Here is a 262,450-nt window from a genome sequence, read left to right on the forward strand (position 1 = left end):
GGTATCATGCTGTATTTCCCTCCTTCCATGCAGAGGTGGTTCCCATGGCTCTGTGTGTGTATGTGCATTTTCTTGTTTGTGACAGATACCTTCAATGAGTGAGTAATCCAAGGCAATTCCACATAAAATGTATCATCTTCATTTAATGAGCAGATCAAGATGATTTAGTATGATGTTCTGTAATAGAAGGCAAATGATCCTTTTCAAAATCTTACACATTAGACAAAATACGTCAGAGGTGGAAATTGTCTATGTAACAGATTTGGACTTGATTGAAGTAATTTAGGAATATTATACATTGGATTAAACTGTTTGATCCATGAATATGTATTCATGAAGTAATTTAATTCAATAACTGGATTGTCAGGGAATGTGACCAGAAAGACTGAGAACTGAAACACTTCCTAGCAGACACTTCAGACACAGCACAAGAGCTCTTCAATTTGGTGCTTTTATTACAACTCCCTGCTGTGCTCAACAGGTTTAGTTACAAGTCCAAGTATATAAAGGAGAAGAAATTTCAGTTAGGTTTAGATGAAGTCCCATAAAGAGAATGGGGAGGCTAACAGTACAACAAGATGACCCTAGACTTGAAAGAACACTTCAAAATTTAGTGCCTAATCAAGCATTCAGCCAAGGGACACCTTTTGTAATTTCAAAAACCTTTTTTTAGAATTTTTTCCTCTGCTTGAAATTAAATATCTATTTTAAGAGAGTTTCTTGGACAACTGTACTACCCTTGGTCACAACTTTCTGAAGGGAGGAGTAAATCAACATGCCACATCACTCTCGAGGGTAAAACGTGGTTGGGTTTTAAGGACGGGTCATGTGGCTCTTAAGAGATCATTTAAGTAGAAGTAATTCTAATCATCTGCTCTAAAGAGAACAAGCCAGAGGTCTGAGATAAGGAACAAAGTCCAGAGATGCTATCACAAATACAGCTTTTCCAGGAAAATCAACTGTCATGAGAAATGATGGATCAAATGATGAAATGATGAGTATTGTGCTGGTTAGATAGGCTATTTTGCTGAATTTGTGCTAAGCAATTTGAGAATTTGAGATAATGGAAATGGAATGCAGGAAACAGAAAAAAATAAATATGCCACTAGTGTTTTTTAAACAGACCATGGCAGATGAACCTCCAAAAAGACTCTACTCATTGCCACAGGTATATTTAATCACCAGGCAATCAAACTATCTTTGAATGCACAAAAATTCTCAGATGTAGCTTCCAAGGACAGTTTTCAAACCATATTTTACTAGATCTAGAGAGATTTTGCATTTCTGTTTAGTCAGCTGCAACCCTAAGTATAGGTGAATAAGCTTGTAGAAACCTTTGATTTTTGCTGAACATTACAGTATCTCTGATGTGTCTTTGACAATATGATGAGGGTTCATAACGTAAAGAAGAATCCTAAGGAGAACCATATAGTGATATGTAGGGGTCTTCACCTGTAGTGTTGGAGGAAATCTTCTCATTGACTGCAGCTGTCAGGCCAAGTGACCTCTGCTGATATTTGAGTGCTCTCTGAATGCAATGGGATGTTGAATGTTGGAACTGCACAGGGACTATTTCTCACAATTATTTTTTCTCCTAGAAAACACAGTGTACCCTTCTATGTGTGTTACCCATGTAATGTATCAATTCTTTTGTAAAGAACAGAAGTGTCTTGAGCTAGAAACATGGATGTGGAAGGTGCTATATTCACTTTGATCAGATTTCCTACTGCGTCTGTCATCCTTTAATTAATTACTATCAGCTTTCTGTGTCCTATGCTGCCTCTTCAAGGCTTTCACTGTTTTAGAGAAGGCCTGACCACATACTTTGCATAGTCAACACTTACTTACATAATTTGTTTTTCCAGAATAAGATGGTACATAACACTGAACCTGGATCCCAGATAAAGAAGGATGTGCTGTTCATTACCCTTACTCCCAGCCTGAGAGAGAAAGAGATGGCTATCTACTGACTTGGAAGATATGACATGAATTTTGAGATAGGCACCAGAAGAAAAAGTTCAAGGGTCATCTCTCACTCATAGTCTTGCCCACCTTCTATAATTAGCTAATGAAAATATTTTATTTTTTTCAGTCCTAAGGTAAAATGGTAGAGGGAAAGCCTTTAGGAAAGACAGATACACTATTAAAATTCTTAGGTAATGGATTAAATAAGAACATTTCACCTTTAATTTCAGGGATGTCAATATAATAACAGTATTTCTAATTGACCATTTTTCTTTGTAATTCATAAATTCCTTAAGTGCCCTTCATATTTCTCTTCGTAATAGTCACCATTCCTATCATCCATTCCCCTCAGCTTAAGAATGTTCCTCTCAAACAAAGTTTGTCTTCAAAACATTTCTTTACCATGAGAAGTGCATTAAAAATTACATCAGTGGGAGCAGTACAAATATACTGTGATATATTTCAGCTTGAAACCATCTGTGGTGGGAGATGTTTTACAGTAAATTGCTTTTTCTCTAGTGTTCCTCTGTGCATTTCAAGTCCACATTTTTCTGCAAAGCAATTATACAAAATATATCCTACAGAATTGTAATTATTTCCGAACAATGCCAGTCTATTCAAAGTAGAGCTAGTATAGTGGAGCCTCAAAATCTCCATGTAATACCATTGACACCAGTACCAAATCCTTTAAAAGTAATCAGACTTGTATTTCTTTTAAAATGTGCTTTTTTTGCCGTCTTCCTCTCATGAGGGCCATGAAAAGAGATTCTGTATTTTACAGTCTACAAGACCTTGAAAATAAAATTGTAATTCAAGATGATTATGGAGCAAACAGGTGATTCCAATAAACTTGGACCACATCTGATTAATAAAGACAATCTGATAACTTCCTCTCACGAAGCCCTACTTTCCTCAAAATTCTACCCTACGCAAACACAATGCATCAGTGCAGCATCTCTTTAATGAATGAGTCACAATTCACAATAAAACTGAGATCTGCCAGTGAAGGACCTTGTAAAGAATTTTGTTTCTTTTTGCATAGTCTGAAAGGCATCTATCCATGGAGATGAGGGAAGAATGAAGATGCTGCATATAAAGTCCACAATGGCTCAGAATTTGGAGAAATTATAAATAACAGGAAATATATTACTGAAAGACACAGCTGGGAAAGAAGTCCACCACATAAAGACAAACGACGAATTTATCTCCAACTATTAAAAATGTAGATTTGTAATAACAACCAAAACCTGTATACTGGGAAACTCAGAATATGCTTTAGATGACCTCACAGCAACCTCTTTTTTTCAAGATTTGATATCTTTATAAAAGGGTTTATTTCACCTCTATCCATTAATGTTTTGGCATAATAAATGAATAACTGAATGGAATTTTAGGATAATTAAAGAAGGTCTGATCAGGGAATGACCAGTCCCTTCTAAAAAATCCTGTCTAAAGTTCCATCTAAAAATCTATGGTATTACATAAATTAAATACTCTGCATAAAAATCTTGATTGTTTCAAAACAGTATATTTACTTAAGAAAGTCTGTCACAGGACTCACACAGGAAATATAATTACATCTTCTTGGCGTGTCCGACTGTGAGGCAAACAAAATTGCTGCAAGTAGATTGAAATATTCTCCTACGAAAGCAAACCAACCACCAAACTCAGGCCCATAGTGAGAGAGAGGTAATGAAGACAGTTTTACCAAAAAAGCTCAGTAAACACTTTTTAAAAACTATGTTGACAGCAGAGATTATTTTATTTTGCAGAAGCGAAACAACCAAAGATTAAGTCTTATTCTGCAAGCTTGAATCACTCAATTTGATTCCAAATGCCATTTAATCTCTTAGTAAGTACTAAACATGTTCAAGTTTAGCATGAAAAATCATAGTATTTCAACATTTTACAAGATTCTGCTCTCCCCCAGTTATCTTCAATTGAAAGACTGTAACCAAATGCTATAGAAAAAGCCACTGCTTTCCTGCAATCAAATCAAATTGTGTTTTGTGGCAACAGAAAATAAACAAGTTGCCACTTATTAACTGCAGAGCCTATTTGAAATTGATTGGCCAACTAAGTTATCACTTTTTTAAAAATTCAAAGTAACTCTTTGAATCATCTGGTTTGCCTTAATGGCAAAGTAGAAGCTTTTGAAGTAGCTGAGTAGAGCTGAAAAGATGTCATCCATTGCTTGCTAATCATTTTCAGACCTTTGATCACCAAGAGGCAATGCATTCAAGATGAGGGTCACCTACATGTCCCAAGGGCACTTTCCCAAAATTTTCCCTTTGTCTCCTGCAGGGCTAGAGGCAGCAGAGTCCATTCCTTCAGGCAGTGCAGGCGGTATCATTGCTTTACACAGAGCATACCATGTCTCTTCTTGACAAATCAGTACATTCCTACACTCACACCCCAAGGACCTGTTTCTGATGGTTCCCAAAAAGCGACTGAGATAATCATGAGGATGACAAAGCATTACATAGAAGTACAAAATACATTTTTTCAATGTACTTTTCGAAGAGAGTGGTCTATCCTTTGCAAAAAAGACTATAAACAAATTATTTTTTAAATGTAACAACAACGAAAACACCCCAACAGAGCAGCCAAGCTGTCTGCCTGTTTGAGGAGAGAAAAGGAGTTTGTTTTTATCTTTTTCCATTATACTGACAAGAAAGTTCTTGGTTATCAGATGAAGATTCTTAATTTTAACCTTTCACCAAAGCATTATCTTGCAGCAAGGCTGTAGAAAAAGCAGACATTGTTGCTTGTAGTTAAACCAAAGTCAGGGAAATCATCATTGCAGCTTGGAGGACGGTAAATGAGTGGCAGTAATTTGCATTGGAATACAGTTTTATAATTCCTATCAACCATTGGAGTGAATTAAGGCCTTTGATCTTGGTTCCTCTTCTAATCGAGATAGTTGACTAGGAAATCAGTCTTGTTGTCCTCCCTGAAACTCAGAGAGACCATGGCTTGATAAATATGCTCTTGACAATTCAGACAAAGAGGTAATAGGTATACTACTCTACTGGTCTTCACTGAATGTGGAGATAGCTTCTGGCAATAGCAACTCCTGATTTGGACTCCTAATTTGGTGCCTAACACCAGCTGTAAGTAATCTTGACCTTACATCCTGAATCTTGCATATTCTGTACCTAGTTTTGTTTAGGAATGTATCGCCTATGTATCTCCAGAGATAGACTCAATTAACTCCTGTCTTAGTTTCTAGAGCCAAAAAATGTTGTTGTATGTTTCTGTAAGTTCAAAAAATACCAGAGATAAGAGTTGCAGGTGGATATGCTAAACTATTACAGGTACTAAATTACTGTTTAGTTTTTAATTAATTATTGAATTTTTTATTCTGCAAAGTCTGTTTCTGTTCAAATCACACTGATGCTTCTTTTCTTACACCAAGCTCACTTAAATTAGAAATAGTTTGTTGCCATAGCAATGTTTTTCCCTTTGTAGTTCTGTTATTTCAGGTTCATTGCTACACTGCCTAGCAGAAACACAGACATGGAAAAATGTTTCAAATCATCTCCTCCATCCTTTGGACACCATGCAGCTGGTGTTTAAACTATGTATTAGAGTTCATCCTTCATTCGAGATGTTATCTAGTGTCATCAGAAGTGATTTGAATTGCAATGAATTTAATAAAGCGTTAAATAATACCGTTGAATATTTTCGTCACTACCCAAGCTGATTTTCTACTGTCTAGTTTTCCCTTTCAGCATAGATAAACAGTCTGCCCTAAAGAACACCTACCCCACTTCAGTGTATTTATAGAAAACCTCCATGCTAAAATGAACATATAACTCATATAACAGATTACAGGATTTCTGTGACTGCTCTCAGATAATTGTTCTTTGTTATCACCTCTGGGCTCCTTACTTGACTAGTGACACTGAGTGAAGATCTGGACAAAACTTTTACATCTGGTTTAAATAAGTAGTATTTTTCATGTTTGGAGGCAGGCAACTATCATATAAATAACAAGGTCAGAAAAGGCTTAAACCCCCATCATGGAGAAACAATATAAACAATAACAGGTGAGAGTAGCAATGACTGTAGTTATACTGTTTGCAATTGCTGTCCATTATACAATTAATAGTAGTTGTTTTTAACTGAATGCAATTTTTCCACTTCTATATTCCTACCCAAAGACACTCTGAGTGTTATGTAAATAACATAATGTTATTTACATTGCAGTAAGAAGCTTGAAACATAACATCATTGTCATTGCCAGAGCTGAAATCCACTAAGAGTTTTCTACTCAGGGGAACAGGAGAGTGCCTCACACCACAGACAGGTTGATTTGTTTTTCAGTCCTCAGAAGCTCAACTACCCCCTTCTTGTTTCCACTTTCTGTTCAACAAGTACCTTTTGAAACACTGTGTCGAACACACCAGCGAGGCTATTTCTACCAGAACAGGATGTCTGCATCTGAATCATAAATCACAAACAAAAACACAGTCTGGGGGCCTCAAGCATTTACCTCAGTCACTATTTTTCTCCCTTGGCCTCAGAAAGTGAGAAATCTCTAATAATAACCTTACAAACAACTCAGGCTTTGAGAATGTCAGGGAGCTCAGCTGGCATAACACCGAGAAGACATTGGCTTTGTGAGTAGTGTGCCACTCAGCTCATCGAGGGCACTTAAATCTCCCTGTTCTTTCTGTCACACCACGTTATGAGCTACTTTGTTGAAAACAGCAGTTTACTGTAATTCTAAAATACTGTAATTCATATACATCGAAACACTCTTTTCCCTGTCACCGTTGTCGGACATTTAATACAAAATCTGTATGTAGGAAAGGAATTACAGATGCCTGGCACAGTGGGCCCAGGGCTGCTGAGTGTGAGGAGAAGGACACACTTCCAGGACTTAATTCTCCAAAGCAAGTCCAACAGAAGTCACTGGATAGTTTGCAAGAATTCATCTAGTGCAGTCAAAATATATTCTTCTGCTTTTTTGTAGTGTTCCCATGTTAAAATATTGTCTCTTCCCCTTAAAAAGAAGAAATCTTTGAATAAAATCTGCAAAATGAGTACAGTGGCCATGCTCTGGAAGAACCTCATTACAGTCACAGCCCCCAGCTCTGTATCAACACCGAAATCAGAGGATTCCATGCTAGCACAAACATCAGGTATTGTAACTTCAGCTGAGGCTTTGCAGGCAATGATTGTAAAGACCTCATTTTTCCTTGAATTTGGCTTTGAAGAGGAGCTGAGACCCACACTTTAGTATGGGTGCTTTGCAGGACCTTCACACCTTCCACTCATGATTAACTGGTTTCCTTGGAAGGTTCATCTTAACCCACTATTTTCTCCTGTCACGACCATGTTGACCACAAAAACACACCCATTTCTCCTAAAACTTTAGTCTATAACTCCTGTTTTATGTGAAGAAGATATTGAAAGATGATGACTTCTGCATGTGAATAAAACAGGCAGTTTTAGATATTCTTCAAACTCAAGCACATGCTTGAACTGCACCTGCCTTTCTTGTATGCAAGGTGCCTGACTGCAAGTTACATGTCCTGAAGGAAGCTCACTTTCCAAGGGAAACAAAGCCATTACAAACCAAATACTCCCACTGACCACCCATGAATCTTTAAATCTTTCTTGAAGAGTGATTTTCAGAAAAAGATTAATTGTATGTGTAATATACTCCCACTCTGTGTTGAGATAAATTGCTTTTGCAACACAAACTTATTTTCTCTCATGTTGGCTCATGGTGAAAGATGTTGATGGGTCAAGTTCTACCCTCAGAAATATATATGCAATACTTACAGAAATCATCCACAAGCATGTAAGAATACAATTTTACTTACAGGTCAAAAATTGTGATATTTAAGGCTCTTCTGAACTGTGGCAGGAGGCATGACAAAATTGCTTTTCGTTTATCAGAACAGGTAGGCGAGCAATGCAAAAACATCTGGTGTTCAAGTATAGTGTATGTATAGGAAGACGTGAAGGAGCAGGCATAAAGTTTCATTGTACCAAGGAAGAAAAATGGAAAAGTTGATGAAAGATTACATAGTGAAACAGGCTCCTAAACAGTTACTTTGGCAGGAAAAAAATATCACTTTTTTCTAATGCAAAAAAACTTCTGTGGATCTCCTCTCTTAATTTTCCTGACATCCAGGAGAATGAGGACAGATTGCTGCCCTTATGTTCTTTGGAACAGAACTTACAGAAAAGCAGCAAAAAACACAACTGGAAGAATTTCCAGAAGTCAGTAAGACACTTCTACTGTCTGATGTGGGTATCCTTGACAAGTCCTGCTGAGCTACATGCTTGCAAGGCAATTCAAGGTTCTCTCACAGCACCTTGGGGTACGCAGCAACACCTGGGAGCATCTCATCCCTCACTGTGCATGGAAAAAGGCTTTCTCCTGTGTTGCTCCCAGAACCATCCAAATAACAGCATCTTTATACACCCATACCTTGGAGAAACCACAAAATCTGTGCTCATCTGAGCTAGCTGGGTTAACCTTTGCTTGGTGGCTAATTGTCACTCCCTGGCAATGAGATATGTGCTCCAAATTGTTTTGGGGCCTCAGCAAGGCCTGTAACTTATTTTCTCACTTTGTTTCTCCAATTCTCTGACATATTGATTGTTATAATTTGGCTGTCCTGCAGTGCTGTCCATGGATACTGTCCAGCTAGAGATTATACTACTGCACAACAAATTGTTCCATCCTTCCACACACATCTATTCAAGGCCTGATTAAGTCATAACACAGTAGATACCAGGTGGATGTAATGAGCAAATGAGAAAAGCAGAACATCCTGGTAAGCCAACACAGATAGGCACAATAAACAGTGGTTACCCCATACCAAATGTTTGCTCAGTCTTGTCATGTCTTTGATAGAGGTCACAATGGGGATGAGTTTTAAGAAGGGGCCTGAAGGTAGCCTGGAGTAGGATGGTCTTTGCAAGGAGCTTGCTCCATGCATGAAGTGCCTGGGGTAAAGTCTAGGGTGGTGTCTGCTGATGGTTGTGCCAGTGCTCTGCTACTTGATTGTTTAGTGTGAAAGGCAGTCTAGTGTGTCTGTACATTTTTTTTTTTTAACATCTAGAAAATTTCATATGCATGAGTCTTTATTAAACAGTGTTTAACTTTGGTTTCCTCTGCAGAGAACACCTAGGTAAATAAATGCACACAGACACACACAAATGTGCAGATGTACACCCCCTTCAAACAATAGCAGAGACAGCACTGTGTGCAGAGTTAAAGCACAGAAGTCAATATCTGTCTCAGTGAAGTGCATGGAGGCTTGTTCCCTTGAAAACACATACTTAAGTAGCCACAAGCAGTTGTTGAAAAGCAAGGATCTCCACAAAGTCAAATTATCTTCAAGTATGTTGCACCTTTATTCAACTAGCTAACCTTTCCAAGGTTCTTCAGCCTCACTAGAAACTTGCCCATGGTGTTCTACTGCACAGGACATACTCATTTCACTTCTAGTGGGAGATGACTGAGATTTTAAGCTCCTGCTTGTAGCTTGTGCAAAAAAAATTGCCTGAGGTCTAATGATTTAATATTAAGCATTAGTTTCAAGACGAATGCTGGAAACTGAGAATTCCCTCTTCGGCATTTTTGTGGTTTAAAGACTAAGTGAACGGCATATTTCTGTTTAGCAAATCTGTGGTCAACTTGATCACTTTAATATGGCAGCTAAGGTGGTTGGAGGAGGAAGCAGTGTATTGAAAAACCATCAGCCTAAATATGTATCACACCACAGAAAGTCCCCACAGGCCACTTCCAAAGTCTCCACAGACCACTTTCACTTTTTTTCTTGCCATGGAGGTCTTTTTTTGGGTTGTTGTTTCTTTTATTTTTTTGTAGCAAGTTTAGCTTAAATGATAAATAATAAGTGATAATAATAGCCAGCTGGTTCCCATAGAAAATAGAGTGACTGACAGAGCAGCTGCCATCCTGTTTTCTCTCACTGCCCTTGTCAGAGTTTCAAAGTGCCTCTTTAATGTGGTCTATTAACAGCACTGTTATGATTACAAATGTTAAGCCCCAAATCCTCACAAGGCGTTCTGCTGAGCAGAGATTTGAGTGTGCTTTTTCAATGGAGTCATCAGCCAGTTTTCATCAGAGCCCATAGAGTGTGTTCCCCTGTCAGAAGTTCATGATGTGACCTGTGGGGCATGCTTTCCTGCTTCTGACATGAACTTCCCAAAGTCTTAGCTGGTCACAGCTGAGAGGGTTTTCTGACCTCCCTACACCCCTGCATGAGGCATTGCCAGAAACCTCTGTGCAATTCAAAAAAATCTGGTCCAAGTTTTGCAGAAAAGTTCTTCTGGAAGCAGGAAAAAAGCCAGTTTAGGTTGATGTTGCTTTCACTGACATTGCATTTGGGAATTGTTTTCTCAATAAAATATTATCAACTTGAATGTGGAGGATTTGGACACAAGTTTCCATTAGCTTTTCCTGGAAATACCATGCTGAGAATCCATACATTACTGAAAATCCAGGAATTCTTAATGATTTTGTTTGGGCTGCTCCTCCATGACTGACATCAATGGAATCTTTACCATTAGCTGCGATGAGTTTCTAAAGTAGAAACTTCCATTTTTTTAAGTACAAATTCATGTGATTTTCCCCATACCACGTTCTTATAGATGTTGTTTATTTGGGTCTTTTGCCTGAGCTTTCTGACTTCTCCAAGAAAATCATCATTACACTTGTGGTCACTGCAGCCTTCAAGATGAGGGATTCTGCGGAAGGAAAGAGACCTAGGAGAAGAGGCACAGAAGATTTATGCAATCCCTAAAGCTGTCTCTGCTGACACTGAGAATTGGTGCAAGAGGCAAGTAAGCAGTTGCAGAGTATGTAAAATTTCCTTATGGGTGCACAAGGAGTGGCAGCGTGGCTTCATTTCTGAATTCACTCTGTAAATGTAACTCACAAGTTGGACTGAAGAACAGAAAGGGTTGCAGTGTGGAGGATTAGGATTTCCCCTGAGACTTCCACTAAGAGGAGTGCCAAGAGCCTTCCTTACGTAACAATAATAACTTACTTATACTTACCTCCCCAGAGTGTTGTGAGGCTTAATTAGTTAATGTTTGTAAAGTGCTTTGCAGACGCAAAGAGTAATATGCGCACTAAGTATTATTAACTGGCAGAAGACCTACGTGAGAAGTCCCTACAGCCTAATAGAACTAAATTATTCAGCAAGTTTCCCAAAATTATGAGAATAGGGACATAGAGCTCTCCCTCAAAAACACTAGAAGCCCACTTCCACAGCCTTCTTATGTTTCACGCCCTCCCAGGACCGCGGAATAAACATTGCCTTTGTTTCTTTGTCACTACACCTCAAGACAAGTCAAGAGGACAAGGTCTATGAGAGCCCTGGACCAAAATGACCTGAACAGAGGGCTGGTTTGAAGAGAAATTTTTCATTTGTGACATGGTTACAGTTTGAATTGTAGCCACATACCTTTCATGACCATCTTCTCCTGAGTGAGATGCACGGGACATCTGCTTACAACACAGCCTGGAGCTTGATTGTCCTAGGAAGTCCAGAGTTTGCTACCCCACATTTGCCAGACAACTGGAATTGCCAAAATGGAGCAATGAACTGCAGTATGAATTACAGAATGTTTGCTGTGCCCTAATATTAATATGTAGGTGCACTATACATATGCACTATGCATATGACTGACAAGCAGAAAATCTTCATCCAACGAAGAAAACCAAATAAAGCAACAAAAATGTCTCAGATATGGTTCTTCAGGCACAACAGAGATAAGATGTCATGTGATACATCACTGTTTAGCAGTTTAAATTCCAGCACAATGAGAATTGCTTGTACAATTCTTGGCTATTATTAATTTTTTTTTTCTTTTTATTCCTGCATTTTCCTCTTTTTTTTCCTCTACATGCATGCCAACTTTCCTGTTGAATTTTCAAGTTGACTATGTTCAGTACCATCTCGCACCTTTACGCTAAACACAGGTATATTTTCTGGCATCAGAAAAGTAAAGTGATATAAAGGTAGTTGAGAGGTTTTTTCCCATCTTGGAGTCATCACGAACAAAGTGTGTGTCGTTCAATACTCGTGCTCCTGTTCATGTTCCTGAAGTTATACTCAGAGTTACCCACACTTTCCTGGTTCTCACTTGTGGCACAGACACTCTAGTTAGCTTAAGACTCTCTCCTTCCTCTGACCCTTGGTGGCTATGGACAGTTATTTGGCTCCCAGGCATCAAGAGGGTGCCCTCAGGGCTACAGCTAGGAGAGAAGTCCCTCTCCAGCACCTGGGGAAGACTACATACTCTTTCAGTTTGTCTCAGCCAAGGGAGAAATGGATATGCATATGTTGGCAGTCATTATCCTGTCTGTTTCTAGGCATGAAAAACACCAACACAAAGATCACCCACCATGGCAAGTCCTCCAACACTGAAGGCAGAGAAGTGCATGCAGTCTGGCTGTCAATTGAAACACACTGCTGGCTATGGGGCACCTAACTCAGCCAAGTGCCCACAAACTTTGTTTTATAAATAAAGGTAAGCTTAGGAGGTTTTTCCAAAACTATGCTTACTAATTCAATGTTTCCAATATCACATACATAGAAAAAAAGAACTTATCTTGTACTCCTGCAGATTTAATATCAAAAATCTGCTAGGATTATTTGTATAGCTGACCAATGACTGAAGAAACTACAATCAATAATCATACACTGGAACCAAAGTCTGAAAAATTTGAGCCATAAGTGTATTATAAAGTAGATACGCAATGATTCAAGATTTATTTGCCACAGCTGACAAAAGAAAGTGAACTGCAGGTTCCAAGAACAGTATTTTTCTCCTGCCAACAAAGTCTAGGAAAGAGATGTCTTGACCTTACCACAGGATCTGCATTAGGAATACAGTTAGAGGTACTTACTAGAGACAGAGAAAACAGTGAGGTATTTACTAGGTGGATTTTCTTCCTCAAAAAGTTGCACACACTTTTTTCAAAAACGTATTTGTTTGAAAACCACAAGCTGAAAAGCTGCCACATTTCCCTTCAAGCACAGAGCTGTTTCTTTGTGGTTTTCTCCATTCCACCTCACCACAGACCAACTGATAACTGATAACCAAAATAAATACAACCAACATAAACATATTTTCCATGATACACTAAGATCATCTGTTATTACCAGGCCTTGTGGTAACAAACACTTTTATGATGCATTTATTCAAGGTTTGTCTCTCCCAAACTGTGGGGAATACTTCATTTGTTTTCTAAGCCGTACTTTGCTTAACTAAATAATTAATCACATTGATATTCTATCAATACATCTTTCTTTAATGGTTAAACATATGTAAATAATTCAAATATCTATGGGTGACCTCTTTGCACTCCTGTGATTTTCAAAAACCCCAGTGTTCTTTGAAGACACTCTATCATTATCATGTACAGTGCAAGTTAAAAGCCTTTTGTTATTTCTTCTCTTTTTTTTTTCTCTTTCACTAGAAGGTACCTTGCCAAGAGGGATCCTTTGGACCATCAACAACCTGGGGTTGGTTTTAGGTGGAACAGGAAAGTTCAAGTGTTTTAAACCACTGATTCAGGCACAATAATTGAACACAGAGTAAATATACTGAGTGGGCAGAAGAGTGTTACACAGCACAGTCCTTTCTGTACTCATCTGACAAAGCTTTTAAATTGTGATTAAATTCATCAGCAGAGTCTGAAAACCTCTGGATGTTTCTCTAATTCACAGGTTATGTAATTATAAGTTATTAGAGTCTAGTAGTCTAATGCTATCAAATCCCAAAGGAACCTGACTGTTCTAAAATACAGCCCCTCTTAAAAAACTTTAGCATGTGCTGCCTACAGTGACAGCAGCGATGTTTTCACGAAAACCAGAAATCTCTGTAAAGGAGCTGAGAAACAAATGCAGACGTCTTCTCTTATATCCTGAAAGGTGTTTATGGGCAAACCTTTCCATATGTGGGAAAAAGGTGTCTTACAGACAAGTTTTTTACATTTTAAGGTGAAGAATAGAGCTAACTTCCCAAAAGTTACAGTGGAATCTTATAGCAGAGACCATAAACTGTAACAGATATCCTCTCATTCCTGTGTACTGTTTTAACATGAAAACACAGTTCCTTGTTAAAGCTAAGCTGATATTCAATAAGAACTTTTTATCACCCAGTGAATCCTCACATGTAGTTTTGGAGTGGCTTTCTCCCACAGGCTATGTCAAAAATTGTGTTGATTTAGTGTACTGGTTTTGGTCCAGATCAGCTGTGAAGGAGCAGAGCCTGGAGCTGTCTGGGTGTGGCTACAATGCTAAAGATATGACACAGCATTTTACATTATTGCTAGGAGCTGGGACTAGGGACTCTCTCTCACATCTGAGAAAAAAGGTGTTTCTTTTCCAGTGGAGCAAGACTGGCAGAAGGAGTGGTGAGGTGACATTGATCACAACCAGAGGGATCGGTTTGGGTGATGTGACTGCTGTTGGGTTGAGCTCTCCACCTTTTTTTTGTCTTTATTATTAATATTGTTGTGGTTACTGTTTGTTTTCTTCTCTCATTTCAGTTTCCTGTAAATTGTTCTTTTCTCAGCCCATGCCTTTTGCTTTTGTGTATCCAATTCTCCTCTCTGGCCATGTGCCGGTGGAAAGGGAAGCCAGTGAGCAGTATGTGGTTTTGGAGCCTCAGCATGGTGGGAGAAGCACCAAATCGGGGAGCAGCATTTCTAAGCCATGACACTCGGGGCTTCTGATTCACACAGTCTGGAAAATAAAGCAGTTTCTTACGTAAAAGGTATTTGGAGACTATGGGAATTATGGGAGTGTTTTCTTGGTCAGCAAAATTGTGAATGGTGTTCCCACCTTTTTCTCTCTAGTATGTAACTTGAGTGTAAAATAAAAGCAGAGACTGGCTTAGAATGGACACAGCATGTGGGGTGGATGCTAGAACAGACTTAATTCTCTTGTCTGTGAAGAATTATAGCAAATAAATAAATAAAAGCTTACAGAGGTGAGTGGGAAGTGTATTTTTAAATAACACCACTCATGATCTCAAAATCAGCGCTATCAGACATACCAAAAGAAAGCAGGATTTTTTTCCTCTGGAATCACCTCTTCTTAAAAGTATGGGGAGTGAAATAATCTACAATATGACATAAGAACCTTTCATTAATTTTTTTTTGTCAGCTCTGTCCAGAGAAAGAAAAATGCAACTGTTTGTAAAGAGCTTATACCAGTTTACCCCATCTATGCTACTCTGTACTATCTATATATTGGTGCACACTGCTCTACCTTCAATTTCATGATAAAACGGAGAAATATAGGTAGTTCTTCCAAGTCCAAATTAAAACATTCCTGTTTAGGAAAGCTATAAAACTGACATTTTACTGTTGTGTTACCATAACCCGGTCTTATAACCAAGCTTTTTCTCCCAGAATGGCTGGGCCTTAAGCCATGCTTGAACACCAAGGGTCCTGTTGCAGGTCACAGCAAAAAAACTTCAGAGGCATTCCATCTGAAGGAGCTCTGATAGTAGCACAATGGGTACGTGTCAGAATTTCCCCTGTGCAAACCAAGAAAAGGCTTTGAAATAGCAGCTCACTGTCAGGATGAAAATTTTTGCTTGGTAGAGAGCCAGACCCATCACAACATCAATTCAGGACAAACAAATGCACACATGCACGCAAAGCTCATGTGCTTTCCTGGCATTTCCTCAAAGTGGGACACACCTGCAAGTGTGTTAAATCATGACACTGCACTCAGTTAGCACATCACTTCTTTGCAACAGAAATCATTCCAAGAATTACAGAGCTTAGTTCTTCTAAAACAACTGCAGTCTGTGTCACAGAGAGAGGGGAGACCTTTTCTGAGAGCTTAGTGTGGGCAAACATCTCAACAGCATACACTGTGCCATGTGGTCAGATGACTTGTGGAAATCCTCCTAGGTTTCAGTCCCAAGGGAAAGTCATATATCTCTGATTCCACACATGCTGGAAGGATGTATTCCAAAACAAAGAATAATTCAAAGTTCAGTTAAGAATGTTTATTGTTTTATCTGTGTCTGTTCTTAATATTTATGCCTATCTCCATAACAAAACAAAGCCATCCTTCTTTTTTACATTGTGGGAAATGTTATGCAAGAAAACAAAGCCATACAGAGCAGCCTTGGAGGTCAATGCAAAAACAAAGCCAGATCCCTTGGCCCAACGGCACTAGCTATCCCAAAGTGCTGTTGAGATTAGACAAGATTTTTGTCTATGAGGACAGCAGGGGTCTTTCTTCAGGAGTAAGGGATAGTGCTCACAATCCTTCAATGAACTTTCACATAGGACTGACCAAGAATAATATTTCTCCAAACTGCATTTTAAACTTGTTTATGGCTTTGTAAAGCCCCTCAGAACAGCTGGCCACAGATTTGGAGTTACATCCCCATGGACAGAACAAACTCTATCCTTTTTGTTGCACATAACAGTCAACCCACCCTTTAAATATGATTTAATACAGGCATCAAAAGAAGTAATTTACCATAATCTTTAGATATACAAATACATACCCAGATGACTATAACCAACAGCTGTCAACTTGAAACTAATTAAAAATCTTACCTCACAAAGTCATTAGGAGCAATATTTCTTAGCTAGCCGAGATCACAATCTTTTATATAGCTACTGCATCATTAAAATAAACATATTTTTCTCCTTTGTTTTTTCATTGTTAAGAATCTACATATCTAGGAACATTGTTTTATTCCCCATCACTACTTCTGTGGGGACACTGCTGTCACTCTGACTTGCTGATGAACCATCTGAGGCACTGAAATGTGAATTAGCCAGCTGGAAACTGCACAAGGAAGTGAAAGAGCCAAAATTTTAACTAAACGTTTCCAGACCCCAAGGCCTTAGCTCTTTAGACACCTCAAGCACTTTGTGCAGGAATCTTGTTGGAAGAACCTGGTTGGATGAATCACCAAAGTTAAAATAGGAATAATCTGATCCTTAACTTACTGTGAGAGTGGAGTTTTGTTTGTTTGTGGGCTTGTTTGTGGGTTTGTGGGTTCTTGTGGGTTTTTTCAGTTTCTGTGTGATCTCCAGCTTTCCCAGTACTATCACACTGTGACAACCACAGAAAACAATTTTCTTCCCAGTCCTAAGCCAGAGTTTGCGGCAGCAACCTTTCTCCAGAGGCTGAGGTGGCTTTCTGCCTTGGGTCAGAATATTTTGGGTCCTAACAGTGTCCCTTCCCTTGCTATTGTGGTTGCAGTGACAGAGGCCATCCAGAGAATCTGTGGTGCATGTTCCCTGATAGTCCCTGCACTGCCTGGCAAATGATGGTGGCTCTGCTGCATTGTGAGCCTCTATTTGTAGAACACACAGCAAATATCTTCTCATGGCTTGGCAACCTTGTATAGATGAATGGGAATTTTGCAAAATAAGAAGACACTGGGCTGAGAACCTCCATTCCTTGAAGTGCTGAGGAAACTCCCACCACTTATCAAACAGCCAACATGCTATGGAAAACATCAATTATCTCTGGCTTTGTCCTCTGACAACATAATAAATATTTGATAGTCATAAACTGCCTAATGCCAGATAAGTTTCTAGGGAGGAGACATGATCAAATCAGCTGTGTGTGCACCTCACATCTTCGCAGTGGCATGGAGTCAGGACCAATTGAGAAATGAATTTGGCAGCTTTGGATTAGCTCATTGCCAACCCGCAGCTGAACTGAAAAAAATCAGTGCTGGCGTTGGCACCAACCTGAAATTTCTGTGTGATATATTCATCCCACATGCAAAAGGTCAGCCTTCCCCATTAGATTCCAGAACCTCAGCAAATTCTGGATGTTTTTCCATTTTCAATTTTCTCTGTACAAAACTGAAGCAAGAACTGTGGTGTCTCTACTCCATGATGAAAAAAAAACATACATAATGTAGAAAAACTTCCTCTCCCAGAAAGCAATAAAGAATTAAACCCAATAGGAAGGAATTTTTAATGAACTCAGACAATGGCTAATTCCTTCCACTGGAGCAGTTTCCTAGAGATAATGGGATCACACAGACATTTTGTATTTTGGGGTACAGTGCTGGTATTTTCTGAGGTTACTGATGTTCTGATTTTTGTGAAGATAGACGAAAAGCTTACGAAAAAATTGTGTTGAATCAACATATGGAAGCAAACCTTGTGTTTCAAATTGTTATTTCAGTGTGATAAAATATAAGAATGCCATTACTTCAAAGTACGTCTTTTCGGTGCAATTTCCACATAGGCTCTTCAAAAACCATATATTCTGAAACTTCCTGCTCCATAAAAGAGGAGAGAAAACGGCTAAACAAATGCATTTGGACATGTTCTTATTAAAATAACTGTTGAAATAGTACAGTCCTTGTTGCAAGGAAATCCCTCCTTCAAAGAACTATAAAGCATTATATTTCATAACAAATAACACTCATCAGGGATTTTAGTTCTTGCCCTGCCCATATTCTAGGAAATTTTTCTTCACAATGCATAGAAAAAGTAATTTCTTCCATGAAGACTCACTTTCCTGGACAACATTCAAATAATCAAAGAAAAATCTGCTTATTTTAGAGCTATACATTATACATTTGGGATTGTGGTGTTGCTTTACAAGCCTGCTTTGTGCTTTACTGCTTTGCTCTGCCTGAAATGTATTCATCTGAAGCATAGGCTAAAGTTAGCTAAACAGTTCTTCCAATAAATATATTTGCAAAATGTGGGGGGTTTTTTGAAATGCAAAGATGGTGGTCTTGTTAATATTTAAGAACAGGCAGATAATAAGACCCCCCTAGCAGAGCTGACTTTTATTAATAGAACAAAATCTACTACGCTGTCTGCTCATCTTGCACAAGAAAAGGGAATCCACTCCAGATACTTTTAAGACATTTTGGAAGCTTGCAAGTCTTGGCCCTCCAGAACTATATTCTTCCGTGGCAGGATTACTCCAGCACCACAAAACAGACAGACCTCCAGAGAATCATGACCCATCACAGGGTTGGGTGGGACAGTGGAAATTTGTTGCTATTGAGGGTGTTGTTCAACTCGAGAAGCTAGAGGTCTAATAGGTGGGCTTCTTGAGGATGTCTGACTTACCAGACCAGCAGTACAAATCCCAGATTACAGTTTTTTTAAATGCACTTGAAATGGGCCAAGATAGCACTGCAACAATTTTCAAAGTAGATCTAGCCCAAACCCAGTCCCATTTGGAAAGAGTCTGAAAGGTTTCTGCAAATTCTTTGCTGGCTGCTAACAAAGGTAAAGGAGTTCTTGTGGCACTGAATACAGCCTTTAATCTTGAATCTACCATTTTGCACTACAGCAGAGATGAGAATAAAACAAAAGCTGTGGAACAGAGAAACTACTTTTCTTTTGAAAATAATGTCCATCTTGCCGTGACAGTTGCACTTTTTCTTCCAGTCACCTACCTTTGTTGCTTTTACTGTAAAGCTGGGACTTGCTGAGAAACAATTCTCATGGCTTGCTTGAAGTTCAGGATTCCTGCAGAGTCCCATGCAACAAAAGTTACGGTCCTACCTGCTGGGAGTCAGTGTTTGGTTTTCTGGACAATAAAATGTAACATATTTGTTTAGGTTTTCAGACAGAAATATTAACTGGTATACTTGCATATGCTATATGTATTTCATGTAGCAAGGTCTGATCTCTGCTCATTGTACAGAGACGTTTCCGAGTAACAGGTAAAGGGCATGTACATTTCTACCAGTAGTTTGGTATATTTTCATTTATGCTGGTTTGTGCTCAGGATATTCACAGTAAAAAGCCAGCATGCAAGCAAAGAAGAGCTTTGCTTGTTCATGCTGCCCATCAGAATCCTGGAAAGGGCACTTCTTCAGTCCTTCTTTACCTACCTGGTGAATCTTAGGCTTTCTGAGGTTTTTCTGCTACCATGCTTGTCATTGAGTACTTGCTGAATGTCACAGATTGGATTTTTTGTTTTGGAGAAAGGAATAGGTGAGAATGAGAAATACCTGGCTGGGAGTCCTTGCACAGGAATGATTAACCCTGCCTTTGTCCTTGCTGAAAAGCATAGGCAGTTCATGCCAGCTATATAAAGCCTATATAAATCATTTAAATATAGAAGATAGACTGGCTTCCACCCACTGAAAATCCCAGCCTGTATCCTGTTACATCCTGGTACATTTTAGCATGGTCATAGCCTCATCATTTTTTTTGTGCAAATGGAGGCACTTCATAGAAAATCTCTGAAGCATTAATTGAAATAGAAAGTTTGAGTTACAGAATGGTATATTCCAATTTGTATCATGCAATGATCTGACCCAAAGACATTAACAGTAAATTCTTGTGTCATCTATGAAAAGTCCTTGCAGGCAAACGGTTTTGCCATTAGAGTCATTAGAGATGGGCCTTCCTCCTTTTTCTTTCTTTTCAGCAAATTCTCTGGAAAAGTAATGCCCAGACTTCTCAGCAGATTAAGATGGAATTTGCAGAGGATTTTCAGCTGAAAAAAAATGACACAATAGTTCGTGAGTACTTAAGATACCTCTTTGTGCAAAGAAAAAAAAAAGATAGCTGCATTCTCAAATGCCTTTTTAGGTACACAAACAAAACACAAAAGAACTGTTCCACTTTCATCTGCCAGAACAGTCAAAGTTCCCAGTGAAGCCCAGGTTTGAACCCTTTTCCAAACTGTGCTCTTTTGCTTCCAACACAATTCTGCTCACCTTTGCCCCATTAGTTTCCCTTTGGCATGGACAAAATCTTTTAACCAAGGAGGAAGAAAACATACTGAGGATTTGTAAAAGATCCCTATACACCCTGGAAGCTGGACATTGAACTACACCACTACATCACACTACCGTTCTAACTGAGATGTATTATTAATTCTGATGGGTATTGCTAGAGCAATCACACAATTTAAATACTTCCATGAGCTCTCAAATAATAGTGTCATTTCATTAGCTCACTGAACTGGTGGAACTGAAAGAGACCTCAAGCAGCTTCCTTCTTCATCTTCTGCCTACATCCCTGTTAATGCCATGGTCCTGAAGAATTGTCTGTTCCAAAGTCATATTAGTCAGAAATTGCACTCTGATGTTTTCCTAGTACCTCTGAGATGAATACTTGACAGTCAGGACATCTACTCCCATGCTGTCCTAACCCCTAGAATGTTTTGTCTTTGACTTTGTTCTTGTTATGGACTGGGATTCTTTTCTCTTTCCTGTAAACTTTCATCTCTCTAGGAACTATTACTTTTCAGTTTGTATGGGACTAACAATGTCCAGTGCAGCCTCTCCAGGATTCATTATTATGACATGGTAGTGCCTTAATGTTAGCCAGATGCCAGGCACCCACCAAAGCCACTCTCTTACTTCCCTCCAGAGCTGGACTTGGGATAAAAAACAAACAAACAAACAAACAAACAAACAAACAAAAAAAAAACCAAACCAAAACTAAGATATGGGTTGAGATAAGGATTGGGAGACCTCATGCATCAAAGGTCATCAGGGGCAAAACAGGCTTCCTTTAGAGATATGAAGTGAATTTCTTATTGACAAAATCAGAGCAGGATAATGAGAAATAAAATAAGCTCTTAAAACATCTTCTCCCTTCTTCTCCCTCCTTCCAGCTCTGCCTCCTACCCCAGCAGTGCAGGGAGACAGGGAATGAGGGTTATGGTCAGTTCATCACCCGAGGCTTCTCCTGCTGCTCAGGAGGAGGTGTTTCCCTACTGCACCATGGGGTTCCTGCCACAGGAGACAGATCTCCATGAACTTCTCCAACATGAGTCCATCTCACGAGTAGCAGCTCTCAGTGACCTGCTGCAATGTGAATCCATCCCACAGGCAGCATCCTCCCAAAACTGCTGCAGCCTGGGTCACTCCTCCGGATGGTGCAGTCCTCCAAGGACAGGCTGCTTCAGCATGGGAGCAGAGCTCCTCTCTACACAGGTCTTCCATGGGCTCAGAACTTTCTCTAGGCACCCACCTGCTCCAGCATCCAGGTGGATCTCTGCATCCCCATGGACCTCCATGTGCTGCAGGGACACAGCTGCCTTATTATGGGCGGTACCATGGGCTGCAGGGGAATCTCGGCTCTGGTGCATGAAGCACCTCCTGCCCCTCCTCTGCACTGACTTGGTGTCTCCAAGGTTGTTTCTCTCACATGTTCTCACCCTGTTCTTTTTGGCCACAATTACATCTGCACAATAACTTTTTTTTCTTTCTTCTTCTATGTGTTATCACAGAGAAATTACCACCATGTCTAATTGTCCCAGCCTTGATCAGCAGAACATCTGTCTTTGGAGCTACCAGAGACCAGCTCTGCTGGACTTGGAGGAAGCTTCCAGCAGCTCCTCACAAAAGCACTGCAGTCCCACTGCTACCAAAACCAGGCCACGCATACCCAGTACAAACATTTTGATGGCTAAGAGACCATCTTTGGAACTGTGATCTTGATACGTAGGTTACCCATGCACAGGAGTGTTCTAGCCACATGGCTTTAGGCAGTTGTGAAGAGAAAGTACAGGAGTCTTGTTATAATATGCAGAAGTCCTGTTATGAAATATATGGTGCCATTTTACATTTGTGGAAAAATTAATTTAGAAAAATCAGCATTTAAAATTCAAGTATATAACACCTGTATCCCATTCCATTCTAAGCACTGCTGAAAGAGCTGGTCTGTTGCTTACTGAGAAGAAAATCGCAAGTACTACTTTGGAAAACCAGATTCTACGGTCAAGCTCAAACAAAATGTTTGTACTCTTGTTCTAGGACAAAACCCAATATCCTGTAATCACTCTGATCACTGCAGGTTTGCCACATTATTGTTCAGCACCTCAATTAAAAAAACAAAGGGCCCTACTCACCATAATCAGACATATTAACACCTCTGAAAACTCTTTAGGCTTTTAAAAGTCCAGGAACATGTAATTTCAATTATTAAAACTAAAACAATTTTAGTCCTTATTTACAAATTTCTAAAATGTTATTCATGAAAAATATTAATTAAACTTAACCTGTTTTTCCAGAGAAAGATTCATGATGATGGGCTACATTCTTATTTTATTCTGAGTCATGGCATATTATTCTTAAATTTAGAGGAAAACCACTCTGAATGACTCCTGAAAGAGAGATTAATACATTTTAAACAGACTTTCTACACACAAGCAATACTGAAACACTGTCTATCCCTCCATAAAGATTTGGCTTCATTACACCAAAATAAAGACTGTCTCTCTAGGCAATCTTACCCTTTGAGTTCGTTTCCAAAAAAGTGTTTTGACTTCCTAGTAATGTAGCAGGCAGTAGAGAAAAATATGCATTGTATTTTTCCTGTGTTTATTATTTTCTCCTCCTATCGGAGCTTTCTTTTTGCCTCATTACATTTTTCCCATTGCAAGTTTTGGTCAGAATCCAGGGGATTGCGGTCGAGTTCTGCAGGGATTTTTTTGCTGGTTCTTTCTCTCCATGCATATTTCATGTGCCCATTACTTTAGGTGCCATAAACACAAATTAAAAACAGCATCATTTCTGTCAGAAAGGGCCATATTTCTCTACTCATTCATTATTTATATTGCTTCCTTAAGTGGTGTTCTTGCTTGTCTCTAATAGAGGGTACAAATTATTTCACAGCCTTTGTTCGTTACCGAGGTTGGGTTGATCAGGAGCTCCACTGAACTTTAAAAGCAATGAGGCTCAGCTCTGCTGATAGATAAATCCATGAACAATGTTTGGTGCTGAACAACCTGCCCCTTGCAGCCACAGAAACCACATTACCCTCACCTTTCACCGTGTGTCATGGTAGAGATGATTTCTGTGCTTTGGGCCCATTTGAGCTCTGAGTATTTAACCTCTGCACCTAGAATGGACTATGAACTTTCATGGCGTATAACTGCCAAATTTGAGTAAATAAAGAGGCTTCCTGTGCCACTATGTCTGATCTGGTGAAATTCACCTTCTTCTCAGGGACAAGTTCATTTAAAAATTCACTTGATTTCCCTCTCCTGCTGCTTCAATAAAAACATCTCCAGATTCTCTGTAATTTTTATAGAGCTTCCTATTTCACCCTGTACTTATATGTGGTCAGATTTGACACACACACACTCCCTCTTTTCTTTTTTGATGCCAGCATTATCATTCTCTGAGTACATAGTCCTTTCCACCACAGTGCATTACCAACCCATGTACCTTGAGGGAACAGATGTAGAGTCCCAGATGTTTCATTTTGTTATGCAAAAAAATGGGTCTGTAAAGTTGATGCAGAGACCACTCCACTAATTTTGACTACTGGTCATCTAAGGCCTGCCAAAATCATGACACTAAAGTGCCTTGCATTTTCCTGGGCAAATGGAGAAAATTTGTTTCCTACAATCAAAGCCTGTGCTTTTCACATTTTCAATCTGTTCCACACAAAAAGGAAAACCACACATTACCTTTAAAAGAAGAGAAATTAGCTTTTTTGCATGTCATGTGAATGAAGACTGAAGCTCTGAGAAGAACATCTAATACTATGAAATTCATAATAAAACTGTGAGACTTGACCACACCGCATTCTACTTTATTTGAATAGATTAGAGTGCTCAGCAGGTCTGTGTTATCATGTGCTCAAGATCATCAGTGAGCCCACCCTAAAGAGGTTCTAGAGGATCTCATCTGTTACCAGCAGTCAGATTCCCATTACACAAGGCACAAGGCATTTGAAGGATATTTTCCCCTCAAAACCTGTGGTGCTATGGATGTCTTGTTGAAGGAGAGGAAATAGCTCAGGTCTAGTACATGTAATCCTCATAAATTTGTGCATCCCAGAATAACCAGAGCTTCATCTGAGAGCAGTCTATGGTTTCGGGTGCTGTTACTGACAGCTAACCTTGCAATGAACCTGACCTTTAGGATCAGTTCTGCTGTCCTCTTGGAGAGCTGAAGGACAGTCAATAAATACCTTGGCAATGGTGTTTGCCGTAGGCTGGTGTGTTTCCTCACTTTCAGTATGTCCCAGCTAGAAGTGGGGAAGGTACAGTGTTTCCCTTACAGGACTACAGCCTGCTTGGGAAGGAGGAAGAATAAAGGAAGGGAAAGAAGAATAAAGGAAGGGAAAGAAGAAAAAAGGAAGGAGAAAGAAAGGGAGGAGGAAAAAAGAAGGAGAAAGAAAGGGAGGAAGGACTGCAAAAAATAGACCCAGCCCATGAAAGTCAGTGTTTTCCCAGGCAAAAATTAAATACCAAGTATGGCCCTAAGACCTACCAACTGTTTTCCTTCTGCTGCCAATCCTTACTCTCAAGAGACTCTTGATAACAGAGATAACTGTTCCTACAATATTTACAAACATTTTCACCCATTTCCAGAAATTTCTTTCCTCCCTTTTTCTTTAGGGATTCCTTTAGACAGCAATGAAAGCTCTAAAGCAGCAGAGCTCTATCAGAGTAAAGGAACAGTATTTAAAATTAATTAAGAAAACAATATTAGGCAGGTTATGAGCCCTGGGTTGTGCAGAGACACCGCTTTCTTTGTGTGTCTTCTGCAGGCAGCAGCACAGCACAGGCAGCAGGGCTGCTGACAGGGCAGGAGAGCACTGCCACCAAGTGCAAACCCAGGTCCTCCACATCCTCGTACCAGAAAAACAGTTTTTAAAAGCCCCTATTCACATCCTCTCTTCAGTCCCTCGCCTTAATAAAACTATCACAAGTCCCACAGCTGGTCCACCTCGGTTTTTTTTGATTTTGCAGGCTGTAATTACTCCACAATTTCATCATTTTTACTCTGTGAAGTATTATCTCAGCCTGTTCTTTCACACCTTCTTTTCAATCATCAGGGTTTTTTTAAGTAACTCTGTATCAACAAAAACTGTTAATATCATTGACCTCTTTAAGAGCTGGCTATATCAACTGCATGATGGCAGAGCAGGGAACAATCTGTGAAGTGCAGAAATAAGAAATCTCTCAGCTGCACCGAGAAGGTAGAACATGGTTTCAAGCCTTGGAAGACAAGAAAACAAAATCAGGTCCCGGTTATGCAGGGATGCTGAGGAAAGGCAAACTGAGCTAATATAAGGTGTAGATTTAAATAAGCAAACCACATTATATTGCAAAGACAATTAAAATAAACAGAATTAGGGCCTAGTTTTAATTTTTTTAAAAAGTCACCTGAGTGAGGAAATGCAATTTTACCAACACATTTAAAATAATATTTTATTAACTTTCCTGCAGGTCCTGTCCAGGCACAGACTAGCTCCAGACTATAATGCAAATGTAAACAGAAATGGCTGGAAAATTGTGATATTCCCTCCCTTCATGCTCTCTGGCACTGGTTTTCTGATATTAATCTTGTTCTGCTCCATATCTGTGTCAGAGAAAGCAGCCTGGTTCCTGCTTCCATTGTCTGAATGCTGGGCAAACATGCAATGACTCTGTCTCTGGTTCAGTCAACTGCAGAATGGGGAAGATACTTTTCTTTAGAGAGGGTAAATGATTAAGAAAATGTTTATGAAACACTCTTTTCTGTTCAGCACAAAAAGATATAAGAAGAAACAGAAAAAAAACCCATATTCAGTTGTGTAAGGAAGGAGAGACAGGCCAGTTTTGGTTTTTTTCATTTTCCTTGCCTCATCATACAATTAATAATAATATAAATATTTGTGCTTAGCATGTAAGTATTTATACTATCAGTGAAATCGAGTAAAATTCCCTATAAATATAAAAAATGGAAAATTTGAGCATCAGACACTTGTTTCCAGAATCAGCAAATATTTAGGAGCTTCAGTTTGATTCTGCTCCATCAGTCCTCAAAACCAGCCTGTGCCTTGTTCTGTCCTTTGGATGCCAGCAAAATTGTTCACAATTGCCATGAACAATGCACTTAGTTGGGCTAATAAGCAGCTCCTTCCTGGCTCAGTTTCATATCACAGTTTAAGGTTAAGGAAATAAAATAAAAGAAATGTTAAAGGCTGTTACTAAATATTGCATTTTATTCCCAACTTCATAACAGTAGAGTGGACTCTACAGTGATGACCTATCATCTCTTTCTTAATGATTGGCTGTATTAAGTCATACTGTTACTTACTTTTAGTAACTATATCCCACTAGTGTTCTTCACAATTTATGCATCATACATGAATGAAAATAAAACTTTCTCTGCTTCTTCCTTCTATTTTCTGCCCAACCTTGGGGAAAATTAAATCTAGGCTAGAAAAATTACTGAGAACACAAAAGAGCTGCTGACACATCCCTTGCTTATTGAGAAAGAAGTGGCCTGAACTAGTGGTTACACACCAAAATAGGCAAGGCAGAAAGTTTCTCAGTCTTGCTCTGACATGGCCACATGTGACTCTGCCATGCATGACCTTTGCTGAGCACCTGTGCCTCACTCAGAACCTGCAAACCACGGCACCAGCCTGTTGTGGAGATCCTGCCAGCATTAATCACAACAAAGCTCTTTCCTGTGTACTTCATGGGAAAAACTGAGGTCAGGCAGGGACAATGCTGCGGGGCTGAGGAGGCACAGTGGAGAAAGTTGGTGTGGGTCTTTCCTGGGGAGAGATTGGAAAGGTAAAATAGCCTGAATGTTATTTTCAGAGAAACACATGCACCCAAGGCACGTCTTTTCAGGTCAAGTCATCCAAACGGTTTTCAAATCCAGTCAGGATCTTCAAGGTGGGACCTGCAAATGACAACAGGAAGAGATGGACAGTGACTGACCTTACACCACTTTCAGAATAAACCTTGGCTGGATTTTGACACTAAGCCTTTTGGTGCTGTGAAGGAGCCCAACCAGGTTGAAAAACCGAAGGCATGGTATTCCCAAGCAGGTGGCAAAGCACAGCAATCTTGCAATGCGAAAGTAGGGGTAAAGGACCCCTCCCAAATGTGAGGTCAATGGCTGGCCAGTCCTTCCAGGACAATATTTCCAGATGCCAGCTTTTGGGAAAGAAAATACAGTGAAGAGCATTGTGCAGCTGCAGGGAAATACCAGGCACCTGTTTTTTAAGGAAGTCAGGGAAAAGATCCTGATTAAATCTATTTTTTAACATATTCTGAGGCTGAAAAAAATGCAGTAGTAAAGGAAGATAAAGAGTAAGCCAGCTCATACAGGACATTTACATTAGGCAGGATAATTAATAAGTAGGGATTAATTGTGCACTATGGCAGAGATGGACTAGATGACTTACTGTAACAGTTCTGGAGCCAGCTAACAGCCAGAATAAGTCATCTTGAAAATGCAGCAAGAAAGCTTAGTGTCACAAAGATTCACAGCAGAAATGGCACAGTTCTTCTGCATGATAATAAGGAAAAGCACAAAGGGGTGAATTAAGGACAGAGGGTTGGTTTTGCATTTTAATTTCATTATTTTTGTCAGGTTATATTATAACTTAAACATTCCTAAGAGGTATGGCAATTTTTTTTTACTGCAAAATTTGTATCTGTTTTATTTTTGCTTTTCTTTTTCTCCTAAGTAGGAGGGGGAAATACCTTATGACAGATTATTAAATGGCTGATGCAGCTTGGCAAGAAGCCCTTTTACAGGGACGAATGCTGGAAATAAGTCTGTTTAGTGTATGCCTTGCATAGTTATATCACAAAATTTTTTTTTCAAGGTAATCACCTTTTAATAAAACTTCAGTCTTTATATAAGAATAATTTTCTTTACCCTAGAGACTCAAAAAGCTCTCAGGGAAATGTATATTTAAACATCTCCAAAAAGTGACTTATTTACCCTCTTCAATACATTAAATCTGGAGATTAGATGATTCGCCTGACAGACATCAGGGCCTCCCCAGGAACTGTTTCATTCTGATAAGCAAATGTGCATTTCATGCCTGCTTACCAGGGAAAAAGAACTGTAATTGCACAATATCTTGTAATGACTATAAAGAAGTGTTAGACATCACTAGCATTTTCAACCCCCTACACAAAAAGCAAATAAATACAAAGACAGTCAATACTGTCCCTATACAGTGGGATATGCTGGGGCTTTGATTCAGGGCTGGTGAACATTTACATCTCTGAGACAACTGTTGTCTTCAGACAAGCAGTCATTTTGTCTTCAGACTGAAGCAGGGAGTGGAGAGTCTACAAAGAAAATGTGCTTCTTAAAAATGTAATTGAGTCCTCTCTCACTTAGGGTATTGTAACTGCGAGCTCATGCCTGCTACTCATGTAAAGGAAGGCAACATTTCTACCAAAACCAGAGTTGTTTATATAGGAAGAATGCTATTCCAGGCTGTCTTTTCAAGGTGGCTTGAAAAAATGATGTGAAGTACAGTAACTAAAAAGAAAAGAAAAATCAATGTCTTTGTTTAGCATGGGAAGCTAGATCAACCCTACAGCAAGAGCATATATTTTCCCAGATGGTTATGTTTCCTCAAAGACAAACTCAGAATTGATTTTTTTTTCCAGCCCTTTACAATTTAGAGAAAGGGAAAGGGGAAGGGGAAGGAGAAGGGGAAACGGAAAGGACAATATAAGAATTCAGACAAGCCTCCTAGATTCTCTTTCTTTCTCCTCATGTGCAAAGGGAGAGTATCAAGAAGTTTCCCAGCTGATGACTGTTCATACTATTTAAGTTACTAAGACCTGCTTTAGTCAGCAGCAAGGTGGCTGCCAGTGGTTTGGGCATCTCCAGAAGAAGGGTCAGGAGCTACAGAGAATCTGAGTGGATTAATGTGGAGCCTGGTTTCAGAGAAATATGAGATACTTTGGTGAGCAGCAACAGGGTGGCAATTTGCATAAGAGACTGACGATAATATTGATACTGTCACTTTCTGGAAATGGCAAACCATTTTTAGAATTCCAAGTGAAAACTATTCAATTTTTATTGAGCACGTTATGAGATATTCAGTGAAGAGGCTGGAAACTAAAAGCTACAGGAGAATCAGAAACAGGATCAAACCCAAAAACCTAAGTAAAGATGGAAACGATACATTGCTATCAGATTTTCAACTCAACAAGGCTTCTCCTTTGGGATTGCAGAAGGGAGAATTTTACACATTGGGTAAACAAAGGCAGTGGTATGGGAAAAGCCAGATTTTCAAACTATATTGAAACACCATGGAAAGGGGATAAAACAAAAAGCTATGGTTCCCTTGGCTTTATGACTACAATAGGCACAAGCTTTTGTCTGCAAGAGGTATTCTGAATTTCTCTGCTCATACAGGCTTAAATGTCCTTTCACTCCAGTGCACCTTCCCTCTTCTTCCTCTGCCTCAGTCTCAGTACAGACCACCAATTCGTGACAGCGTGGATGTCCTCTTTGAAACTTTTCAGTGCTGGGGGCTCCAGTTTTGCCAACATAGTTACAATAGATGTCCAAACACCAAATGTGGAGAAGAAAAGTCCCTACGTTAAATTATGTTTTCAAGTCATGTAATCATAGTAATCCTGTAATCATTTGGCTCTTATAAAACATAATGTTTTTCATCCAAAGACCTCTGAGCTTCTAATTGATTAATTAAGTCACAAAATGTTCCAGTGATCTAGGAAAGTATTGAAATGGGTGAGTAAACTAGTATAGATGAGTAAAGTCATTAGTCAAGATGACTAACAGATGAGAAATGTACTAATAAAGGGTAATTGCTGTAAAAGAAAATGAGCTAGAAACAGGTTAGAAGAGCGATTTTTAGAGATTAGTTCTGAACACCTACACACTTTCATATCCAGTAGAAGCTCTGATAGTTCAGAAGTGTCTAAAAACCAGACTAGGTTTGATTGACCTAGGTTCACTGACATGGGCAGAAGAGACACTTTTGAATCAAAAGTGCTTATGTGGCATAGGAACACAGTGCTGAATGTACCCCTTAAACATCAGGCTGAACTGAGTCCACTCACTCACCTACATGGACAACCACAGAAAACGGGTTTAGCTTAGGAGTCCCTACAGACCATACACTACTCACCATCCATCTCCAATGTCAGTTGTCATTTTAGATGATACTGGCCCAGAAGTCTGTCCTGACTGGATCTCACTGTTGCTTGCTTCCAGTGGTTGATATGTGATCCCCTTCCTGCAAGGTACCTTTACTGAATCTGCATGACCAAAACAACCATGGTTCTATTCGGTCATCCTGTGCTCAGTTTCACTGCACTCTATGGCTCACCAATATCTTCTCCAGAAGTAACAGGAGAGAGGAGCAGAGAGAGACAATATCATTTATTTCCCCTGTTGAGGAGTGAGGGTACCAAAGGCCTGATGGATGCGGAGTAATGCTTAGGTAAGATTGACAACTATTTCCTCCTGCTTCATACACATAACCAGCACCCACCTGTTTTCCTCCCACCCAGAGATATTTTTGAAAGTTTCTTCTAGCAAATTTCTGCACCAAAATTAAACCCATATAGCAGTCAGCCTTATTGCTGTGTTCCCACGTCAGCTGTGTGTCATGACAACAGATTATAGAAATGCTGCTATTCAGGCTTCAGGGTACATGTTTCTTTTTTTTTTCCCTCCTTTTTCTTTTTTCTTTCTTTTTTTTCTGTGTTTTTTATTTGTTTATTTGTTTGTTTTTGTGTTTTTTTTTTTTTTTAATTTTAATAGCTTTAAAAAGACCTCTGAATAGAAGTGCTCCATGATGTACCACTGAGCTAAAGCACACAGGGCAGGTATACCTGCCCACATGCCAACAGGCAAAAATAAGTAGAGTGGGTGAGGTTTCCTGTGGCGCTGTGGGGGCTAAGGGAGAAACACTTTGAGGAGAAAAGGAGATGACAAGACAAGGGAAAATGGAAAGGCAGAAGCAGAAGTGCTTCCCTTCCCTGCACCCCTCCCCTGTGGGCCTTCAGCAGTGGGGCAGCTCCACACACCACACATGGATGTCCCTGTACTGCCCCACATTCTAAAACTGGTCAAACCTCCCTGCTTTGGGGTGGTCCTTGGCAGACTCCAGCTTGATCCACCAGAAACGGCATTGTTTGTCTCACCGTGGTCTGCAGTGAAGGAAGGGAGCTTTCAATTTCCAGGCAGGAAAATCTTGCTCTGCAAACATCATTTGAGTTATTCCATGGGAGTAAAGCACTAATAAATAAATGCTTCCTCGCATTAAGCAGTGCTATTCCCACAAGACATAATTTCTCCTAGATCAGACATGCAGATACTCCTTTCTACTCAAGAATTCAAAATTTGTATATATGGCCTTGGTTTTGGTCATGAGTTTTTTGCTTGGTTTTGGTTTGGTTTGGGTTTTTTAATGCACTGGTAGATTCTCAAGGAAAAAAAAGAAATGAACTTAGTAAAAGCATGGCCTCTAGTAAAAGCATTACTTTAGGATCAACCTATGCAAGGGCAGTCAAAAGCCTGTAGAGAAGAGCTCTCCAGCTGGAACTGCTGCAGTTCACAGCTCATACTTCAGTAATCGTCACATTTGTTTCTGTTTCACAGCATCATAAAAGACAGCAAGCAACTCCTAAGCCAAGCAAGAATTTAAATATGTCTTTGAGGCCTTCCCCATTTAGAAAATCGCTTGTGTCTGTGTTTGATGCTAAGGGCTGCTTCTGAATATAAATGCTTCCCTGAATCAGGGCTACACAAGTATCAGAAGCTTAGATCAAGGAGCTGATCTGTCCAAATCAGACATTAGAGGCATGATGAAATGCTGCAGATCTTCCCTTTAATGAAATTTAGTTTATGAAAACCCTTTAATAAAGCTGCAGTGAGTATATTTACATTCCCAAAAGAGAAGAGCTCTCTCTCAAAATGAAAAAAATTACCACAATTAATAATATACTGATACTCTTCATAATGCCAGTAGATTGCAGGTTTTTGTTGAGCTGTTCATCATTTTGAATTTCCATGCATCTCTTTATTCCACAATCACATCTATACCCACTGGGGCACTTTAGGGACTAAAATTCATTGCTGCATATTAAAAATAGCAAATGAATCTCATTATTTCTTTTGTACCTCCCCAGTTTATTCAGCATACAAAAGACAAAATCAATAGCATCCTGCCTGAGGAATAGGGCTATTTTTGTATTTTTTTAATACTGCTGCAGATTTTTGGCTTTACTTTTGAAACTGTGATGCGCTGCACCAATATATTTTCACTCTATGAGTTTTCAGATTGCCCGCATTTTGCTGTGCTAATATCAAGAAAATAGTATTTATATCCCATTCATCTCTTTGACCAGCATCTCCTGTGTATCTGCATGTTCATTTTCCATTGCAAGACTCTGAATATTCAGAAATATTGAAAAATTTTCTTTTCAGTGGTGCACATCCAAGTAAGCACTTACCCCTAAGCTTATGTATAATTTGAGACAAATTTGGACTTGAAGAGCTGAGGTGCACCCTTGAGCTGAGAGAGGCATAATAGGATAAAGGAGGCAGGGGGTGTCCCTATGGGCTGTACTTTTTTGGGGGGAGCTGGGACTTGAAGATCTGGGTAGAATTCTGGAACTGCTTCTTGTTTTAGAAAAACAAATTATTTCCTTTCCTTCCATCTTTCAGCACTTCCACAGTGGCCCACTGTTCTCAAATAGTTCTAAGTGGAAGAAAATTATTCAGGAAACAATATCTTTAACACCTAAGGATGTGTGTCATCCAGGTCATCTGTATAGCTCTAGATTTTTTTTTTTTTTCAGTTTATTCCCTTTTGCATCTCCTGATTTTTTTCCCATCCACTTTGCATATTTTTTTTCAGATGAAAGCAAAGCAAGTTCAGTGTTTCAACCATGCTAAGATTTTTTCCATATAATCTCCCTCCCGATTTATTAACAGATGGATTTCCTACCAATAGTGCTCTTTCCCTAGCATACAGATAAAACACTTTCTATTTGTTCTCATGTATCTGAGAGAGGTAATCTACTTTGCTCTGTCTTCATCTCTCTGAAATCATCAGCTGCATAATTACTCTATACACATGGATTCCAGTATTGCCCCAAACCATTCACTGGTTCGGGTTATTTGATTTTATTATTCTTGATCCTGAAACACAAGACTGAAAACTTTCCATTTTATGACAAAATTCTTTCTTGTGTAAATTTTGGGTATGTTTTACTATTCTCTTTAGTTTTAAGGCAGAACAGAAAACACAAAAAAATACACTTTTTCCTTCTTTCACCATTTCTTCTGGGACTTTTCCCTGAAATGTGAACAGATTTTCTGGTAGAGCAAAACAGATGTTTTGCAAAGTTTTCAGAACTCTAAGTCCCTGACAAGCTATATATTGTAGATGCATTCTGTGCAGCAACCATTGTATGAATATCTTTACATATAATGAGTCACAATAAAATTAATATGAGTATGTACCCCAGTAAGATAGTCTTCCTGTTTGGGAAAAAATTAAGTTCTCTTTGTATTTCCATATATATATTTCTCCCCTTGGCAAATTGATTACAAGGAAACCATATACATACTTACAGTGATGTGAATTTGTGATAGAATTTGCAAATATTTTAGTTTTATTTCTTTGACCTCTTCCTAATTTATGACTCAGGTAGCTACATGATGTGTCTAAACTCTGACTAAATGTTTACAAATCTGGAAAAAAATTGAGGTCTGATATGGACTTGTATTAAATTTATCCTGAGTGCACTTCAGATGCACTAAGTGATTTCATCTCAACCAATGTACCCAAAGAGGAGTCATCCTTGAGAGACATCTTGACTTTTTTCCTTTAGAAAGTTCAATCATCAGTTTGTTTCTGTTTCCTTTTTTCTTTCACTGAGGCAATGTTTGTTCTCTCTAAAAAACGGAACCAAACAATGCTATTATGTGAGTCATCAGAAAAGAGCAGCAGCAGTCGTACATGGTTGTTGATGGTGATCAGTCTGAATTGCTTACTGCCTCCCTGCCAATCCTTTGGAAACTTTGGCATTTGGAGGATAACCGGGATTTACTTGTTTGGGTAACTTGGTGCCTTGCTGCTCACAAGAACGATAAGCAAAACCAGTTTTACCTGAGAATTAGGTTTGCATTCCCAAAACATTGCAGGTCTTTTACACTGCAGACTTTCCTTAGCTGGCTGCAAAACACCAAATGCTAGTAACAAAAAGTGGAGATGGCTGCCTTCTAAGTATAATATAGGATACATCCCTAGCTAGTCCTAATTTTGCTAGATGCTAAGAGATGTCATGCTGCCACATCAAAATGTTTCTTATTGTCCTTAAATTGATTGTTCAATCCACTTGCCATCAAACAGCAAAAGTACCGTTCCTTTCATCTCACTATGAAAGGGGAAAAAAAATATACGTGGCAGTAATTCTTACATCCCATGGTGCTTTTTACTTTTTTTTTAATGAAGAATAGCATACTATCAGAGCAGCAGTAGGCAAAGAGAGTACGAAAAGAAAATTCAGTCTCTTTGAGATTTCACTATGCAAAAAATCTCTTCTTGTTTCTCTGCAACCCTTCTAATATAACCCATCTGAGTTAGAACCTCACATCCTTGTGCAGTTGGACGTCTGACAATAGCTGGAGCTAAAAGATTTTGAGGCACATGTAGATAAAAAATTACATGGCCTAAACAATTTGGAACAAAGCAGGGAAATTACTGAAATTAGAAAGAATTGAGAAATATGTTCTCCTTCTTGAATCAAATGTCAGTGTGAAAGAGATTCATCAGACCTTTGCAGCTTACACTACAGAAAAATTGTCATTCGCAGATGTATTCTGCAGAGTCTACTAATCAGCACTAAAGATTTGTTTGTTCTGTACTAAAACAGGGAGAAGGGGGAATCACAATATTGAAGCACCACTTTCAGTTCCCAGACAGAAATTAAGCCCAGCAGTACAGCCAAGTTACCGACCCTGAGCGCACCTAGCAGGATGGGACGGAGCGATCGGCCGGGCCCGCCAGCGCCGCTGCTGCGGGCGGGGCCGGCCCGGAGCGGGACCCGCGGGAGCGGCGGCGGAGCGCCCTCTCACGGCGCGCGGCGGCGCTGCGGGGGCTGCGGCGGGGCTGCGGCACGGGCTGGGGCTCTGCGGCGCTGCTGCTGCTGCCGCTGCTGCCGCTGCAGCCGAGGAACATTGCCCTGCCTTTCTCCGCCGCCGCCCTGCCGGCAGGAGACCCCTCGAGGCCTCATCAGCCTTCTCTGAGCCGTGCTTGTTTGTCCTCTCGTACAGGGAGGGAGGTGAGAAAGTGCCACTGAACGGGAAGATTTTGCAGCGTGTTGTGGTCTCCCAGAGATTTTTTGGCAGGTTCTCATTTCCTCGGGGAGCCAAGAACATTTTGTCTCTGCATCTCACATACTTCGCTCTTGTCTTCGATGCCGTGCAGTCTCGAGGGGCAGCGCTGCCTGGAGACATCTCAGAGAGCCTGACAGCTTCTACGGTGCTCAGGTCCCAACCCATGGGGAGTGTAAGGACGAAAGTCCAGGGCACAAGGCTACAGGCAGAAGGATGGATGGGGGTGACTCCAGGTGTTCAAACTTCGGCCCAGCTCAGCCTCTGGGCCTTATGGAAAGGACTTTTGGGAAGCAAGAGACATACGTGGAAATTCCTTCACAATATGAAACAAAAGTTCAATGCAGAATTATCAAGCAGAGGATAAAGGGCCCAGCCAGACATTTTAGCAGAAATTTGTAACTCTGGCAATCAAATCACTACCTTCTGGACCAATAAGGAGAAGATTCACTCACCCACTGAGTGGGTGGCACAGACCACACAGGCCTCATCAGTGCAGGCACCTACAAAGGCCAGGGATTGACTCCATGCCCAGAGCTCAGGAATGGCTCACACCATTTGTCAGCCTCTCTCTGCCCACAGAGATGAGCCTATCATCCACTCTGGTGATGCACTATCGTCATTGCTGGAAGTCCCTGAGCCTGTTGTGGCACTTCTGCCACACATCAAGCTGTACTCTCAGTCCCAAATACACATCCCCTGGAGACACAGCAGACACCAAAAGCATCCTCAATGGGTTCACCCACACCGAGAGGTGACAGGCGAGATGAGAGGAGGTAAAGTGTGAGATCAGATCTATATCTCACTGTATCAGCTGGATTCAGTGTTTTTATCTGCAGGGGCCAGCAAAGGGGAGGGGGAAGAGAGTTTGGTGCCATGCACATCCTCTCATGTTCATCCACAGCCCACAGCTCCCACTCTGGGAGTCACACTCCTGTGGCCACCAGCGGTCTAGGAAAAGCAACTTTCGCCCCATTTTGTGGGTAAAAATCGAAGAGCTGGGAGAACAAAGGCTATTATTAATTCCCATCTGTTGAAAGAGGCTGCAGCTGTTTTGAGAGGTTTTCCTGCAAGCTATGCAGATCTGCTCAGAATTTTAATGGTTGTTTACCAACCAAAGCATGCCATTGAAAGAGCAAGATGTTTCTAAGCAAACATGGTGTGAACGTCATTTCAGCTTAGAAATAAATCTTTTATTTCTTGCAAACATTTTTCTAGGTGAGAAAAGATGGTTTTGTATTTAATTCTTTCACTTTTCAGCTGTTGTTTTTTTTAACTATCCTTTGCCATCTAAGAAGCATACAAGAGAAGAGATATGTTGCAATGCAGTTTTACATGCACAAAAAACCTTGTTAACCCCAAACATTCTGTGTGGTCACTGTAGGTAGCCCCACAAAACACTGGTGTGCAGTTGGACTAGTATGTGCTAGTAAAACTGGTATCTGTCCAAAAAACCAGCAAGCCCTGAAGAAAAACACTGCATACAAAAGATGAAAAAAGGGAAAAGGCTTTGTTATATTCTGGTAAATGGAAAGACATGTGACAGGCTTTCTACCTTACATTTCTGCCATGATCATATCTTCAAGAGGATTGTTATTGCTAAAAAATTAACATGTTTTTAGCCAAACTCTCTAACGTGTTATTTCTGTCAGAAGTTAAGTCCCTGCAACCATGCCTATGTTTTATGGCTGCGTATAACTAAAAAGCTTCCTTCTGTGATATTAATACATGTAGTTTCTCTGTGACATCTATCTTGTACCTAGCAGAAAGAAGCACTACAGAAACGCCTCAGATAGATACAAAAAACCCAAAAGTTTTTCACTACAGTGCATTAGAAATCCAAGCTCTTTTTCTTTATTCCAGTAGTCTTTGAACTGCCTGACTTGCAGAAGATATTTACAGCTGAAATGACAGTCCTTGAACACAGCCCAGTATTCCTGCTATCACTGCTGTAATTGGGGGATGGGAAAGATCCACTATCACCCATTTAGCCAAAAAATTTAAAATCATCCTGCATTTAAGAAAGACTATGCCTGAGAAACTGAAAAGACAACAGAGTTAAGTGACATAGTAAATGGTCACCAGGAAATGACCAGGAAATTAATATAACATAGAGGCAGTGCTACGGAGAGAGTTGGACAGCCTGCTGCTATTCCATCAGGTCATGCAACTGAAAATATTATTGAGAAAATTAAACTATCTATCTTTCACTAAGACAGAAGTGAAAAGCAATCTGTGCAGTCTGACCTTCTAATCTGAGTTAAGTCAACACATAAACAATAAAAATGGACTAATATTTCAAGGAATTTTGTTTTAATGACTGTGGGGGTTCAAGTTACCAGGGGGTGTTTTCCCGTAATATGATAGAATCCCACTAAATGGTCATTATTTGACTTCTGGTAATGGAGACATCAAAGCTCTCTGTGTGTCCTGTGTTTCTGTTACACGGGTCCAAAGGCTACTGAGATGGGTGTCACCCATACAGATATGAATTTATTTTCTCTTAATAAATGCTAACCTACAGTTTTGTATAAACAGCAGTGGAGGTCTGCTCTGTGATAGCTAATTCATGACAACTAGCTTCTAAGTATGTGAAAATGAACAGCTGTGAACTGATAAATATTAGGAATTATTAAATACACTTTTTTACAGATATAACACTTGCCCATTCCTTACAAATAATTTTTCTGTTTTGAAGTTCAGTCTCCAGCATAGCACAAACAATGACTAAAATAAGTGTTGTAAAAGAAACACTAACAGATGGGAAATCAAGGGAGTGATAAACAATGAAGTAAATGGCATGACCTAAATTCACCAGAGATATCAACTGAGTAAGCCAAGGTTAAGAAATCACCTCTCACCCAGTTTTTCCTTATTAAGAGTGTGGATGCCCTCTGCCTTCATTTGAAAGATAGGTGTTATCTAAAGAAAGCAGGAGAGCCTCCCTTGGAATGGAAAATATGACCCATTTTCCCCCAAATTATTATAACTTTGAAACAAGAACCTTTCAGACAAAGATGTGGGCAAAGGAGTATCAGTTTTTTCCAGTGTGTGTATATATAAGCAGAAAATGAACAATGCCAGTGCTGGCCCCGACAAACCAGATCAGCAATCCCAGTGCAGTCTGTTCCCTCTCTCCAGGCTCCAACAAACCAGAGCAACAATCCCAGTGCAGTCTGTTCCCTCTCTCCAGGCCCCAACAAACCAGAGCAGCAATCCCAGTGCAGTCTGTTCCCTCTCTCCAGGCCCCAACAAACCAGAGCAGCAATCCCAGTGTGGTCTCTTCCCGCTCTCCAGGCCCCAACAAACCAGAGCAGCAATCCCAGTGCGGTCTCTTCCCGCTCTCCAGGCCCCGACAAACCAGAGCAGCAATCCCAGTGCGGTCTCTTTCCGCTCTCCAGGCCCCAACAAACCAGAGCAGCAATCCCAGTGCGGTCTCTTCCCGCTCTCCAGGCTCTGTCCGCGCTGGCGCAGTCACGGCTGCAGCCGGCAGGGGGCGCTGGTGGCTCCCGGCGCGCAGGGCGGTGAGGTTGTTCCCCCGCACCTGCAGGGGGCGCTCAGCCCGCCAGCGGCCCCCTTACGCGGTAATGGCGGACAGGCTGGCAAAGATGGGACCAGCGGGAACCTTGGAGCAGTGGCTGGGATATCAGGGTGGGCTCACCCAGGGCAGCAAGCAAGAGGCAGCAGAAACTGCAGCCGCAGCTGGAACCACAGGGTGTCCTCGCAGGCAGAGGCTGTGGCAAAAACCCGAAGCCGTGGCAGAGAAAGGGCGGGGTTGGCAGTGGCAGCCCAGCTCCTGACCACAGCTGGGAGAGATTCCCTTGGAGGCGAAAGAGGCTTGGGGTCCCGGGGTTTTCCCTGAGGCACTGAAGCAGATGGTGAAGGCTCCTGTTTGTAGTGAGTTAGTGTGTTGATAAGATCCCAGTGTACTGGCAGCTCTTATGCGCAGAGCTCCACTCAAGGTAGAAGAAGGCAGCAAGAGACGGAACCCTGCCGTGGTGCTGAATTCTCCCCACAGCAGCTGCAACCTGTTTCCCACTCCGAAGCCAACAGTGTAGAGAGCTCGGAGCTGTGCCCAAACCCTTCCCCCAGTCCAAATCTCAAGGTATCTCTGTTGCTTCAAGAGAAACCCATCAGATAAGAGAAGTGCAGCCATTTCTTAGTGACAGATGGGACAAAATGCCATTACAGAAAGAAACTAAAGGGAAAATCTTAAACCCCAACACCCTCCCATCTTTTAGAAATGTTAAATAGGATTTGGTGATATAGTACATCCACCCTGAACCTTTTCTAATGCATGCTGACATCCATGGATATGATCTCAACAAATCTAGGCCCTTTGATTTGCTATGGCATAATATCAAGAAAGCACATTACCTGAAAATAACCTGATTTAATATATCCTTGGTTTTGCCTTCACTGTCTGCATGCGTCTATAGGTAGACAGATGAATCACAGAATCCTAGAATTTGTGTTGGAATGGGCTTCCAGAGATCACCAAGTCCAACACTTCTACAGTTAACATGGAATTTTCAACTAGATCAGGTTGGTCAGACCACTGCCCAACCAGATCTTGAATGTTGCCAGGCATGAGGTATCTACTGGCTCTCTTGACAACCTGACCTAGTGTATTATCATCCTCATCATAAAAACTTCTTATATCTCATGTAAAGTGACCCTTTTTCAGTTTAAAACTAAATCCCTTGTCCTATCACAACAGATTCTGTCAGAAGTTTTGTCTCCATATTACATGTAGGCCTCTTTCAGTTATTGACAGTCTGCATCGGGGTCTCCCTGGAGCTGTCTCTTCCTCTGGCTGAAAAACCCAAACTCTCTCAGTTTGTCTTCATAGGAGAGGTGCTCCAGCCCTCAGTCCTCTTGGTAGCTCTGCTATGGACCTGCTCCAACAGGTTCATGTCTTTCCTGTGCTGAGGACCTCAGAGCTGGACAGGCACTCAGGATGGGTCTCATCACAGTGGATCACAAAGGCAGAATAACTCAACGTGCTGGCCACACCTCTTGATGCAGCTCAGGATACACGTGTTTTTCTGGTCTGAAGGTGCACATTGTCAGGTCATGCCCAGCTTTTCACTCACCAGCACGCCCATGCCCTTTTTTGCAGAGCTGCTCTCAAGGAGTTCTTCTCCCACTCTCTGTTTATGTTTGGTGTCACCCCAACCCAAGTGCAGCACCTTACACTTGGCCCTAATGAATCTCAAGGGATTCTCATGGCCTCACTTCTTGAGCTTGGCCGAGTCCTTCCAGATGACATCCTGTCCCCAGGAATGTCACTCTGCTTGATGTCATCTGCGAATTTGCTAAGAGTGCACTTGATCTTTTGTCTGTGTCATGGATGAAGACATTAAACAACACTATTCCCAATACAAACCCCTGAGGGACCCCACTTATCACTGATCTCCATCCATTGAGCCACTGACCTCTAGATGCAACCATCCAACCATTTCCTCCTTCACTGAATAGGCTACCCATCAAATCATATCTCCTCAATTTAGGAAGAAGGGTATTATGGAAACCCATAATGTCAAAGGCCATACAGAAATCCAGATGGATGACATTCATGGCTTTTCCCTTGCCCACTGAAGTAGTCACTCTATAATAGGTTTGCTCTCCCTTTCAGTTTCCCATAGCCAGCGCTCTGCAGTACAGTGCAGTACTGTTAGATTTCTAGTGCTGTGGGAATGGGCAGGTAGCAGTGAGCCACTTATCCATATCATCTCACTGAATGAGCTCCTCTCTTTCTTACACAAAACTTGTCCAGAAAACAGGGCTGTATAGTTTTCTAAAAAGTGCGACCCACAGGAACAGTAGAAAGTGTCCGTATTTTAAGATGTGAGAGCTCATTGTCAGACTGTTGCAATGCCCTGAGAAATACCTTCTTTCACACTGTTTCTGGATTTGTCTTCTCTACCTCAAAGAGCTAAGCACTCGCTGAATTCCTTCACCTTTATAATGTCTCAAAACCATGCCATCTAATCTGTGCATGCCACCCAAAACACAGCTCACCCATCTTGTCACTGCTGCCACTTGAGACAAAACAATGCACAGTGCTAGTCACAGTTGTTGTGCTTGGACACACAGCATGGGTTGTGACATGGACAACCAGGGAGTCACAGCACGAGCTCTGGCAGTTTCACATGGGAAGCAAAGATATGACCTGAGGTATAGGAGACTAGCATCGTTTAGGTCTAAAGAGAAATTCTCATGTGCGGTCAAAGAATTTTGCTCTCAAGGAGGATTATGGGTCTTCACCGCTACAACAAACACAAACAAAGGAAGAGACTCCCTACAAAATGAGCTAGGTTAAAGTGTTGCCAGGGGGTGGCAGCAGGGAATTCAGGGGTGGTTTCCATGAGGAGAGCTCAGGGACTGTCCCATGTCCAACATGGATTGTTCCAGTCAGTGTGAAAATGGCACCCCCACTGGCCAGAGGTGAGGAGTCCATCAGTCCAGCTGGTAGTGCCTCTGGAAGAAATATGTGTAAGAGAGGGTAAAAAGAATTTTGTACTAGTTTTGAGAGAGGAGAGTGAGAAATATGTGGCAGCAACAGCCCTGCAAACACCAAGGTCAGTGCAGAAGGAGAGGGAAGGTGCTCCCATATTGTGGAGCAGAGGCTACCCTGGGTGAAAACCATGGAGAAGCAGATGTCAAACCATCACAACAAATATTTACTCCTTGCCTGAACCACCAGAAAAATACTGTTGGTGTTTAGATACAGGAGGGTAAAATACCTGTTCTCTTTTTTTGAAGAAGTCCTTGGGCATCTTCCAACTGTCTTTGAGAAATATCTTGCAAAAATTGTTTGAAGAATCTTGGAAAGATTCTAACCTGGCTAAACCTACAATGTCCTGTACTACACTTGAGATTTGTTACTATACAAAGAACCATCTAGAGTAATTTCCTACTTTTTCCTATGTATAGTAATTTTTCACCTAGATAAACTTCCTACTTCTTTTACCACAGCAGGAATCCAGGTGTTACATTGAAAGAGTATGGATTTTATGTTATACAGTGATGAAAGGCAAATGCTTCTTTTTTTCTACTGGTCATCTGGATAACATTAAGATAGACCACTTAAGTGGTCAGCATAAATTTGATTTTAGAGAAAATACTCCTTTTTTTGCAAAAGCACTAGAAAGTGTCCTTAACAGTAGCAGTTTATATCCAACTTTTTTAAAGAAACCTTCACTGAAATTACTCCAGCAATTATCTCAGCAAGAGTACAGCACTACCTAATCAGCATCAGGCAGTGTGACATAATTAGTTCAGACACTAGCCCTCTGTTTCCAGTGTATTCTGCAAGCCCACATCAGTGCTGCTGTAGAAATGCACAAGTCTTGCTAATGCCAAAAATATTTACCTCATCCTGTTCTTATTTGGACCCTTACTCACTGTCTCAGTGACTTGTGCAGATGCTCATGAGGTAGACATATTGTATCGTTGACCACGAGTTGTGGCTTATTAGATTCTGCTAGAGGTCCTTATGGGCCAGATTACATCTCCCATGAAGTCTGCAGTCAGATAGCAGTGGGCTGTTAGCTGGGGGAAGGATGACATTGCGTTAGGAGAGCTGAACAGACCAATATTCTCTAGGAGCAGCCTCCCACATAGGGGGATTCATCCTAATTTACTTAATTGGACAGAAATATTTGAGTTTTATTTAACAAAACAAAATATTTCAAAACCAATTGGGCTGACCTTTTGTGAAATATTAACATGCCATATTCTGAGACAAATGAAAAACTTCCTGATGCAATGTAATTTTTTTTGGAAACTGCACTTGATACTGTAAAACCATTTTAAAAATCCTGACTGTCTTCTTTGACCAAGAAGAGTCTGTCCTTTTCTTGCTCATGACTATATTTCAAATGCTATAAACATCAACTTTTACTTGGAAGATAACATCATGTTAAAATTCTAATTAAAGCAAACAAGAGCTGAGAGTGCTTAGCGTAGGCCTTTTTATTCTAGACTAGGCAAGTCATCAATTTAAAACAGGAACAGGCCAAATAAATATGACAAAGCAAAAATGAAAAATTGTATTTTAGATACACTTTGCCATCTATTCAAAACAGACCAAGCAGAACACCTGGCTCCTTAATATAGAACAGTAGTTGGGTCAGCTCCATTAAGGGAAATTGATTTCAGCAGAGATGGTCTTGGAAGAAAAAGTAATTTCCAAAAAAAAAGTCATATGGAATTACTTGTCATTCTCTGCGCTTCCTTTTCCAAACTGCTTCAGGGAAAAATTTTCAGGAGCATTCAAACATAGTTTTAAACATAGCTTCCTTGTGTCTGCTTCCCACAGAATTCTTCATGCTCTACTTCTGATTAAAGGATCTGTTCCCATCAGGTTATACAAACACCACATTTTATGGTTTCCAGATTCCAGTTCTAATTCCTTCAGCTACTGGTCTCCATGTTATTCTTCACCTCCTGTAGAAGAAATTACCACTTCACATGAATCACTTATTTAACGTCCAAATTCAGCTAAAAGAATTGCAGCAGAAGGAATGAAAAATGAAGATCTCAAAGTTATTTGATTTTATTATTAATTAGTTATTTGGTTTTAATCATTGGGTCTGATTTTGTGATACATTTGAGAGACTTTCTCCATTCATTAACGTTCACACCACTGCTAAATTCAGTTACGGTTTCAGTGGCTGGTAAAGAGTCCAGCATCTTGTGAGGCCAAATATTTTCCTGGTCACATAAGCAAGAGATGAATTTGGGTGGGAAACCAAAACAGCAAGTTGGATGGTAACACTTCTGCTTTGATGGAAAACAAAATCCCCAGCTCAGGAAAACAGAATCAGACTGATCTCTGTCATGACATTTCAAGAAATCTAAGTCACATCTTAGAATTGCTTGGGTGTTAAATGAATCATTATTCTGTAAACACAAGAGAAATGAAATAGCTTTTTTCACTTTTTTTCTGCCTTGTCTTCTTGTCTGTCTTGCTTCTGTGTATCGTATACTTCTTAGGAAGGACAAATCTAATTTCTTTTCACAGAAAGGCTGATAAAGGCTGGAAGGAAACACTAGAGGTCCAACCTTCATACTCAAACAGGGCAATCTACAGCTTGTTGTCCACTAGGATCCCAAGGTCCTTCTCCACAGAGCTGCTTTCCAGCAGATCAGCCTTAGTCTGTGCTGGTGCCTGGGGTTATTCCTCCCCAGGAAGAATGCAGGACCCTGCATTTGCCTTTACCAAATTTCAGAAGGTTCCTCTCTGCTCATCTCTCCTCCCTACTGAGCCTTTCTGAAGGTCTGCACAGCACTCTGAGGTGTTGGCCACTGCTCCCAGATTTGTGTCATCAGTGACCTGCTGAGGATGCATCTATCTCTGTCCAAGTCATCAATTAATAAGTTAAACAACACTGAGCCCAGTACTGACCCTTGGGGAGCATCACTAGAGACAGGCCTCCAACCAAACTTTCTTCCACTCATTACAAACTTCTGGGATTTGCTGTTCAGTGGTTCTCAATCCATCTCATTGTCCAGTCATTTAACTCACACTTCATGAGTTTGTCTACGAGGATGTTGTGGGAGACAGCATCTAAAGCATTGTTGAAGTCAAGGTAAATAATATCCACTGCTCTGTCTTTAGCTATACTAGTTGTTGTTTCATTATACAAGACAATCAGGTTGTTCTAGCATATTTTATCTTTAGTGAATCCGTGCTGACTACTAGTGATCACTTTCTTGCCTTCTGTGTTTTACCTCAACAAAAACAATCAATAGACAAATAAACGTCCTTCAATCTCTATTTTTTGCATTGTGGGAAGAAAACCAGATTAAAGATTGCGTTCATTTCATTAGTGTGGGGTTAACTTGCTGTGGACAGCCCCTCTCCAGCTGTCAATAATAATCTAAGTATGTGTCTGTGTCTGTATCTTTCTTGTCTTGTATATACCACAGAACAGCTGCAAGGAACACAAGTGTCATGTTAAATGCCAATCATTGAATCCATTTATTTGCCCATAATGCCCATAAGTAGTATGATTAGAAGCATTTTTGGAAACAGTGGAAAACTTTGTTGTGCAGTGTTTTTTTGCTAAGCATAACAAAACTCCTGAAAACTAGTGTTGAAAGAACATTTGTGTATTGAGGGCCTCTGCTTTTAGGGGGATTTTGGGTTGTTGATATTTTTGGTTTGGTTTGGTTTTTATTAGCTTGATCCTAAGTTGCTGAATTTGAAACAAACACAATAGATCACATACAATTATACCCTGTAAACACTTGGGAGATAGGATATCTACTGGAGAAGCACATTGGAAAAAGTGAAGTTCTCGATTCCAGAATTTTCCCCATGAATGATGCATTCTGAACCAAAATGTGGCCTTCTGACACCATTTACTAAGAAACCCTGATTTCTGTCCAAACTGTTTCCAAGACATCCATGCTTACCACATTGTATGAAATAAACATGCCTCAAATATACATTCAATGCCCGAGAAGCTTTCACCTTTTGTTAAACCAGTATAAATCCACTGCTGAATTCAATCAATGAAGCTACAGTAAATTCACGAATACAAGCCGCACGGAATATAAGCCGCACTGCTGGTGTGTTGGCAACATTGTTGCCTTTGTTAATAGATAAGCCGCACCCGGAATATTAGCCGCACTTTAGTTTGCAGCGAACTTTCACAAAGTCGTCATTTAGTAACACAATCGCGGGATCGCCGGGGCTTACTGGCTTACTGCCGACCTCGGAAACATTGTTTCCAAGTGAAAAAAGACACACCCTTTATTTACAAGCCGAAAAAGACAGGAACAATAGTGTGGTCATTTTGTGAGCATTCCCAATGGATCCGTGTTGCCTTTAAACAGCCGCTCAGCCGCGCGGGCAGGCAGCTGAGCTCCGAGCGGAGCCACATCTCCGTGCTGGCACAGGAGCGGCCGTTGTAGCCCTCGCAGCCCACGGGGGAAGCGGCCGTTTTAGCCCTCGCAGCCGGGCGGGGGGAGCGGCCGTTGTAACCCTCGCAGCCCGCGGGGGAAGGGGCCGTTGTAGCCCCCGCAGCCGGGCGGGGGGAGCGGCCGTTTTAGCCCCCGCAGCCGGGCGGGGGGAGCGGCCGTTTTAGCCCTCGCAGCCGGGCAGGGGGAGCGGCCGTTTTAGCCCTCGCAGCCCGCGGGGGGAAGCGGCCGTTGCAGCCCTCGCAGCCCGCGGGGGAAGGGGCCGTTGTAGCCCCCGCAGCCGGGCGGGGGGAGCGGCCGTTTTAGCCCCCGCAGCCGGGCGGGGGGAGCGGCCGTTTTAGCCCTCTCAGCCCACGGGGGAAGCGGCCGTTGTAGCCCTCGCAGCCCGCGGGGGGAGGGGCCGTTGTAGCCCCCGCAGCCGGGCGGGGGGAGCGGCCGTTTTAGCCCTCGCAGCCGGGCGGGGGGAGCGGCCGTTTTAACCCTCGCAGCCCGCGGGGGGAGGGGCCGTTGCAGCCCTCGCAGCCCGCGGGGGGAGCGGCCGTTTTAGCCCTCGCAGCCGGGCGGGGGGAGCGGCCGTTTTAGCCCTCGCAGCCCGCGGGGGGAAGCGGCCGTTGCAGCCCTCGCAGCCCACGGGGGAAGCGGCCGTTGCAGCCCTCTCCCTGCGAGCCGAGTGGCCGTTCTACCCCTCTCCCTGCGGGGAGAGAGGCTCCCCCAGCCCTCTCCCTGCGAGCCCAGCCAGCCCCGTAGCCGCACAAGACTGAAAACACTTTAAAAAGTACAGAGAAATATCACACACTTTTATCGAACTGCCGAGGTAACTCACCCCGATAACAACCCCCGCCCCTCAGTAACGCCGCCATCCACAGGCAGGCAATAAGCTGTTCTCTGATTGGTTCATCGTTGGAACAACGGGAAACCATGGATTTCAGACTGTTTTGGCTCGGGACTGGACCAGCATGATACTAGGTAAGGGCAGATATCACATTTTTGTCCATAGATTAGCCGCACCGGAATATTGGCCGCATTTCCAGGTTTCCACCAAAATTTTAGTCTTCTTGCTGCGGCTTGTATTCGTGAAATTACTGTACTTACTTACTCATATATCAGATTATCCATGCGCTACCTGTTGTTAGCATATATATCCCATGAGTGTTTTTAACTGTATTGTTACAAAGCTAAAATAAAAATTTCAGAAAATGAACCTTTCTCTTGCCACTATATACTTCCTATATATTGTCTTTCAACTAAGTTGCCAATGTAGATATGCAAAAAATAAAATAAAATAAAGCAGACAGTGAATATTTTATATCCTTGGAGCTGTATTTTGCAGTCATAGAAAAGCTCTACAAGGAAGAAAATGTTTAAGAAGGAAACAACACTAGAGTCTACATTTTTATTTCAGAAAACTTTTGACAACATGCTCAGCAGAGTTCTCTGGAAATACTTCACCGTTGCCCGTCTTTTTTGAGGATAAACACCAAAAAGAAAGACATCTTTTACTATTTTGTTTTGGCTTATTTGTTCTTTATTTGGAAAATGCCCACAAAATGGATAATCATCAAAAGAGCTGATGGCAGGTACCAATACAGATAGATAGGTTCTGATTAAGGAGGCACATTTTTTATATTATTTATATTTATACTTTGTAGGATGAGTGCATGGACAGGAAAAATCACAAAGGCATAGTTTTTAGAGTGTTCAGCCAATCTGTTTGTATTAATACTAATGTGATAACTTTCTCTCTATTTCTCTAACTAAATTAAATATGCTGTAATTAAATATACTGTAAGTAGCATAAGAAATACCTTCTTTCAAGTTTGGTTTACTAAGTCAAAATCTACTGTACTTCTCAGAATACACAGTTTTCCATATAAATTGAGGGTGCAGGGGCTGAGTTTCAGCCTTTTAAATCAGTGCTGAGGAAGGAGATCTGTGCTGGTTTAACCTATGATAGCACCTTAATATTTGGCATAGCAATACTGAATTTTAACCCAAAATGGGGAATATATTCTATTTTTAGATACAGCCATTGGTCTCCAAATGGCTTTGGGTGTTGTGCCTGCATCCAAGGGCAGGCTTTGACTTTAGACAATTTCTTTTGTTTTCATTTTAAGTCAAAATAAAAACTGTTTTTTGTGCTTTGAAGGAAGAGAAAGGCTTACATCACCTGTATGCTAAAAATAGACTTCTCCTTTGTATGGCATAGGTAGAAAGTGAACTCTCTATCATTAAGTAATCAATAATTAATAATTAATTGAAGAACCAATAAAAGATTCAAACCTTCCTGTAAATCTACAAACACTTCTTACTTTATTCAGACATTTGTAATATAAGTGAGCTTGCGCTTACATTTTGGTAAAGGTCTGGGACAAAATTACAATAGCAGCAAGAGGCTTTGTGGAACCATTGGAAGGAGTTTTAACTTTTTGCATTTTTAATCAGTCATTCAGACAAGAACAAAGCATATGAACTTCTGCTGGAAAGTTGGCAAATCATGATTGAGAACATTGCTATGGTTGGAACTTCTAAAATGATGGCTTTAAAATGTTCACTTTTGCTAAATCCCAGCAATCTTTCATTGAAACTATCAGTAGTGCTTATTATATTCATTAAGTCCTTTCTTAGAATCAGAAATACAGCCTTTGGCCTCATGTGACTTTGGTGCTACCAGATGTTCACAAAAAGTACTCAGGACTCATTCCCTCAATTTTGTTTGTTTAGGACTCTTCCTCCTTCCTCTCATCTCACTTTTCAGCACAGAGTAGCTATACTTTTTTCTCCTCAAGTTTTCACAAACAATTCAACCTTTGGCAAAACCCATGTACACAGCTTTGCTTAAGGCTGGTAGAAGAAGGACAAAATTAGGAGTGAGTCATGCCAGAAACATGTGGATGACTGGCAGGAGGGCTCTGAATAGGGTTATAGATCAAGCTTCCCTAGTGCTTTTCTACTGTAGACCTCATAGAAGTTCACAGATGTTAAAAACTATTATTCATGCTGAAAAACTTGACACACATTAAATGTACATTAGATGTCTTTCCCAAGACCTCATAGTAAGCTTTACAAAGAGTTGAAGTCAGCCCATATAACTTCCATTGCCAGGCATTTTTCCCCAGTATGTCATAGCCCTTCAAAACACTGCTGATTATAGGTTTTGAGCAGGATGAATTTTGTGTATCGAGGAATGTGACATCCAAGTCTCCTGAAGTCAGGGTCTGAAATCCATATAATGCAATGCTTAAATAAATAGCAACACTTGTGAATACTGTAGAGCAGGCAAATGTTGCCCCTGACAGTGGTATAGTCTTCCCACTCTCTCTGCCTGGATCTGTTATGTTGCCCTTAAGAATTACATGCAGCAAAGGTCTGTGACAGCACTGTGCAAAAAGTGCTCTTTGTGTATAGTAAGAGAGACATGGTGAGGATGAGATAGTACAGAGCCCTTTACAGGTGTTCTACCTATTGGCCGCTCTTTCCACACCAGCAGTTTACCCAGGCATTGCATCCTGCAGATTGTCTTTTTTGTGACCTTGTTCCCCTGGAAAAAGGAAAAAAAATTAAAAACAACTTTTCAGTTTTCTTTCTTAGAACTAGATCCAGGCTCTCCACTGTATTAAATGAAAGGTTATAATAATAAAGTCTTGCAGTGCTTTTCATCTTCATTAAAAGATACAAAGGGATGTGTCAGCTGCGGGGCAGACATGGAAGATGCAAACACAACATGAGGTAGTTTTGTGTTTATATATGCTTAAGCAGGTTTTCCTGAAGGGCTTGGAAGTCCTTGTTATATAAAAAGAAAGACAATTTATTGCTTAAAAACATCGACATAAAAAAAATTCGTTTCCTGTACAGCTTTTCACACTTATCTAAAGCAGATATTGCTTTCCATAGCAACATCTTCTGAAATAAAAGTGAGAAGAACTCACTCCTTCCTGTTTTCAACATTTGTAATATCTTGGCTGCTCTGTAAACATCATTTATTCATGTCAGGAAAAAAAAAAAGAGGAAAAGACATCTTTTTGTCAGCCACTAAGTTATCAATAGCTAGGATCTGTCCTCCAAAGTGAGAGTATCACATTTGTGTATATATCACTGATAAAAATCAGACTAATATCTATCCACATGTTTTTTCTAAAGGTCTGGACATACAGAGGAGAGATATGGTTAGCACCATTCTACTACTCCAATAACTTTTACAAGTGAAAAACCTGAAATTCAAAAATACCCATTTCACTCACAGAAATCAGAGGAAGTGCCTCGATATGCTGGAAGCTCTGTTTTGCATCTTTCTCAGATGTTTTGATCTACTTTTTTGTCTTCATCCTTGAGGAAAAAGACAAAGAGAAACAGGTAAGTTGAGTGGTAGGTCCTGGATTAATTAGTTCTCCATGCAAAAATATGTAGTAGGAGAAAGTTCAGAAAGAGAAGGAACACGGAGAAATGGAAGTATTAACTCAGAAATTAGAGATCTAGTGGATCTTTATCCACTGCAAAAAAAAAAATTAAATACTGTAATGTAAGAGTAACTGTTCTGCTCTACACAAGTGCTATTTTGGCTTCAGAAGTGCTGAGCAGAGGGCTCTTGTTCCCCTTGGTCAGCTGATGACATTCATGTTATTAAGAAAGAGTGTCAGGAAATGAATATAAGTGTTATTGTGAGAGGAAACCTGTTTCAACTCCCATGGTTGCAGTTTAGCACAGCTGCACCCCAAGAGAACAATAGCAAGATTTATTTCTTTTATAAGGCTCAATTTTACGAAGAATAAAACAGTCCTGTTAAAGAAAGCTATGAGCACAAGAACTGTCTGGGAGGATGTACACACAAAAGAGGGAGAGGAAGAGAGAGCACAAGAGCACAAGGGATGCACATGTACTGACAAAAGGGAAAATAAACATATTTCTGTGTAGTATTTAACTAGTTTCTTTTGAATACTTAGGAATACTAATGATAAAAACCCCAATATTCTAAGTTTTAAAAAAAATTAGTAAGAAGTAAGGCTTATTTTACACACTCTTTATAAGCACTAGTACCTGCATGCAAAGCAGAAAAACTAGGCATCCAGGCAGACAGCCCACCCCTCTTTGGGCATCTCACAGTCCATCTGCAAAAGCAGGTCCCAAGGGGTGATTTTCTTGTCTTCCAGTGGCCTGCCATTCCTGTCTTATTGAGTTTTTCGCTCTTGCCATGGTACAAGCAACTCTGGATTTATAAGCAATGATTATGTTGCACTGGTTGCATGCGCATGAGGCAGGTGTGTGTGCCCTGGGGCCTCATCTCACCCCAGAGGCACAGGCGTACATTCAGGTCTGCAGTCGAGAATGTGGAAAGGGGGATAAAGAATGCTGGAATGCATTTTGTGTCTTGCCAGTCACTACCTGGGAAAGGATCAGCAATTCTCTTTGTCTCTTCTGCCTTTTGTGGAAAACCTTCTCTATAAAGGCTTTCCAGATAGAGGGACTTCCTGCTACTGGAGATGTCTTCCCAAAATGGGCCTCCTTCCTGTTTGTGACTGCTGGTGCTATGGGGCTGGTTGTGTAGGCCTGTTGTTCCCCACCACTGACCCAGAACTGAGACCCAGCCACCCATCAGCATTCTGTCTTTGCAGACAACTTGGACAGATTGCCATGCCTGGGGAGGAGATCAGCCACAGGAAATCACATTCAATGCAGTGACCATGTTAAGTCTGCAAGAAACGTCCTACCCCCAGTTTGCTGTTTTGCAGCTGAGACAAGCAAGTCTGCTTCTCAGCTGAGACAACAGAACAGCTATTCTTGTGATTATGAAAAATAAAAGTTGAGGAAACAGAAACAATGAAAGAAAAAGTCCAGCCATCAGTAAAAACACTAAGCAGACAACACATCCTACTAAGAGAGATCATCTCTGAGTTTATTTTAGTAATGAATAACTAAATCTGATATGCATATACTTAAATATGGTATACTGCTCCCATTAGACTCAAAATTATTGTTTGGGTGTGGAGGAGACAGGAGAGAAATTAAGTTATTTTGTGAGATACACATGAAAAGAACTGCTCAGGTGCATTTCCTAAATACTGCATTAGAAATCAAAATTCATTCCAATTACTTTCATTTGGTGAATGTTTTTTGCAAAAGGACATGGCTTTCACCACTGACCTGATGTATGTATTGCAGTGTTCTCTGATGGCAATTTTGGCATGCCAGTTCAGAAACATCAACATTCAAAAATGGGAGAAGTTTTATATCTGGTTATAACAGAGTGCTTAGTCAGGAAATATTTTGTTTTCAGATCTGCTGTGGATATAAATCCCTCTGACAAATCCTTCAGTCCTCCTGTGTTTCTGTTTCCATGTCTGTATACAGGAAATCAGCTATTTTTAAATTGATGTGAGAATCCAAGATGTACTTTTTTGTGTACAAAACCACAAATACTGATTTTGGAAATGAGGTCAGCTATCCCTCTGTGTTATTAGAGACAATATATTGTGATGTGAAAGACGTAAATATCTGTATGTTACTGTTTGGGTACAAAGTCAGAAGTATCATAATCCAATGCTATTTTTTATATGAGGCATCTGAACAGAAATTCATATATCAAAAGGAAGGTAGAGCATGGGAAAACATGTGGTTGCCATACCATACCTCCTTACGACTTCCTCCCATTTCTCCTTCTATTCCTACATGTGTATTGAAAATAGAATGAAGGAAAAGGAGAAAAAAAAAAAAAGAGGATAAATTAAAGAAATTTTTATACAACTAAAGTCAAGAAAGCTTCCCACTGATTTCAACATATTCAGCTTATGAATTAAGTTTAATCATTTTAAGATAATTGGTTTTCCCTGCAAGCCAAAAGATAAAATCACAGTTAAAAATTTCTGAACTGGTTTTATTTTCTTAAGTAAAGGAGTAAATGATTGTGCATTTACTACAAGAAGTAATATTACTGTTAGAGCAATTTTGATTTATTTTTACCATATTTTCATTATCAACTTTTTCTTTTAGATAGGTAGGTTATAGTTTATGTCATTACTTATAGACATTCAGCAGTGTGTTGAAGTCCATATTTCCAAATGCTGAAAAACATATCTCATAATTTAAATTTTTTATCTCCATTTACCTGTCACCAATTTTCAGAGAGTGAAGAGATTATCACAGTGTTGGATTTGTTTCTATCAAACATCCATTCTCAGATGCTAGCCTCTGATGTTTTAATGTATGCAGTAATAAGGCACTTTTCCCAAAAAGCAGGAAATTGTTAAAAATCTTTGGGAAAAGGATAAGTCTCTGAAATTGCCACTAATAATACCATCATAAAATAATACAGAATAAAGTTTTATCTGTCATCATTCAAAGGGATAGCAATTTAAGTTAAATCATGAAGGGGTCAGGCTCCAGAATTCAGACCTTGTTGGTGTTAAGGATTTGTGGAGCAAACACAGTGTCCATATTTTCTTGTTTGGAACAGATGTTTTCTATTCCTTGACGTATAGGGGAATGAATAGATATGAAAAAAAAAAAATTTAGACCATCTCTAATAGCAACACTTTAATGAGCTAAGTATGCATTACTAACCCTAGCTGTTAAATGTTCACATCTGTTTTAAGATGTCATTGTGAGGATCGCACACTTACCCAGTGAAAAGAGTGGACTCTGCTATCCCCATAAGAAAATGCTTCCCGTTTTCCTGAAGCATGTCTATCAGACTTTAAGTGGAAGAGAAAAGAGAGGCAGATTTTTCCACTACTATAGTCGAGCCACGTGTAGCCAAGCCGATTCCCCCTTCAGTGTAGCTCTTATGAAGCAGTTATCACAGAGATACACTATCTCTCCCAAAGAATATGTATATGTCAGAGAGGATGCCAGGCAGGATACTTCCAGCTGCTTCTTAGTCAGAAAGATGACATCTCTAGGTGGAAAAATCTGGAGTATTTTCTACAAGGGAATGGTCTCCCTCCTGGGAATGCCACTTCTGTAGCTACAAGGCATTCATAGCTTTTACTAAGTGAGAAACCCCCCACCACTTTTTCTGCGTGATTAGCAAAACAAAAAAAAATTCATATTTTAAACAACCAAAAGGGTCAAAAATTTCTTTGAAATAGCAGAAATTCAGAGCAGAAAGCCAGAAGTTGATACAGAGCTCTCTCCTACCAGCAGATGTCAGACCTCTGCTATTTCCAGAGCACACAGAGGAACAACTCTTTTCCCTCATCTTGTCTTTCCAATCTAGATATCTTTACAGCAGAAATCAAAAGATTCTCCAAAAGAAGAAGGAAGGACCAGAGAAGGAAGTTTCTCATACTGTACACATGCTACAGCCAGAAACCTATTTTTGCTTTCCAGTAGTTCTCAGTTTGTCCTCACTCCCCTTAGTTTTGAACTACCACCATAACTTTAAATAGTTTGCTGATTTACAAATTTAGAATCTGAAATTACTCTATCTTCTCCTCCTTTGATTGCTATTACCATGTCCAAGGCAGGATTGCTGGTAGTAACAATCACGACTGGACTGCCAGGAGCCAGCCTTTGGAGGAATAAATAAACATCAGGTAGCAATGATTACTTCAGTTCTTTGCAGTCAGAGGGAAAAACAGACCTGGTTCCATATGAGCCATCATCCTCCTACCTGCTGGAAGAAATAATCTGAGGGTTTCCAGCTACATATACAACAGAAAAGTTGTCTGGTATTATAATATACGGTGTCATTTCTGTATTTAGCATGCATAATCAGTTTTATTAACTAGTTAAAAAATTCAGTGATAGACACCACTTACCCAGAACTCAGAGTATCAAAGAAATTAGGACAAAGACTCAGCTTGCCATGGTGCAATTACAAAGTGAGGCATGCAGAGGACAGGTGTCCTACCTGCAGAGAAAGGCCAAGTACTATACTGTGGAAGAAGCTGTAGTGGAAAAAGAAGAAAGAAGTGAAAGATGGGTGATGACATAGACAAAGGAGGGAAATCACAATCCTTGCTAAGCAGAAAATCCCACAGGGCCAAACCAAGGGAAACTAGTGTTTCCCCAGGAGTAATCTGATCTGTCTGTTCAGCTGGCTCACTATGGGAATTAGCATGGTACAAAAAACATGTCTCCTAAAATGCAGATTTTCTGCTGATCCTACACAAGGAACACTGTGGTCAGGAGACACATATTCTGATTTCATCTAGAGGGAACCTCTTAGGAACTATTTCCAGTCAGTTCAGCTGTGTTGTTCCACACATCACAAGTGACTCAGAGTCATGATAGCTTGAACAAATAAAGAAGTAACTGTTGAGAAGAGAAATCCAAGGCACAGTGCAGAAATGAAAGTCATGTTTCCAATTGTTTTTTATATAAATCATCAGAAGCTAAAATCAATCAGCCTACAAAAAGGGGATGAAACTTTGTTCTCCATGTCTTGGATTACCTTTTGTGTGCAATTTGCTAAATTAGCTTCTTCTGTTTTTCTTTGACTTTTCAGTAATTTTCTATAAGTAGAAAGCAAAGAAAACATCTTGATTCTGGAAGATATTTTCATTTAAAAGCAAATGAGCTAGTGGCATTTTGCGGTAAGTTTTTAAATTATCATTTCTTTTTAGGACCTTTTTCTAACTCAGCACTGATGCACTGCTTTCTTTCACAAAGGTTTTACTTCTCTCTTTGGGTGGTATTGAGATGACAATGGACTAAGAAGACCTTTCTTCAGGGAATCATTTGACAAGAAATGTGTATAAGTAACATATATAACATGTATGTAAATATATTCTTTCTATGTACTAATTTGGAAACCATCCTTTTGAATTTGGGGTGCAAGAGAACAAAGAAAACATCAATTAAAAATTTGTTTCTCCTAAAGTAGGTCCAGCTTGTTCATCTGGCCTTCTAGAAACATCAAGTCATGGCAAATCAACAGGTTAAAAAGAAAGCACAGCTTCCTTGCACTCCTTCTTCCAACATGTATGCAGGGATTTTTTCTCCAATATCACTAGCAAGACTACAAAAACCAAGCAAACATGAACAACAGTTACTGTCATATTTCTCCTAGAAAATCAGCCACACAATTAACATAGAAAATGAAATAGGAAGTTCTCACATGTGTAACATTGTAGAAATATCACTTGAAGTATTAATTTGCAAATAACAACTTTTTCAAAAAGCCTGGAGATACACAGGTTGCATTAGGGAATTTGGGTCCAGTTAAGCCCCATTAGTCAATACAAACTACAGGATAAATGGATAAGATGTAAGATTCACTTTGATGAACAGTTTACAGTGAAAAGTGTTTTATTATCAACATTTCCATTAATGGCTGGAACAACTTAAATAATGATTCCTTGAGAGAAGAAAAGAGTCAAACATATCAAAAACTGTGGTGCATTCATTTGGGACAAAAACTACAGTAATTTTATCTGCATTCTGAGGAGAAGCAGCCACAGAGCCCACTAAAAACTTCTCACTCACCTCTCGGTTAATAAAGGGTAGAGTAAGCGTTGCAGCCATAAGTTCACAAGAGATATATTACTGTTAAGCAGTCCAAGAAGTTTATTCCCTGTTTTGTGAAGGTTAGTTCATTGAGTGTACTGTTGCAAACCTCATTAAAGCTCCAATTTCTAAATCAAATGGTGCCTGGCAGCAAGATCCTTAAAATGCATTTTTTTCCTGCATGGCTGCTTTAGATTCAAATCTCAGGTTTTTCCCTTAAGGCATCTGAAACCAGGCTGCAATTTGTCTTCCATACACCTAGCCCATAAACAAGAGGGATCATGCATAGGTTTCCGTGGCAGACACAAGGATCCTATTCTCCTTCTGCCATGTGAAGATAACATCCACACAGTACTCAGACGGCAGTGGGTGATAAACAGGAGAACAAACTAAGTGCAGCTTCCAGCAGAGATGGAGATGAAAACTAATTACCTTGTTTAATTCCCAGTCATAATCCTAGGGATTCATTTGTGCCTGTTTTAAGTGAAATATGCAGACAACTGTAACCTTCTATGCATTATTTCTTCTCCAATCTGCCCTGGAAGGGGATGGAGTACTATATGAGGACTGCATTACTGCTGAACCTCCAAGGACCACAACATAGAGAATTAAGTTTATTGAAATATTTTTGTTATAAACCTTTGCTTTCAGTACACAGAGCATTCTACACTTTTGACTTTTCAGTCAGGAATTTTCCAAGCTAGCTTTTTGGATTAGTACTACATACTTTAAAAGTTTGTTAGGAAAAATGAATATAAAAAAGATCCTGCTATATGCTTTAGAACCAAAGGGAAGTAGAAAAACTATGCATTTGCCTCAATGCTGTGCAAGTCAGAGATTCATTTTGCGCTACTTCTGACTGAGAAGGTTAAAAAAAAAAAAAAAAAAGCCGAAATAATTTACAAGGGTAAAAGACAGAATTTGGCAGGGAGGAAGTAAAATAAATGGTAAACATTGAAGTTTTATGGAAAAAACAAACCCTCAAACTTCCCCTGGATCCCCATATTCCAGGCATGGGATGTTTCTCTGCTTCTCTTATCAATTTTCGTGAGAGCAAGGCAAAGCAGCTCCCAACCCTTTCAGCTTCCCACTCCACCCCAGCTGACCCCAGGGGTACTTCACCTGGCTCTCTCTCAATCTCTCAAGGGACAGCTGCCACAGCACCTTCCTGGAGGACTCTTGGACTTTGCTTTCCTTTCCTACAGACAGCTTTGTTATGGTTGTGCTGCCATAAACGTGCACCTCCCAGGACAGCCTGATTAGCAGCAGCTCACCAGGAAAGTGGGCCCTCTCATTCAAGAGTTGGGTCCTGCTTGCAACCCTCCTAACTGCGGGTGCCAAGGTATTGCTGTTTGTCTGGTGGATTTTGTTACTGCAGCCGTTCAAACTGGCCTTTGATGTAAGACCACCAATTTGCTTCCCAGAAAGGGATTACAAACAAGCCAATGTGTCATATCAATTTATTAGATACAATTCCTGAAAAGATCCAGCTGTCCAAACCAATGAGCTATATAAAAAGGGTTTAGTCCATTAACAAGTCCTTGAGCTACCCATACAGCTTCTTTTGGTGTGCTGGAGCTTGCGGAAAGGTGACAGGCAACAGTGTGACATTGTTGATTTGTAATGAAGATGTAATGCTTCCTTGCACAGATACAGTTCACTTGCATAGGAAAAACAGTAGCTGTGTTATAGCATTGGCAAACAAAACTTTCCTTGGCCTAAAAAGCTGCTGAGTATTACATTGGAGAAGACTGAATATTAAATCAACATGAATTAACTAGCAATTAAGTAAAATAATTAGTAAAATAAAAGCTGGACCAAATCTTCTCTTCAAACCACACCTGAATCAAAATTATTATTTTAGCTGATAAGAGATTTACATGGCATCCCACAAACTGCTACTTCTCATGTGCAGATCCAACTGTTCAGAGATGATCAGAAATTTACCAACTGTGTTTCCCTGTCCTGAAGATATCAATTGTTAAAACAATAACATTTTGCAGAAATATTCAATACTGACATCAGTTCTTATGAAGAAAAGAAACTGAAGGAATTTCCAATAACCTGTTGAACAAGTCAAAGATAGGGTAATTCACTTTTTGCCTTATTTAAAAATTTTTCTCCAGACTGTTGGCATGCCATTTTGATTACCACAAATTTTTTTTCATGACAGTTATTTTCAACATTTGCTGTTAAATTTGTAACATTTGCTGCCAAACAGAAAGTCTGGTTCCTGTACACTGTCACCAAGTCCATGTTCTGCTGTTCAAGGTGTATGTTCTATGAAGGAGTGAACCAGATTTTCATCCATGGCTGGAAACACATAGATGAAGGAACATAAATATTCTACAAACACTGTGTTAATGTGGTAACATGATTACTTTTATGTTAGATACAAACATGATTTTAATTTTTTTCTGCTTTATTTATAAAATTCTGCAAAGATGTTATTTGTGGCTTTATCTCATTGAATCAAATTAGTATGTTAGTCTGGCTCTGTGAGCCATCCCAGTGAGTTAAAATGCTGCTTTCTGTGAATGTTCTTGAAGAACAGAGCGTGCAAAGAAATTTGGTATCCATGAAAATTATGAAGTCAAAGAAATCTACTGCTCAACATATCTTATGATACTTCTCTGCCACATTTTAAAACAGAGTACTTGCACAGAATTATGATTTTTATTCACTGATGTGGTAAAACATACTAAATAATCTCTGAAGAACATGATAAAGAAAGTCACACAGCTGCAGTTAAAGAGGTGTCAGCTTGTCTTTGCAGTTATGACTTAATTTTCTTTCTACTTTCTCGTGTATATACAGTTGTAAGTCTTAAAACCAGATGTATTTGCTTTCCTAAGTAAATACATTGCTCCACTACTTGCTTCTGTTTATTAAAAATAGGCAATTGTGAATACATGAAAAAGAGAGAAAAATAGAGGGACACCTCTGACAAGAGCTCGTCGTTTTGTGCTGGTGAACATGTCAGGTAGATTGATAGCCAGATGCACCTGGGATCCCAAACCTCCAATTTTGTTTTATTGGCCAGACGCTCTTTTTATTGTCTGTCCTTACACCTGTGCATGTCCAAACTCACCCACAGAAAAAAAGAGGCTGCAGACATTTTTCAAGTTTTCTTGGTTGCCAAGATCAATAGTCCTGAGGCAGAGCAAGGTTAATACTAGCATTTGAACTCAACAACAACAAACACTAATGATTCTTAGGTGTGGGGAGTAGTGTCAGAATCATAACCACAACAAAAGATCAATGAGCATTTGACTACTGCTGTTCATTCCACAGTTTTCAAAAGCCCAGCAGCAAGACACTCATAACAGGCATTGTCGGGCCTCAGGTGGACAAACATATGCCATAGACAGATCAAGGCATCTCTTTTAGGAAAATTTAAAGGCTGCAGGCTCTTAACTTGCCTTTGTGAACATGGGGAGATGGAGCAGCTCCTGTTGGTCTCTGAAGAGGTAGTTAATCATCACACATATTCAAGTCACATACATTTTTTTCCAAGCATTTGAGAGAATGTTTGGCTTTCATTTGTTGTAAAATAAACAAATAGTTCAAGGGATAAATTTTGACACACAGGCTTTAGCTATCATCACACAAATTTAACCTACCCCTCAGTCTTGTAGTTTTCTCAATTGGATTTGCATAGTAAGAAGAGTGAATCATTTGGTTTAGTTAATGAGCTAACAGGGAAACATCAAAAAGGGATAGTGATTTGCCTTAATGTCAGATGATAATCAAAGCTGTAATTGCACAGTCAGTTTTAGACAGAATTAATCACTTTATTGATATGTACTGCACCTATGTACTGAGATCTTGCAAGGAGTTGTGTGCAAAAGCCAGTCTTTGCTCTAAAACTATTTTATGAGTCTCTCCTTCCCAGCGTCGGATGAAGTTTGTTCTGGAATCCCCCATTCCAAGCCCATATTTAAGTAGCTGCTAAATGAGGGACAAAGCCTTTTCATCCACTCACATTATACCACAGACAACTGCAATGTTGTCTGTAAATAAGTAAGATTTTTCTCTTTTCCATTTTTTGTCCAATGTTGCACTCCAGCATTTGCACGACTCCAAGACTGGACCAGCCAGGGAATGTGACAAATGAAATAGAGTCAGCAACGACTGAGATGCCCAAAAAGAAAAACTTTAATAACAATAAAACAACAGAGGACAAAAGCTGTGCACAGTATGGGATGACCTCAGAAGACCCAGACAAAGGGATGAATAGAACTCTATATAACCTTATCTGAGGGGTAGGGAACCAATGGACAGTGGGAACTAAAAACATCACCATATATGCAACAGGTTGCCAGCCAATCATAACTCATAACTCAGAACATTACTACGCAAGGAACTGCTTCATTAACATAACTGTACCCATAATCACATTCTTCTCACCCTAACCCCACCAGATGTCTCTCTTAGCATCCTGATTCCCCAAGGCCTTAAGTTGATTCCTTTGTTGTTGATGAAGGCTGGTCTACCATCCATCCCAACTAGTTGAATTCTGACATCTCCCCCTTTCTGTTTAACAATAAAAGCTGAGTTTAAAGACTTCTTTGAAATTCTAAACACAGGACTCACTAAACACAGAAACAATACCAACGCAACTACAAAAAGAACCAAAAATCCCGTCTTAATTACAGATAATAGCCAACTTGACAAACTCAAATAGTTTTTTAAACTTTTGAATAGTGCACTAAACCAATCTTTTCATCTTCAACTTGAAGTTTGATGATTCTGTCTTTGAAAATTTGGATTCTCTTATGTATTGAATCACTGTGATCTGACAAGTTTATGCAGCATAATCCCTCAAAAAACAAGGCAGCCATGTCCTTGTGATAGTAGTAGGAATCAATTGTCACTCTATTTTGTAAAGTAGCATGCCTGACACTATCATCTGTTTATAATTCACTCAATTCAAGGAATGTAGCATTGGTTTGCTTACTTAACCAATACTCTAAACTATCCAATTATTTTAATGCTTTTGCTGCAGCAAGCCAAGGTGCCAATATTGAGGCTGCAATTCTTTTTCCTTTACTCCAATGAATAATTTCCTCTTTGTAATCTGATTTGAATTGACGGGTAAATCTTTTTTGCCTAATCCTTTTGTCATGAATCGTTGTAATTTCTGGTGTTGGCAAAGATAGTGTCCCCAGGCTACCTGATGTTACCGCCTTTGATGTGCGATGGAATAGCTGGCCAGGCCCTGTCCCCTCAAATAAGAAGTATTCCTGGGGGGAGTTTAAGAGGAGTGCCGCTAGAAATAGAAGGGTTAAGCAAGGTGTAGTTGCACCGTTGGGTTTCATTTCTGTGAGCACACTTTTGTATGATTATTATCTATGTATTGGAGTTTTAGACCCACATAATTGATTGGGTCCTTTCTTTGAATTGGAATTTCATACAGTGGAATACTTTTGATACATTGGGATTTAATCCATTTTAGCTATTCTAATGTAATTCTAATTCTAGTGGTCTGTGAGGGAGACCTATTGTCCAGTAGTCCCATACATCTACGGGGTTGCGATCCCATTAATTATTGGAACTACTACCCCACATAACGCAGATGGTATCCTCAGTTATTGGCCACACCTCCATTGGCAACCCTATCAGGCATGTAGAAAAGGAAGTATCTGGGATGGCAACAGAAAGGCACAAGGTTTTTTGCTTTGCGATGTTAGCTAGGGTTACTCAAATGTTCTGTTTTGGCTGCAGGACTTTTCAGCTGCTAGTGAGGAACAAAATCTCAAAGAGGCGATATAGGATGAGTGGGAGTCATGTCTGGAAACGTGGCCTTGTAAAAGCCTGCAAAATAAGGCTACAAGACAATAAACAAACAGTTAAGTTTTGTGTTTGTAGATTTTTCTCTGGACGCGTTGGTCTTTTTCTTCACTTGGAGGTTCTTCTCGCTGGAGTTCTTGTAGTGGCTGTAGGTATGGCTTGATGTTCTTAGCAGGAACCCAGAGAGGTCCTCTACCTGTTGAAACACAAGTATAATGTTTCTCCAGGTGATTAATGGAAAAGGTCCTAAAATTTCTCTTGCTTCCGGATCTTTAATTAAACTGTTAGTTTTAATTAAAATTAACAAAGCTCTTAGTTGTGCTTGCGTTGTATTAGAAAAATGTCTAATTATTGGTGGATTTGGCTCCATAAATAAATTATTCCAAAAATTAAATACATATAAAGCATTTGCCAGACTTTGTCCTGTGGCTAGGGTATCTACTCCCCCTTTTTGTTCTATCAAGCTCTTGAGGGAACCATGGATTCCAGGGGGTGCTGGGGGTGGGTGGGAGTGCCAGGGCCCGCGCACGGGAAGGGCGTCTGGGGCTGCAATAAAAGGATACACCAATCTGTGAAAAATGTTTGCAATTTGAGCACCTGCCAGTAAACCCCGCAATCGCGCGATTCCGTTACTAATTCATTAATTTGTTGTGCGCAGATCCTCACTGCAAAAAAATAGTACGCCTTGTAGTCCGGTTCTCCTTATATATGGATGAAGTCCAGAAATTGGCCGACACCCAGAAGTGCACCTTATAATCCAGTGCACCTTATAGTCGTGAAATTACTGTACTTTAATGCATGTTACAAGTTCTTTCTATATAAATTATGAAAATACAGCTACACTAAAATCAGTGCAAAAATGACCAAAATGTAGTAAAGGAACACAGAGTCCTGTCTTATTTTGTTCTCCAGTGTGTGCTGAAGGAAAGATTGGAGCAGTGCTTGCCACTCTTGGATGGTTTGAGATGCTTTATTTAAGGCACTTTTTGCCTCATTGTTCATTGTCTTGGTGAATTAAATGTTGCATCTCCCTTTAGTAAATCAAATGATGGAGCTAAGTCCTTGTTTGCAATTCTAAGCAAGAGTCTAACCCAACTGATGGTCTTGAGCAGCATTTGCATACCATGAAGTGTCCTAGTTTTTGTTCTTTGCTGAGGGCAGTCCTTTCTAAAATGTCTATGTTTACTGCATTTTTAATGTTATCCAATACCTACCTGCCTTGGGAGATTCGCAGCTGGGTAATTAGGTTGGCTTTGCATCCCTTCACCTGCAAAGCAGTCGATTGTTAATGCTGATTATGCTTGATCATTTGCACAGTCCCTCAAAATCTTGGTAGCCATGTCCTTATGCTAGTAGTAGCAAATCAATTTAAACTCAGCTTTTACTGTTAAACAGAAAGGGCAAGATGTGGGAATTCAACTAGTTGGGATAGATGGTAGGCCACCTTCATCAACAGCAAAGGCATCAGCTTAAGGCCTTGGGAATCAGGATGCTAAGAGAGACATCTGGTGGGGTTAGGGTGAGAAGAATGTGATTATGGGTACAGTTATGTTAATGAAGTAGTTCCCTGTATGGTGATATTCTGAGTTATGACTTATGTTTGGTTAGCAACCTGTTGCATATATGGTGATGTTTTTAATTCCCACTGTCCATTGGTTCCCTACCCCTCAGATAAGGTTATATGAGGTTCTGTTTATCCCTTTGGGTCTTCTGAGGTCACTCCATACTGTGCACAGCTTTTGTCCTTTGTTGTATTACTGTTATTAAAGTTTTTCTTTTTGGGCATCTCAGTCGTTGCTGACCCTATTTCATTTGTCACATTTCCTGGCTGGAGTCGTGCAAACGCCGGTGTGCAACAGGGACCCTGATATTCAGGGTACGATCGGGATCGGATCAGCAGGGAGAATCTTACTGGTTGGCCATGCCCTTTCTGGAGCGTAGAGCATGAAGTCAGGCCTGACACATTTCCAGCGAGTTTTGGGCAATGAGTGGAGAGTCAACCCAACCTGTGACAGAGAGCAGGTGAGCAGAAAGGGGAGACTTCTCCCATCGTACTAGTTTAACTAGAAGGGGATATCCCATCCCCAGGATGGGCTCAAGAGTGTCCAAAGAGCAGAGGGATGTATATGGATAGTTTAAGTTAATTTTAGCAGCTCACAGAAAGGAAGTTGGGAAGTGTGAACTAAAAACCATTTTAAAGTGGATCTCTTGCAACATCCCCGACACCATGGATACTAACACCTGTACTGCAGACTTCTGGGATTTGGAGGGGATAAAGCTCTGTGACTTAACAACTAAAAAATACTTCAGAGTACCTTGAATGCTCCCCATGTTCTGCACAATTCTAGAGGCCTTAAAATTGGAGGAAAAGTGTCATGACCCTAGGTCTACAACAATTCCCAACCTGATACTGCTTCTAAACCCTCTGACCCTGGGAGTGGGATATGGGAGGGAACTCGTTCTACACTGATGAGCTGCGGTCCTTCCACCCCTATGTGTCCTCCTCCTTCTCAGCCCTCAGACTACCCTAGCGTGGGATACAGCATAGGGAACGCCACCGCATGCAGATAAAACTCTGGTTTTTTCCAGTTATTCCAGTCTCCTGTGTCCCCCTTCTTTTCCTCTACTTGGGAACCAAGACAGAAACAGCTGCACCATCTTGAATCCTTCCCTTCCACCATCCCTGCTCCTACATTGTCCCAGCTTCCTTCCTCTTCCACCAGACACCACCCTACTATGCCATCTATTAATCACCATCTTGCCACATCATCCACTCAAGCTGCCATTTTGCTCTGAGGCCCTTCCCTTGGCTCGACCCCTTCTCCTTTGGGCTCCACCCCTTCCACCTCAGGCTACATCCCTTCCGGGGAAACCAGAATCACACCCACCATGGTTCCAACATGGCAGCACCCATTCAACTGACCCCAAGGCGTATGCTGGAGGTCAAGCACCACTACTGTTGCCCCACTGATAATAAAAAATTTGTACTTGTGTCTGGTTATTCCTCTTCCTCATCTGAAGAAGATCTAAGCCCTTCCAGATCCAGTGACTCTGTTGACCCCTGGGAGAGGATCCAGATGATAGCAATAGAGGAGGGGGACTGGGATACAGTATCTAAATTTACTGATGCTCTGGTGCAGTCCAAAAGGGGAAACACAAATCCTAGAAGGGAGCCACTAACATATGGGGAACTATGGGAGGGAATTGCCTTATTTCAACAACCTAGTATGGGCTACCTTCACCACTCATGTTCTAACACCACGTGATTTAAAGTATGTAATGACCATGCTGCTATCCCTAATGGAATACACCCTGTGGGAAGGGGTATGGAAAAGGTTATTAAATCAGTTTCTTCAGGACTATACCAATGATCTGGCAAGGACTTTGAAGCATGTGCTGTATGGATTTATCCACCCACAGCAAGTTAATACATTGGAGTAACCAGATACTAAAGAAAGGAGTCAAGAAACTACAAATTGAAGACAATAAGAACTAGCTAAATGGACTGTTCAAAAGTTGGGATTTATTGGGTTGGTTGTTATCTACGGTTAAAGTGGGATTGTTAGTTCTTGTTGTGGTTGGTTTTGCATTGATATTATTGCCATGTTTGATAAATTGTTTGTCGAAGGTTTTTAAGGAGTCTTTGAGTTTGATGTTTATGGTTCAACAGAAAGGGGGAGATCTAGGAATTGGACTGGGAGGGACTAACAGTGAGTTGGCCTTGGCCTACAGTGAAATGGTCATCAACCCTGGGAAACAAAGTACTAGACTGTGGTAAACATCTAGTGAGGTTATGGTGAGAAGAAAAGGATCATGGGAATGGTTATATAGGAGAAGCAGTTCCATATAAAGTTATGTTCTTAGTTATTGTTGATGATTGATTGGTTGTATATTACGTATAAGGTAATGCTGTGAGTTCTTGTTGTTCATTGTTTCATTACCCTGGACCCTAGGTTATATATTGTTATGTTCTCCCCGTTGTTGGGTCTTTTGAGATTGCCCCATACAGTGTTTGGTTTATGTACTTTTTATTGGCACTGCCGCCATTTTTAAAGTTTCTCTTTCATGCTTACTCGATCGTTCCTGTCCCAGTTTCATTTGCCACATCCCCCAGCTGCTCTGGTCTCAGAGTCTTGTGGACACCAAAATGTGACAGTCCAAATGCATTACAGCTGCAACGCCTCAACCTGATACTGCTTCCAAACCCTCTGACCCTGGGAGTGCGATATGGGAGGGAAACTGTTCTACACGGATGAGCTGCCGTCCTTCCTATATTTAGGCGCCAGTTAGTCAGAAGGAGAAACATTATTAAAGAGACTGTTAAACACATGCAGCCAGAACTGTAAGAAAGCAAAGACAGAGAAGTTAATGAAAAAATACATGTCCTCAATGTTTCAAACTATATATATACTGTTTATGAAGGTTTGTGAAATAGAGGACATAAGATTTCATAGACCTATAAAAGCTGTGGGAATTTTGATAATCTTTTTCAAAATAAAAATACTTTCAGCAAGTCCTGAAAAAAATTATTTTCTTAGTGACTCTGGAGCAAAATGAAGCAATTCTCTATTTGCAGTACATTGCAAATAAACGATGCTGTTTTCCTTGCTGTACAGAGTGATTTCATGAATCATTACTGAGGTGGTTCAATGCCTGTTAATTGATATTAAAATAAGTTTTGCTCCCATAAGAAAGCTTAATGTAACACAGTAGGGTTACAGAATATTGCTAAGACCCAGGGCATCTTCCTCTATGCAATATAATAATTTTCAAACCCCTGAATTTTCTTCATATGCTTTATTATAAAGCATTTTAAATAGGGCTTATTTCTCAGTTAGTAGATCTGTCAGTTTGCTACATTAACCAAAGTCTTTCAGCAGTGTCCTTTCTGGTCATTTAGAGATGCTGAAATTTTTATCATCTGCCTTTATTGCTGGTCATGTTGTTCAGGCATTAGCTGTGCACAGGTTTCATTGTGCTCTTCTCCCCATTACAATGCTAAGTACAGCAGATGCTGAGCACTGTTGTCCTGGATAAAGTACTAAAGGGATCTGTCTATTTGAAAAAAAAAAGTTTAAATAATATTTAACACACAGCTTTTTAGCTGTTACATTTCCTTGTATTTTGTCTGTAGTGTATGACAAAATTTATCATTGTTTCTCTTCTCCTGCAATTGCAAAAAAAACCTGCACTTGGAAGAGATTACAGTAATTTCACTATTATAAGCCACACCATTTTGACTAAAATTTTGCTCCCAAGGGAAATGTGGCTTACACTCAGGAGAGGTTAATATGTGAAAAATTTTCTGAAATTTCCAACCCTGGAAGCGCAGTCGAGGTGCTGAGCCGAGCACCTACCAGTAAAACCCAGGATTTCGGGATTGTTACAAATTAGTTACTCTGTTGTGCGGCAGGTGGGGCCGGCTCAGTGCTGGCAGCGCGTCGTGGCGGGAGGGAGGCAGGGAGCTCCCTCCTTTGGGCAGTGCAGCCCGGGGGAGAGGCGGGGGGCTCCATGCTGCCATCCCTGTGGTTTGAGGGGGAAGCGGGGGGCTCCCGCCCCCACCTGCTGCCGCAGGAGCAGGCAGGCTCCGCCCCCACCTGCTGCCCCAGGAGCGAGGGGGCTCCTTCCCTTCCTGCCGCCGCCGTCGTGGGTGCCAGCGGGCTCCGTCCCCGCCCGCCACTGCAGGGCAGCGCCGGGCCGGGGCGAGCAAGTCAGGCGGCAGTGGTGGCCGGCCCCGAGCAGCCCCGCCGAGTGGCAGCACTGACCTGGACCACCTAGCCCCATCAGCAGCCCCGAGCAGGCTGAGCCTGCACAGCCCGAGCCGAGCCAGTAAACCCCGCGACGCCGCGATTCTGTTACTATTCGGCAACTTTGTTGCACGCAGGTCCTCGCTGCAAACGACAGAGCAGCTTATACCCGGTGCGGCTTGTGTATGGACAAAGAACAAAACTTTTGCCAACACTCAGAGATGCGGCTTATATTCAGTGCGGCTTGTAATCGTGAAATTACTGTATATTAACTCACATTATAAAACTTCAAAATTAAAGACTGCAGAAATGATAAAAAATAGAATCAATAATTAATAAAAATTGCTTCTTTAAGTGTTTATGTTGCAATTTATAAATTTCAAAGAAATAAGTGTATCTCATTTCACAGGACACAATGGATAACACAGCCTGTTTTTCAGCTAAGTCCAGACTGAATTGTTAACCCTCACAACATGCAATCATATTGTGATACTGTTTCATACAAAGTTGTTGTAATAGAAATAATTTGTAAGAACAGTTCAAATAAAAAATATTTTTCGTATGCTTCATCTAATTCGAAGATAAAACTGCTTCAGCTCTGTAAACCATATTCTCCCCAATAGATGAAAATTCAGGGTCTTATCAAAGAGTTTGGAATCATATCTATTTTCCTGCTCCTTAGCACCAAGAACCAAGCACAACAGACCTTGAAGCAAGCACTTGTGCAATCTCTTACTTCAGCTCAAGGTTTTGAAACATAAACACAAAACTGAAATAGAAGATTGTTCTGTTTTGAGAACAGCAATGTCTGCTAGACTACTACAAAAACAAATTTAAAAGTTCAGACCTTGCCCCTTCTAGGGGAAGTTTACTGTGGCAAATCAGAATCGTCAGTGGTATTATTCTTTCAAACCACAGCATCATTCTTGACTTCTCTCAGATGAAAATTAGCTAATTTGTTTAATGAGAATCCTCCAATCTCAAAGAAACAGAAAAAGAAACATAGAGCTAAACATCAAGTGAACTTTAAATCTTACCCCTCTTCCCCATGGTACTAAGCCAAATGAGAACAGAGCAAAGAGAGAATAAAGTTTAAAAATAGTTGTTCTAGACCTAGAATATGCCTCAATCTTCTTCTCTCTTCTCCCCATAAAGTCTAAGAGCTCAGTACTTTTGGAAAGATGTGCATGTGTCAGGGAACATTGTCTTCTCATATTACACAAGCATAAAGGAAAGAGAAGACACACCATTCCCCCCACATAGGTCATTTTTGTGTCAGAATGCTGAAGCAGATTGCATGAGAGTGAATATGAATTGTGCCCGAGCCTGAGGAGTATGGTACGAACTCATGAGATCTCCAGAGTGAGGCTGTTCTCATGCATTGTGGGGTCTCCAGGAAGATCCCGATGTGAGAAACAACTCTCACACTTAAAATTTCAAAGGTTTATTCAACCTTAACAAAATACAACAAAGGACTGAGTAAGGAAAGACAAAACAGTGCCAGGAGCATATGATCATCTGCCACATGCTCATCTACAAAATGGCTTTTATACCCCTGGGGTTGCATAAGCCAGCCCTGGCCTTTCCCAAAATCTGTTCATCAACTCTCCTTCATCGTCCACTGGTGGAGATCACTTTCTTGCACCGTGCTTGGAGGGCAGGTGTTGTCCTGCTGCACCTTCTCCCAAGTGCCCCAACTACCAAGGCTGTCCAAGGCAACAATACAAGGGTGAGGGGAAAGAGGACCATGGGGAGAACAGATCACAATAACAAAACTATACATCAGTAGAACCTCTCTTAACATACACATAATATTAATCTCTTAATTGTGAGATCCAAGCCTCACATTACTCATCTATAACACTGAGCTTTATAATACCGAGTTCGAGCTTCGCAACCTCTCCTCCAGTCCCTCTGTGCAGCCACAGCATGGTGGTGCCTGACTTGCCCTTGCTGCTTCCTGCCTGCCTGCAGAGCCTCACCCCATTCTGCTCTCTCACCCATTCCAGCTGCATGCCTGGGGCCATCTGGGACCTTGGCATGGGGACCTTGCTTATTCTGTCCCAGTCCCCAGGATATGCTTTCCCAATACTCCTCTCTCTCCACACATCCAGTTTACTGTGCATGGGACCTGTCTATGGCCAGATATCTTTTGCCTGCTATGCTGTGCCCTGCACAACACAGCCATACAGGTGCTGTGTCCTCTCCCGGAAGGGATGGCGTGGTGCAGAGCGTGTCTTCAAGGACTGCAGAGCAAGGCTGTGAAAACAAACTCACAGTGTGACTGCCATCTTTTAGCCAAGGCAATCTCCTATCTCTCCCTCTCTCTCTTTTTTTTTTTTTTTTTTTTAAACTAAGAGGAGAACTAAATGAAATACCTTAAAGGAGGGAACTTGATCAAGTGAACATCTACTCTCTGAGAAATAAGCTGATAATTTAAAAAATACCATTATTTCAATTCTCACCTCATATATTAGGTTGTTGGTGTTATCATTGCATGATTTAGATTGGAACATGGTTTAGACTGGCCCTAAAGATCATGTAGTCCCAAACCTCCTACCATGGGCAGGGTCACCTCTCACTAGATCAGGTTGCTCAAAGCTCCATCCAGCCTGACCTTGAACAATTCAAAGGATGGGGAGTCCACAACCTCTCTCAGCATTGTTCCAGTGCCTCACGATCCTCACAGTAAAAAACTTCCTCCTTACATCCATTCTAAATCTTTCTGTCTTTTAATCCCCATTTTAAAATCCATTAGGTTTTGGAAGACAGCATAAGTAAAGCAAAAACTATTTTTTAAAGTAGAATTTTTTATTGTTCTGGGCAGGACTGAAACTTAGGGCAAACAGTTTATTCTCTTTCCAGTTAGAACACATTTCACAGGATGTTGTACCCTCTGAAAACTGAGGAAAGTTGAAGACAGCAATCATAGTGGCTTTTTGTTATTAAGCTACTGATAATCTCTGGTTTTAGTCATGTTGTCCTCTGTGACTTTATGATGCTTGTATTCCCAAATTGTCTGTTCTGTTGGTGTTGAATATTGAGTTCTGCAGCTTTAAGACTGGTTCCAGGAGTGATGGGGGAGAGAAGAGGTGCAGATTTGTTATCAAAGACTGCACTTGCACTTGCTCCCCCTCATCCTTCACCCAGACTGTGTTGTCTGCAGTGGAGAGCAAGAGAGAGCTCTTCTTTGCTTTTGGTTAGTTTTTCTGGCTAGCTGAGGCAGAGAAGTTCCCTGGACTATTTTTTTTTTCCTTTTTCTTCGAACTGTTTGAGCCTGTTCTGGACTGAAAACCCAGAAGAGCACTGGGAGCTCACACCTGGCCTGGGCCATGGCATTTCCCAGTGCTGGAGGGCTGAGAACAGCCTGAGTGAGCTGGGCTGCAATCCATGGAAGGGACTTTTCTGAATTCATCATCTCTTCAGAGTGGCGAGAGGTTTTGCTGTTTAGTATTTTTCAGTTTTGTGCTGGGAAGTGCTTTGCCTGTTAAATAAACAATTTTTTCCCCCTTTTTGCGAACCAATTAGGGGAAAAGTTGCTTCAATTTTTTAAAGTTTTCTGGAGGAACTCCTTTGGAGGTTTTCTCCCAGATTTGCCCTAAACCAGGACAAATATGAATCCCCAAAACTATGTGTTGCATATTCATATATCTTCTGTATTTCTTTGGTATTTTTAGCAATTGCTGTAGGGAAAAAATAAATGGCAGACATGAATTTCCTGTTGCATGTTTACATTACAAACATCCCAAAATTAATTCTTTCTGTGGCCCATTTCTAGGCTAATGAGGACATGAATGACATCTTTTTTTAATCTCTTTGTGATATTTAAGTGACTTACTTTCATAATTTCAATTATGATCCCAAACATCAAACACAGACTTCAAGTTTGCAATCCTCCTTCTGCTATTTGGAACTTTGTACCTCCCAGTGTCTGTGGAATCGAAGAGGAATTATCTCTTTTTGCCTTGACATAAAGAGCAAACAAAAACATGAGTAACAGCATGTTTAAAAATCTTTAAAATAAAAGCAGTTTATATTTTGAAGAAGTGGAGGATCTAACACTGGAGATAAGTTTGTTTTTTGCAAGTTACTATTTCTCATTCCACTTTAAACATGACTATTTTGCATTCTTTCCTTTCAAAATAAGCACAAGAATAAAATAGGAGTCTGAATTTTTGTATGGGGATATTTTAGGGAATGTTGAGCTTTCTAATTATGTAAATAAATTAATAGTATTTTACAGTTCCACTGTCAAAATGTCTGTGTGCTCTACTTATGTTATTAGAGAGATGAAAAGATGAAAAAGCTCTTGCCAAATTTTTTTCTTCTTTTTTCAACACTTATAACTTGGTGAAATCATTTGAAGATAGTGAGACTGAAACAGCATTTACTGGCTCCGGGAGTGTAGTGAAAGACCTAACTGTGTACTCCATAAAAAATTGCATTAATGTAGTAATAAAACTATATTTAACAACTTGAAAGTTGCCTCGGCAGACTCTCTTTAGGTCACATATGCTTATAAAGTATGACACAATCCTTAGGTATAAATTTTTTTTCCCTTGTATCTGTTCCTTGTTCACTGCATGTATACTTCATGAGTGTATTCAGTATGCTGTTTTGTACCTGTTGTTCTGTGCAGAATCTCCTACTTTACTAACTTCACACTATTCAGGTTATTCTGAAACCAAAATCTTCCAGCTCCTTGCAGGACTCTTAGAAACTTTTTTTAAAAAATACAGTGATGTTCACCACGGTATTTTTATTTAACAAAGTCAAAGTAATAGAGGCCTTCTGTCCTGCCCTTCCTTTGTTTAGATTCCTACCTGTTAATGTTGAATTCACAACAATAGTTTAATGCATCATTAGCACACTGATTAAGTCTTAACAAGCATTGTGGGTTTTCACTGGCTTGTGTCTGTAGCCTTTCCACCTAAAAATACAAGAGGATTTTAACCACCTATAATCTCAAACACAGCAAACAGAGTATTTAATAGGACAGAAAAACTTTCTGCACAGGACTTTCACAGGGATGAAACCACCACAGCAGTTCATTTAAGTGAAGATATTAAACAATACTGAAAACAGCAACATCTGCATACACTAAGTAAATATGGTCAATTAATGAAGGGAAGTAAAACAAGCTTCTTTTGCTGCAGGGTTTTAAATAATCTGTTTCTGCTAGGGCAATTATGTCGTGGCTAGGTTAAATGGCTCCTCATATCTCTCCTAGATCTGTCAACATTTGCTAATGCCAGAGTGAGGTTGCAAACACTTTTCCTAGTTCAGTAGCACAGATCCTATAGCTTTTCCAAGCTCTGAGAAAAGAAAAATATTAACATGGAAACTGTGTCAGTATGAAGAAACACACTAGATGTTTTTGCTATTATATAGATACCTCTGGTGTCACCTCATTTATGACTTAATTGCTGACTATTCAATACAACAGAGAAAATGAAAAAAAAAAAACAGAGGAAGAAGGTTAAGTATTATTTTATGATTCTTGCTAGCATTTCATGGTCAGTAATTGTTGAAAGACACTTCCTTTACCACTCCATTGGGCCAAGGCTTTCCTCATCGTTTAAGACCCCCATTCAAAAGGAGAGTCACCAGGGAAACACAATATAAATATGACCTTTAGTTGCCACTTATTGCTGCTTGGAAAGTCTTCCATCCACAAAAATGGCTTTCTCCTCCAGCACATCCACAGCACTGGTTCCACAGCAACTTTCTGCTGCTTATTTTGTTATAAAATATTTACTGGTAGCCAGGTATATGGTGAAAATAACGAAATTTCAGATGCATAAATAGGAACTCTGTATAAAAATAAGACACAGATTCTCTTCAGAACAGTCTTGCAGCTTTGAAACATGCTACACTCTGCAAAATGCCATGTGGGCTGCTTTTTCAGAGTTTTATAATTCCTAGGGGATTATTTTAATAACTGGCATGTATTTTATATATGTAATACTATCAGACAAGGCATTCAAAGTGTACAACCAGTCATCATAGCCTGTATTATAGCAATCAATATTTTGTATCCTTAAATGATAAGATATAAATGCCTGCCATCCCATCTTACAAACGTTGATCTGGACAGTGCATTGACCTTCATTATGAAAGAAGCTTCCAAGGACATCACTAAAAAGAAGAAGCAAAAACAGGCTAGGGTTTGTGCTGTACATGGCTGTGGCCTTGAAGTGGTAAGTGGTCTTTTGCAAGAAACGGTACTGTACTGTCTCTTCTCCCTGCATACCAGGAAATTTTTTCTTCCAATCAAGACCAAAAAATACCAAAATTTAATTAGCTTAGAAATTAACTGAGTAACTAAATTTTAGAAACTCAGAGTTTTAGTGACCACAGAAATGATATTGAATTTGTTTTACCTAAATTGTGTCATGTGCCTCTCTCCCTCTTTTTTTTTTGTGTATTAAAAGTAAGTACATTTAAGCTTCTGAAAACCCTTTTCCATATCCTTACTTTGCCATATCATAACCTCTTCTCTTCCTCTTTTGGAATAATTTAAATCCTTACACTTAGAGACGTATCAAAGCTTTCAGCTGGGAATGAGAAAATGTCTTTTCAAATTTCCTAAGAGTTAATCAGTCTCCAGCAGCCACATTTGGCTTAAATGTTTCTTTCTGCAAACCCCACAGTTCAATCAACACACAAGACTTCCCACATATGGGATCTCAAGACACACTCTTTCCACTCTCAAACTGGAAAATACTTGTAGAATTTTGTTGTTGGATTCCATTTAGATTATTTCATTTTTATGAGCACCTGCTAAGGGTGAACATAAATCCTTGTGATGTAAACCACTAAATTTAACAGGGATGATGTTCTAGTTAGATTCTGGTTGTACATACCCAAAAGGAGGCTGTAGCCAGGTGGGGCTCAGTCTCCTTTCATAAGTAACGAGTGACAGGATAAGAGGAAATTACCTCAAGTTGGACCAGAGGAGTTTTTAGACAGGATACTAGGAAAGATTTCTTCACTGAGAGGATTAGCAGGTATTGGAACAGTCTGCCCAGGAAGGTGCTTGAGTCACTATCTTTGGAGCTATTTAAAAGGTGTTCAGATGAGGCACTTAGGTCTAGTGGTGGACTTCGCACTGTTGGGTTCATGGTTGGACTCAAAGATCTTAGATGTCTTTCACCACTATGATTCTATGATTATGTGTTTTTACTCACTGCCTATGAAGGACAAAAGGCAGCTGGGATTTAGTGATCTGCTATTCAAAGTCCACGTCTGCTGATCACTCCAAGAAGGCTCTGGAATCCAGGCAGGCATTGGTCCTACATGCAGAGTGGGCTTCCATGCAATGTTCAGCCCCACAGAGAGACACTTGCCACCCACTGGCACCTGTTGGCACCAATGGCTCCGGCAGTAACTCCTACCTAGCTGCTCCCAGGTCTCCCCTAAGATTTCTATGCTGGTGTTTTCTTTCTTGAATCCTTGATTGGTCAATAATCCCATCTCAACAACACTGCTCACACCTCCAGCATTATCCTTCATACTGCTGTGGGGATGTTACCATAGCTGTGCCAGCAGCCAGGCTCCAGGTCAGCAAGTTGTATCCCATCAGGGCCTCCAGCTATGGCATGGTGTGAAACTCATGCAAGGATTGTGTAAAGGGAGTTTCACAGGTGGCCAAGTCATTCCTCAGGACCCATTTACCTCTTCTGTTCACATCTACAAACCAAAGGATATTGTGTTTATCTTACTACATTTTCTTTCATTGATGGGGGACTTTGCCCATAGCCACCTTGCCCTGGTAGACAAATCACGGAGGAGCATGGATCTTCTTTAGCACTAGTCTATGTGACTCTTAACAATCACTAATTGTAATTTAGCTTTCTGTCCCTCTCACTGTACCATAGAGCACAGCTGAGAGTCAAAAGAAAACGTGCCCACCAGTCTCTAGAATTTGTGAGACAGACAAAAAGGTAAATGATGTCAAGTTGAAGACTTCTTCCTCTGCTGCAACTGACAGCATTTTCTCCTCAACACAGGAAGCTGTGTGAGAAGGAACACGAAGTGAATTGGCTTCCTTATAGAATTAGCTGACCAGGAGGCTCCCTGCATGAGTACATAAGATTTGATCCATCTCCCTGTTAGATTTTGGGCCAGGTGCTTAGGATAAAGGGATTTTTAGACTTACAGTAATTTGACGACTATAAGGCACACCCTTTTGACTAAAATTTCAGCCCAAAGCCGGAAGTGCACCTTATAGTCCGGTGCGCCTTATATGATCTACAAAATTGCGACATTTGCCAACCCAGAAGTAGGAGCTGCAGTGGGGGGGCGGTGCAGCGGGAGCGCCGAGTCGCGAGGGGAGCAGGCGGGCACAGCCGGCAGGAACTGCACAGGGAGGCAGGGAGCCAGCCCCGGCCACTGCGTGTGGAAGGAGGGAGCCGCCGCCGGTGCGGGCAGCACAGAGGAGGAGGCAGGGAGTAGCTGCCACTGCCAGCACAGCACAGGTGCGGAGAAGGAGGCAGAGAGCAGCCGCCGCCGCCGTCGCCAACACGACGCAGGTGGTGCAGAGGAGGAGCTGCACCAGCCAGCGCCGGGCGGGAGTACCTGGGCCCACAGCAGCTGTGGCCACTGGGTAGGGGAAGCCGGGACCCGCAGCCGCGCGGTGGTAGCCAGGAGCTGCAAGCCGCGCCAGCCGGTGCCAGAGGCGGGTGGGAGTGTGGGGACCCGTGGCACGGGGAGGGCACCTGGGGCTGCGTTTAAAGGCTGCGCCAATCTGTGAAAAATGTTTGCAAACTGCCAGTAATTCATTACTTTGTTGCACGCGGCTCAGCTCCTCGCTGCAAAAAAAAATGTGAGCCATGAGCCCAGCTGCGAGGCGGGGTAGGAGCAAGCCAGCGGCGGCCGCAAGGGCTGAGAGGCACCGCCCAGCCCCCAGTCCCAGTCCCCGGCAGCTGCACAGGCTGAGTGGGACCACCCAGCCCCTGGCCAGTAACAGTTGCACAGGGAGAGAGGGGGCAGGCAGCCCCTAGCCAGCAGGAGCCGCACGGGGAGAAAGGGAGCGGGCAGCGCCGTGCCGCCCCGAGCTGTGGATGGTCCCGAGCCACCCTGAACCACAGTAACCCTGAGGTGTGAGCCATGGCCGCCCTGAACCACGCCAGCCGCAAGCCCCACCTCGCCAGCCGGGGGCAGGTGGAAATGCTGGGCCCTGCACACAGGGAGGGCACTTGGGGCTGCATTTAAAGGCTACACTAATCTGTTAAAATGCTTCCAATTTGAGCACATGCCAGTAAACTCCATGATCGTGGGATTCCGTTACTAATTCGTTACTTTGTTGCACACGGCACGGATCTTCGCAGCAAAAAAAAAGGATGCGCCTTATAGTCCTGTGCGCCTTATATGATCTACAAATTTTCAAAATTTGTTGACTCCCGGGGGATGTGCCTTATAGTCCGGTGCACCTTATGCTCATGAAATTACTGTAATATGTCTCTGAATTCACTCAGATCTGAAAAATTATTCTTCTAAAATCATTGTCTACTAATGTTCTGAATACCTTGTCTTTGGACAAAAGGAACAAGTACCTGACACATTGACAAATGAGCTACTGTACTTAAACAGATGATTTGGGGAATCTCCTTTCATTCTGGAACACAATCAGGTGTATATTTCATAACAGCATCATTTTCAAGCAATACTGACTGATGGGATTCATAAGAGAGCTTTTGTCAACAGTGAGGTCAGACCCAAAAGAAGATGATGACATCACTGGTTCATCACTTAAGCTAAAGGACTGACTTGAGTAGATTGGATGCTTTAGAAGAGCAAAGGAACCTAGACCAGACATGGATTAAACTGAACAGGTGTAAAAGTGTATACAAGCACAATGTCCTTTTACATAGGACTTGTGTCTTTTGTGATTACACAAAAGCCAGAACAGGAGGATGATTGTTGCAGTTGAAAATTTCACAAGTTTTCACAAGGCAAAAACCCAAGGCATTTTTAATTTTGGAACACTGTCTGACCCAGTTTAGGACTTTTTGTTTGGCAGTATAAAGTACTAAATTGTGTGGGATGATGATCAAGGCCAAGTATTAAGGTAGGCTGTTGACTGAAGGTTTGTGCAGGACATATCCTTTCAGTCTGTCTTCATAAAATGTACAACCAAACCATTTATTTCTGAGGGGTCAGCTGGACTATCATTAAGGTTTATGTACAGTAAATTCACGAATACAAGCCGTACTGAGTATAAGCCGCATCTCTGGGTGTTGGCAAATATTTCGGTTTTTGTCCATAGATAAGCCGCACACGAATATAAGCCGCTCTGTCGTTCGCAGCGAGGACCCGCGTGCAATTAGTAACAGAACCGCGGGAGGGCGGGGTTTACTGGCTGAGCTAAGGCTGTGCAGGCTCGGCCCGCTAGGGGCCGCTGACAGAGCCAGGTGGCCCAGCCCGGTGCTGCCGCTCGGGGCCGGCCGCCGCTGCCACTGGGCTTGGTCACCCCGGGTCGGCGCTGCCCCGCGGTGGCAGGCAGGGACGGAGCTTCCCCCGCTCCTACGGCAGCGGTGGCGGGCGGGGACGGAGCTTTCCCGCGCCCGTGGCGCCGGCGGCGGGCGTGGACAAAGCACCCCGCCTCCTCCCCGAGCCGCGGCAATGGCGGCGTGCACTTCCCGCCCCCCCCCGGGCCGCAGCAATGGCGGCGCAGGGCTCCCGCCGGCTCCCCAAGACGCGGCAATGGCGGCGCGCACTTCCCCCCCCCCTCCCCGGGCCGCGGCAATGGCGGCGCGGGGCTCCCGCCGGCTCCCCGAGACGCGGCAATGGCGGCGCGCCCTTCCCCCCCCCTCCCCGGGCCGCGGCAATGGCTGCGCAGGGCTCCCGTCGGCTCCCGGAGCCGCGGCAATGGCGGCGCTCCCCCCCCGTCGGCTCCCCGGGCCGCGGCAATGGCGGTGCCCCCCCCCCGTCGGCTCCCCGAGCCGCGGCAATGGCGGCACCTACCCCCGTCAGCTCCCGGGGCCGCGGCAATGGCGGCGCCCCCCCCCCGTCGGCTCCCCGAGCCGCGGCAATGGCGGCGCCCCCCCCGCCCCCCCCCCCCCCACCTCTCCTCCCCGGGCCGTGGCGATGGCGGCGCCCCCCCCCCCCTCCTCCCCAGGCCGCGGCAGAGGAGGGAAGAGAGCTCTCCCGCCTCTCTCCCCGCCCCCCGTGCTGCCTGCAGGGAGCCAGGGCGACACGGTAACACTGTAACAATTGCGAAATGCCGGCTTTTACTGGTCGGTGCTTGGCTCGGCACTCTGGCTGGCACGTCTGGGGTTGTAAATGTCAGAAAATTATTAATATATTAGCCGCACCCGACTATTAGCCGCACTTCCGGGTTTCCACCAAAATTTTTGTCAAATTGCTGCGGCTTGTATTCGTGAAATTACTGTAAATACAGTACCATTAAGCAAGTACTATGCAAAGTATTAAAGATCATTTGTCTTCCTTACTCTGTGCTTCATGTCTTGTTTGTACTGAAATCTTTTCATGTCCATTTGCTTTTGCGAACAAAATTAGTATGAATGCAATACTATTAGCTAAGAGCATTTTATGCTACTGCAGTAATTTATTATCTTTATATGTCTGGAGGGACAGTGTAAAGAAAAGTCCTATTTCAGGTAATTTTAAGTTAATATCCCCTCTCCATGTTAACAGTAGCATTTAATGTGTGGAAAAACTATTGTGGAATTTTGTTAGTCAGATTCCTTTACTAGTTAGCATTCAGCTAAAATTGGCAGTAGTTTGTAATAATGAGGTGATGGGAGTATATAATCTTCCACTCTATCATGAAAAAAGCTGCATGAGAAATAACCCCATGCCAAAAAGAAGGGCACAGTCTTAGCACAAACATCTTGTGTAAGAATGTTGCAGGGGCAACAAGAGGCAGCATCTGGTTGACATTTCATATCCGCATAATTTGGATCAGTGAATCCTCTGGTGTGTCATTTCCTTTCATGATAAACCCCTATCGTGCACCAATAACTCTTTTTGGACTGCTTCAAAAGCTGTACAAGTGTTCTCATAAGAGCTGTACTGAGTGTACTAAGACTATTGCATTTTGGTGGGGGGTTTTTTGTTTGGAGATTTTTGTTTTGTTTTAAAAAAGCCAAAATATTACACCAACTAACTTTTTCTAATAACAAGAAATAATGGAATGTCTTTCATAATTATGAAATATTGTTTAGGGACTAGATGAATTCTCTATATGATACTGATGAAAATAACCAAGACAGTGTACTCTTTACTAGGCGTCACAGCTGTTTGGCATTTTGTATTTAAAGCCCATCTTTCAAAGCAATCTAGAGTTAGTTTACTTAAGCAAACAAGAGGTGAGCTCACATCTCAAATTAATTGCGTCATAATAACCTTATAAACATTGAAAAAAGAAAGATATCCTAAGACTAATTTGATGCTGTGACTATTGTACATCTTTACAATCATTTAGACAACAAAGTTTGTGAAGCTGTTCAACTTAATGTAACATGACAAGTGTCATTAAATAAACTGCAAATATACTTACAAAAGTTACATTGATGCTTCCTAGTAATCACTTGCTCTTTTCAGACAGTCGCATAAAACTAGATAATCTCATTTTATCTTGAGCTTTCCCTCAAAAAAATTGCTGAAATTTTAAAATTGCTACTACAAAAATATATATAGTAAAAATAACTGCTCAGCTGCAGTCTGAGTTGAATTATAAAGGGACAACTTATTGAGGAATAATCTTGTGCCTTTCCTAAATCAGATTAAATATCCTATTAATTGTGGTAGGGAAAGACTCTAATCAGGAGGCTCTTCTGTGTGTTCTGCAAAGACCATCACTGTGGTTCATCCAGTCTTCTTAAGTCTTAAAAACATTGCTGAATCTCAAAAATTTTTAGACAATTTTAATTCAGTCAATTAATATGCAAATGCTACTCTAAGCCTATAGGACACTGACGTTAACTTCACAGAAAACAAAATACTGTTTTAAAAATGCTATGCATGCTGCTTCCTTACAGGTAAGAACATTGCTGCAAAAGCTAGGATGAGGAATCCTCAATCACTAACCAATAATAGGGAAGCAAAAGATTGTAATTAATTCTTTATTATGCATTTTTATTAATAAGTATTGGTATTTGGGGCATGCACAATAACACTGCAACAATTATATTTATCACAGCATTACAACAGAAATTATCTGAAACCTTGTATTTTTGCATTTTGTGAACAGTGTTTACTGCTTCTGCAGTCTTACTTGAAATTCAGACCAAACTACCTGGTAAATCAGGCTGATAAAGATATCCACCTCAAAAATGACCAGATAAGATTTTGGCACAAACTGCTTTAAGTTATATTACACCAGGGATGTCCCCAGTGAAGACACAGTACCAAAATTTGTGATGCAACTTGAATAACTTCTGGAAAGGGAATAGAGTAATTCATCATCTGGCAATTATATAGAAGCAAGACAGTAAATAACACATATGTAATTATTATTTATAGTCTTAATTGTTTGTTATTACTGGAGGAAGATCTAGGGATATGTTCTTTGCCTATACAGAATCAGTCACGTTTACAGAAAACACCGTAATTTAAAACCAAAGCCACATTGAAATGCCAAGACAGAGAATAAGACCAGTCAATTGTCTGGGACAGACCATGCTCGATGACTGACTTGTGACAGTCCAAGACGCTGCCATTATTTGCTAACATTGTGCCCATTTCTTTAGGGTGAATGCCACAGAATGTAATGTGTGCTCAAGTGTTAGCTGTTCCTTTTTCAGCTAAACACTAGACTTCCTACCAAAACACACAAAAGGGGGCACCAGCATCTGTCTGTCAACACCACTGCAACAATAGCTACAGGTATTGCAGAAGGGATAAAGAGTATGAAGCAGTTCTCACTGCAGCAGGTCTTCCCATGAACTAGCATCCCTGTGAGCAAGAACAGACTTTACCTTCCAAAAGGCAAGTACTGGAAAATGCTTGAGGTAACGACCTTTGCATTTTCAACAATGTGTAAGATAGGGAAAAAGTTTCACCTCTTGACTAGAATTACACTGGTAGAAGCTCAGACCAACTAGATGCCAGAGTGACATCTAACACCAAAGTGACATCTAATGCATAACTTACAATCTGATGCATAAACATGTTATCCTGAGATATTATATAGCTGACAACTCTTTTTTGCACAGATTAAAAGCTATAGGAGCCATGAGAAGAACAAGTATACATACATACTCAGGAGGAAAAAGACAATTTTATACCACTAAGTCACAATTTTCTAAATGGATGAAGTAGATTTCTAGTCTTTTCAGTAGTTTAAAAATAGCGTTCCAAGATTAATACAAATTCAAATGAAACCTAAGAAGGCATGCATGATGGAGTTAACAAACATGTGGCATCCTGTATTCTTTAAAATTTAAGTGAAATTTTTAATAATATTTTTTTTCAATTATACTCCCACTGAAATAGGAGCCCTAAAGGATGAAAATCTATTTATGCAGATAAATAGCATTAGACTGGGCAATATGAGCATTCTGGATGGCTGTCATTGGACTGAAAAAATAATCCAAATTCTGTGGAAAGGTTAATTCTTCCATTAGACAGATTCCCTAATTTGTCTACTTTCAATGCAGAGGGCTCCTCTTCAACAGGGTAAAAAATAAATTTTCTTATTTACAGTATGTAGTTCACAGAACACAAGGAAAGATAATTTTCACTACAAAGAAAAACTTATAAAGGAACAAGACTCTAAATGTTTCCAACTTTTCCATGTTTTCCATTCCTACACCTCTTTGCATGTTAATTAATGCAAACGTAAGCCTCTGAACAAAAATACAGTCACATATAACAAGCAATCAAAACCCCTTTCCCAATTTCAGAATCAGGATAGTATGGACAGGCATTACCAAACAATGCTGAATTTGAAAGAAGAGATCCCGGTGCAAATCTATCTCCTGGCTAAAATTACTGATACAATTAATTTTCATAATTTTATTTTTTTCTAATCCCTCTACAGAAGACACCTTTCCCCTCCAAATAAGTTTTAGTTTGAACAGCAAACATATGGAAAATCCTAATCGGTTAAAAACCTGATAAAACTCAGAAATGTTATTCTTCATGTTCTTAAAGCCCTGGCACATGCAGAAGAAAATGAATGCCCCAACTGGGTCACATCAAGTAGAACTAATTTTTGAAAAGTACTTTTCATTGCGAAACATATCAAACAACGTACTACAAACTCTTGTTTGTCTATTAGATCTTATTTTAAGCAGAGGCAAGAGACAATAAGAATTAGAAGATGATAGCAGAAGATGAAAAAGTGTAAATCCCATACCTGACAGCTTGACTTTAAACATGAAGAATAGAAAACCACAGAATAATTATTCAGCCTGGAAGAGACCTCAGGAAGTTACAGTCCAATCTCCTTATCAGAGCAGAGTTAACACTAGGTTGCAATCAGGCAAAAAACCAAAATACACCATCCCCCTTAAAGCAGTTAATTGGGTATATAGTTAATGTACCTCCGGTAAAGTGAACATTTTTAACTATGTGCATATTCAAGAAAACGGAGCAGCTGTGTAGCTGAATATACATGGAGTGCACATACTTGACCTCTTCCTGCAGACATGTACACTTAACAAGAAAACTTCTTCAAATTACATCATGCCTATTTTATAAGTGAGTTTTTTACAAGAGTCTAGATCTTCAAAACAGGCTACATTGGTCACTGTGCAAAATTCCTGACCTATGAACAGAAATTAGTAAGAATTTTCACTTAATACTGTGGCAAAACCATATAATCATAAGAAGCAAGAAACAAGTGCAAAAAATCATACTTCATGTTCTCATTTTTAATTTAGTAATTATTGAATGGTTTCAGAGCAGGCACTACATTGCTTCAAACACAATCAAGTATCATTGAAATAATGTCAAAAAATAACCTCTTCATCTCAGTATACACACGCGCATATACAAAGACATACATAAATTAATTTAGAAAATCTGTACATATGTACTTTTCAGGAAGAACTCAAACAACTGTACCACAGAAAACTACAATAATTTCATGACTATATGGGCAAAAGTTTGGAAATTTGCTGACACCTGGAAGTGTGCCTTATAATCCAGTACACTTTATAGTCATGAAATTACTGTAGTTTCTGTACTTTGACACACTAAAAATTATAATCCATTTTTCTGAAGATAGGGCTTAAGGACACAAAATACCATGCAGTACTATTTAGTAGAAAATGAAGTGGTAAATAAATGTATCTATTTAGGACTTAAAGAATACACAGAACTCCTTAAATAAAACAAATGCAAATTTATCAGAAATATTTACTGTCCTTGAGCTATGCAGGCCCCAGCTATTTATGTTAACTGAAGCTTATCCCCTTTGTAGAAAACAGCAAGGAAGTATATGACTGGAAATCCAGGATACTTTATTTTCTGTTACTGGCAGCAAAGCTGGTTCAAGAAAAGAGAATCCTTGCCGAATCTGAGTCTGAAAGTCTGTCATCTTGATTAGTTGCCTCATAATCACCCGTATTATCAGGTAATTCAACGTCTTGATCATCATTACTCTCTGCGCTGTAATCAACTTCTTCAAGGAAGCGAGGCTCATCTTCATCCAACACGTATGTAGTGGGGCTATAACAAACAAGAAGCTCCATGAATCATGTTAAAAATATTATTTGGATTAACACATTCAGACCATGTGGTCTGTCCCTCTCTTGACATACAGCAATCCAAAAATTATCTCAGGAAAGGGGCAGATTACTTGAAATGGGCCTGGTTTTTTAATTGCATGTAAAACAACTGCGAGACAAACCCATGTTTGTAATGCCTCAAACTACAGTAATTTCACGAATACAAGCCGCACCATTTTAACTAAAATTTGGCTCCCACACCGGAAATGCGGCTAATACTCAGGAGTGGCTAATATGTGAATAATTTTCTGACATTTCCACCTCCAGAAGTGGAAACTGAGGTGCCGAGTTGAGCAACTTGCCAGTGATTGTTACAAATTGTTACTCTGTTGCACCGTGGGTGGAGCTGCTCCCTGCAGGCAGCACAGGGGGTGGGGAAGGTGGGGCAGCTCCCTCCTGCTTAGCCCTGCAGCTCAGGGGAAGGCGGGGCTCTCTCCTGCTTGGCCCTGCGGCTCGGGGGAAGCAGGGGCAGCTCTCTCCTGCTTGGCCCCGCGACTCGGGGGGCTCCCATCCCCACATGCCACCGCGGCAGGAGCAGGTAGGCTACATCCCCACCTCCCATCGCCGCCGCGGGTGCCGGCAGGCTCTGTGCCCCCCCTGCCGCCACGGGGCAGCGCCGGGCCAGGGTGACTGAGCCCAGCGGTGGCGGCGGCCGGCCCTGAGTGGCCCCGCCAAGTGGCAGTGCCAAGCTGGGCCACCCAGCCCTGTCGGCAGCCCCAAGCCCTCATTGCCCGAGCCGAGCCAGTAAACCCCGCCCTGCTGCGGTTCTGTTACTAATTGGCAACTTTGTTGCACACAGGTCCTCGCTGCAAATGACAGAGCGGCTTATATTCGGGTGCGGTTTATTTATGGACAAAGAACAAAATGTTTGCCAACACCCGGCGATGCGGCTTATAGTCAGTGCGGCTTGTATTCGTGAACTTACCGTAATTTGTAAGTCATATACAACTAATTATCCAAAGGTGCCATGACAAATCCACCACACTAATGGCCCATAAGAACTTAATGTAAATGCAGTATCAGAGGGTGCTAAAGAAGAATCCAACTACCTAAGGACACAGCCATTGCTGTAGGGTATAAACAAACTGCTGTATTTCAGTGAAACACACACTTTACTGAAACACACTGTAAGAGATTACTTTATACGTATCAGAGATGATGCAACAAGGGGTCATGGTTACACCTACAATTAAGTTCCCACACAAATCACTTGACTCCCATCAGATTCTCACACATTTGCATCCTGGTAAAACTTAAAATTTGTCACGCATTGCAGCTCTGAGACAATACACTTAGTGAACTGATGCTCTGCCCACAGAATGATCTATGCTTATAACTAATGGCCTCAAAGAACAAGAAGATTAACACCTTTAGTGTTAACTGGAAAGAGGTTAAACAACAACTTTCTGATCCTCTCACCTCTGTAAAACAGAGGAAGGGATGAGGGAGGATGCAGAAAAGTGTTTTCCAGACCTTGTTTTACTCACTTCAGACATAAAAAGTTACTTGCTTAAAAGCACTCAGGACGCCTAAATATTTCGTAAGTATTTCTACATTCATTTTAAGGTTTTGCAATGCATTTTACCTAATAATCAAATCACACAGAACTCATACAAAACAGTGATAATGTTCTTGTTGAGAAACATCATACAGAACTTATAGAAATATTTGTGTGATAATTTTAACGAATTTTCTCTGAAGATACACAAAACCTAGCTTGGCTGTGATTAAAAGGACTAATCATTGTTTCTTTTTAAAGACCTTTTAAGAGCTCAGCTGCACCACTTGAAATCTGAAATGCTATCTCTAATCATTATAAATAAATTTCACAGTATTCTTCCTCTACCTGTAACCTCAATGACATGCCACACTGTAACATTTTTTACTGTTGACAGTTAATTCAAATACTGAGAGAAAAACTGTTCCCTGGCTTAGTGGGAAAAAAAATTACATTCAAAACTATCTGTGTCATGGTTCACTAAACAAACTGTACTCAATTAGCTATTTGAAACAGAAAGCTCCACAAAACAAAATAGTTTATAGGTTATTTAAGCTGTAATTAGGGCAATAAGCCACTGTTGGTTAATGAACTGGGTATTTAAAACAAAATTGTTTCCATTTAGGAGAGACACAGAATGAAGAAAATAACCAGGATCTTTGCTAAGAAGACTCTTTAATTTCACATATGAGGAACCCAACATACAATAAGGGTACACATTTTGCATGAGGCACCTGTGGGAGAACCAGCAAAGGAATACAACATTTTTGTGTTTTCTCCTGTGATGCTCTCTGCCCTGGAAAGTCACCACCTACCAACAATTCATCTAAGGAAAAAAAATCAGGGAAATAAGAAGTTTAAATGTTTTATTTATTTAAAGAAACAAATGAAAGAGACTTTACCAGATGTATCACATTCTGACAAATCACAAATTTCTTTCAATCTGTGCTTTTAATCACTTAAAGCAGGTACTGATTAATAAATTTTTGTATGCAAGGAATCCACACTTCAGTTGGAAAATGAACTGTGTAATGCACAAGAAATGCAGCCATTAAATCTGAATGCTGACCCAATATTATGTAATAATTCTGTACACTGACAAAAAACTGCAACAAGCTATGTCAAGGAGAAATATTCAAGCAGTGACAATGGGATGTGTAAGGCATTATAGTAATCACTTTTTAAAATTCATCTTAGTGAGGTATAATATAGAATAATAAAGCTCTCAAAGATTCTATCCACTTTTTAAAGTGTCATTATTTGGATACTAAACTAACATAGTTGATCCTGTTAAGACAAGGTAACCAACAAAGCCTACCTTGTGGACAAAAAATACAGAACTGGACACACAAGGAAACCACATAGTTCACCTCTTAAAAGTGTTTTGCCACTTCATATAGTATGTCCTATGTTACATCGTCTTGAAAAACACACAAGTATATTTATTCAATATACTTTTTTTTAATAGTTGCATGAATTTACCTACTTACGTATGTGTAAACATGTAGGAATGCCCCAAACTTCTGAAAATTCAGGCACTATGAACAGTATAAAATGCCAACCTGTTTGCTCTAACACATTTGCTCAGGCACATGCAATCCAGAACTAAAGGATACATTTCACATTTAGTAAAGCAAAAATCAACATTATATGTTATTTTCTCTATTCAAGAGAAGTATCATTAGAATAGATCAAAGATTAGAAAAGATTTTACTTAAAAAGCTACAAAAACCTTTAAAATAAAAACTGTCTCTGAAATCTACTTCATAATAGTCTTAGCTTTCTACTACCATCCAGAGCAACACACGACAACTTCTCAAGTGGTTTTTACTCAAAATAAGGATTACTATAATATTTACTAAGGTTATTTTTTCCACTTTCCCTTTCTTAGGTTTTCATTTCTCATAAAATTGTATCCAAACTGTGTCACATACCACTTGTATATTTGCTTTCCCATGACACGTTGGGAAATGCAATTGCTTTTGTTGTAGCAAATGTTAGCCTTGAATATTTAACTTCTCAGTAATCTCTGTTCTAAAGGTTAGCATGAGTCTGAGAAGTGTAGTTATTACTCCACTGTTTTACAGAGGCTGGATCACAAATACAGAAATCAAATACCTGAAAAAATGTCTTACTGTTTAATCAAATTCTTTATTTGCCTCGCTGCTGCTCCCCACCCTCAGTGTATTTTGTAAGATATATTTTTAGCTTCTGTCACGCTGATTCTATTGGTTTTAATTTCCTAACTTTTCCCTTGAGGTCTTTCTAATTAACTTACTCAATATTCCTTCTTCCTCTACTCCTACACCTCCCGCTTTTTCTTTTAAATGGAAACTGTTATTTTTCTCAGGTTAACAGAGGTTGTTTATCCCACACCTCCAGTATTGTAACGTAAGGGATGCCACAATCTGTGTATTTTCTTTGAAGTTGTGGCTGTTAAAAGAGAATACTTTATTAAAATTTGAAGTTCTGCGTATCTTACCTAAACAATATTTCATGGGTAGAAAAATGAATGCCTAAATGCCTGATTAATACACCTGATATAAAACTATGGTCTTCAAGCTTATGAAAAACTTTAAGAATATCTTTCATTTAAAAGAGTATTTTCTTCATCACCTGTCACTGAATACACTGAATTTAGGAATTAATACAATAGTTTTCTAAAATCTTTTTTTATTATGACTTAAAACATACTTTAATTATTGAAGTCAGGCACACACAGCAGTGACAGCGGCAACAGCAGCAGCAGCCAGGGCAAGCTCTGGGGGCTGAGCACTAGAACGAGCTGGGCAGGGCCTCCACAGTCAGAGAAACATGAGTAAGAGCTGAGAGACCTGCCAGGAACCATCAGCTCTCGTAAGTGAGGCTGACCTGGTGTGAGTGGTGCCAGCAGATTTAAATGGCCCTGCAGAGTGCAAGTGACCAGGGTGTGGTGCCATGGTCAGGACACCGTGCAGCAGTTCTCCAGGAAGGGCACACAGAAAAGGCCACTTAATTCTGCTTGGGCAGGAAGAGGAAACAGTCTTCTTCTATTAAAAAAAAATGGTATCTACACATTGCAGCTGTCAGGCTAAAATCAATAAAAACCACAGCCAGCCTAGGTATACGTCTAGACCCAAAAAGTCTTGCTGAAGACTAAAAGAACTACCTAGACCCTCAGCTGCAGGGAACTCCATAATCTGAAAGTCCCCCTGGGCCCTGAAGGCAGTGGTAGGTGCCATGGCTGCAAGTGCACCCAGACAGATAACCTGCCTTTTGTGCAGGTTGCCACGTTGTATGAGGAGCTCATCAGGCAGCATACTATCTGGGAATCCAAGCAGGAGACAGATGCATGGGATTATGCACTGACACAGGCAGAGACAGTGCTGCTTTAAGACCTTGGAAACAGAAGCATTCAACCCTGAGACAGGCTTGGTTGATTTGTAAGGCAAGGGAGACTGGACTCTCATCTCTGCTTGGAGCAAAAGAAAGTCTCCCCCTGGCTACCAAACTGCCCCTGCATAACAAATATGACACTATGAGGCTGGGAGGAGAAAGCTCCACAAGAAGTAGTCAAGAACAAGAAAAAGACAATGCTACAAAACTGGTACAATCAACCATTCGTATGAGAATGAGTGCCACCGAAAGTACATGAAGCACAGTAATTACTGGAGAATCCTTACTGAGATGTGTAGAAGAAGCCATTTACCATCCAACCTCTCTAGCAAGATTTGCTGCCTATCAGGGCCACATTCATCATGTTCCAAAGAGGCTACCAAGACTGGTAAAATCAGAGGACTAATCAACCACTCCTGCTCCTTCATGTAGAGTTAAATGAGGCTGCAACAACTAGATTGTGAAAAATCAAAAAGGATTTCATGTCTCTTGGAAAGACATCGAAGGGATCAGGAGCACAGACTGTTCTCTCCACACCTGGACACTTCTTTGGAGAAGAGCAAATAATGACTTACTCATCTGATAGCCTTCTATGATAAATGGAAAGATCCACAATCTAACAATCAACATGGGAAGACCAGTCTATGTCATTAACCTAGACTTCTGTAAGGTCTTCAGTGTGGTCCCACGTGACATGCTTATCTCCAAACTGGAGAGATGTGGATTTGATGAGTGTAACTGTTTGATAGGCAAGGAATTGCCTGGATGGATGCAGAGAGTTTTTGTGAAGTGCTGCTGCAGTAAATTTGCAGATGACAAAAAGGTGAACAGTGTAGTTGACACAATAGAAGGACCGGATGTCATCTAAAGGGACAAGTTTAAGGACAGGGCACAAGAGAACCTCATGAAGTCGAACAAGTTCAAGTGCAAAGTTCTGTAACTGGATCAGGGCAATTCCAGACATCAACACAGACTGTGAGAAGAAGTCATAGAGAGCAGCCCTGCACAAAGCCCAGTGGATGAGAACCTGGATATGAGTCAATAGTGTGAGCTTTCAGCCCCAAAAGCAAAGCACATCCTCAGCTGCATCCAGCATGGCCGGCAAAGTGAGGGAGGGGATTCTGCCCCTCTGCTCTACCCCAGTGAGATCCCAACTGCAGTGCTGCATCCAGCTCTGGGGTGCCCACCACCAGAAAGACATGGACCAGTTGGAATGAATTTTGAGGAGGTCACTAAGCTGGTCAGAGGGCTGGAACATCTCTCCTATGAAGACAGGCTGAGAGGGCTAGAGTTCTTCAGCCTGAAGAACAGAAAACTCCAGAGATACCTCACTGTGGTATTCCAGTACGTAAACAGGACTTACAAGAGAAAGGAAGGATGACTTTTCACACAGTCAGAAAGGGATATGACAAGAAGGAATGTATTTAAACTAAAAGAGAAGAGATTTAGATTAGATACTAGGAAGAAATTATTTCCTGTGAGGGTAGAACAGGTTGACCAAAAAACCTGTGGATGCCCCATCCCTGGAAGTGTTCAAGGCCAGGTTGGATGGGACCGTGAGAAACCTCATCTAGAGGGCTGCAACCTTGTTCATATCAGGGGAGGTTGCAACTAGATGACCTTTAATGTCCCTTCCCATCCAAGCCATGCTATGATTTTATTATTGTTTAGAACAATAACCTACTATGTGTTTTTCATTTACATTAATGCTCCAAACATATTAAAATTTAATAAACTTTTTCACTAACATGGTATTTTTTTTCAAAATAATATTTTAATTGTCCCATAAAAGATATACTTGGATTTTTCACTATCACAAGACTCAATTACAGAAAAATTAATCCACAAGGTAGACGTAACCATTACCAATTTCAACCCCATGGAGATCAGCAGTTTTTTGACACTACAGGGGATGTATATACATCTTACAACTTTGGAACAAAAAATTAAGAAATATTCCCTGTCAAAAGTATGGAGAGATGCAGCTACATGGGGAGTTGGGAAGGAATGGACAGAGAATTCTGAAGTACTAATGATTTCTTTTAAAACTGCATTGTCATGGGAGGGAAAAAAACTTAGATAAGAAAGGCAATTATAAAGTATCACAAAGGAATTGTTTCTCCATACTTTCCCTTCTAATTTCTCTTTAGAGTCTATATTCTCTCCTGGAGAATAGCAATCCTGCTGCAGGAGGCAACATCACACATGCAATTACAAGTGCTGTTCAGTTCAGCTGCTCTTAACCTATGTGTTTTTCAAGACAAGGATATTTTTAACAAGGATATTTTCTCAAGGGAATTTCCAAGGTTGAAGGGGAGAATGCATCTAACTCTTTTCCAAGCCATAAGAAGCTGGATATCCAAATTCCCTTTAATTATTATTTTTAACTATCTTCACATTTAGAGCTACAAAATTTTACTCCACAGCTTAATCACAAGTAATATCAACACCTTTCTCACCCTGAAATACATTTTATGAAATTCAAAACTGAATCAAATCAATTGTGATAAATCATTAACTGTAGCCCATAGTAGTATTTGGATCATACCACCAGGAGTAGAAGAATGCTTAAAGAATGGTATGAAGAATATATATGCTGTTCATCACTTTTTTGATTGTTTTTTTGGTTTTTTTCTTGATTACTAGTTTCCATTTTTTGCCCTAGAGAAGACAAACAATACTCTGATGCTACAGTCTACACAGAATTAAAAGCAATCACTTCCACTAAGGCCAGAGGAGGGGCCTGGTGCATGGGCTATCAGGCCCACAAGTGGAATTCTGAATCTGATTTTTAATAGCTTTTTCTTCCAACATTTGGAACAGGGAAGACTGGACAAAAGCTGCAGTATAAGATGCCTTCTTTTTAACAAACCTGTACTCCTAAGGTACTAGCAGAAAGGCCAAGAAAAGCTCCAACCCTGCAGGAGAGTAAGAAAGAAAAAACCTTTATTCCCAGGTGAAGAAGATTAAGAGCATACAAATGTCTGGGCAAAATGTAAGCATTATTAAGAGGGAGAGACATAAAATAGGACAAAACCCGTTTTTATCTGACAACCTAGACAGAAATCCCTTGCAACACTTCATACACACTCCCAGTGCATATACCCCTCACTCCTTGCCTCACCAGTCTGATGGTTTGTCTCAAGTGTAAGCCTAAGTGCAGGAAATGGATTTTTCATCAAGTTTTTCCCTTCCCACAGCTCCTTTTGGCTGTCTGCCTTTTCTACCATTTTCTAGACATGCTGGCTCCCAAAGCTCAGTCTGCTTCTCTGCTATAATTGAATCAAATTAACAAACACAACCATACCATGTTCTAGAACACACCAATGAGCCTCTAAAGAATCATTGACATGAAGTAAAATTTCCAAAAAGTGGTCAAGTTTTTGAGCAGAAAATAAATCTAGTAAGTTGTAACAGTTATGACTGCAGTCATATGTTTTTGTTTCACTGCATATAGACCATATGAAACCTGTCAGCACAACAACTGTAACTCTCAATACAAGACCAGTATCACATTTAGTCTAATCTCTTCCATTTTGAACTTGGATGAAAACACCGTCAAATGGTTTGGAAATAATTAAAGAAAAATTAAGTTTTCAATTAATCACATAAAAAGTTAAAGTTCACCACCAGTGGGAAATAAATCTACTTATTGCTTTATTTGTCTTGTTTCAGACATGATTCAAAATTAAGTCATGACAATTCAGCCTATGTGTAATGAAATACTGGCAATATATTCTAAAATATTAACATGTACTTAGGCATTATAGTTACAACCTGGGAAACCAAAAAGAATTTGAGAAACCCTCAAAATTATTTGCAAAAAGTAAAATCAGTGCTTCTGTGTTTAAATTTGCCTGGCTAGTCCCTAAAGCATTAAACCTGTGCTTTGGCAAAAAGTAATACCAGCAATATCCAAAAATAAAGGAAATAATCACAATCTTAGTAATTGCTCTAGTCTAACTCCACAGGAATGCTACAGCTGTGTAAAAATATTCTGTCTTATAGTTCCTATTGATGACGTCTTTACCTGATTTTTCTGTAGGTAGCTCCTCATTTGTCTCTAATGGCAAATAAAAAGCAGCAAATCATGTGAGTAATAAAGAAAGTACAAGCAGTTCTTTCATTGTAAAAGAATAGTGAGAATTGAAGTTTGGGCATATAAAACAAGAAACCGTGTGACTATGTTCTGACCCATGACTCTCTGAAGAGGTATAGAAATCAGCTTTACAAACTTTGCTGGACAGAGGCTCTTTGTGCATTTCTATTTCTATCATTCAAGTAAATAATAAATGCACACCTTGGCTGACAAGATTTTAAAAATAAGACCTAAGGTATACAGCAAAACTCTGCTTCTGAGCTTGTGGCAACAAAAGAATGGGACCACCTCTTAATTCTACATATGGCAGTATTGATCCCTTTGGCAGAGAATAAAAGAAGATAATGTGCAAACTAAAATATTATATGACACTTTTACTGCTAATAGTGGAGGTTCTGTGAACAAAATTGTAGTTTCTTGTTTATCATAGTGTTGTGGGTTGGCGAGGTTTAGAAATTTTTCCCATTATTATGTTAAACTAGCCGGGATGGCTCTCCTATTAGTCGTTAAGAGCTGGAGACAAAGGACTAGCTGAAGCAAGCTGATGGCCCCATTAGGGAAAGGTGGAGTCCTGCTTTTGTTTTCGGCAAGTAAGAGGACATTGGGGGTAGGAGAACTCTTACAGCTCGCCGGCCGAACTGGAGGAGAGAGGTTCCATTTCTCCGGTTGGGATCAGGCTTCTTGGATTTGGACTGCTAAAGCTTCCTGCTTTCCTCTGAACAACTGGGAACTGGGACGCCCACGGTGAGCAGAATTCCTTCCTCACCTTTTTCTTCCACCTGGGGCAGTGAGGCCACCTGGCCCCCTCCCCTGCCCCTGCAGCAGCCGCGACTGAGAAGCCGCCTGCCCTGCTCCTTCGGAGAGTCATCGGTGACTGAAAAAAAGGGACTGGGACTGAATTCCGTTCTGTTCTGTCACTGTTTTTTTTTTCCTTTCATATAGCTGATGCTGTTTTCGTTTGTCTTATAAATATATCAGTAAAGAGCTGTTATTCCCAACCTATACCTTTTGTTGTGCCTGTGAGTTCCTGAATTTCCTTTTCCTGGTAATACTGTCCCTTTAAACCGGGACAGATCTTGGCGCCCGGAACGTGTGGCACGAGGTTAAGGAATAACAGTTCTTCAGTTGCCTGAGATTGTTTTTTTTGTGTGTGCTAGCAACATGTGGTCCAGTTTAATCTGGTTTGGGCTGCACGTGTTCATACATGTATATCTCCCATTTGCAAACCCTTACATAAGCACGGGCCCTGTAACTAAGGCTACTGTGACTGTTATCGAACTTGCTTTATGGGTTGATAAGGTGAGGAATTCATGGATTTTTAACTTCCTTTGGACGGCGGGTACATGGATTCAGGGATACCACACACTAAATGCATGTTTTTGGGATTACTTTAATAATGGCACCTACTGTGAGGGAATAACACCAGGAGAAAAGATCATACAGATTCTGCTGAGAGCCGGCTTTGCCATTAAAAAGAGCAAAGTCAAAGGACCTGCCCGAGAGATCCAGTTCCTGGGAGTAAAGTGGCAAGATGGACGGCGCCAGTTACCCACTCAGGTCATCAATAAGATCACCGCAATGTCTCCACCAACCAGCAAGAAGGAAACACAAGCTTTCCTAGGTGCCATAGGCTTTTGGAGAATGCACATTCCTGAGTACAGCCAGATTGTGAGCCCTCTCTACCTGGTCACCCGTAAGAAGAACGATTTCCACTGGGGTGCTGAGCAACAGCAAGCCTTTGCCCAGATCAAGCAGGAGATCGCTCATGCAGTGGCCCTTGGCCCAGTCAGGACGGGACCAGAGGTAAAGAATGTGCTTTATTCTGCAGCCGGGAACCATGGCTTGTCCTGGAGCCTTTGGCAGAAGGTGCCTGGGGAGACTCGAGGCTGACCTCTGGGATTCTGGAGCCGGAGCTACAGAGGGTCTGAAGCCAACTATACTCCCACAGAGAAGGAGATCTTGGCTGCCTATGAAGGAGTCCAAGCTGCCTCAGAGGTGATTGGGACGGAAGCGCAATTCCTCCTGGCACCCCGACTACCAGTGCTGGGGTGGATGTTCAAAGGAAAGGTTCCCTCTACCCACCACGCCACCGACGCCACATGGAGCAAGTGGATTGCCCTCATCACGCAACGCGCCCGCATCGGAAACCCAAATCGCCCTGGGATTTTGGAGATAATTACGAACTGGCCAGAAGGTGAAAATTTTGGTCTCGCCGATGATGAGGAGCAAGAACAAGTGAGCCGCGCTGAGGAAGCCCCACCGTATAACCAACTGCCAGCAGATGAAACACGCTACGCTCTTTTCACCGACGGCTCCTGCCGCGTCGTGGGGATGAACCGGAAGTGGAAAGCAGCCGTATGGAGCCCCACACAACAGGTTGCACAAGCTACTGAAGGAGAAGGTGGATCAAGTCAATTTGCTGAACTCAAAGCTGTTCAGCTGGCCCTGGACATTGCTGAAAGAGAGAAGTGGCCAAAGCTCTACCTTTATACTGACTCATGGATGGTAACCAATGCTCTGTGGGGTTGGCTGGAAAGGTGGAAAAAGGCAAACTGGCAACATAGGGGAAAACCAATCTGGGCTGCCAACGAGTGGAAAGACATTGCCACCCGGGTAGAGAAGCTACCTGTGAAAGTTCATCATGTGGATGCCCATGTCCCAAAGAGTCGGGCAAATGAGGAACACCAACACAACAAGCAGGTTGATCAGGCCTCAAAGATAGAGGTGTCACAAATAGACCTGGATTGGCAACACAAGGGAGAATTGTTCCTGGCTCGATGGGCCCATGACGCCTCAGGTCATCAGGGCAGAGATGCCACGTATAAGTGGGCACGAGACCGAGGGGTGGATCTAACCATGGACAGTATCTCTCAAGTCATCCATGACTGTGATACGTGCACTGCCATCAAACAGGCCAAGCGAGTGAAGCCCCTCTGGTATGGTGGACGTTGGTCCAAATATAAATACGGGGAGGTCTGGCAGATTGACTACATCACACTGCCTCAAACCCGCCAAGGCAAGCGCTACGTGCTGACCATGGTGGAAGCCACCACCGGATGGTTGGAGACCTACCCTGTGCCTCATGCCACTGCTCGGAACACCATCCTGGGCCTTGAGAAACAGGTCCTTTGGAGGCATGGCACCCCTGAGAGAATTGAGTCAGACAACGGGACTCATTTCAAGAACAGCCTCATAAACAGCTGGGCTAGGGAACACGGCATTGAGTGGGTGTACCACATCCCCTACCATGCACCAGCAGCTGGGAAGGTCGAATGGTGCAATGGCCTGCTTAAAACCACCTTGAAGGCACTTGGTGGGGGGACTTTCAAGAACTGGGAAAGTAATCTACCAAAGGCCACATGGTTAGTGAATACCCGAGGTTCCACTAACCGAGCAGGCCCTGCCCAATCTGAGCTCTTGGGAACACCAGATGGGGATAAGGTTCCAGTGGTACACATGAGAGGTATGCTAGGGAAAACTGTTTGGGTGAACTCTGCCTCCAACAAAGACAATCCTGTCCGTGGGGTGGTTTTTGCTCAAGGACCAGGTTGTACCTGGTGGGTGATGCAAAAGGATGGAGAAACCCGATGCATACCCCAAGGAGACCTTGTCCTAGGGTGAAGTATTTATGATACTGTGTCTGTAACTGCATGTATGTATGTAATTTAAAGGTTCTAATTTAATGTAGTATGTTAGCATGGAAAAAATTTGGGGTGGATAATGTTGTGGGTTGGCGAGGTTCAGAAATTTTTCCCATTATTACGTTAAACTAGCCGGGATGGCTCTCCTATTAGCCGTTAAGAGCTGGAGACAAAGGACTAGCTGAAGCAAGCTGATGGCCCCATTAGGGAAAGGTGGAGTCCTGCTTTTGTTTTCGGCAAGTAAGAGGACACTGGGGGTAGGAGAACTCTTACAGCTCGCCGGCCGAATTGGAGGAGAGAGGTTCCATTTCTCCGGTTGGGATCAGGCTTCTTGGATTTGGACTGCTAAAGCTTCCTGCTTTCCTCTGAACAACTGGGAACTGGGACGCCCACGGTGAGCAGAATTCCTTCCTCACCTTTTTCTTCCACCTGGGGCAGTGAGGCCACCTGACCCCCTCCCCTGCCCCTGCAGCAGCCGCGACTGAGAAGCCGCCTGCCCTGCTCCATCGGAGAGCCATCAGTGACTGAAAAAAAGGGACTGGGACTGAATTCCGTTCTGTTCTGTCACTGTTTTTTTTTTTCCTTTCATATAGCTGATGCTGTTTTCGTTTGTCTTATAAATATATCAGTAAAGAGTTGTTATTCCCAACCTATACCTTTTGTTGTGCCTGTGAGTTCCTGAATTTCCTTTTCCTGGTAATACTGTCCCTTTAAACCGGGACACATAGAATCATAGAATGGCTTGGGTTGGAAGGGAGCCTAACAATCATCTAGTTCCAATGCACCTACTGTGCGCAGGGACACGAGATTGCTCAGAAACCCAGGTACAAATACACAACACATTTCAGTCTTAATGCCATATTTTAAATTAAGATTTTAGAACTCACACATTCACTTTATTCATCACAGATTCTTACACAGTTATTCAGTATTGCTAGGTGAATAATGAGAACAATATACCTATTTTCTCACTTCATGCTGTGTGTTTTTCTGGTTTATGTTTTAGTGTTCTTAGATTTACATTTAATGACTTTAAGAAATAAAGCTATCAGGACGTAAAAAAACTTAAACAGATGTTAACAGATTCCTCCAATAAACTTCAACATTTCTTATGTCAATGCTCCATATTGATTAAAAATATTAACTCCTACATGCACAGAATTTGATTTTTTTTTCCCACTCTCCTAATTTGTTTAGTGAAGAAGCACTTGGTTATCACCTTTCATCATCTGTAGCTGTGTAACACCCAAAGGTCATGCTAGGGGAAACCATCTAAAAAAAATTCTAGGTATAAATTCATTTTTAATAAACTGAATGAAGTTATTTTCACGACCTAGTGTTTTGGATGGAACTGAACCTGCTGGGTTTTTTTTTTTTTTAAGTTCCAGAGTACTAGTTACTTTCTTCACAAATCAGGATTATAAATATTTCCACATAGAGTCTCAATAATAGTAAGCTTATTATGAGCTTAATGTTACATTTTACCTGTCCTCATATGTAGCCAATGTTTATAGTCTTTTATCACTGCTTTCTGAAAATCCACGCTAAAACAGTCTCTGTGCCACTCACTCCCAGAAATGAAATATAAATCAAGTCAGAGGCAGTTTGCCCTTGCCCCCAGCATGATTGTATTTCACATGCAATTAATTTTCATGCATAATAATTTTCTAGAAATAGTGGGATCGATAAAGTATTTTAGCTGGTAAACAAAGCCCAAACCATGTGCATCTATTCATATACCAGGATTTGCTTTATTTCATAATATTAAAACAAGCTATGTGTTTCCATTTGTTCCTTTTCTCAGCTATCAACGTTTGCTATCAAACAGAATGCAAGCATGACATCTCATCTGATACTGAAGTGTTTTTGATGTGTCTTCAGCTTTCTAGCAAATACTAAGGATGTCATACTACTCGTGTGACATTCCTCAATTCTATAGGTGCTCTTGTAAAGAAAATCCACCACAAGTAACATTAACACAGAAATCCAGCTCGTAACTTTTCTCCAAAGAATAGCAACTAGCTACCTGTGAACTAGGATGCTAACTTTCTCCCAAGACACAACAGAAGATTGAGATCCCATGCCTGAGGCAGCCAGTAATATGAAGTTACATGGAAATCTGGGGCTGTTTTTTAAGGCCCCCTTCATGGATTGATTGCTCACAACCACATCCTGATTCAAAATTCTGTAACTGAAGTTAAAAATTTCAAAGAGACATATTTATGTTGAAGCTTTAGTTCTAATAAAATTGACAGTGATATAACAGAAATGGGAAAAATATTACAGTCTCATTAACATATAATTGTAGCTGCAAATGAAAAAAAAAAAGCATAATAAATAGGTTTAACATGTAGACACAATTTCCAAGTTAAACGTGCTGCACATTAGAAATGTGCTGCAGAAAGGCTATCATTTAGAGGTCATTCACAATAGCTGTCAAGTGAAACTGCTTAACAGCCAACCTGTATTTATGGAAGAATTACTATTTACAAAATTATTAAAGCATATGTCATGGTCTAGGAAGAGTGTTTTTCAATTCAGTAGTCCCGCAAAACTACGTGCCACTTACCCTTCCTGCCAGCTGGAGGGACAAAAGGCAGTGATCACAAAAGGCTGAGATCAGAACAATTTACTGGTAACAGCAATAGGTAAGAAAGTGAAGAGTAACAGCTACAATATTAATAACAAAAGATATAAGAAATTATCCACAGAGAAATCCCTCAACAATAAACAGTATCAGACTGTTCTGTTTGCCATGCTTTCTCCACTGGAAGGAACCCCTTATTCCCTAAAGAGAGTCCCCTCCTCCTGCATCTGACAACGATATGAGGTGGTATAGAATAACATCCCTCCTAGCTACTGCAAAAATTAACCTTGTCCTGGATGGAACCAGGATGGCATGTATGACAGAAAATCCCAAGGGAATAGTATCTTGGCTGCTTAAGTTCTGAGAGAGATAAATGCAACTAATCTGTCATTTTTAGAACCTTGTATTCTAATTACCTACACTAGCACTCATATTCTAATTATCTATGCTAGCACTCAAATTTGAAGTGCCCAAAACACCAGTACCTTTTGAGAAAAGACTTGAAGACTTTTCTCCATTTTCACAGAATGGCTGAGCTTGGAAGAGACCTCAGGAGGGCATTTTGTCCAACCTTCCTGCTCTAGTGAACCACCTAGAGCAATTTGCTGAGGACCACATCGAGACAGCTTTCAAACATCCCCTGGGGTAAGACTCTATATCCTCCATGGGAAGCTTGTTCCACTGTTTGAGCATCCTCACAACAAATACATGTACATATATATAGAGCCATGTGTCATGGCTCAGTGTCCCCATCAAGACTCTCCCAAAACAGATATTGCTTGCTTACTCCACCCCCTCCCCTTCTCCTTCCTCCCACCCTCTCCAGGAATGGAGTTAAGAACTGGAAGAAGAAAGGTGAAAATTACCAATCGAGATACAATTTACTGGAAGCAGCAGTGAGAGAAGAAAGGAAGAATAAAGGCAACAACAATATTAATAACAAAAGATAAAACACAACGTAATGATTTACAGAGAAAGTGCAACAATACCACACTCCTTACCTGCCAGTTTTTCTCTCACCTGCCTGACCAGAAATAATTCTCTTACTCCAGTCCCTGACAAGTGAGGTGAGATGGTATCAAACAACTTTAGGTCTGGCCAGGCCCTTTACTGTTTGAGGCAAAAAAATAACCCTCTCCCAGCCAAAACTAGGGCACCTTTCTATGCATATAATGGTTAATGCAATTTCCCCTAAGGTTTGTGCTCTTAGCCTGTCAGCAGACACTGGAAACAGCCTGGCTCTACCTTCTTTACAACCTCCCTTCCTCCAGGTATCTGTATCCATTCATAATATGCCTCTTGAGCCTCCTCCACTCCAGACCAACAGACCCTGCTCTCTCAGCATTCCCCGCCGTGGAAGGTACATCCATCTTAGGAGTTCTTCACTGGAATATCTCCAGTATGTCCACTACACTCTTGTACTCAACAGCCCAATTCTCCAGTTATGCAAGCCTCGCCAGTGCTGAGGAGATGGGAAGGATCACATGCTGACTACTCATGAAAAAATCCTCTTCAAGGAGCTGGAAATACTTTCCAGGATTAGTTGTTCGATCATCTTATCAGGGATCACAGCAAGACTAACCAGCCTGTAATTTCCTGGATCCTCCTCCATGTTCTACCTGAAGACAGGCAGGACATCTGATTTCCTTCCATTTTCAAAAGCATTTGTCCCAATCACTATGATCCTTCAAAAATTATGGAGTGGCCTCACAATGGCATCAGAGCTCCCTTAGTACTTGCGAGTGCATTTTGCTAGCGCCTCTGGACTGAGGTAAGACTAGCCTGCTTATGTATTCTCCAACCTGTTCCTCTCCCACCACGGATAAGCCTTCTTTGCTCCAATCCTTCCCCCGTGCCTGGGTCTTTAGCACACCAAGAACCAATCTTTCTAGTGAACACTAAGATGAAGAAGGCAGCCAGCACCTCAGCCTTTTACATGTCCTGCATCACCAGGGCTCCTGCCCCATTCACCTGTGGGCCCGTATGTCCCCTAAAATTTATTTTACTACATACACACTTACAGAAGTGGTCACCCCAAACCCAATTTCTGACACTATATTTCCCAGGAATCACTAACTCAGCTTTAACCAAGCACAAAAGTTGTTCTGACAGTAAAAATTCAGTCATTATAAGCATCCTGATGCTTAACTAGTGAGCAAATGATACTGGGGGGATCCAACCATCACTGGAGCCAGCAGATCACAGCTACTATTCATACACTTTTAACCACTTTCTTAAGACATCCTCCTGTTCTTACTTCTATCCTACCACTTTCAGCTTATGCTTCACTTTTCATTATTATCTGTAAATGGTAAGCATGAACAAGCTTCAGTTTCTCTCAATACTCAACATTGCATGAACACTGATGGGTCTGAATGAGGGGAAAAAAAATTATTTCACTGGCATAGGGCATCACAGATGCCCTCCCATAGCTCTGCTAGGTTTTCACAGCCTAAAGAAAAATTGCTTATTAATCTTATATCCAGTGTAAGTCCTACTGTCAAGCACTTCCTTGTTTCAGCTGTCCAAAAGCAGTAACAAATTTCATTTTTCCCCCAAATTTCCACTCTATTGCCTTAGCTAAATTGGAGCTACAGCCAACATCAGTAGAAATATTATACCATGTAAATCTTGCTGCTTTCCAATGATTTTTTTTTCAGTTCTGGAACTCAGCTTTATAAGTCTGTCAACCACATTATCAGAAAAATATGCTTGTACATTCGAAATCCCTTATTTGCTATCCATCCTTAGTTACTGAAGTATCCACATGTACATGCGGATACTTCACTGATGAATTACATGAATGGAAAGATGCAATGAATGCATCTTACATACATTTAATACATTTGCAAGCCTATCTACTACAGCTTTAAGAACTGGCAACTTAGTAACCTGGTTACTGAGGCTATAAATTTCTTTTGTGACCCCAACTATTTCATATGGTTTTAATTTTTCAAGCCTTGTTATATATCTCCACCAGCGGACAAACAAAAAAAGAAAGTTTAGAAGAAATACTTACAGTTCTTAGTGCTTTAACTCACAAACTTTAAGTCTGCCTAAACACATTTTTAATACCACAGCAAGTTAAAAAAATAAAAATAAATAAAAAAAACCCAACCAACACTTTGAGAGAGACAATTGAGACCTAAGACCTACTACTGAATTTTATGGCCTGTAACAGCTCCCCAATGGCATTAAAATTGCTAGTGTTTATCCCATCAATAAATGTGACATATAGTCTAACTCGGTCTCTATTGTTTTCTTTCAAAGTTTGAAGCAACTGAATGAATAGAATAGCATAGAATAGCATAGAATAGCATAGAATAGCATAGAATAGAATAGCATAGAATAGAATAGCATAGAATAGAATAGCATAGCATAGAATAGAATAGAATAGAATAGAATAGAATAGAATAGAATAGAATAGAATAGAATAGAATAGAATAGGTTTCTAACATATTCAGATTATTGTTATAGCAACAAATCACAACACATCAGTGCTATTTTTGATGAGTGGAAGAATATTTTTGGAAGAGTCTTTACACCACTTGAGAAACTACATTTGCCCGAAAGAAAAAGCAAATATAATAAAAGTGTACTACCTTGTCACTTTACAGCTTGACTCAATCAGCTCATTTTCAATATCCAACAGACTAGAAGACGGATTGTATTCCAAAGGCGAGGACATTCCTTTTAAACGCAGCAAGCCAACACAGAACTTTGCTCCCATCTCCTCCAGTTCTCTTGTACCTATCTGCAGTCCCTAATTTGAAAATAAGATTTAAAAATACAAAATAGGTACATGCAGATGGACCCACATATACTGCAGAATAATTATTTAGGTTAATATTTTCTTACTTTATTTAATACATTCTCTTGCTTTAAAGAAAGAACAAATCAGAATTGTAGAATTAACACTTAGAGCATCAGAGAAGACTGGGGAATACCTACATGATTCCTCCAAGGCTGAACAGGCACATCCACATTTTTTGGAGCTTCCTAGTCTAAATTTCTAGCACCCCAATATTAACAAATCTTTTCCCAGCAGCATTGGAAGAGAGATTCCTAAGTATAAATTATTTTTAAAATCTTCAGATGAGATTTATAATAATAATTGAAAATACAAGGTTCTTCAACATAAATTCCATCAATCCAAATTTTAAAAAGGAGAGAATTAATAACATAGCTGTGATCAAGTTCATTGCTATGTTTTGACACATAAGTATGGCAGCAGTTACTCCATGAGACAGATGTCTCTTCCCCGCCTATTAGTCAGAGGCTACATGTGTCAATTCTGAAAGCATTAATTCACATACTTAGTAATTAAAACTTACAAACAAATTATCAAAAGCCATAGCTCTTTTCTAACTTGAATTACATAGCCAGGCATTTTCGTCTGCAAGAACTACTTAGAAGGCAGAACTTAGGTAATGCTCTCCAAGGTAATGCTCTCCAAGTTTACATCTCTGATAGAATTACCTGATGGGAGGATCTATGCTTTTAATTTAGCCAGAAGTGCAGTGCAGTATCTAGGACATAAGCTCTGACCTCAACTACTTTATGGAAAGAGAGTAATCTAGACTGAGTCTTAGCAGTTATGTAATTGGCTAGTACTAACTGTATATGCACTAGCAAATTCAGTGCACAACTCAACTCAATTTCTCCCTCTGCAATTTCTGAATCTCTGAAGAATTTAAAAGGATTTTAGCTTAGATCTTCTAAACACATTAACACATAGATTAGTTAAAAATAAACTTTGACAAAACAAACAGGGAAACAGAAGAGCCAGGAATTGGTGGTAAGCTAAGTCATCAAGTACGAAAAAAGCAAAAAAGAATTAAGTAGGAATTTTTTTACCAAAAGGTAGGGAACAAAACCACACAAGCTTTGCATGTGTTGCCACACTGACACTGCATTTTAAAATGCAAGGTTTAAAAGAAAGCATGTTGCTCCAGAAATGGTACAGCCCACACACTGTCCATGTGTGGAGAATGTTTGAACATAATTAAAAGAAGAAAAGTTTTATTTTCTTCTGAGCTCTTTTTTGCCTTGGTAGTACTCATAAACAAAGTGTCTTTTACTAACAAGGAAGACAAAGCTATATCCATGATTTTGAACAGTGCCATCCTCCGGACAAAAGGTACTGAAACCTGTTGGCAGTGAACAAGAGTTGAACGTTTGAGTATTATTCTTAATAGTAATACTACTTACCTCTTTTATAATGCTTTTATGCTGTAGGTGTCAAAGCACTTATTAATAAAGGAAGAATTATCCTCACTGTACTGATGGAGAAATGGAGGCAGAGAGGGTTGATGCGATTTGCACAGTGTCTCACAGCATGTCACTGACCCCGCTGGGAACAGAAATCAGTTCTCCTCACTCAGCGCAGTACCTTATCCATAGAGGCCAATTTTTTGGCTTTGTTTTGTATTTGTTTGCACATCATTAACTTTCGAAGACCCCAATCATAGCTGGGGCTCCACTACGCTAATCACAGGAAGACACAGTCCCTGCCCCAAAGAGATTAAAATAACATTAAGGTCAAGAGGCAACAAGTATGTAGAAGAGGAAGGAGAAAGGTAACAGTAATCTCACTGTTACACAGATTACTAATGTGCGCAACTTGATGGTTCAGAAATTTTTCCAGTTATTGTCTGCATTTGTTGCTGAAGAATTTATCGTTAGTTGGCATGTTCCTTATAGACAGACTATGTCTAACAGAAGTGTCTCCAAGTTGAAAAAGGACAAGAGTACAGCATGAAGGAAAGTGCAAAGACAATTGTTATAAAGATAAATAGCGTGCGCATGATCTGTGGCTGCTATTTTTAGCACAGCAGAAAGAGGATGTAACTAAAGAGAAATCTAAACGGATCAGAGTGGAGGTGGATGACTGGGAAACACCTGAAGGATAAATTTTGAACTTACTACACTGAAGGGTCTACACAATTGTGGTAAAAACCTCATGCCAAATCTTGATTTGCATCTTTCATTTCTTTTAATCATAAGGGAGAATGTAATATCATACAAATGCCAAATACCAAATTTCTTAATTGATTCTTTCACCAGCCAAACCTTTTCATTTCCATAAAAAATGATCCAAAGTCTGGTTCAGGAGATCATCATCAGTTGCCCTTTACTAAGGGACCTGATGTCAAATTCATTTTCACTGAAGCTTTGATTACACTCCTTTTCTCTATCTTCTAATGATCTTCAACTGTTGTTCTAGTACTTTTAACCAAGACCTAATAAAGCTACTTGCGTGCTACAGGCATTGCTTTTAAGCTCAAGCCATGTCAACATAGTTTCTTTTTATTAAAAAACTAAATATAATTTCTTTTTCTCAATACCTTATACAACTATCTTTCTTCTAGACAGTAAAATTTCAGATGGAAGGTTGAAGTCTTCCTTACTACGCGTGTCATAAAGGCACCTTCATGTCAATAGAGTATATCAGTGATTAAACTTGCTACTTCAAAGCAAAGATACAAAACAAAGGCACAGCAGACTGTGACCTCAAGTTGAGAAGAATATTCTATAACATGTACTTAATAAGAAAAACAGCCATAAAAAGATTCAGAGAAGTCAATTGGACAGTAAAATATCATGTAGATCTTCTGATTTCTTATTCAGCAGGGGCTACAAAGACATAATCATATTTGAGAACTCAAATTCTAGAGACTGAAAAATCATGGTCACTGAGAAATTTGTTAACCAAATCTTTATTTCCTGAAGTCTCCTCTTTATGTGCATCATAAGATTGCCAGATAACAAAATCTTTTTGATTAACTTAGAAGTCAGGCAATACTTCCAAATATATTAATCTCCAATCAGGAAAGACATTGATTTCTGTTTTCAGGTGGCATGAATCATTGAAGACATTGCTCTTCTGTCTGGTGTCTTAATTATGCTCCACAGTAGAACCTGGAGAATCCTTTCACCTGCAAGTTTGTTTTTCCACATCTTGAATCACAGATAATTGACCTATATTTGCAGCATTTATTGTTAACACACTACAAAGACTCCACATGACCAGTTCAAAAAAAAATTTTCTTCCAGAGACAACTCTTGTCACCAGATATAGATCCTAAATTGAGGTAAGAATAGCTAACTTCAGCTCAACAGCTTCCTGTCTGGAAATAGTCTAGATTCATCATAGTCCAAGTAAATTAAATTAAATAAGAAGAAAAATTATGTTCAGCTTTGGCAAAGACTCAGTGTAACTTCCACAAAGAACCAAATTGTTAAGTAATCCTCTTCATGCTTTGAACAAAATTCAGCAAGGATGTCAAATCAGAATAAGATTAGCAAAGTGTTTCCGATCTTTATGTTTCCATCCCTGAGATCTGAAGTCTCATGTCCTTTAGGATGGGAATTAGGAGGGAAGGAATTTCTATAGCACAACTTCTCTCTGTTTTGAAATAACATATTATGACATACATAATCTAATTTATACCACAAGTTTATTGACAGAGTTACTGGCCCTACTCCTACAAAGTAAATCCCCAAAAGAAACCAAATACCACAACAAAAGCCCCTGCAAAAAACCCTGAGCTTAACTATTTTCATCTCTTTCATCTTCTCACAGGAGAAATGCAGCTTTTTGCTTAAGTCCAGTCACCTTGATTTTTTTAGACACATTTTCTTAGTAAGTCTGAGCATTATCATAGTGAAGAAAAAAAATAAGAATCTTCCTGTATGTTCAGAGGATGATTAAGAGCTCACAAATTGCTTTACTACATAAAACGAATGGCAGAACAGTAATTTAGTCTCTACTGGTTAGTTTATATGGCATGAAAGAATGCTCTTCCCTTGAGTAAATGATTCTTCCACAAAATTCAGTCATTTTTTTTCTTTCATTACTGAAGAATAGCTTTGGAAGTTTAAGCATCTTGAGAGTTTGTCCACAAAGCATCTTTCAGTCACTTTTCCTAAGAACTTCCTGTAGCAACATTGCTAAAGCCATGAGGGTCCATGTTTAAGAATATTTTCAAAATTTTAAAATAAGCAACATGGATACGTTATCTTTTTTTTTAAAGCTCTATAATACTGTCATTTGGGGAATATTCTGAAAAGGACAGGAGTGCACTGTTGTTAATTGACAAAATGTAGTACTTATAGACCTACTGAAATTCTGGACAATATATCTGTCTTTCTACTGTTTAGGGACATGAACACAGATGTTGGAGTATACATTAATATATTAAACATATCTTGTTTAAACTCTTTTTTTCGTTTCTGTCCTACCCAGCCTTCTGATCCTCCCTCTGTCAACACCTTATTTGAGGCTTGTGATCATTTTCTTGATTAGCATTCCTAAACTCAGCTTTCAAGCACAGAAAATCCACTTCTTCCATGCATGCTGTCTAGTAGTGAGACACTACCAACAGGGTCACCTTTTGTTTGCAGCCCTGTTAGCACTTTTCAAGGAGAAAAAATGAAAACAAATTTTAAGTCAAGAGGCTACACAAATTTGTGACTTCAGAGATGATGTGTAACTTGAAGAGCTGGTAACCCAATATGAAAGTGTGCAAGCCTGTTTCCCCAACTATATGGGAAAATTCTATACAGGACACTGCTAAATATCTGTTGAAGAATCATGATCACCATGGTGAAGCCTGAAATTGTCATACGTTATGGAAATTTTTATTACAGTGTTGGCATTTACTACTAACCAATTCTAATAATCTGTTGGGCAGAACAGTTCCGGCATTTTTAAACTACATGCATACACATGTGTTACAAGCAATGATTAATCTTGTTAAAACAGCCCATAAGCATAACTGCTATGCAACCTACAAAGCTGAAAATTGTATCATTTCATACTAGCATTAGCATATCCAGACCTTAGAAGGTTTCAGAAGCTTAAAGCAAGCAAGAATTGAGCAAGCAGGGTTACAGAGTAAGATAAGAAGGGAAGAAATTAAAGTTTGTCCACAAAGGGAAGAAATCAAAAAGTAAGAAATATTTAACTGCTGTGTCCTCTTACTTTATACTTGCCCTGGTCACATCCACATAAAGTGCTTTCCATAGTGTAGCTCCTTTGTACTCCTATCTCTCTCCAGACAACAACTCGTGCTGTAGATTCCTTGGACTTTTCCACTACAAAGCTGCAGCTGCCCATGCAGAATGCGGGGGCAGTCTGACTCAGGATCTTGGGGAGTATCTGCAAGACAGCAATTTGAAAAATACAGTGATTATTTTACTTCCCATATGGAAAGAGGTGAAAAGGGACCATGTAAACACAAACTGTTATCAGAAAATTTGGTGTAGTTCGAATTAAAAAAAAAATACTCCATCCTGAGTTTTCAAAATTCAGTGTGTTCAAGTGAAAGTGTCCTCAGGCCTTTTCCTAGTTTTAAAAATCCTTTTCTTCAGGTTCAGTCACTAAAATTGTTAGTCATGCAAATAAGGATCAGGTACAAGAGAATTCTTCAGCTGATCACCATCCCTCCTAACTCATCAAGCTAAATTTGCTCAAATTAAGTGTACTACATACTCCACATAAGTATTTAATTCAACTGCAGACTGTTTCAGAAATCCCATTTACAGACCTAACAAAAATAGTATTTTATTAACACAGAAAATTCATTTGCATTCAGCAAAGCATTAGGTGCATATCTCACTTCAAGCAAAGTGAAACAAAGTTCAGTGAAACTGCTTACATGACAGCTTCACTAAAAAGGTCATACAACTATATATATTTGACTAATGCTAAATGATTGTTCTTTCCAGTTTTTATTTGTGTTAGTTAAGGCAAAACATATGACTGCTTCAAATTTCTTACTTCAGTAGTAATACATAACCCATTAGCGTAAGTTTGTCCAAACATTTCAGTCCACATTTTCACAAATGAGAGGCTTTTCCCAACAGCCTTTATTCACTCATGTCTTTTGGGCACTTACAGTAGTGCAAGCTGAAGTACCAAAACTCCACATAAATATGTTAGAGCAGCGGATATGATTGGCACCCAGCTCAACATCCAGGAAATCACACAAGAAAATCAAGAAGACACAGATTTTTTATTTTTTTTAATGAGGGAGATTTAAAGAGAAAAAAAATCAGAAAGTATCTGTACTCATTTAGACTCAAGGATGTGTAACAAATGTTTTAACATGCATTCACATGCTTTTCAAGCTTAACATTGAATCTTTTCAAAAAAACACGGGGCCTGGACACCTATAGGTCACACAGATTTGCAGTTCCCATGAGGCAACAGCGGAGGGAGAAACTTAGATAATTACAGTAATTTGACAATTACAAGCTGCACCTGATTATATGCCGCATTTCCGGGGTGTCGGCAACATTTAGTTCCTCGTCCATATATAAGCCACACCGAATAATTAGCCGCACTTTCGTTCGCAGCGAGGATCCACGTGGAACTTTCACAAAGTTCTCAATTAGTAACAGAATCACGGGAATGCGGGGTTTACTAGCTTGGCTCTGCCAGGCTTCCCCACGCCGCCATCCCTGTGCCACCAGCCTCACCTCTGCCGGGGTCGGCTGGGCTCCAGCTCGGCTTGGGGCTGCCATGGGCTCTCACTTCCGGGTTGGCAACTTTTAGAACATTGTTCATATATAAGTCGCTCCGGAGTACAAGCCGCACTTCCGGGTACAGACCAAAACTTAAGTCAAAATGGTGCGGCTTATAATAGTGAAATTTCTGACATTTTTGAATGCTTATACAACACAGAGGATGTGTTTGTGCAAGTTTACTATAAATAGCTAAAAAGGGGCACATATCTAAACTACACATCTTTGTAGAGAGGAATAAATAAAAGGAATCTTGCCATATACAAAAATAAATATTTCTCAGAATAATTCAGTTTCTTTTTTACCTTGTTCTTAGAGTATTGTTTGCGATGCTCCAATGACTTGTGTTTTAATATGTTAATTATAAATGCACAGAAGCATATTTTTCATCTATTTTCTACAAAAAGTAATATTAAACACACAAAAAAATATTGGTGTAAAGAAACAAAAACAACAAAAAGCCCTATGTATAATGTTTAAAGCTCAAAGTACACTTCATGAAGTTCATTTTCAAGTACACTTACAAACTAAAAAGATTATTTTTAAAAAGTCTGCTTACACTATAAAGTCATTATTTGCATATGATAGGATCAGGATACTATTTGCTTCAAACCCATACCAAATAAAAGGTGCAAATGTCAAACTTACCCTGTAACAAGGGTCTTCATCCAGGCTACAAGAGGCAGCATTAACACTTGTATGCCACATTGTCTCTCTGATGCTGCAGCCATACATAAATACATTCTTTTTACGAGAATGACCATGATAATCACAGTAGACCTATAATAAATCATTTGGCAAAATAAACCCAAGGCATACAGAATTAACATTTTGTGAAAGTACTAGAAAAACAATTTTTAAAATTTGTACTGTTGAATATTCCAAAGAATTAGGCAACACAATCCCTTATACAATTAACTCCTGTTAAGACAAAAAGTGTATGATTCATCTACGGAAGGTTTAACCTTCTAGCCTACCAATGTAACAGATTTACCTCTACAGATTTACAGAAGACCAGTTCTCCAAGTCAAATTTAAGTGTGACATGGCTTACAAGACCATATCAAAACGTTTAATTTATAGACTAGCTACATACACAAAGTTAAAAAGATTCAAATTGCTTACACACACATACTTACCAAAGGCAAGCGTTTTATAGCAGCCAGATATTGCAGTAACCCTTTAGCATGGTAAATAGTGGGATGCAGGTCTGGATTTGGATTTTGCCACTGTCTGTTTAAATCTTCTCCACTTAAAGAGCAACGGTGGCTATTGTGGGGGGGTGGAAAAATGCATGATGTAGTCTGTATTATCATATTTTTAAATAAGCCTCCCCCCCACCTCAAGTTTTCCTCGTCAACACTGTTTCTTTGGAAGGAGTCCGGCAAGAAGCAAACTTTGATTTTCTAATGTGCCAAATAATAAAAATGTTTGGGGTGTTTTAAGCTATGTAACAGAAAAACTAAAAATAATTTAGAAGTACAGTAATTTCGCAATTATAAGCCGCACTTCTGGGTGTCAGCAACCTTTCATTCTTTGTCCATACATAAGCCTCACCTGATTATAAGCCGCAGCTGTCTTGTACAGAGTGTGATAAAAGGCATCTATTCTATCACCATCTGTTGAGGGTGGGGGCAGTGATCGTCATCTCCGCAGGAGATATTCTGCTAATGGGCCATCCATTGAAACCAGGCAGGGCATTGTTCTTTATCTTTTCACACCCCATCCTTCCTCCAGCGAGTCATTTTCTGCTAATGGCCCATTGAGTCCCACTGTGGGACTGATAAAATTACTGCATCCCATTGGAAGTTGCTCCAGCCAGGGGGAAGAGCCCAACATTTCTTACCAAGATGAAAACAGAGGTTTTGGGACACTAAGGGAGTCCCTTTCTCCACTGGACTCCAGAGGAACACCGGATTTCTCCACATCACCACTGGACCTTTAGAGGGAAACTGCACCTTCTACAGGAGCACTGCTTCAACTGAATCACATCTGTCACTGCAGGAGGATGCAGCCACCATTTAATGGGACTGCTACCAACACCCTGCCTGACAGGGTGTCAGGTTGTACTCTGACTTTGTCAGGGTTTGGAGTTTGTTTCTTTGCAGTACTGTATTTCTATTTTAATTTCCCTAGTAAAGAACTGTTATTCCTATTTCCCATATCTTTGCCTGAAAGTCCCTTGATTTCAAAATTATAATAATTTGGAGGGAGGGGGTTTACATTCTCCATTTCAAAGAGAAGCCCCTACCTTTCTCAGCAGACACCTGTCCTCCAAACTAAAACAGCAACTTTTCATTCTTTGCCCATATATAAGCGGCACCTGATTATAAACCGCACTTCCAGGTTCGGACCAAAATTTTAGTCAAAATGTTGCGGCTTATAATCATGAAATTACTGTAGTCTCTTATGTGAACTGCAATATTACTTATTTGCTGTTGAAACTGAAAGCTTGCAATTCTATCTAAATTCTAGTTCAAAATCAGCAATTTCAAATATATGGTATCTTTACAATTTTGGTATCTTCTGCAATTTAAAGATTAATGTCAACTAGAAATCTAATACTTGAAATGTGAAGTTGTTAGGAGACAAGGAGCTGTGAGAAAAACAAGGACAAAAAAGCCTAAACAACCCAGCAAACAAAAAGCTCATCTCTGTATTCATTCAGCTATCAGCAAGAACTTTTAAACTTGCAGGATTTCATGGTCATGCTGTCATCTTCACTACATTTGCCTTTAGACTGTGTGTCCTGGGACAGCTTTCTTCATTGTCCGTGTATCCTGAATTATTTAATTACACATGTTCTAGTTTACACATTCTTTTACATATATAAAGAGAAGGTTCTACTGAAATTTGTAATTAGTTTTATTTTTATTATTTTGTTCACAACACCTTTTAAAATAGTACCTATAATAGATTAATAGAAACTGTAGATTCACCACAGTAAAATTTCAAATTTCATATGAATTCCCTGCAACCAAGTAAATGCAGACAGCTCAATGTTTACTCTAGCAGTTTCAAAAGGTTCTGAAATATCCCTTAAATTTATTAAGAAAAGTATAGCAATCTAAATAACTACTACTAATAATCAATCAAACCAGAATACTCTCTTTCTCTTGCACACCTATTAACTTCCCACCTTTAAAAAAAATTATGTAAAAGGTTTTCCCAAATATAAGGCACTTATTTTTTCATGTAGACCATGAACTCATTTAGCTTTTCCTAAATGCAGGAGTGGTCCATATAACACTCTTACACAAATCCAAGACAGAGAGACAATTAAAATGTCATGTCAAATCATATAGGAATGATTAGCATCCATGAACAACTGAAAATATTTTTGTAAAACTGAAACTTGTGAAGGAATGTAATTGCCTTTTAAGAAGCCAAAAATCCTAGCAATATTGCAAATATCTGTCGTCTTTTATCACATTAAATATTGCATTTGTATCTTTAAAGGATTAGTTTACATTATTCATTTTTAAATATTGATGCAAAGAATTACCGTACAGATTAAGTATTTTTGAGTCAATATATGCTTACTTTCCATTGATGACACCATCTGGATTGAGCATGGGAATAATTTTGAAAATATAAGATTCCCGTAAACATTGTGCATTTGGACTATTGCTCATAAGGTATTCCAGTGTTCCCTTCATGACCCAGCTTGCATTAGTCTCTCCAGGATGTACACGAGCCGACAGGAATATATAAGGACGATTCCCTAAAAGAGATATACATAGAAATTGCAAAATATTCTTTAAGCTAAGTAAACAGTTTGTTGATTGGAAAAAGAGTCAATAGCCAGCTGTATTTATTACAATGCAAAAAGATTTGTAAGTTGAGTATTACTGAGTATGGGTACTATTGATAGAGCTTGTCACAACATTTTTAAAAGGACTGCTAATTATATAAGTATCACAATGGAGTTTTAAATTTGATCAGACAACTACACAACTAATTTGAGCTGGCAGTTACGACTTTCATGACTTTTTTCCTAAAAGCCAAGAAAAATACTGAGGTGGACAAAAAAAAAAAATCAGGAAATGGCAAAAGCTCACTTCAAATCACAGTAGCTAGATGTTAGCTTTATGAAGGATTTTTTTTGACAAGCAAATAACCCCAGCATTTTAAGAAAAAAGTTAATTGTCCAGTATTGCTTTCCAAGAAGTGCTGTCTGCAAAATACAATGTACAAACCTAGCAGCAAAAAATTTAAAATACACAAATATATACTCTTACATTTCAAGATATAAACATCTTTGTTTGACTACCACAAGTAAGTATTATTAAATACAAAGCAAACCCTGGCTACTGATGCCTTTCAATTTCATGAAATTCATTAACCTTATTTTACATTGCTATTTTTACACTGCATAGTGGTTAAGACTAAATTTTTTCTACAAATACCTGGTTTTACCTTACTTTCAGCTGATGAGAAAGAAGAGCTATACTTACTGAACTGACAGATATGTTCATAGTAATTGGACTCTGGCATGGCTGTAATAGTGACTAATGGACAGCTGTTGCCAGCTAGGGTCTCACAGAGAACGTCTTGCCGAAAATATATCTGTTGAGGGTTGTGCATAGATTCCAGCTTCTTAAGATGCATCTTCATCCCAAAAATAATGAAAAAATACTTCAAATCTCTGCAGTAACATATGACAGCATATTTCAAGGGCACTATTTAATTGATCTTTCTTTAGATGTTCTAAACGATGTTTAAGTTTTCAGGATAATTTTGATCATGAAATATCATTTTCTACATCTATGACTGATTAAATACTTCTCTTTACAGAGTCTGGTTTTCCAACTGCTTTGAGAAAGAGGAAGGAAAAGAGCATAAACTATTGTACACAGATGGTAAGGATATAAGGATATATGGAAGGTAAGAATCTCTACTTCATTAAGGTTATCTGATTAGGGACCTTTTCACTGCAAAAAATAGTAATAAGTAAAGGAAGAATCAATACATTCAAGAGAGCAGTTTGGTACCATACAAAACTCAAGCACCTGATTCCTGCAGTGTACTCTTAGCCATCTCTCTGCACAGCCTGATTCTACCCTGTGCCTCCAAGTGCTGTGTGGACTCATGCAGCTAAAAGGACAGGTGTCAATCAACTTGGGGTCAACAACTGGAATGCACAAGAGTCTCAGCATCAGTAGTTGGAAAAGCCAACCTCTTGGGAGCATCTCTGTGGGTACCACAGGCTATGTGTCCCAAGTCCCAGCTACTATTGGCATGAAAGCAGACTCCAGCAGCTGCAGTGTAGGCATTGTAGGCACTCTTCTGTCAGCAGTGTCAGCAAAGAAACAAGGGCATGTCCCACTGCCAGTGATCGCAGTGGGTAAAGGTACTAGGGTCCAACCACTGTATCTGTCTAGTGGAACAATAAGGATTGAGTTTCTCAGTGGCAACACCTGAAGTAAGAACACAGGTTACAAGACCATGTGCCTAGCAACAGCTGCTACAGATGGGGGGGCAAGTATATGCATCTTCCCTGCAGCTGGTGCAGATAGGGGCACACGTGAAACTTGCTAGCAAACTTCATGATGAACTACCCAGTGAGTAAGGAGCCCAGGTCAAGGGAGGGGTATCTAGAAGGTAGACAGTCCATGCTGGCATCTTGTGGGATATTCCCCTGGCTTCCCTGGAATCTGGGCAGGGGGCTCAGATGCCTTGGCAAGGTGCCCAAAACACCTGTGAGTTCGATTTAATTTCCTGGGAGAAATCACCATCTTTATATGAAGAATTACAAAGTCACAAAAAATAAGTAGAGTATAAATTAGAGTATTAAAAGGTAGAAGAGTGAAGTTTTAAAACTGTTTATATTAGGGGTCCGAACACAAGATGGAGGAATTAGGGCGTGGTATGTCTTTCTTCTTCATGTCATCCATCTTTTGGGTTAGGATGTCAGTTCTGGATTGGTTTAAGGGAAAACTAGACAATGCAATGCAATGTATTGGAGATTAATTATAAACAATGTATGAGTAATTTAGAATATAAAAGATAAGTTCTGCCCAGGAGGGCAGAGAGAAAAAAGCCTTGAACAAGATGCAGGATGAACCGCTGTAAGCCAGAGAGAAAATTCCTTAGATAAGAAAGAATAAACAACCTTGGAAACCTCAGAAAACGGCTTCTGACTCTTCCTTTGGTGCCCGGGCTGAAAAATAAGAACTCTCAAACCACCACTATGTGCAGTGAGTGATCTCACACCATAAAAGAGATCACCACCATTCACAGCATCTGGGCAGAGCCACAAGTGCAGAGTGCCTCTGAGATGGTGTGCAAACTGGAGGCCTGCACAGCAGGTAAGAGAGACCCAGGACAGGGCCACACCAGTGCTCCACAAATATGCTTGTGATTCTAGAGAATAGGCTAGCTTGTACTTTCTCCAGTGAGCAGCAATCCTTACCAACTGCAGAGGAGGACGGGGTGTCTGTAACTGTTACTGCCCCAGTCTACGTAGCCAGCCCTGCTGGAAGGGAGTGGGCACTCACAAGCATGTTTGCCTAAATCTCTTCCTCTCCCTGGGATACATAACTCAGACTTGCTAACGAATATATAAGCAAACAGGAAAGCAGCAGTCATGCCCATCAGCCTGCGAGAGAGATCCCCAGGTCCCTTGTTCTGGCCTCCAGCAGAGGAGGGCAGGAGGAACCTCCAGGATCAGGAGCATCTGGAAGCAGCAGTTGCTCATAACATCTGCTCATAACAGGTACTTCTTTCAAAAGCTGGCATTGTTTAGTAAAAAGCTGCATTTAAAGCATTTAAAATATTTAAATACACTGGCCACTGAATCCTCTATTTTGCTTTTACTGCTGTGACAGAGGCAAACAAGAGACATTCTAGCCAGATTAATTTTGCTTAGTGTTAAAAGCTTCAAAAGGCTTCTTTAGACAATTCATAAACCAAAAAAGATGTCTAATTATCATAGTTACAGCAGCTTTAGTTACCAAAAAGTATATGCAGAACAGCAGGATACAAGCCATTTAACTCAAACAACTACATCAAAATAGCACTGCTTCCAGTCAATTATCACAGAATCACAGAATGCTTAGCGTTGAAAGGGACTAGAGTGGGTCATCTTGTCCAACCTCCCTGTTTCAAGCAAGGTCATCTTTTAGCAGATTACAGAGGACTTGTCCAGACAATGCCTGAACTCCCCAAGGATGGAGATTCCCTGACCTCTCCATGCAATCGGTTCCTGTGCTCGGTCACCTGTACAGTAAAAAAGTTCCTCCTCAAGTCCAGGTGGAACTTTCTGTGCACCAGTTTGTGCCCATTGCTATTTGTCCCAGTTCTTGGCATCAACAAGCAGAGCCTGGATCCATCCTCTCGACATCCCCCCTTCATATACTTCTAGACATTGATGAGATCCCCTCTCAGTCATCTCTTCTCGAGGTCTTTCCTCACAAGAGAAATGCTCCAGTCACAAAATCAATCATCTTTATGATACCCAGGAAACCAATTTAGTCTGTAAACATCAATTTTATTTTTCCCAGGACTGTTCATTAGAAGAACCTATAAATTTTGTCAATCTAAACACTAATATTATGAAAATTCTCCCTTGCAAGGAGCATTTTGAACTTCATAAAAAGAAATATAGCATTCATGACTGAATTAATTTTGTATTATACCTATATTATACATATTCATTTACGTAACAGATTACAAGCGTCTCACCTTTAAAGTTGTGTATGTATATGGATAATGGTAAGCAAAATAGCACACATCGTCTTTATGTTGGAAAGTCACTGTGAATGTAATTGTGTAATAGGATTTTCCTTTCTGGCCCCCAGCAGCAATTGAACTTCTTGAAAAGTGATTCCTAAATCAAAAAATGCAGGTAATACACATATTAGAGTAATTTTTTTCCATACTATTGATTATTTCTGAGAACACATTCTAAGAGTCAGAAGGATTTTTAGTGACTGTATTTCTTTTCGACATACATACAGATTAAATACAGGTTCCCACCCACTTTAAAGATAGTTTGTTCTAACAGTGATACACACATTCATTTACATTGATAAAAGGTGAGCAAACAAAAACAGGCAAGAAAATAAAACAGACAATAAAATAAGCAAATAGCTACCAACCAATAAGGATTGAATATCAATGTGGTGCACCATCTCATCCTGTGTTTTAGAGCTCCACTAAAATAATCCCACCCAGATTACAGAAGGGTCATCACAAGGACCATGAGGTCAGTATTACTGGAACTTACTAATAGGATTTCAAGCAAGCATGCATATATACGCTCCCTTGAAAGCTTCCCACAAACACTGTCCAATTTCTTAGAATAGTATAACATAAGAACAGCTTGAATATTAGTAATGTGCTTACAAAATGAGACCCTATATATTTCTATCATATATATTATTCTCTGAAAAAGATCCCTCTTCACAACAGAATAACACAGAACTATCAAATGCAGAAACAAGTACTTCTTCTCAAAAACAGCACCTCATGCTAATCTTCAGTGTAAGATTTGCTGTATGTTTGGTTTGTGTGTGTACTTACTTGTAGTAACAAATATCTGTCCCAACACGAATCCAACATGGTCGAGAATGCAGTGCTTCCTGAACAGAATACATGAGCGGCTGCATACCTGAAAGAAGAAATGCATCTTACTTTTGTGTTTACTATTAAACAGAAACATGTTAGCAGTAATGGACCACATCAACACTTACATAAAAGTCTACAAATTACCTCTACTTATTTATTCACTATCAGACTGCATTTTCATGAATGTCTAGGTATGTACTGTGTGCTGTTTAAAGCAGGTGACAAAAGATTGCTGATTTTCAGAAAACAGCAACTAAAGAGAAGAGTAATACCTATGTTTTAAATGGAAGTTGAGTTTTGCATGAACGGTAGACTACAAGCAGTCTTTAGTGCCACTCCATTAAACTCATGCTACAAATTGAAACTATCATCCATTAATGCAAATAGCTGAAAAATGATGTTTCAGGACTTTTTTTTTAATCAAACAACTCTTTAAAGTCTATTTTTTTGATAGTATGCTTAAGTTGAATACTCACTATGAAGTTAGAGGAGAAAATAATACATACTAATTGAAAATCATTAATTCATTAGATAGACAGCCAACCACACTGACCAACTCAGTCAATGGATTAAAAAAATCAAAAGAAACTATTAAGTAAGTATGCACAACATTAAAAAAAATATATAAGCTGATTGATGAAGATTAGTAAGTAACTTTAAAGCATCCTGTTACTGGTCAAACTATCTGGTATTCTGTGACTTTGTCAATGTGGATGAAAGTGTATGACAAAGAAGAATACAATATTACTTGGTAACAAGAGTTTGAAGCTGGAGGTGGGAGGAGAAATTTCTTCCTTCCTAAAGGACAAATTTCAGAATATAGAGGAAGCAAACAGTTTTAAGTTGAGTGACACACACACTACATACACACTCCCAGACAAGAGGAAGAAAGGTCTTTTCAGCCAGCCATTTGTAAACCTTTGAATGAGGCACACACTGCAAACACTACTTACTAGAGACAGCAGTGGTCACTTATGAACCCCAGCATTTCAAAGTAGACTTGTTTTTCCTTACCATCAGTAATACAAAACTGTTTTGGAATGTCTCCACTTACATTCACATCTACCCCTATGTGGAAATGGATTAATGATGACAACTGTGATTCTTCTTGATCTGTGTGAATCAACAGGTTTTGTTGTTGCTCTCCCCTGCACAATGGTCCTAAGACGATTGTGGTTGCAGTTACCAGTAAATTTCTTCTGCTTTGGCCTCACTTATAACGAAACTTCATTTTAAAAATGAAATGGTCGCCCTTGGTTTAAGATGCATCTCTTTTCAACTACAGCTGTCAAAACATTTTCTAGAAATACTATAAAAATAAAGAATTTAAAGTGACAACATGAATACTGCTGATCCTGTGGAGGAGGGAAGGAAACAGCTAAGTTGACTAGTACAGGTATTTTTTACATATTTCTTCTCAAAGTATGGGAAACATATCTTACCATAGTTGAACTGACTGTTTGACTTTTCACAGTTGATGATGTTAAACCGGTAACCAGTGCCAGTTTTCATTCCACTGACTTCAAAGTAAAACCACTGATGATAATGATTGCTATTTATATCTGAGTTCAGAATTAGATCATACTCATTTCTGAAAATTAACAAAAACGTATCAATGATTGTAAGAAATAAAAGGCCTAAACCATGAAAAGTAGAGTTGAAATATCTTACTTTCTGATCTGAATAACTTTGCGCAGGTTTCCAGATTCAAATTTGGAATTAAACTTCAAAACATCTGCCTCCTCTGGTACAGAGCAACTATGAGTAGAAAAAGGGAGCAAAATGAATAAAACAAACTTAACTAAACCAAATAGTTTTCTTTTAGTCCTCACTTAGCAATTCAGAAACTATTTTGATCCTTCCTCCAAATACAGCCTGGATAGTAAAAACACTGTTATATCAGATGAAACTCTGTATGAAATCTGATGTAAATATTATGAGCCACATCACAGAGAAAGTAGAACTGGCTTAGAGTATTACTTGAGTATTGTATACAGAAAGGTAAAAACTTACCTCAAATCATCAAGGTCATACACAACTCTATCTATAATGTCATTTTGATAAATCAGCCTTTCAATGTCTTGACAGATTTTTGTCCTAAAAGAGAAAAGCAGAGCTCTCATTTAATTGTCACTTACTGTTTTCAATCATAAAAGAGGAATTGCCTCATACAGGAAAATTAACAAAGTTGACATGAAGACAGTGGTAGAGTTCAGACACACCTCAGTTTCACCCCCACTTATGTGCACAAACTCAAGGTGTACTTAAGTTTAAACACCTGCATTCACAGCTGACTGAATCCAGTATTTGTATTGAAGGGAACTGAGTTTTCATGCACACAACTCACTGGGTTTTATCTGAAGGAAAAAAATGCAGTTTTATACTTTAAAATAGAAGCAGAAATTACTCAAACATTACTTATGTTAATGCTTTAAACCATGACAACAGTTGATAACATTAGTAATTTACATAAATCCTACCACAACCAAAATTAAAGAATTTTAGGGAGTTGGTCATACAGTGAGTGTGTTAGTGAACTAGTTTTTCACCTCTTGAGATCTAAGTTCATTTATCGACTATGTAACAAATAAGAAAGAATTTGGTGATGTCAGCCAAATGTCAGGTGTGTGCTTATCCATAAAACCATTGCACAACTGGCAGTATCTAGGTCCTGGCTTGGAAAAGCAAGAATATGTTGCAGTTCAAGTATGAAATATAGTGGCAGAGCTGTGTGGAAAAGCTTGCACAGCACCTGCAATAAGAAGAAAAGGAGGCAGATTAACAATGAAGGATACGGAAAAGGAATGCTGAAGTACATTCAGGCTGGAAATTCTCATCTTAATTAAAATAAATACTGTTTACAAAAGAGAAACAGAAGGTAAGTGCACAACGTAAGTACATTTTACTAAATTGAAATTAACTGAAAAAGAAGTCACAAGTTCAAGGTACTCACAACATTGTGACAAGGCTGACTCACCACAATCCATCTGAATAGGTTCAGTTTAGGACAGAATTACAGATTTTTGACCTTACACTTGATCTTAGAAAACTCATTCGATCTTGGCATGCCTCAGTTCTAAAATGCCATAACACTTCCTAATATCACAGGAGTTTTGCCAAAAAAAATCCATCAATGAAAATCCATAATAAATATTTTATAAATAATAATGGCATTTAAATACTATCATAATAATCAGTGCAGATAAACGGAAAGAAAAAATAGTATTCAAGATGCTCAAGAGAAGGAAAATTAGTAGCAGACATTTTCATGTTCCAAAAAATGAAGATAAGCTATTTAAAGAAAATTAAAAGAAAAAAAAATTAGAACCAACACTGTTGATGTGAGCCCTATGCTTAGAGATTATTCTTTTGTGGATCCTGATGATTAGAAAACAGTAAAGTGTACAGAAAAAAAACAAACCCAACAAAATTTTTAAGGAATAGAAAAAAATAGAAATTTAAACCCAAATTTATGGGGTATTCTACTATATAATAATTTTCTTCCTAAAAAGATACAGTAGTATGGAACACTTTAGCCACTAACAATTTCATTTTTCCAAACAATAATACATTGGATAGCTACATGCTACTAAATGCAAAAGAGAAAGAAAAAGCACTCCAAAGCACAAATTCAGTAACATTTAATCGCCTGGCACACTGCAAGACTGAAAATAACAACCCAAACCCTACATTGCTCTAATAAAAGCAAGAAGAAAATCCATTAAGTCACACCTTAGACCCCACAGAGTATTTTCTCAAATTACATGGATGGATTAAAGCAACCATTTATTTTCTAAATAAGACTTACCCAATGAGCAGTAATTAAGTGCTTACATTACAGAGAACACAAATCACACTGCATGTCAGGAGTTTGGACACCTGGAGTTTGGATTTGTAAAAGACTTTAAAGCTTTCCCATGCTTCCCACTAAACTAGTTTTTACAATCCACTATAAACCATGAAATCATGAAAAGATTACCCCCTTTTTAAGCAAGTTCCCTTCTCAGAAGTTTGTCACGCTGCGGAATACTCAGTTGTGTGTAGAAAACAAAATTCTTAAAATAGTGTTGCTTAAAAGTGTGCTGCAGGATTTTTGATTCAAGTTTTGCCATATTACCTGGTATTTCACTCTATTTCACACAAAACCTCAGAAAGTTACTTTCAGCATAAAAAATACAAAAAGAAAACATTTTCAGGTTTAAATATACCCTAAAATTATCTTCATCGTCTAGAAATCAGCCTTATGTATAATCATAAGAGGTTTATTTTGCCAGTTCTTTATATCTAACAAGTCCTGGAATGATAAACTGTATCTGACTTCACTCAATTTTATTCAGGAAAATTCAGAATTATTAATTACTACAAAAACATACATAAGGATTTGCAAGATTTGCTTAAACGCAGTTCTTAGGTGATTTCTGACTCAATACTATCTTCCTTCTAAATCAGTTGAATCTATCTAATAAATAGCCTGCTAGGGAAGATTCCTCTCCTTCAACACTGAACAATACATTCATTATGTCATTAGTGTTTCAGCACTTGCCATTTCACTACAAAGATCACTTATCCATGACTTGTGTGGAACAGATGAAGGATTTTCATTCAACCACCCAAAGACTCTTAATCTCTTAGTCATTTTAATATCTAAATATAAATACAAAGAAACTCATTAAGTTGGTTATAGTTATGAGTATAAAGGTGAAGGTATTCAATCTCATAATTAGGCAAGTGGTGAGTCTGATAGTTACCATTACATGTTCTGCTATTGTACTCACGTCTTAACAGTAACTCACTATGTGTACTAGCCAACTCTTCATACCACTGCTGCAAATTATTCTGAAGAATCTCATCATTCTTCATCATCTTCTATTATCTCTCAGTGAAGAAATACAAGGGTGTGTTGATGTGGGTTTTTTGTATGTCAGTCTGCAAGACCTAACACAAGCTGCATCCTCTGCATGTTACCTCTGAACTCTCTTGTATTGTGAACACTAAAGTCAAACACTTTACACTGTACGAATTTTTTAACTTTTTCCACTATGTTTCCCTGAGGCACAGAATTTTAGTTCAGCAGAGAAAAGAGTGAAGAATCTTTTAACTATTAACTGTCCTATGTTTGCTGAGACCTGAAAGGAGGATTCAGGTGAGGATGTTTTTGTTTGGATGGTGGTGGGGTTCTGTAGGTCGGTTTGTTATTTTGCAAACTACAAAATTTACATGGGAAATGGTGGGAAGGCAGGAAGAATATAAACTGAATATTGTACTTAGAAATTGAATTCCAGAATTAGCAATTAGAGAACCAGACTGTGTTCTTCTTTATGGTTCTGTGCTGATCAATGCGTACTCACACACCTTAAAACTGCTTTTCATTGGAAACCGTTTTAGATGTCAAAGGAAACAGTGTAACATTGATTGTTAATCACAGCACAGCTAGGGTTGGGAGGGACCTCTGGAGATCACCAAGTTAATCTCAAAGGAATGAAAGGGCGTTCTCAAAGGAATGAAAACAACAACAAAAAAAGGTGTATGGTAACTCACCTCTGCACCCCATATGGCCTTTCCAGAATAGATTCCTTAAATGGGGGTGGAATATGGCCAAAATAATCTGGATAGGCCACTTCTGAGTAATCTGGAATAGACTTTGTGCTCTTCACCATTTCAAGATAAAGATCACAGTCATGAACTGGTGATACATCAGAAACTTGAAGCATGACATGTTCTCCTGATGAACTAGATCTGGAATCCCCCTCATCCTCTGAATCCACTCCAGTACAGCAGAGCTTTCCCAGCTGGACAGATGATCCTTCAAAGAGACTACCTCCACAGGGTGAAACATAATCACAGGATTTACTACAGGCAAGTGTGGTAGGGCTAGCTTTGCTTTCCTTCTTTACTACACACTCTGTAACATAATACTGATCACTTTTTGCACTGTTCTGGAGACTGATTCTGTCCAAGCCTTTCACAATTTCTTGGCTTAGACACTGGATTGATGGAAGGATGTTTCTTTGATCATTTTGCTGACGTAAACTACTGTCTTTCATGTTATCTTTCTTTGGTAGCACTAGATACATTGGCCTTCTATTGTTTCCCTCTGTCAATAAAGGATTGCACTCCTTTAAAGCAACTCCTTTTGCTGATGGATTTGCTTCAGCAGAGTGTTCCTCACTGGCTGTAGGAACAACAATAGGTCCACTCATATTTGCATCAGGTACAAAACGCTTTGGTTTCTTGGAAACGAAGTCCCATTCCTTAAAAAAAAAGGTGAAAAAATAATTTTAAAATTTTTTTATAAAAAAAAGTAAACAGTTGCCAAGTTTCATGTATATTAGAAACATTTATCTTTCCTTGTTTTAAATGCAATTTAAAAGGTAACAGCTGTTATAAAGCATCAGAGCAATGAAGTTTCATCTTTTACAAGAAGGTCTTAAAGCAATAACAAGGAGTTAGTTAATAACAAAGTAAAAAGTCCATGTAATTGCCCAGATATTTAAAATAGGTGCACAGCATTTAAGGAGATGCCTAATAGAATGAAGCACTCTCAGAAATCTCACATCCTTCTTCAGTATTTTACTTTCTGCTGAATGCAATATTCAGACATCAGAAAACAGCATTCCTTTACATATACCCACAGCATCCCCTTCTCAACAAGACTAAAGCAACGATAACGGTTAACTAAATAAACTAGGATAAAGTACTCCCATATGTAGGTCCAGATCCTCAGATTCATGGTTCTTGGTTAGAGGAACTATCCACCAAAAAAAGAACATAAAAGTGTATTCCAAAGTCAATCTGACATGGCCAAAAATGTCCTGGGAATCATATACTTTACCTGAAAGATTTCTGAAAGTTCTGGAAAAAATTTCTCATACATTTTCAGCTCCTCTATGGATCTTCCCAATTCCTGTTTAGGTTTCAGTTTATTAATATCAGTCTCGATATCATCATTCTGAAAGATCACCAGAAACAAATTAATGAACTCCTGCAACATTAATCTGAAACATTCACCTTTACTCCTGACACATCCATGCTCTAAAAGATAAAATACCACTATTTCAAAATTAGCTGAACTGCAGGTTTCACCACAAATATTTAGACTGCTCAGTATTATGCCTAAGCCTCCATTTCAACAGTAATATTACAAACATCTCAATATTCTTGCTTTCATCTAAATTTTTTATACACAGATATCAGATTTACAGTAATTTCACAACTATAAGGCGCACCCTTTTGACTAAAATTTTGGCCCAAACCTGGAAGTGCGCCTTATACTCTAGTGCACCTTACATAATGTACAAAGTTCGGAAATTTGCCAACCCGGAAGTGTGAGCCGCAAGCCGTGGGGGGAGCTGGCAGGGCCACGGTAGCCAGGTGGAGGCGGGCCCGCGGGGCCACAGTTCCATGGCAGCCGGGTGGAGGCAGGCCCAGGGCCCTGTGGCTGCTGGGTACAGGCGGGCCCGGGGGCCAATGGCTGCCGGGTTGAGGCAGGGCCTCGGCCAGCAACCGCGTGGGGGGAGCTGGGGGAGGATCCTCGCTGTAAAAAAAAAAATGCGCCTTATAATCCGGTGTGCCTTATGGTCATGAAATTACTGTACATAAAATGTGTGCATATTCCCAGTACTGCAATTTGGAATGTGAAGGTTTCGTCTGATTGCAGTGACAATGCAATACTGCTTCCATGGAACACACTCCCTCCATCAGGGCTCATGAGATCCTTGATTAAAATACTTCTTTCCAGCTCACAGACAAACAATTCAATTAACTCCTAAATACACGTAACATAAAACTACAGAATAAGGCAGTTCTGACCAAATATCCATCCATGTCCTGCCTGGCAGCAGGAGAAAAGAATACTTTCCCTAAGTGGTGCAACAGTGAGAGGTGTGATGTCTACCTTTACAGCTGGCTGAACTTCAGCTACCTTGTTGAAACACTGATCTAGTCAATCCCAGTACAGAATGCTGGGAAAGGTTAGAGTAGCTCCTATACATGGACCAGCTTATGTGAGAAAAGCAGGCTGAGAGTACAAGCTGGGAAGAGAACACTGATAAAGGACTCTGTGGTTCTGTTCCACTGCACTTCACGTACATCAAGAGTGAAGGAAACAAATTTTGATAAACATCCTGAAGGAATCTGAACAAGAATGGTTGATATTTTTCAAGGAGCACTCACCTTCTTCAAGTTTCTGAAGCTTTTTTAATTTTACAAATTGCCCTGAAAACCTCTGAAATTGCTTCTAACACTTAAAATGCATTTATATACCAGATTCAAGCAACTTAAATAAAAAATTGCTATACCTGAATTTCACCTATGAATTTTGTCTCTACCAACCTGAAAATGTTGGTCCTTGTCATCATCAATTTCAGTTTCAGTTTCTGTTTCAGCATCATCGTTATCATCACTTTCATCTACTACATCATCCACTACAATACAAAAAGGCTTTGTAAGGCAGATTATGCATTTAATCTAATTATACATGCTCAAAGAAATTTTCTGCATTCTGGGTTTATTTTCTTTTTCACTTACTCCTTGAAAAAAAAAGTGAAAACCAACAAGTAAGCTAGTGCAGGGAGTGTTTTGTTAAGTTCTCTCATAGTATTTTCCATGCAGGAAATTTGCTGATTATCACTAAAAGGCTCGTTCAGAATTTCTAGTGTACTCAGAATGACTACATGAACAGCTTTTACAATACTGACTACACAAGATTATATTTTCAATAAACCCAGACCTCTACCCACTCCCTAACATTCCACATCTTAAAGCACTACCTATCCCATTTGCTTAGGTTTTTCACTTATTTTTATAACAGATAACAAACCTATTAAAAAAACGTATCATTAGTTCACTTTTGTAAACTAGGACATTTCTAAACAGGTATTACACAGTACCAATCTACTGTATTAAGCAGAGATTTCATTTCTGTGTGTTTTGAAACACACTTCTAAGTTAATTTTCTACTTTGAAGACAAAACATAAACAATCTCTGAACTACCGGAGTCTGACCCATGTGAACCTCAAAAGGAGTAGCTTATTTCTTTCAGACTATGATCACATTTTGTTTCAGGAGATATCATGAATAAAAGATATTAATAAGTTGACTTTGACTCTTCATTTTAGAGTAACTTTCTGACAGCAACTTCATTAGTTGCTTACTAGGTCTGAAGCTGCTTCACCTTATCAGGCGTATGAATATGTATGTGTCAGAATATGTATTAATTATCTGAAAATAATATGACAGGTGTTCACAACGGGATGGATTGATTTCCCACGAAGAACCATATAAATGCTTTGCAACACAGTATTTTCTGAGACAGAAACTCCAAGAAAGCAGCTCTATTTTCTTATCACGTGAATGAAGGAATAACCACAATAACATAAAAAAACCAGTGCTTCAAATGGCACACATTTACCTAAATTCATCACATCCTAACTTCTCAAAGTAGCAGAAAGAAAGGAAGGGATACATACTCTTATAAGACTCCTACAAGACATTTCACATAGGAAAATATATACTCTGCATGAGCTGGAAGAAAAGACCATTTAAGTTTGAATATAGCCTATTCTTTACACTTCAAAGTTTGATGAACATCACCTTTTAGGCATTTTTTCCCCTTTTATTTTATAACTACATGCGTCTGGACAAAATTTCTATCAATTTAAACTTAACATTAGAAATTGGTGCTCCACACCATCAGTCACAGACGCTTAGCTTGTTGAGAAGTGTCTCAGAGTCCTTTTAGCAGACAACAAAAACTAGTGCAATTGATTCCACCTTCCATAAAGCAAAATTAGATATACTCAAAGACAAGCTACTACAAAATCACCATACCATCAGGAGGCAAACTGTACAGTTGAGCCACAGGACCACTGGCAGGAATAACCGGGAGTTGAAAATGGAAAGCACTTTTAATAGTTGGTAAAGGAAGACGATTTTTGGGAAAACATTTTCTCATTATTAGGCTGGATGTATTGACAAGAGGATCAAGAGTTCTTACTGCAAGGCACTCCTGTTAACAGGAAAAGAAAGAAAATCATTTCTCAAATAAACCGCATTTGTATACTACTTACAAAAAATTGGTTCACATCATCTTTGAAGGACAGAAAAACTTCTACAAATTCAAATTCACCTTTTTTTAAAATCCAAACTTTAAAATAGAAAGGCCCCTCTTCTTTAAAACTAAGTTAAACTGCCCCTCCCAGAGATACCCACAGCAAAATACCAGCAAATACAAATTTAATTCTATACTCTTTCAACGTTTCAGTGTGGTACAGAATAGAATCCTTACTCCTATAGTCAGGGATGACCATGACTCTCATAAAAGAAATAAGACAAACTTGAAGTCATAGTCAAAGAGTCAAAAATAACAACATAAAAAAAAGCCCTATCAGGATAAACTTACCTGTGAAGTATTGTAAAGAATTTTCATCCCATTGGCATCAAGAAATGCTTTTCTTCCCAGTTTGATGTTTGTAACACTTTTAATGCACTGTAACACTCCTTTACGTATCAGCATGTATCTGTGTCGACCATCGTGACGGTGCCAATCAACATAAATTGTTAAAAGCACCTGCACATATCCTCTGTCTACTGCTCTCCTGGCATTTGTTTCTTTGCAAAAAAAGTTAGTAAAGAAAATTAGAACAGCCCAGTGACTTCAATATTACTTTCAAATTTTGCTTTGAATGTTTAAAGTATTCTTTTTATCCAAGTGACTGAAATGTTTCAGTTTGAGTAGTATTTTAGTCACCCTTAGCAGAGTTTTACATCAACCTAAACAGAAATTATGGGATAACTGAAGCCTGAACTTCTTTCTTAGAATATTTAATGTAATTTTCATGGTTTACTAGAAAAACAGCATGCATTACACTTAAAGGTAATTGTAAGATGCTGTCACCCAGTATATTAAAAAACAAAAATATTTCTACCATGTATATCTATCACTAACCACACACAATGTCTAGATACAAGATTTGAAACATTCCTTTTTTTCACTTTCGATCTATACGGTTTTATAACTACCACTCAAATTTCATAAGCTGGAAATACTTCTACCCCAAATACTGGGTAATCAGTATAACAGCAGGAATATACAGTAAACTAATGTCATTACAAAAATATTTAGTTATATGAAGTGTATGAAGTTACAAATTTAAACCACTAAGGAGACATCCCTAAATAAATGGACAAGATCTCCTGTTTTAAAGACACACCTTTTGAATACTTCATTTTCCTCCCCAATATTGAAGTTTAACTGCCAATTTACAGAATAGAATACTGACAACAATTTCAAAATATTTCTTTCCCTAAACTTCCCAAGGAGAAATTGCGAAATTCACAAATACGCAAACCTGTAAAACCAAGGTATCATACTGAATGAACACAAATAAACTCAGTACCCTGTGATAGGCAGTACAGAAATTTCCCACTATTTGTGTGAAACGGTTTTCTGTAAATCTCATCACATCTCAAGTCTTATTCAAGTCTACTAAAACTATTACGAATGCTGTTGCTTTAGCACAACTCTTTGGAGAAAATGAGTTTCAAATTCTTTGCTAGTTACAAGTTGTTTGAAAATCTGCAAAGATGACACTTGTGAGGATCAATTAATTGCTGCTGGCTGAGACAGTCCATGTCTGGAAACACACCATTGGTTTTGTTACCTTTAACTCCACTTCATGAGCATCACTGACAAACTTGTCAGTAGGACCCAAGTTCTAATTACAGTAAATTCACGAATACAAGCTGCACTGAGTATAAGCCGCATCGCTGGGTGTTGGCAAACATTTTGGTTTTTGTCCATAAATAAGCTGCACCTGAGTATAAGCCGCTCTGTCGTTCGAAGCCAGAACCCGTGTGCAACAAAGTTGCCAAGTAGTAACAGAACCACGGCATGGCGGGGTTTATTGGTTCGGCTAGGGTTGTGCAGGCTCGGTCCGCTCAGGGCTGCCGATGGGGCCAGGTGGCCCAGCCCGGCGCTGCCGCTCGGCGGGGCCGCTCGGGGCCGGCCGCCGCCTCTGGGCTCGTTCGCCCTGGCCCGGCGCTGCCCTGTGGTGCCAGGCAGGGACGGAGCCCCCTCCGCTCCCGTGGAGGCGGGCGGGGACAGAGCCCCCCGCCTACTCCCCAGGTCGTGACGACGGCGGCACAGGGCCCCCGCTGGCCTCCCCAAGCTGCGGCAATGGCGGCACAGGGCCCCCCCGTCTCTCCCCTGGGCTGCGGCAGAGGAGGGAAGGAGAGAGCTCTCCCTCCTCTCTCCCCGCCCCCTGTGCTGCCTGCAGGGAGCCAGGCTCCACCCGCGGCGCAACAGAGTAACAATTTGTAACAATCGCAAAATGCTGGCTTTTACTAGCAGGTGCTCGGCTCGGCACCCTGGCTGGCACTTCTGAGGTTGTAAATGTCAGAAAATTATTCACATATTAGCCACTCCTGAGTATAAGCCGCATTTCCGGTGTGGGAGCAAAATTTTAGTCAAAATGGTGCGGCTTGTATTCGTGAAACTACTGTACTCAGGAAGGTACGGAAGAATACCTGCATTTTCCCTAGCAATCCAACACATATTTTAAGCTACAGACATCTATTACTTAATGGTTGAGGTGAGTGAATGCAAAAAATTATTTGTCCACCTTGGATCCAGATCAGTTCTGCGGAAGCAGTGCAGCCTTTCTGCTGCATAACTGGTGAAACAGCAACCAAGTATTAAACATACATGCATATAAAACATAAATAAAGCACCAGAAACTGCAGACGAAACTAGATTTCCTAGCCTTATTTTTGTCTTGGCCACTGATTTAATTAGTTTTACTGTGTTGATATATACACACACATCCATTATAGCTCAAGTAGACATTTGCGTGTAGTCAAACACTTACTTGATTTTAGCAATGCAGCAAGTGTGTCTAAAGCAACCCTGTCAATATAACAAGAAAAGTCAAAACAGCAACCAACCAGTAAGTTTAATCTACAATACTGTACAACGACACAAAATATTTACTGCTTACAGACTTAGAAAGAGTCTAACTTCATGTTTTCCTGGCTGCACTGTAGAGCAGACTTCACTTTTATATTTTACATTACAAGAAGATCATGTATCTCTGCTATATCTGAAGTCTGATGACAAAAATATCAATGCAATGTCTATACAAACTTCCAGCTTTTGCAAAAACATGTGACAATGTAATGTTTATGACAGACACTCACTGGTTGTCATACTCTGAAATTTCTGTCTTTGTTAGCAGCAGAGCAAGTACTTCCACAAAGTAAAGGGCATTTTTTAGAAATCAATAGGTCAATACTGGCAGTATACGAATATACTGAGAAGCAACGCCCCTCAATCTGTACTAAAACACAAGACGGTCAGTTTGAGATTTTTCTTGCAGTCAAAGATCTTCTCTCAATTCAACTGTGCAACTACAAAACATATACAGTAATTTCACGATTACAAGCCGCACCAATTATAAGCCGCACTTCCAGGGTGTCAGCAATGTTTTGTTTTTCCTCCATAAATAAGCCGCACCAGATTGTAAACCGCACTTTCGTTTGCAGCGAGGATCCGTGTGCAACTTTCACAAAGCTGCCAAATAGTAACAGAATTGCGGGATCACGGGGTTTACTGGCTTGGCCCTGCTCAGGGCAGCCGCCAGGGAGCGGCCCCAGCCCCACTCACCGCTGCTGCTGGGAGGCACTGGAGTGGTGTGCCTGGCCGGTGCCACCGGGAAGAGGGAGAGGGGTGTGCCTGGCTGCTGCTGCTGGGAGGACAGAGAGCGGCGTGCCTGGCCAGTGTTGCTGGAAGGAGGGAGAGGGGCGTCCCTGACTGCTGCCGCCAGGAAGCGGGAGAGGGGTGTGCCTGGTTGGTGCCGCAGCCACACCCCCCAGGGCTGGGCAGCGCTGCCGCTGCGCCACCACTGCCCCACTGCCGCCCAGGGCTGGGTGGGCTCCGCCTTGGCTCGGGGTTCCTGCTGGCTCGGACTTCCTGGTTGGGAAATTTCCCAAATTTGTTCATATATAAGCTGCTCCTGAATGTAAGTCGCATTTCCAGTTCGGGAGCAAAATTTAAGTCAAAATGGTGCAGCTTATAATCATGAAATTACTGTAGTTATTTTTCTTTTCTTTCTGAAGATAGACTTGGTGCATCTGATTTTAGACCAGAAAAAAGGATATCACGACTAGTCACATCATAGAATTGCATGTTCATATCTGGAATTTTAGTTGAGTCTTAAAGGAACAGGAAGGACATGGTTTTTGAACACTACTCCTGTGACCACAAATACTAGATTTTGATCACACAATGCAATTTATTTTCTAATGAAGTTAGAATATACACAATATGAGATTAATACTTTGCTAATCAGATGAAAAATTTAGTTTTCCACTGGTATGTACTTCCAAAAGATGTATTATATGTATTTTTATTATATAAAGTAAGGATTATCTTCAGTTACATCAATTTAGCTACTTTTTAACCCTGCATTCACCCAAAAAAACCAACCCAAATTTAAAAAAAACCAAAAACCCCCCAAAAATAAAAAACCCCAAAACCCAAAGCCACCACCAGAGTGGGAAATTAAAGTCACCACTTCAACCTACATAGTGAATTTTAATTTTTTTAACACAATAGCCCACTAGACAGAAGCTGGGGTTTCCTATTCTGTTTCATATTCTTGCTCTGAATGTCTATTTGCTTTGCAGAAAAATGGAAAGAAAATTCTATTACCAAATAAAAGGGATAGTGTCACACTAAAAGCACAAAGCAGATCACAGAATATGCTGAATTGGAAGAGGCACACAAGGATCATCAGGTCCGGTTCCTGGTCCTGCACAGCACCCAAGAGCCACACTCTGTGCCTGAGAGCATTGTATGAATGTTCTTGAACTCTGTCAGCCTTGGTGTTGCAGAAACAAACTGAAAAATGATGGTATTGTCTTGATGTGCTTGTTATGATTTGGAGTTAACCACTGTACATTTTCCATGCAGGAATATCAGGGAAAAAAAAAAAGTATTGTTTTGCCAGTACTGCAACTAGACATACAAGTATTTTGTGTTACATCACTGTGGAAAATTAAAATCTCTCATATTTGTGGTACTCGTTCCCGTCTCCCTTCACTTTAATCTTGCATTTGATTTCTCCAATATTTTTTTCATTTACAAATAAGTTTTGAAAAAACATACAAGGTTTTACCATAGAGTATATTAAAGAAATCTTACTTACTTCATAAGGCTAGTATTCCTTTTACTAAAAGGGCCAATGATCTTAAACAGCAGTTCTACTATTCCATTCTTTCCCAGAGATACTGCATTTACAGCTGGAAGTTAAAAGCAATCCATTTTAATATAGGTAAAAGAAAAAGATCAATATACTCAAAACTAAAATTCACACAACTTAATTCTGAAGTACAAAAAATGCTAGACATTTTTGTCCTTTAAGACATACAGTGACAAGCAGACACTACTCTGCACATAATTAGCATGATGATCCTATCCTGACAGAACTTGGAAAAGAACAAAACTTAATTATTACTTTTAAATAAAACCACGTAGTGCTTCCAATGCAGACTTCTGCTTTTGTTGTTACTAAGAGACAACACAAAGAGAATTTTCTTTACAGAAATTCACACTTTACTGAAACAGTAGGTTTTCTAAAATTTCAGGTTCTATGACTTGCTGCTACCCTTCAGTATTTGGACAAACAGGTATATTCACCAGGATTTGAAATCCAAGAATCTGCTATAAAACTTTAAAATGCCAATTGGTATAGCTTTCCTGAACTACATGTCATGAATATACGTTTTCAGAAAAAAAAAAATGAAAGCGATATATTTGAAAGGGGGCAAATGAAAACAAATTATGCTAAGAACTATGTTAGAGAAATATGTGCTTAAAATGTATGTTTGAAGTTCAACAGCCAACTGAAAATACAGACTGCTGACACAGGCACAGAAATTCCATTTCTGACTGAGTATAGCAGTATGTTCTCCTAACAAACTAGGAAGAGAGCAGTTAAGCATTTACTTCAACATAATAAATGATGTTAGCATTGTAGAATTTAATATGTGAACCCAGGCGGTAATTTCATCATCATTAGCAGCAACATGATACCAGAATCTAAGTGAAGTTAGGACTTACTCTAATGGCAACTGCACACAAACTTGTAGAATACTCATCAGAATATTGCAAACTACTATTTCTTTTCATAAGGAGGGAGGAATACAGAAAAATAGAACTGATCTAAGAAGTCAAATTAGAGACTAAGTCACATTTTCAGGATGAAGCAAGTTTTCAGATAAGCAGTGTAACTAATGTAACTACCTCTATTAGACTTTTCATTTAAGAAGCATTTTACCTCGTTGTGAGGCAGCTCAACAGAAATAAAGCTTCCATGTTTTGGAAATAATAGGACTTTATTAATTATAGCTGCTCATGAGAATGACCTGAAAACATAATCTTATAGATTGTCAAATCAGTTATCTGAGGGGAACATGGCCATTTTTTTCAATTTCCAGCACTTAAATAAGAATATTAACAACCATTTCAAGCTCAAATTAAAAAAATTGGAAGTATTTAACTGACAGTAGAGATACAGAACGAACCACACTAGCTTCATCAACTTCCTACTGCCTGCCCAAAGAACTAGGCTCTTGTGGAAGAATATTAGTCCAATAGTGAAGGATGGAGCTCTTCAACAAAAGGAGTAAGAAAAAGGTAAAATTAAGAAATAATTAGGTTAAATTGAAATATTTTCTGTGTTAACCAAGTTTTAAATTGGTAATAAAGAAACAAATAAAACATATAAATAAAAAACATGAGAATGAATAATAAAGAGAAAAATTATTTAACTCTAAGTGCTTCTGCAAGCAAAATGCTAGTGTATCTGGTTTAGAGCTTTAAATATCACCATTTATGCTAATTAGATGGCTCAAAATTCCATACATCCAATAGCACTGATCAAATTTTTTTTCTAGAATTTAAGCATTTTGAGTATAAATTTTAAATAACTAACATTAAACAAGCATTTGGAGTTGATATTTTAACCTTATCTAGATAAAAAGCTTTATTCACATAGGAAAGAAAATAATTTTCTGCAATACTCACAGTTGTTTGAATAAACTCTTAAAACTTGAAGACATGGCAATAATAGCCTGTGGTTCTGCAAATTATGCTTCACTAAATTCAACGACGTGTTTAGGACACCATTTATTCTTGCTTTCATGCCAATCTTCTTGTCTGACATCAAAGAAATACAAGACCAATCACACTAATTTTGAAATTGTTAAAAAAATAGAAGCTAAATGTCTGAATTCTTCCTACTGATGTCAACTCTGCTTATCTACTTTCCACCATTCTTTCCTTCCCTCTAATTCCCTTTTTCTTCTCTAGCAATTCTGAGTATCTGGACGCTTACACAATAACAGAAAAAAAAATTCTAAGTTTCAACTATAAAACTGTAATTATTAAGCCATATCACCTTTTGGACCAATTTTTGCAAGAAGAGTATGAAGAAGCACCATTAGTTCTTCATTTGGTGAGGAGTCTTTGCTGGCAGTCAAAAGCAGCTGTAACAAGATCTGTGTCCCTCCTTTGGTGACTAAGACACTTGCTCTCCGACCACCACCTAGAAATTATAATTGAGCTGATACATCTACAGCCAAAGAACAATTAAATATCTAAGATACAGTTATCATAAAGTTAGTCTTTAGAACACTAGTATTTTCTTTATGCAAGGACATGCTAGACTTACAGCAATGTAAACTATTGTGTAGGATTATTAGAAAGGTACTTCAGTCTTTGTTTTAATTCTGCATACGCTTCAGCAAACAACAACAAACAAAAACCAAAAAAATGATAATTTATTAAAAACCCAACAACAATAAAAAGTAACTAGTGAAAACAAACAAAAAATATCTGAAAAAGAAAGCACAAATATAATCACATATTACTCCTTAATGAAAACTTACCAACAGAGACTACCTCAATGAGAATATTCAATATATTTAGAATTGTTTGAAGATCTCTTGTATTCTGCAATAAAAAAAAGAGAGAACTGTGTTTAACATAGCAGTCTAATACAGTGGTTTGGATACTTAAAGCTAGGAGGCCAGTGCGAAATCAAGTAGAACCTCAGATGTACCCATGTAGCAACCCACTGTGCAGCCCAAATTAACCACAAAACCAATTAAAACACACTTTGTAGTATGGGACATCAATTAGAACTGATAGGTGACAAGCAATTTCTTAGAATATCGAAATATAAGGGAGAGAAATTCACAAGTATGTTACTTTTAGACAGTGTCTCTTCATTACAGACCAATGGAAGTTTTGAAGATTCCATAGGATAACAACATATTTCATAATACAAATATAATAATAAATATATGCATTTCATAATGATAAAATGCAAATGCTATGAACTTATAACTATAAAAATTAAAATATTTTACCTCTAGGGTTGATAGGATAACTTCTATTCCAGTAGAGCCCTTAGAGGTAATCTCTTTCCTGGTTTTTTCTGTCAGAGAAAAAGACCAATACTGGCTTACAGAGAAAAAATATGTTATCATCTACAAATTGACAAGGATATTTACACTGAAAATAATAAAACTTATTTTAAAATGCCTATATGTATATGGAACTAAGTAAAAGACGTAAGCAATTTTAAAACTATTTTTTTGTTTTTAATTGTTCAACAATATTGTGATGGCCCAGAAAAAAGAAAGAAAAATATCAGTAAGAAAACTGTTTTGCCTTCCAGATACTTCTACTTTTCATTTATATTTACAGACAGACATATATACATATGAAGTGAATTATTACTTAAATTACAGCTAATGGACTCAGCACTACCAATACTATACTAGATACATTAAACAGGGTCTTAAACAGATGTTTTCAACAATCAGTGACAAAAACAGATGGATAATCAAGTTCACTAAACAAAAACTCCCAAGGTGGGAGACACAAGAAGCAACGGTGAAAAGGGAAACTACTAAAACCACAAAGCTTAGATAATTACCTTGACTCTGGACCAGATGAAGGATCTTTGAGGTAACATATCTGGCACTGTCTGACTCTCCTGATACAGAGCACACATTGATCTTCTCCAGCTGTGACAGCAGGAATAAAGTCCGGGAACTGGTAGAAACACTACAAGAAAGATATGATTTTTCCATCTAAATCAGAGAAAAAGCTCCTAACAACAGAAACTTGATGCTAGAGTAATGGCTGTGGTTAATTCACTTTCGTATTTATCTGGATTGGAAAACAGTCTTAACTCTCAATTCTGGCAAACTGACAGATTTTGCAAAGCCTGTACTGCAGCACACTAATTATATGTAACAGCACCTCAAAGAGTAACTGTGAACAGGGAAATCAATTGCAGCAAATAAAATGCAGCTATAGGTACAAATGTTGTTTATCTATTTCATCTAGAATGACTTATATTTAATAATTTCTGTTAAGTGACAGGATACCTTATCATACCTGCCATTCAAGGAAAAACTGGCTACAACACTCCAAAAGACTGTGTGTCTTATGGGATGGCACTTCAGAAAAGGAAGAAAATAATGTCATTCATGAAGTGACCAAACTAGCACACACTAGCTGAAGAAAAAACATCATTTTGAGGAAAATAACTTAGGAAGGCTTCCAGTATTATCATTCAAGTTTGGATTAATTTTGAATACAAGGTTACTTCGGTCTGCTGTCATGAGCTTATGCTGGTCATAGGCCAGGTACCCAATAAGGCCACTCACTCCCTCACTGTAGCTGAAAATAGGAAAGAAATTTCAACAAAAGGTTCATGGTTTGAGATAAGGACTGGGAGAGATCACTCAGCAAATACTGCCATGGGAAAATCAGGCTCAACTTAGAGATACAATGTGAATTTATTATTGACAAAATCAGAGCAGGATAATGAGAAGTAAAATAACCCCTTAAAAACAGCTTCCTGCCACCCTTCCCTCCTTCCAGCTCTGCCTCCTACCCCAGCAGTGCAGGGAGACAGGGAATGAGGGTTATGGTCAGTTCATCACCCAAGGCTCCTCCTGCTGCTCAGGGGGAGGAGGTGTTTCCCTGCTGCACCATGGGGTTCCTCCCACAGCAGACAGATCTCCATGAACTTCTCCAGTGTGAGTCAATCTCACGAGTAACAGCTCTCAGTGACCTGCTGCAATGCAAGTCCATCCCACAGGCAGCATCCTCCCAAAACTGCTGCAGCCTGGGTCCCTCTTTTACAGGACACAAGTCCTTCAAGGACAGTCTGCTCCAGCATGGGGCTCCCTTGGGTTCATAGACTCCTTTGTGCATCTACCTATTCCAATGGGGGCTCTTTGGGCTGCAGGTGGATGTCTTACCCCCACGGACCTCCATGGCTGCAGGGGCACAGCTGCCTCATCATGGGCTGCTGCATCAGGGGCTGCAGGGGAATCTGAGCTCCGGTGCCTGGATCGTATCCTCCTCCTCCTTATCCACTGACCTTGGTGCCTGCAGAGTTGTTCCTCTTACATGTTCTCACCCATTCTTCTCTGGCCACAACCACATTTGCATAATAACTTTTTCTCCTTTCATCCTGTATCTGTTATTACAGGAGCATTACCACCACTTCTGACCGGTCCACCTCAGCCAGTGGCACGTCTGTCTTTGGAGCCACTGGTCACTGGCTCTGCCAGACATGGAGGAAACTTCCAGCAGCTTCTCACGGGAATCACCCCTGCAGCCACGCCCCTGCTATGAAAAGCAGCAAACCCAATACTGCTGCCAACAAAAAATTGTCTTACAAATGTATTTTAGTGTAAGACACCAATTCAGGGATTTATATAGATAGGTAGATTACAAAGAAAGAATTGCTCTAAGTGATTTTTCTAAAAGAGACAGTATAGAAACTGTGTTATTTGTCCTATACTTTTAGATCACAACAATTATTCAGAATAACTTCAAGATTCATATTACTACATTGATACAACACCCTGAGGCTGGCCTTGCTCCCTATCTACTCTGCAGTGCTAGCCTGGGATGCTATCATGTAGAACAGGGTAAGATATTAGAGGCTCTTTATCCCAGGAATTTCTTCAGTTTATTTCGTTGATGGCTTCCATGGGGGAAAGAAGAAGAAAAGAGGAAGATCTTCAGGGTCTCGGGGTTTTTCTATATCAGGAAAGGGGAGGGGGATCTTGGCTTCTTGCCAATCCCCTTGCAGAGGTCAGTCCATAGGTTTTACAGGGGTTACAGGCTTACAGAGTTACAGGGACATAACCATTCTTAAGGCATCAGGGTACAGGGTTACAACACTACATGACAGATTTTTTAAACAGATGTTTAACATTTCAATTGCAGTCATCAGTTAACTACAGGAAATTATGACTTAACTAGTCACAATGCATAATTATCAAGTTATGCATTAACTACCTTGGGTTATCATTCATAACATTAGAGTCCTACGATAATCAACAATAATTCATTTTACACACACATTGCTCTTTCTACAATAAAACTGAAGTCAACAGTAGTAGTTTTATGAGTACAGTCAGTTTTGTTTAAAACAATGAGGTATTACTACTCTTTGATTTATATCTTACACCTGTGTAACGGTTTCACACTTACAGTTAACTCTGCTAAAATGTTAAAATCAAGGGAAAAATTAGCTGAGGGCAAAAGTTATACTGCCAAGAAAGCAAATTGATGTAAGAGCTGCACAGGAAACTGTTTCCACCACTCTCACTTTTCCACACTGACATCTAAATGAGAAGTATAGCCAAAAAATCAATTTCAGATTACAAGTGATACTTACAAGCTGATAACAACAGGGATAAGAAATGGTTATATTAATTATAGCTCTTAAATACAAGTACTTTTATATTGTGAAGTAAGCCTATCACCTTCTCAGATATTTACTAGACTTTGATTCAAATTTTTTAAATGTAATTATTTTTAAAAATATTACTAAAATTTTAATTCTTAAAATTTAATTTTTAAAAATGTATTTATTTTTTAATCTAAATTAAATCTGTCTTGGGTACCGAAACATTGATTTCCTTGTGTAAGTAAAGCATAGTCACTCCAATCCTCTCTCATCATCTATCACCATGCTGAATAGCATAAAGCCATTATTGTTTGCATAAGCCATTATTGTTTTGCTTATTTCTGCTTCTCCGTTTATTCACTGATCTCGAAATGCTCCAAAATTGACCCAGTATTGTAATGAAATCCACAAGCTCTGCTGATCCTGTACACTAACTGACCAACTTATGTTATCTTCACCAGTTCCACAACAAGTAAGAGTCCAGTCACCCAACATATAAGCTGATGTGTAAGAAAACTGCTGCTTCAACTCGTATTTGTGCCTATCATTTCCATTGTGGTATACTATTGGTCCCATAATGAAATTGATGTAGTTTAAAAGCTGAAAACAACCCAAGAAAGCAAAGCTGATGCTCAGGAGGAATAAGACTAAGACTAAGACGCAGTAGTAGTAGTAACATAATAATAGCAATAACAATAACAAGAAGAACAACAATAATTCTTTTAAAAGTTTCTGCAAAGATAAAATTCATTTATAGGCGTTAAATGTCAGAGCAAACCTGATTTTTGACTGCTGCAGCCTGGAAAATTCAAGCAACACTGACGCATAGAAGCAATTTACTGTGAAGAATTCCTTCATAGTTAATGAAAGCTTTAAAAGGTTTAAGTAGGGTAAATAATTCTCAGTACTGGGTGGTATAACAACTTACGTTCTAAGATTTAGAATTACAATCTCCTCCTCTGCGCAGAGTTTCTATCAACAGCAATAAGTGCTTATTACAGCAGAGGTATCTTTAAAATGGTTTTAGGCTGTTCATCTTGTATAAAGTCTTTCAACATAAATACAGCTATCTCTGTTTCGTGTCTTCAGCATACACAATAAAGCATCCTTAAAAATTAACACCAGCCAACGGTGAAATACAAATAAAGTCCTGATTTCCTCTTAGTTATGGCTGAGTTTTCTTCTTAAAACAAGAATTACGCTGTTATTTACCAATATTCTACACTAATCTACATAGTGGTTATAAAACGACAGTAATTTCATGATTACAAACCGCACTGACTATAAGCCGCATCACTGGGTGTTGGCAAATATTTTGTTCTTTGTCCATACACAAGCCGCACCCAATTATAAGCCACTCTGTCGTTCGCAGTGAGGACCCGCTGCAACAAAGTTGCCAAATAGTAACAGAATCGCGGGATCAGGGGGTGTTTACTGGCTCAGCTCAGGCCGTGAGGGCTCAGCCCGCTTGGGGCTGCCGATGGGGCCGGGTGGCCCAGCTCGGCGCTGCCACTCGGCGGGGCCACTCGGGGCCGGCCGCCGCCTCTGGGCTCACTCACCCTGGCCCGGCGCTGCCCCGCGGTGGTAGTGGCGCACGGAGCCCGCCAGCACCCACGGTGGCGGCGGCGGCAGGAGGGGAAGGAGCCCCCTACTCCCGCGGTAGGCAGGGACAGGAGCCCACTGGTGCCCATGGCGGTGGCGGCAGGAGGGTCGGGAGCCTGCTGGCACCCATGGCGGCATCGGCAGGAGGGGACGGGAGCCCTCTGCCTCCCTCCCGAGCCGCAGGGATGGCAGCACAGAGCCCCTGCCTCCCCTGGGCTGCGGGAGAGGAGGGAAGTAGGGAGCTCCCCTGCCTCCCCCTCCTGCGCTGCCAGCAGGGATCCCGGCTCCATCTGCTGTACAACAGACTAACCAATTTGTAACAATCGCATAAACCTGGGTTTTAGTGGCCAGTGCTCGGCTCAGCACCTCGGTTTGCTCTTCTGGGGTTGGAAATGTCAGAAAATTATTCACATATTAGCCGCTCCTGAGTGTAAGCCGCATTTCCAGTGTGGGAGTAAAATTTTAGTCAGAATGGTGCGGCTTGTAATCGTGAAATTACTGTATTTGACAGTTTTCAATGCCTGCACAGTACATCAAAAAGACCATAGGACAGGAATTATAGCAGCCAGCCAGACATACAGCAGCAGTCGGTAATATTGCTGTGACCACCCATTTACCTCAGAAAAAAATTAAAGCGCAAGTTGTTAATGAAATTCTCTAATATTTGTAATGTAATCACACATGTTTTAGCAAATGAACCATTCAGCACCAAAATCTAGAAAACAGTTCTCCAAAATGGAGAGGCACCATGGAATTCAGTATTTTCAATCCCACAAAAAGAAACAATCAGAAAAAACTCTCTCCTATCAGAGGTATGTTTTCTCTCAAGCTACCAATATTGTAGAACCTCAAACGAATGTCCTGAAGACTGTGGTCAAACTTTCATGGTGACCAGACACAGAGACACAGCACAAGCCAAAGACTCAGGAGGAAGAGCTGAGACTTTCCCATGCTTGGACTGTGAAGGCTTAAAAGCCCAGAGGTTTCTTTGTTGATGGTTGCTCCTAGGAGGCACCAGCTCAAGGCATTTCTGTTTTACTGCACCCTGAATAAATTGGTTTGTAGAAGGAGACATTGGAGACTTTGCCAAAGGAGACCTGGGGTCAAACTGGTACAAACACAATGCAGACCAGTCTCAAGAATTCTGACTGGAGTATCCAATACAAATTTGAGCCATCACCCATCTAACTATGGTTTCTACTCAGTCAAAAGCCATTGTCAGAAGGAAAGGAATGACTCAGACTGACCTCACACACCAACATGCAGCTGTCCAGGTCCCCAGTGGCAGTGAGTGCCTGAGCTTGTCACTGATGCTGGAGTACAGCAAAGACAATATGAGACTAGTTTTCCCATGAAGTGAAGAACCCTCCTTGCTACTAGGAGTGACATTTTTCAACCGATACATCCTGAAGTGTCCTCTAAGAGCACTCTGTCACTGAGGGTTACATAGAGTCTCTACTATCTTTAGTTATTAAAAAACACAACTAAAACACACCAGTTGAAACTTCGTAACACCATAAAAACTAGTCTCTTCAGATCTGGATAACACCAGAGCTGCTCTTCATGACAGATATCTGCCAAGCCAGTTCCTGATGATCTGCAAAAATGATTCAATAACCAAAGGCAATTCATACTTTGTATCCCTGCATTTGAAAGGTTTTCTCCCTGAAGTTCAATATTGTCATTTCAGGCACTTTGTACTATAAATGCAACAGCCCTGCATCTGTTCCAGTGACATATCTCTCTAAGCACAGTATCTTGCACATATTCCCATCAAATATTCTTAACCATTTTTGGCATTTCACAAGAATATTTTGAAATAATTTGGTCTTCCCGTAGTTTTGCAGATCTTTTGAGCTTCAAGTTGTCTGTAATTTTAACAACTTTCTTCTCTTACACATCATTAGTAAAAAACCAGAATATTCCTACCATTAGCTGTAACTAGGAAAAAGAGAGCATATCCAGAAGTAAACTGTGCACCTTTTCCTTCTGATAGCTAATAACTACCACTGATCTAGTATCCAGTCAGTGCTCCACTCTGTCCAAAAATAACCAATAATTATTATTCTCTGATAGATTCACACTTTGTTTTAGCTGATCCAGTACAGTTCATGTCTCCACAGACAAGAAATTCTTTCTTCATCCCACATTGAAATGCTACAGTTCAAAATACCCCTCACACCCCCACTTTGCCTGCATAAAGGAAGCACCCCTGTCCTTATGCCAACTGTTATCAAAACTTAAACATGACTCTAGCTAACCAGAGATCTTTGTGGATTTCCCCCTTCTCTGGTCAGGAAAGCCACAAGCAGATAATAAGGAAGCATGCCCAGACAGTGAAGACCAGAGGACTTCAGGGCTCCACATTTGTAAAAAACTACCTCAACAAGAAAACACCTTCTCAAAGAGAGATTCCTCACTACAGGGACACTTTTTCACTCCCAAAAGATTTAAGCATTTAAACTCTGATACTGAAGAAGTGCTAGATTCACAACCCTCCATTACTCACTTCCACTATGCAAATGCTAAAACACATCATTGTAACTTTCTACATGCCTGTCCACAATGAGAAACGTAAATCTAAGCCACAGCTTCTCATAAAAATTAAATTATCTTAAAATAGTTTTTGCCTATTCACCTTGCATGAAGCCTTACAAAACACGATAGCCAAATGAAGGATGTAATCCTTTTCTCAATTGTATCTACTTCCTCTGAAACGGCTGTTTGCAGTCACCCAGTACAAAGATGTATAAGGGAGTTCCTCCTTCCCCCACAGTAAACAGATCTGCATTTTGGCACATTTCCATAAGCCTTTAAAACCTATTTTAAAACAGGTATGCTTCTCATAAGTTTGTTCAGATTTTATTCCAACACAAATAGCTTCAAACTACGGGGCTTTTTTCTCAACCACTTCCACAGTAACCAAGTAATCATTAGAGAGCTGATACTTCTGATTAGTTCATAGCTATCTCTGTACAGAGAGTCACCATAAGTTATTCATAATTTAGTGAACAACGGTTTTGAATTGCAGGGATGGAAACCTTCATTTTGTCTCTAAATGAAGAAAAATAAATGGCACTTAAGTAGCAACTCTGCAAACATCTAATATTCTTTGTGACAGTATATTTTAAGCATTATAATTTGCAGTATTTTCAAGAATACTCACTGATGACAGAGAGCTTGCTTTGCTTAACACAATGCCTAAAGGGCTAGTCTACCAGAAGACCAAAACATAAAGAGTTCTTTTACCATTTCTTTTAATCTACCCCTCATAAAAACAGGAAAAACCAGTCTGATTTCAACCATAACCTTGTTCCACCCAAAGGCAACAAAAATAAGGATGATTCCACATACAAGAATTTAAAGTCTAATTTTAAATATATCTCAAGATACAAATGTCATTAACAGCAGAACATGTTCTTCATGAAAATTCACCTCCTTACACAGAAAATAACTGATACTCCAGAAAATTAATACTGAAGCCAAAATTCCCAATTTTGCTGACTTTACTTTTTTAAAAATCTGATTAGATGGTTTGATTTAACAAGGTTTAATCGGTACTACGTTAAGAAAAAACTAAGATTGAAAGTCTTTAAATAGTTTCCTGATGCTTAACAGCATTCCAGAGATAATCTCACTAATTTCTGAAATGCTAGCCAGAGAAGTTCACATGACAATAACAAACACAGCCTTTCAACCTGACATCTTCTGTATCCCAATCTGAGTTGTCCTAGCTATGCGTTGCACTGCAAAAGTGTTGCAGGATGACACACATCTCATGACAAATTCATGGCTTTTTACACAGTATTATAAACTTCTTTAATTCCTTCAGTAGAAATAACTGTGTTGTGCCAATATGTACATAAAATTATTAAATTAATTAAATTTCCAATTAAATTTATTATGTATTTTATATTTGAACATATCTAACACTAACTCAAAAGTTTGGATTTAAAAAGTTATTTATTAAATGTGAAGATATTTTGTGTTAATCAATATTGATTTCCTCAGTATTTCAGGACGCAAATTTGTGCATCCCTACTAGAGACCCACAATGTATATTTTATTTGTCTTCTTACTAAGAAGATAGAGATATTCCTACTAAAAAGAAAAAGATATTCTTACTAAGATAAAGACAGTTTTTTCCATAAATCTCAAATAGCTTGATGTTAAGAAGTGACTTTAAATGTACCTTTTTTCAGATGATATTTTTGCTTTGTTCATATTGGAAATATGATTCTTCAAATCACCATCTCTGACAACCTGTAAGATATTAAAGAACTACATATTATTGACATCTTTTGTTCTTCAGAGAAGAAATGCTGCCACCATACTGAATGTCCCTTCACTAGAAATGCTAAATTAAGTTCATTCACACTGATTACATTTCTCCATACTGTCACAAGCTCTTCTCCTGTCACACTATTTGATCCAGCTTTAAAAATAAACTATTACATTTTAAGTGCGGAGTATGATTCTGCATTATAATTCAGGCCTACCAAAGTTCAGAAAGTCTGACTACAATAAAACAGAAACTTGCATCAGTCATTTACTAGACATTATTTTCGTGTCAATGACAGAATTTTAGATGAAGCCAGTAAATACACTTCTTTAAATTACTTGACAATACTATGAGATGTCACAATACACTGATTTCTGACTTCTATTTTATGTATCTATAGAATAACTAAGGCTAGAGGCACAGTGAGAAACATGGAGTATTTGGTGCTCTTATTTAAGCAAGACCTCAACACATTCCTTGGATAGAAACCATATCATGCCAAGGACTCAATTTTCCTATCCATCTAAGGACATAGTGTCCTCGGGGCACATCGCTTCCTCAAATGGTGCCTCCAAGCAATTAAGGTTGCAGTCTACAGGACCACTAACTGAGCACCAGTACTTCCATCTGAGATCCACTATGAATGACAGACAAATACATACTCTCACTGTGAAAAAACACCTGTCCTCAAAGAGGGCAGTGGTTAATTTAAAAGCAGAAGACAGAGAAAAGGGGAAAATGGATGTTCAAAGGTGTTGAGAATGAGTAAGATAAAGCATGTCTTCCCTTGATAAATGCAGGCAAGAAATTCAGCCAACTACACACACACAGTTGCCCCCCCATCCCCTTCTCCCCAAAGAAATGTGTAAAAGCTCTCAAAAATCAGCACAAAAAAATAACTTTTTTTTTTATTACTGGTAAAAAGGCTAAAAGCCTAAAGCAGATGAGTATGAAATAGGCTTATTTCCAAACTTACCTGAAAGCAGAATCTTTTCCCAGCAGCCAGGAAGAAAATGCTTAACTTATCACCAGAATTCCAGCTTGACTTAAGTTAACAGGTGTCCTAGTTTTGTCCAAGTACCCTTCAGGTGTAAACTATCTTGAAATCCTTTAAACAAAATAAATAGTTACAAGAGAAGAGCTGTGTCCACCACATTAATGACAATTTCATGAATTACAAAGTCTGGATTATTCCAAACAAGTTGCAAGTCTTACTGGGTGGAAATCAGACCCTTGGATTCAAGTAACCAAGAGCTGTTTTGCTTGTAGCAAAAGTAGGACCTGCTGTCATGCAGATGATGAACAGTCTGCCAGTGCCAATAGTGTCTATATATTATTGTGTACTGAACTGCTATACGAGTGGAGCCAGCTACTGAGCTGAACCATCTTGAACTGCAAGGTCTTTGTTTGTCTAAATTCACCACAAAGTATTTCAGTAAGCACTAGAGTGCTTACTGATGCTCCAGGTCAAGGGGAAAAGTCAAGTAAAAAAGAAAAGGCATAACAACAAAACCAAGAAAGACCCAACAAAACTAAAAACAGATGAGAAGGAGCAGGGAAAAAATGAAAAGAAAAATGCATACAGTAGCAATCCAGAGAGTTGTGGTGGGGACATCTATATGTACTAAATTAAAAAAAAAAAAAAAAGAAAAAAAGAAAAAAATTCTTTAACATTTGACTAGGCAAAAACACAACTTCCAAATTCATTTTAAACTTTTAACAGTATCCTTATTTTGAATAAACACTTGATAGAAAACTAAAGGCAGAAGGTAATTTACATGTATTTTAATGCCATTTGCCTTTCAGTGGTTGCGGGGCAGACAAAATATTAGCATCAGTTCTGCTTTTAAAGAACCAACAACTGAATGAAAGCACTGCAAGCTGGAGGGAAGGAGAAGAGGGCAAGAAGTGCTGACTAAGTAAAACTCCAAGCCAATATGCTGGATTCTCTGCAATCTCCCTTTGCCTTTTCACCTCCCCTGTGAAATGCTACCTCGCTCATCCTCCCATCTAGACAGGGGAAAGAGGCAGACTTCACAAGATCAGAAAGCTGCACTGCAGTAATTGCTGTAATAATGCTATCAACAGTACAATAAATTATATGGTCTGCATGAAGTTACATACAATTTTCACATTTTCCTTTCTCCTCAGAAAAGCACATATTTGTCTCACCCCTAAGTGAATTGTCACTGAACCACTGAGTCACCTTCTCTGCTGATCCAGATTTTCAATAACCTGAAAATGTGACACTCACTGACAAAGTTCATGTAAAAGCAAATTTTCCAATATTTATCTTTCATATAAAGTTTTGGCATATGCCAAAACCTAAGAATAACATGGAAACCATGGAACTCCTACATCTTGGATAAATACCCTACCACAAAACTACCCTACCAAATGGCAAGGACCTTCACAAAGCAATTTTCTTTTGCCCAAAACAATGGCTAAAGAAATGAACTTGCATTGTTTCAATCAGACCTCATATTCAAACTATTAGGCATTACTAGAAGTGCCTACAGAGGATTTGTACAAACTTCATTGTCCTGAATAGTGGGTTTAGATACATATATGTAAATAAATATACATATATATATGTGTGTGTATATATATATATGTAAGTATGTATGCTTACATACATGTATGTACATGCAAGAACACCAAGATGCTCGGCTTTTCCAAGACAGAAATAATTCTAGTCAGATGTCATAGCAGGATTCAGAGGAGATTTTACTGACACAGGTTCTGAGAGTCCCAATGTAAGAAGGATGTGGACTTACTGGAGTTCAGAAGGGGGCAATAAAAATGACTGGAGGGATGGAACAATACTCTTATATAAAGAAAGACTGAAAGAGTTGGGACTCTTCAACCTGGAGATGAGAAGGCACTGGGGAGACCTTAGAAGAGCCTTCCAGCACTTAGAGCCTACCAGAAAGCTGGATAGGGACTTTTTACATGGGCCTGCAGTCATAGGACAAAAGGCAATACAATTGCTTTAAACTGAAAGGAGAAAGTTTTAGGTTAGACACTAGGAAGAAAAAACACATAGTCAGCATTACAACGGCTTAATGCTGAGCATTTCTGTTGTCATCTTAATAACATTATACTTAAAATAAATTCTCATAAATTAAACACACAATCATGTTGCATCTGAGGCGCAAAACTTTTATGTTAACCAACAGCACCTCCACTTTCATGTTAGGTTTTTCTTCCTCACTGAAACTGGCAGAAATCCAACTTCTCAAAACCAAGGAGAGTTTTCATGCTAAAATTCTGCTACCAAAACTTTCTCTTAGGGAAAACAAGGATAATCTCTCTGTTACTGAAGGTGAATTACATTCTCAATTTACATAAACAGAATTTGCATGTTCAATTGACCAATTGACCACAGAACATGCCTGCCTTGGAAGCATAAATGTAATTTTTAAAAAATTTAAAGTACTTTCACATTTTCTTTACTTAAAAACCTCTTATCCCTCAAGAAACCAGCAAGACCAAACTACCACATACAAGAAAAACAACCAAATAATAATAAAAAACCCACAAAATCCCAGCAACAACAACAAAAAGAGACGACTTCACAGAGAGAGAGATGTCTGAAATTTTCCATGGCTAATACTAGGTTTTTCCTGCAAAATACTTTGTAATTACATTCCAAAAAACAATTTTCTCCAAGTGAAACCAGAAAAATCAAAACCAAGTATGGATATACAAAGTTTATGAATACTATTGAATCTGTTCTACTTGTACTATATTCTCTTAAGTTTTTCTTTTCCAGAACCTTACTTTCTTTAAAAATATTATATAGAAAGGCCTTTTTAATGAGTCTGTTCAGTATATATTAAAACAAGTATCTTATTATCACAAATAGGGGAGTTGTCAAAACCTCATACCAAATTGTACTTATCATGCAAAAAAACAAATTTTAAGTTATGTCTATCTACCACAATAGCTCTGCAAAACCTGAAAGATTGTTCATACATCCATATATATTTTTTTGTGTTTTACTTTGTATCCAAAGCTTGGTGCAATCCTACATATTTTCAGAGCCAAAGCTCAGACTCCACTCTTGATTATCAAGGAGCTATGGATTTGAAAGGTGAAAAAAAGTAACTCTGAACAAGTCTGCAGCAACTAAGTCATTATTTTAATGTGTACTTACTTATTAGATAGTGCAAGCAAGTAGCTGAACCAAATCTTTGGCAAATGCTACAGTACAAAAAAAGGCAAATAGGTATGCAAAAAAAAAGAGTACAAAATCTCAGGTGACAGAATAGTGTCAAAACGCAATGCATTAAAAATTAAACAGAAAAACTATAGGTGTGAACTGAGAAAACACATAATTATTTAAAAAGTCACAAATGCTAGGCAGAAGAAAACCTATATGGAAACACTGAAGGTGGTTGCATTCTGGGGTATGCTTGCAAAAGCACTTCTATCTCTCACAGAAGTATATGTGAGGGCCCCCATGCCGGTGTAGATCAAATCACAAGGAATGCATCGTTCATAATATCTCATTTCATGCACCCCAAAATCTCTGAAGCTGTTCATGGGTCAAAATAGTATTTTTCAAAGTACTTATAAGTGTGTTTAAACAAAACCAGATAAACAGACTTCTGCATTCTTTGTGGTCTAGGCAATCTTAATTCCAAAATACCACTTGTGGTTTATTTACATTTTTAAACATTGAAGTAAATTGTTTGCAGGAACAGACTATTTACCTAACTGAATTTACACTTGTAGGAATTTACTCTGTGTTAAAAATTTAGGATAACCAGCAACACATTAGCAGCAAGTCATGGTTTCTGTACCAACAGCAACCTACCCAAAAAGCTTTTAGAAAGCAGGTAAACACCATGATAGCATTCCAAATATGGCAAAACCACACAAATAACACACCATACAGAAATGAGCAGTATGTTACCTAACATTACACAGAAGAATTATTCACCAGGACAGCAAAATACTCTTCTACTGACAGCAGTAAGAAATGGCCACTGCAATTAATACAGTGGTGAAGTCTCCTCCATCTCATCCTCTTGCACCATACCATAAGGAGGACTGCCCATTTGCAAAAGTCTCAGCAATCATACCTTAAGTAGCTCTTCTGTCTATTTAATCCTTTACTCTTTCACACCTAACATACTGTTTTCCAGTTCAGTGTCTCAAATGACAGCTTTTATATTTTTGAAAAAATGGTTGGTCTTGGGTTCTTTTTTGGGTTTCTTTTTCAAGAATGCAGTTCTATTTTAATTCCATACAAACTAGCAAACTTATTGCATGTGAAAAATTTCCTTGGTCAAAACACTTACCTAATGTTAAGTTAAAAATGTCACAAGCTGTTTGGAAATGCTAAAGTTATTTGTACAAACTGCTTTATATTCTAAAAACTTAATCCACAGAACAATCCATAAAAGCTTTTGTTACCTATAAACCTTCCTAAAAATCTGGGAAAATCCTTCAAGCTTCACAATTTAAGTTTCAAGATGGCAAACACTACATTGTACTCAATCACAATCCAGTAAACACAACCATATACATAAAGAATGATAACTAATGTGGTAGTGAGACTGCTTCCTGAAATTGACTATTCCTAGCCCAGTTCCTGAATCTTTACAAACACTGGTAAACAAAGACTTCTCCCTTCATGCCAAATCTTACACTGTGTTTCATAGGAATTAATGTGCTAGTCAATAGCCCAGAGAGAGTCAATTATCAAGACCAGATGGTTTTTTTAATTGGCATAAAAGGATGAAGTGGCATTGGGTACACACTGAACAGCTATCTCTTCCTGAGATTTCAATATATAGCAATACAAAAAGTTTTAGTGCCATCGAAGTATTAAAATCTACCTAAAAGTACCTTAGAAGTATTTCTTCCATTAGAGAAGGTGAGAAGGTTTGTTCAAGATAATAGAAAAACTAAAGATACTTTTCTCCAGATGTAATTTTATGACTTTATGTAGAAATGGCAGAAAATAATTCCTTATCTAATGACTACCCAACTCCTCTAAGCAGAAAAAAAATACGAAGTTTTTGGTGGAAGACAGTCTAATTCGTAAATCTAAAACAAAATGAAAACACTAACAACCTTCACTAGTCAAAGCAAAAATCTTCTGAAAATCAGTTACTGCCTTTCCCTTATGCCATTTGCTATAAATATTTATAGGAGGGAGTAAAAAAGTCAGCTGATTAGCTTACCTTTGCTGCATTATAGCAATGTGACGAGTTTTTGATGTGACAAGATAAACTGCACCATATAATCAGACATTCAAAATGACATATAAAACTTCACAGATGACTGAAGCACTTACAGTAGGCTGCCAACTATGTAACGCAGCCATTACCACCAGTCCACATGACTGTGAAAACAAAGTCTCACAAAAGTAGCCAAAAAAGCTAAGCAAGTAAGCAAGCAAGAAAAGCATTTCCTAGGAAAGGAGCAAAATAAAGCACCAGTACTTTATTTCTTGCCTGGAAAGAAGCTCCTAGAAAGTTACTGGCATTGCAAGTATCACGTTCAAAGCTTACGTGATTTAAGCTGGCAGAAATACTGCAAAAGTCAGCTACTTCTTGCCCAGCCGGCATAACCCTTTCATCAGGTAGAAGGTGAATGGTACAGGGAGGGAGGAGGAAGCAATAAAAATAGCCAGAAGGAAAAAGGACAACCGCGTTAGAAGCTAAGTATTTCCCTACACCAAGAACTGAACCAGAACTGGAAACCTAGGAAGCTTTGTCAGCTCTTGGAAAAGCTTAATACAGTGAAAAGTGTCAAAAGTGGTTCCTAGAACCTAAACCAGTGATTGCTCCTTCAGGTTACACTGTCTTGATGGTTAAGGTCAGTCAGTAAAAAAATCAACGCAACGATCTAAACTTCCTAGTTCACTGACTAAAGCAAACCCTCAGTCCTGGTTTTAGTCAGACAAAAACAAAACAAAAAACAAAAAACAAAACACAACAACAAAAAAACAAACAAAAAACCCAAACAAACGAAAAAAACAAACATTGCTCCATGTTGCAGATTTATCTACTCAAATATACTTCAAACCCTTCAACCTCACTGGTGTGAGGGTGAAACACAATCATAATAACCCATAATGCTCCCAGCAACTGTTCTCATTCTCAAAATCGTGATTGTACCATATAGCTCATGAATTACACTTGGAACTTGAATTAAAAGAGTATTACCTACCTCCAGTGTGCAAACCCCTGGACACCCTGTTTCTCAGAAATTATAAGTTTTATAAAGAACGCGATGAAAGTTTTTATGGGCTTTGCAATACACTAAATGTTTTAGGGTGACATTTTCAGGACCGTTGCCTCTGCAGCTGTTGCAAAAGAAAGGAAGGATGTTTGGGTGCTCCCTCCTCTCTGCTACTTCCAGTCTTTCTACAGTTACTGCATTTCCAAATGGAAACCATGCTGAATCATCCACGTATCCAGGACACACACTGGATAGTTCACAATCTTCTTGATGCTTAGCACAGGATATTGGACAGTTAAGCTGTGGGTAGCGGCAGGGCCTGAAAACATACCCAGAGATACACTGCTGTTACAAATCTCTCCTAAGCACTCACACAAGCAGCTGCCTCGTACAGCACTCTCACACTCGCTCCGAGAAACCTGAGTTCCCCTCCAAGAGGGGTTCTTTAAGGAGTTTCAACACTTCAATTACTGCAGTTATACTCCAGAGCCAGGGCGACTTGATTAGTACTCAGTGCTTTTGGACACTAGCAATTCGCACCAAGAGAGCAATCTCCTAAGAGCAAGCAGCTCAGAGATACTGGAATTCAAGGAGACGTTTCAAATAACATATCAAGAGCCAGAAAACAAGTGATCCCCAACTAAGTCTAGCAGAGTATTGCCATGAATTTTAAGTCTGCAAAGTTTCTAATCATGAGACACACTGATGATAAGCAGTTGAGTGAAAAGCTGAATGTCTTTCCTAAACTAAAACCTAAACACAAGGTGAAATAGCAAACTCCTTTTGCAAGCTAAAAGGATTTCAGAGCCCTTCTCCTTTTTCTCTTTATGTGTAACTTCTTATACGCAATTTCAGAGAAGTTGCGCCTAGCAGTGGTAAGATAACTAATACAGATATTCTGCCAAGAAAACTGAGTATTTTTCAAGCTCAAAAGCTTCAATTTGGAAAATAATTTGTGAACTCCTTGAACATGAAAACTAAAACATGAGCACTGCCACCTCCAACACCTGAACTGAAAGTTAAGCCTGAGATCAGGTATCCCTTCACACAAACATATATCAGATATCATTTTGCACACAACTACTCCTTGGTTTGAGATAATTTCCACACTTTTTGAAAAAAATACAGAATTTTTTTAATGAAACTTTTTTCAAAAATACTTAATGTATACCAGCATTAAAAAACAATCACTGTAGTGAATTGAAAAGTCAGAAACTATGTGTTAAAATTATCTTGACATTAAATAGGAAAGTCTTCAGGAAAGGAGATAATCTTGTCACTCTCCAGCCCAAGACATAAAAAGATATTCCAACACAGACTTGCTCTCACAACACACAATATGAGCTATAATTTCCAGAAAATCTCTTTGGTTGTAAGTATAATTTCAATGAAGGATTAACCAAAAGGTGGGGCTATCCCATCAGCAACACCCAGTCAGCGTTACACAAGAATACACACTGAAAGCTACCTGTGAAACCGAGAAGCCTTTTCATTAAATATAACCTATAAAGGTAGGGAAGACACATATTTCATTAAAGGAACATCATTCATGGGAACACACTCATTGGACACCTAATTTTCTAATGCTGGAAAAACTAATACACAAAGATCAACCTTCACACCACAAGGCAATATAGAAGTTTATGGTGTTCTCACACCATGCACGTACAAAGAAATTCACTTTCTGCCTATACATACTATAGAAAGCTTACTGCTCTAAGCAATCGTAACAGTTCATCCAGCTGAGGATTTCTAAACATCTCACACAAAGCTCGGTGCCTGAAAGCAGTTTACACTGAAGAAAAACACCACCCCACCCTGATGTGCAACCTATTTCTCAAGCCTTCTCCATCAAGCATTTGAACTGATACCTACAAAGGAATACTTACTGCGCTATATTTCCACCACTGCAAGAAAAGGTAGGAAAATGAAAACAATAAAATAATAACAATTCTTAAAAAAGAAAAAAAAAACAAACCCCAAGTGTTAACAAACTCCTACCCACGGAACGTTAAGTCAGACAGACGTTGGGCAGGCCAAGGGGACAGCACATGATGCAAATGTTATCCCAACCGCCGCGGTGCCCACCCTATGCCCATGTCGGGTGACCCCTCCGGCGGGACGGCAGGGCCGGGCTCACCGCAGCCCTGGCTGCTGCAGGGCCGCCCGGCGGAGCAGGGAGCGCTCCGGGCCGGCTGCGCGCCGCACGGAGCGCAGGGACACCATGATCCCGCGCCCGGCGCGGGGCTCCGTGCCACCGGCGGCTCCACCCCGTGCCGCACCGCGGCAGACCCGACCGCGGCCAGGCCCGGAAACCAGGCACCGCTCCTACCGTAGGGCCTGCAACCATCTCCGCGGGCGAGAGCGCGCAGGGCGCGGCTCCCGCAGAGACCCGCCGTGCCCGAGCGGCCCCGCACGCATCCAGCGACGTCTGCACGGACGCGCCCGGCAGCCCCGGAGAGCCCGGCAGGGAGGAACCCCGCCCCACCCGTCCCCGCCCCAGTCCCGATCCCGGCCCCGGCCGCGGCCCTGCCCCCGCTGCGGCCCGCTCCACCCTGCCCGAGGCGATGCCTGCTCGTGGGGCTGCGCCTTCGGGGCAGGCGGGGAGCCCCCACTCACCCCGTGGCGTTCAGGCGGGGGCGCCGGGCGGCGGCGGTGGCTCCGCGCTGCGCCCCCGCCGTGCTCATGCGGCGGCAGGACCTGCCCGCACCGCAGCGCGTCACCGGCCCCGCCGCACCCCGCCCGCGCGCAAGCGCCGCCGCCGCGGGGAGCGCGGTGCCCGGCCCGTGCGGGCCGCACGGATGGAGCAGCAGCCGCACGGGTCCTGAGAATCCCCCTGGCTGGCCGCCCCCCGCCAGCCACTCCCGCCTGAGCAGTCCACACCTCTGTGAGATGAACAAATATCTAATGGGGGGCCGGGGGAGAGCCGGAGGATGGAGGCAGGCTTTTCTCCGCGGTTCGCGAGCAGTAGGACAAAAGGCAGTGGGCACAAACTGATGCACTGAAAGCTCCACCTAAACACGAGGAAGAACTTCTTTGCTGTGCGGGTCACCAAGCACTGCCACAGACTGTCTAGAGAGGTTGTGAAGTCTCCCTCATTGGAGATACTCAAGAACTGTCTCTAGACACGATCCTGTATGGTGTGCCCTGTATGTGTAGGATGACCCTGCTTGAGCAGGGAGATTGGACCACATAACCCGCTGTCGTCCCTTCCAACCTGACCGATTCTGATTCTGCAATACCTTCGTGGGCACTTCCCCCCAGCCCAACCTTTATACACAGTTTGTTGTAGCTGGTAAGTGCCTGAACCCAAAGAATCTTATTGCCCAGGGCACTGAGGTACCACATAAGCAATTGAGACAATTCATAGTGATTCATTAGTCAAAGACTTTGTATGCCTCCTCACACGCCCCCCACTCCTTTCTCCTGAGAATTTTTGCAAAAGAAAAGTAATACTTCATACGCTTCACAAAGCATTTTATGGCAAATTAACCTTCATGTGCTTTGCACCTGGTTTTGAACCATGCATCAGTATTGCTGATAACTTCTAGAAGTGGGTAATTTAATCTTCCTCTCTGACACTTGTCAAACAGGAACAACCAGGTATTTCCTTTTTCATTAAGTTCTTCAAATGAGGAAACTACTAAGAATCTGCAGTTTACAAATCTGACATGGGTATGGGAAAAGCAGCCCTTTAATAAAAGGCTGCCAAACGGAAATCAAGTTCAAATCCCACCTACACCAAAAAAAAAAAAGGCACAACCTCTAAGAGATTGCAAAGTTATTAATACACAAAGGTAATTTCCCAATAACATTATGTATCCATAGAGTTACCCATTCTAATTCTTGTTCAGTAAAAAGCAGATTTCAGATCCTTCAAATTTATACTTTTATTCATCTTTCCTTTCAGAGTACAGATACCTGACTACAGAACTTGCAACTCCTCTCCTACACACATCATTCAATCTACTCACATAGACAAGAGCAAAGATAGCCAAGACTTTTCTACTGTTTAGGACATAGCTGTCCATTTTGTGTGACAGTCTGCAACTCTTCCATGGATGGTTTACAGTTGCTGTTAGTCCTTTAACTCAGGTTAGTGTTAGAAAGGTAAGTTCTGCTTATCATCCATGCAATGGTAGACAGATGATCTGCACAGTGAGCATCCATACCTTATGGACACAGAACAAAGCTAGTTTACTGGCAAGTCAGCAGAAATCATGCAAGTGAGGAGCAGGAACTAATTTTGTTGAGGTATGACAGATGGGCGATCCTCGTCCTCCTACCTCCTATTTATGCATAAGTGCTTGTATACATTTTAAGTCCTCATCCCACCACATTAACAAAAATGGATAGTCAGACGTTTATTTATTCAGTTATTTGCATGGTCTTTTCCCAGCAAATAATTCAACATTAATTATGCTTCCTACAACTAGAACACATGGGCTATGATCATAAAAAATACATGTATTGGGAAGGAGCTTCCTCCCTCTCTTACAAGTTTCTCCAGGTATGTAGCATGGGTGAGAAGAGCATGAGAAGAATGCAGAACTTTGCCAGTGTGTGTATTGGCAACAGGGAGGAACAGTCTCACTTGTTCCGTAACACTGGTCACATTGGGAAATGGGTAAGAGAACACTTAAAACAGAATTCAGTACAGCTACAAGTTGTCTGTGAATTCTATTAATGGAATTAATTTAAATGCATAGCTCCGTCTAAAGCAAAGCAGAAGACATGGAATAAATTCAAGTATGACTCAGGCAAATACGAAAATAGTATTGGGCAGGCTCTGGCAAGTAAAGGACAAATAAAGGAGGTGTAAATAAAAATCTCTCAAATATTTTGAAGTCAAAGTCAGTTTATTTAAGTCAGGTATGAAAATAATGTTTTAAAACAGCTCTGTATGTGTCCTGGCACATGACAAAAATAAATCAGTTAAAAATATGAAAATTTTCTACTGAAAAAAGAGTACCCAGCAGTAGCTCCAAATAATTTAAGACTGGCAAAAAGTATGAGTTCATTTACAAAAAAAATTAATTATAGTAATGGGCCTAATTAAAATACTTTTATCAGTTACTGAAATCTGTTACAGTAATTTCACGAATACAAGCCGCAGCAATTTGACAAAAATTTTGGTGGAAACCTGGAAGTGCGGCTAATAGTCGGGGGCGGCTAATATGTGAATAATTTTCTGACATTTACAACCCCAGACATGCCAGCCAGGGTGCCGAGCCAAGCACCTGTCAGTAAAAGCCGGCATTTCACAATTGTTACAGTGTTACCGTGTTGCCCTGGCTCCCTGCAGGCAGCACGGGGGGCGGGGAGAGAGGCGGGAGAGCTCTCTTCTTCCCTCCTCTGCCGCGGCCTGGGGAGGAGGGGGGGGGGGGGGGCGCCGCAATTGCCACGGCCCGGGGAGCCGACGGGGGGGGGGGGGGCGCCGCCGTTGCCGCGGCTCCGGGAGCCGATGGGAGCCCTGCGCAGCCATTGCCGCGGCCCGGGGAGGGGGGGGGAAGGGCGCGCCGCCATTGCCGCGTCTCGGGGAGCCGACGGGAGCCCCGCGCAGCCATTGCCGCGGCCCGGGGAGGAGGCGGGGTGCTTTGTCCGCGCCCGCCGCCGGCGCCACGGGCGCGGGAAAGCTCCGTCCCCGCCCGCCGCCACTGCCGTAGGAGCGGGGGAAGCTCCGTCCCTGCCTGCCACCGCGGGGCAGCACCGACCCGGGGTGACCGAGCCCAGTGGCAGCGGCGGCCGGCCCCGAGCGGCAGCACCGGGCTGGGCCACCTGGCCCCGTCAGCAGCCCCTAGCGGGCCGAGCCTGCACAGCCTTAGCTCAGCCAGTAAACCCCGCCCTCCCGCGGTTCTGTTACTAATTGCACGCGGGTCCTCGCTGCGAACGACAGAGCGGCTTATATTCGGGTGCGGCTTATCTATGGACAAAAACCGAAATATTTGCCAACACCCAGAGATGCGGCTTATACTCAGTGCGGCTTGTATTCGTGAATTTACTGTAACTTTTTTCATTCAATGTAAACAAAAAATGCAGAATATAATTGAATATAAGAATAATATAAGAATATATAATTGAATATAAGTGTTGCATTCATCTTGATTATTTCACCCAAGACCATCCTAAGCAGAAGTCCTGTTTTTACTAGCCAAACATTTGTTTATGGAAAGTTAAAGGTCACTGAATGATTGAACCTAGAATTCTTTTTTTTTTCTGGCAGGTAAACTGGTTCCAAGTTCAGGATTTATTTCTATGGAGAACAACTTTACCTTTAGAAAACCTGACTCTGGTGTGCAAATGGAGTAGCAGACCTTTGCTGATCTTATTTGCATAACAATTCTTATCAGCAGGAATATGCCCTAGCTTTATTTGTTTTCAAACACTATACTGTGTGCAGAAGTGAATTGTTTATCCACTGATTTTTTTATGAGGAGTTAATACAATGATTCATTATTCTTTTGGTTTCCCAAAAATTTTAACACTTCAAGTAGAATCTTTAACAAGCATACAAAATTACTCCAAACATTTTACATTTAATTTAACCAGAGCAAATAATAAATTTGAAAGTAAAGTGATGGCAAATTACAGAGCCATCAAGAAAAAGCTTGATGGGGAGTCAGGCATGCATCTCTGAAAACTGTAGCAACAGTAATACCGTCTTGTGGAGTAGAATGGGTTGCACCCATGGTTGTGACCCACCTAGCAGATGAGAGACAGGCTGTGGATGTTGTCTACCTGGACTTCAGTAAAGCCTTTGATACTCTCTTGCACAGCTTCTTCCTGGAGAAACGTTACTCATTACTTAGACAGGTGCAGTTTTCTGGTTAAAAACTGGATAGATGGCTGGGTTGAGGGTGTTGGTGAATGGAGTTATCTGGCTGACAGTCAGTCACTACTGCAGTTTGCTAGGGCTGACTGCTGGGACTAGTCCTATTTAATGTCTTTATCAATTATTTGGATGAGGGGATCAACTACCACCTCAATTTACAGATGACATCAAGTCAGGTGGGAGAGTTCATCTGCTGGAAGGCCCTGCAGAGGGATCTGGACAGGCTGGATTGATAAGCTGAGGCCAGTGGTACAAGGTTCAATAAGGTCAGGTGCCGAGCCCCACCCTTGGGTCACAAGAACCCCCCATTCACTGCTACAGGCTTGGGGCAGAGAGACTGGAAAGCTGCTCTGCCGAAAAAGATCTAGGGATCAACAGCAGATCCTGACCTGGGACATTGAGGATTGTGGAGTGTATCTGGAGAAGGGCAGTGGAGCCGTGATGAGGGGCCTGGAGCACAAGTCTTTTGAGGAGCAGCTGAGGGAGCTGGAGGTGTTTAGCCTGGAGAAAAAGAAGAGAAGGATGTTCAGGAGTGACCTTATCCCTCTCTCACAGCTACCTGAGAGTGTAGCAGGCAAAGGTTGGCCTCTCCCAGGAAATTAGCAACTGGAGAAGAACACATAGCCTCAAGATGCGCTAGCACAGGTTGGACATGAGAAAGAATTTTGTCACTGAGAGAGTGACTAAGCATTGGAACAGGCTAACCAGGGAGATGGTGGTGTCACCATCCCGGGAAGTCTTCAATAAACAACTAGACAAGCAACTTAGGGATATGGTTCAGTTGGCATGGTGGTGTTTAATCAAAGGTTGGACTTGTAGGTCTTTTCCAACTTTAATAATTTTATGATTTGTAGGAAATTCAGTCTTGGGAATATAAATTTTAATGGGATAATCTATGGACTTAGAGAAGGTAACAAATACATACCAATCTACACATAGTGTGGAAAGGCAAGGAGATCAGATGTGTCATAAGCTAAAACAAGAAGCTTGTAAGTGTACATAAACCATGTTCTGTTAATTTAGTATTGTTGACAAGGCAATACAAGTAACAAACTGAGTTACAGATTGACATATATGCAGAGACACAAGTTTTCAGACAAAGATAGGCTTCTCAGTCCTGCATTTTTACAGGCTACTAAAAAAGTATTTACTACTAAGTAAGCTGTACAGGATCAGACCATACAGTTAAAATAATCACAAAAAAAAAATTAAAAGATAATGGTTAGTCCCTCTGGAAGCAGGAAAGGATTATAAAGCATTAAAACAAACTGCCCAAGAAAGTGGTGGAGCCACCCTTTCTGGAAGTGTTCAAAGAAGCGTGTGCATATGGGACTTGAGGACGTGGTATACATGGTGGTGGTGGTGCTGAGTTGATGGATGGACTTGAAGGACTTTTCCAACCTTAAATTTTTTCTGATTCTATGATAAAAGCAAGGAGAATAAGAAAAAGCTCTTCAAAATAACTTAGTGGGTAACAATATACAAGCATCTCTATATCCTATCCTGTTCCCTGTAATTATCAACTGGATAGTCATTGTTTCCTATTAAAACTTAACCTCTACTAGTTAAATCTGCCTTGCCTATTGCAGTACTCCTATTACTGAACAGATCCAGTCAGTTCCAGATAATGAAGCTAACAGCTCTCCATCACTCTTAAAAACAATCACTCCTTCATTTGGAAGCCAACACTTGCCTAGATGCACACTGGAGAATTTGTTTTTTACTTGTTATCTCTAACGTACTTCACCAACATTGTCTCTCCTCTTTTTCACCTTTAAGATGATCTTCTGTGCTTTATTATGCATGTATTTCAGTGCATGAAAAAGCATTTTAGTTCAACTTCAAATCTGTGCTTCATTCAGCTACTTAAGCATCTGTAAGACTACAAATGCAATGATACATCAATATTCTTCACAGAGAATTCAGAATGTATAGATTTGGTGGATGTTTTCATCTGAGTTTCTGGGGACTGGAGGTGGGAAGGAGTGGGCACTGTTTTTCAGAGCAGGAAGAGGACAAGTTTCTAAAGTGATGCACTGTTTCACAGGTTCATACCACTTTTTTCCATATGTCTACTGACAATCACATTTAATTTATACACACAGAATATTAACATAATCCCCCTCCATGACCCAACCAAAACTAAGAGCAAATCTCATCTGTTTCAGTCTAACAAGAACCTCCACACACACAATATTAAAAAAAAAATAAAACATCTATATCTATCATTTTCAGCCTGCCTGAAGGTCACCTTTTTTCCATGTATGAAGGTATTTGCATGCTTTGAGATCTCTCACTGTCCTTTTTCTCCCCGCATCACTTCCTTCCCTTAACAAGGACATCCAAAGCAATGGTAACTTCCTGAAAATCAGCAGTACTTTAAACAAGGCAAAAGGCAAAGAATAATCCTCAGAAACAAATATGAGATACCTCCTTCTTGGGTCAAGGCTACAAAGATACCTGCAGCAGATGACCATTTCCAAAATGGACCTTTTGAGGGAGAGGACAAGTCTTTGCTATTTAGAAAATTATAAACAATTGTAATTTTGTACAAACAGGTCAATAAGTAATTCTACGCACTTCAAATTCTTTAGAGCAGACTTATCTCTTAAACAGACTTATCTCTTAAATCTGATTTTTTTATTCACGCAGAACTTGGAAGACTGGATATGCCTTTTTGCTTATGCCAGTAATGTAAATTTCTTTTACAGGATACTTTTTAAAGCCAAATAGTAGAGGACAAGTTTGTTCACTTCTCCTCTTAAGTATCCCTAAAAAATTCATAATACTTTAGTCTGAGTTTCTGTAGTGTAAAAATAGATACCCTGTATTACAAACTCATACAAAATATATCAGTACTTTAAAAATTAATGCAACATCATTATGGAAAGACAAAAATAGCAGTCAGTCAAATGACTGCACCCTAAACTGTCACATGGTTAGATGAAGTTTTCTTTAAACAAAGCAGCCTACTTAAGTCAAGTATGTGATCATATGTTCTAACTGTATTACAGGAACAAAGGTACTCCATAATTAATACTGAAGCAAGTTCCTCATAATCCTTGATCTACTCCCACTTCACCAAGACAGAAGCACAAAACGTGTTGGACATAACCAGCAAGTATTATATGAAGGTTGCTTTTCCTTCTGTCTTGCTTAACATTGAGGACTACTTTGTGGTCTAAGTACTGGACTAATGAACAAGGGATACTTTTGTAATGAACTCCAAGGCATTTTAAATACTAGTGACTTTTGTAAAGTATCCCCACAAAAAAATTGTGGCTGTAATCAAAAAATAAATTAAAAACTACTTTATTTCTCTGGATTTTCCCATGTGTATATCACACGTACCAGAAGTTAGATCCTTCACAGCATTTTGTCATGTACTTCATTGTGTCATTTCAGGTTGAAGTGCTTTGATGTTCTTAAAGCAAAGCATTTGACCTTAGAGGTTATTGCCGTGAACATGTACTGCCTTTTTTAACAGCTATGGTCACTTGACACACACATAACCAACCTGCTATTCATTTTTGATGCTTGGTATTTTTGTCAAAGGAAGTGATAATTGCTTACACTTATTTAGGATTAATCCATTGCCATGATTACTTCACAAAAGTCAGCTTATAATTGCAACCAAAAAGTCTGTGCAGAACCACAAACAGGTATTTGGTAGTGGAATATTCTGTGACAAACTTCAAATCTTTCAAGAAAAATGATTTTTGTTAAATATTGTGGTTTTAAAAAAAGAATTCCATAGTGAAATTATTATTATAGGGACTACAGCCATTCTGTCCTGAAACTAAATAAGAATTCCCCTGAAAATCAACTACAGAAGAGAGTGCTGGTCAAGCCATCACTGTCTTCTGTATTAAACTCAGCTAGGTTTAACGTATGGATGTTTTATAATCAATATCAGGTTCAATAATAATGATCTGTTCTTTCTACCATAACATTAGGATCATTACAAGGTGCCTCCTATATTGTTGTATATCACCCCTGGAACTCTGTATAAAGTACAGTGCAGCTGTGAGCCATCAGACATTTCAACAGGCATTAAACTAAAGATAACTTATTCTTTCAGAAAAGTAGGTTGCTGTCATTGATTTAACAGGAGCTTTCACTGAAATTTATCGTCTTGCTTCCCATCAAGTACAGATGCTCTGTACTTTGCATGTTGAATAGAAAGGATGACGGGTAAACTTAGTGCTTTTGTTTTAATCTCTAACTTGTTGCCCAAAACCTTGGAGACAAAATGTACTTAAAATATTCTATACCAGGTCAGTAAAGCACATTATTAGCCACTGCCTTTTACATCGGTGATCTTGTCCTGAAACTGCAAGCATTCAGTCATACTAAAACCGTTGTTCCCTAAGACATCATCTCACGTCACCCGGTTTCCTTCTCAACAGAAATAATCTGCACATCTCCGTAGACCCTGTACCGAACACAGAGTTACGTAACCTTTAGCATATAACGTTCATTAAAAAGAAGTGCAAAAGGAAAAGGAAGAAACGTCTGATAGAGGGGGAGAGAAAACAAAAAAAAAATACCAAAAAAAAACCCCAAAAAAACCTGTCTGGAGCCTGCTTTCAGTTCAGCCGTCGCTTGCTCAGCCCACGGCGCCAGCGCCGCACCTGCACCGCGGCCCGGGCGGGCAGCGCAGCACCGGCGTGCGGGCTAGGCTGGGAGCCCAGGGGCCGCGCCGGGACCCCGCCGGCAGCGACTCAGAGTCACAGAATAAGGGCGGGCTAGAAGACACGAGGTCATTTGGTCCAACCTGTCTGCTCAAGCAGAATCATCCGGGAGCATGTGGCATAGGCTCGTCTCCAGACAGCTCTTGAGTATCTCCCGTGAGGGAGACGCCACCTCTCTGGGCAATCTGTTCCAGTGCATGGTCAGCTGCACGGTAAAGAAGTTCTTCCTCGTGTTCAGGTGGAACTTCCTGTGCATCAGTTTGTGCTCATTGCCTTTTGTCCTATTGCTCAGCACCACTGAGAAAAACCTGGCTCCGTCCTGTTGACACACGCCGTTTACATATTCATACAGTGTACGTGCGGCAGCGCCCCGCCGCCCGCGGCTCCCGCATCGCCCCCCTGCCCCTCTCACTCGTGCCGTCCCACGCACGGGGACCGCCCTCATGGCGCCCGGGCCTGCACCGCGCTGGGCGGAGCCGCCGCAACCCCGCCCGCCCCGCGCTCCTCGCGGGCGCAGCGGGTGCCGAGCGCTACCGCCCCGGCCGCTCTCGCCCCGCCTCGCCGCTCACGGTAAGCGGCGGCCGCGCAGGGGAGGCCACGGACGGGGTGGGGCGGTGGAGCCTCCCGTGTGCGGCTGCGCCGGGGCCGCGGGCTGGTGGCAGCGGCAGAGGGTCTGCGCGTGTGCGGCGGCCCGGCCAGGAGCGGCGGGCGGCGGCGTGGGACGTAGCGGGTGAGGCCCGGGAAGGGTGCGAGGCGAGGGGCGCAGGCAGAGCCTGCAGGGGCACCGAGGGACGGACGGAGGAAGGGGGAGCCCGCGGCGGCGGTAGCGCTTCCCGCAGCGGGGCGGACGGCGCGCTGGCCCCTCCTCTGCGGCGGGGCGGAGGAACCGCGCGGGCAGGCGGCGGTGCCCGGCGCCCCCGGGGTAGCGCTGCACGGGGCCCGCTGAGCTACGCGGCGGCCGCGGCTCTGGCAGCGCCGGAGTTGGGGTGGCTTGTGGGAAGAGGAGAGCCTGAGGGGCCTGATTGTCCCGGGATGCAAGGGGGAATTTAATTTATTTCAGTTGATTTCCCACGTATTTCCTCATCCCAGCCTGCTGAGCCTGACAGTGCCTGCGGTCGCTTGAGACACCCGACGGGACGTGAGCCTGGCTGGGACGAGGGGACCCCCGGGCTGCTGTTCAAAAAGCCTTTTGATCCTCCCCTTTGTTTTTGGTAATTCCCGATGCCCGGGAGGTCTTCTGCCAGTGGGGCCTTTGTTTGAAGCTTCCGTGGCGGCTGTGGTTAAGCTGCTCAGAGCTTGCCGAGCTCGCAGCTGGTCTCTTGCGGGAGCTCCGTCAGCATGAGGGGAGTTCAGCATTGCTGATACCTCACAGGCAGGCGGACCGGGAAAGCGGGGAAGTCCTGAGGGGTGTTGTGCCGGGAGGTTGCGAAAGAACAAAACCGGTACGAAATAACTGGTCGGTGGAGTTTAAAACTTATATTCCAGTCTGAACTTGCTTAACTTCAGTGCTGCAAACTAAATACTGCTTTCTCCTGAAGAAATCGGAGGAAATAAGCCTTTTTTCAGTCTTACAGTACCGTCTTTTTAATTCCTGTTGCAGAGTAGTAGAATGATGTATTAGACAATAGTATAAAAGAACAAAAAGAAAATTGTGATATCTACATCTGTTGTTATGCTTCTGGCTTTATTTCTAATTTGACAGTAGACACTTTAGTATGGGTCTGTGCAGCTGGTGTTTTGGCCTCCTTAGTTTTTGAGGTTTCACAGCCCACAAGCTACTTGTAAGAAATTAAGCGTTAGCAAAGCTTTTTCTTAAGGAGTTTTTATTGATAAGGGCTTTTCTGTTGATTCTATGTAACAATAGATGTTTAAATAAAGTGCTAGTTCATTTCCTATTCTCACCTGATTCTTGAAAAAAAATATTTCCATGAAGCACTTTCTCTAATTTGTGCAAATATATGGTGTCTCTGACAGGAATTTAAAGGTGCAACATCATGGTTATGAAAGCTACAGTAGAAGATGATGATTCAGGATGGGAACTTGGTATGCCTGACAAGATGGAAAAGAGTAATACCAGCTGGATAGATATAACCCAGGATTTTGAAGAAGCTTGTAGAGGTGAGTTGTAGTCCTTTCATTCTCAGAAAACTTGGAATTCTTTGGAGGCCTAAGCATAGTTCTTTAAGCTCTTTTGGGCAGCAGTTTGACCCAGGTTCAAGCTTCAGATGGATGAGCTATGTTGATTCTATGTTAACTCTGAGGTTGGAATTATCATGAGCCACCTCACTTTGCTTCCTCTTCCAGATTACATAAATACCTCTTTAATTAAAGGTTTTTCATTTTATACATTTTCACATCTGTTTTTTTTTTTGCTTTGGAAAGATTTCTTCCTGTCTCTTCTGCCAACTGGAAATGTCATTCCTGCATGCAGAGTCAACACTCTGTGTCTTTCTTGTATATTTTTTGGATCTCCAGGGTCCAAAAATTAATTTAATTCATTAGTGCATCATTTTTCATTTTTGAAACAAACCTGAGTTTTTGAGCTCATTCAATGCATCTCAGTAATGGGGAAGCAGTTGCTTCCATTTGAACAGTGCCTCTATTACTGTTAGGTGCTACTGCTAGTTTACAGTTTTTTCATCTGATTTTATAATGACATTGGGGAAAAATAAATATAAAAGCTTACACACAGAATGTTACATAATGATAAACACAATTTCTGTGTATTATTTCTCTATATTACTCTAAATTACTTATAAATAATTATTTCTCTACATTACTTATATCTGTGTACTCAAAAAATATATATAAAGACTCCTTTAAAAGTTATGAGGAAAAGCAAGCCTTTCAGTAGTCTCCCCTGGAAAAGACTGAAAAAAGGAGCAGGGGAAACAGCTGTATTCAGGCTTTTCAGATGAAACAGGCTATTCAGATGCTTCTGTTTCACAGAATGATTTGTGTTGGCAGGGACCTTAAAGGCCATCTCATTCCAAGTCCCCTGACATGGACAGGGACACCTGTGTTGCTCAAAGCTCCATCCAGCCTGGCCTTGAACAGTGCCAAGGATGGGGGATCCACAGCTTCTCTGGGCAACCTGTTCCAGTGACTCACCACTCTCACAGTTAAGAATTTTTTCCCCGATACCTAATCTAAATATCTCTTTTAGTTTAAGAGCGTTTCCCTTTGTCCTATCAGTACATGCCCTTGTAAAAAGTCCCTCTCCAGCTCTTTTCTAGCCTTCCTTTGTGAACTGGAAGGATGCTAGATGGTTTTCATAGCCCCTTTTCTTCTCCAGGCTGAATAGCACCAATGCTCTCAGTCTGTCTTTTTAGAAAAGGTGCTTTAGCCTTCCATTCAATTTTGTTAGCCTCTTCTGAACTTGCATTGACAAACTGGTGTCCTTCCTTTGCTGGGGACCCCAGAGATGGATCCAGGTAGGGTCTCACCAGAGCAGAGGGGCGGAATCCCCTCCCTTAACCAGCTGCCCATGCTGCTTCAGATGCAGCCCAGGATATCAGTTTTTTGGGCTGAGAGTGCACTGTGTGCTTAGTAATTCTAAAACTTCTTTAGCTACTAGAAAAATAGAGGGATGAGGGCATGCTGTGAACCACTGGGGTTTTTTTAGTTTTTCAGCCTTGAAAGTGCTTTGTAAATAAAAGCAGTAGTGTCATGGGTTCATCTGGGCCACAGGCCAGGCACCCTCCAAGGCTGCTCACTCCCCTCCCTCTGCAACTGGACAGAGAAGAGAAATTTTAATGAAGGTTCAGGGTTTGAGATAAGGACTGGGAGAGATCACTCAGCAAATACTGCCATGGGAAAATCAGGCTCAACTTAGAGATATGAAGTGAATTTATTATTGACAAAATCAGAGCAGGATAATGAGAAGTAAAATAACCCCTTAAAAACAGCTTCCTGACACCCCTCCCTCCTTCCAGCTCTGCCTCCTACCCCAGCAGTGCAGGGAGACAGGGAATGGGGGTTATGGTCAGTTCATCACCCGAGGCTTCTCCTGCTGCTTAGGGGGAGGAAGTGTTTCCCTGCTGCACCATGGGGTTCCTGCCCATGAGCTTCTCTGATGTGAGTCATCTCACGAGTAACAGCTCTTCAGTGACCTGCTGCAATGTGAGTCCATGCCACAGGCAGCAGTCCCCACAAAACTACTGCAGCCTGGGTCATTCTTCTGGACGGTGCAGCCCTCCAAGGACAGGCTGCTCCAGCATGAGAGCAGAGCTCCTCTCTACACAGGTCTCCCATAGGTTCACAACCCTTCTTCAGGCATCCACCTGCTGTGATGTAGGTCTCCTGCAGGTGGATCTTTGCATCACCATGGACCTCCATGGACTGCAGGGGCACAACTACTTCACCATGGTCTGTACCATGGGCTGCAGAGGAATCGCGTCTCTGGCAGCTGGAACATCTCCTTCCCTGTAGGAGAACAGATTATTGGGACATAGGGGATGGGGCTACGGCCAATCCCCATCCCTAATGGGGTGCAATTTTATAAGACAAATGAACAGCATTAAATGAGAATGATGATATGTATTGACCAAAAGAGTAAAAGGGCACACTAATGTTATGCATATGAGAGAAAGGGTATGAAGAGCTAAGAGCAGAGAATTGGTGTTGTAGGAGCTAGCAGGTTGTGCTGTGAGAAGGAGGAGTCTGTAATTGTGCGGTAGTGCTGATGTTTGCTACCAATTGCTGCCATCATTGGTGTCAGCCTTTTGAGCCCACCATCAATAGGGGAAAAATTTTAGATAACAAGGGGCTGATGCTGGTGTCAGCCGTGTGACCACTGTCACATTGGTGCCCCATTTTAAGGGTGAGTGATGACAAATGGTGTCCTATGTGAGGAGCAGGTGACAACACCTCCCCCTCCTTCTGCACTGAGCTTGATGTCTGCAGGGCTCTTCTTCTTCCATGTTCTCATTTGGCTCTTCTCCATCTGCAGTTAAAACTGTGCAAATTTTTTTTTGGTTGCTTTTCTTTCTTTCTTTCTTCTTAAGTCTGTTACCACAGAAATATTATTTCTAATTGACCAAGCCGCACATCCATCTCTGGAGCCACCAGGGATTGCCTCTGCTGGACATGGCAGAAGCTTCTGGCAGCTTCTCACAAAAGCCATCCCTGTAGCCACTCCCCCGCACAAGTGACCAAACCCAGGCCATGCAAACCCAATGCAGGCAGAAATGCCTGATCTGCTTCCTGCAGCTTGTTCTGTCTTGGCATGAGGCTGTTTGGTGCATAATAAGACTCCCTGGAAAAGTTGTGCTAGTAGGATGATTGTAATGGCTTGTTTTGTCCTGTTCCTTTGTAGAACTGAAGTTAGGAGAACTGCTTCATGACAAGCTGTAAGTATGTGTGTGGGGTTCTGGTGTTTAGATAAGATTACTGCAAACATGCTTTTCAAACATGCAAACCAAGCTTTTTTTTTTCAAATAAAAGTATTTGAAGTATGTACAATACCATACATTCTTAGCAGTGTGTATATGCTGCACTTGTATGAACGCTGAACATACAACGTTACATTTTTCAATGTGATTGAAATTGTGTTTCAGAAGTTCATGGCACTTTTTATGATCTGTGGTGATTACGTTACTGCACTATTTTATGGGACATGCTTTTATAAAAAGAAGCCAGAAAGACTTTAAACTTGTTTGTCTCAAATGTCATTGTCAAGTATTTGATAAACAATCCAATGCAACTTAATGTAACTTAATGCAACTTAAATAACGTGCTAGAGCAGAAAATGAGAACTCTACACATTGAAAGTCTATTTCAAAGAGGCATGTGGTAAAGGCTTGCTGAATTTATTAAAGAATTACAGATTTAAATAATTCCAATATTTTAAAGATTAAATTATTTTTCCTAGTGAAGGTGTTCACTTGAATAAAGAAAAAAGTTATATTTGAAACTAATAGTTCAGAAAACAGAAGCCCACTATTAAATGAAAACCTGCTTAAAAGTGTGTGCAAGGATGTCACCAGCTAGGTAGTTTGTTGAATCAAAGCACATTTTCAGGTGTAGTTTTATACATAAGGGCATTTCAGAGCAAATACAGCAAATGCTCTTTTCAGAATTTAAATGAGCCACGTGCAATAAACTTTTTGTATTATAGAGACTTTTGCAGGAGTTCTAGTGAATGTCATGATAAAGTGAAGCACTGTATGTCTTCATATGTAGGCAAGTCTTCTTTTAGTGTGGCTCTTCTGCAAGCTTTTGTGCCCTGACTACAAGTGATATATTGTCACTTGCTGAGGGGGATTTTTTTGTATCAGTTCTATTAACATGCCCAGTTTAAACAAAGCTGGTAAATTCCATATATATTAGTCTATGTCATGTATATTGTCATTAGTGTGAGGGGGGTGAGTACAGTAATTTCACGATTACAAGCCGCACTGATTATAAGCCGTACTTCCGAGAGTCAGCAACGTTTCATTTTTCCTCCATAAATAAGCCGCACCGGATTGTAAGCCACACTTTCGTTCGCAGCAAGGATCTGCGTGCAACTTTCACAGAGTTGCCATTTAGTAACAGAATCGCGGGATCCCAGAGTTTACTTGCTTGGCTTGGGGCTGTGCAGGCTCGGATCGGCCCGGCTTTTCCCCTGCCTGGGCCGGGCAAGCTCAGATCAGCCCCGCTTTTCCCCTGCAGGGGCCAGGCAAGCTCGGCTCGACCCCGCTTTTCCCCTGCCGGGGCTGTGCAGGCTCGGATGGGCCCTGCTTTTCCCCTGCCGGGGCCAGGCGAGCTCGGATCGGCTTGGGGCCGTGCGGGCTCGCACTTCTGGGTTAGCAAATTTCTGAACCTCATCAATATATTAGCCACACCTGATTATAAGCCACTCTTTGGGTTTGGACCAAAATTTTAGTCAAAATGGTGCGGTTTATAATTGTGAAATTACTGTATTTTCTTTTGTGTGTGGTGTAATGAAGAAAAGCTTGTTCAGTTAATATGACTTGATGTTATATGATGTTCAAGAAGATGCTAGGAAGCTTATAGAGACAAGTGTGCAAAGATATAGTAGTAGTGGGATATTTTACTCAGGAGTGTTCTTCATCCTTAGAGAAAAGCTAATAATTTTTTTTTTTACTTTTAGCTACCTCTTTTCCTACTAACTTGTTGAGAGATCCTTAACTTCCTGAAAACCATGATCTCTGAGGATCAGTACTAATGTTCACGTACCTTGTTGTATATGGTCAGAATACAGTGTACTTGGTTTATCTTCCTATGTTTTTTTTTTTTAATTAGTGTATTTTGTATAAAATAATTACATTCAGCATATTTTTAAATTTGTGTTCTTAGTTTTGGTCTTTTTGAAGCCATGTCTGCCATTGAAATGATGGATCCCAAGATGGATGCTGGTATGATTGGAAACCAAGTTAACAGAAAAGTTCTTAACTTTGAGCAAGCTATTAAGGTTTGTGAGATTTTCATGGGTTTGCCTACACTGTCTGTAGAAATACGCAGTTTTTCAAATTACAGTTAAACACAATACAGCATAATTAATGTTCTTAATCTGCTCTTGAGATTTGTTGGGTTTTTTTTCCTTTTGGATAATTAAGTAAAAAGTAGCTTGTGATGTTTACCTTTCTTGTTACCTGAATTATCACAGTGATAACTCTTCCAGTGAAACCTGCTGTGGAATTGTTGGGTATTGACACCTCAAGTAAATATATTTCTAACATTGTTTTGCCGGTCACTCTGTGCTTCCCCAAAATGTGCTTTTTATTAAGAGGTATTGATTAGCTTCTATTTAACCTGAATGGAAACCAGCTTCCTTCTGGAAATCGACACTTTTATCATTCCTTGAGTTTATGAGCATTGAATAGAAGCTGGATAATTTACCACATTGATAGTAATAATTAACTTTTGATTTATGATCAAGGTAAATTGGAGGACAGAGGTTGAAAGACTTGCTGTTATTTTGTAAAAAGTAATGCACTCAGAGGGAAAAGTGGGGGTTTTTTTTACGGTGAAAATTTGGGATGGAGTCAGAGAACGCTGTAAAACACTGGATAAGTCATGTAGAATGTATGCAGGACTGCATATATTGGCCAATTAAATGATCAAAGTTGCAGCCTTTTTGGTGTTGACCTTTAAGGCAGTAAAACACTACAACTACTTCCAGTTTAAAAACCAGTCTTCAAAGAATTGGTCGTGCATATTATTCCTTGTTCAACCTTTATTATGGTTATACTGTTTTGTGATTTCAGTGTTAGCAGTTAACTGGCTTTAAACTTTTCTTGCCTAGTAATAAATAAGAATTGTAATAAATAAATAAATAAGAATCATTCTCTTTGATTAGTTTTATGTTTGGTCAGTGTTAACTGATGGGAATGCTATTGTTAAGAATTTGAGACATGTTGTGAAGCTGGTCAGTAAAGCTAGTGGTATACAATTACTCTGAAATATTAAACAAATTTTAATTTCCTTTTTGGCTTTGGTAAAAATACAGTAATTTCACAATTACAAGCTGCACGGACTATAAGCCGCATCTCCGGGTGTTGGCAACATTTCATTCTTTGCCCATAAATAAGCCACACCTGATTATAAGCCGCTCTGTCGTTCGCAGCAAGGACCCGCGTGCAACGAAATTACCAAATAGTAACAGAATCGCGGGGTTTACTGGCTCGGCTCAGGCTGTGCAGGCTTGGCCCACTTGGGGCTGCCGACGGGGCCAGGTGGCCCAGCTTGACTGGGTCGCTCGGTGGGGCAGCTCGGCTCACTCACCCCGGCCCGGTGCTGCCCCACGGTGGCAGGCAGGGACGGAGCCCGCGAGCACCCACGGCGGCGGTGGCAGGTGGGGGCGGAGCCTGCCTGCTCCTGCGGTGGCAGGCGGGGGTGGGAGCCCCCCACTTTCCCCACAGGCCGCGGGGATGGCAGCACAGAGCCCCTGCCTCCCTCCCCTCCCCTGCGCTGCCGACACGGAGCCCCCCACCTCTCCCCCAGGCTGCGCTGCCCAAAGGAGGGAGCTCCCCACCTCCATCGCCTCTCTGCGCTGCCGGCGCTGAGCCGGCCCCACGCACTGTGCAACAGAGTAACAAATTTGTAATAATCGCGAAATGCCGGGTTTTACTGGCAGGTGCTCGGCTTGGCACCCTGGCTGGCACTTCCGGGGTTGGAAATTTCAGAAAATTTTTCACATATTAGCCACTCCTGAGTGTAAGCCACATTTCTGGGGTGGGAGCAAAATTTTAGTCAAAATGGTGCGGCTTGTAATAGTGAAATTACTATAAGTTGTATTTTGCCTGTATGCTTCCATAGTATTTAAGGTTTGGGTTTTTTTGTTTGTTTGTTTTCTAAGGATGGCACCATTAAAATAAAGGATCTCACTTCACCTGAGCTGGTAGGAATAATGGACACATGTTTTTGCTGTTTGGTAAGCATTTTTCTGTTCTTTAAGTTAGATGGTTTTGCTTTCAAAGTCTTTTAATCCATCTTAAAAAAAAACAAAACAAAACAAAAAAAAACCCCAGAAGAACTCAAAAAAAAGATTGCCCAAGCAGAAAATACATACATATATTTTAATTTCCATTGAGTTATTTCATTGTGTATTATGAAAGGCTTAATTTTGATTTTTAATTCTTTTACTATAGGAAATATGGAAGATAGCTGGTAGCCCCTTGAAACCTTTAAAAGGTTTTATAGTTTCTGGTTTTAGACATGTATGTTATCTGTTTGCCTGCTGTGTATTGATGTTTGACTGTTGGAAGCTGAGTGTGCAGCAGCTGGTAGCACTCTGTTGCTCCTTTCTGTACAGCCAGAATTGACTGAGCTTACAGAAGCATACAGAAGAAAGAAAATAAATCCATAAATCCATTTATAGAAGAAATAAGTTGAATATCAGTTACTTTTTAATTGTAATTTTTTTCTGTGCTTTAATTTCCTCAGTAAATTATACTCATTATTTTCAGTTACACTTTAAAATTACATCAATAATATTATTTTTTGAAACATTTCCAATCAATTTAGTCAGACATGTAAAGATCATAGTATATCTGATACAGTGTAACATCGTTTGTTTTCTACCCTGGTCCCCAAAAGGGACAGTGATGATAGTAAAAATATGGTTCTACTTTATTTTTTGCTATTTCAAGATCGAAATTTAAGTTACTGAATATTTCCCCTGTAGGTAAAGAAATAAGAAAGTTGTAGAGAGAGGAAATTGTGAAAAGAAGCTCTATGTTGTAAAAGAGAGAGAACATGAAGAACATTAGTGACTTGTCTCATAGTTATTTGCATTTTCCATTCACCATTTATACAAAGAAAGTTTATAAATGAGAAGGTCTCTTAACATAATGTCATGTCTAAATCGCAGGGGTTAGACCTGAACTGTATAGAAGTGGTTTATCCAACACCAGATTTCTAGGCTTGAAACACCTTCACTTGACCTTTTTTGTATTTGGAAGGGTGCCTTGATGAGGAGTTTTTTAATGAGTCTTTGAAGTGCAGTAAAATGGAAAAAGAAGGGATCTATAAAAATGAGGGCTTGGCTATCATGAGTAAAATATTTAATTTCTCTTTCTCCAGATAACATGGTTAGAAGGACATTCCTTGGCACAGACAGTATTCACTTGCCTTTATATTCATAATCCAGACTTCATAGAAGATCCTGCTATGAAGGCTTTTGCTCTTGGAATCCTAAAAATCTGCGATATTGCCAGAGAAAAGGTTAACAAAGCAGCTGTTTTTGAGGAGGTATGTGTTTCCTGTCTCTTGTGGGGTTAAATATGCCACATTATACCATAATGCAAGTAGAACAATGTATTAGTGTCATTTGTTAGTGTTTCATTTGAGGATACTGTAGGAATAGCAATCCTAAAAGTATTAGACAGGATGTCTTTAAAATGCAGTTTTCTGCAGTGAAGGCATTCCTTAAATACTGGAGCCCCATAAATGTTTTACTCAAGAAGCAGTGCAAGTCTTGTAGTTAACCATTTGAAATCTGTTTCCATTGTGGTTCTCTTGCAGTTTAATTTTTTTATTTTTCTGTGTTAGATAGTCACGATTGTCTTTTGTCTAAAGTGTCCATCTGGCAATGGGATCAGAGACCTGTTTTCTGTGCTCAGAGCAATCTCTGTTTCCTCTGAACTAGGACAAGTCACTCTTGCTGACTATATCTAAAATGGATCAAATGCGACTTTGCATCTATAGCTCTTGTAACATTTAGGTAGGGTGTCACTTGATGAAAATATGAAGGGCATATTGGTATTAAGAATTTATGCAGAAAATTATTACCTCAAGCTGGATTTGGGTGGGAAAGTCATTCAGTGTATTCATTCTGGGTGTATTCAGCTGTGTAGAATAAATCTGGACTTTCATACTTGATGGAATTAAACAAAAGCACACCCATGCAGAGCCTCAACCACTCTTTCAAAAGAGAAAAAATAGCAAAAACACCCAAAACCTAATAAGAAAACAACTCCCAAAAAAAACCTAAACCAAAAAGAAAACCTCAAACCCCAATCTGAAAATGTAACTACAGCTTTTATATTTCACTACGTATTGCTTCTTTGATTTTTGTGGTTTTTAGGAAGATTTTCAGTCGATGACTTACGGATTTAAAATGGCCAATAGTGTGACAGATCTTAGAGTTACAGGTACAGTTTGTGCTTTCTTTGTATCTGTCCAGCAGCCTCTTTTTTCTTTTGAGCATGTGATTACTTTCAGAGACATCTGATTAAATGCTGGGAGTCTCAGCTGTTAAGTTTTTTATTTGTCTTGTGGAAATAGCTGACTTGGTAAAAAGATCAAATTATTTTTGCTTGAAAAAAAGGTTCAGCTGTCTTGTTAAGTGCCTGAGAAACAGAAGAAGTGCTTTTAGATATGCCAACAAAGTGACTAGGCATGAACTCATTATGGTATAGATACAGACCACTGGAAAGTGCATTGCTTGAGTTCTGCTTTTTTTCCTCACAATTTGCTGTCCTCTAAACATACTTTAGAAAGAAAAGCAATCTAGTAGTTCTACAGCTATGAATGCATATGTTATTAGGTACATACGTAAGTTCATATGTTAATCTTTCAATGCACAATTCTTTTATGTGTATTTGAGCTTTCCATTGATTTACATTTGAAAAATTTGAGCACTCTTCAGCTTTGCCTCAGTTGGTCCATATTCTGGTTTTTGATTGTTCCAAGACATCCCCACCATTACTCACAAGATTGTTTTTTGTCTAGTCTTTGGCTAATGAATATGTAAAGCACTTTTAAGTTTGATTTTCCCCTCAAAATTTCTTTTCCCCTGAGTGGTGTAGGTGTGTCTAGGAATGCTTCTCAGCTTTTAATTGTGCTGTGATTTTTTCCAGGTATGCTGAAAGATGTAGAGGACGACATGCAAAGACGAGTGAAGGTATTGTTTTCATGTTTGTCTTGTCCATTATGTTTCAGGTGTACTTAACATAGGTTTGGGGAAGGGAGGTGGATTATGAGGAACGAAGGAGGTTTGCGTCATTATGGTGGGGTTTTTGAAGAACTGCCATAATGGTTTCTGTAACATGTTTTTAGTTTGCCTTCTAGCTAAATCTTCAGACTTTATTTGTAAACTCTTTAGTAGTTGCTTCACTAGTAGTAGTAGCTGGAATCATGATGTAGAAAGTAACACTGGGCTGGGACACAGAAGGTATTTAACTTTTGGGTTTTATGCAGAGATACCATGTAATGTTAAAGAAGTTCATTTTCCTTTACCATAGCTTTTACATTTACACAATGTAAAGTGTTCATACACTGTCCTTGCTTATTTGCAGAATTTATTTAGATCTTATTACTATAGCACAGTTGTTCAAGTACCTGGATTATATATTAAGAAATTTTTAGTTTGAAAACTGATTTTTTTTTTTGGTTATTTAACAGGTGTATATTTTAGAGAACACAAAGTGATTTTATCAGTAGCTTCCCTTTCCAATTTTTAGTTTTCTTTACCTTACAGAGCACTCGAAGTCGACAAGGAGAAGAGAGAGATCCAGAAGTTGAACTTGAAGTAATGAATTGTTTGCTTTTTTTCTGGATTTCATGGATGTAAATGGGACGTTTAAATGTGATATAATCACACCCATGCATATAAGAAGCAGCCAGAAAGTGTTACATCCAGGAGCACAGGGGAAGAGCTGGCAAACAGGGCATGCCAAGGCATTTTGTGCAGCAGTTAGTGCAGGGAGGGCAGGAGTCCTTGGGAGTTGCAGGCACCACAATACAAGAAAGCTGTTAAGGTATTAGAGAGTGTCCAAAGAAGGGCCATGAAGATGATGAAGGGCCTTGAGGGAAAGCTGTATGAGGAGCAGGTGAGGGCACATGGTCTGTTCAGCCTGGAGGAAACTGAGGACAGACCTCACTGCAATTACAACTTCTTCATGAGGGGCAGGCACTGATCTCTCATCTGTGGTGATCAGTGACAAGACCTCAGGGAGTAGCCTGAAGTTGTGTCAGGGAAGGTTTAAGTTGGATATTAGAAGAAGAGTTTTTACCCTGGGAGTGGTTGGGCACTGAACAGGCTCCCCAGGGTGGTGGTCACAACACCCAAACTCTTGAGTCCAGGAAAATCTGGACAACACTCAAGCACATGGTGTGACACTTGGGGTGGTCCTGTGTGCAGGGCTGGGAGTTGGGCTGGATGATCTTTCTGGGACCCTTCCAACCCAGGATTTTCTATGATTCTATGATCCAATACCTATTGCTTAGTAATTAGTAGTATACTTTTATTACAGCATCAACAATGTTTAGCTGTCTTCAGCAGAGTCAAGTTTACCCGCGTCCTACTGACTGTCCTAATAGCATTTACAAAAAAAGAGGTACGTTCATTTCGCATTTTGTTTGCATTGGAATCCTGTGAAATACAGTAATTTTACGATTATAAGCTGCACCATTTTGACTAAAATTTTGCTCCCACCCCAGAAATGCGGCTTACGCTCAAGAGCGGCTAATATGTGAAAAACTTTCTGAAATTTTCAACCCCGGAAGTGCCAGCCAGGGTGCCGAGCCGAGCACCTGCCAGTAAAACCCAGCATTTCGCGATTGTTACAAATTGGTTACTCTGTTGTGCGGTGGGTGCAGCGGGCTCCATGCTGGCAGTGTTGGGGGCGGGGGGGAGGCGGGGAGCTCCGTGCTGCCATCCGTGGCCCGGGGGGGAAGCGGCGGGGCTCCCACCCCCGCCTACCGCCACGGGAGCAGGAGGGCTCCTTCCCCTCCACCCGCCGCCGCCACAGGCACCGGCGGGCTCTGTCCCTGCCTGCCACCGCCGGGCAGCGCCGGGCTGGAGCAAGCGAGCCCAGCGCAGTGGCGGCCGGCCCCAAGCGGCCCTGCCGAGCTGGGCCACCCGGCCCTGTCGGCAGCCCCGTGCCTGCACAGCCCGAGCCGAGCCAGTCAACCCCGCGATCCCGCGATTCTGTTACTACTTGGCAACTTTGTTGCACGTGGGTCCTCGCCGCGAACGACAGAGCGGCTTATAATCAGGTGCGGCTTATTTATGGACAAAGAACGAAATGTTGCCAACACCCGGAGATGCGGCTTATAGTCAGTACGGCTTGTAATCATGAAATTACTGTACCTATTTTTCATTCTTTAAGATCAGGCAATTACTGTGTAGATTCAGGAGATTTGAATTGATATGGATGGAGGGAAGGTGTTGAATAAAGCCTTACAGTGGCAAATACTCAGTTTTTGTTCAAAGTGCGAAACACAGGGAAAGCTAGTAGCTGACATTGTTACGGCCTTGCAGAAAAACACAATATTCATTACAAAACATTTAAAAATATTTATGTTCACTCACATGAGCAAAACTTCTTGTTTGAGTTCAAGTCCCCTCCTGCGAAATTAACTGATATTGGGCAGTGTGTTAGCTTTTCCTTCCATATGATACTGAATTTATATCTAGACACTTTTGGTCTGAGAAGAGGAATTTAATAGCATTCCATACAATTTGCCTGTTTTTTGAAAATAAGATTTCCTAATTGCTGAGAGGGGAACGAACTTCATGTTTTAAGGCAAAGGTATAAAACTACATGTTCCCCCAAGCAGACTCTCACGTATTGTATACCAGACTTTCAGTTGTAATTATCATAAAACCTTACACAGCAAAATATACAGCATTGAATTTACCTACTGATACATAAAATACAAAGAATGCTGCCATACAAAAATGTTGGGTTGTTTGAGTTTTTTTCAGAACTGGTTGTGTAAGAATATCAGAATCTTAATGCCCCTTTTTTTTAAAACTAACATTAATTAGATAGTCAAAATGTGTTGGTTTGTAATGTTAACAATTGTTCCCTGCCTTTCAGACAAGTGCAGTTGCAGAAGCACAGAAACTTATGACTCAGGCAGCTGACTTGCTCTCTGCCATACACAATTCACTGCATCATGGTATGCAGGCACAGAATGATACCACTAAAGGAGGTATGTATCAAATTACACCATTTTTGCCTTTCCTGGATATGATTCCTTCATAAATGTACATATTTTTATGTGTTTAAAAAAAAATTGAAATCACTATTTACTTTGAAATAAAATATCTGTTATGCAAGTCGTTACAGATTTGCATTGTTCAATTTTTATTTTAATTTTATTTTACCAGGTGGTGGTTCTCCTGAAAGCAATACTGTCGTTTCAAAGTCAGAGAGAATGTGAACTTTTAAGTACACTGCACTTAGAATCAGTGTATATGCCATTTTAAAATAGGAAAGAGTACTTCACTGTTTGTACAAGTGTGTTTTGAGGTTTTTTAAGGACTCGTCATTGTCTTAGTTGGATTTGTTGGAGTCTCAGGAAGTTAACTATCACTTAAAGAATTCATTTTGGCTAACTGCATGATTTGTATATTGAAAACACAACTTATATGCAGCTTTTCTCTGTCTCTCTCGCCTCTTTCTTTAGATCATCCTATTATGATGGGGTTTGAGCCACTCGTTAATCAGAGACTGCTGCCACCAACTTTCCCCCGCTATGCAAAAATTATTAAAAGGGAAGAAATGGTCAATTATTTTTCCAAACTAATAGACCGAATAAAAACTGTATGTGAAGTAGTCAACTTAACTAATTTGCACTGTATACTGGTAAGCATGAGTATTTCTTATTCATTGCCAGAAATCTGAAAATGTGACAAAAAATAATTCTATATATGCATGCTCTTGCGCACTGGAGAGCAAACTGCATACTGATTATTTGGTGTTTTTTCACTGGTAGGTACAATTTAAAGTTTATTATCCTTCCTGATAGTTACTACTTTTCTTCTTTTGACAAAGACCTTATCTCCTCTCAAACCTCTCACTTTTCCTGTAATTCATTAAATTATTATGCATCTTAGTGGCAAAGCCAAGCAAGTTTCTGTGGTTGAAGAGCTATGTCTACAGCATCAGAACATAAGTCTTTGCTATATGCCCGATTTTTTTTCAAATTCATTAAGCAGTATTTGGCATATGTGCCTATAACACAAGACAGCACTAGGTGTTTAAGCATGCAGTTCCCTAAATAGGTATAAAGTTAAGCACCTGCTTATATTCTTTCCTGAATAACTGATGTTACTCTTAGTTACTGCCTACATTTATTAGAAGACACTTAAATGCTTGAAATATTTTTTGGTATCCATTCATTCACTGACTGATAAAAGAGATACGGTTACATCAAACTTTTTGTCTTCCTATTTCCTGTTAATTAATGAAAGGAATGTTTGCATGAAGCGTCTGGTACCAGTTAAACCTTACGTGGGTTTCAGTCATTTTATTAAAATCAGTTCTCAGTTTTATTCAATACCTGGTGTAGCTACATGATGATCTTAACAGTCTCATAGTATATTTTTTCTGCACTATCATCTTTCTGGTTGTTCATTTGAAAATTCAGAAACCTTTTTGTTAAGTAATGAGTAATTGCAGAAAATCTTCATAGTATATTCTGTTCCATTCAAGCTATGCATGGTCTATTTCTTACAAGTTGTGTAAGCTATGCTGTTTGTGTGTGCTTTTAAACAAAATACGGGTGCATTTATGCAGTTGTATATATTTGTTTAGGAAAGGTAAAAGTGTGTGTATGTAAAAATTATTTGGTATATATTTATAAATATATAAATTGGTATATTAACCTGATATATTTTTTCTTTTCCTTCATATGCATTAGGACTTTTTCTGTGAGTTTAGTGAGCAATCACCCTGTGTTCTTTCAAGATCCCTGTTACAGGCAAGTCCTAATTATGTCTATTAATAAAATACTTCTGTATTCATTATAAAGTCCTGTTATTGTTTTAAGTATTTCAGTTAATTGCATATAAGTTAATAATGTTTAAGTGGTAAAAAGGGTTCTCATGAAACTTAAGTATTATGGAAGAAATGCTTTGCTATGAGGATGATGAGGCATTGCAACAGGTTGCCCAGAAAAGTTGTGAATGCTCCACCAAGTGTTCAAGGCCAGGAAGGTGTCCCTCCCCATAGCAAGGGGTTTGGAATGAGATGATCTTTTAAGATCTGTTCTACTGGAAACTATTCTGTGATTCTACATATGAAGGCTTATGTTCTGATCTAATTTTTTAAGTAATTTTTAAATCATTTTAATACATGATAATTAAAACAGAAGGCATTTAATTATTTTTTTTCTCCACTATAAAGCTGTGCCTGTACACACATTTTTATACTGCTCTCCATGTGCTGTGCCATTTTGGGGCTGGTATTTGTATTCATCTCCCTGTTTGGCCAGAACTTCATGTATAGACTGCTTCTATTGCTACAACAGTAAAACTGATGGTTGGTGCAGAACAGGTTATCTCTTCTCACTGCTTCTCTTACCTTGAAAGTGCATTATACATTCATTAATTCTTAATGAATAATTCCTTCTAGGAGTTTTTGATTTTAATAGGGTGCCCCTAGATGCCAGAACTTCTTTACATTAGATCCCTATTAAACCACATATAGAGCCAATGGGCTATAACTATGGCAAGTAAAAAGTGTTCATAGTGTGTGTGTTCTCACCTTCCACTGCATTGGTTTGTGTAATCCTGGTGGGTGCCTGACAGCAGAGTTTTTTTCTTCAGCTGCTGAAGAACCATGTAAGAAAGAGACACAGCACTAATGGAGGGAACTTAAATGAGTACAGACATGACTGATGTAAGCAGTAGCATCCATAGGGATTGAAAAATGTCAGCAGCAGTCTGGAGTTATACCCTTACCTGCCTCCAGAGAAGGCACATGTTTTACACTAATCTTCAGAAATGTCTGATTTATCATCGTCAAAGTCCAAGACATCAAACAATTTTGCATGTACTCTATTATACTAGTAATAGAACTGTTTTTGGTGTCCTGGGAATACCACAGAGGTGTCAGATGTCAATACTTGAGTCTTCAACCTTGGGCTTAGTTGAACCATTTTAATTCTTTAAGTAATCTTACAAGTTTCCTATATATAAAAAGGTATTGCCAGAGCTTTCTATTATTTCTAGTGCTATCCAGAGCAGTACTTTTATCTTAAAACATGTTTCTAAAAACATATTTTTACTTTTAGACAACTTTCCTAGTAGATAACAAGAAGGTGTTTGGCACTCACCTCATGCAAGACATGGTAAAAGATGCCTTAAGATCTTTCGTCAGTCCTCCAGTACTTTCTCCAAAGTAAGTGGATCTTGACTGTACTTGTATGTTTACATGTATGATGAAAAAATCTTAACGAGGGCAATGTCAAATGTACCAAAAACATCTATTTTGTACTTAGTGCTTATGTAGGAGTCAGTTGCTGTTGCTGCACTCATGTTTCTTGTTTTATTCTACATAGACTGGTGGCATTTATGAAAAGTATGTATTTACATGGATATTTCCTTTTTAGGTGTTGTCTTTATAATAACCACCAGGCAAAAGACTACATTGATTCCTTTGTGACACATTGTGTTCGGGTAAGTGTTCATTCCAATTAGAGTATGTATGTGTGTGAGAGCACTTGGCAGATTTACATCCATTTGAAAATGAGACCAGTTATTTAGCACACGTGACATGAAGGTAAAATTGAAGAAGTTGGCCATCTTAAATTGGTAATGCCTTTTAAAAAGCCAGTGTAATTATTGCTGGTTTTTCTACTGTTTCCAGATTTTTATTTAACATTTCACTTTTTAAGAAATCTGCATCTACTTCCTCTTTACAGAGTAGTTTGATGTCACAAATGCATAGCACTAATAAAAACAAAATTATTTTTACATTATGTCCAGTTTCAGGTTTTTTTAAATGGTTTTAAAATATTCTGTTGTTGAATATGGCACAATGAAAATCTTAAAATCAGAATTACTTAGGTTGGAAAATACCTCCATGCTTATTGAGTCCAAGCCAACACTGCCAAGTCCATCACTAAATCATGCCCCTAAGTGCCATGACTACACATCTTTTAAATACTTTCAGAGATGGTGATTCAAACACATTCTTGAGAAGCTGGTTCCAATGCTTGACAAACTTCTTCGTGAAGAAATTTTTTCTTAATATTCAGTATAAACCTCCCCTTGCACAACTTGAGGCCATTTCCTCTTGTCCTGTCACTTCACAGAAGAGATGAGCCCCACCTGGCTGCACCTCCTTTCAGGTGGTTGTAGAGAGTGATTAGGTCTCCCCCAAGCCTCCTTTTTCTCCAGGCTAAACAGCCCCAGCTCCCTCAGCAGCTCCTCACAGCACTTGTGCTCCAGACCCTTCCCCAGCTCCATTGCTCTGCTGTGGACACACTCCAGCCCCTCAATGTCTGTGTTGTTGTGAGGGCCCCAGAAATGAACACGAGATTTGAGATTGGGCCAGTGCTGAGTACAGAGGGACAACCACTGCTCTGGTCCTGCTGGACACTGTTTCTGATATAGGCTGGGATGCCATTGGCCACCTTAACCACCTGGGCACATGGATTTAGGCATAAGAAGTACCTCTTTACCCAATACCCAAGCATTTTGCTCTAATGACCTTTATAATACTGACTCAATCTCACATCAACATGTGTACAGGGAAGTTGGCTCTTGCATCACTCCAGAGAGTTTGCTTTCCTGCTAACTTGCACTTTGTAGGGAGTATTAAGGGACCCACCTCCTAATACAGATGTATAAACCAGGTGCCTAAATAGACATTATAGTACTTCTCCTGTAGTTTCAAAGTTGCATTGATAATTTAAAATTGCACTTTGCTTCTTTCAGCCATTCTGTAGTCTGATTCAAATCCATGGACACAACAGAGCTCGTCAGAGAGATAAACTGGGTCACATCCTTGAGGAATTTGCCACACTACAGGATGAGGTAATGTCCTAGGCAGCAAGCCAGCAAAGTTTCTTTCCAGGTATATTTTTAAAAAAAATATGTGCTCCAACTGATTTTGGACATCTCTCAAGAATGGTGAGAGATGAGAAGAAAAAGATATATTTTCTCTTGCTGGAAATATGATTCTTCAGCAATGAGAGCCACATAATAATAAAATACTTCCCAAGATGTATATGGCAAGGAGAACAATTGAGGAACATGGAGTTGGAAGGAGATTTTGTGTGCTCCAGCTGTTTTCAAGGTGGTTTGAGTTTGTTGCAGTACTGTAGCTGAAGCCTGTTCTTTTAATTTTGTAGCAGGTTATATGGATTTTTCTGTTTAGGATTACTGATGATGGTCCAGCTGTGAACAGTTGTCTTCCGTACAACTTGCTTCTTAAGACAAAGTCGGTCTTAGCAATGTTTAGATACTCTGGTTAAACACAGTGTGTTTCTTGCATATAAAGCTTATAAATTTATTTTTTCAATGCAGCTAGGTTTTTTTTAAAAAGAGAAGTACTTATTATAGAGCAATATTCAACAGCATGTAATGGGTTTTGAGTTTATGCATGCTAATGATCTTTATACAAATGCATTTAAAAATTACCAATTTTACCTATCTAATGTTCTTGCTATATTACTATATAGAATATTTTTGTTCTGTGCAGTAGAATTTACTTAGGTATTTTTCCCTAAGTAGGGAAGGTAGTTTTTCTTAGGTAGTTTTCTGACAGTTCTAAACCTATTTCCATCTTGTAATCTGAAGCATAAATTTACTGACCCAATTTGTTAGGATTTGGTTAAGATTTTATTTATGGCTTGGGATGTTATTTCAGTCAAATATTTTTTCTCCTCTGTCTTTTACTTTGAGGTTGTGTTTTGTTGTTTTTCTCCCCAACAGGCAGAGAAAGTAGATGCAGCGCTTCATAGCATGTTACTGAAGCAGGAACCACAAAGGCAACATTTGGCTTGCTTGGGCACCTGGGTCCTATATCATAATCTTCGTATTATGATACAGTATCTTCTCAGTGGCTTCGAGTTAGAACTTTACAGTATGCATGAATATTACTACATCTATTGGTAAGAAAATGCTTTATTGACAGCTCTTCAAAGAGGGATGCTCCCAGAGAGCTGTAATTACACATATTTGAAGGAGGGACTTCAAATATGATTTATGACCTCATGCTTGATCAACATTGTGTTTGGTTTACCTCTTTGTAATATTACAAGCTGAGAAAAAAATCCCTTGGTCTCTAGTTTTTTAGACTTGCTAAATAGTGTAGGTTTTTTTTCCCCTAGAAATAGTAATTCTCACTCTGTTTAGCTTTTTGGCACAGTCTTCTATTGACAATGAAAGAAAAGTGTGCTGATTTTGGTGGACAAGAGCATGCAGGAGAAAAGCAATTTCCTTTATTCTTTTCTGTCTTTGTAGTATCAGGATCAATAGTCTTACTGATCTCTAGCATTCTGGAAAAGTTCTGCAAAGTTTTAAGTCATGACTGTAATCTGAACGTTGACTAGCTAAAATTAACTTCTTATCTGGGGTATATTTGAAGAGACATCTTCCACCTTCAGTGAAAATGACATTATTTAAAGACAGAATACTTTTATTTTTCCACTTCCATTCACATTCATTATTTTTTGTAGTTTTGTAGTTAATGCCAAAATATTAATATTTTTATTTTTTTTAAACTACCAAGACATTCCTATGTAAGCCATAAGCCTTCTTACTGAAAAATTAAAACAGTTCAAATGACACAAACTTCAATGCATTGCTTTTCTGTATTGTTTCAACAGTGGATTAAGTATTAAGTGAGAAAATTAATATTCCAGAAGTTACCAGAAGATGGCAATATTCTTCAAGTAGTAACTCAATACCAGCTTTTGTATGAGACAGTATTTTTTTTTACCTGCCCATATTCCCCTCTACTATTTTAATAAAACCACTCTTAGTTAGAATTGTCATGTCAACTGCTTGCTTTCTTAAATGAAGAAAAAAAAGAAGCAGTTTCTGAGAGGTAATGTGCAAATGAAATTCAAATTTCTCAGTAATTTTTTTTCTGATTAAAAATTTTTATAATTATTACTACATTTTTATTATGCTCCAAATCTGGGTGGCTTTTTTTCCCTGTTCCTTTTGATTTGATGTCAAGTAAGATATTTATTGGACTCACTTCTGCTTTCTAAAAAATGTGCCTAAAGTCGATTCTTTAACTCTGAAAGAACTGCATATAGATGTTGTATGTCTGTGGGCTTGGCCCCTTTATGTAATAATTCACAGCTTTTTAATGCTTGAAAAAGCCAGTAGTTACCTTGTTTCTCAGACTAACAAGTCACAACACAAGTAAAAAAGGTATTAATAGTATCACTGAAAAAACCCACTTCATTTGCCTGGTGAAGAGTTCTCGAAAAAATTGATTTTATAGGAGTTTTGAAATAAAAAGCTTAGACTTCACTCAGTAAATCTGTAAGAAGCTTGCATACCATGAGCTGTTTATGATTGACTCTGAACCAGAACACAAATGTAGACCAATGTGTTGATTCCAGCCATACAAAACACGGAGTTTTCATGGCCCATGACCATTGCTAAGACATGTCCTTGACCTCTTGGAGCACGTGCCCTGGTGCTCAGACATCACGAGTGCGTGCTGCGCTGCAGCCTGTAACAGCTCCATGCCACTTGTGTGCAGGTACCTCTCCGAGTTCCTCTATGCCTGGCTGATGTCAACGCTGAGCCGTGCTGACAGCTCTCAGATGGCAGAGGAGAGGATCATGGAGGAACAACAGAAAGGCCGTAGTAGTAAGAAAACAAAGAAGAAGAAGAAAGGTATCTAGGTGTAGAGTGTTAACTCAAGACTTCTTTTTTTTCCCTTTTATGCAGCCACATAGAGTTAAAATTCAAAATTTAAATCAGCTAACACTGATATGGCTAGGAAAAATATCCTAATGTTTATGAAGGCTGAATGTAAACCTTCTTAAGAATTTCCTACTTATTTAGTTAGTTTTGTACTTTCAAATAGATCTTGCAGAAAAACACAAACTCATTTATATTCATACTTTCATCAGTTGTGTTATGTGTTAGAGTTTATAGTTCTTGCAAAATTATGCTTTTAGAGATTGTAACTAGATTCAAACACTAGACTTCCAGCATATTTATGTAATTCCTATTTGGCTTTAGAAGTTCCTATAGCATGTTTCTTAATTTTCCAATGGTGAGTTTCCCTTTCTTTTCCTTGCCATTTTTTGAAGGGGAATAAACAATTGTGTATGAACAGCTCAGAATTATATCAACTACATTCCCTTGTCTTGAAGTTCAGAAAATTACTAATGTACTTGAGGTGCCAAGTGTTGGGCAGCTTGACACTAATTCAACACTGAAAACTAAAGGGAAATTCAAAAGAATGCTGTCAGAATTATTAGGAGAAAAAGTGCTTTAACTTTTTAGCCCTAGAAGTCAAAAAGATGCCTGAACTAGGCTAGGCCTCTTGTGTATAGGCTGTAAGTTTAAGGCTGTTGTACAGTGTTTTATAGTGTGATGGAAATACCACTGACCAGTTTATTCCGTGAGAGTATTTGAGAGCAGAATCATGTTCTTGTGACTGTTAAGTGTGTGCTGAGGTATTTTATGTAACTAGGAGCCAGGTGAGCAGAAATGCATGTCTGGGCTTTGTATCCTTCAGTTATTTTAAAATATAATTGAGAGTTATGTGACTTTATAGAAATTCGGGAGAACTCCTTTGATCTGAAATTAATACATGTGCTTACATTGAATGAAAAAAATGTATTTTTATGTAAAATTTGCAGTTCGCCCTCTCAGCAGAGAGATCACCATGAGTCAAGCATACCAAAATATGTGCGCTGGGATGTACAAGGTAACTTATTTGTGTTCTATTTGTTTCAGTTTTTTTGTAATAGGGATTCTGCATACATTGCATGCCTTCTTTCTTCGTAGTGGCACTGGAAATTAGGTTCAAATTTATCATTTTCTATGGTAAATTCCTCTACAGTTTTTCTATCCTTCCAGTTATAGCTAAATCATATTTTTGAACTTCCTTACAGCAAAATATTACATAAAGCTAATGCTGTTTACTCTATCCTTTTCTTTTAGACAATGATTGCCTTTGACATGGATGGCAAAGTAAGAAAACCTAAGTTTGAACTGGATAGTGAGCAAGTTAGATATGAGCACAGATTTGCTCCATTCAACAGTGTTATAACACCACCTCCAGTGCACTACCTGCAATTCAAAGTGAGTAATCTTCAAACATGGTGCTGCCCATGCTTTTATAGAAGTCATTTACTCACCTGTTTTAAATATCATTGCCATAGTAAAAAGTTCACATTGAAGCTACATCACAATGGCAAAGACTTCTAGCTTTAGTTTTGTGCAAGAAAGATATATTGCATTGAAGTCTTTTTAACTTAGATGCTTAGATGTTTAGAAATTGATGTGATATGGCAGTTTAAGATCCTTCTGTTGATTTGCATGAAAGTAAAAATCTCTTGGAAGTCTATTAACAGACTTCTTGGCTGTGATTAATTCTAGCAGCATTTTTTTATTAGCACAGCAAGCAAATGGAAAAATAAAAAAGTTAATTTTGAGTGGTGTTCAGAAGGGACCAGTGGAGGCTTGTGTTGTCCAGTCTCCTCCTTGAAGTAGCATTATAAATCACATTGCCTCTGTCTTTGTCTAGCCAAATCTGAAAAAAATCAACATTAGAGATTTTCCAGCCTCTTTGGTTAAACCTGATCCAGTTACTTTTTTTCTGGTCTTCTAAGTCATAGCATAACTGATTGAGGGTGTTGTTACTCTTTTTTTCTTTTTTTCCTAATGTCCAATCTGAATTACCAAGCCACAACCTGGCTTCTCATGTTACATTGTTGGCCATTATGAATAAGGAGTTGTCTGTGGATGATACAATTCATCCAAAACCATCTTCCCCTGGCCCCTGGAACTTACTATAATAGATAAGGTCTCCTAGATACCAAATTCCTTAAGAATTTGGTCACTCTCTTAACACTTTGGAAGATAATTGGTTAGAAATTAGTTTGTGTAATTGGTCAGTTCACCTTTAGAACTTTTGACTTAGACAAAAACCAGCATCCAATCTTAACTTTTCTATTGGCTGTAGTTGCAATCCCCCTTGAACCTATAAATATGACTGTCTCCCCTTTGTCTCTGGGGATGCTGCTTGACCACCCTTTGCATGAAATAAAGAATCTTGTGGAATGCGTCAAGTAAGGTCTCCGGTCTTTCTCTGCTGGCTAAATGTAAGCTCCTGAGAGATGGCTGATTGCTATTAGCACTCTTAGTCCTGGTAAAACAACTACCAGAGGCAAAAAGAAAGCTTACAGCTGTCACTTGGGTTTTGCCATTTCAAATAAATGTTTTTAACTTCAGTTTTGATTTTTAAAATAGTATTTAGTTGACATAACTCTTCTCTTGACTATAGTAATGTAATAAAAATAATCACCTGGCAATTTTAAATTTCAATTTTATATATTTTAACATGTATTTATTTTTTTCTGTAACACACTAGGAAATGTCTGATTTAAATAAGTACAGCCCACCTCCTCAGTCATCAGATCTCTACATGGCAGCTAGCAAGCACTACCAGCAAGCTAAAATGATTCTTGAGAATATTCCAAATCCAGACAATGAGGTAAGACTGAAATATTAAGAAAATGAGTATTTGCTTGAAATAGTGGTTGTTTTGAGCTGGATCTTCTTGAGATCCAAAATGTACTTCATAAAATGCTGAGCAAAGCTGAGTGCTTTGATTAAGGAGTAGACAGTGGCGAGTGGCGGCATCTTACACAGCAGTCTTTTTCAGTACATCAGCTAGCTTGTAGTGAAGTTGTCCTCACTGTTAAAAAAGCTCTCTGTGCTGAGGACACAAGATGCTGGATAGCACCTTATTTCCTTGCATGTTCCCTTCTAGCCTCTTTGTAAAAGCACAGCGCTTTTAAACCAGACAGTGATAACATGCCTGCTGCACTTAGTTGGCATCTAGTAACTCGGATGGACTCCTGAGAGGTGGGGAAAATAGGTTTGAATGTCATTAGGATGAAAAGAGGATTGAGTCTGGTACTTGTTCCCTGGAGCAGTTTTTTCAGCACCAAGCTGTAAACATGGGTAGGAATTTCTCTCTCTTTGTGCGCAGCCTAAAACCTTAAGTGTCCATGACTGTATTTTGGAGCAAGAAGGATGCTTCTTCTGTCAACTCTAAGCAGGTTAAGAATAGTTACAGGATTAAGTCCTCCTGAGAATTTAGGAATCACTTTCTCCTCTCTGGATCCTGGTGGTACTCCCATGTGAGCTATCTGAGGCCAAGATAGTTAAGAGGTAGTTTGGAATACGTCCAGAGCACTTCCATGCAAAACAGCCCCAGTTTCATACAGGAGTTCCTCTTATTGTGTTGCTATGTTAAAGATTAGACGCCTGGAATCTATCTGTACGCTTACTTGCATGAGTGCCACAGAACTTGCTGTAGTTCCCGTGTTTTTGTTAAAGAATTGTTAAAGCTGTGGTTTCCGTGGTCTGTTGAATTTTTTAAAAAGTGACTATTAAAATAGTTTTTATCAAACTTCATTAACAAAGACACCCTTCATTAAATTTAATTAATTCAGCTGTTGTACTTAAAAGCAAATCCAATACAGTCTGATCTCTGCTAAACTGATCCTTTAAGAGAGCTGCTGTATTGCTAATAGTATGTAAACATTACAGTATTATCTTTTAAATAATTGTGGGGTCAAATGCTTTGACTTGAAGATTTCTTTCTGTTTTGTGTTTAGGTCAATCGAATTCTAAAAGTTGCAAAACCCAATATTGTGGTCATGAAGCTGCTGGCCGGAGGCCATAAAAAAGACTCTAAGGTAAGGAAATTCCTGCTCAATTGAATGTAAAATATAGTAATAAAGGCTGGATTCAGTGATTGGCAATTTCCCAACATTAGTTGACAATCTAATTCTATGTAATACCACCACAGATCTCTTGAAAGCCAAATGAGCACATGCTAAGAACAGGGAAAGTAACTTAATTTATTTTTCCTCTGGAAATAGTTTGTTGTAGTTACCTAAATATGAAAAATTCTAACCTATAAATGTTTTGAGAAAAGAAGTTGGGACATGCATGTGGGACATCATAGACTAATAAGGATATTCTTCAATAGTGGGAACAAAGTCATGAGAGTGCTGGCTACCACAAGGACTATTTTTTTTCAATCAGTTGATGTTTACTTTTTTTTTTTTCTTTCTTCAGATTGTTCTCATTATGAGTATGAAATGCAGTAGTACTGCTGTCTAATGTTTTAAATCTTTTCTTTATAGGTTCCTCCCGAATTTGACTTCTCTCCTCATAAATACTTCCCAGTTGTGAAGCTTGTTTGAAGGACAAGAGATTTTTGTTAGCATACCTGAAGAGTATCTGTGTAGCAGATACCAGCTCTAGGAGAGAGAGTAACTAGTGCTGCACTCGGACGACGAGGGACATCCAGGATAAAAGTACCGTTTTGTGGAATATCTATAGTCTGCTGCCTTTATGTGATTTGAATGACAACTGCTGTTTTAAAGTGGTTTGTATAAAGTTTATTGGATTGTAAGCTGATTTTAACTATTATTAAAGAACATTGTATCTTAGTTGATATTATTACAGATTTTGATCAAAAATAGTTGTTACTAATGCATTCTTACAAAGTGGTGGGTTAGGAACTGAATAAAAATCATGCAGTAGAGCCTCATGTCTGATGTGCACAGCAGAGCTACTGCAATTCTGCATTTAACAAAGTCACTTGGAGAGATTTTGAGTTTCTATTTTTTTGCTTAATTGTATCAGAATTGCTCACTTTGCAAGTAGAGAAATGCTGGGGGTTTATTCTCACCACATCCTCCAAGCTAAAACAATCTTTACAGAGATCGAGTACAATGAAATTGGTCATTTAGCTAGTAAGTGAGTGATTCCTAGTTTGAATTTGTTCCTTTGTCTTTGTTCTCGAAGCGCTGGAGAATCTGCACTGCAGACATTGTAGCAGGCACTATTTACCCATTCTGTAACTTTATTACAATCCTAGTACTTGCTGCTGCAAACGAATGATTGCTACACTTGCATGGTCTTTATTCTGTATTTTTGACTGCAATGGGGCCACTGGATCCTACTGTGTTATGTAGTAATTTACAGGTATAAATATCCAAAATAGTTGAATCCGCAAACCTATCTTATTCCTTCATGGAATAGTTCTGCCTTCCAAGCTTTCAGATGTGAAATTATGGAGGTAAGCTGTTGTGTTGTAGCAAGGAAAAAATGTTCAAAAAGCAGACCTGGCACTGGCCAAGTCAGACCATACAAGCAAATCCTTTGCTGGACAGGAAAATTCTCCATTTTGGTGTAGGGTGACTTCCACCACAGGGATGAGCTTGTAAGTCCATATTGACCATACAACACCATATTTTTTGGTGTTAATCTGATCACCTGATTTTAATCACCTGTGGATTAATACCACTTCAGCTTCATCCCCTGAGCAGCAGCACTGCCAAGCTAGAGCTTGAAAACAATGAGTAACCTCTGAAGTGGAAAACCCACTTGTCTTCCAGCAATTTGCAGCTTCCTGAAATAAGCAGAAGTAATGTCCTGAAGACAGGTTTTTTTTCCAAATTCTCTACTAAGGAGATGGTATATCACATTACATGTTTGCTCATGATTATCATTAATATACTTGAATGCTTCCATATAGCTGCCAAAGGAATAAAAAGCCTGGAATACGTAGATGTAAAATGGCACTGAGCATTCACCTGGCTTCTTGTAAAGCCACAAAATCTTCCCCATCTTTAAGATCCTGAACTACATGACAGTAGGTCAAGGACAGCCTTTTGTTATTTCTCCAAAGCAAGCAGCAAGAGAATGCAAATTACATGTGACTTGTGGAACCAAGAAAATGGCAATAATAATATTTCCCATTTTCATTACAATTAGAACCGGATAAATTCTACAGAATAACATCAATACACTAGAGCAGATTACTTTTAAATGCTTACCTAAAATGGATCAGGTTTAGTTGTAAAGAAAACAAAACAAAGGTGCTAATATAGCAACAAGATGATTAGAGAAAAGTAGTAATGCCTCACACAACTTAAAATTCCAGTTTTAAGAGAGACAACACTATGTACACCACAGTTCCAAAATTAATTTCTTGTTCAACTAAAGGTCTTTTAATTCTAAAATTCTATACAGTAGACATACAGGCCTCTTGCCTACTAGTAATCTACCACCCAAGTTAGATTGAAGCACTTGAAGTTATTGTGAATAATATTGTAGTCCTTCATGCTTTTGAACATTGCTTTTATGCAGGTTTTCAGACCCTTTGCCCTCAGAGGTTTGCAAGTGTGCTTTGTACAGAGGTGGCCTTATTTATGGAGGACAACATCCAGTTGGCTAGGAGAAGCCCAAAAATGTACAGATGCATAGCCAAAACAATTAGTTTTAAAATAACTCTCTGGTACTATATTAATTACCCTAAAGTGTTTAATGCTTTGGAGTTTTTAACTTGATACTGGTAAAGCTATTCATTCAACTTGAATATAATGTTTCACTGTCTATTTTTTACTGTTAGAATATATGCTTTTTAACAATCAATATTAAATTCCTGATCAACTTCAATCTCAGTTGCATAATTGTTTACAGATTAAATCCTAGGAAAATGGTAAATATTTTTATCCAAATTATGGGTAAACACTTTAATATCAAAGTTGATGATTTTGTCATTATTTGCAAAAAAAATCGCAATAACCTGAGTTTCCCAGTACTTGTCAGAACAGATGCTTGTTCCTCTTCTCTCCTGCTTACAAGCATTTGTTTTTCCTGCTGCATTGGCTGTTGTAGCTGCATTGACTGTTGTATGACCAGTTAGGTCATACTAAAATGGTGAAAAACTGTTAGTGAATTGTTTCTGTGTTTAGGCTTAATAGAAATAATTTGTCTTCAACTCTGACCTTCACTTGATGACAACAAATACTCTTCATACACAAAAGAGCCAGCCTTCCACTTGCATATATAGATACCTTAAGGTACAGCAGCTATAAACTAGTACACTGAAGAACTACACACCAGAAAAGGAGTACAAAATTAAGTGCTTTAATGGAAAGCAAAGATAAATTTGTGTTTTCTTAAATGGAATGCTGGTTGGCAAGTTAGTCACAGCTGTCTGCTGCTGTGCTGTCACGACAGAGGTTGGTTCATACTCACCAAGAATGCTCCAAACCAGGTGTTGGTCTCAGAAGCAGATAAATACAAAAACTTCTTCAAACCAGCTGGCTATATACATAGTGGTTGGACTGCAGTTAAGGGTGCCTTAGGGGCAAGTAGAGGGTATTTCTAGCATGCTGCAAGTAAACTAGTTTTTAGTTTACATTTAACAAGTTACAGAAAAGAAAAAGACTGAAGAACATTAACAAAGCGATACATTGTGATTAACACAGGACTTCACAACAATTGAAGCTTTACCTGTGGAAGACACTATGGTGTCCTCTAAATGCATAGTCTGGTTACCTCCGTCAGAAGTCCAGCAGAGAAGATCAGTCACGTTGAACAGCTGAGATTGCTGTTGTACAAGGCAATCTCAGCATTCCTGTCTTTTGCAGAAGATAGTGGCTGGATGGAGTAAATAAATGGTACTTGCAGTAAATTATGTCAGAGGGCTTCTGTCATGAAAAGTTTATGAGTTTGAATTTTTACACTTAATTTGTGCACGGTAATGCTAATCAAATTGTAGTACTGACCTTGTGGAATCCAACAAAGCTTTCAGAAAAATCTTCAAATCTCTTAACAAGAAGCTGCTATCATCGGACTCCTTTTTGGATTTAACTTTGAAGAACACATCTCAAGAGTGTAATCTAGGAATTTAATTTAGAGGCCCAGGTCCATATAGCATTCTGCATAGTATCTGAGGACTACAGTTGTGCCTTCTCAGTCTGTGTTGAAGTAAAAAGGTGCCAGAAAAGGCACAAGGGTAGTTTGCAGCATGGACTGGTTTTCATCCTTCCCGTGTTTTGTTACAGTAACAGAACTCCTTCTTAAATTCTTAAAACTAAGCTGGGGATACTGTGCATTGCTCAGGGGAGAGATCCATCCTTGGCAGAGGACTGCTCATCATCTACCACCAATCCACGCACACGCTTACTGTAGTATGACTATACAAAGTAGCCAAATTCAAAGTTACTACCTTTATTGCCACCTGATTGCAATTTTATCATTGATAGGAAGGAGAAAGTCATTGCAGAGGCCAAACTGCTTTGAAACAAACCACCAGAGATTTACATCTTTTCCCCACTGCAGCAGTACTGAAACCTCACAAAATACTACTTTTTTTGGGCCCATAGTCAAGTCTTTAGAAGATAATCAAAATCTTCTAAAATCACTTTGCTTGGATCATTGCTGCATTTGGATGAAGAGGTGACTCAGTTGCATCGTGAGCTTCCTTTGTTCACGACTTCTGTTGTCCTTCACCATGGTCAGGTAAGTGGTTCTTCAGATCTTCAGGGTTTTGAGCTAATGAGGGAAAAAAAAGAAAAAGGTATAGAAATCTCTAAGAGGCAGCAGTTCTTCATATAGAAAGTTCTATCTAGGAAACGCAGAAGAAATTTTGTAAGGACTGTTAAATACTGTGTAGTACAGTAAAGTTACAGATACCACACCCCTCACTAAAGAGTAGGTTCAGTGGGGCTATACAGAAAATAGGTCACACTGTAAACATGAGGGAAAGTTTAAAAAACAAACAAATTAGCTAGGTATAGCTTGCTGCAGGATACCATGCAAAATATGATCTTAACATTTTCAGCATGTGATATTAAGGTTAAAACTGGGGTTTTTCTTTTTTACCATTTTCAATCCCTGCAAGTGCTGCTTGCTTGTCTGTTTCTGATTCAGCTTCATTCACATCTAAATTGTAATCAACATCCTTATCCTGGTTTACTGCTTCACGTTCCTGTTTGTCTGGAAGAAGATTAAAATTAAGTAGTTTTGTGCTATCCCATAAGGTCATCTGCACACAAAAAGAGTGATTGTAAACATCTTCCACATAATTACTCTGCTACTGCATGAACTGCTGCTCTGAGTAATTTTTTATATTATTTTTCCTTTGAAGTGTTAATTTTCAGAGCAACTTTGGCTGTAAATCCTGTCAAAAGAACTAGATAGAAGACAATCTTTTGGGGTTTGGGAAGCATAGCAAAATCGGCCAGCACTCTGATGAACATAAAAAGCATTACAGAATTTCAGAATGCATTACAGGAGAGCTTGAGGTAGAGGAAAATCTGAAGCTATTGCTGAAAATACCTTCGTGTTTTAGCTTGTCCAGCAAGCAGAATGCTGTAACTACAGCATAAAGTGTTTTATCATGTGCTATAGTTGTCACAAAAGTACTTTCTCCTAGAAGAGATTTTCTTCACCCAGGCATTAACTTCTGTCAAGCAGCATCTATTGACTATTGTAAGATTTCTTTAAATAGAGGACTCAGACATAAATGGAAACATTTCTGATTGCCAAACTACTATTATTTTTCAAATAATCAACCACAAAAAAAGGTAACAGCAGAGAGGTGTAAGTAAACCTCACTTAAGATGGATTACAGCCTCTGTTCTAAATGTTCTTAAGTCTTCTAACTAGTATGTGGCTAAGAAAGGAGGCTTGAAAATATTCAGACCACCATATCAAATAGATTTTTATCATTATAGACCTAAAGGTCTGAAAATTTCAGAAGCAGCTCTTCTTGAAAGAGGATGCCGATAGACTACTGAATAAGTCCTTCTGCCTTAAGGTCCTTTGGCTGCAAGGAACCTATGCAGTAAGGTTGAACAATAAAGTCTGAGGAGTATCCCCCTAGCCTTTTTAGCTGACAGAAATGCAGACCTTTTAAACTGAGCTTTTATGGGCTGCATGGCAGAGCTTTTCTTGCACTAACTGTTGGATGATTTTTTAAATCTAATTTTTCTGCTATTTATTTCTGTTAAAATTAAAGTGGTTTAGGTACTTGTAATTGCATCTCTAGGGTATAGCCTGCTCTGGCCAACATCTTTTTGAACTGGCTGGGAAAATACTGCTTTAGCAATGGAGATGAGATTATTTATTCCTGCCAAGTTAACAACAATGTTAAAACAAATGTAATGTAAGGATGCATTTACTAGAAAATCATAAACAGCATTTTTTGTGGGCATCAATTCCTGCTCTGACAGCCATAAGGCTTCCTTTTGATTACTTTGGGTTACTGAGACCAAATCCTTCAAGTCAGAGGAATGTCTGGACATTGGTTGGGTTTAGACACAGCATCAATACTCTGCTGCTCAGTGCTGTTGAAACTGGCACCTTTACAGTATCTGATCCATGTTTTTGAAGATTCACAACACTAAACTTGAGTTATCAGTTTTACTCATGGTAGCTTATTTTGAAATAGGAATAGCTAGTATTCACACACTGACATTGTAAAATGCAAAATATGCATGCGTTAGTAACCCTCTACTCATCAGTACTTTAGATGATTAACATCTCATCCTTTTCAGATGCATCATATTCTTTTTAAGCTCTAATACCAAAAAGTTTTGGGGTGAATTTTCCTAAACACTTTGTAGAACCAATATAGAGACAGTAGGGCTGTTATGGTGATACAGAGGGACTCAGCCTGGCAGCTTCGTGTTGCACAATCAGAAGCCTACATCTTAACTCATGGACTGCAGCAGATTGCTCAGGACTGACACCTTCCACATCACACCATCACACTGATCTTTATGAACACTTGTACTAAGTCTGGCCAGCGCCCATCACAGCTGTGGAAATCATACCCTGTGTTCCACACTTTGATTTTTTTACTTTTCATTTTGTTACTCTATTTAACAATACATGAACATGCTACAAACCAGCCTTTCCAGGGGCCAAGTCATCCTGCTTATCATCATAATTTAGGAGCTCTTCCCTCTCAATTTCCTCACTGGCAGCCTGCTTTGCTGCTGGGTCTAATGTATCTTGCCCAGCTACATGTTTCTCATCCTCAGGTGGATTTGGCTCCTTCTCTGACTCAGGCAACATCTCCTTGTGACCTGCAGTAGCCTTGAATGACTCTTGAGGTTTTTCCAACTGACTAGAAAGCTGCTCCTCTTCGGCCTTAGGCTCCTGTTTTCTGATGTCAGTTAGGCTGTCTGTTCTTTCTGAAAACAACAAAAATCATTCTGAATGAAAAAATAATGCCCTCCAGCATGAGACAAGTTAAAAACCTTTAACAAATAATGCTTTATATTTCTTCCTAAATTCTTGGTTTTCCTCTGAAAGAATATCTTCCAATCACATCAGTTCCAGAGATAAGAGGAAGACAACTCATGTTTTTCCTACTGGGAACATCTAAAGAAGGGAATTTTATTTACTGTCAACAGATTCATGTTTCTACATCCTTAAAATTTTGGTACATACAGTTAATAAATTGGGTAAGTGAAACAGCAGTTAAAATAATAAATGTGGTGTCCTATATAAGCATCAGGTTTCTGCGTGTTACATCTTATTACCAACAATAAAATTGATTTGGTGTTCAGAAGTAGCTCAGGACAAAGCATCACAGAGGCAGATTTGCAAGTATCCAAGTCTGTTCTTAATTTTAAACACGAAGAGGGAAGTGCAGGACTACAATAATTTTTAGTTGACATTAACATATATTTTTTTCTCATGCATCTGCATTTTAACTTTAAAAAACCCATTAAATTTTCTCAAACTGTATGTAGATACTGTAAGAATTTAATTTCAATCACACACACTACCATGCAAAACAGACACACAAGGATACATCCACTCAAAGTTTCTGAAGTTTAGTGCCAAAAGGAACCATCAGGCTAACAACCTAAACCCACGTGTGCAATTTCTCTTACTTGCATTTGTCTCAATGACAACACATGGGAAGTATGGATATGTTTCAGCGATTCCACACAGAGGAGGGGTACCAGTCTGAGTATGTCAAACTTACTAAGAAAGCAAATTTTAAGTAGGCTTGAAAAATATTCCTTCCAAAAGGGTATTTTCTCCATATTAAATGAAGAGGAACATGACTCCAGAATTGTAAATATTTTTATTTTCCTTTATGTGCAACATACCTACTAAAACAAAACTGAACCAACAGAAATCCTAGCAAGTTTTTCTTCAGCTGGAAACCTGTTTGATGTTCAGACTGTTCATGTGTCCCGGTTTAAAGGGACAGTATTACCAGGAAAAGGAAATTCAGGAACTCGCAGGCACAAAAAAGGTACAGGTTGGGAATAACAGTTCTTTACTGATATATTTATAAGACAAACAAAAACAGCATCAGCTATATGAAAGAAAAAAAAAACAATGACAGAACAGAACGGAATTCAGTCCCAGTCCCTTTTTCAGTCACCGATGGCTCTCCGATGGAGCAGGGCAGGCGGCTTCTCAGTCGCGGCTGCTGTAGGGGCAGGGGCCAGGTGGCCTCACTGTCCCAGGTGGAAGAAAGGGTGAGGAAGGAGCTCTGCTCACCGTGGGCGTCCCAGTTCCCAGTTGTTCAGAGGAAGCAGGAAGCTTTAGCAGTCCAAATCCAAGAAGCCTGATCCCAACAGGAGAAACGGAACCTCTCTCCTCCAGTTCGGCCAGCGAGCTGTAAGAGTTCTCCTACCCCCAGTGTCCTCTTACTTGCCGAAAACAAAAGCAGGACTCCACCTTTCCCTAATGGGGCCATCAGGTTGCTTCAGCTAGTCCTTTGTCTCCAGCTCTTAACGGCTAATAGGAGAGCCATCCCGGCTAGCTTAACATAATAATGGGAAAAATTTCTAAACCTTGCCAACCCACAACATTATCCACCCCAAATTTTTTCCATGCTAACATACTACATTAAATTAGAACCTTTAAATTACATACATACATGCAGTTACAGACACAGTATCATAGGTAGTTCACCCCAGAACAAGGTCTCCTTGGGGTATGCATCGGGTTTCTCCATCCTTTTGCATCACCCACCAGGTACAACCTGGTCCTTGAGCAAAAACCACCCCACGGACAGGATTGTCTTTGCTGGAGGCAGAGTTCACCCAAACAGTTTTCCCTAGCATACCTCTCATGTGTACCACTGGAACCTTATCCCCATCTGGTGTTCCCAAGAGCTCAGATTGGGCAGGGCCTGCTCGGTTAGTGGAACCTCGGGTATTCACTAACCATGTGGCCTTTGGTAGATTACTTTCCCAGTTCTTGAAAGTCCCCCCACCAAGTGCCTTCAAGGTGGTTTTAAGCAGGCCATTGCACCATTCGACCTTCCCAGCTGCTGGTGCATGGTAGGGAATATGGTACACCCACTCAATGCCGTGTTCCCTAGCCCAGCTGTTTATGAGGCTGTTCTTGAAATGAGTCCCGTTGTCTGACTCAATTCTCTCAGGGGTGCCATGCCTCCAAAGGACCTGTTTCTCAAGGCCCAGGATGGTGTTCCGAGCAGTGGCATGAGGCACAGGGTAGGTCTCCAACCATCCGGTGGTGGCTTCCACCATGGTCAGCACGTAGCGCTTGCCTTGGCGGGTCTGAGGCAGTGTGATGTAGTCAATCTGCCAGGCCTCCCCGTACTTTATATTTGGACCAACGCCCACCATACCAGAGGGGCTTCACTCCCTTGGCCTGTTTAATGGCAGCGCACGTATCACAGTCATGGATGACTTGAGAGATACTGTCCATGGTTAGATCCACCCCTCGGTCTCGTGCCCACTTATACGTGGCATCTCTGCCCTGATGACCTGAGGCGTCATGGGCCCATCGAGCCAGGAACAATTCTCCCTTGTGTTGCCAATCCAGGTCTATTTGTGACACCTCTATCTTTGAGGCCTGATCAACCTGCTTGTTGTGTTGGTGTTCCTCATTAGCCTGACTCTTTGGGACATGGGCATCCACATGACGAACTTTCACAGGTAGCTTCTCTACCCGGGTGGCAATGTCTTTCCACTCGTCGGCAGCCCAGATTGGTTTTCCCCTACGTTGCCAGTTTGCCTTTTTCCACCTTTCCAGCCAACCCCACAGAGCATTGGCTACCATCCACTGAGTCAGTATAAAGGTAGAGCTTTGGCCACTTCTCTCTTTCAGCAATGTCCAGGGCCAGCTGAACAGCTTTGAGTTCAGCAAATTGACTTGATCCACCTTCTCCTTCAGTAGCTTGTGCAACCTGTTGTGTGGGGCTCCATACGGCTGCTTTCCACTTCCGGTTCATCCCCACGACGTGGCAGGAGCCGTCGGTGAAAAGAGCATAGCGTGTTTCATCTACTGGCAGTTGGTTATACGGTGGGGCTTCCTCAGCGCGGCTCACTTGTTCTTGCTCCTCATCATCGGCGAGACCAAAATTTTCACCTTCTGGCCAGTTCGTAATTATCTCCAAAATCCCAGGGCGATTTGGGTTTCCGATGCGGGCGCGTTGCGTGATGAGGGCAATCCACTTGCTCCATGTGGCGTCGGTGGCGTGGTGGGTAGAGGGAACCTTTCCTTTGAACATCCACCCCAGCACTGGTAGTCGGGGTGCCAGGAGGAGTTGTGCTTCCGTCCCAATCACCTCTGAGGCAGCTTGGACTCCTTCATAGGCAGCCAAGATCTCCTTCTCTGTGGGAGTGTAGTTGGCTTCAGACCCTCTGTAGCTCCGGCTCCAGAATCCCAGAGGTCAGCCTCGAGTCTCCCCAGGCACCTTCTGCCAAAGGCTCCAGGACAAGCCATGGTTCCCGGCTGCAGAATAAAGCACATTCTTTACCTCTGGTCCCGTCCTGACTGGGCCAAGGGCCACTGCATGAGCGATCTCCTGCTTGATCTGGGCAAAGGCTTGCTGTTGCTCAGCACCCCAGTGGAAATCGTTCTTCTTACGGGTGACCAGGTAGAGAGGGCTCACAATCTGGCTGTACTCAGGAATGTGCATTCTCCAAAAGCCTATGGCACCTAGGAAAGCTTGTGTTTCCTTCTTGCTGGTTGGTGGAGACATCGCGGTGATCTTATTGATGACCTCAGTGGGGATCTGGCGCCGTCCATCTTGCCACTTTACTCCCAGGAACTGGATCTCTCGGGCAGGTCCTTTGACTTTGCTCTTTTTAATGGCAAAGCCGGCTCTCAGCAGAATCTGTATGATCTTTTCTCCTTTCTCAAATACCTCCACTGCCGTGTTCCCCCACACAATGATGTCATCTATGTATTGCAGGTGTTCTGGAGCCTCACCCTTTTCCAGTGCAGCCTGGATCAATCCATGACAGATGGTGGGGCTGTGTTTCCACCCCTGGGGCAGACGATTCCACGTGTACTGCACGCCCCTCCATGTAAAGGCAAACTGAGGCCTGCACTCTGCTGCCAGGGGAATGGAGAAAAATGCGTTGGCAATGTCAATGGTGGCATACCACCTTGCTGCCTTGGACTCCAACTCGTACTGGAGCTCCAGCATGTCCGGCACGGCAGCGCTCAGCGGTGGAGTCACTTCATTCAACGCACGATAGTCCACAGTCAATCTCCATTCTCCATCAGACTTGCGCACGGGCCAGATGGGGCTGTTGAAGGGTGAGTGAGTTTTGCTGACCACCCCTTGGCTCTCCAGCTCACGGATCATCTTGTGGATGGGGATCACAGCATCTCGATTCGTCCGGTACTGCCGGTGGTGCACTGTTGAGGTGGCAATTGGCACTTGTTGCTCTTCCACCTTCAGGAGTACCACTGCAGATGGGTTTTCTGACAGTCCAGGCAAGGTGTTCAACTGCTTAATGCCCTCTGCCACTACAGCAGCTATTCCAAAAGCCCATCTGTATCCCTTTGGGTCTTTGTAGTAGCCACTCCTGAGAAAGTCTATGCCTAGAATGGGCGGTGCCTCTGGGCCAGTTACAATCGGATGTTTCTGCCACCCCTCTCCTGTCAGGCTCACCTCAGCTTCCAGCAAAGACAATTCCTGTGATCCCCCCGTCACCCCAACAATGGAAACACGCTCTTCCCCCACATGTTCTGATGGTATTAGAGTGCATTGTGAACCAGTATCAACTAATACCCTGTATTCTTGTGGTTCTGATGTGCCAGGCCATCGGACCCACACCATCCAATAGACTCTGTTATCCCGTGCCTCTCCCTGGCTAGAGGCAGGGCCCCTCTAGCCCTGGCTATTATTCCTTTCCTGAACATACATAGTGGAGGTTCCTTCAAGTGGGTCTGACAGATCATCCTCCCTTCTGTAATGCCTAGCACCTTGGTCATGGGAGGTTGAGGCTACCTTCACTTTAGTGTAGCTCCCTCGGTTAGCATTTCCTCCCTGAGCTGACGCACCCGTGCTGCCAAGACAGAAGTGGGTTTCCCATCCCATTTTCCCATGTCTTCCCCATGGTCACGCAGGAAAAACCATAGGTCAGCTCGTGGGGTGTACCCTCTTCTACTAGCTGAGGGGCGTGGGGCTGTAACCTTGGGGTATGAGGCTCGCACTGGTGCTGCCTTGATCTTCCTGATCTCCTCCCTCATCTCACTTATGTCACCTCTCATCCCCCCTCACCTCCCTGATCTCCTCCCTCATCCCCCTCATCTCCTGGACCACGGAAGAAACCTGGGCCTGCACTACGCCATTCATCATACTGTGAAAATCCCTAAGCTTGTTAGCAACAGAGCTCACCGTTTCTCGGTGCTCATCAGCATTAATCATTGCAATGAAGGTGGTGTATTGAGATGGCCCTCGGTTTGCCAGGTTCCACAGCATGTGACCTGTGCACCTGACCTTGTCAGGGTCGTTGTCATGCTATCCATCCCTCCCAAAGAGTACCTCCAGTACCGCCACCTCTCTCAGCTGTTGAATGCCTTCCTCAACGGTTTTCCAATGCATTCTATTATGGTACTCCTGCATTCTTTCTTTGTTGACAAACCTCTCTCTTACACTCATTAAAAGCCGCTCCCAGAGGGGAAGTGGCGCCTGGCTCCCTTACGAATATTGGTCCACACCTGAGTCCTGGGACAAGGATCCCAAATTCCTTGCCTCTGTACCATCCAAGTGCACACCTGTACCCATAAGGTCCCAGACCCGAAGTAACCAAGTTGTCAAAGCCTCCCGGCCCCGTCGTGCAGTATCTTTCCGCAGATTGCGGAGATTTTCATAAGACAGGGACTCAGTGATGATTTCAACCTCTGGCTCCCCTGCTGGTTGTGAGGGCCCTCCTCTCTGGTCCTCTTTGTCTAGGTGCCTTGCGTTCATTTTAGACTTCCTAGTTTCTACAGGGGCGACTGCTGCTGGCTGTGAGTGCCCTTGCAATTCAGCTGGACCCTGGGCAGATGTAACACCTATGGGTTCCACTACAGCATCACTGGATTCTCCCCCTTTATGGCAGGGCTTCTCACCAGCTGGGGAGAGGTACTCCTTCATCATCTGGCCCATCTCACTCATCTGCTTCACTAGAAGCCCCACCCACTCCGGGTGGTTTCTTTCTGAGATGGGCTGTGGGGCAGGGTCAGGCTCTGGGGCAGCATCCCTAGTCTCTGGGGCAGGGTCAGTCTCTGTGGCCACATCCCTAGTCTCTGGGGCAGGGTCAGGCTCTGGGGCAGCATCCCTAGTCTTTGGGGCAGGGTCAGGCTCTGGGGCAGCATCCCTAGTCTCTGGGGCAGGGTCAGGCTCTGGGGCAGCATCCCTAGTCTTTGGGGCAGGGTCAGGCTCTGTGGCAGCATCCCTAGTCTCTGGGGCAGGGTCAGGCTCTGGGGCAGCATCCCTAGTCTTTGGGGCAGGGTCAGGCTCTGTGGCCGCATCCCTAGTCTCTGGGGCAATGTCAGGCTCTGTGGCTGCATCCCTATTTCCTGGAGTAGGTATCAGAGTTGTTACCCAGCTCAATCCCCCGTTATCTCTTAATGTTAAATAGGACAAGCCTATCAGTAACACCAGCCACTGTACGATATCATTAGCATTCAGAGGAAATCTGAACCCTTCAAAAACTGGTGGGGTAGACCCAAAAATTTGGGTGAGGGGCTGGGAGAAAATTTCCCCTGGTGTTATTCCCTCACAGTAGGTGCCATTATTAAAGTAATCCCAAAAACATGCATTTAGTGTGTGGTATCCCTGAATCCATGTACCCGCCGTCCAAAGGAAGTTAAAAATCCATGAATTCCTCACCTTATCAACCCATAAAGCAAGTTCGATAACAGTCACAGTAGCCTTAGTTACAGGGCCCGTGCTTATGTAAGGGTTTGCAAATGGGAGATATACATGTATGAACACGTGCAGCCCAAACCAGATTAAACTGGACCACATGTTGCTAGCACACAAAAAAAAAAAAAACAATCTCAGGCAACTTAAGAACTGTTATTCCTTAACCTTGTGCCACACGTTCCAGGCGCCAAGATCTGTCCCGGTTAAAAGGGACAGTATTACCAGGAAAAGGAAATTCAGGAACTCGCAGGCACAAAAAAGGTATAGGTTGGGAATAACAGTTCTTTACTGATATATTTATAAGACAAACAAAAACAGCATCAGCTATATGAAAGAAAAAAAAACAATGACAGAACAGAACGGAATTCAGTCCCAGTCCCTTTTTCAGTCACCGATGACTCTCCGAAGGAGCAGGGCAGGCGGCTTCTCAGTCGCGGCTGCTGCAGGGGCAGGGGAGGGGGCCAGGTGGCCTCACTGCCCCAGGTGGAAGAAAAAGGGTGAGGAAGGAGCTCTGCTCACCGTGGGCATCCCAGTTCCCAGTTGTTCAGAGGAAGTAGGAAGCTTTAGCAGTCCAAATCCAAGAAGCCTGATCCCAACAGGAGAAACGGAACCTCTCTCCTCCAGTTCGGCCGGCAAGCTGTAAGAGTTCTCCTACCCCCAGTGTCCTCTTACTTGCCGAAAACAAAAGCAGGACTCCACCTTTCCCTAATGGGGCCATCAGGTTGCTTCAGCTAGTCCTTTGTCTCCAGCTCTTAACGGCTAATAGGAGAGCCATCCCGGCTAGTTTAACATAATAATGGGAAAAATTTCTAAACCTTGCCAACCCACAACATCATGTCACTTTTTTCATCTTAATCTGGTGTACAAAAATGTTTCTAAACGTTCAGTTGAATTACAACCATTCTTAACCAGTTTTTAGTGAGACAACGATTTCCATCTCACCTTGAGCCTGCATCAGGTCTGTCTTTCTTACTGTAGGTACTGCTTTAGGAACATCTTCACTGGTTTTCTGCTGTTTCAAGTCAGCCTGCTTGAGCCCTGTTTGCTTCAAGGCTGACAGTTGAGTATAGACCTATAAAGTGAATGAACACAGGTAAGCACTGGTCTGTATAACTGCACCTGGACTTCGAAAGGGAAGTAGAATTTAGGTAAGAATTTTTCATGAGAAAAAAATCCTAACACACTCCAAAATATCTGGACTGAAATTTTGATTGGTGATAGAAGTACCATATACAATTCTGAATATGCAATAATGTTTCTATATAACAGCATAGCACATCAGGAGAATTTTAACATACCTTATTTAACTGCAGCTAATGACAAGATTACTGTCCTTGGTTATTCTCAGAGTGTTACAGAACAGTAAAACCAGATATTTATCCACTGTTGTTCTGCTACTGTGTCAGGGTCAGCAAAGCAAACACATGCCATTTACTATAAACAATCTACAGGGCAGGAAAACAAAGTCTGGTCCTCATTAGACTTCACCTCAGTAAGGTTTGTATAGAACTGGTCTGTAACTATATTAAATGCAGGATTAAGAAAAGTAAAAGTGTAAATTAACCACCTAGAAAACAATATCTGTTTAACATGATGAAACTTGCTTAAGAATGTATTAAATTCTGGTGCTAGAATGCTATAAGCATCTGAGCCACTTACATATTAAGCCTAAGAGGGGAATTTGGAGCTGCCTATAGAGAATGGTGATTCTCCAGCTACAGCATGTTTCTGGACTTGAATGGAGATAGAAGAGATTTGAAAAGAGGAGGTGGCCATGCTTCCCATAACATAGCCCTATGGTACCCCCTGTAGCACCCAGGCTCTTCTCTTCATGGTCATGGCTCAAGCAATCAAGACCCTGCTTGCCCTGGTGTATGGAGTTATTCTTTCCCCACTGTCATCTTAGAAACATTAAATGAGGGTGCAAAGCCAGGGCCAGTGAGGGAAAAGCAGAGCTGAGCTGTTTGCAGATGAATTCATGAGAAAAACTTGAGAGGAAAAAGAAAACAGAAAGATAAGCTCAGGTGTGGGATTACCAGCCTGGCAGCCCTGCATCACTGACGTCAGTGGGACCAAGAAGCTACAGCTCATGGTGCCAAACAAATGTTGCTTGCTTCCATGGTCACTGGAAACCAGAATTCTCTCCCAGTCATCATCAGCTTGGTGCATTACCATCACTGCTTTCCAGAACCACCCCAAAGGAATTAGTTGTACCAAGGTGGGGGACAGCTTCTCTTCCCAGGTAACAAGAGACAGGACAATGGGAAATGGCCCCAAGTTGCCATTTCAAACCAGAAAAGGTTTAGATTGGATATTAGGAAAATTTTCTTCACTTAAAGGGTGATCAGGCTTTTCCTGGAAGTTTTCAAAAGTTGTGCCACAAAAATTTGGCACTTGGAGACATGGCTGAGTGGTGAACACAGCAATGCTGGGTTGGATTTAAAGAAGGATCTTAGGGGACCTTTTCTGACCTTAATGATGTTATGATTCTACAATTGGCAGAGAACTATGTCGATTCAATTCACACAAACATTGAACATGAAATACACACAGGAACCCGTTTTGCTCTAAACCAGTTTGGTAAAAAAAACCCCATAGTGTTACAAAATCCCCATTTGTTCAACGGGACTTTTTGTTGCGTTTTTATTTTTGTTTCATTTGCAAATGAAAATAAAGCCAAGTACATAGAGAAAGAAAAAGCATGCACACATTTAGAGATACAAACCTCTTTGTGTCTGGTAGCTTATAAATGAATGGTCAATCTTATGGTATAGGAAGTCTCACAATTGAGAGAATTGTACTCTGTTACCAGTTGTCATCGGTACTGTGGAGACTAGCTTCCCATTTATCTGAGGAGGGCAGTGAAACACTATGTTGTCAAATATTAATTCAGTCATTTGGAAAAATGACTGCAGAAAGAAGTAGCTAAGTCACCAAGAAGCCAGAGTTGTAGTATGAATACTTGGCTGTTTCGAAAAACATTTAATTTCCCTCAAAGTCAGGCAGAACAAGACCTTTCTGTGTCACACCATGAAGTTCAACATCAGCAACTAATTTAGCATTAACTCCTACCAATGCTTGATAAGCAAACGTTACTACAGAATATTTGGTTATTGCAGTAAAGATATTCAGAATGACTCCATCTTCCTTCAATCAGTAAAACAAAAATGCTGTATTTAAATAAGGTTCAGCTCCTTGAGATCGCTCTCTACAGTAGAAATCATCAGAAACTGAACATAAGATAATTTTTCACTTTTTGTTTGGCATGAATTCTTCTGCAAAAATACTGAGCCTGGACTTAATAGGAAGAAGTTACCACTTAATTACACATACAAAATTCTTTACTTATCTTAAATTTCTAGCCAAGTAATTCTTAATGTCCAATAGATTCAAAGGGTAGATGTTGGGGTTTTTTTAGGGTTAAATAGCTGGATAAAAAGATAGCAATTGAACATGTTGTATTTTCTTCAGCCAAGAAGTGTACATCATTCCTCAAATTACAGAGCTCTAAATAAAGCTGTTTCCAGCATCACAGAATCACAAGCTTGGAAGACACCTTCAAGATCATTGAGTCCAACCCATGCCCTAACACCTCAACTAAATCATGACACTGAGTTCCACATCCAATCTTTTTTTAAACACATCCAGGGATAGTAACTCCACCATCTCTCTGGGCAAACCATTCCAGTACTTGATCACTCTTTCCATAAAATACTTTTTCCTAATTATAAACCAACCAACACTCTGTTTTCTTTCTGTTTTAAGACAGACTTTTCTATTATATAAGCATATGCATCTTAAAAACAGGAATTATTCCAGCTTAAAACACTGGACAAAAACACACATAGACTTTGTCAGGGTCATCTCGCACTAACTGTAACTAAGTGCTTCTATCAAAACAAAAGGTTGAAATTCTTGGGCAAGCAAACAACTGAGAAAGTAACTGCTTGGCCAAAGAAACACTGCCAACAGATACTAGGGGACACAAGCAAACAGAAATTATTTAGGCAGTAGCTGTATCACCAATTAGCTCATCTGAGACCATCCCATTTACATATTAGAAGGATAACAGATAACCTGCCCAGCCTCGCACATAGTCTGCTTTGAGCAAAAATTGCCTCCAACTGTGCACTTTCGTGCAGGAGATGAAACTGCCCTGCAGAGGAGCTTCAGTCAAACTCCCCAGTTTCCTTCTAAGATGATTTATCTTCTGAACTGGAAACAGTTATGCAACAAACAAACACATACAAATAAACAAAGGAAAGGAATCTAGTGCCAGTAATTGTAATTAAAATCTGTTGCAAAGCCACACTAAAAATTAAGTTGAGCACCTCTATATTAGGGTCTTCCCCAATTTTCTTAAACAAGACATATTTGACAAACTAACATATCCTCTCCAAATGATGAGGGTTCTATTCACTTACAATTATATACTTATTATTTAATTTTTATCTACCTATTTGGTACTGTTGATAAAAACTATTGACAAGAGCTGTAACTTTTATTTTAAGGCATAATTGGATAGCACTTCCTGTTTCTAAGTCTTCGTTCAAGTTGCAGCTCTCACACAATTAGGTTCCCAAGACAAACAGTCACACTCTTCAGTGGTTCTGTCTCCCTCACTTTACATGAAGGACTGGACACAGATGGAAACCATTACCTGGGAATCCCTGCACAGACTTTTAGCTATTTTCTCACACACTTTTTCACCTCTTTGTAAAACCAAGATTCATTCCTCACCGCCTTACCCTTTCTACTTCTGAAGTCATCAGATTTAGTCTTTTCCTAGCCAAAGAGAAAAGGATATATTCTGCCAAACCCCCACTGCCTTTGTAATGAGAATAGGCCACTCAGGTAAAGGCCCCACTGTAGTCACATGCAAAAAGTGTAACTTCTGAAACTTCTGTTTACTCAGTAATCACGAAGAAAGGACTATTTTGATACAGAAATAAACCAGGTGACTTCTCACCCAAGAGCTTAATAATCACCTCTTTCCAGGGCCGTCCATATCAAGATTAACCAATCAAATCCTATCACTGACCAAATCCTGCATCAATGAAGAAGCATCAATAAATCACATTCCAAGACAATCTCAGGCATGAGACTGTCAGGATTTCTCAGGATTTTCCGCCACCCTCTGCACCCCAGAAGAAAAAGCCAGCTGACATGCAGCCAACCTATTTGCCAAGCCTGCCCTACTCTAGTGAGCCTTCAATAGGTTCAGCAATGAATTTGTGGTACTTTGGCTCAGAATACCCAACAGCAAAAACTGAGACATTTGATTTTCCCTTTATTTCAACGGTAAAATGCTGACATAAAGGACTTCTGTGAAAAGTCATAGCTGATGAACCTTGTACTACAATATTCAGGGTTTGCTGCTTCTCTGAAGTGATTCAAAATTTATCATCATCTTTACCACACAAAGCAACTAAGCACTTTAACAAAATCAAAATGTACTGTTAACTGAAGTTCAGCCATGCAAACATTCCTTAATAGATCCCACACCACTTCCAGCATCACCTCTCAAATTTTGCCCATCTTACAGACACACTGATTTGGAGTTTCCTACAGCACATCTCCTTGTTCTGTCCTTGAAATCACCCCATTTCCAATAGATCAGAAACATACAACAAATACTGAAATAGTCAAAAATTTAAGGGGAGATGGGGTAATGCTTATAGGAGATAGCAGAAAGATGAAGAAACACTTAAGAGTTACAAAGAAAGTATTTTTAAGAAATTATCCAAACCATACCTGTCTATCTTCTGTGAGGTCTTTGTTTTCTTTGATTTGTGATACGTCACCACTCTTTTTTGTAAGCTCATCTATCCTTTCTTCACATTGTTCTTTTAATTCTTTCATCTGGTTGATGCACTGTGACCTGATAAAAACATGAATAAGATAATGAACTCTCCTCTGGACTCTTCTATAATGTACTTCTGTAAGATTATCTAGTTTTTTTAATATGTATTTTTTTATTAATTTTTATTAGTTCTTTAATTCTATTACCTGGGCTTATATTTGAGAAGTCACTAGGAAACAATGAGGCCTTGACTTAAACCCTAAGGACAAATTCATAGTGCAGGCACGGATTCTTTCTTCTATTGGAAGAAACTAATTTAAACTACTTTTGTTTGACTAGGTCAACAAACCAGATGATTATTTCTTTGTGTCTTTGCTAACAAGTCAAGTCCAATAAGGTAAAATCTATTTTGATCCTTGAAGGATTTCTACTATGATTACAGAAATTAATATTTTGATTTTAGCCAAAAAGAGGAAACAGAAAAGTACCAGTTGAAATAGAAATCAGATATAATCTACTGAACACATCTCAACTTTCAGCAAAATGCAGTGCTGCAAGGTGTAACAAAACACATGTTAAAGAAATTGAGTTAATTATTAGCTACTATAAGTTCCAGAAGGAATATATGCTAAAGATGCAAACACTGTATCCTTTACATACTTTTAATAGTTACATAGCATTAGCATCTTAATCTTTGTGACAACAGTCTTCTATCTGCATCTGTACAGCCTGCCTTTCCCTCCTTTCCTAACTCCTAGGTCATGTCTGCTGTTTGCAGCTGTGTTTCTCCTAAAACTGCCACAGCAGTGTTCTCCCCTTCTAAGGATGTGCTGGGGATCCTGTGCAAAGCCCAGGAGTTTTGTCAATCTCAGTTTCTCAGGGCAGGTGGCTGCAGTCAGGGCAAGATCATCCTTTCTCTCCCACTCTCTCCATAAGTCATTCTACAGTTTTTGGCTTATATCAGAGGAGGAACAAGACCTAGTGAGTAACAAACCAAGATAAGCATTACCCCCGACATGGGTGATAAACTTCCAAGTTTTCCTAAGGCAGACTAACTATGTCTGTCTTGTATCACTTCCCTGCAGTGTATATCAGTGCAGTGCCTCATGGGTGTGCCTCTCATGTGGAGCATGACTGTCCAGCAGATGGATATATCTGTGCTATGTACAGATCTATTTGTTCCTGCTGATCTCAGACTTAAAAGGAAGAAAGATACTGGCAAACAGATTCACTGATTAGCACAGAACTATCAACAGAGGTCCATGTGTCTCAGGTCTGTCATTTAACTAACCAGCAACCAGACAGTTTTTGGCGCCATGGCACACAACAAACACAGAGGGGAAAAAGGCCCCTTAACAGACACATAAGCATCACAGCTTATTGAAAGGCACGCACAAACTAAAGTTTCCAACTTTGTTCTACTTTTCTGTTAGAAATCTTAAATTACGGCTCCACTAATACAATCCATCTAGGTCATCTTTATCACACAAGTAAAAATCCCAAGAAAAGGTCACAACCAGCTGGTAATCAGTAAGTATCACAGAAGTACTAACATTAATCCTTAATTCTAAGGTCAAGGAAAAACAAAGAGAAGAAAATGCTTACTTCAAGTGTAGCCTGCAGAATTCAAGCTCTTTGACTGTTGTGTTCCACTTTTAGTCATAATTTCTATAAAACCTGGCTAAACAATGGCTGCCATAAAAATACCTATCACTACAACAATTACATTCTTGATAGAACATCATTATGAGAACATGCGAACAGCAAATTCTGTTGCTTCTTTATATCTATCCACAAGGGCGAAGATACTACAGGTTGTTAAAGTAGGTAGAGGAAACTAGAATATTATTGAGCAGAAAAAACTGAGGAGAAGTTCCTAGAAATACCAGAAATGTGTATTTAGTGTAAGGATACTGATAAGTACTTTTGTTCAGTTTTCCATGCTTTACAATTCAGTGAGAAACCTCAAGAAAAAGTCATGACTAGGTACGTCATGTAAAGCAGAATCTGATTCCCAAGACTTCTATCAGCTCAATAAGGTACAGTTTCTCATCAGGTATTCCCCTATTTTAATTCAAACTTCTTCACACTTTAGCCTCTTAACATTTCAATTTCCCCCCACAATTCTTAAGTGATAATATTGATACCTTTATCCTTCTGCAACAGAAGGAACATCAAGAAGGAACATCAATGAAAAACACTGGAAAATTTATGCTCTTTTCCAAGATCAACTGTAAGCAACCATGAGCAATTTTAGAAGATGTGTAAGATGTTACCTTCTCCTTAAAGACATGCATTTACAAACAGAGCTATAGCTTACACAAGACTATCATGGGTTAATACCAAGTCACCTATAATTTGGGAAGTCACATCTTTCCTAAAGAACATACTTACAGGTCATATGAGAACTTCCTCTGAAGGCTAGTCTGGTTCTTCTGAAACCAGTAAACATCCAGCTGTAGCTTTCCATATTCTGTCTGTAACTCTTTCAAGTGTTCTGATCAAAGCAGGATTAAAACACACATTAAAATACACATATACATACATATTCTACAACACAAATATCAAGAAACAAATCTACAATGCTAAATGAATTCATCTGTTATGCAAACTACATTTCATACACAAATGCAGAGATAATTGTCAAAATTATTCAACATGGCTGCAAAGGAATAAATTAAAAATAAAGGTAAGAATAACCTTTCAGCATAATATATTAGCAAGAACAGTATGTGTATTTTTACCTACTTTTCCTCTTAAGGACTACACAGAACAGATTGGTAAACCCCTGCTAAATTGCAGTTCAGAAAATCTTTAAGTCTATGAAATCGTAATCAGAACACAATATGAAACAGCATTCGCATTTATCAGTCATATACAGACAAATTTGCAATGCTTCCCTGAATAATATGCAATTTATAGCCATGCTCCTTAGCAACAGAGGTATCTGTGGTTTAGAGTTTTCTTCCTGATAGAAACCTTTGTGAGAGAGCAGCAGAAGACAATATCACAACATACATACTTCTTTGTAGGATTAATTCCCAAGAACTTCGAGAGGAATACATTGTTAGCAACAATTTTGAAGCACTGCCATGAATAGAAATGCATTAGACTGATTTTTCTTATTTAGTATAGGATTTGTGAATTCCTCTGGTGCTAAAATGCACGACTCCACATCTCAGGGAAGAATGCAAGAAAATAAGTTGCCAGGTAAAATTAAGAAAAAATGCATTGACTTAGTTATATTCCATATTGCATCGTAAGAGTCAGGACTACTACATCAAGCACTACATGGACAAATCCTCCTACCGTGGAGGCAGATTAGTCTGATACTTAACTGGAGCTATGCAGAAGAAATGCCTAAGTCATGGCAGCTCCTGTACCACCCACTCCCATCACTTGAAGAAAGGCAGCATTCTCAAAAGACCATAGAAAACTGCAAGTCTTAAAAACAGAGGGCCTAAAAGTCAATATGAGAGATATTCACGGGGTACTACAACATACCTCGTAGACTCTGAATCAATCGATCATTTACTGTGATGTTACTCATCAGCACTGCCTGAAAGAAGCAGAACAAAAACCAGTGTTTTAATTGTGAAGGACCTGTATTACCACTATAAACAATACCGATTAAAGCACTTGTAATAAGATCTACTTTTTGTGTGTCACAGCTGTAACAGCGTCACAGTTGAACAAAACCTTTTAGCTGCTTAGAGATCGCCTATCCCAAACAACATTCATTTTAACATCGATTTTCCAATAAGGGGGAGTGGAGGAAGGTATCACTACACAAATGAAGAGTAAGAATTTAAAGTACAGTAATTTTACGATTATAAGCCGCACCCGATTACAAGCCACACATCTGGGTTTCGGCAACTGTCTTGGGTTACAATACAGAGTGTGATAAAAGGTATCTATTCTATCACCATCTGTTGGGGAAGGGGGGGCAGTGATCCTTATCTCCGTGGGACATATTCTGCTAATGGGCCATCCATTGAAATCAGACAGGGCAGTGTTCTTTATCTTTTCACAACCCATCCTTCCTCCAGCAAGTCATTTTCTGCTAATGGCCCATTGAGTCCCACTGTGTGACTGATAAAATTGCTTCATCCCATTGGAAGTTGCTTCAGCCAGGGGGAAGAGCCCAACATTTCTTACCAAGATAAAAACAGAGGTTTTGGGACACTAAGGGAGTTCCTATCTCCACTGGGCTCCAGAGGAAAAATGGATTTCTCCACATCACCACTGGATGTCCAGAGGGAAACTGCACCTTCTACAGGAGCACTGCTCCAACTGAACCACATCTGTCACTACAAGAGGACTGCAATCACCATTTAATGGGACTGCTACCAACACCCTGCCTGACGGGGTGTCAGGTTGTACCCTGACTTTGTCAGGGTTTGGAATTTGTTTCTTTGTAGTACTCTATTTCTATTTTAACTTCCCTAGTAAAGAATTGTTATTCCTAATTCCCATATCTTTGCCTGAAAGCCCCTTGATTTTAAAATTATAATAATTTGGAGGGAGGGGGTTTACATTCTCCATTTCAAAGAGAGGCTCCTGCCTTTCTCAGCAGACACCTGTCCTCCAAACTAAAACAGCAACTTTTCGTTCTTTGTCCATATAAGCCGCACCTGATTATAAGCTGCACTTTGGGTTCGGACCAAAATTTTAGTCAAAATGGTGCAGCTTATAATCGTGAAATTACTGTAATTTAAAGATACTAAAATTGCTTGTAACTTTATTCTAATTTAGTCTCACAACTGGAGTGACTGACAGTCAGACTTAATGTATTTGTCTCTTGAAGGAAGAATACAACATCACAGCTCACTATAAATTGCCCACTCACTCATGAATCAAAACACCTGCATTCAGACATGCAAAGATGAGCTATGAAAGCATTAATCATTCAGCATTAAGCAACTCCAAGAAAGCAATGTGAAGCCCTTGCACTGTATTGCTTTTCTACTTATCTTCTTGATTGCTTTCATGTTGGAGTGGCCTTATTCCACTCCCTCACTTTATTGTCTCTCATTCTGAAGAGGTAGTCAACATAGGAACATGTTTTGCCTATTCGTTCATCAATCTCCATCTACCATTTCATATACACACATACCCCAAAACACCTGAAAACTGAATCAAGTCACAGCTAAGTGAAATTATTCCTGTGAGCCAGATGTCAGGATAACTCAGATTCATATTCAGTATTTATCGAATCTGATGCAGAAGAGTTCTCAAGAACACAAACAAGAGATCCACTGACTCTTAAGAAACAATCCAGCCCAGACTTATGAAGGTATTTCTCAGGCTCCATTGTCAGCTCCCCTATTATTCTTGTCCTGGGAAACTTCAGGGTTCTTCAAGTGTCCCAGAAAATCAAATCCCCTGTTTCCCAAAGTTTCTGCTCTAGTATTGATGTGCATACATGTCCACACCTGAAAAGAAGTAACAGCATCCACTCTGTCTGCCCAAGTCACCCTGAAACACTGACAGCATTGTGGGTGCCTTTCTTCCCAAAGGCTACAGTAATAGAGCCAGCTGATCAGGTGCAGTGCTCAATAAATCTGAGTAGGCTAGCACCAAGCAGAGTAGTAGATTTGCCTTTGAATGACCCTTTAAAGAGTCCTGCTTCACAGAGGTGGCCATTCAGCTGTTGCTAACTATTTCTACACTATTTAATACATACAGCTGTTCAGTGAACACCACCATGAAATCTCAAGAAAAAACTCCTTTATTAAAAAGCAAAAAGAAACTCAAAAACCAGTAATGATCTACATGTATGATTGTTTAATATCTTCCCTCTCCTTTTCCATAGGACAGGTAAATAAAAAATTAATTTGTTTTCATCGGTTTATTGGGGAAATGAAGTTAATGTTTCAGTGGAAATTCCAAGTTAATGTGTGGACAATGTAGTCAAGTTGTTCCAGGATTGTCACCTTCAGAACAATGCAGCACTGGCCATTACCAGAAACTGTCAGTGGACTAGAAAAATCTGTACGATAGAGCAATTATATTACTTTGTGTTCTTACAGTTTTTTGTGGGGCTTTGTTGGTCTTGGTTCTTTTTTATGGGGGGAGTGGGGGGAAGACTGGGAGGGAATGGGGGGCTGGGGTGGGGGGGAAGGTTCTGTAAAATGAAACCCTTAAATGCCAGGATCACTTATGTGACAGTAAAACACACAAGTGTTATATATTTTGTACATTAGGAAAATAATAACTGTGATTAGCTGAAGTGAAAAAAATTACTTTCCATGTTAAAAAAAGTCTCTTTGAATCACAACAGGGAAGAAAAGAAGTCTGCCTTGGTCCTTCTGGATTATATATAAAACTTTCTTTTGGCAAAGCCGTATCTATCTCCTTGAATGTGTGGGCAAAAGTCCAGGCAAAAACCTGTTAAAATCTAGTTATCTGTTTGACTTGACCAGGAAATACTGTTTAATAATTTACAGCACAGTACTGCAACTGCCAACTTCCAATCTAAGTCAATAATATCAGGCCTTCCATTCTTCCTCCTATCATTCAAGTGTTAACTGATTTTCACCTTGCAGCTGTAAACTAAGCAAACATTACTTACTTCAGGGTTTTATGCAGGTCAAGAAAGAAAACTGCTGGAAAGCACTCAGCAGACATATGCCAATACTCAGTTCTAGAAAGAAACTCACATTTTAAACTTCATTCAGCCCACAAAACAATAGCTATAATCCCCAGGAGCAAAAAGTCCAGCTTTTGGAAAATCACCCTATCATCATATCAAAACCTGATTTTCTGTGACATGGTAACTCTGTAATATAGAACCACCTTATTCTATCTATAAACATGTTTGCACAGAAATCCTTATCAAAGAGGGGGAAAAAAACAGTCTTTTGATTGAAGACAATGCTGCGGACAGCAGGGCTTCAGACAGCAAACTCAAAAGTCGCACTTCCACCAGCAGTGTAGGAAACAAACTGATCCAGCTGAACAGCAAATTTTTCTATGACAGCTGCCAAAGACTTGTTTATTATTCACCACAGAACATACCTACATAAGTCTTATTCCACTTAAACTCAAAGCTAAAACTACTGTTTAAATAAAACAATGCAGAAATATGCATGAGAAGCTTTGAGATAAATTATTTGAAGTCTTTAATTTGAGCATACTTTGAACTATGTAAATGCATTTGATCTGACTAACACTAAATGGTATTCTCCACACACATATTCCTTGGAGGAATTAGCACAGTAACTCCACCAGCATTTGCTACTGTCAATAATCAAGCTAACCCAAGCACACTGAACTGATGTGTGCTTTCTAACACTGACTGTATGTGGTGTACATAAAATGAGATAATATAATAATGAGATATTGGAACAGAAAAAAGAAAGCAAATAGTTTGATAAGCATAAAGACCAAAACTCGAGAAAAAAAGGGACTCTGCATTCACAAATATAGTACAAAGGACATAGATAAGACACAGGATCAGTAACTCAGCTGGTAAGAACAAAACCAACTGCAAATAAATACAGGAAATACATGCAGAAACAGCAATTTAAAACTAATCAGGGAAAAGCGCAGCACTTATTTTATGATTAACTCAAATTGATTTAAGTCTTTCCACCAAAGAAAAAGGAGTGGTTTTGTCTTGCACACTCCCATGACTCCCCACCGCTACTCTGGCATTACCATGAGAACGAATAAGGCTAGTGACAACTGATGTTTTACTTACTGCTCAATAGTGCTTACACTAAGGCAAAGATTTTCCCATTTCCCATGCTCTGCCAGCAGGTACACAAGAAACCAGGAGGAAGCTCTGTCAGGTGCCCCAAACTGGCCAAAGGGACATTCCATAGAACATTGGGATATACAGTGGAGGAATTGACCTGGAGGCATCCACAGCTGCTGGTTGACAAGTTGGGCATCATACAGCAGGTGTTGAGCAATTGAATTGTGTAGGTCCTGTTTTTCTAGGGTTTTATTCCTCTCAGTTATCAAACTTTCTTATCTTATCTTAGTTTTCTTCAAAAATCTAGAGGGAGATGTGGGGAGTAAGTGGTTTCATGGTATTTAGTTGCCAGCTGGTGTGAAAACATGACAACTAGCCACAAAAAAGTCTTTTGGCCTGGAACCAAAGAACCAACAGCTAAACTAAGTATTAGTGTGTGAGGAGAAAGTTCATAAATAAGATTTTTCAGGAAGTATTTCTATTTAAGGTTAGTCATCATGCTGCACACTCATGTACACTTCAGTGGAGGTACATCAATTGAAGTAAGCCTTACAATAAATTTCAAGTTCAAAATCAAGGAGATATTGCTCATTTAAATCTACTTCTCAACAAACTGAAATCCATTCAGAAATTGCACTTTTCCTCAATAAACTTAAAAAATCCCCCCAAACAAAGAACAACCAACCAACCAACCAAATAAATTAATAACCCACACACTCAACAAAACCCAAACCCCAAAAAACCATCTCTGTTTCTACAATGGTTCTGCAAAGCTCTGAGACTCAACCTTTTTTCACAGCCTGTGCTAAAAGCAATTCAGATTCTGTTTTGTCACAGAGGACACAAGGACATGCACACCATAACATGGTGCAGTTCTGCCTTCAAAACTAGCAAAATCACACAGCTTCTTAAAACTTCAGCACAAGAGGGTGGTATTTGACACACATGAATACAAAATTACTTTTACAGGTATTGGGCAACAGCAAGAAGATTAGAGAAAAATAGCCCTGTGAAACTACAGGACTTTCACGTTACTCTTATGTTTAACAAAAACCAAATACTAGGCAAGGCAAGCAAAATCAAGTCATATGATATGAGAATATTAATATAAAACTTCTACATGTATATCTAATGCACCTTCTGACTTTTTGTCCATTCACTTAGCTGTGAAGAGGTAGCAACATTCCAATAATCAACTTTAAACTACATATATTCTAAATTCTTTCTCTCTAGTTCAGATAGCCTCACCCATCCATTTTTTTTCTTCCCACCATGTTTAGATGTATTTAGAATAGAGGTGATCTTCTAGATTTCTGCTGTACCAGTTATGAGGATGTATACTGATTCCTCTTGCTATTTTAGTAATATTGTGCTACGGCAAATATGGAACACGAGGCAGTGCTTCCTCACCTCAAAGCTTTTCCAAAACTAAAAGACGCAACACTTGTTTGGGTTGAAAACAAAAAAGTCGAAAAACAAAACACATACAGCCTTAAGTGAAACGGAAAAGGTACCTTTCTACTCTCTCCTACAGACTACGGTAATTCCTTCTGAGTGGAGTTGACTCCCTGCATACCAATAGGTACTCTGTGTGAGAAGACTGTTCTGGGAATTGAAATTTTCCCAGACAGAGGGGACCAGAGAGCAGCTGCGGCCAGTGTTAAAAGATACTGTGCAACAAGACAGTGACATGCTTCACATTGAACATACAAATCTTGGCCCTTCTCAGTAAAACAAGATCTGGGTTGGAGAAGATTTATGTAAATCAAAAGAAAATTATCTAGTGCAAAATCATAGTCATTCAGTTAAGAGATATTAAACATATTGTTGCCCTGTTAAGCTCTTCAAAGAGACTTCTGTGGCTCTGTACGTCCCAGAAGCTACAAGTCCTGAATAACAACCAGAGAATATTGTTCTCTACAAAATTGCTTACAGATTAGAAACAGTCCTTTCACACTCCTCAACTGTTGTTATCAAGTGTTAATGTAAGACTACTTGATCTCGTCATTCTACTTCTGTGGATTTCCAGTAGCCATTTCCTAAATTTACCCTAATCCTTAAAAATTCAAGATGGTTTTTCAAAAGTAGACTGGTGACAGTAGCGTTTTATACATACTCAGACCTAAGAAAATAATTATAACAGCAATCTTCCAGAACTACACTTTCCCGGTGAACAGTAAGCCGACACAGTGTAACAGGCTCAGACTACCTACTTTCTATGCTCTCATCCTTCAAGTAGCACAGAGGCAGTTCTACTACAAAAGAAGGCAGATGTAACTCCAAGTAATTACTGCACTGCTAGGCACAATTGCTTTAACTGGACAAATACCTTATTGGTCTTTTGGTTTGGTATGAAAGTAAATCAGTAATATAATTATTTTGTATTTTATCAGCAGAGTAATAAGACAGTGAGCAGAGATGAACTGCAATTATGATGGGTCTCAAATGTTACTTGTGAGTTGCTTTTGGTTAGAAGTCCAGATTGTATAAGTATGCCTCAAATGTAAGGTTTTTCTACAGTCAAAAGAACCATAATTTCTTCCTGAAAAAGTGGGAGGTTTGCAACGGACCAATCATTCCCACACAACTGCTGAAAGCACTGTAATTTTTCTTTAAGAATAGCAAGAAGAACAAAGCAAAATCTCATTTATGACTCGAAAATATCTAGTAAAATGCTTGTAAAATGAGTTGAAAGTCTCAGGATCTAGATTTGCATTCATTCTTCCTGCTAAGTAAATACTAGCTACTAATCTGCACAGAGTAAATGAAGTTCAGTTCAAGGAGCAAGCTTCCCATAACCAGAAAGGGTGAATTCATTTGCCTCCCAGGAATCCCAGATTCCACTGCAATCCATGGAGTCAAAAAACAAGGGTATGGGTGTGTATACAAGACACGAACATACAAAACGTATTTACAGTAAATTCACGAATACAAGCCGCACGGACTATAAGCCGCATACCCGGTGTGTTGCCAACATTGTTGCCTTTGTTAATAGATAAGCCGCTCCCGGAATATTAGCCGCAATTTAGTTCGCTGCGAACTTTCACAAAGTTGTCATTTAGCAACGCAATCGCGGGATCGCCGGGGCTTACTGGCTTACTGCCGACCTCGGAAACATTGGTTCCAAGTGAAAAAAGACACACCCTTTATTTACAAGCCGAAAAAGACAGGAACAATAGCGTGGTCATTTTGCGAGCATTCCCAATGGATCTGCGTTGCCTTTAAACAGCCGCTCAGCCACGCGGGCTGAGCTCCGAGTGGAGCCACATCTCCGTGCTGGCACAGACACCCTGCTCAGCCCCGCGGGTGAGCGGCCCCCCCCAGCCCTGTCCCAGCAGGGCGAGCGACTGCTCTACCCCTCTCCCAGCAGGGCGAGCGACTGCTCTACCCCTCTCCCAGCACGGCGAGTGGCTGCTCTACCCCTCTCCCAGCAGGGCAAGTGGTTGCTCTACCCCTCTCCCATCATGGCGAGCGACTGCTCTACCCCTCTCCCAGCAGGGCGAGCGACTGCTCTGCCCCTCTCCCTGTGAGCTGAGCGGCCCCCCCCAGCCCTCTCCCAGCAGGGCGAGCGACTGCTCTACCCCTCTCCCAGCAGGGCAAGCGGTTGCTCTACCCCTCTCCCAGCATGGTGAGCGATTGCTCTACCCCTCTCCCAGCAGGGCGAGCAGCTGCTCTACCCCTCTCCCAGCAGGGCGAGCGACTGCTCTACCCCTCTCCCAGCACGGCGAGCGGCTGCTCTACCCCTCTCCCAGCAGGGCGAGCGGTTGCTCTACCCCTCTCCCAGCAGGGCGAGCGGCTGCTCTGCCCCTCCCCCTGTGAGCTGAGCGGCCCCCCCCAGCCCTCTCCCAGCAGGGCGAGTGACTGCTCTACCCCTCTCCCAGCACGGCGAGCGGCTGCTCTACCCCTCTCCCAGCAGGGCGAGCGGCTGCTCTACCCCTCTCCCAGCACGGCGAGCGGCTGCTCTACCCCTCTCCCAGCAGGGCGAGCAGCTGCTCTACCCCTCTCCCAGCACGGTGAGCGATTGCTCTACCCCTCTCCCATCAGGGCGAGCGGCTGCTCTACCCCTCTCCCAGCAGGGCGAGCAGCCGCTTCATCCTTCTCCCTGCGAGCCTAGCAGCTCCCTCAGCCCTCTCCCTGCAAGCCCAGCCAGACCCGCAGCCGCACAAGACTGAAAACACTTTAAAAAGTACAGAGAAATATCACACACTTTTATCGAACTGCCGAGGTAACTCGCCGAGGTAACTCACCCCGATAACAACCCCCGCCCCTCAGTAACGCCGCCATCCACAGGCAGGCAATAAGCTGTTCTCTGATTGGTTCATCGTCGGAACAACGGGAAACCATGGATTTCAAAGTGTTTCGGCTCGGGACTGGACTGGTATGATACTAGGTAAGGGCAGATATCACATTTTTGTCCATAGATTAGCCGCACTCAAATATTAGCCGCACTTCCGGGTTTCCACCAAAATTTTTGTCTAATTGCTGCGGCTTGTATTCGTGAAATTACTGTATACATGGACATAGGTACGCACTAACAAAAAACCACTCAGAAACTGTCTTTTCTTATATTCTACATCCCTCTGTAGAATAACTCTGATCCTAGACAGCTTCTTCCAATAAAGGTCATTAGTGAGGAGAATTAAGCTTTCCCTCTCTTCCCTGCCACTGTATTAGAGGTTTTTGTGAATTACAGTGGGTGAATCCATGCCAATTTGGCTGATGTCTTCTTTTGACAAATGCACAACTTTCCAGCAAAACAGCTCTCCCTACTCTTAAATCAGAGTTGAAAACAAACAGTATCTCTGCAGGATATCTGTTTGAGTGTTACAAGAAAAGCAAATTCTGATTTTGATGCAAAATGGCACACAGGCACCTACATGCTCAGCCTACCACTTCAGGCTCCTGAGTGAGACACACACTCTTCTCCAGTCACAAAATGCAGAAGACAGGAAATCAGTCCAATGCACCACTTTCCTAGGACATCACTTTCTGGGGTTTCAAAGCAAGCTTCATATACTTTTCTATGACTGAACAACTGTATTTTAGGGTGACAGAGGGAAAAGCACTTAGGAGGAAGGAATTGCTACTAGATTGGCCTCAAAATCCACCTTTCCCAGCATCCTACCTCTAACACTGAAATGCCAAATTAATTCCAAGACAGCCATAAAGCACAGTATTTTCCAAGAAGCAGTTTATTCCATCTGAGGAACACCTGGAGACAGAACAAACACCTTGATACTGGGCAGTGGGTTAGGTGTTTGTCCAGGATCATCCAGCTCCTTTTGAACCTACACAGACCCACTCTAACTGGGAATTATGTATGCCATGCACTTGCAGTTCCACCACCTACTGTCGGAAGAGCACTACCTTCTGCTCAGTCTGAACTACAACTTGATGATGGCATTTGAAGCACATCAATGAATGCAGGACAATCCTGCCTTGTCTCCCCCAGCCACATTTTCTGTACCATTTGGAATCCTGGAGATTATTATGATGGGTCTCCTCTGCTGACTCTTGCCCAGCCTGTACACCATACTCTGCATTCCCACGGAAAATCTACTGCACAGCTTTAGTGACCTTTGCTCTCCTCTCTGTGCTTTCACAGCACTCCACAACTCCACTGGTGACCTCCCCATAGCACAACAATTAACCCGTTATTTCTAAGCTGCTTTGTAACTTTTCCCTTGTCATTCACCCTTGCAATACCACTGTCTTACCACACAGCTGCGTAATATGTGTACAAGCCATTGCAACTCCAGGTGTGAATGTGCTCACTTGTCTCCCTCACCTTTACCACTGACTCCTTCAGAAGAAAACTCCAAGTTACTTCAGAAGAAAGACTTTATTTTCCAGAAGCCACTTTGACTCTTCCCCAGACACCACATTCCATCCCATGTCAGACAGCATTTCTAGTTCTCTAAAATACTTTTCACTACTTCTGGCACAGATGCTACATTTTATGAACCATTCTTGTATGTCCTCTAGACTCAAAATGCCACAAAGAAAGCAGATTACGTGGTGCCATCATTCGTCTGATGCCAGAAATTTGAAGAAAAAGGTGGCACATTGTGCTTGGTAGAAGCACCATTTAATTCACTAAACTTCCTCAAAACTCCTGCCCATCTTGCTAGCCTGTGCTGTAAACTCTCTGGCCAGCCCTTGCAGTTTCAGTGCCTTTTAGTAACTCCAGTGATATCTGCTTATGGAAAGGAAGCATAATTAATACTCCATTACATTTGCCTTTTTCTTACCTTTGAAAATTTTTTTCCCACTCATGCATGCGTTTTCACTTCCTGTAACACTGAAGCAGAATGCAAGAAAATGCCACAGCATTCAGTAGCAACACCAAATAATAGGAGGCAGAAGTGACAAGATTGATTACTCACTTGAATACTGTCTGAATATTCTGAGATATCTTTTATAAATATGCAAACATTGAAAAACCAAATAGACAAACTATACCTCATCTTTTTTAAAATATATGCAAAGACTGAACACAAAGAAAAGAGAGAAATTATTAAGGAAACGTGCCTATCTCAAAAAATAATTGGTTTATTATTTCCTTGAAGACTTGGAGTAGACATTATTTCAAAATAAATTAATGATACATGACATTACGCACATTCTACCTTCCATTTTTACTCAATTTTTATTCCTCTTAGTTCTGTAAAGATTAATCTGGTGATGTTTTGCCCAGGCAGCACATTTTGAGGAGCAAACCATTCCCTCACAGTGAACCTGCTGAGTAGGTTCACTGAGAGAACCTTCAGTGACCTGAAGAGTACCTATTATCACTACAAGATGTGTCTGTTCAGCCTGCTGAACGCAATAGTACTGGAAAGCTGATCTTATAAACTTCAGTCAAGAGACTCTACAGGTGAATCAATACTTCGCTAACAGAGAGAAAAGGGACATTACTGTCTAACAACTGCAATGAAAGTATCAACAACACAAGGAAAATACACAGTAAACTCGTTTGCAAGATACTACACAGCAGGAATCATACACACTACTATTAAGTAGTTTTGTTCACATTCTTCACAAAGGCATACCATCCCTCTGACAAAGCTGAACTGTCAGGAACACAGCCATGAAAATCTTACCTTCTCATCTCTTAAATTTTGGAGGCAGAAAGCCAAGATGCCACAAAATTTCTAATGCATTTAGAAACAAATGCCAACCATTTATGCTTACAAATATATTTGGGAATATATCTCTTGGTGCATCCTCCACTTTTTTTAATTTTTAAAGCATCAATATACAGGAAAGAAAGCAAAGGAACAATCCAAGCATGGTAATGATTTATAGAGGGGATATGAGTTTTATTCAGAAAGGACTGTGGCTAGGAAAAGGCCTACCTTCTCTTCCTGATGTGCTCTGTTGGCATTTTCCATCTGAAAGCTGTGCAAGGACTGGATTTTGTCAATCTGCTGTCGCTGCTTCTCTAGCTCGCCTTGGAATTCATTCTTTTTTTGTTCCACAGCACCCCTCTCTGCTGCTGCCCTGCGGACTTTGCCTTCCAGATCCATGACTCGACCCTGACGAAGAGTAGATTAGTCAAAGCAAACAGAAATGCTTCCCCCTTGCCAGGATCTTGTCCAACATATTCAAGGAACAGCAAATTTCACAGCTCCAACAACGCTGATACCATGAAAGTCCTGTGTCAGCCAGGGATACTAGCCACACACACAGACACACACCTCCCTAGTTTTATGTAAATTAACAGAAGTGCACACTTTGTAAAGACTGTCAAAATTTCAGTTAAAGATAAGAAAAACGAAAAGCTCAGTACTTGAGCTTAAAAAAAACCCCAAAACATAAACAAAGAGAATTAGAGTCTACAATCTTTCTGAAGTACAAGGTCAAATAGGTTTTTTTTTTAATTTAGCATACAATTCTGACAGCTCTACACTTCTCAGTGTTGACCTCAAACTAATTCAGTGTGAAAATTCAGCTCTCAAATCAAACAGATTTCCAGGAAGAGCTAGAAAAGAGTAGGTGGAGGACAACACTGCCCAACTTTTACAAGAACAATTCACATATGGCTATTACACAAAGACATATATGAGAAAAATTCATTCATATACAGATGTGATCTTTCAGAAAGAAACACAAATTCAGATTTTTGTTTCTGAACAACCCAGATTTCCTTGTACTGAGTGCGAAAATATGCATACAATGTTATGGGTCATGTTCAAAGACAAATCTAGGGATATAAGTGTGCCAGTTTGAGTGGGATAGAGTTAGTTCTCTTCACAGTGACTGGTACAGGGCTCTGTTTTGGATTCATAATGAATACAGGGTTTTTTTTGTTTTGTTATTGCTGAGCAGGGTTTGCAAAAGCCAAGGCGTTTTCTGCTTTGTGTGCTGCCACAATGGCAAGGAAGTTGGGGGTGCTTGGGTGGGGACAAAAAACAGAGGATGGCATTTGTCACATCTTTAATGTGAAACAGCACAAAACAGCTGAATGTTTTGTGAGAACAGAAGTAACAAGTTATCACACCTGCAGGTGTGTTCAAGTTTTGGATTCCTCTCATGTACAAAAACGCATTCCTCCCATCCCCCCACTACTGATAAGCAATGACTGCAAAATCTGTGAAAGTTCCTACAGGCTGAATTTCCTGACATGCCACATGGAGGAGAACAATCCTTCTTGTGAACTATATTTATTGCTTGCACAAGTACAAAGTGCAGAACAAAAGGAACGTTACCTGCAGATCCATGCTGCGAGAACTTGCAATCCAGTAGTTGAAACCCAAAACAATTATGCACGCTACAAGTGCAGTCACGAGGAGTGGTGGAGACTTCATCCCGCGACAGCTGTTTCCTAGTCCTACCATTTCAAGGAAAGAACAAATCTGAAGAACTCCAGCAAGTAACCTGCAATGTAAAAAGTGCACATTATACTGCATCTTCAACCACAGTTATTTTATACGCACAATAAAACTTTCTTTGCAATAATGCAACAGTTGTCAGCTGACAGGCTTACATCCAGCAAGGAATGTAAATGCATTAGTGTTGACCTGTCTAGGTATTTCCATCTGAAAGGCAAAGAAAGGTCATCACACTCTATTAGCTTGTACACAGAGCTTCACACGGTCTTGAGAGGGATGTCTTGAATACTCCTAACAATATCACGAAAATCTGCAACAAACAGAACCAGCCATCCTTTCATCATACACCTACCCGAAAATCTAGGTAGACAACACTGGGCTAGATGATAGATAGCTTTTTACCTAATTTACTCAGAAAATTAATTTAGTTTTGCTGTTTGAGGAGTAATTTGCACTTTGCTTTTGTCCTGGTTTGAAAGAGACAGGTGTGTGCTAGAAAAGAGCAGGGTCTTCCCTCAAAATGGAACTAGTAAATCCGTCCCTCTGAATTAGTATACAGTAAATTCACGAATACAAGCCGCACTGAGTATAAGCCGCATGTCTGGGTGTTGGCAAATATTTCGGTTTTTGTCCATAAATAAGCCGCACCTGAATATAAGCCGCTCTGTCGTTCGCAGTGAGGACCCGCATGCAACAAAGTTGCCAAATACTAACAGAACCGCAGCATGGCAGGGGGTTTACTGGCTGAGCTAAGGCTGTGCAGGCTCGGCCCGCTAGGGGCTGCTGACGGGGCCAGGTGGCCCAGCCCGGCGTTGCCACTTGGGGCTGGCCGCCGCCTCTGGGTTCGCTCGCCCCAGCCCCGCTCATGCTGCGGCGCCGGCCGGGCACGGAGAGAGCGCCCCGCTCACACCGCGGCGCTGGCCGGGCACGGAGCACCCCCTGCTCCCGCCACGGCGGCGGAGGGCGGGGGCAGAGCGCCCCCCCTGTCCTCCCCGGGCCGCGGCAATGACGGCGCAGGGCCCCAGTCGGCTCCCCGGGCCACGGCAATGACGGCGCGGGGCCCCCCCTGTCTCTCCCCTGGGCTGCGGCAGAGGAGGGAAGAAGAGAGCTCTCCCGCCTCTCTCCCCGCCCCCTGTGCTGCCTGCAGGGAGCCAGGGTAACACAGTAACACTGTAACAATCGCAGAATGCCGGTTTTTACGGGCAGGTGCTTGGCTCGGCACCCTGGCTGGCACGTTTGGGGTTGTAAATGTCAGAAAATTATTCACAGATTAGCCGCCCCCGACTATTAGCCGCACTTCCGGCTTTCCACCAAAATTTTTGTCAAATTGCTGCGGCTTGTATTCGTGAAATTACTGTATTTTGAAATTAAGGGACTCTCAGGCAAAGACACGGGGATAAGAATAACAGTTCTTTACTACTATATCTAACAAAATAGCAACAGCTATGAAATTAACTACAAACAGAGCAGTAACCCAGTCCCAGTCCTTTTTGGCTGCAGGCACCCTTCCCAGTGCTGCAGTTACCAGTGCTGGACAGGGGCAGATCCTGCATGACTGCAGAGACACTGGGGGCAATGGTGGTTGTGTCCCAGGTGGGAAAGGGATGGAGGACAGACTTTGCTCACAGCATCAATGTTAGTGCTCCAACAGGGTGCTTGGAGATAGAGGCTGAAGTGAGAAGGCATCCAATCAGGGCAGCAGTGCAGGGTTCAGCAACAGAACAGGCAGCTCCCTCCTGCCCTCTTGAGAGAAAACTCCCAAAAAAGCAGGGAGGCTGTCCCTCACTCCATCTCAAGGTCTCAAGGACCTAGCCATCCATGCCCCTTTGTTGTAATCCAATGCTCCATGTTTTTTCCCAAAATCCCTTTTAGTGATTTAATGGTATAACCCCTTTCCTTCCCCTTTCCCTTCTGGCCAGATCTGGTTGGCTAGAGTCCAAGTCCCCCCGCCCCCTCTCCCAGCTCTGAATATCCCCACGTACCCTGTATCCAGTCTCGTTTCTCCTGGAAACCCTACAGAATAAACCTTGGAATTTATTCCTAAGAGAAGACCCTCTTTTGGATCTTTTGCCCCGTTCATGCAGGAATCCGGGGTTTCTTCCTGGTACTGAGCTAGTCTGGGAGCAGGGGGAAGACCCTGGATATCCCTGCACCCCTTAGCATGTCAATGGGGAAAAATTCCACAGGCAGAGAGGAAAGGAAAAACCAACCCCCAACAACTTTCTAAAATTAGACAGTTTCAACTTATTCCATCTGACACTGCTATTCTAACTTCTTGTTCCCAAGATTATAAATAAATACGTAAAGTCGATTGAATCAAATTATTTAAATGAGAATCTAAAAACAACAATTAATATAAATATGAGCAGACACTCCATTGATTTCAATGCTGCATTGCATTAAGTGTTCTCCATCTTCATCCTCAGCTCCTTTGTCTGCTCATACAGAAAACAAATAATGAATTGGCAATACCAGGGATACCACTGGTTGTTATTGAGACTTGTGTTATTTCTGTGAAATAGGCCATCTTAAAAGACAGTCAGGTGCCAAGGGTATTTGCAATTCTCTTTGAAATAGACTATATTGATTTTATGATGTTGTAAAATCTGGTCTTAATAAGCCTAATGGCACCTAGCTTTATGAATCCTCAAACTCCACTGGGAATCTTGGCTGCAGGAAGATTGCTCCTTTGTAAACTGAGATTAAGTTTTTTCTTTCTGCACTCCTGCAGACAAAAGACAGCAAAAATAGGCACAGAAGACCAGGCAGACAGCAATTATATATGCATCACAAGACACTAGTTAAATCTAAAATGGGTAATAAATTGTAGAAGTTCTCAAGGTCCATGCTCTTAAGCAAAGCGACTTCTTCCCTACTGTTGCAATGCACAGGTGGCAACGTTTGAAAAGCTAATAAATTATAGCAACTCTCAAAGGAATTACAGTAATTTCACGAATACAAGCCGCAGCAATTTGACAAAAATTTTGGTGGAAACCCGGAAGTGCGGTTAATAGTCGGGGGCGGCTAATATGTGAATAATTTTCTGACATTTACAACCCCAGACATGCCAGCCAGGGTGCCGAGCCAAGCACCTGCCAGTAAAAGCCGGCATTCCGCGATTGTTACAGTGTTACTGTGTTGCCCTGGCTCCCTGCAGGCAGCACAGGGGGCGGGGAGAGAGCCGGGAGAGCTCTCTTCTTCCCTCCTCTGCCGCAGCCCAGGGGAGGATGGGTGGGGGGGCGCGCCGCCATTGCCGCGGCCCGGGGAGGACGGGGGGGGGGGGCGCCGCCATTGTCGCGGCTCCGGGAGCCGACGGGAGCCCCACGCAGCCATTGCCACGGCTCCGGGAGGAGGTGGGGTGCTTTGTCCGCGCCCGCCGCCGGCACCACGGGCGCGGGAAAGCTCCGTCGCCGCCGGCACCACGGGCGCGGGAAAGCTCCGTCCCCGCCCGCCGCCGCTGCCGTAGGAGCGGGGGAAGCTCCGTCCCTGCCTGCCACCGCGGGGCAGCGCCGACCCAGGGTGACCGAGCCCAGTGGCAGCGGCGGCCGGCCCCGAGCGGCAGCACCGGGCTGGGCCACCTGGCCCCGTCAGCAGCCCCTAGCGGGCCGAGCCTGCACAGCCTTAGCTCAGCCAGTAAACCCCGCCCTCCCGCGGTTCTGTTACTAATTGCACGTGGGTCCTCGCTGCGAACAACAGAGCGGCTTATATTCGGGTGCGGCTTATTTATGGACAAAAACCGAAATATTTGCCAACACCCAGAGATGCAGCTTGTACTCAGTGCAGCTTGTATTCGTGAATTTACTGTACATGTGAATATACACTGTAAACACAGGGAAAGAAAGTGATGCCAGCACTTCACAGATTTCAGAAATGTGGATTTTACAGTACATCCAGCACTTAAGTCCTTCAACAGTTCACCTATACCTCAGTGTCCACATTTTGTGCAAAATTCTCTCTTGCAGTCAAGATAGATTATATCTTCTCCTCTTTTCTCGGCAGGCAGTGCACAATACTGCCAGATTCACAAAGTTTTCAAATCTGTTTACTTGAAAAGTTTTTTAATTTGTACCTGAGGGTGGAACATACAGAGGATGTAAGAATAAAATGTAGCTTCCTGAAAATGCTGCCTCTTCCTAAACACACAGGCACCACAAAACACTCCAAAACACTATGCAAAAAAGTCCAACACCTGAGACTTGAGTTTCCTGCCTAAAGGAAACCTCAACTAAGGGAGATATGCAGCACAGCTCCCATGGACATCCACAGGGCCACATACAGATAGGGTCAACACTAAGAACCAAAGGCATGGAAAGGAAACATGCCTTTTTTTTCTAGTAAAGCAAAAAATTAAGATGTAGTAGATTAAAACAAATACAGAGGCATGCACAAACTTCCAGTAGAAAGTTATGAATTGCAGAAATACATACATCTTGCACAGACCATTTTCCCACTGTGTTGTCCCAGGAGGAACACCTGAGAGGTAAAGAGTCACCATGTCTTACACATGAGCCCTGAAAATCAAGAACCTCAGATCTCCAGAGTAGCAAAAATGAGAGCACAAAGGGCATGAATAGCCTTGCCATCTCAGCAAAGAACAAGAGAATTTATTTACTTTTGCATACCAAAATAAAATACTGTATTTCAAAAAAGGTCTGCCAGAACCGGTCATGAGGTCATCTGTATCCTGTTCTTAGCTGTAAGAGTATTAGTAGGTACACTCAACTCACGGAAAATCTACAAACATAGCACTGCAAGATGCAGTGACTCATTCCAAGTGTGACTTCAATAAAATAACCAGTGTTTACCTCATAGCTGTCATAAATAGAGAAAATGGTTCACATTATCAGCAGTAACAGTTTGCACTGTAATTTATCTACTACATCAATATATGGGACTAGCTAACTCAAATTTTCAGAGGTAAAGCAAATATATTGTTCAAAGTAAGAATGATCAGTTCACCATGCAGCTTAAAGCACAGGCACAAAGCCATGTAAAAAAATGCCAATGCATTTAGACAGTACACAAATCTGGCAGGATCAGTACCTTTTCTGTTATTTTCAGTTGTTAAAAACAAACACTAAAGCGTATTTTACTTCAACACACTGCTCTTTCTAGAAAAGCCAGTGTGGTTTGCCTTTAAATAATTTATATTAATTAGGAATATATTTTTCTACTGAACAGAAAGAAAAGCAAAAGAAAGAGGAAAGGTATGAAACACACAGAAGGATCTTCCATTTGCATACTGCAGATCCAAAACTTTATCTCAGTTCTCAGAATATACTGACATTCTTTCTCTCATCGGTTTAAAAAATAAAAACTGTTTAACTTTCTGCCACAGATAAATACACACATATTTTGAATGAGAGATAAGCAAATCAGCTCAATAAGCACATTTACATGAGAATCTGTTTGCATATGCTATCTTCCAGGAAACATCTGGTCTGGAACAGTTATTTGAGTTGAATTTAAAATAAGTTTTTGATTTTATGGGTAAGAAAGTAATTTTACTGAAGATGAAATTCAACAATGTCCATGGCAGATGTAAAAATAAAAACATTTGTAAAATTCCTGACTTCTGAACAGCAGATTTCATTCTTCTGTTTTGCCAACCTAGTGGTGCTTAATTGAGAGGGAGATGTTTTAGATTCTGACATATTCAAGCAAAGTAACATACAGCATACTTTTACTTCCCACAGTGAGCAATTCTTTCTTTCACTGTACTCAGCTGAAGTAGGCTATCTAGTATCCAGCAATCTCCCACTACAGATAAGCAACAACGTTGCCAACCAAGCCTCAACACACTAGGGGTAAAGAAAAAATGGTGCATTTCAGACTCCCAGAAGGAAAGCCAAGTCTCTCCGCTCACAGGGTTCAGTTCTCTGTACTTCCATAAGACCTGCCAAGCAGAAACCAGAAAAGACGAAAAATTCAACAGACACACAGAAGAAGAGCAAAAATGTTCCCTGCCTACCAACCACCTCCTCTACCACCCACTCACTGCATGGCACAAAGTCAATTTAAGACAGAGGAGCATCTAAGGACCAACCACTGCTGAAGTAGCCACTGAAAAGTGAAAGCATAGCTTTTTGGATGTCTGAGTACTTGCAACTCAGAGTAAGGACAAAACCTTAGTAAAACCCCTGTATAAAGCACAGCCACAACCAGAGATGAAAGATCTACCAAAAAAAAAGAGCTCCAGCAAGGACCTAACCACCTCGCATCAAAGGAGCCCCTCTGACAGACAGTGGTGCTATCCCCACCCATTACAGATTCTTTTCCAGCCTCTCAGTGAGCTTCTGGAAGAAATCACCTTTTTTTTTCAGATTTTGTCATTAAATTCCTATATCTGACTGCTTGAATTACAGCATACTGGACTAAGCAAGCAAGTTAATCAAAACTTCTTCCATTGATAAGTTAATTCGTTAATTAGTTATAAGACTAAAAGGTACTAGAACTTGAGTTTATTTTTAAAAAACAATTACATGAAATTGGAAAAATAAGTAATTCTTATGAATAAATCAGAGAGCAAACATTTGTATGTCTGGTCTTCAAAAAAATCAAAAGGTGACCAGTTTTTGCCTCGGTGAAAATGGAGTGCAGAAAAAATGAAAAATGAGTCACACCCTTACAATTTTCACTTTAAAATGGTTAATGCACAGTAGTGATTATCTTTGAAAGATAAATCTAGTTGGCTCTTACTCACAGCAGGATCTTACTTATAAGTACCACTGTTCACAGCCCCATGATGAGAACCAGCTATAGCCAGCAGCAACCTTTATGCTTTCAAAGTTGCACAGACTGTACACTGGGGTCAAGGAATTGCATACAGTCACAAAACAGACCAAACAGACCACACAGATTTCTTATCATCCTCTGCAGCAACACTGAGGGTGGTTTTATTTTAAATTTGTAAGTCAAAAGAGGTCAAACAAACATTTTTCCAATGGAGATTTAAAGTTTGTGCACTGAACTCAAGCCTACTGACGACAAACTTTCTATATGTCTTTCACAGGAATTTACAAACTGCAGGGGAAAAAAAGAAAAGAAAAAACACCCTGAAACTTTGGACAAATGTCATAAGAGTCACTGTCTACCCACATTATCAAGTTACACTTCTTACAGGAAGGGAAGGTATTTTCACCACAACACATTCAGTAACTTCACTCTCATCCTGCTCAGGAATAACCATTTAGTCAATTCAGGACCCAGGTCTTCCTTTTCTAATGCATTTTAAAACAGAAGTAACAGATCTGAAGACTATGAAAACCCTAAAAATACACTATCTACCCAAGGACACGGTCACTGTTAACACTTGTTCACTAATCTTATTTCAGCTCAAGAAGACTCTCTTCTTTCAAATGACTACTTTACAAGAAGCTAAAAACCAAGCACCCTCAATGCCCTTTATCTGATTAAAAATAATTCCCAAACAGGTATGTGGCAAAACAGAAGCTAGAGGTTTAAGGTAGGTACCTATCCCAACAACAGAAGTTGGCTAACCAACTAATAAACTTGATAAAGTGTTCTAGAATATGCGGACATGTTGCCTAGGTGTATTTTTAGACAATAGTATTACCACTGAAAATACTGCGTATGAAAACAAAATTAAATAAGCAAACTTTTACATCTGAACTTTCTCAATAGTTAGTCAGACTGCTCACTTATTTTTATGAATATATTCTGTTGCTGGTATTTTTCCCATATAACATGAACTACCTTGTTAAGTAGTAGGACACCTGCTTATCTCAAATGAAGATTACAAAACAGAGTACAGTAAGTTTAGATAGGTGATGAGAAACTCAGTGAATTGTTACCATTTCCCCACCACTGCAAAGCTACGCATATGGTTTGACATGTAAAACATGCAGACCTCCCACAAGGAGAAAAAAAATTCAACATTATAAATAGCTCTTTAAGAGCAAAGTGCTTTTAAGATGTAAGGCCACTCAAAAAAAAAGTAAATTCAAGAGCAACATTTCCTGAAAACCGGATCAGCTCTTCCTATCTTCATACTGACAAGGGAATCCAATGAAGTAACATCAGTCAAACCTCCTGAGTGCAGGCGATAAACACAGCGTCCACTGTGCACTCAACAGCCGAAACAAAATTTCTGAAGAGTGGGGCGTTAATACTTTCCCAAACAGGGCTGGGAAGGCCGCTGGAGGCACAAACTTCTGCAAAGCCATCAGTCCCTGAGCAGCCTCCGCAGCTCTGCCATGGGGAGGGAAAGCAGGGAGCAGCCTGCCGCAGGGCTGGAGGAGGAGGATGGTGACCAGCCTCAGGTCACTGCCCGGGCTGCGACACACCACGGAAGGGCACCTAGCCCAACCCTTCCTGGGAAGGGTAGCCGGGAGGTATCTCACACCTGCATTGATTTCTAACTATTATTTCTACTTCCACTGCCAATACTCAAAGACGTTTCCGGCTCAAGACCCTAAAGAGGGAAGGCTGGCTGGAAAAGCACGAAAATGCTACCAGTGTCCGGCAGGCGCGCCAGCTAATCCCTGGCAAACCGGCGCGGTGCCCCTCGAGCACGCCGGTGGCGAGCGGGAAGCGCCGCGGGACGGAGCCCGCGCGGGGCCGCCCCTCACGGCCGGGGCCGCCTCTCGTCCCCCACCGCCGCCGACCGAGCCGAGCCGAGCCGAGCCGAGCCGACCCCGGCGGGGCGCAGCCGGCAGAGCCGCGGCCCGGCCACCCTCTCGCCCCAGCACCCACGCGGCCCGCCCGGCGGCCTCACCTCGCCGCGCCGCCGGCTGCGCCCAGCCGAGTACAAGGGCGAGGGCCGGCGCGTCGCCTCCCGCCGCGCCCGTCGCCCGCGGCAGAGGAGAGCGGCGGCAGCAGGCGAGCAGGGCGGGGCGCGGGGAAGCTCCCGCTCCGCCCCGCCGGCCCCTCCCCACAGCCCCTCCCCGTCCCGCTGGCGCCTCCGGCCGAGAAGCGCCCCGGGCTGGGCAGAGCCGTGGGTTTGCGGGCAAGTGCGGGACAGGAGCTGCGGCAGCGCCGGCCGCCCTGGCGTGTGCCGCCCCGCAGCCTCCGGCCCAGCTCCGCACAGTCCTGCCTTCACCAGCGCTTCTGCTGAGTTCCACATTTCCTGTCTTGACCGCAGGCACTTCAGTTTCTGGAACGCGGCACGTAGGGGAAGCTGAGAGTCCGAAATCAGAGACGGATCGAAGAAGACTCAGGAAGGCTGTTTCAATACCTATTTTTGACAACCAAATAGATGACGCTGGTATTTTCTTCGTTTTAAAAGAAGAAAAGTTAGCCAGTCTGTTTATTCCATGGTTGTCATTAACTCAGCTGGGCACTTTCCACTATCTAGATGGAATCATAGAATTGTTTTGTTTGGAAGGAACCTTAAAGACGATCTAGTTCTAGGCCATAGACATCTTCCTTAGACATTTTCCACTAGGCCAGGCTGCACGAATCCATGTTCAAAACGGCCTGGAACACTGGCAGAGGTGGGTCCACACCTTCACAGGGGTGGGGCATCCACAACTTCTCTGGGCAACATGTTCCCATGCCTCACCACTCTCACAGTAAATAGTTTCTTTCATAATGTTATAATTTGTAAGGATTTTCTTTCTAAATTTCCCCTCTTTCAGTTTGAAGCCACTCCTCTCTGTCACATCAAAAGTTTCTAGTGAAAGAAAGAAAGCTTCCCTGTAGGCCGCCTTCAAATACTGGGAGGCTACTATGACATCCACACAATCTTCTCTTTTCCATCCTGAACAGCTCCAAATTTCTCAGCCCAATCTGCATGTCATTTCTGTGTTTCAGCTTTTCCAAGTATAAGCTTAAAAAACTGAATGAAAGCAGAATAGAAAAACTAGGGAACTAACAATTGTAGGCTCTGAAAAAAGCAAAATAATTTCTTTACATGTATGTATGTAAATTTCTAACCTAATAAAGACCACAAACTTCACAAAAGTGACCTTCTACATGTCAGAACATAATGGCAAATATGAGGCTTTCTTCCCATCTTAGAAGACTATTTAAAAGGTGATCAGTGTAACACCTGCACCTTAACCTTTTCATGGGAGAGAACATGTATTTGTTATCATAAATCTATTTTTTAAAGACAACTCATAAAATAGCTTTGTCTAGACCCAATACCAGAAAATTTTCGTACAAGTACACATTGGATCACGTCCCACTAGTTAGGGAATTAATTGATGTCCAAGTGGGATCTGCAATATTAATAAAAAGGTATCATTATTTTTAAAAGTAAATAACCATGTATTTTAACAAAGAACTAACAAAAACACAAGGGCACATCTACGTATGTTACACTGCAGAAAAATTAAGGATCTTGGCACAATCTCTTAGGACCAGTACTAGAAGCAACGTACTACGGTGCCTGAAAAGACCAGAAGTAAAGCAAATTGCAGAAGACTTCTGGAGTTGTATCTCCTGAATAATTTATAGCTGAAAGAGAAGGGGCGGCTCTCAAATTTTTGTGGGAAAAATAGATTACTGTCAACTATTTTTTATTTAATAACATGTTTGTTTTTTCTTTTTTTTCCTAAATGGTAAGTTAAACAAATCCAATTCTTGTTACTCTTTCACTGAAAAGCATATCTAACTAGAAAATCAAGTACCTCATCTTTCCCTCAAAACTACTGACATCTTTCTGGTAGAATATGATTGACAAAATAGTTCACAGAACCACAGAATCATGGGAGCTCTGGAGATGATCCAGCTCAACCCAAACTCTGCACAAGGCAGGGTCACCTAGAGCAGGTTATAAAGGAACTCATCCAAGTGGGTTCTGAATATGTCCAGAGGAGTATCCATGACATCCCTGGGCAGCCTGTTCCAGTCTTCTGCCATACTCAATGTAAAAGAATTTGTCCCTCATGCTGAGGTAGAACTTCCTGTGTTTTCGTTTAGGACGATTGCTTCTCCTTCTGTCTCTGGGCACCACAGAAGAGTCTGGCACCATCCTCTTGCACCCACCTTGAAGATATTTATATGTGTTATTGAGATCCCCTCTCAGTTGTCTGCAGACTAAGTAGGCCAATCTGCTGCAATGTTTCCTCAGCAGAGAAATTATCTAGACCTCTGATCATCCTTGTGGCCTTCCACTGGATCCTCTTCAGTAACTCCTTTACCAAAGAGTCCAGAACTGGACACAGCACTCCAGAGATGGCCTCACTAGGGACATGTAGAGGGGTAAGATCACATGTCTTGACCTGCTGGCCATACACTTCCGGATGAACTCCAAGCCTTCCTGGCCACAGGGGCACTGCCAGCTCATGGACAGCTTGTGATGCACCACAGAGCTGCTCTGCAGGAGCTCAGCCCCAGTCTGTGCTGGCACTTGGGGCTGCTCCTCCCCAGGTGCAGGACCTAACATTGGCTCTTCTTGAACTCATTTTCTCTCTGTCCAGCTCTCCAGGATATCAAGATTCTGCCAGGGAATGGCACCAGAACCTTCAGGTGGATCAGCCACTCCCTCAGATTACACTGCCTAAGCACCAGGCACCCAGGGAAACCATTCACTCAATTTCCACTGCTATAACTGAGCAGAGGAGGAAAAAATAAAGGGCTCATGAAGTGAGATAAGGATTAGGAGAAAGCACTGTAAGGGTAAAAACAGGCTTGAACTTAAACATATAAAGGGGAAAAAACTGCTGCTCATAAATACCCTTATGTCAACAAATTCCACCCATTCAAAGATATCTGTAGGATTTCTGTAGGATTTTGCAGCACTGAGAAGTTGATCTCTGGATTCCATGTTGGGGAATTGACCACCAATGTTTTTGCGACTCACCATGTGGTCCCCACCACCACCACACAGGTGGTGCCAGCCGCTGCAGTACCAGCACCATTCAGTGCCTTTCTTCCTTTGAGGAGCCAAAAAAGAAACCACTGCTGCTTCCTCTGCCCTTGTGCTCACAGCATGGCTGGCTAAAATCTAAGCAGGCACAGTTCGCTGCAAGCTATGCTGAGATGATGCCAGCTGCATGGTCCTGGACATGGTGATGGCCAAACAGTGCTGGCTGCATTGAAATTGGCCACAATGGCTACCTTGCCATGCCTGGTAAAAAGAACAGGGCATGCTTTTTTCTTCTTAAATACGTCATCACAGAGGTATTACCAACTTCTCTAATTGGGCCAGCAACATGTCTATCTTTAGAGCTGTCAGAAATTGGCTCTGCTGGATGTAGTAGAAGTGCGAGCAGTTTCTCTCAGAAGTCACCTCTGTGGCTTTTCCTGCCTCCACCAAAAAACAGGCTGTGTTAAACCAGCATGAGTGCCATCAGCTCAGGGTACTTACTTGCTAAGGGTACGTTCTGTTTCCTTCCCAAGCTGAACAAGACTGGTTCCTGTATTGATCCCAGAGAATGCCACTGGCTGTTGGTCTCCAGGTGGATTCTGTTCTGCTGATCACAACACCCTGAGCTCTGCCATTCAGTCAGTCCTCGATCCAGCTCACCGTCCACTCCTCTGACTCCCATTTCCTGAGCTTACCTGAGAGGATGTTATGGGAGACAGTGTCAAAAGCCTTGCTGAAGCCAAGGCAAACAACATGCACTGTTCTCCCCTCACTGACCCATCCTGCCATGCTGCCACTAAAGCTTATCAGACTGGTCAAGGATGAGTTCCCGTTGGTGAATCCACGGTGACTACTCCTAATGACCTTATTGTCCTCTACACTCCCAGGCATGACTTCCAGAATGAGCTGTTCTGCTCCCTTTTCAGGTATGGAGGTGAGGCTGACAGGATATATCTTTCCAGGTCCTCCTTATTGTCATTTTGGAGATGGCAGTAATGTTGGCTTTCCTCCGGTCAGTGGGCACCTCTCCTGTTCTCCATGATTTTCCACAGATAATGGAGGTTGGCTTAGCGACATCTGCCAGCTCCCTGGACACCCATGGGTGCATCCCATCAGAGCCCATGGATTTCTGGGTGTTAAGTCTCTTTAACCCTGCCCTCTATGACCAGGGCAAAGTCTTCCTTTCTCCAGCCTTCTTCTCTGAGGTCTGGGACTCTTGAGGGCTGGCCTCACCAGTAAAGAGTAAGACAATGAAGGCATTCAGTAATTCTGCCTTCTCTGTGTCTTCCATCACCAGGACTCCCATCTGATTCAGCAGATTTCCTCATTTTTCCTAATCTTCCTTTTGCTGCTGGTGTACTTGTAAAGGCCTTTTCAGTTGCCCTCCCCAGATTCAATTCCAAGTGGGCCTTGGTTTTCCTTGTCTCATGCCTGCATACTTTGGTGATGTTCCTGTAGTTCTCCCATAGTGCCTGGCCCTTTTTTCACTTTCCAGAAATTTCTTTCTAGAATCTCTCTGCTCATCCATGAAGATCTACTGTCTGCTTTCCTGCTCATAGGGCTACACTGGTCTTGAGCTTGGAAGAAGTGATGTTTAAATTTTGACCAGATCTCTTGGACCTCTTTATCTTCTATATTAGAGCCTTATCCCATGGGATTCTTACAATTAGGTCTTTGAATAGGCCAAAGTTGGCTCTCAGCAAATCCCAGATCCTAGCCCTGCTTATTGCTTTCCTTCCTTCACATGGGATCATGAATTCCACCATCTCATGGTCACTGCAACCAAGGCTGCCTCCAACCTTCATATGTTCGACCAGTTCCTGCAGGTTTGCTAGTAGAAGATACAGCAAAACACCTTTCCTCATCAGCTCCTCCATCACTTGCACCAAAAAGTTACCAACTTTTACGTGCAGGATCTTCCAGGCCTGCATGTGCTGGGTTGTGTTGTATAGCCAGCAAATATCAGGGTAATTGAAGTCCCCTGGAGAACCAGCGTCTGTGATCATGAGGCTGCTTCCAGCTGTCCTTAGAAAGTCTCCCAAACATCCTCCTGCTGATCAGGTGGTCTGTAGTAAACACCCGTAGCAGTGTCATCCATTTTAGACTGTCCCGTAAATCTTACCCTTTATCTCTCAAATCGTTTTTCTATTCCTGAGTGCAGCTCAATACATCCCAGTTTCTCTCTCACACAGAGAACAACACCACCACCTCATCTTGCTGATCTCTCCTTTCTAAAAAGTACACAGACATCCCCCTCTTTTTGGACAAGCAGATCTGATCTCTTCTTAACTGGTCATGGGATTACAATCCATTGCCAAAAATGACAAAGCCTTCTTGATGGCACCAGCCATGAAGCCACACATTGATCTGTACTATGCCTCTGCTTCTGCCTTCTTCAGTTGTGAGATTACCCTCTGGACACCCATGTAAAAATTAATTTCAGAAAATCATTTTCAGATAGCAGAAGAAAAAAATTCTAATTATTCCAGAAAGACATTAGTCATGTGCTGGTGAGAGTAAAGTCAACTGCTTTACTATGGTATTACTTGTGAAGATCCCAAGAAACCAGTCTAAATTCCCACAGTGTAAAATGAAGTTCAATGTTTAATCCATTCTCTTTTATCTATATATCACTAACTTAAATTGCCAGACATCTTTGTCTACTGTCGATGTGCTTTATCTATGCTACGTCATGAACTGTAGTGTTTGAGGAGCCTACCTCTGAATTATCATGAAAGAACAACAGTGGATATTTTTTGTTATTTTGTTTCTTTTCAAATTTCACTAAGTCAGAGCTAAATGCCAAAACCAGAGAGGGCTGAGATGCTGAAGTCAACAGCTGAAAGATGGATGATGTTTTCTGCCTCCTCTTTTCTGCTTTCAAGTGTGGACATCTTAAATCCATGTTACATGCTTCAGAGACACTGAGCATATTACAGGATCTGAAATATCACATTTGCAACAATTTTCTCAATAGCAGAAAAAAGTAATATGTGTGATTTTTCTTCTTCTGCACATGTGTGCATACATATTTTTAGTAAGTGTGTGGTGACTTCTGTGCATATTCAGGGTCTGACCTATCATAAAAAAAAACCTTACAGGCCACCCACTTACTGGACATCAAACTATGGCTTACATTTTTCAGGATGTGCATCTTAGTGATGTCATTTGGCCTTGAAAATGTATATCCAAAAAATCTTGAAGTAAAATGAGTGTGCAGGCTGAAACACTGAATAAAACCGAACTCTTTCACAAACTAATGAATAGAGGGAAGCCTTGAAATGCATTTACGAGGTAAGAAAATTGTAGTATGTGTATTGCAAAAATTAATGTCACTATTCACTAGGTCAAGCAGCATGCATAGCACTTGCCTAGCACAATTTTAATGCTCTTACTCCTTAGGACTTCATTTATGTACTGTGATTTGTTTTGAGATGTAATTTTGTTGTTAATTGGAAGCGGGAGTAAGTTTTTGCTGATATATGAAACAATATTATGTGGTATTTCCTACTTCCGTTTTAAAGGAAAATCTTCTGAGAGTTTTGTCTGGATTCCAACTGATCTGTGCATTTGCAGACATAGAAAGTTCTTAGGTAATCACTTTGTCCTGTTACATCAAAAGAAGCCATTTACAACCAAAACAAGAAATAAGTAGGTATCAGGGAACAATTTGCATCTACGAGGATACTTAGAGGAGCTGTCAAATGGAACCTTACTGCAGTCTTGCATAACTGAAGCACAGAAAATGACGAGGGCTTTTTTTTCCTTTCACAGATTTTTTGTGCTCTCTCTGAGCAATTCTGAATGGCAACATTTTTCCGGCTTCTTCAGGTCTGCAGAAGTTGCCTCAAAGTGTTAGTTTTCTTGCTTAATTGCACTGCCTCATTCAGAGAAAATGCCAATGTGCTCTGATACAGGAACGAAGAGCTTCATGGAAAATCCAGCCCAGCTGTAGGAATTGCAGTCAGGCATGCTGGTCTTGCTAGGACAAAATCAAGATCTACTGTAAGGGCAGTAAAACTCCACCTTAGAAAAGGACATGTTGACTTGGAGAGATGAATCTTTACCAGATGAACTGTCACCTTCACCGATTGACTTCTTCTTCTTCATGTGTCTTTGATATTTGGCCTAACTTGTCCTATTCTGGGAAAAAGGTTTTTTGTTCATGAGATGCCTCTAAATGTTGCATTAGGAGGTTTATTGATTGATGTCAATCCTCTATATTGGTTGATGTAATTTTCTTGGGAAAAATATTACCTGCAGACAATGGTTGCATTCACTCTTGATGGTTCACCTTGGATGCCTATGGAGCCAGAATTAAGTACAGTAATTTCATGATTACAAGCCACACCGATTATAAGCCGCACTTCCGGGGTGTTGGCAACATTTCGTTTTTCCTCCATAAATAAGCCGCACAGGATTGTAAGCCGCACTTTCATTCGCAGCAAGGATCCGTGTGCAACTTTCACAAAGTTGCCATTTAGTAACAGAATCGCAGGAATGCGGGGTTTACTGGCTTGGCTGGGGGCTGGGCAGTCTCGGATTGGCCCCACTTTTCCCCTGCAGGGGCCAGGCGAGCTCAGATTGGTCCCACCTCCCCTCTCTGCCGGGGCCGGGCGAGCTTGGATGGGCCCCGCTTTTCCCCTGCAGGGACCGTGCGAGCTCAGATGGGCCCCGCTTTTCCCCTGCCGGGGCCATGAGGGCTCAGATCGGCTCAGGGCCATGCGGGCTCGTACTTCCAGGTTAGTAAATTTCTGAACTTCATCAACATATTAGCCGCACCTGATTATAAGCCGCTCTTCGGGTTCAGACCAAAATTTTAGTCAAAATGGTGCGGCTTGTAATCATGAAATTACTGTAATTCATTTCTCTTAAAATAGATAAATAAAAGACTATGACTATTATTTTTAACCTCTTTTGGCTTCCATATCTATAAGCTAGTAAGAGGAATGGAGCACATTATTTTCTCAGGTTGTTAGACTGATGGACAACTTTCTGTGATATCACTTGCGTATGCAATAACAGATGCCAGATTTGCAAGCATTTGCTACAACCTTGTGCATATGTGTACAGTGCCATGCACAGGTTACAGGCTAAACCTGTTTTTACTAAAACATGAGCTGATATTTGTAAAACTTAGACCATTTGACTGGATTTCATAAGGTGAAGGATACAGCCTGACCTCTGCTATGCAGTTACGGAGCAAATCAGTCTTCTCTGTTCTTCAGTGAGTCAGAACAATAATGCTATTTTCACCTAATGAGGGCACTGAGAGGCTTAACTTATTAAGGGTAGCGCATGGCTAGTCTCGTACATAAAACAGAGTTTAAAGGTTGAAAAAATTTTTCCTGTGTCTTGAACGTCTACCCAGGAAATAGTGGTGTTTTCTAGAACAACTGTCAGTGATACAAAACTGCAATTCTGCAGTGAAGGGCAGTGTTAACTGATATGCTAACTGAATGAAGTTCTAGCTAACTTGCCTCACTTAGATTATAGGAAGATAAAGTATATAAGAATAATTTTTTCGCTTCTTGGTGCCAGAGTTCACATTACATAAGAGAATATGGTAATGTAATGATGGACTATATGTGAAATTACCCAAAAGCCACAGTATTCTTGCTCCAGTGGTGCACCTTGGTACAGGGCTCTGGTGTTGTTGCAAACAAATGTTTGAGATACCTTAAAAAATCATCAGCTAGGGTATCAGCAAAAGCCAGATTTAATATTAAGTGACATCAAAATCATTGGCAAGATTCACTCTACTACTTATAAGACAGTTAAGGCACAGCAAGGAAAAAAAACAAGAACAAAACCATACAAAATCCAAAATCAAATAATAGAGAACTATGTAAGGGTACATATGTGGGCAGGGGACAGGTGTGGAGGTGCATGTGTGGGTGTGTTCAAGTCTGTGTGACAAAGGACAGTGAGGGCAAGAGTAGAAAGGAGCACAGCCTAGAACTAGAACAGCACTCAAACTTAACAGTACTTTTACTTAATTTATACCTTAAACCTAGTAATTTGACAAAGGAACATATAACTTAAATGATATCTTAAACTTAATTTATGACATAACCATAACAATTTAACAGAGGAATAGCTCTTAGCAACATTTAACCTAATTTATAACTTTGAAGTTATTCTTAGCAACTTAGCAAAAGAACAATACTTAGCAGTGTTTAAGCAAGATTAAGTCATAAGTCACAAGCTTACAGTAAATTCACGAATACGAGCCGCACTGAGTATAAGCCGCATCGCCGGGTGTTGGCAAACATTTTGTTATTTGTCCATAAATAAGCCGCACCTGAGTATAAGCTGCTCTGTCGTTCGCAGCGAGGACCTGCGTGCAACAAAGTTGCCAAATAGTAACAGAACCACGGCAGGGCGGGGTTCGCTGGCTCGGCTCGGGCCATGAGGGCTCAGGGCTGCTGACAGGGCTGGGTGGCCCAGCTTGGCGCTGCCACTCAGCAGGGCCGCTCAGGGCCGGCCGCCGCCACTGCTGGGTTCGGTCACCCCGGCCCGGCGCTGCCCCGCGGTGGCAGGGGGGGCATAGAGCTCACCAGCACCTGCGGCGGCGATGGGAGCCGGGGATGTAGCCTGCCTGCTCCTGCGGCGGCGGCACGCGGGGACAGGAGCCCCCTGAGCCGCGGGGCCAACAGGAGAGAGCCCCTGCTTCCCCCGAGCTGCAAGGCCAAGCAGGAGAGAGCTGCCCCACCTTCCCCACCCCCTGTGCTGCCTGCGCGGAGCAGCTCCACCCGCCGTGCAACAGAGTAACCAAGTTGTAACAACCGCATAAATGCAGGGTTTTACTGGCAGGAGCTCGACTTTGCAGTTTGCACTGACTTGGTTTGCACTCCCAGGGTTGAAAATGTCAGAAAATTATTCGCATATTGGCCGCTCCTGAGTATTAGCCGCATTTCCGGTATGGGAGCAAAATTTTGGCCAAAACGGTGCGGCTTGTATTCATGAAATTACTGTACTTACAGGCCTAACTTACAAGGAAATTAAATATCTAAGAAATCAGCATTTCTCTCAGATCTGGTATAGCATATGTGCACATGCATGTAATACAGACACAAAGAGTCAGTGCAAACAAAGTACCTGTGAAAAATTACCCTTGGAAGTCAGTGAAAAATTAATTTCAGATCCTTTTGCATTTCCTGACAGGTGAAGGTTCAGGCCTTGAGGAGTGGGGGCATCAGCCCAAGTCTCGTTGGTGTTTGGCAGTCCTCCAAGTATAGCAAACTTGAGAGTTCACTGGCTCAGAGAGGTGTCCCTCTCAGAGGGAGGCTGCTGGTCACAGCTCACTGAGTTCCAGGAGAGCTCAGAGGGTCTCATTTGGACCACAGTTTATAGGGTCTTGAGACAGTGGGCTTTAATCATAGTGTTTCATCCTGGCCACAGTTTGGATTGGCTCTTTCTTTGAATGTGTGAGAAGAGGAATATTGTACCATTGAGGCAAGAAAAATACTTTCCAAGTCTGTTCATAAGGAAAACAGGAGCTCCTTATACAACAGTTCCTGGGAGGAGACCATGTTTCTGATAAGCTCAGGAAGATCTGAGCCCAGGTGCTGTTTCTAAGGCTGAGATCTTACAAGTATTTCTTAGTTTGCAGTGCAGCCTGGAAGGGGGGAAAAGGGGGAATGCACCACCCCAGGTGTCTGTAAATCACAGGCTGATTTATACCTCTTTACATGAATTCTGCACTACCTTGTACACAATACATGTGCTACATATGCACACAAAGGGCAAAAAGGAAAAAACAATTATAAATGTTATGTGGGAATTGCTATAAGTACTTGGGAAAAGAAGGTGGGAAACTGAGAAGTATCCAGCAAGGCAGTCTACCTGTACATTTAGTAGTAGTAAGACAAAGGAAAAAGTATATTCTGTTGAATTTACAGAGACTCAAAGCATGAGTTTCATGCAGTGGTACTTGTTTATGTGAAAGTAATGTTGTGTTTTCTGGGACTGATGCCTGAGAGACACAAGTGTCTGTATGTGAAATAGATTTGTCACCTTATGGATCCCAACAGTGAGCTTGTACAGAATGACAGCCTTTCCTGTGATATAGCATCAAGACAAAGCAAAGTATTTCCACTAGGGCTGCCAGCTAATTGTAGGCTCTTGGGCTGAGACTGCTGCCAGCATTTACTCCCTGGCTACTTGTGTCAAATCTCCTTTTGTCAGCAGTTCCAAGATGGTGTGTACAGGATGCCACTGCTGTTGAACAAATGGCATTTCTACACTTCCAACATAAAAGCAGGAATAAGAATTCATCACCTTTGAAATACACCACATCAACAGCATTTGCACCTTTTGCACCCCAAAAATAGAGGTACCACAGCAAACCCTGAAGTTTCAGATTAGACACAGTCTCTGTGACAGTCTTTTGCTTCTGCAAACCTGCAAGTACAACTGTACAACAGACCCATTAAAAATAAATTTTGCAGACCTGAAGGAACAGAAATCATTAGCAAATAAAAATACAGTGTGTGGAGATAGCCACCAGATGGTAGCAAACACGTAGTATAGATGTCTGTCAGATTTTCTCAATTGTATTGGATTTCTTGAAAGAGAGAACACTCATGTACATGTTTAAACACATGAGGGCAACAATTTGATCTATAAAAATTCTAACAAAATTTTGAGCAACCACTCAAAATTTTCTACATCAGAACCCACCACTGAGTTATATCCTTCATGGTTACTTTGTTACTCTTAGCAGAACACATTCTTCAGTTCCTTCTGACAAACAGGTAAGACAAAACTAAGATGATTGCAAAATTCAGCACAATGATTGACAGTAGTCTTCAGACAACTGTTTGTGGAAATGTCGAATTTTATCCTCAGTTTAATGTCAAGAAGACTCCAGTGTTTACTAAACTGCCTGACAGCTTCTGCATAAAGATTGTAGAAGTGAATAATGCACAGTGAAAAAAATCTTTTCAGGATCTTCAAGCACAACTCTATGCTAATACCAGCTGTTCACCAAAGTAGCAGTGGGACCCTGGGCTGTAGACTGTTCTAGACAAATACAAAAATTTACGCTGTCTGATGGAAAAATAAATACTGACCTCCTAATCAAAAATGGTGTTTTCATTACATTTCTGCTGACTCTGATTCACACAGCTCATGATACATCTACGGTCACAATCTCCCTAGACATTAAAACAATGTAACATTTAGGAAACAAGACTTTCCAAAGCTGACTGTATGTGTGAGGGAGAGTGCATCAGGCGCTTTGGGAGCTTCGTTTGCCCTTTGTTTCTGGGTGAAGTGTCAAAGCTTACATCTGCAAGGGTTATCACCACCAGCTATGAACAAGTAAACACACAAAGAATCCACAGCAAAAAAAACCAAACCAACAAATAAAAACCAAAACAAACAAGAAAACCCCAACTCAACCCAAAAGCCAGCACTCCAATCTATGCCATCACCACCGCAAAATTACTGCTGTTTTGTTTGTAGAACTCTCTGATTCAAGAATTGAGATATTGACAGGAAGGAGGATGATAGCTTTTGGAGAGTTCACAATGTCACTGCCATCTCTGCACAAAGGATGTTAGTGCTACTTTGCTTTCCAGGTATCTCAGGCCTTCAAAAAACTTCGTATCAGAACCATGAAATATGATTTTGGATCCTTTGCATTTAAAACGTGAAAACAGCTGTTTGGGTTTCTATACATACAGATAAATTGTTGCAAAGTGGCTGTCTCCAAATTCTTTTTGGTCCTCATGCTTTTCTGGATCTCTTTTTTGTATCTCCTCTCTTGATACCTTAGAGGTGGCCAGCAGAGGTGTTGGGCAAATATGCATCCACCATGACAAGATCCCATCAAAGCCTCTACATTAATAATTGTTCTGTCTGGAGTGCTTTATTATTTTCTGATAGCTGGAAAGATGTGGACTTTATTATAGATAATCCCTTGCTCCTGCTTCTACAACCTTCCTTGTGATGACAGAAATTAATACATATTGCACCTGACCTCTTCAGCAGTGGCTGCAGTTTTCCTTGAGAAGAGTATTATGTTTAGTGTTATGTTCCATCATGTCTCTAAAAGATTAAATTATTTCATGGAGACTAATGATACAGACAATAGCAGTAGTGGAAAGTGTAATGCCAGCAGTGCTAAACCCATTATTGAATTATTGAATTTGTATAGGAAACAGATGGCAAAAGACTATTTGGAGAAGCAGTGAAAAATTTATCACCTATGGCACAGTGATGTAATCCTGCTGCTGTTATCTTGGAAGAGGAATCTGTTCAACATTTGACACATAACTGTGTATAGGATCTGTTACCTTTTGCCTGTTTATGGCATGCCAAGGCTAATTCCTGAAGCAAATTCACAATCCTCCGCACAGCCATGGGCTGCCTTAGGTCCAACAATAAACAAGCACCTTTCATGAGCTAGCAGCTCTGCAGCACAGAAAAGCACAGCTGGCTCAAAATAGACTGAGCTGCATCAGATCTGCATGTCACCCACCGCACTACCCTGAATAGCTCTTTGTGGATACCACTTTTAGAAGTGCAGTCAGACTTGGCTCTGAGACAAGGCTTTTATAGACTTGAAGGTTCTAAAAATAATGTGTTTGGAATAATATACTTCAACTAAGACTGTGACAACTCACTGGAGCATAGCTCAGTACAGACTGTTTCTTTTGCTGCCTGAGGAGCAGTAAGCAGGAACTAATTGCCTTGATTGATTCTCTTCCCTAATTGTAAATTTGATTTTTAAGACCCTGGTATCAGCTGCACGTACAAGCAATTACAAACTTGAGAACCATTTCCCAAGCTGCTGCTGCCAGCCGAATTTTGCCTGTTCCAGTATGCTCCAGGACAAAGGGAGAGCACAAATAGGTTCTCACTTTCCCCCCCCACCCCCCAGTGGCTGCTCAGCAGTACTCTAAACACGCAGTCTTACTGCTGAGCGTGACTTGTGTGCTACTCATGTTGTTAATACTACACTGCTGTCACAGAAAGAAGGAAATTTCTTCCCTTAGAATAAAACCACCCTGTCAGGAAAAATAAATCTCCCAAACTTTAAAGAAAAGAGGGATTTCCCAGGCAGACCTGTAACATTTTTCTGTGTCTGCTTTCTGAGAGATTGCCATTTGATATAGGAAGGAAAATCCAGATTGTCTTGAGGTGTCTTGATTCAAATTTAGTCACTCCCCTCTAGATAAACCCCATGAAGCAATTTGAAGCAGTTGTGCTTTCTCACATCTCAGTGAATCTGCTGTGGTTTATGCTACATTTCCAACTCTTGACTTTTGCTTCATGCTTTTTTCAACTGGCTACACCCTCCGAGTCTATTCTCTGCAGTGTCTTGGGAAACCACAGTCAAGATCTTGCACCTGCATTATATAGATTTTACAATTGTGAATTCTAACAGTCATATACATCTAGTTCTGCTCATGCTACTTTGGCAATGCACAGGACTTCTCAGTCAAGAATGCATGAGAAAGAAAATTTATATTTGCTTTGGAACTATGGATTATTTACAAGGCACAAATGAAAATACTAAAGCCAATAGCACTTGAATGTTATTTCCAGCGGTATTACTTCACCTGTGTGACCTTGGGAGAGCCGTATCTATGTTTGAGCTTCCATGCATATGTTTCTTCCTTACAATGTCTCTAATGCTTATAAGCTGGTAGCTGTCCAGTGTGTGTATGTGCACCAAACATATAACACAACAGAAACATCAAGCTACATCATAGAAACCACAAATTTACAAGCTTACATTAACAGGACAGGAATATTGACTTGCACATTGGGAAAATAATAAACAACAAAAACAACAACAACAAAACTATATTGCCTTGTAAAAGTTTTTGAGGCTTTATCTTACTCTGCCCTTTCCACAATCACAACTTTAGTCACCAAGTGTCTGTTTTCAAGAGTTGGGGACAGCCAGTGAACCCCCCAATCAGCATGTATGAATGCATGGGAACACTGTCAGACACTGCCATAGCCAAGCCTTACCTTAGAACCAGGCACACAAACTAACAAACAGCAGAAATTTGTCATATGTTAGGATAAATTGTGGAATACTGTAACTTGTCAGACATTGTAGCAAATGACTACTAAGCAAATAATTACTCCACCCCATAAAAATCACAGAATCACAGAACCACAGAATCTTTTAAATTGGACCTTGCCTCTGAGATCATCGCACCCAACCTTTGACTGATAAGCACTTTGTCAACTAGACTGTGCCTTGTCCAGTCATTTCTTTGTTCTCAACATCTCCAGGAAAAGTGACTCTTCCCTGAGGAGTCCTCCCTGAGCAGTCCATTCCAATGTTTAACAGTCTCTTTCACGAAGAAATCCCTCCTAATGTCCAGCCTGAACCTCTCCTGTGCAGCTTGAGGCTATTTCCTCATCTCCTGTCACTTGCTGCTTGGGAGAAGAGGCCAATCTCCACTTGGCTACACCCTTTTTGCAGGTGGTTGTAAAAATTTATAAAGTCACCCCTGAGTCTTCTCTTTTCCAAGCTAGACAACCACATCTCCATCACCTGCTCCTCATCAGACTTGTGCTCCAGACTCTTCACCAGATTCATTGCTCTGCCCTGTGCAGAGTGAAACTCCAACTGCATCACAGTGCTGCTGCACCTTACTCCTAAAACATAATGATAAAGGAAGACATCAGTGAGGATTGCAAAGTCCTAGCGGGGATGGATTACTTCTTTCCAATGTAAGAAATGCCCCTGGTTCTTTGTGTTTCATAAATAATTCACAAAAGAGCCTGGTCTTCTGTTGACTCCATGGTAATTGCACAGTGAAGCTGTGCTTCAGATGAGAGAATAAACAATGTACTGAAACCCAGCCTTTTCTATTAACTCAGGCTGTTATAGTACTGATCACAGAGCAAATAAAACTGGTATGTCTGCATTGTTGGATCAGAGATAGTGGCAGCCATAAAAGGATAGACTTCCCCCTCCTTCCTTTTTACAGATTCTCTTTGTTTCAAGAGAATCCACATTTGAAAGTCTGACATGTCAGAGAGTTAAAGAAAACCTGACTAGAGCTATTTGAGGGAGGAAAGGGAACAGAGGGGAGAGGTTTAAGATATAATCCTTAATCATCTTGCTCCATGGGAGGATTCAGACTCCCATTAAACAGCAAGGTTTCCCCCTGCAGTGAACAGCCAGAGTGCATTCAGCCAGCTCCAGCACCATGTATGGAATAAAGCACTTCAGAATTAAACACTGAACATCACAACCACTGAAAGCTAAAATCTCACATCTGTTAACAAAGATAGCAACAGGTGAGGAGTAATAGTTCCAATTGTTCCTCAATAAGTATAGTAGATAATGACCATTTGAAAAAATAAACTATATTTCTCCAACAAAACTTTTAGTTACTCAGTTTCAGCAAAGATGTTAGAATAATTTGTATTAAATTCTTTACTATGAAAACATCCATACAAAACACAAGTTAGAGTACATTCCTAATTCTCATTTGTTTTTCCTCCAGGAGCTTCTCCAAAGGCTCTTGAACAACATTTGGTTAAGCTGGTCTGTGAATTTCAAACATAATTAATAAAGACAGTTTAAGCTGGTCTCCTGGAAGTTACATAATCTCTGTTTTATACTAGGAAGTCTTTCCTACAAATTACAGACTGTGATCAAGTATGAGAGGGCTACCACTGAAACACAAGCACTGGTTTTCTTTTGTTTTATAAAGCACCTGCTCAAAGATCTACACAAGCTTTAATGTGTGTTACATATTTCAGTCCAGCAGTATGAACCTATCTAAAGAGATGTAAGATTCATGTGTTGAGTGTGAACTTATGTATGGAGGGAATCATAAGTCTTTTAATTATGATTCACTAGATCACTTTGCAAGGGAAGGACTGTCCAGTGTTACACCAGTATCAGGGAAAGACACGAGTCTGCAGGAGCTAAGGAACAGCCTCGCCTTTGGGCAGCAGTAAAACACCTCCTTCTTTAAAACAAGTAATTTTTACAGCAAATTTCTATAATTACCTTGCTGCTAGAACTCTTTTTTATCTTTTTTTTGTTGTTGTTGCAGGAAGCTCATTCTCATATCTGAGGAGCACACATGTCTGGGAAATCTAGCTATGTGTCCTTTCAAACTATAATTCTAAAGCAGGAACAGCTATTATCAGAAAATAGCCAGAATACTCACTGAATAGTTATCTTTCCTAGTCAGAAAGAATCCATTTCACACCTCATGGTCCTAATCCAAAAGTTCACTGAAGCCTGGGGGCTTTCATTAACTTTGAGGGGTTTCAGATCTGATAATTAAAAAGAAAAAAAAAAAAACAAAACCAAAAAAATTACAAAGCAACACTTCACCACCTAGCTGCCAGCCTCTGTGTGGGGATACAAGTTGAGCAAAATAGAAACCAGCTGAGGTTTTCACTCTGCTTTGTGCCACAACACTTATGCATCTGAGAGAATGCTTTATAGCTTTAGAGTAATTCTCTGGAGAAATTCCACACCCAGTGGGATTTCAGCAGAGAGAACAGGCAGTGATAGCAGCTAAGGCAGCTCAGCATTCTTTTCTCAGGTAGCTCCATGAACACTATCCTGTGCAGCAGGAACATGCTTGCTGAAATAACTGTTTTCATCACTGTGCTGAACGATCTATATGTATCCAAGGAATAATTTGTCTGCATGTGTAGAGAGACAAAGAGCCAGTTACGAGGAAGATCCCAGCAATGGATCAACCTCCCAGTAGCCTGTTGTTGTTTCTGGGTACCTAGCAAGAAAAGAGGCTCCTGAGGCAACATCGCTGTACAAATTGGTTAGCCGTGGCAACCAGGAAAACCAAAGGTGTTGCTAACACTTGGAGACATACTGTGGATCAGGCAGAAAGGTCTTTTGTGTAATCAGGACTGGGGAATCCTGTCATAAAACAGGAGAGTCTGATGACTTAAAGAAGAATTGAGGAGAAGGGAGGAATACAACTGGAATGTGTATTCCTGAAAAAAAGTAAAGGACTGTTGCTTGGCATTCATCACAAGGACTTCTTCATGATCAGTAAGAGTAGACTGAGAGGAAAAGGAATCAAAAAGAGACTAAGACGTTGTCTGTAAAGGCAGTAGAAGACAATGGATAAATACATAGAGAGAGCTGAATACACAAAAATAAGGAGAGAAATGAAAGGATGAGAGAAGAGGAAGGGCAGACTGGAGTTCCTTAGTCTGGGCAGGGCACAATCTAGTTACTTAAGTGGGGTGGTTATTGTAGAACATGCCTATCGCCAGGACCACATCTGACCCAGGGATATCTCAGACAGCAGTTAACTGTGCTGGTCTCTCTAGACTAGGAATTACACTGGGCAGAAAAATGCATACTACATGTATTTGTACTATATTCCAGCAGAGACAAAGAAATGTAAGCATATTGTTTTTTCTGAAGGCTTATGTTTCCCTCCAGCTGCTCCACATTTAAGGAACACTAAAACATTTGGGAGAGTCATACTGTTCTGCTGTGTTTGTACAACATGAGAAGGTCACGCTTCCCGCTCAATCTCCAGTTCCTACTACAGACTGGAGAATAATTTAAAATAATGGTAACTTTTAAAACTGCCTACAGCACTTCAGCTTTATTTGCTTTCTCTACTGAACTGCAGTATTTTCCATTTAAATTGCAGAACAGGATATGAAGGATAAACAGAAAAAAATATTGAATGTTCCAAAATCAAAGGGACAACACAGCATGGCTTCTGATTTGTTCCTTCTAGTATCTTGAAAGATATTAGATGCTAAAATTTCTTCTCTCAAAAAAATTTTTAAATGTCTCTTTTATCTTCAACTGCTGTCAAATTTTCCACTGCAATCTCCTCAAACTATGGAAGATCAAGTAGGTGTTTCTGACACTGGCAAAAAAAAAGTATTATTTTAACACATACATATAATACAATAATAGAATAAAGTGGGAGTGTATTGTAACAAGGCAAAACACTGACCTCTGTATGGTGTAATTTAAACTGGTGCTAAGGACCAAACTCTTTCAGTGAGGTATCTACACGTGATAAATGCCTACACTATTTGTTGTTGTTTTTTCTGAGAAGGAAAAAACCAAAGGAAAAAAACAAAGCAGAAAAAAAGAAAAAGTGGTCCTACTTCTGCTTCCACTGAGGTAAGTAGAGTGATTTTTACTGATTATAATGTCATGAGGTAAAATAATTCATATATAGTCGCAGATTGGCACTCATCTTGCCAGCCTCAGTCACGAAGCCAATGGCTAAATGTCAGCACTTGACAACTGCACACTCTGAAGAGCTGGCAGCTCTTTGAGGGATGTAAGGAAGTGGATGCTATGGCAGTCTTCAGGTGATGACTCACCTACCCAAACATATTGCAACAGTGGAAAATATACAGCCTCCACCAAATCACTCCTTCAAAACTTGATGCTGTATCTGAGAAGCCAAGAGCTAAAACAATTGGGTTAGTTTCTTCCCTAGTTATGCAGGAAGCCCACTCAGAGCCATGGTGTTTTGCTTAAACATGCATGCACATGTGCATATACACACACACACACACACACACACACATACACAAAGAGGGTAATAGATGAAATATTCATATGTAACCCTGAAGTTCTTTGTAGTAATGAAGGTGGGGAGAAGGGAAGAAATATGAAAAGTATTTTTGGCACAGATTGTCCTTTTGTTGTTCAAGTGGAACTAAAAATGCACTGGTATGGTAACCTCTCTGCACAAAATGGTCACAGAATATGCAAGCAATTAGCTATAGCAGATTCATAAAAACAGTTTGTGAATACATTTCAGAACAGGCGTACTGTGTCATGATTTTAAGAGGAGAAAATTGTATATGTTAATCCAGATCTCGCCAAAATCCAAAACAAGTTTCCCACTGAATTCAACATCAGTAGCAACTAATGAGCTTGTAGGAACCCACTATGCACATGGATCTGAAAGTGCTCCCAAATGCCTGTAGGGTTTGTATATGTTTTTAATACTTATAATGATTTTGTGGAAAAAATATTGTTTTGTATAAATGTAGCAGATTGTGCACCTGCTTCTGCTTTGACAAATGCATTTTTTCATGCTTCTATTACTTACAAATTGTGTCCGAGACTATATCTGAATTCCTACATCCACAAGTTGGCTCTTGGAATTCAGACTTTTCCTTCTTTTAATTTTTGTTCTGTGCTTCCTGAATAATTCCATTTGTAGTAATCTGAAACATCCATAAATAATTATTAGTACAGACTGCTCACCATCAGAATGGTATAATGTAGACATGGATGAAATCTTGAATGTTGACTGGAGTCTTTTGTCTTTTCTAAAGTGTTTTATTTTGTACAATGTTTCTGTCTGCACCTTCCCCCTGAAATATTTGTTTGGATCTAAGAAACTGGCAATAACACATAAGGACGTGTAAGTTTTTGCAATGGCTTGCAGACCAACTTCCTTGTGTCCTCCAGTAACAGGTACTTTTCACTTTCATCTAGAGAATTATTTGACATCTTCAGATATGGAACTGTGTGGGATTCTCATTCCTGTTCTTATTGATTTAGCATTTTGTTTTTCATCATTTATTTGCGAATAATTGCTAATAATAGGCTCACGAGAAAGCTGCATTTGTTACATGCTGTAGCATTCCAATTGTTAGATCGTACTGCTAACTACATAGTATAGAAGGGAGATGCGTGCTTGCTCCAGAAAACATGGGTACTTTGATGCTGATTTTTGTTATCTGTGAGGGATGATAACAATTCTTGAAAAGCATATTGGAAAATCTTCACACTGATGGTGCAGAACTGTAAAAATATATTAATTGGGTGACTCTGAATTTTCTGTTGTTGCTTAAATATTTTGAAGACTAGAAGTTTTGATATAAGTTGCAGTTCAGTAGCAACAGATCATCATACAATGCAAACAAATCATCTTTGGAAAAAATCTTAAAATCGAAACAAAGTACAAAAAAATAATCACAGGCTGGGTATGAAAAGAAAAGCATGACCACAGAAGAGACAAAAACCCATGTTCCCAAACAGTCCACGATAATGATGAGTACATTTCCTTTGAACTCATACGTAATATGCATATCTTAAAATATTTGTAATAGACTGCAGATGTCAATTGCTCCATGAAAAAAAAATTCTCAAATATTCTGCATTATGTCTTGATTCATAGAATTGTCGAAAAGTAGTTTTAAAAAGCAGTTTGTCTGGAACACTGTGTTATGGTATATGTATAAAACGGATCACAAAGAAGAAGAAAGTGAACTTAAGGAAGCTGTAAAAGTGTGTATATCTCTGCTAAGCTTATGTCCAGAACCCAATGTCAGTCAAATGCCAGTGTATCTCTTAGCAGCAAGTTGTGAAAATGAGGAGGAATGGTGAAAAAACCCAATGCTTAAAAAGCTAAAGCTGGTCATAAAGCTCCTCTGCTTTCTTTCCGTCTTGGAAATGGTTTGGTAATTTGGATTTCTGCGATCATTTGCCAGGTGTCAGGAGCCGATATAAAGCACAGAATAGAGTGCAAGAAAGACAAACAGCAGAGCTGAGGAATGCTTTCCACCTGTACAGCCAGAAGTACTCTAGTATTTGGGAAATCCAATATGAAACTTGGAACACAGACTTGGAGAAAGAGGCGATTTGCTTTTTGAGACGTATGGACTAGAAACTTGCTGCCACCCAGTGTCAGTAGGTATCTGTTCCCATGAACTAGCCCTTGGAATACAGTCTGTGTGGGCCTGCTACCCTGGCCCTAGACAGACAGCATCTGGGACCCCTGGGTTCTCGTGTGAGGAGCTTGGGGTGCACAGCTGCAGAGGCACAGCCCACTGAAAGGGAACATAAAAGGTGAGGATAAAGACCCTGCCAAAATTGAGTGGTTAATCTCCCCTTGCTGTACCTCTCTTTAAGAAAAATGCCAGACATTGCATACAAATGTTGCCATTCAAATGTTGCTCAGGCCCAAAAGCATGCAGAATTGCACTAAGCGAGACATCTCTTCGGTGTTAAGAGGCAGTCATAAGTACGGCAGCCCAAATTGCTCACTGTCTGGCAGATCACTTCACAGACAAAAAGCTATATTGGTCACGAGGAAAAGAAATTTCAAAGTATTCTTTTATTTCAAAATTTAAGTACTCTTTTGAGGGTTATTTTGGGATGAAGACAGAGGTGCACACTCTGCCACATCAGACAACTGCGGAATTACTCTGTAAGAAGAAACTGCAAAATTTTAGCATCATAAAAATTTGTGGCATGAACAACAGCCAGGCAGCCAGTGTTAAGAGCAATAGCGGTATAAGTGGAGATTTTTTCCACTGGTGAAGATGCTGATTTAAATAAACAGGGGTAGTAATAATTACAATTACAGTAATTTCACGATTATAAGCAGCACTGAGTATAGGCCGCACTTCCGGGTGCCAGCAACTTCTCATTCTTTGTCCACACATAAGCCACACCTGATTATAAGCCGCACGTTACAATACAGAGTGGGATAAAAGGTATCTATTCTATCACCATCTCTTGAGGGTGGGGGCAGTGATTCTTGTTTTCACGGGAGATATTCTGCTAATGGGCCATCCATTGAAAACAGGTGGGGCATTGTTCTTTATCTTTTCACAACCCATCCTTCCTCCAGCGAGTTATTTTCTGCTAATGGCCCTTTGAGTCCCACTGTGGGACTGATAAAATTACTGCATCCCATTGGAAGTTGCTCTAGCCAGGGGGAAGAGCCCAACATTTCTTACCAAGGTAAAAACAGAGGTTTTGGGACACTAAGGGAGCCCCTTTCTCCACTGGACTCCAGAGGAACACCGGATTTCTCCACATCACCACTGGACCTTTAGAGGGAAACTGCACCTTCTGCAGGAGCACTGCTCCAACTGAATCACATCTGTCACTGCAGGAGGATGCAACCACCATTTAATCAAACTGCTACCAACACCCTGCCTGATGGGGTGTCAGGTTGTACTCTGACTTTGTCAGGGTTTGGGGTTTGTTTCTTTGTAGTACTGTATTCCTATTTTAATTTCCCTAGTAAAGAACTGCTATTCCTAATTCCCATACTTTTGCCTGAAAGCCCCTTGATTTCAAAATTATAATAATTTGGAGGGAGGGGGTTTACATTCTCCATTTCAAAGAGAAGTTCCTGCCTTTCTCAGCAGACACATATCCTCCAAACTAAAACAGCAACTTTTCGTTCTTTGTCCATATATAAGCTGCACCTGATTATAAGCCACATTTTGGTTTCGGACCAAAGTTTTAGTCAAAATGGTGCAGCTTATAATCTGAAATTACTGTACAAAAAACCCCCTCAACAAAACCAAAAAAAGCAACATATGACATATAGAAATTAAGTTTAAAAAAAAAAAGTTTCTTTCACATTAAAACGTCAGTCCCTAAGTCCTTTTTATTTTGTAGCTCCTATGCATTTTGTTCCATTACCTGATGTCCACTTGACTTGATTTTTTCCTAAACAAATTTTTTTTACTGAGCCATCCAAAAAGAGCCATAAAACTTGGTCAAACAGGGATACCAACCTGGTAAAGCAAGAAAGTGGCTTTTTATAGGTTCTGTAAAAACTCCCAACAGAAAGCCTTTCCAGGCTCCTGACTATATGACGGATTTTTCTCTCTATCTCT

General features: G+C 40.6%; 3 protein-coding genes and 1 long non-coding RNA gene across 13 annotated transcripts; 1 reads left to right on the top strand and 3 right to left on the bottom strand.

The window, feature by feature from the left end:
* Positions 1-15,981: 15,981 nt before the first annotated feature.
* Positions 15,982-39,510, bottom strand: LOC117010871. Its single transcript, XR_004420781.1, has 3 exons — positions 39,056-39,510; positions 22,962-23,066; positions 15,982-20,444 (listed from the first exon to the last, which is right to left on the bottom strand). It is a non-coding gene; the product is annotated as an uncharacterized LOC117010871 (long non-coding RNA).
* A 42,533-nt stretch (positions 39,511-82,043) lies between these two features.
* Positions 82,044-166,754, bottom strand: AGTPBP1 (ATP/GTP binding carboxypeptidase 1). Of its 5 annotated transcripts, none has more exons than XM_033086203.2 (27): positions 166,449-166,754; positions 148,616-148,747; positions 147,550-147,620; positions 138,972-139,102; positions 138,400-138,467; positions 137,917-137,980; positions 137,427-137,573; positions 137,054-137,185; positions 135,174-135,267; positions 132,837-132,874; positions 130,370-130,578; positions 129,799-129,976; positions 128,301-128,392; positions 126,802-126,918; positions 125,508-126,220; positions 121,983-122,066; positions 121,641-121,727; positions 121,412-121,560; positions 119,925-120,012; positions 119,085-119,229; positions 115,856-116,009; positions 114,942-115,122; positions 112,538-112,667; positions 112,048-112,179; positions 109,856-110,032; positions 104,472-104,632; positions 82,044-85,610 (listed from the first exon to the last, which is right to left on the bottom strand). In XM_033086203.2, the coding sequence occupies exons 3-27, from the start codon at positions 147,579-147,581 to the stop codon at positions 85,433-85,435; spliced, it is 3,681 nt and encodes a 1,226-aa protein (XP_032942094.1). In that variant the 5' UTR covers positions 147,582-147,620; positions 148,616-148,747; positions 166,449-166,754; the 3' UTR covers positions 82,044-85,432. The 5 variants fall into 5 exon arrangements, 4 of the variants coding, with proteins under 4 accessions (XP_032942094.1, XP_032942092.1, XP_032942095.1 ...); XM_033086201.1 differs by lacking the exon at positions 166,449-166,754 and adding an exon at positions 157,459-157,533; XM_033086204.2 differs by lacking the exon at positions 166,449-166,754 and adding an exon at positions 157,172-157,274.
* A 118-nt stretch (positions 166,755-166,872) lies between these two features.
* Positions 166,873-196,240, top strand: NAA35 (N-alpha-acetyltransferase 35, NatC auxiliary subunit). Of its 4 annotated transcripts, none has more exons than XM_033085380.1 (23): positions 166,873-166,935; positions 168,340-168,483; positions 171,683-171,716; positions 173,668-173,782; positions 175,670-175,744; positions 176,896-177,063; positions 177,899-177,965; positions 178,674-178,717; positions 179,294-179,344; positions 180,069-180,152; positions 181,641-181,755; positions 182,233-182,411; positions 183,469-183,528; positions 184,843-184,949; positions 185,161-185,227; positions 186,491-186,589; positions 187,490-187,668; positions 189,279-189,415; positions 190,393-190,460; positions 190,697-190,837; positions 192,129-192,251; positions 193,384-193,464; positions 193,918-196,240. In XM_033085380.1, exons 2-23 carry the CDS (start codon positions 168,360-168,362, stop codon positions 193,975-193,977), a joined length of 2,178 nt encoding a protein of 725 aa, XP_032941271.1. In that variant the 5' UTR covers positions 166,873-166,935; positions 168,340-168,359; the 3' UTR covers positions 193,978-196,240. The 4 variants fall into 4 exon arrangements, with proteins under 4 accessions (XP_032941271.1, XP_032941268.1, XP_032941270.1 ...); XM_033085377.1 differs by lacking the exon at positions 166,873-166,935 and adding an exon at positions 167,012-167,095; XM_033085379.2 differs by lacking the exon at positions 166,873-166,935 and adding an exon at positions 167,344-167,576.
* Positions 196,241-196,693: 453 nt separating this feature from the next.
* On the bottom strand, positions 196,694-238,882 carry GOLM1 (golgi membrane protein 1). 3 transcript variants are annotated; one of them, XM_033085381.1, is made up of 10 exons: positions 238,805-238,882; positions 229,945-230,113; positions 228,592-228,771; positions 217,036-217,090; positions 215,926-216,028; positions 213,483-213,609; positions 208,671-208,800; positions 200,488-200,775; positions 198,458-198,571; positions 196,694-198,127 (listed from the first exon to the last, which is right to left on the bottom strand). In XM_033085381.1, exons 2-10 carry the CDS (start codon positions 230,071-230,073, stop codon positions 198,063-198,065), a joined length of 1,191 nt encoding a protein of 396 aa, XP_032941272.1. In that variant the 5' UTR covers positions 230,074-230,113; positions 238,805-238,882; the 3' UTR covers positions 196,694-198,062. The 3 variants fall into 3 exon arrangements, with proteins under 3 accessions (XP_032941272.1, XP_032941274.1, XP_032941273.1); XM_033085383.1 differs by lacking the exon at positions 200,488-200,775; XM_033085382.1 differs by lacking the exon at positions 198,458-198,571.
* Between the last annotated feature and the right edge of the window lie 23,568 nt (positions 238,883-262,450).

The sequence above is a fragment of the Catharus ustulatus genome, chromosome Z (assembly GCF_009819885.2).
Source record: "Catharus ustulatus isolate bCatUst1 chromosome Z, bCatUst1.pri.v2, whole genome shotgun sequence".
In the NCBI taxonomy this organism is placed as follows: domain Eukaryota; kingdom Metazoa; phylum Chordata; class Aves; order Passeriformes; family Turdidae; genus Catharus; species Catharus ustulatus.

Excerpts from the sequence above, each read along its gene's own strand:
- AGTPBP1 (XM_033086203.2), bottom strand. The coding sequence starts at position 147,581 with ATGAACAAAGCAAAAATATCATCTGAAAAAAG. Across the intron at positions 122,067-125,507 it reads AGGCCATATGGGGTGCAGAG|GACAAAAATCTGTCAAGACA; the intron begins GTGAGTTACCAT and ends TTTCTCTTTTAG. Across the intron at positions 119,230-119,924 it reads ACAGATATTTGTTACTACAA|GAATCACTTTTCAAGAAGTT; the intron begins GTAAGTACACAC and ends TTTTTGATTTAG.
- NAA35 (XM_033085380.1), top strand. The coding sequence starts at position 168,360 with ATGGTTATGAAAGCTACAGTAGAAGATGATGATTCAGGATGGGAACTT. Across the intron at positions 177,064-177,898 it reads AAGCAGCTGTTTTTGAGGAG|GAAGATTTTCAGTCGATGAC; the intron begins GTATGTGTTTCC and ends TGTGGTTTTTAG. Across the intron at positions 190,838-192,128 it reads TGCACTACCTGCAATTCAAA|GAAATGTCTGATTTAAATAA; the intron begins GTGAGTAATCTT and ends GTAACACACTAG.
- GOLM1 (XM_033085381.1), bottom strand. The coding sequence starts at position 230,073 with ATGGTAGGACTAGGAAACAGCTGTCGCGGGATGAAGTCTCCACCACTC. Across the intron at positions 228,772-229,944 it reads CTCGCAGCATGGATCTGCAG|GGTCGAGTCATGGATCTGGA; the intron begins GTAACGTTCCTT and ends ACTCTTCGTCAG. Across the intron at positions 198,128-198,457 it reads ACTTGCAGGGATTGAAAATG|CTCAAAACCCTGAAGATCTG; the intron begins GTAAAAAAGAAA and ends TTCCCTCATTAG.